We start from the raw sequence: 271,244 nt of genomic DNA, 5'->3' as shown, positions 1-271,244 counted from the left end.
ACTGTTACTAGACTAAGTGGGACCCGTTGGGTCCTAGTCACACGGGAGGCCTGGTCTCCCAATGCAACCCATTCCCCAACGCAATATTCCACCACTCACCCGTTCCCCCAACGCAACCCATTCCCCAACGCAATATTCCACCACTCACCCGTTCCCCCAAAGCAACCCGTTCCCCAACGCAATATTCCACCACTTACCCGTTCACCCAACTCAACCCGTTCCCCAACGCAATATTCCATCACTCACCCATAGCCCCTAACTGCGCAGGTGCGGCTCATTTCCCCTGGTGGTGTGGGGGGAGGGGGCGGGGTGGGGGGGAGGGGGGTGTGTGGGGGAGGGGTGGTGTGGGGGGGAGAGGTGGTGTGGGGGGGTAGAGGTGGTGTGGGGAGGATGGGGTGGTGTGGGGGTGGGGGGGGGGTGGGTGTGGGGGAGGAGGTGTGGAAGGAGGGTGGAAGGGGGGGTGGGGGGTGTGGGGGAGGAGGGGAGGGGGAGGGGGGGGGGGGGGGGGAGGGGGTGTTGGGGGGGAGGGGGTCCAAGGGACTCCACTCAGTGGCCACCGGCCGCGGCACCACACAGCACCTCCTTTCCCGACTCCACACAGCGGCTTTCCCAACTCCACTCTTGCGGACTCAATTACCATGGCTTGTTTACTCAGCCCCGCCTCCGGGAGTTTATTCTCCAGCAGGTGCCAGAATGGGCATTACCTTCATGGTGACTGACAGGCGAGAAGACCAATCTGCTGATCTCACGTTTTTTTAAACCTTCGTAACTTTTCTCATATTTCACCGATCAGAACAAAACTTGGTGTCTTGCAGTAGAGGAGAACGGTGAGTAAGATGGTGAAAAAATCCTAGCGATATAGGGTAGTGTTTTTGCGCAAATTTAATTACAACACAGACCAGAACTGGTCAAGGTGAGAGTTTTAATAATAGTATAGATAGATAGAAGATAGATATAGATTTCTAACTGACTTAGTTACTTCCATCTGTGATAATGTTTGCCTGAGCAATGTTAGACTAAGTCGAAAACAATCAGCGATTGATCCCATTGCTGATTGTTATCCAGTGACACCTGCACAGTATCAAGTAAGTACATACTGAGGATTAGTTGGGATGCTCTCCATGGTCAATAAACAATGGATTTCTTTGTTCTTCACCATTTGAGGGAGATATTTGTTTATAGATCCAATTCCAGCAGCAATAAAATAAAGGGCAAAATGAAAACAATTTGACAGGACAAAATTAAATAAAATATGCTCTACAAAGAAAGTATTAAATACTACTTTGACCAGAATGAAAAATAAATCAAAACATTTGCTATTGAATTTTCTTATAAAAATGTAAATCACTGCAAGTTTGATAATGCAAAAGTATATATACGCTGATCTATTTGACCTACAGTGTATTGTATTGTCCATACTTTGTTGTTCCCCCAACCTGAACTGTAACCACCCAGAAAGGTCAGCTGACCATGACTCGCCTTCCAATTTGTCAAACTAGATAATCAGTGATTGATAATGGGCCAATTGCTTTGCATTTGGCCTTTTAGTCCGACAGTGGGCAGACAGTTTTATTGATACGTGGTTTGTTTTACATGGAGGAAGAGTACAGTGATCATTTGACTGGATTTCTTTCTTTCCACAGAAGCAGCCGTCTAATGTACTAATCTGTCTTCACTGGAATAGCCGGGTTGAGATTCATGGTAGCCATTACGTGAAACCTCACTCCAATATTTTGTGGACCTGCACTTGACAGTCACAGAATTGTACAGCATGAAAACAGGTATTTGGCCCACACTTCTCCATGCTGACCTGTAGGTGCCCTTCAGTGTTAATCCTATCTCCCAGTACTTGATCTGCAGCCTTCTACGCTTAATCAATTAAAATGCTCATCTCTCAACCACTGTTCATCTCTCAATCAATATTCAACCACTCTCACGGCCAGTGCATTTGAGGTACTTAATGCTCATGGATTAAAAATGGTTTCCCTCATATCCCTTCTAAATCTCTTACCCATTAGCTTAAATCTATGTTCTCTAGTTTTATCTATCTCCGCTATAAGGAAATGTTTAGCACAGATCACCCTATCCATACCCCTCATATTTTTATATATTTCAGTCATGTCATTTGCTAATCTCCTCTGCTGCAAGGAGAACAGGCCCAGCTTCTCTAATCTCACCTCATAACCGACTGCTCCATCTCAGGCAACATCTTGATGAATCTCCACACCCTCTCCAGCATTATCATATCCTTCCTTTGGCATGGATACCAGAATTCACACGGTACTCACACAGAGAATTGTGAATTTGTGGAATTCTCTGCTTCAGAGGGAGGTGGAGGCCGGTTCTCTGGATACTTTCAAGAGAGAGCTGGATAGGGCTCTTAAAGATAGCAATCAAGGGATATGGGGAGAAGGCAGGAACGGGGTACTGATTGGGGATGATCAGCCATGATCACATTGAATAGCGGTGTTGGCTCGAAGGGCCGAATGGCCTACTCCTGCACCTATTGTCTATTGTCTGTTGTCCAGCTGAGATCTGACCAAGGTTTTGTAAAGGTGAAATATTAATTGTGCAGGAAGAAACTGCTGATGCTGGTTTAAACCGAAGATAGACACAAAATGCTGGAGTAACACAGTGGGACAGGCAGCATCTCTGGAGATATGGATGATGTTTCTGGTCGAGACCCTTCTTCACAGTCTGAAGAAGTGTCTCAACCTGAAATGTTACCCATTCCTTCTCTTCAGAGATGCTGCCTGTAGTAACCCACTGAGTTACTCTCACATTTTCTGTTGATCTTTTTAAAATATTACCTAGTTATATGTTCAATGCCCCATATCTTGTACCCATAAGCCTTCTTAACCACGTTACCTATCTGTGTTGCTAGAATCTACAGATTTTGAACTTCAAAATCCCTCTGTTCCTCAATACTCACTGAGACCCCACCACCGCCCAACACCTCCGCTCGGTTCGCAATAACCAACCTGATCTCCCGGTGGCTCAGCACTTCAATTCCCCCTCCCATTCCGAATCCGACCTTGCTGCTCTGGGCCTCCTCCATGGCCAGAGAGAGGCCCAGTGTAAATTGGAGGAGCAGCACCTCATATTTCACTTGGGCAGTTTACATCCCAGCGATATGAGCATTGACTTCTCCAATTTCAGGTAGTCCCTGCTTTCTCCTTCACTTCCCAGCTCTCCCACAGCCCCCCCCCTCCCCACCCTCACATCAGTCTGAAGAAGGTTCTCAACTCGAAACGTCGCTTATTTCCTTCGCTCCATAGATGCTGCCTCACCCGCTGAGTTTCTCCAGCTTTTTTGTCTGCCCACCATTCATGATGATTGTCTTAGCCTCCTTAGTACTCCCAAAATCCATCACCTCGCATTTGGCTGGATTAAAATCCATCTGCAGTTTTTCACCAACACTGTCACATTTATGTTCTTCTGCAGCTAAAGACTCCCTTCCACATCACATCCAAGTTATTCATGTATATTACAAACTGGAAGGGTCCCAGCACCAATCCTTGTGCAGGGACCCTTCCAGTTTGTAATATATCTGAATTAAAGGCATTTAACTGCAAAAGAAAATCTACCATCATCCTCTAATTCCTATTGCCAAGCCAATTTGTTTGCCAACTAGCTCTGCTCCCATGGGCCCTAATTATTTGAACCAATTTGAACTATTAGGTGTCACGATTTTTTTGTATACAATTATAAAGTCATAAGCGATAGGAGTAGAATTAGGCCACTCAGTTCATCAAGTCTACTCCGCCATTCAATCATGGCTGATCCATCTCTCCCTCCTAACCCCATTCTCTTGCCTTCTCCCCATATCCTCTAGCACCTGTACTAATCAAGAATTAATCTATGTCTGCCTTAAAAATATGCACTGACCTGGCCTCCACAGCCTTCTGTGGCAAAGAATTCCACAGATTCACCACCCTCTGACTAAAGAAATTTCTCATCTCCTTCTTAAAAGAACATCCTTTAATTCTGAGGCTATGACCTCTAGTCCTAGACTCTCCCACTAGTGGATACATCCTCTCCACATCCACTCTATCCAAGCCTTTCACTATTCTGTATGTTTCAATGAGGGTCCCCCCTCATTTTTCTAAACTCCAGGGAGTACAGGCCTAGTGTCGACAAACGCTCATCATAGGTTAAACCTATTCATTCGTGGGATCATTCTTGTAAGTGTTAATGCGCATGACTAATAAACATGCGTGAAACTTGTACGGAAAACAAAATAATGATGTTTAACTTATTAGAGGTGCCAGTATGCTGCACTATCACACAAAAAATGTACTGCCATTAGGTAAGAAAACATTTGAAACTGGCCACACCTTCCAGCTCTTTGGCCCAGTTTCAGCCAGCAGGTGGCAACACCAAACCAGTTAAGAAGCCTGTAACATACTTGAACAAAAGAGAATTTTGCAAGAAATTCATTTGATTCTCTCATTGCCTAAAGATGGTTCATATGTCATATTCTTTCTTTTCTGTGTCTCGGTTTCCTCTTATTCACCTTGAAAATGTTGACATTTTTCAGAAGTGATTATTTTTATTTTGGATGCATCGTGCACATCAACAGTTTCTGTAGTTATGGTCCCTCACAAACATAATACCTGGCTTATAAAATATTTCTGTCACTTGCAAAATCTTCAATAATTAATCAGGTTGCCAATGATACTCGACAAAATGTCTGAAAAATTAATAATCAATGGGGGGCGGTAGAGCTACTGCCTCACAGCGCCGGAAACCCGAGTTTGACCGTGACCTGTCTGTGTGGAGTTTGCACGTTCACCCTGTGACTGTGCGGGCTTAGAAACATAGAAAATAGGTGCAGGAGGAGACCATTTGGCCCTTCGAGCCAGCACCGCCATTCATTGTGATCATGGTTGATCGTCCCCTGTCAATAACCCGTGCCTGCCTTCTCCCCATATCCCTTGACTCCACTAGCCCCTAGAGCTCTATCTAACTCTCCCTTAAAGTATTTTGTATTTCCTCCCACTTCCCAATGGATAAACCGAAACAAGTGGATGTACAATATTTGTTATGTTGAAGGCTCTCAAATTAGATCTTGTTGCCCTGGAATGTTAACCCAGTTCAAATTCTAATATAGCGCCCGGGGTATTTAAATACAAGATGCTGAATAAAATTTGAATTAAAGTCTCAGTGACAGTACACACAAAACTATAAACTTGTCCGAAAAAAAACATTTGGATCACCAATGTCCTTCAAGAAAGAAGATTTTTCAGCCTCAGATGTGACTCCAATGCAGTTGACTGTTAACTGCCTCCTCAGTTCACAGGCAATTAGGGATGAACATCCTCTTTGCCAAAATGTCCGCACAAATGTGAATAAATATATTTATACATTTATACCTTGGAAAGTCCAAGAGTTCTTCAATGATTACCATGTACAAAAACGATTCTATGTATGGAATGCCCCTGTTCATGAACAAAGCAATTTGTTAGAAGACAAATGTTGTCCGTTTGTGCTTGGCAGAGTTAGAAATTAGGGAAAGGGTCCATTTGGCATCATCAACCACTTAGATAGTAACTGCTGGTTGCTATGTAACAGGCCAACGAACCTTGTGAGTGCAAACTCTTTGTCTGTGTGAATGATCCCATTGCTCTCTAACTGAGTGACTGACTTTGCAGTAGTGTGCAGACTTTCTGGCTTTTATGGCTTGGTGATTGTATAGATTTTGGAAACTCTAACTGACTGATAGCTTAGCCCTGTGGCTCTGTGACTGAGTGCGACAGTGCAGACTACTTCTCTGCGTAACTGATTGACCTTGATATAATCTAAACGCTATGGTTGCACAACTGCCTTGGTAATCCCGATCACAAGAAAAAGGCTGCAGAGAGGAAAGCCATTCATTTTATTTAAACTTATGCTTTCAAAATACCTTCGAGATCCCTGCTCTTCCCATCATGGAATCCAATTTGTTCTGATTCAAATGAGTTCATTGTCATATACACCATGAAATTCTTGTTTGCATGAAGCTCATAAACAATATACAAGATCGTGACAGCTTCATTAATATATACAACACCAAAACAGCAGAATGGCGTGAAGAATGTATTGAAACATTTCACACAGAGAGTGGTGAATCTCTGGAACTCTCTGCCACTGAAGGTAGTTGAGGCCAGTTCATTGGCTATATTTAAGAGGGAGTTAGATGTGGCCCTTGCGGCTAAAGGGATCAGGGGGTATAGAGAGAAGGCAGGTACAGGATACTGAGTTGGATGATCAGCCATGATCATATTGAATGGCGGTGCAGGCTTGAAGGACCGAATGGCCTACTCCTGCACCTATTTTCTATGTATCTATGTAAACCTTGAGTAACCATATAACCATATAACAATTACAGCACGGAAACATGCCATCTCGGCCCTTCTAGTCCGAGTAGTGCCAAAACAATACTAAAGCAATAACAGAATATCCAAATGAGGTTGAGTAAGAGTAGGAATCTGTGGCAGCACCTCTGGGAAGTGGTGTGAATGAGGTGATTGGTAGAAGTGACTTTACATTAGACTTTACTTTAGACTTTATAGATACAACGTGGAAACAGCCGCTTTGGCTCATCGAGTCCATGCTGACTAACCATCACCCCATACACAAGCACTGTCCTACACCCTTGGTGATACTACTAGCCTACATACCGTGCAACATACCTTGAAGATGGCCTGGATGGAAGGAAGTGAGGAACCTGTGGTGGAACGGACTGTGTTCAGCACTCTGCATGTTCAGCTGGTCAAGAGCAGAGCAATCGCTGTACCATGTTTAGTTGCATCCCATCAGAATACTTTCTATCGAGCATATACAGAAGTTTGAGAGATTCCTCATGGACATGTTCTTAATTAAACTTTATGTCCACACCACTGCATCCCAAGAGGTTGGATACTTATTGAAAAACATCCTGATCAATTCTATAGCCCATTACTCCCTCCAATCTGTGTACCTTCACTCTACCGTTGAAGTTCAATTTGAAGTAATTAACTGGAATCACCTCTGACATAAGAAACAGGAACGATTTAACTTAGCCTTGAACCTACATGATCATGTGGTATCCACAGGTGGCTGGCTGGAGATTTCCACAGATTCTCCAAGCTTCTGAAAGAAAATCCTCATCTCAACTTTAAGTGATTGACTCCTGAGACTGAGACGTTGCCCCCAAGTTTTAAATTCATCCACTGAGGATGAATTTAGAACTGAGGTGCTTAAAAATCTTTTCCTCAGAGAGTATTGAATCTCTGGAATTCTCTGTCCCCCAGAGTGGTGAAGGCCAGGTCATTGGATATATTTAAGGAGGAGATAGATAACTGAAAGATCATTGAGGGTTATGGAGAACTGGATCAGAAGGCAAGTTCAGGTCAACCATGATCACATTGAAGTCTTGAGGGGTCTGATGGACTATTTCTGCTCCTATGTTGTTAGTTCATTTTGGACTGGAGTAAGATAACTGATAGAGGATCTGTACCAGAACCATGGTTCTTGCTGATATGAAAAGGCTTGGATTTGTGCATGTACCACAGTTGCACATTTGTAGATTATGCAACAGGTGAAATTGTTTACAGTGAAATGGATGGTAATACTCCTCAAAAGGATATAAACTCTTTACAAGAATGGAAAGCAGATGAAATTCAATCCCTGCTTATTTAAGGATCCCAACCCAAAACGTCACCTATCCTGAGCTACTCCAGCATTGTGTGCGTTTTTTTTAAATCATATTACAGACCCAGTGACTACAATATTCCAAAATATTTGTGACAGAGAGAAGACTGATTCACTGGCACCAAAGGACGGGGAATATTGAAGTCCCTGCAGCAGCATCAGTTATAAATCCATTTCTCTGAGGTTAGGATTGCATTGGTTGCATTAATACCCTCTTCTAGTGGCGATCATTCTTGCACAATATACTATTATTATGTACAAAACTGCACCATAAAGATATTTATCCTAGCATTTAAGTATTCATTCAACCGTGTAAATCTGTCCTTTGTGCTGCTGAATAAAACTGGGCTTATGGTCCCTGAAAGGGATTTATACAGCTGTTAGGGACAGTGAAGTCAGTAAATAAAGCTTAGCCCTGACTTCCTGCTAATAATGTGCCATTCTAGTTAATCTTAATATTAATTGAAATTCCAAATATTGCTGCATAAAATGGGACATTGATTTGTTATGTCCTGTTGTGATGTGTGTGGATATTGGTACCATAGTTGAAGCTGCATTCTGAATTACCAAACATGTGGGAAGGAAATGCAGATGTTGGTTTATACTGAAGATGGACACAAAATGCTGGAGTAATTCAGCCTGAAGAAGGGTTTCAACCAGAAATGTCACCTATTCCTTTTCTCTAGAGATGAATCCTGACCTGCTGAGTTACTCCAGCATTTTGTGTCTTTCTACTGAAATACCCTTCACTATAGATCAAAGGAAAGCATTACTTACTTTTTCTCTCTCTGCTATATCTTCACTTATCTGTGATATTTAGTAAAGCTCTCCCAACCAATGTTTAATTACCACTCTTGGGCAGGTATGTTTAGATTTTTTTTTAATTTGCTTATTTTATTTGCATCCCAGATCCCTACCTATTTAAGACTAACCAAAGGTCAGACAGTAAGCTCCAGAGATTGTATCAAGCAAAGATCTCTTGAGTCCAGTCTTAGAGCTGCCATCTGCTTCCACTGTGCCTCAGCCTCCAGCTGTCTCTCACACACAGTTTTTTGTAGTTTATAGTAGTTACATTACTAGATTAGAAATCTAAATGCCGAGACTGATGATCCAGGGACACGAGTTATTATCATCCCTCCAACCAGAAGCATTTAAACTCAGTTAATTAAAAGTATTCTGGGATTTTATGGAAAAGTACAAGGGTTTCCATGAAAACTCAACTGTTTTAAACATGTCTAAACTATTCCTGCACAGTTTGGCCTGCCTGAGACTCCGGACGTACACCAATGTGTGCGCATCGGGAAAGTTGCTTACTTCAAAGGAAATTAGTGATGGCCAGTAAACTGGAGTCTTTCAAATAATGCACACATCCTGCAAATTAATTAGAACATGTGTATTCACTGAAGCTCCATAGAAATAATCGGCTTGCGGAACTGTACCCTGATTTTAGTGAAAATCTTTGGTCAAAACAGAAAAGAACTGAGAAGAGGGCAATAAAACAAGGCCTAGAAATTATATTCTTCAGTGTTAATAGTTAGAGTCGCCGTACATTAGAATTTTACTGGAAAAAACTGTAACTGGATGCCAGGAGGTAGCGTTGCCAGCTACAGACTTACTGTGTTCTTTATGTAGTTTGCTATGCTCCTTCCTGTCTCTCCGAGCATTTGATCCACTAACACATAGCAACGCCCTGACATGAACAATAGCATCCACCACTGGGAAGTGGCATAGTGAATAGATGAAATGTCTTTGTGTGTGTTAAATGTACTGTATAAGGTAAATCCGATTGTACACCACTGGGTTTCATACACAATAGAAATTTGCAGCAAGCCATGACTTCACCAACTACAAATGTGGCTGTTCACTACAAACAAGCCTTTCCTGAGATGGAACAATTACAAGGCCATGGTTCATTGTGCTTTCATGATCTGGTACTTTATAATCTTGTAATGCACTGAAGATGAACACCATCCCCCACCTCTTTCATTTTCTAATGCATCTTGGTTTCTTAATCTTGCCCGTATCTCTCCCTGTATATTACAGAATTACCTGAGACGGGGTGACCAGTGTGATACACTTCAAAATGTCATTTTCTAAATGTCCACTATGTGCAGATTTGAACTGGATTCCTTGTTTTAAATCTATTCCAAAAATTGAATGATGCAGCCCGAAGAACATACAACCATTGTCTTTTATAGAAGCACAGTTATGTTCTGTTCTCCCTGTCTACCTGAGATATGACCCTATCATCTGCACATAATGGACTTCATGCACTTGTTTACAGGACCCATTTTCTTTTTTTTTTTACCTTTTTGCTTACACTGATGGAATTCCAAGAGTACAAGTAAAGACCATTTCTGTTCAAGGCACAATACTGATTTTGTGCTAGATTTCTTTTAAACTTTCAAATCCTCTTCATGATTTGTAAATCATCCTAAGAAGGACTTTGGACAAGGCTGATGTTTAGTGGCAGCTACAGGATAAAACGGTTAGATCATGGATGTTTGCTCTAAATCTAACAGCATTATATTTATTATATATATGTTGTGTCCCACACCCAGCAAGAACTACAGTCACTGATGGACCGCTTCTATCAGGCATGCAAGGACTTCGGGCTGACCATCTGCCTGAAGAAGACGAACGTCTTGCGGCAGGATTCAGAGGCGCCGCCTGTCATCACCATCGACGACTACGAGCTTGATGCCGTCCATCAGTTCACGTACCTCGGCTCCACCATCACTGATAACCTCTCCTTGGACACGGAGATTGATAAGAGGATCAGGAAGGCAGCTACATCTCTCGCTCACCTCACAACTCAAGTGTGGACCAACCCAAAGCTGACAGTGAAGACAAATATTGCCGTCTACAACATTTGTGTCAACAACACGCTGCTGTACGGCAGTGAGACACGGACTACATGTGCCAGGCAGGAGAGAAGACTCAACACCTTCCACCTGAGAAGCATCCGCCGTATCCTGGGCATATCCTGGCAAGACAGCGTGTCCAATGACGAGATCCTGTCTCGCGCTGGCCTTCCCAGTATGTACATTTTTTTTATCACTTACATCAAAGGGACACAGAGTGAAGCCAAAACCTCTGTGAAGACTATACATTGCCATTTTCCACGTTTCTCCTGCTTCTATGCTTGCCTTAGTTCTACTGCTGCTGAACCCTTTCACATTTTAGTTTGATTGAGCTGGATTATGGTTTTGGAGATCAGAGTTCAAGTCTCACGATAACAGCAAGTGAATTCAAATCTGGAACAGAAAGAACCAGCATTATTAAGGATGACTAAAAATCCTGTCTGGTTTATACATTTTCTTATTTGGCCTGACTTTTATTGAATCGTAGAGAAACACAACATGGAAACAAGCCCATTGGTCCATTAAGTCCACACAGACAATGAATTGTCCATCTTGCACGATGGTATATTGGTTCCATCTTTTATTTTCTCCACATTCTTTATAATTCCCCCCAGAATTAACCACATAACTACCCACTGAGGACCATTTTCAGTGGCCAATTCACCTACTAACCCACATGTTGTTCAGATGTGGGAGAAAACCAGAACATCCGGAGGAAGCCTATGTAGTCATATGGAAAAGATATGAAAAGTCCATACAGGAAGATCAGGATTGAACCCAGGTCTCTGCTATTTTGAGGCAGCATGAAGGCGAGCTGTACAGCAGTGCCTCCAAATCCAATTGGTTAACTCAATCAGCAAAGTCCTCTGTTGCATTTTTCGAACATGTATGCTTGAAACATTTTGTTTTGTGCATCCCAATTAATACTTTCAGAACAGCTTCAAATTCTCCAATTCCCTATGGATGGCTTCCTAACTTTCAGCCCAAATCAACCAAAAAGCTCTGCCGCTTTAATTCAGTTTATTTTCCATTCTTCTCTGTTTGATAATCCTTGTGTGAAACACCTGAATGCATGTTCATTGTATTAAGGGTATTATGTAATTGAAAGTTGTTTTTGGCCCGAAATTATATTTTGAATATAATTCAAAATTCTCATTTGTAAATCTCATAGTGGCCTCTTGCATCTTGGCACAAAAATGTTGCATGGCTGTGAAATCACCCTCAGCCATGGCATTGCCACTTCATTCCACAGTTGGCAGTTGGAAATAACGTCATCTTGTTCCTTCTTTCACCGTGTGTTGAAAATACTTTTTAGTCAATAACTTAGTTCATCATTCCCAATTTTTCTACCCACAGTTTTGAGAAATTTATTTCCATACATTGTTACATAAATCAAAATAATTATTGTTCAAAATGATCGTTTCAATATTGAGCAGCTTGTCTACTGTATTTTCATTTCGAAGAACTTTAGGGCCTGTCCTACTTAAGCGATTTTTTAGGCAACTGCCAGCGACTACGACAATGGAATTAACTGAAGTCAGCAACGGCGACGACCTATGTCACCTGGCGACAACCAACGATAACCTACGGCAGCACCTACATCAGGAGAAGACAAGCTACAACAAGCCTAGTCACCTTAAAAAATCGCCTAAGTGGGACAGGCCCTTAAGACTTCACGTGACTACTTTACCTCAAATGTTAATCATGCCCTATAAAAACAATGTGTTATGAACCGCATCGTTGAAAATTGTTTTGAATGCAGTTCTCTCGCCAAGGGCTGAGGTCTATCTCCTAGGAGAGAGGGTCAGGGGAAGTATTTTGGTTTGGCCCTTTGACACACCGGCCCTGGTAAGCAGGCTGCTTGTCGCATAAACTGAGACCTTTATTCTCTGATGCATTAAGTTAGGATTGCCTGAGTCAACCAATTAACCCTGATCATGATAAACTACTTACTGGAGAATATGTTGGGAGCCTAGGGGAACTGGAAAAGTCTAGGGAACTAAACAAATAACTGCAGCATTAGACCTCTACATGTAGGCCAAATAACCGATCAATTTAGTTAATAATTAAATTTACCCATAGGGGAGGCAAAATACAATACAGTACAATTAACTTAGTGAGGGTATAGTGAAGGAAGAAGTGAGCTTTGGTTCAATAAAACCATTCCCTCCAACAAATAGTTTGTAGTGTAGGAAAGGAACTGCAGATGCTGATTTACACCGAATATAGACAAAATGGTGGAGCGGAACAGGCAGCATTTCTGGAGAGTAGGAATGGGTGACATTTCGGGTTGAGACCCTTCTTCAGACTGAGTGGCAGGGGGGAGAGAAACTAGAGATATGGAAGGGTAAGGTGTGAAAACAACAGATCAAAGTGTAGATTCCAGTCTAAAACTTACCCCCCCCCCCCACTCTGGTTCAGTCAAATACAGAATACGAGCACTGGAAATCCAATTCTCCTTTATTGTACACAATACCAATACATTACATGTACCAATACCGCGGATCCGATCCTTATTCGGGCCCAACAGCCTTGCGCGAATAGAACAAACCCCAGAAGATCGGCACATCCCAATGTGCGCCCCCTCTTTTATACCCTTACAGACCCTTGGTGTGAAAATACATGGAGGGGGTGGGGGGAGGGGACGACACCCCGACAAGCCAATTAGCGATACAGGCTGCAAAATACATTGAATGACAGTTCCCTAACTCAATCAAACAATAGCACATAACATAGTTACAACACAAAGCCCTTAGGGGGAAACACTTCTGTTAAGTAAAGAAACATTATCACGAGATAAAGAAACATCTTTGGTGAGGCCCCTCTCTTGGACCAATCACAATTAGCAGCGGGAGGACTCTGCAACATAATCGTAACCCAACATTTCCCCAACCAATCCCAAGCATGCTTTTGCAACAGGACCTAGCTCCTTCTGTAAAATCTCATACATATTAACAACTCTGGACCAAAGATCCTATAGCAAGCAAGATAGACCACGCCTGGGCTAAATGCAATGGGCTGATGTGTAGTAGGCAACGGAGAGGAACGTGGGCCTTTTTTTTCATCCATTTCAGTAACCCGACCCGACCCGACCCGCAGTGTAATCAACGTTGCGGGGGAACAGTTTGTGATAATAAATTAGAATTCTGAAAATGAGAAGATTTTTACCAAATAACTTTTATATTTATGAGGATGTTTCCGTAACCGGCTTCCATCTCCGCACTAGTTATCTTTGCTCCGCTACGGGATCTTTGGTGCGGAGACGGAAGCCGGTTTACAGAAATGGGGCCAAAAATTACCCATGAATCTGCCCATGACCGTACTACGTCTTTTTCGTCGAGTGATCTATCTTGCTTGCTATAGGATCTTTGATCTGGACAGCAATCTTTAGTCAACCCCTTCCCAGGCCACAGACTTTCTGGAGCCATCCATGTCTCATGGTCCTGCAGCTTTTTGCAAAAGATGTCAAACAGATTTTACAGGCATCTATTAAACAGGCGTCCTCCATTTTCCCAAGTACCCAAAATTCCTGATATTAACAAAAGCAGATGGTGATCATGGAAACGTAGAATGGTTTATTGTTGGCTGAGGAGAAGTTGACAACGAGGCACACAAACAGTAAAATTAATCAGAGGGACAGTGAAAGTAGTTGGAGAACTAGGGTGGGGGAGGGGGGTGGAGAGAGACGGAATGCAAGGGTTACATTGGGTTAACATCCAGTGAGAAATATTTGTACCACCCAAATCCACCTCAGCTATCAGAAGACCATAGCTCCAGTCTCTGAAAACTGGGTAAACAGTTGGGTTTAGTGAGAGGGAGGTGGTGACGACCCCATCAAATCAAAGTTTCTTTGCTCAGGAGTTGTGAAACAGCTTGACCACCAGTCTCTATAAAAAAAAGATGTTGCTATTTTTAATATATTATTCTCTCATGGGACATGGGTGTTGCTAGTTGGGACAGTGTTTACTGCCTATTTCCATATTAACTTTGCAATGTTGTTGATGAGGTCCTCTCGACATTCTGCAGTCTGCATGGAGTTGTGAGGTAGACACAAGATGCTGGAGTAACTCAGCAGGACAGGCAGCATCTCTGGAGAGAAGGAATGGGTGACGTTTTGGGTCAAGACCCTTCTGTAAATTGGACTGAATAGTTTTACAGGCAGAGGGAAGTTAAGAGTCAATGGTGTTTCGCTGGTTGGAAGAGCGGCAGATTTTCTTCACCTCATTCATGAGCCACATGGATTTTATGACAACCATATTGATTACAGGTCACCGTTGCTGATAATACCTTTCCTTAACAGAATTATTGAATCAACTTACTGTAATTCTCCAGCAGCACGGTGGGATTCAAATCAGTTGTCTCCTTACAGTACAAAGGTGATTGTGAGATGAACGAATTCTGACTGAATTATTATATATATTGTCTGAGCGATTAGAAAATAACAAAACTTAAAGATTTAACAATGTCATCAGAATGCACATTTGAAGAGATTGGAGAAGATTGAGGACATAAGCGAAAAAGGTACAGTTTAGTTAAGGTCCAGTATAATGCAATTGTATATTACAGACACACTTTTGAACATATGCTGGTGCTCAGTTCATTTACATGAATGATTGCCAGCACAGATCTTTTCAAAAGAATATCCAAGGCAGACCTTGTAGGTTGGTTACCAATGTAGTGCTTTATTAATATATGCTCCGCCTACTACTACATCATTCATCATATCGCAACCCGCCATGTGCTGTTAGTTGGTGATGCAGCATGGTAGAATTGACATGCTGCTGAGTGTTTTATATGTTACTCAATAAATACTGTTGTACCAGATCCGTGAGTATGTGTGACATACTCAACATGGTGTCAGAAGTGGGATTTTCAACTTAACTCAACGGACTGAACAATATTAAACAGACCTGAAGCTTGCCAGGCACCTATCTACTCAAGAGACTGAATCAGCAAAGAGGCAGATGCTGAGCCATGTAATTTGCTGCAAAGATTGCAGGCAGAATCAGGTTGGCACATTTCGTGACAGTGAATAATAGTTTAGAAAGAAAATACCTGGCCAAGAGATAATTTTGTATTGCACAGAAATCTTGAGCATTATTTGCAAACATGTTATCAAGAACCTGAGTGCTAAGCACAATAGGATATTTATTTTCTTGTTTGACAGAAGTTGCTATTTTTTTACAAAGAAGTACCTGGACATACACATACACAATGGATTCTAAATTATCCTTAGACATGGCATACAAAATATTCAATTGAGCATGTCTACCTCCGGAACAGTCCAGGCCACTCATAGAAAAGCATGCTTTACCATTATTATTATATAACATTCATGTTACAGGAAATATATTGTCTAGCTTGAAAGGATTCAGAGAAGAATTACGTTTCCAGGAACAGAGGGTGTGAGCTATAGGGAGAGGTTGAGTAGGCTAGGTCTCTATTCCTTGGAATGCAGGAGGATGAGGGGTGATCTTATTGAGGTGTATAAAATCATGAAAGGAATAGATCAGGTAGCTGCACAGAATCTCTTGCGCAGAGTAGGGAAATCGAGGACCAGAGGACATAGGTTCAAGGTGAAGGGGAAAAGATTTAATAGGAATCTGAAGGGTAACATTTTCACACAAAGAGTGGTGGATGTATGAAACAAGCTGCCAGAGGAAGTGGTTGAGTCTGGGACTATCCCATTGTTTAAGAAACAGTTAGACAGGTACATGGATAGGGCAGGTTTGGAGGGATTTGGACCAAACACAGGCAGGTGCGACTAGTGTAGCTGAGACATGTTGGGCCAAAGGGCTTGTTTCCGCACTGTATCACTCTATGGCTATTACATAGCCTGAAGGAGGCGTTTCTTAATAGTTTTTTAAAATAAATTGACCAGTTGCTGAGTTACAAGTATCAATGCCCCAATTTCCTGCACCCCTTGTGAGGATCTAACCCCCACCATCCTTCAGAATAATAGCCACAGAATAAAAGGCCGTCAATGGATATTTTAACGGTGGGGATTGACAGATTCTTGATTAGTGCGGGTGTCAGGGGTCATGGGGAGAAGGCTGGGGTTGAGAGGGAGAAATAGATCTGCCATGAATGAGCGGCGGAGTAGACTTGATGGGCCGAATGGCCTAGTTCTGCTCCTAGAACTTATGAACTTATAAATCCCTTTGGTCTCCTATAACTTATGGCCCACTTTGCTTCTCAAATAGCTGAGGGGGTGGGAGATTGGAACCTTCACATGGTCCGCCCTGTTTCGACGAATGCAATCAACCTGGCGTGCACAATCAAATAAGATCAAATAAAACACGTTGTCCTACAACTTTACGCAGTGCACTCCACAAGCAAGAAGAAGGAGATAGCTGAGGAAAGGCCTTTGTATGCAAAGTGTGCAAGGCCAATTCTATTATACACAGTACCTTGACCTTTTGTGCCACAGGATTTTGATCTGTGCGTCCCCAACACACACAACCACTGTCCATTACGCATTGACAATTTAATGTACCTTTCATGCTGCCGGACCATTCTGTGGCCCTGATGCTAATACATAACCTCTCATGATTCTCCTCTCCTAAAGTATATCCTTTAATGAAACAACATTTTCAAGTCTCATCATTGATGTGATGTTTGAAAGTTTGGAGCTTAGCCAGATGGTTGTCGTTTGCTGCTTGATGTAATGCAGACCTTTCGTGAGGATATCCTCCTCATAAATACCTCAAGCTAACTGGGGAAATAAATATCAGCATCTGACCCCATCAAGGAGGATTGCACCAATTCCTAACCACCCATCAGTAATCTAAAGCTGAAGATAAAATTAATTCGGTCCACAAACTGGCATGCTGATTTGTAAGCAGTTGAATTCAAATTTGAAACACCTCTTAAAATGTAACGGTACAATTAGCAGAGCAGATGATTTCCACAAGACTTAAAATTCATACGTTAATCTTCTCTGACAGAGAAGCAATTTCTTTGAAGATTGTCATTAGCAGTCAAATTCAAGAAAACTGTAAACCATGTAAAGTGCCAGGTTACACGAACTGTATTGACGTTCTGCCCAAGATGTGATGAAACGACAGTCTATCACATTTATAAAGTGCCTTTTAGTGGTAAGAAAATATGATGAGGCTTCACTGTTGGGTAATAACAAAACAATTCAAGTTGGAAGACAGCATCCCTATCTACTGCAACATTTAAACAAAAATTGTGACAGTTTGAAAGCCACTCTGTGTTTAACTCATCGAGCACTTGTTCGTTTTAAGATTTACCAGTGGGATTTTTGGGAGTGGTCATTTGACAATTAATTTTTCATACTTTTTCCTGAAACACATATCACTTGTCTCATGCCCTTCCTCCCAATCGTGTCGCTGAACCAGAAAAATGTATCTCGATGGAGCTTGACACATATGAGGCACAAAATTCATCCAAACTTTAGAAACAATTAGTATAGCGATCAGAAACGTGCCTACGAAGCAGCAATATTACCTCCTAGTCAGCACATACCAGATCTAATACCAAGACTTGAGTACAAAAGATGTGAAGGTCTAAGGGAATACAATGGTTTCAGAGGAAGAATCTTTTGGATAAAATGATTGAAAAAAGCCTATGGCACTATTTTCTTGAAGAACAAGCAAAGTATTTTTTATGTCCTGGCCATTATTTATCCTTCAATAAACATTTCCAGGTTAATTATTGTGGGGGGGAAACCGGCAAAAACCCACGCGGTCACAGGGAGAATTGTGCAAATTCCATACAGACATAGAAACATAGAAAAATAGGTGCAGGAGTAGGCCATTCGGCCCTTTGAGCCAACACCACCATTCAATATGATCATGGCTGATCATCTAAAATCAGTACCCCGTTCCTCTTTTTCCCCATATCCCTTGATTCCTTTAGCCGTAAGAGCTAAATCTAACTATCACTTGAGAACATCCAATGTATTGGCCTCCACTGTTTTCTGTGGCAGAGACTTCCACAGATTCCCAACTCTCTGGGTGAAATTTCTCTTTCCTCATCTCAGTCCTAAATGGCCTACCACTTATCCTTAAACTGTGGCCCCTGGTTCTGGACTCCCCCAACATCGGGAACATTTTTCCTGCATCTACCCTGTCCAATCCCATAAGAATTTAAAATGTTTCTATAAGATACCCTCTCATCCTTCTAAATTCCAGTGAATACAAGCCTTGTCGACCCATTCTTTCATCATATGTCAGTCCCGCTATCCTGGGAATTAACCTGGTGAACCTACGCTGCACTCCCTCAATAGCAATAATGTCCTTCCTCAAATTAAGAAACCAAAATTGCACACAATACTCCAGGTGCGGTCTCACCAGGGCCCTGTACAACTGCAGTAGGACTTCCTTGCTTCTAAACTCAAATCCTCTCGCAATGAAGGCCAACATGCCATTAGCTTTCTTCACTGCCTGCTGTACCTGCATGCTTACTTTCAGTGACTGATGTACAAGCACGCCCATGTCTCATTGCACCTTCCCTAATCTGACGCCATTCCAGTAATAATCTACCTTCCTGTTCTTGCCACCAAAGTGGATAATCTCACATTTTTCCACATTATACTGCATCTGCCATGCATCTGCCCACTCACCCAACCTATCCAAGTCACCCTGCAGCCCCCTAGCATCCTCATCGCAGCCCACACTGCCATCCGGCTTTGTGTCATCCGTAAATTTGGAGATGTCACCTTTAATTTCCTAGTCTAATTCTATATCGTAATATGTCTATATTGTAAATAACTGGGATCCCAGCACTGAGCCTTGTGGCACTCCACTAGTCACTGACTGCCGTTCTGAAAAGGAGTCGTTAATTCCTACTCTTTGCTTCCTGTCTGCCAACCAATTCTCTATCCATGTCAATACTCTACCCCCAGTACCATGTGCACTAATTTTGCAGACTTTTCTTGTATGGGACCTTGTCGAAGGCTTTTTGAAAATCCAGATGCACCACATCCCACTTAAGCGATTTTTCAGATGTCTGCCGGTGACTGTCAAGTTGCCGGCAGTCGCCTGAAAAACTGGGAACTGGAACGGCGACTGTCAGAGTGGAACACACACACACACACACACATTGCAAAGACAGGGGCCAGGGCAAACGGGGAAGCACTGTCTGAAATTCACATGGTGCAAAGCCAAGGTGATACAGACACACACTGCGATGAACAGGAAGGTTGGCGCTGTAATTAAGGCGGCTAGCACAGTGTACGGTAAGTCCTTTAAAAAAGTGGAGAAGGGGGGAGACAGGCAGGAGATGAGGGGAGAAGGGCGGAGAAGGAGTGGAGACAACTTTTAAGAAGCCAGACAACTTTTAATAAGCCAGAGATACACAGATCGGCGGACATTTAACATTACCGGTCAGTTATCCTTGGTTTGAAACTCTTGCTTGCATTTTTTTCCCCCAATAAGCCAATGAAAATGTCCAGTCAGCAAAGGCGATTAACTAAAACTACCTGCGACTACCTCGACTACCCATAACTACATGGCGACCCCACTACAACTGCACCTATGACTACAGGATTATCGATTTTCTCCATGGCGACCAATTTTTGGTCGCAGAAAAATGTTCAACATGTTGAAAAATTTGCGGCAACCATACTGAGGCCGCGACTAGTTCCTAGAATGCGGGAACTCCTCGCGACCATGAAGGAGACTCACCAGAGACCATCAGTGAACATGTGGCGACCATGTGGCGAGCTCCGAGTATCCTGCACTCACCTAAAAAGTCGCCTAAGTTGGACAGGCCCATAACTGGTCTATAATTCCCTGTTTTCTCTCTCCCTCCTTTCTTAAAAAGTAGAGTTACATTGGCTACCCTCCAGTCCATAGGAACTGATCCAGAGTCGAGAGAACATTGGAAAAAGATCACTAATGCATCCATGCTTTCTAGGGCCACCTCTTTTGAGTACTCTGGGATGCAGACCATCAGGCCCTGGGGATTTACCTGCCTTCAATCCCAACAGTTTACATAACACCATTTCCTGACTAATGTGGATTCCCTTCAGTTCCTCCCTCCCACTAGATCCTTTGTCCCTCAGTATTATTGAGAAATTGTGTCTTCCTTCATGAAGACAGAACCAAAGTACTCGTTTAACTGTTCTGCCATTTCCTTGTTTCCCATTATAAATTCACCTGTTTCTGATTGTAAGGCACCTACATTTGTCTTCACTAATCTTTTCCTTTTTACATATCTGAAGAAGCTTTTAGAGTCCGTTTTTATATTCCCCGCAAGCTTTCTTTCATGCTCTATTTCCCCCTCTTAATTAACCTCTTTGTCTTCCTCTGTTGAGTTCTAAATTTCCCCCAGTCCTCCGGTTTGCTGCTTCCTCTGGCCAATCTATTTGCCTTTTCCTTGGATTTAACACTTTTCTTGATTTCCCTCATTAGACACAGTTGAGCCGCCTTCCCCGTTTTATTTTTTCGCCAGACAGGGATAAACAATTTCTGGAGTTCATCCATGAAGTCTTTAAATCTTTGCCATTGCACCTCCACCGTCAACCCTTTCAGTATAATTTGCCAGTGTATCCGAGCCAATTCCCGTCCCATATCTTCAAAGTCTCCTTTCTTTAAATTCAGGACCCTCATCTCAGAATTAACCATGTCACTCTCCATCCTAATGTAGAATTCCACCATATTATTGTCACTGTTGCCCAAGGAGCTCCACACTGATGTCGGAAGAAGGGTCTCGATCCGAAACGTCACCTATTCCTTCGCTCCATAGATGCTGCCTCACCCGCTGAGTTTCTCCAGCATTTTTGTCTATCTTTGATTTTTCCAGCATCTGGAGCCCTTTCTTAAACATACATGTAGATTAAAGTCACCCATGAGAACTGCTGTACCTTTGCTACATGCATCCCTAATTTCCTGCTTGATGCTATCCCCAACCTCCCCACTGCTGTTTGATGGTCTGTAAACAACTCCAACAAGGATTTCTGCCCTTGGCTATTTTGCAGTTTCTACAGCATACCGATTCTACAGTATCCAAGCTATTGTCTCTCCTTGCTATTGCATTAATTTCCTCTTTAACCAGCAATGCTATGCCACCTCCTCTTCCTTTCTATCTATCCATCCTGAATATTTAATACCCCCCCCAGCCTTGGTCACCCTGGAGCCATGTCTCTGTAATTCCAACTATATCATATTCCTTAACTACTAACTGCATATTCAATTCATCCACCTTATTACGAACGCTCCTTGCATTAAGGCACAAAGCTTTCAGCTTAGTTTTTCTTATCTCCCTTCTACATTTTGCTTCTGTCCTCCTTTTATGGCCCTCTGTCTCCTTGCATTGGTTCCCATCCCCCTGCCCTGTTAGTTTAGACAAGACCTTTTCTACACTCTCTTTCCCGTTAACTGCAAGCATAGGCTTCCATGTTGTTGACTCCATCCCCCACCACTGTTTAGTTTAACCCCACCGTGTAGCAGTAGCACCAAATGTTACTGCTCACCTGTCACCAGAGAATCTGTCCGCACCCTGACAATAGAGTCACCCACCAGTATGGCTCTGCCTGGCGTCGGTCTCGCCGGTCGAGCCTCAGCGCCAGGATTCGAGTCACAGACCTCTCCGCCTCTCGGACTGGAAGCGCGGCTGCCCCGACAGCTCCCAAGTGGGTGTACCTGTTTTCAAGAGGTACTTCCACTGAGGTCTCCAGCATGCGCCTTCATCAATACCTCACATCACAACTATGGCACTGCCTGGCGTCGGTCGAGCCGTGACCGACCTCAGCGCCAGGATTCGAGTCACAGACCTCTCCGCCTCTCGGACTGGAAGCGCGGCTGCCCCGACAGCTCCCAAGTGGGTGTACCTGTTTTCAAGAGGTACTTCCACCGAGGTCTCCAGCATGCGCTTCATCTGCTACCTTTCCATCTCAACCAGTCGCACCTCCTGTACACTTGGAGTGGTGACCTGACTGTAAGTCCTGACCAGGTAGCTTTCTTCATCCTGGATGGACCAAAAGGTCATCGAATTGCTGCTCCAGTTCCCTAACTCAGTCCCTGAGGAGCTGCATCTTATGAAATTCATTGTAAGGATCTTTTAACTCATAGAATTATTTACATGCATCATATCACCAGAAAATGTGGGCAGGTTTTTTTTTAATCCTTTACCTAAATCATTCCTACACATTAAACAGACACCATGCTGGAACGAAACATTGCGAAACCACTTGCTATCCTCTCTGATAAATCATGCTTAACTCCCGTTATCTGTTCCTAATCATACTTTAATCCATTTTTCCACCCTTCGCAAATGTTATGCTTATTTTCCTCTCCAGTGGTCTCTTCTGTGGTAGACCAAATATTTAGTAAATGCTCACAGCCACCAAGCTGCTGCAATTCTCCATCACTAGATGAGTCAGCACATTGATGAATTAAAGTTATTCTCTCATCGCAATCCAGCTTTCAATCATTTTTGCTTACTTTTGTTTTGTAAGAAGTGTGATATAGACTTTATCAGAACGTTATTTGTTCGATCAGTTGGAGAAATTGGGAGAGTACCAGGTGTTATATACAGTGACAGGAAAAAAAATCATACTGTCATTCCAACCTATATCATCCTTCAGTGAGATTACGGCAGAACTTGATATTCTCCAATTGTAGATAACTTCATCATTCCCATGAAGCCGTCCGGATGCCTTTCTGCCTTTTGATTCGTTTCCATCGTGTGATGTCACAATGCCCAATGCTCGCAGATGACCAATCACAATGCCCAATGCTCGCAGATGTCCAATCGGAATGGATCCATTTACATGTATGGCTGCCGGCTGCATTTCTTCCTTTGATTCACTGCAACTCCGAAACCAGACGCAGAATCGCCGACATCTTTTCCATTTCGGTAGAGATTTCACTTTTCTTTCCGCTCCTCATTACATTTCGTCGTGTTTAAGTTCATGTTTTTAATCAAATCCTTCCCCCCCCCCCCCCCCCCAATATTTCAAAAATAAACTGGCTTCTCACCCATAGAAGCAGCAACCCACCAGCCCCAGCCCCTGGTGAATGTTCCATCGTGTGATGTCACAATGCCCGATGCTCACATATGTTCAATCGGAATGGATCCATTTACATATGCCTTTGCAGGAGCCCCAGCCCATGGTGAACGTTCCATCGTGTGATGTCACAATGCCCAATGCCCAATGCTCAAAGACATTCTTGCCATAGAGGAGGTACAGAGAAGGTTCACCAGACTGATTCCTGGGATGTCAGGACTTTCATATGAATAAAGACTGGATAGACTCGGCTTGTACTCGCTAGATTTTAGAAGATTGAGGGGGTATCTTATAGAAACTTACAAAATTCTTAAGGGGTTGGACTGGCTAGATGCAGGAAGATTGTTCCCGATGTTGGGGCAGTCCAGAACAAGGGGTCACAGTTTAAGGATAAGGGGTAAATCTTTTAGGACCGAGATGAGAAAAACATTTTTTCACACAGACCCTACCCCTCTCCTCCTCCCTCCCCACTCTTCCACTTTTCTCCCCCTTTTTCCCCACTTTTCCCCTCTCTCCCCCACCCCTCTCCCCCTCCCTCCCTCCTCCCCTCCCTCCCCCTCCCTCCCTCCCCACATCCCCCCATCCCCCTCCCTCCACCCCTCTCCCCGCCCTTTCCCTCCCAAATCTGTCCCATTTCCTCCTCCTCCTCCCCCCTCCCCCCACCTGTGTCATTTGGGGGTCCCAAATCTGTCCTCATTTCCCCCCCCCCCTCCTCCTCAAACGGCGTTGGGGAAACAGTCCCAACGGGTCTGCACTTGGTCTAGTACCTTTTAAAACACAGAGACAGATATTTCGATGTGAAAGGCACAGAGGGATATGAGCCTAATGCTGGAACATGTTATCAGAGTAGATACACATCATAGTTGACATAGAAGAGGTACTACTGTTGTATATCATATTATGAATCTTTGATTCTTATGATTTTGTTGTATGCAAAACTTGCATAAATTATATGCATAATTTGAATGAGGAAATAAAAAATGATTGAATTATTTGGGCAGTTATCACATATTTTGTACACATCGTGTCACTGAAAATTTTCAGTGGTCAATTTTATTAAATATGACTGTAACAAATGTATTTATTTCACAAAGGTAATGATCATGTTGTGGATTTGTTAATGTCTTTAACCTTGCTTTATAATTGGCAAGAAATTTACTGGAAAATAATATTTATAGAACTGGCATTAGACAAAATTTGATTTGATCTTTTCATGACTTCCAATTCCACATGACCTTCAGAATCTTTTTCATTATTTTTCTCACTACTCTTGCTGATATACAACTCATAATGAGATTTCTGACAATGGAGATACGAGTGGGCTAGAAATGGTTCTGCTTGCAAATACTGTTGCTGGTTTAAATTGATTTTGCGTGAGTAACCCATAACTGTGTATAAAACTGTGCATAAAAATGGAAGGAGAAGGCATTTGGCCCGTATCTCTTGTTCATCATTCCATCATTCAATCTATATTACTTAAAAGTAAGATCTTGACCACTTCCTGTTTTTCTGTTTTGAAAAAACACTGCCACTTACGGCTGTGATTTTTGACCATCTTACTCAGTCCCCCCCGCTGCACAGGACAAGAGTATTTTTCCCATCGATGAAAAATAAAAGAGTTATTAATGTTTAAAAAATGTTGACATTCTCTCTGCTGCCCCTGCTGGTAGGAAGGGGGAGGGACTATAAAACCCGGAAGTGTTGTGCCTCACTCAGTCTCTGCAAGAAAGAGGAAGTGAGAGGGTCACATCTCTCTGAGCTGTGAATAACACTGAACACATGTATACTCAACTGTGAATGCCCTTAATGTGATTTGTAATGTAATGTGAAAATGTGGTTGCTTTGAAATGCTGCACTGCAAATGGTTGTTGGTGGTGGTAACAGCTTTGAAATGCTGCACTGCAAATGGTTGTTGGTGGTGGTAACTGCTTTGAAATGCTGCACTGCAAATGGTTGTTGCTGGTGGTAACTGCACAACTTCCCATCAATTAAAAATAAAAGTGTTATTAGTGCTTAAAGAAATGTTGAGAATCTCTCTCCTGTCAATCACGTCATGAAGGCCACGCCCCTTCCGGTGGGAGGGGGGAGGGATTATAAAACCCAGAAGTGTGGGTGTGGCTCTGTCTCTGCAAAATGGGGGAGGGAGAGGTCACGACTCTGTTTGAGCTGTGAACACACTGAACGTCTACTGAACTGTAAGTGTGGTGTTTATGTGGTGTTTTGTGTAGTTTTATGGTGGTTTCACCCTGCTTGAAATGGTCTGAAACGGCATTTGAATGTGGTGGCCTTGCACCCTGCATGAAATGGTCTGAAACGGCATGAAACTGCACTTGATTTGAATTTGGTGGCCTTGCACCCTGCCTGAAGTGGCATCAAACTGCACTTGAGTTTGGTGGCCCTGCACCCTGATTGAAGTGGCTGCCTGAAATGGTAGGAAATTGCACTTGAGTTTGGTGGCCCTACACCCTACTTGAAGTGGTATGAAACTGCACTTGAATTTGGTGACCTTGCACCCTGCTTGAAATGGAATTTCAAGGAATAGCCGTGAGTCAACTGCCAGCCCACCAGCCGTGAGTGAGCTGCCAGCACATCAGGCTTGAGTGACTGAGCTGTCACCCCAAGAATCCATTTGGCCCACAATGTCCATACTAGCCCTCTGGAAACCAGTCCCTTCAGCCCACAACACCAATACTAGCGCTCCAGAAAGTGCGCCCCCTCCCACCCCTCCACTGGCCACCAATATTGGAATTGGTGGAGAGGTGGAATATTGCGTTGGTGGATCAGCCCTCCCGTGTGAACATGGGACCCAACGGTTATACAATTTTTTTATCTTTTATTTCTGCATTCCTTTCCTGGCTACTCCAAATTCTTTGATTAATATATCTGTTGAGATAAAGAGCGGCACAATGGCGCAGCGGTAGACTTGCTGTCTTACAGCGCTTGCAGCGCCGGAGACCCGGGTTCAATCCTGACTACGGGTGCTGTCTGTACGGAGTTTGTACCTTCTCCCCGTGACCACATGGATTTTCTCCGTGATCTTCCGTTTCCTCCAACACTCCAAAGACGTACAGGTTTGTAGGCTAATTGGCTCAAATGTAATGTCAAATGGTGTAAATGTCAAATTGTTCCTAGTTTGTGTAGGATAGTGTTAATGTACGGGGGTCGGTGCGGACTCATTGGGTCGAAGGGCCTGTTTCCGCGCTGTTATCTCTAAATCTAAAAATCAAAATCTATCTTAAAACACTCGTCGAATCTTCTCAAGACAGATCTCATGATCTCACAGGTCCCCCTCTACAGAATCTCTCAACAACTTGTAATGGACAATTCTATATTTTAAGACCATGATACCCCGTTATACACACCCTAACTATGGGAAAATTGACACAGGAACTGCAGATGCTGGTTTACAAAAAAAGGCACATAGTGATGGAGTATCTTCGCAGGTCAGACAGATTATCTGGAGAACATTGATAGGTAATGTTATGGGTCTACTACTGCGCCACTATGCCGCATCTAACTGGAAGGAAGGGTCACAAGGATTGATGACAGCAGAGATAACAGCAGAGGCTTTGGAAGAGCAGCCATTACTAAAGAGGGAAATATATGAATGTCATCGACACAAAGGTGAAATATTTATGTTTGGGCATCACTGGTAGATGTGCAGTGTGGAAATATTATACATCATAATGAGGTGGTATTTTAGGAGAGAAACGATATTGGTTTCCAACAAGAAGAATCTAGAGATCAGTTCATCATTATTGTTGGCAGTTGAAATAATAGTTTCATTATTTTTAATAAACCATTTCATAGTCAGAGATATACAACACAGAAGCAGGCTCTTCGGCCCAACTTGCCCATGCCTAATTGAGCTAGCCCACTTGTCTGCTCCTGGCCCAAATCCCTGCAAACCCTTCCTCTTCATGTACCTGTCCGAATGCCTTTTAAATGATGTAATTGTACCTGCCTCTACCACTTTCTCTGCCAGTTCGTTGCATGTATGCACCACCTTATGTGTGAAATTGTTGCCCTCCAGCCACCCTTTAAATCTTTCTCCACTCATCATAAATATTTGCCCTCTCAATATTACACCCAGGCAAAATAAATCACAGGTTGACACAGTAACTCAACAGGACAGGCAGCATTACTGGAGAGAAGGAATGGGTGACTTTTTGAGTCGAGACCGTTCTTCAGACTGTCAGTTAGTTTGAAGAAGGGTCCCGACCCGACACATCACCCTTCTCTCCAAAGATGCTGCCTGTCCAGCTGAATTACTCCTGCATTTTGTGTCCACCTTCAATTTAAACCAGCATCTGCAGTTCTTTCCTACACAAAATAAATCACAGGATGTGTTTTTGATTTTTGTTGGCAAGTTTCCTTCCTGATGGCCAATCGGATTGTTCGACCGTAGGGTTTAAAGCACATAAATAGCAAGCTGATTTCACACATCACAGAGAAGGCAGTGTGTTGGAATAACGGGGATTGTGCTTGACAAAGAGGTCACATATTGTGGGAAGTTCAGACTGAGGGCGCACAGACATTACTAGAAAATTGTGACAAGCCACCATGAGACGTAGAATAATTGAAATTTTCAGCAACAGAGGGAGACTCATGATGTCCATGCCAACCAAAAATAAAGCTGTGTGGATTACTCACACTTGCCCACTTTTGATCTGTCGATTGTTAGCCTTTCAGTAATTAGTATTTTAAATGTTACGTGGACTTTTATCTAGACTGCTCTTTCAGGGAGTGAGTTGTAAACTTGGGTAAAAATAATTTTACTCATCTCCCCTATAATTCATGAATATATCAATTCATGTAACTCTGTTTCATGTAGTTGTTGACTACTTGCAAGGGGAAATGGATCTTTCCTATACTGCGCCACTTAGAAGTTAATGCACAAACAGTTAAATATCCTGTCACTTCCACGGTAAACAGCTGCAGATTGTTTAATCTTTCCATTTTCTGTATAATTATGAGGCTTTGGCAATGTGGTTACATTTCTCCATTGGACCTTCTCAAATGTTATCGCATCTTCCTTGGTCAGCTGAACATTAGGATGAGTTGGCCAATATAGTGGGAGTTTGGACATGGGGCTGGAGATTGCAAGGAGGTGGTAGACATCGTCGGGTGTTGGGAGGGGATATTCTGTAGTGCCCAGGCATTGTGGTCCATCTGAGTTCATGAGGTTGGAGGAGTGGACCACATGAAATTGGATAACATGGGGCTAGGTGTCCAACCAAATGTTACAGAGCTTCATTGAAGCTGGACGAAACATTCTTTTTCCTTGCCATTCACCAGCTGACAGAAGAACATTAACCTGGAACATTAATTCTACTGCTATCTCCACAGATCATGTCTGATCTGTTGAATGTTTAGTGTTTTCTGTTTTATTAGTTTATTCTATAATTGTAGAAAATTCTCAAAATCACAGAGAATAAAATAAACGATGATGCCCTCCGCAATGAAACACTACTAACATTATTTATTTGTTCAAAATTGGAGAGTAGTTATTTCGATAAGTTATTGGAATACTGCCAACTCTTGTGGAGCTGTAACCCAGCAACAGCTATGACCTTCAGGCAGAGAGGAGAGAAACCTGGAACCGCACAAATTAGAATAGGTGCTGCAGAAGTAGCCACTCACCGCAGGGCACCACTCTGTCCTTTGTTAAGTCTCTGTCAACCTATTTTTATTCAACTAATTCACCATCTTAGTAAATCACTATTTTCTTTAATCTGTCATCAGAAACCCTTTAAACATCTGCAGGACCTTAAATCACATGTTCCCTCACATCGCCAAACTTGTTTTTAGTCATCAGCCCTGGGGCAAGGGTTCACAGTAACAACCCTGAGTCAGAAGGTTATGATATCAAGGCTCAAGTCTTTATTATGTGCATAATATGGACTGACAGTCCAGCATGGCGCCGAGGCACTACCACATACTGTATCCTGACTTTTTGATGTTAAACAGAGGCCCTGCCTACCCTCTTCAGCTGAATGTAAAAGATAATTTGGCACTCATGCACTGTTGGTCTCCTTATTTGTAAGGACAAATATAATGCTTTGGAAAATAGAGTAATGCCTGACAGTGCAAAGTTTGGTTGTATCTGCTGGAGTTTACAAGATTAAGAGGGAATTGATTGAAACATATGGCGTCCTAAAGGGTCTTGGCAGCGTAGATGTAGAGAGAATGTTTGCTCTTGTGGGAGAATCTAGAACTGGGGTAAGGTGTTCTCCGTTTTAAAAACAGCTGAACCAACATTTATTTTGTCTGAGAAGATTGTGAGTTCATGGAATACTCTTCCTCAAAGAATGGTGGAAACAATGACTCGGGATATTTTTAAGGCAGAGGTGGATAGATAGGCAGAGAAGCAAGAGGTTGAAAGAGAATGTTGAGTTGAGATTACAACCAGATCAACCATCGTTTTAAATGACGGGTTTAAAGTGCTTAGTGGTCTACACTTACTCTAAATTTCTGTGTTCAATAAAAAACCTGTACAAATAATTATCTTGAAGTTTAATCTAGATTTTATGTCGGCAAATACAGCAATGGAATTGTGCACAAGAAGAACTCACAAAAGTTAAATGAGATTAAAAAACAAACTGCTGGAGGAACTCAGCAGGTCAAGCAACATCTTTGGAGGGAAATGGATGGACAATATTTTGTGACATGAACTTTCAGTCTTGAAGAAGTGTCCCAACCTGAAAAGTAGTCTGTCCAATTTTCTTCTGACCTGCTGAGTTTTTCCAGTAGTTTGTATTTTTTTGCTCAAGATTGCAGCATCTGCAATCTCTTAGGTCGCCTCTGCGCTAAATCAGATAGTTAATCGGTTGTGGTGAAGTTGATTGAGGGATGAGAATTAATCAGAATATTGGTACGACTCCAAAATCTTTCTTTCAGTTGCATAATAGGATCTTTATCACTGACCTGAGCAAGCAAACAGGACCTCAACTTAATAGCTGCAAACTTGCACCTCCAACAATGCAGTACTTAGGAAACTTAAATTATATAACTTCCAGACATGGGATTGGAACTTGGAACATTCTGACCTAGGGTTATGAATCTTAGCACAGACCAATGCAGATAATTAAGTAATTTACATTTGTAATAATTTCTTGTTATTATAGGTGTGTACATTTCAATGAAAGAATTGCACTATTTCCTTCTTCAATATTAATACCAACATGCTGCTGCTTAACTGTATTAAGAAACCAAGAAAAACGAATTACGGCAAGATTAGAGGATAAAGGCTGTATCTGTTAAACACAACTTGATACCAGCGCGGCACTTTCACCAACTGAGTTATCAAAGGAATACAATGTCACAGAGGTTAAATGATAATGTTTGTTACCATGAGGTATTTGTATAACAGTAATAAAGATTAGTTAGGTGAGTGCGCAGCAGCGACCCATGCATGGCAATTACCATCAGTTATCAAAGAGATTTTGAATAGCTCTGTGGAAATACAAATATATTTATCTGGAAAACAATGACCTCACGGTCCCTCAGAGAGGGAATCGAAACAACCTTCAACTTGGAATACATTGGCATAGGTTAAATAAATTCTGGTCCTCCAAATGCAGCCTGGCGATGTTGGTGGAAACAACCTTTCTTAATCAAAGGGAATTAGATTCATAAATTGATCCTCCCCACCAAAATCAATCTGAAGAAGGGTCCCGACCCGAAAAACAAACCAATCCATTTTCTCCAGAGATGCTGCCTGACCCGCTGAGTTACTCCAGCATTTTTTGTCTCTTTGGTATAAACCAGTATTTGCAGTTCCTTTTTATTACATTATTTCCTAAATTGATTGCGCACTATTAGACCTATTTATCCATTTATATGGGTTTGGAGGGTGAGGAAATGGACTGGGAAAATATTAGGATGGGGAGAGTTGAGTGGGGAGTTTCCCTTTAGAGTTAAGAGTTGAAGAATCTTGGCTGGGTATGAAATAAGTGCATAATTCCCTCACCAACATATGGTCTTGGTTGGTTTAAGAAGTGTAGTGAGAGAGTTAAAGTGTATCTGTATTTTGGCACTTCTTAAATGAAAATGCTCAATAATGACACTTTGGTGCAAAAAATGATATAACATTGCTAGTAAAGACGGTGTTTCCCTTCATCATACAAAATACTTTATATTAAATAAATAAATCAATGTGATTATATAATCAATTTTCTAAATTAACCTTTACTGAGGCTTAGAATCAGGATCCATATTAACAGGAATATTTTTCTTATTAAAGAATGTAAATATACTGTAAATGATTATAGCATTATACTTGCTACATTCTCTAGTGTAACATTTACAAGGAGTAAATAATATTTCCTAAGAAAGGACAAGGGAAATAATCAGGAACCAGGATTTCTTCAGAGTCTACAGTGAAAAATGGTTCTGTGAATGTGTCTGGAAGGTACTTCAGATGCTGGTTTCTACCAAAGATAGGCACAAAATGCAGGAGTACCGGGCCAGACAGCATCTCTGGAGAAAAGGAATACGTGACGGTTTGGGTCGGAATCCTTCTTAAGATTGCAAAACGTCACCAATTCCTTTTCTCCAGAGATACTGCCTGACCCTCTGAGTTACTCCCGCATTTTGTGTCTATTAATGTTTTTTTTAAATGTACTTTTTACATCATGTTTCTTGAAAGCAGGGGGGTATTCAATTTAACCTGGAAGCACACCTATACTCCCTGTTATACAACATGACCCATTTTTATTCCATTGATTTCAGCCAACCATTGTCTTCAATGTATAACACCAAGAAATTGCTATTTTCAAATGAGAGTTAGATTTAGCTCTTAGGTCTAACGGAATCAAGAGATAGGAGGAAAAAGCAGGAACAGGGTACTGATTCTGGATGATCAGCCATGATCATATTGAATGATGGTGCTGGCTCGAAGGGCCGAAAGGCCTATTCCTGCACCTACTTTCTATGTTTCTATCTATTACCAGATACAACTGAAGTGGCAAAGTTAAAAATTACTCCTCTGGCTCTTGTTGGGAAACAACGCCACAGATGTTAATAATTCGACTCCTTTCCTCTATTTTGATAATACGCCAAGTCGAGAAAACACCAGTGCATCTAAGTTGCTTCTTGATGGTACAACGGATTGTGGATGATCAGCCATGATTACATTGAATGGCGGTGTTGGCTCAAAGGGCCGAATGGCCTACTCCTGCACCTATTGTCTATTGTCTAACATACAGTGCATCTTTGATTTAACACAGGTGTTGATGGATGATCATAACACGTATGCTGTAAGCTACCCTTGTTATTAGTGAACTAACATTTCTCTCATTTTGGAACTACTCTTTTAACATACAAAAGTAAAGGTAATGATGTAATCAAGACACTGTCAGCCTACCCTCAACCTTACCCCTGAACTCAGTAATTTCAGTGCATTCTACTCCAAGTCCTATACAACATGTCTGTGCATGTTTATTTACCGTGGTTCCTATTTAACCATTTCCCAAATTTCCAATTGTCAAACTTATTTTCAATACTTCCATAAGCCTAGCTCCTGCACATCATTGTAATCAACTCCAGCACAACCTCAGAGATATTTGTGCTCCTCTACTTCAAGCCTCTGCATTGTCCTTGAATTTAATTACTCAATTACCTGAAGCCACACCTCCAGCTACAATCATCCTAAAGTCTGGAATTCATCCCAAAACATTAATGCTTCTTTCCTTCTGTTTCCCGCTGTAAGATGCATCTTAAAGTCTTGACCAGGATTCTGAGCTTCTTCTTCTTGCGTATGGCATGCACAGCCTAAAGTTGTAGGACAACTTGTTCTATTTGATCTTATTTGATTGTGCACACCAGGTTGATTCCATTCGTCGAAACAGGGGGATTCTGATCATCCGTTTTAACATCGCTGTTGTTTATTATAAATCTTTTATTCTGTTTAATTTGTAGTGAGTTCTGATGACATTACAGGGAAGCTAGACTAATAAAGCCCAACAGCATGAAGAATGTGGATTAACATCCAAACCTCATCAGAAAGCCTAAGGTTTTTTAAATTTTGTTAAAGTCGTTTTTTTTTTTCTATTGCTTTTGTTTCTCCAGATTTACTCTTACATTTGATTCAGCTCTGGGTACGGGTAAAATGTTATGGAATGTTATTTGACCTCAAAACATGATCATAAAAACACCATAGAGTACAAGAAAGTTCAAAAGTGTATATTTGTCATCCATGCACAGTTAAGCATATTTGTTGCACTTTGCAGGTACATTGAATGCATCAACAACAACAACAAATGTACAAGAAGTATCAGTTATTCAAAGTAAACTGGGACGTGATAATGGAAAAAACATGTAGATAGTATGTAGAGAAACTGTATTAAGACATCTGAAACTCGACCCGAAACATCACCAATCCCTTTTCTCCAGAGATGCTGCCTGTCCCGCTGAGTTACTCCAGCTTTTGTGTCTATCTAAGACATATGTTGTTCATCAATTGCAGCTCGGCATTCAACACCATCACAAAGTTGATAGTGGTTCAGTGCTGAGGTATTGTGAATTGGGTTGTGGCAGGCGGTTGATGGGAAGAAGCTGTTCTTGAATCTGGAGATAAAGGTTCTCAGACTCCTGTACCTTCTTCCTGATGGTAGCAGCATGAAGAGATGTGACTGAGGTAATGTAGGTCTTTGATGTTATTTGCTGCCCCGTTAAGTCTGAACTTCCTTTAGATCCATTGGATAGTGAGTGGGGTGTTGAATGCCTGTCGTGGTCCGTGCAATGCCCATCATTGGAGCTGTGTCCGGCTGCATGGTCATGGTGATAGAGGGAGGACTTAGCATGCAGCCCCATGGTGTCACTGTGTTGAGGTAAATGAGGAGGAGTTATTGCTGCCAATATATAATTGAGGTCTGGCAATGAGAAAGTAGAGGATCTTGTTTTAGAAGGATGAACAGAAACCCAGTTTCCTGAGTTTGATGATGAGTTTAGAAGGGACGATGATGATGAACACTGAGCTGCAATTGATGAACAACATATGTCTTCCCATAATAGATGGGTCAACAAGAGGGTCTCGACCCAAAATGTCACCTATTTCTTTTCTCCAGAGATGTTGCCTGACCTGCCGTGTTATTTCAGCATTTTGAGCCTATCTTCCGTGTAAACCAATATCTGCAGTTCTTCTCTACACATACCTATGTCTTCCTAGTGTCCAAATGACACAAAAAAGGGTTTGCATCTGCTGTCCAATTGTTGTGGTGGTAAGTGAATGAAGCAGGAGTGTTACAGTCAAGATATTTTCAGGCTCAGGAACTGCAATATGGTTAGATTTTCCAAAATGTGGGCGGGGAATGAACATTTAAGGCAACTTTAGCATTCCAGGTAGCTAATCTTAAACACACTGGTAATATATTTGGGTATTATGCATCATGGGATCACTTTACCAATTTGTTGACTTGTGAGAAAATAAAAAGCTATTTGAAATTCCCAGGCTTTCTTGTAGAAGGCAAAATATGCAAATAACTCTTTAACTGAGGTCAATATACTAACAGTTGAAGGGAGGATAGAGGCAAGAAATGCTTAAAATTACATCAGGAATCCCTTTGTTTTGTAGTTGGTGTACATAATTAATTCAGAATCAATATGGATTACTGGTCTACAAATTCTATATATTAAAACAAATACTATACTGGACGATATTAGATAAACTTGCAAAATTCAACTTGTCAAGACCCAAAATGTTGATGAAATTGAAAAATATTGTATTATTAAATTATTAACGGCAAAATTGACAGTTTTACAAACCTAAGAAAATGGGTTTGGAGAATTTAACTAAGCAACACTTCCAATGGCAATAATGAAGAAGTACTGGAGTGCATCTTAGGAAAACGAATTTCTGCTATCCACAGGTAGACACACACATGACAACTCATGGACACGCAGGTGGAAACTATTCAATCACTATTGAATGAATAAATCTTGATGAGATTTTCAGGGATTTTCCATTTTGCCACATGGATGCCTGTTGTCAGCTTTACCAAGAGTCAAGTCAAGAAAGTTTATTGTCATGTGTCCCTGACAGGACAATGAAATTCTTGCTTTGCTTCAGCACAACAGTACATAGTAGGCATTGACTACAAAACAAATCAGTATGTCCACCTACCATTATATAAGTAAATACACACATGAATAAATAAACTGATAAAGTGCAAATAACAGATAATGGGCTATTAATGTTCAGAGTTTTGTCCGAGCCACGTTTAATAGCCTGATGGCTGTGGGGAAGTAGCTATTCCTGAACCTGGTCGTTGCAGTCTTCAGGCTCCTGTACCTTCTACCTGAAGGTAGCAGGAAGATGAGTGTGTGGCCAGGATGGTGTGGGTCCTTGATGATATTGTCAGCCTTTTTGAGGCAGCGACTGCGATAGATCCCCTCGATGGAAGGGAGGTCAGAGCCGATGATGGACTGGGCAGTGTTTTCCTCTCCAGGGCGCTCAAGTTGCCGAACCAAGCCACGATGCAACCGGTCAGCATGCTCTCTACTGTGCACCTGTAGAAGTTAGGGTCCTCCTTGACAAACCGACTCTCCGTAATCTTCTCAGGAAGTAGAGGCACTGATGTGCTTTCTTAATAATTGCATCAGTGTTCTCGGACCAGGAAAGATCTTCGGAGATGTGCACGCCCAGGAATTTGAAGCTCTTGACTCTTTCAACCATCGACCCGTTGATATAAACGGGCCTGTGGGTCCCCATCCTACTCCTTCCAAAGTCCACAATCAGTTCCTTGGTTTTGCTGGTGTTGAGAGCCAGGTTATGGATATGCAATGGAAGACATTTAAAGACTGCATGGATGAACTACAAAAATTGTTCATCCCAGTTTGGCAAAAGAATAAATCAGGGAAGGTAGTACATCCGTGGATAACAAGGGAAATCAGGGATAGTATCAAAGCGAAGGATGATGCGTACAAATTAGCCAGAAAAAGCAGCATACCGGAGGACTGGGAGAAATTCAGAGATCAGCAGAGGAGGACAAAGGGCTTAATTAGGAAAGGAAAAATAGATTATGAAAGAAAACTGGCAGGGAACATAAAAACTGACTGCAAACGTTTTTATAGATATGTGAAAAGAAAGAGATTAGTTAAAACAAATGTAGGTCCCTTGCAGTCAGAAACAGGTGAGTTGATCATGGGGAACAAGGATATGGCGGACCAATTGAATAACTACTTTGGTTCCGTCTTCACTAAGGAAGACATAAATAATTTGCCGGAACTAGCAGGGGACCGCGGGTCAAAGGAGTTGGAGGAATTTAGTGAAAACCAGGTTAGCCGGGAAGTGGTGTTGGGTAAATTGAATGGATTAAAGGCCGATAAATCCCCAGGGCCAGATAGGCTGCATCCCAGAGTACTTAAGGAAGTAGCTCCAGAAATAGTGGATGCATTAGTAATAATCTTTCAAAACTCTTTAGATTCTGGAGTAGTTCCTGAGGATTGGCGGGTAGCAAACGTAATCCCACTTTTTAAGAAGGGAGGGAGAGAGAAAATGGGGAATTACAGACCAGTTAGTCTAACATCGGTAGTGTGGAAACTGCTAGAGTCAGTTATTAAAGATGGGTGAGCAGCACATTTGGAAAGTGGTGAAATCATTGGCCAAAGTCAGCATGGATTTACGAAAGGTAAATCATGTCTGACGAATCTTATAGAATTTTTCGAGGATGTAACTAGTAGCGTGGATAGGGGAGAACCAGTGGATGTGGTGTATCTGGACTTCCAGAAGGCTTTTGACAAGGTCCCACATAAGAGATTAGTATACAAACTCAAAGTACACGGCATTGGGGGTTCAGTATTGATGTGAGGATAGAGAACTGGCTGGCAAACAGGAAGCAAGGAGAGTAGGAGTAAACGGGTCCTTTTCACAATGGCAGGCAGTGACTAGTGGGGAGCCACAGGGAAGATACCGCAAGGCTCAGTGCTGGGACCCCAGCTATTTACAATATATATTAAGATCTGGATGAGGGAATTGAAGGCAATATCTCCAAGTTTGCGGATGACACTAAGCTGGGGGGCAGTGTTAGCTGTGAGGAGCATGCTAGGAAACTGCAAGGTGACTTGGATAGGCTGGGTGAGTGGGCAAATGTTTGGCAGATGCAGTATAATGTGGATAAATGTGAGGTTATCCATTTTGGTGGCAAAAACAGGAAAGCAGACTATTATCTAAATGGTGGCCGACTAGGAAAAGGGGACATCAACCGCCTCAACTTCTCCACTCCCCTGTCTCACTCCAATCTCTCCCCCCCTGAACACACTGCCATCGACTCTCTCCGCAACAACCCAAACTGGGTTATCAAACCCGCCGACAAAGGAGGTGCCGTGGTGGTCTGGCGCGTCGATCACTACAAAGCTGAGGCCACGTGCCAACTCTCAGACACCTCCTCCTATTTACCCCTGGACCATGACCCCACAGACGAGCACCAGGCCACCATCTCTCGCAGCATCACTGACTTCATCCACTCCAGCTCCTTGCCCCGCCGAGCCTCCAACCTCATCGTTCCCCAGCCCTGCACGGCCCGATTTTACCTTCTCCTCAAAATCCACAAACCTGACTGTCCTGGTAGACCCATTGTCTCTGCCTGTTACCAAACTTATTTCCACATACCTTGACTCCATCCTATCCCCCCTGGTTAAATCCCTCCCTACATATGTTCAAGACACCTCAGACACTCTCCATCGTCTCCAGGCATTCCATTCTCTAGGCCCCCATCCCCTCATCTTCACCATGGACGTCCAGTCACTCTACACCTCCATCCCCCACCAGGAGGGCCTCAAAGCCCTCCGGTTCTTCCTCGACCGGAGAACCAACCAATTTCCGTCTACAGATACTCTCCTCCAGGCCTAGCGGAGCTGGTCCTTACCCTTAATAACTTCTCATTTGACTCCTCCCATTTCCTCTAAATACAAGGCATATCTATGGGCACGAGCATGGGCCCCAGCTATGCCTGCCTCTTTCTAGGGTATGTCAAACAATCCTTGTTCAAGGTGTACCAGGGCCCCATCCCCGACCTCTACCTCCATGGCCAGAGTGAGCACCACCGGAAATTGGAGGAGCAGCAGCTCATATTCCGCTTGGGCAGTTTGCACCCTAGCGGCATTAACATTGACTTCTCCAATTTCCAGTAGCCCTTGCTGTCTCCTACCCTTCTCAGCTCTCCCTGAGCCCTCGGGCTCCTCCTCTTCCTTTCTCCTTTCTTCTCCCTACCGGGAGGAGGTGGCTGATCTAGCACTCTGGTGCCAGGATAACAGCCTCCTCTTGAACATCAAAAAAACAAAGGAGCTGATCATAGACTTTAGGAGGGCACATCATCCGAGGACGTACACTCCATTGAGGATAAATGGGGATCCTGTGGATAGGGTGAACTGTTTTAAATATCTGGGAGTTCACATCTCTGAGGATATGACATGGGCATCACACGCCTCAGCACTCGTGAGTAAGGCAAGGCAGCGCCTTTACCACCTCAGGCAATTGAGGAAATTCAGAGTGTCTCCGAGGATCCTCCAGTGCTTCTACGCAGCGGCGGTGGAAAGCATCTTGTCCGGGAACATTACCATCTGGTTTGGGAATTGCTCTGCCAAGGACAAGAAGGCTCTGCAGAGAGTAGTGCGTTCGGCCGAACGCACTATGGGAACTTCACTCACCCCCCTGCAGGAACTATACAACAGGAGGTGCAACTCCAGAGCAAACAAAATCATGAGAGACCCCTTCCACCCCTGCAACGGACTGTTCCAGCTGCTACGGTCAGGCAAACGCCTCCGTTGCCATGCGGTGAGAACGAAGGAGTTTCTTCCCAGAGGCAATTTGGACTGTAAACGCCTATCTCACCAGGGACTAACTCTACAGAACGTTTTTCCTTCCATTATTTTTCCTTCCATTATTTATTATGTAAAAGAATATGTGCGTTATGATTGTGTTTATAATTTGTTTGGTTGTTTTGTTGTTTGTCTTTTGCACAAAAGTCCGCGAGCATTGCCACTTTCATTTCACTGCACATCTCGTATGTGTATGTGACAAATAAACTTGACTTGACTTGACTTGAAAAAGGACAGTAGTTTTAGACAAAAGTGTTTATTTCAATATGTACAAGATGCTAAGGTGTGGGAACTGCAGAGATCTCTTACACTTCCTTATCTGTGACTCCCTCTCCCCTGACTCAGTCTGAAGAAGGGTCTCGACCCAAAACGTCACCTATTCCTTCTATTCAGAGATACAGGTGCACAACCTTTTATCCGAAAGCCTTGGGACCAGACACTTGTCGGATTTCGGACATTTTCGGATTTCCGAATGGAAGATTTTTAGCGTAGATTAGGTAGGTAGCGCGGGCGGCTTGAAAAGTCTGGAGCAGCTGCCTCCTCCCCGGAGACCGGGAGAATCATTGTAAATCATTGCATAAATGTTAGTCAGTTAGTTTGGAGGGATTTTATGTGGTGGTGGTGGAGTGGGGGTGAAGGGGGAAACTTTAATTCTTAGTCCCCTACCTGGTCGGCGACTCCCAACCTCGCGGAGCTGGGGGCTCCGTCCGGCCGCGGGCGGCGCCGGTTGGAGCTCCGACCCCGGCAACTCTACCCCTGGCTGCGCGGCTCCAAATCCAGCGCCGCCCGCAGCCCCAGCTCCGCGAATGTTGGGAGTCGGCGGCCACAGCGCTCCGGAGCTTACCGCACAGCGACCCGGTAAGGCATTGCCCGCTCCTCGCTGGTATCCCAGCGCTGCGATGCCGCCGACTCCCAACATTCGCGGAGCTGGGGCTGCGGGTGTCCGGCCGCGGGCCGCGCTGGATTTGGAGCAGCCAGGGGTAGAGTTGCCGGGGTCGGAGCTACAACCGGCGCCGCCCGCAGCCCCACCGGCCACAGCTTACTGCACAGCGACCCAGTAAGGCATTGACCGCTCCCCGCCTCTCCGACCAGGTAGGGGACTAAGAATTAAAGTTTACTCCTTCACATAAAAGCCCTCCAAACTAACTGACTAACATTTAAGCAATGATTTACAGATGCTTAAGTGTCTCCCCGGTCTCCGGGGAGGAGGCAGCCGCTACAGTAGTACAGACCTGGGTTGACCGTGGGTCGTTTCGGGCCAAGTTTGGCGCCAACCGCGAGCTTTGGTGCGCAGACGACATCCTGGAAAAAATGTCCGGTTTTCAGAGTTTTTCGGTTTCCGGAACTCCGGATAAAAGGTTGTGCACCTGTACTGCCTGTTACTCCAGCATTTTGTATCTATCGTACAAAATTCTAGATCAATAACACCTACAATTTTCACATTCTTTTTCAAATAATTAACATATAAAGAACAAAATCAAGAAACAAATGCTAGATAAAAACAAGATGGGAAACTGCATTTTTGCATCTAACCATTCCCATATATCTCAAGAGAATAGCTCAATTTGTTTGAGAGATCTGGCAGATACTGAATTCAATCCGTGTGATGTTAACAATCTCAAATAGCCCATTATTACTGAAGCTTAACTCTTGACAAGCTCAAAAGTAATGAAGTTGTCACATACTGGAACACCCACTCTGTTATCCAAGAGAAGTGACAATGCAAAACAAATCTATATTCAGATCAAGGTTGTATGTGAATTATAAAAATAGCATAATAAGGCCCTTTCTGTTGCCCTGCAAACTGAAAACAAATAATTAAATGAGAAGTGGTATGAGAAAGTGGTATTTGTGTTCGCTGTTCAAACATCTCGGTATTGAATCTGTATTCTGTTCCCATGGACCTTTTGTTTCCTTATTCGCAAAGAGGGCACACATTTGTTTCCTTTTTGTTCTTATTCGCAAAGAGGGCACACATTTTTAATTTCAGATTTGTAGATATTACTTAATCTATGAGTCTAGGTGACAATGGTAAAATTCCTGATTTAATTCAAATTTACACACTGTAATATTGTCAGAATTGTTTTCATTTGAATGAGAAACTAAACATTTTATGGCAATTTATTTGAGGAGTGGCGATTTTTTTAATGTTTTGGCCAATTCTGTTATTAATCACTACCAAAACATATGCATTTAGATTATGTACTGGATTAAAATTATTTTAATATGATAAACCTGTAATTAATAAGCAATTGGTCACCATGAAATAAAATCTTAAAATCAAAATACTGCTGAAAAAGATTCTGACTGCCTTTCTGATCAATATTTCTCGTCATTTTATAAACCTCCAGCCTCATGCTTTTCAATGAGAATAAACCCAACCTATCTACTTTCTCTTGGTGACTACAGCCTTCCATTCCAGGCAACATCTTGGTGAATCTACTGTATTCTTCCAGTTGCATGGCGACCAGAACTGTACATAATACTCCAGTGTGGTCTAATGATAGTTTATACAATGGCATCATGGCTCCCCATCCTTTTAAACTCAACACATCCTATGGAGGCAAGTGTACCAAATGCCTTAGCGCTAACCTTATGTCCTTCCCTGCTGTACAGCAAAGCTCTTTGGAAGGAACTGCAGATGCTGGTTTACACCCAAGATGGACACAAAATGCTGGAGTAACTCAGTAGGACAGGCAGTATCTCTAGTGAGAAGGAATGGGTGACATGTCGGGTCGCGACCCTTCTTCAGTCTGAGTTACTCCAGGCTGAAGACTGAGACCCGCTGAGTTGCTGCAGCATTTTGTGTCTATTTGTAGTATGATCAATTTGCCTGGTGCTCCTTTCCCTTGAGGGTGCCTCTCTGTTCCAACAAATCCCCACTGCACTCCCCGCCCCTCCAAACAGTTTCCAACCCTGTTGAAAAGGGGAATAGCTCCAGGGGATTCCTGCACTGCCTGCCTGCCTCTCCTAGTGGTCACCGGTCTACTCTTTGACTGAAGCTGCCATGTGACTACGTCCCTGAGGCTTCTATGTATGACACTTACTACCTCCTCTCTGATCCTTTGTGAATCCAACTGTCACTCCTAACTGATCCATCCATGCTGTCTGAGAGGAGCTACAGTGAAACACACGGCCTGCAAACATAGTTGCCAGGGACATTTTACTTCTTCCTGATCATCCATATTGCACAGGAGGCTGCCTGCCATTATAATCCTCCAATAATTTATGGGTTAAAAGTAAAAACCTTACCTTGTTTTACCTTCTTTGCTACTCAGTCTTCTCATTGAAGCCTCTCTGGTTGAAGCATCTGCACTTTGACCTTATCTTTAAAGCAGAAATAGATAGATTCTTGATTAGTACAGGTGTCAGAGGTTATGGGGAGAAGGCAGGAGAATGGGGTCAGGAGGGAGTGATAGATCAGCCATGATTGGATGGCGGAGTACACTTGATGGGCCGAATGGCTTAATTCTACTCCTATTACTTATGACATAGCCTCGGTCACTGCACATTTGACCTCAGAAACGGCTGCTTTTCAAAAAGGCCACTCCAATACGGCCATTCCCAGTAGACTTACCTCTGATTTTACTGTAAATCTCTTGCAGGCATTCCCTCTCACAATCTCTCAGATAACTATTTCTGTTGCTGTCTTTTGTAGGCTTTCTTCAATTTTCTTGATCACCACTTTAAATGAAATTCAATCAAACTCGTGATGTATAATTTCCCATGCACAAAGCCATGCTGATTCCTAATTCCTCTTAGCCTTTCCAAATGCAGGTAGACCCTGTCTCTCTGAATCTCCTCCAGTAACTTATGTAGCATTAACTTAAATGATGTAGGGTTCACTGGCCTGTGCTTCTGTGGCTTATCCTAGATGCTCTTAAATAAAGGCATCACCATTTGTTGAAATGTTGTCAGCGGTGTGACTGCTGAGATACCCATTAAGTGAGTTCAGCAACTAAATACTGGAGAAAGCTTTCCTTGTTAATTTTAGCACACGCATTTGACTTTGGTCGATATTTGAACAATCTGCAATCGATTGCAAAGCTGCTTTTGTCAGTTTGCTGATGTCAACAGAGTGTCCCTTTAAGTAGCAAGGAAAGCAACAAACGTGTTAAGTGTTCCTTGATTTAGTGTCTGTGTGATTCTTTATTATTTCTGCATGTACTATCACTCAAACTGAATAGTTAACAACAGAACATCCTTTTTCATCTGAACAGTGTTTGATACAAAGATGTATCAAGGTTATAACAAACAGTACACTCAGTTCTTAAAGATACACCCCCACTAAATACTCAATTGCTTGCACTTTAAAACATGATAAACCGTTAAAATATTAACAATTGCCATACATTAAATTCACCACCAGTTATTATATACATACAAAATTATATGTATTTTATGTATTTACAGAAACATATATTCACATTTATACATTTAGCCAAACATATCCCATCTATCAAACTACATTAAATGCAATTAATGTTAATTAAAATTGGTGATGTTATTGATAGTGAAAACAGTAGTTTTAGGCGACATGACAATTATGATCAGTTGCTAAGTTGAGTGGAGCAATGATAAATTAATATAAATCCAATAACAATGAGGTGATACATTTTAGGATGTATGACAAGGAAAGGGAAAACACAGGGAATATAGGGGCTGAATTAATATTGAGGGACAGTAGGACCTTGGTCTACAGATCCCTAAAGGTAGCAACACAGGCAGACAAGGCAGTGAAGGAGGATACGAGTTGCTGGCCCTCATTATATGAGGCATAGAATATGAGACCGTGGAGGTCATGATACAACTATATAACATTGTTAAAAGGCTACAGCGGAATATTATATGTAGTTCCATTTGCCAGGCTAAAGAAAGGATGTGGCTGCACTTAAGACGGTACAGAGGAGATTTCAAAGGACGTCACCTCGACTGGAACGTTTCATGTGTGAGGGGAGACTGGATAGGCTGGGTTTGATTTCCTTTGAGAGGAAGAGGAAGCTGAGAGGGGATTTGATGGAGGAGTGAATAACAATGGGGCATAAATATGGAAGATACTCTGAAACTTTTCGTATAGCAGAGGGGCGGAACAGTGGCACAGCAGTGGAGTTGCTGCCTGACAGCACCAAAGACCCAGGTTTGATCCTGACTATGGGAGTTGTCTGTACGGAGTTTTACGTTCTCCCTGTGACAGCGTGGGTTTTCTCTGGGTGCTCCAGTTTCCGACCACATTCCAAAGATGTGCAGGTTTGTAGGTTAATTGGCTTCTGTGAATTGTCCTTAGTGCATAGGATAGAAAAAGTGGACAGGTGATCACTGGTCGGAGCAGGCCCAGTGTGCCACAGGACTGATTTCCATGCTGTATCTCTAAAACTAAAAAACGAAAGCTAAGGACTCTATAAATTAAATGGCATAGGTTTAGAACAAGGGGGAAGACATTCAGAGGGGAATTGAGGAACATTTTTTTCACCCAGATGGTGGTTGTAATCTGTAACAAATTTCCTGAATGCGTTGCTTCCATTCCTGGAGTCTTGGATGGCTTGACGATTACCAACAAATTAAGGTAAGCTCCAGCATCTTTTCCTTACTGGTTCTGCGTCCTTCAGTATACCACCCATTGCACCAGAGCTTACCATTTAGGTGCAATAAATATCTTTGAACCTCGTGGTGTGCTTGTATTGTTACTTTTGATGTTACTAATCACACCATAGACATCTCTGCACTGATCCTCCACTCCTATACCTCGACTACCTTGATGTTACAATCACTTCCTTTTCAAATTCAATAATCATCACACACCATAATCCTAACCAACATGAGATCAGTAATTATAATTGCTGGGGCATCCTTGGGGTTATCCCTGGAAATTCTGCAGAAGAATTTTAACCAACAACTTTATGCTACCCCGCTGTGCGCCTTTGTCTATTTGTTTCTGGATAGTAGTTGAGTTTGAAACCTCTCAAGCCGTTTCTTCCCCCTCAATGCCTCTATCAACTGTGGGGCTCCCCACCCAGAAGCATTGCCTTGCTTTAGTCTTACTTCACTTGGAAGGAAAGTCTTACAATACAATACAATACCATTTTTATTTGTTATCATTTGAACCTCATTGAGGTTCAAAAGAAATTTGGTCTCTGCAGTCATACACAAACACAAGAAAAAGAACCAAGACACAACACAATTTACACAAACATCCATCCCAGTGAATCTCCTCCTCACTGTGATGGAAGGCCTGAAACATATTAATTTTTATTTTGTTCAGCTGATGACTGACCTTCGAGTTTTCAAAGACCAGCTACCTGAATTTATGAACTTTTAGTTTTTTCCTGATGACGATTTAGTTTGATCATGTGAAGGTTTTACATCTGCCAAAACCATTAAGATGTTGTCAACATTCTGTTAGTTTCTGAAAAGCTACTTTGCATATTTTGAATCTCTTTCTCTTCCTCCAGTGGTTTCATTGAATTCATCACCGCGAGTCCAGTCTGCCACAGTGTGAGCACAGACTTCTTGGTGCCTCTCAAGAGCTGACCTGACCAGCAATCTGCTTGGGCAGGACCTGCACACTTCAAAGTAGAACCACCTTCTGAATTCCCTGACCTCCTGAAGCGTTGGTCCTTTACATAAAGTCTCCATGGCTATCTACCTCAGTGGAGGCCCTTGGACTATCTTTGATTGGACTTTACTGGCTTCATCTTGCATTGAGCGTATTCATGTTATTCCCTTATCATCTATCTGCACACTGTGAATGGCTCAATTGTAATCACGTATTGTCTTTCAGCTGACTAGTTACATGCAACAAAAGCTTTTCACTGTAACTCAGGACACATGACAATAAACTAAATTCAAACTCAAACTTGTGACTTATTGATGTCCTACCAATGCCACTTCCCTTATTATCTGCAATGGATAGGAACATAGCCACCCATGGATAACATAAAACATAGCTAGGTCTAAAGCCACCTCATGAGCTGGACTTGATGGCAAAAGCTGTTTCCATTACTGGATGTGTGGGCCTGTTGTTTGTTTGCATTTCAGAATATGCTCTGTGCAAAACTCCCTCAACTTCTGACTCATCATTCCTCTGGCTGTTGCAATCTGGCACCCACTCTTCAATATTTTAGTAAGAATCTTTTCTAGATTTCTATCAACAACGCCAGTTAATGTTCATAGACTTGAGCCGTGTCCAACATATACATCGACAATAGTTTATGATACCAATTGATTCAACAACACTCCATATGCCTCTGATGCCACAGCAGCATGAATTATCACCCCTCCCCTTTCCTCACAGCAAGGTGTATCTCTGTTCTATGTCCACCCTGCACCTTTATTGATGTTTGTCTGAAGAAGGATCCTAACCCAAAATGTTGCCTGCCCATTCCCTCCCCAGGTGTTGTCTAACCTGCTGAGTTTCTCCAGCACTTTGTGTTTTGTTCTAGATTCCGTGGTATCCGAGGGAGACTAGGGACCCACCCAGAAGGTCCAGCTTGCCCACTGGAGACTGAGGACTTGCCTGCACAGGGGGCCCGACTAACCCACCGAAGACCCACACAGCGTAGCGGAACCCGCCTGGAAGGCTAGCAAGCAGACCGGCTGTGGAAGCAAGCGCACAGCCTCGACAGTTGGAGGCCCTGTGGCAGTCTGAGGAATGATGCCAGAGGCCGAGCAAGTGGACCGGAGGCGGCTTGCAGCAGTGGGAAGCGGCGGAGGGCACCACGGCTATGCTTGGCTAGGCCAAACTTGCAACGCCGCCAAGGCATCGGGCCTTCATGGTCAGATCAATATCCCTACGCTTACAACTGGCACTTGAAAAATAGTGCCAAACTGGCAACGCTGTATACTGTATTAGTGTACCACTGCTATACACTTGAACTGTATTGGAGATACTTATCTAATATGTATCCAAGTGTTTATTTATAGTGATACTTGTACTAAACTGTGTACAGCAAAAACTCATATGTCAGGCTGTTATTCATTGATTACAGCTCGGCACTTAATACAATCATCCCCTCCAAGCTGGTTATCAAACTCTCAGAACTGGGTCTCTGCGCATCCCTCTGCAATTGGATCCTCGACTTCCTCATTCACAGACCGCACTGTTCGAATTGGTGGAAAAGTGACAGCCTCGATAACAATCAGCAAGGGAGCACGTCAAGGCTGCGTGCTCAGCCCCCTGCTGTTTTCTCTCTATACTCATGACTGCGCAGCCGGTCATAGTGCGAACTCCATCATCAAGTTCGCTGACTACACCATTGTTGTGGGACGTTTATATCAACGGGTCGATAGTGGAAAGGGTCAAGAGCTTCAAATTCCTGAGCGTGCACATCTCTGAAGATCTCTCCTGGTCCAAGAACACTGATTTTATTATGAAGAAAGCACATCAGCGCCTCTACTTCCTGAGAAGATTACGGGGAGTTGGTTGGTCATGGAGGACTCTCTCTAACTTCTACAGGTGCACAGTAGAGAGCATGCTGACCGGGTGCATCGTGGCTTGGTTCGGCAACTTGAGTGCCCAGGAGCGAAAAAGACTACAAAAAGTGGTAAACACTGCCCAGTCCATCATCGGCTCTGACCTCCATACCATCGAGGGGATCTATCACAGTCACTTGCCTTATAAAAGGCTGGCAGCATCATCAAGGTCCCACATCATCCTGGCCAAACACTCATCTCCCCGCTACCTTCAGGTAGAAGGTGCAGGAGCCTGAAGACTGCGACGTCCAGGCTCAGAAACAGCTTCTTCCCCACAGCCATCAGGCTATTGAACTCAACTCAAACAAAACTCTGAACATTAATAATAATAATACATTTTATTTAAGGGCGCCTTTCAAGAGTCTCAAGGACACCTTACACAATTTAGCAAATAGAGTAAAAACATGCAAGCGGAATGAAATAAATAGTAAAGACATCACCAGTACACAAATTAAAGACAGAATTCAATCCAAAGACATAATAGCCCATTATCTGTTTATTTGCACTTTATCTGTTTTATTTATTCATGTGTGTATATATTTATACAATGGTATATGGACACACTGATCTGTGATCTATATTCATTCCTTGTGTTGTGCTGAAGCAAAGCAAGAATTCCATTGTCCTATCTGGGACACATGACAATAAACTCTCTTGAATCTTGTACAAAAATTAATATCACTGTAGCTCAGTATATATGACAAATAAAGTACCATACCAGATTCCAACACCCGCAGTTCCATGTGTCTCCACTTTATTGATGATGTTCACCTTAAGGATCAACTCCGTGGTATCCACATTCAGGGTGAATATAAGCATCGCAAATGTCCATTTCCTGCAATCCTACCCACGAGTGCTTAAATTATTCTTAAGTGTAGCTTAAACTATTGTACCATCACACAGACTAGACTGCAACATAGAACAATCTTTACTGCAGGCAGCTGGTGTGACCTGAGCAGAATACATTGGTGTGGTAAGTTTGTTATTCATATTGCACTTAGTTCTTAAAGACACATGATTCTTCTTTAAATTGTATATGAAGCACAGTGTGTGGAACCTTTAGCTCCCGTTGTGGAACCTTTAGCTCTCGTTGAGATTGGTATGGAAATGAGTATTAAGTGCAGAATAACATCATTATGTGCAAGCCTGATAACAGGAAACACCTTAAATTCAGAATGGAAACAGAACCTTTAGCCCACAAAGACCATCAATCACTTACATGGAAACGGCCATGATTGTATAATCCATAATTGGAAGTGATAAACTCCAGAGAGAATCACCTAAATTGAAAAAAAAAGCTAGGTGATTTAAATTCCAGGATATTTGGCTCTACTCCACCACTGGAACAATATCCTTCCAGGACTTTGATTTTTTTTTAATGCAAGTATTTATTTATTTAAAATGTAAATCACGGCAGTCATCAGAATTTGTATTCATCTTATGTTTATGTTCTTTCTACACTGCACCAACTTACCTTTTTTGTTGCAAGCTTCTTCTAACGGTCCACCGGCAACTGCGACGAAAATCATAACAGGGGGACAATAAGATATTTCAGTAACCGAATGTAATCAGCTTTCCCTTAAGGGCGGCGATCCCTTATTTTTAATACATGCCTTCAGAGTGTGTGAAGTGTGTTTGTGCACTGTTCTCATCTGGTTTGGCTCCTATAATTCCTCCACATTTCGGGGGGTGAAAATGTTTCTTACTCGAATTTTGTTGATTTGTGGGGATTTCTGGACCCTCCAGTTGTCCGCACAGTGGCAGGATGCCGCTGTTTAGCAACAAGTCACTTGAGATGGAGTAGAACAAATGAGTACACACCATAGTAAAATGAAAGTGCAATGAATAGTAAACGAGTGGAAAAGCACACACAAAGTAAAATCAGAAACGTGCCTATTATAAAATGATATGTTATTTAAGTCAATCAAAAGCAATGTAAATCTAAATGGGAGATAATAAATTGCATTGCGTTTGAATACAATGACCAGTGATACCAACCAGTGGGATGTGCAGCATCCAAAAAGAAAAGCTGCGTTGTCAATCGTCGTGTGGAGGGAGGGAGGGCTGGCGGCAATTATTGCGGCATGTCGGGGATTGTAGTTAGTAGCACGCGTGAATGGTAGGAGGGAGGAAGGTTGCGGACTACAGTTCCCGGCGGGCAGCGCGTCGGGCGGGGGGGCGGGAGAGGGCGGGCGCGCGCAGTGCCAGTTGCAGTCCCATCCGGCTCGGCGACGAGAGCTGCGAGTCCGCGGCTGGAGTGGTGCGGGCGGGTGTGGCGGAGTGGAGTGGAGCTGTGCGGGGACTGGAAGCACCAACAACCCCAAGGAAGGGAAAAAAGAAAAAGAACCCCACAGAAGTCTGTTGCATTTCACCCCCCCCCCCCAAAAGAAAAACGGCGTGAAGAAAACAAAACATTTTCATTTCCTCTTTATTTCTTACATGAGAAGTTTCAACCGAGACGTCGGCTGGTTCTTTATTTCTTCTGGGAGGTTGGAATCGGGATTAAAGATAACTTATTTTCCAACGTATAACTAACAGACAACAGCCCCCCTCCCCTCTCCCCCTACCCCCCACAAACACACACAAAAAAAACAAATTAATCTTCTCAGAAGTGGCCATGGGTTGCACCATCAGCGCTGAGGACAAGGCGGCCGCCGAGCGCTCGAAAATGATTGATAAAAACCTGCGGGAGGACGGTGAGAAAGCAGCCCGGGAGGTGAAGTTGCTGTTGTTGGGTAAGTTGGTGCTGGGTTTGTTGTTGTTGGGGGGGGGGAACAGAGAGAGAGAAGCGCCAAGAGACTCCTTGCCAGCCTGCTTATCCCCATCAGTCCGTGCTCGTCGTCGAAACAAGTTTCTCAATGGGTGCCACTAGTCGGTGTGATTTCTTTTTGAAGCATGCAACACTGTTTTATAACGGAATAAAGGAAGTTATGTGGAGAGAGCAGGCCTCTCGCACCGTTCAACATCTTACTCTTAAACTCCCTTTTCTAGCGAGGAGGTAATTTGAAACTGGCTATTTTATTTAACCACTTCTGTCTAAGTAGTTTCAAATGCGTGTAGGTATTTTATCCAGGTTTGTGAGCACTCATGGGAGTTTTTAATATTAGGACTTAACAATTCACTCAAACAACCCGACTCTTCCACTTATTTTAAGATCGAATTAACTAATTTATCTTATACATTTGGAAGCTGGATTTCCCACCGACGTAGTGATGATTACGATTTTCCTAACTGTCCCGTTTGGCTTATTTATGGTGATGTAAAATAATGTAAGAGTCTAGATGGCCATTTCAGTGCTTCCTATTGTTGATGTGGCGTGCATCCAGGGAGGATGGTGGAACGAATAGTACAGCATAGGAACAGCCAACATAGGATCCATGTCCCTCTATTCCCTGCACATTAATGCCTATTTAAAACCTTATTATGGGAAGAGCTGGGATAATTCTTTAAGGAAGATCGGAACCTTGCTGTAAGCCAACAAGCAACACATTTTAGATCCCCTTATGAGAAGGATATGTTAGAAATTGCAGCGCTTTCAATAGGAAGGAGGAGGGAGATATTTCAAGGGGACGAAATTGGATTGTTGATTGATGTATCTTGTTTATTTCAACAATGTACTTGCATTGCTTGTTGCTTTAATAACAGACTTGGCAAAATAAAAAATGTTCAATTTCCATTGAAACATGTAATTACGTCATAATAAAATCACTTTAAAAGGGCAACTTAGTTCAGAAGAAAATGCCTGTAAAAGAATGGGTCTCTTGTATTATGCAAAGTGAAAATTTGCCAGTTGTCAAAGCAGAATTGTTCAATTAAAACTGCTTTCAAATATTTAACGTTTGTTTTCTGATTGAGACAATCGACAATAGGTACATGAGTAGGCCATACGTCCCTTCGAGCCAGCACTGCCATTCAATGTGATCCTGGCTAATCATCCACAATTAGTACCCCGTTCCTGCAGACTCCGCTATCTTCAAGAGCCCTACCTAGCTCTCTTGAAAGTTTCCAGAGTACCAGCCTCCACCGCCCTCTGAGGCGGAGAATTCCACAGACTCACAACTCTCTGTGTGAAAAAGTTTTTCCTCATCTCCATTCTAAACGGTTTACCCCTTATTAAACTGTGACCTCTGGTTCTGGACTCCCCCAACATCGGGAACATTTTTCCTGCCTCTAGCATGTCCAAACTCTTAATAATCTTATATGTTTCAATAAGATTCCCTCTCATCCTTCTAAATACCAGAGTATACAAGCCCAGCCGCTCCATTCTCTCAGCATATGACAGTCCTGGCAACCCAGGAATTAACCTTACACTGCACTCCCTCAAATAGCAAGAATGTCCTTCCTCAAATTTGGAGACAAAAACTGCACACAATACTCCAGGTGTGGTCTCACAAGGGGCCTGTAAAACTGCAGAGCCCTAATGAATTTGTCTAGTTTGCTTAAACCCTTCACTTTTCCCATTTCCCCCCATTTTTTGCATTTCCATCAAAAGCAATCATTTAAAAATTAGTTATTTGTTATTTTGTGTAGAGCTAGGTGTTACTGAGGGTATTATAGATCTACCAAAGGAATATTGTACATTATGTGTAATTGTCCTAGAGCTTTGGATTATATGTCAGGAATGGATCTTGGAAGTTTAAAACTGAGTTTAATTAATCAACAGAAAAATAAGCTTTGGTTTGGGTTCAGAGGTTGAGGTAACGTTTGTGGTGCTACAGTACGTTGTATGATTTCCTGTTTTTAACGTTTCTTTCTGATTGCATTTGCATTCACTCGTAACAAAAACCAAAATGAGAAAAAAGGATACACTGGGACTTAACGTACCTCTTAAGTCAAATGTCATCAGCATTGAACACAGATACTAGGTAATATGGTGAATATATCACTCATTATCTTGTCTGTCTTGGTCTTCAATAAACTGATTAAAATACACCATGGGAGTTTAGTTTAGTTCAGAGTACAGCATGGAAACATGTGTCCATGCCGATTAGTTCTATGTTATCCTACTTGCGCATCCACTCCCTACAATATTAGCGCAATTTTACAGAGGTTAATTAATCTATAAAATGGCACGTCTTTGTGGGAGGAAGACGGAGCCCCTGGAGGAAACCCACGTGGTCACAAGACAAACGTGCAAACACCACATGGGCAGCATTGAGGTCAGGTTTGAACCCGGGTTTCTGACTCTGAGTCAGTACCTCTACCAGCTGCACCACTATCACAGCTACATTGTAAAAGTCCCAGGATATCCTGGACCAAGATGATTGATCTGCAGCAGCTGCATCACCTCCAATTGTTCTGTATCTGGATGGATATGTGAATTGTATTGTATCTTTTACGAAGTGAGAGGTTTAAATGACGTTTCAAAAATAAAGGCTTCTGGGTTTACAGACTTGCATTTTGCCCAAAGTAATAACACAGAATAACAAAACTCATAACACATGTAAACAAAGAACTGGGATTCATTTTCAGGAGAAGTAGAATTCAAAGGCACAAAAGCTTATTGGAGCTTTGATCCTCTATAGTGTATCGTAGGCTGCTCACATGAATTATAAGATCATAGGCTGTAGGTAGACAAAAATGCTGGAGAAACTCAGTGGGTCAGGCAGCATCTATGGAGCGAAGGAATAGGTGACATTTCGGGTCAAGACCCTTCTTCAGTCTGAGGAAGGGTTTTGACCCGAAACATCACCTATTCCTTTGCTCCATAGATGCTGCCTCACCCGCTGAGTTTCTCCAGCATTTTTGTCTACCTTCGATTTTTCCAGCATCTGCAGTTCTTTCTTAAACAAATCATTGGCTGTAGTTGCTGGAGGCCAAATGTATTGGTCTTGGTTTTCCCGGTACTTTATGTACTTGAGGTGGATTTTAATCGGCATCTTGAAGATGGGGAAGTTGAGAGTTAAGGAGAGCATTATTGAGCTTTATGCCTTGAAGGCAGCAGGTGATGGACGGATCACAACTAAGAATCTACTGTGGCATGATTTTGTGGAGTGCGGAAATATAGAAGGCTTGCAGGGCTGGGAAAGTTTGCAGAGAAGAGGGTTCTGGCCAAGGGCATTAGTAATTTGGAATCAACATAAAGGGCATTGTCAGAACAGGTGTCCACATTTGCCCCCAGGCCAAATTAGACTTTGAGTTAGTTGGAGCAAAAACTATTGACAACCACATTTATGTTGATGGATATGGGAGGCTGGTGAGTGTTTTCTGAATAGTCCTGCCTGAATATAACACGGCAAGATTAATAGTTCCACCAATATATTTGCTGAGGCAAGGCAGGAGCAAGGCTGGAAATAGGCAGCCATAGTGATTGCAAATTGAGTTTTGCCAAAAACAATTTATGGCTGGATGTTATGTTCAAATATGCTTTTTAGGCTATTGGAAACTTCTGATCCAGTCTAACAAATCTGATATGCTTCGGGAGAGTGCTGTAAACCATCAAGCATACACTGAGTGTCTGATGTCTTGGGGTGGAATCAAAACAGTTTCCCATTAACTAATGAGAGGCCAAGGGTAAAGTTTTGAGCGATTCTGGAGTTATTAGCAATTAAGAAAAGAAGCCATTGCAAGTGGCTAGTTACAGTTCGATTACATAAGAACCTGACCGGGGGCGCTGCATTGGTGGCAGCCTCTGCGTACAGCCTGTTGTTCTTTTCAATCTTTTTTTAAATTTTCAGTTAGCTTAATGTCTGTTTTAGGGGGAAACTTTAACTTTTCTATGTGGGGGAGGGGCAGGGTAAGGGGGAAACAGTTTCCCAGTCGCTTCCTGGCGGGGACGCGACTATTTCTCTGAGTCGTGTTATCGCCCCCCACCTCGCGGACTACCACCTGGATCGGAGCGGCCTTTCCTCGCCGGGGACCGGGAACCGGACAAGAGCTACAACAGCGGCGGCGCAGCGCTGAATTCACCGCGGAGCGGGCGATGCCTACCTGGGTCGCCGTTTGGAGCTCCGGTGCGTTGGGCCACTGCTCCAACATCATGGAGCTGCGGTTTGGGAGAGCTTCCAACGCGGGCGGCGCTGACAGTCATCGCGGAGTCCTGGGGCTCCTTGCAGAGGGCCGCCAGCATGAGTCTCCGCCCAGCTTGGCCTGCGGACTTTGGGAGCCGCTGACTCCGGTAGGAGGTGGCCGACTCTGTTGTCCAGGCCGCTGAGGACGTCCCCCAGCCCCGACGTCGGACCTACATCACCCCGGCGGTGCGAGCCTGAACATCGGGCCGCCCGTAGCGACGACTGCAGAGGGCTCGGGGAAGCCCCAACCACGGGTGAACATTGGGGAACATTGGAGGAAGAGACTGACTTTGGTGCCTTCCCTCACAGTGGGAAACTTTGATTCTGCTGTGTGGGGATGTTTTTATGTTAAATTCTATCGTGTGTTGTGTTCTTTATTTTTATTGTATGGCTGTATGGTTATCTCATTTCACTGTGCCATCTGGCATATGTGACAAATAAATGTATCTTGTATCTTGAAACAAAACCAATTCCCATCTCAATAAAGGAAAGGTATTATTTAAGGTAGATAGGTTGGGAAGGATGTGGTGTGAACCACAATTATGGTTTCAAAGAATGGATTTGATTAGAGCATTTTCAGCAGATTGAAAGGATTTAAAGATAAAATTGCAAGCAAGATATGCTTGGATATGACGGATGAGGTCACATGCAAGGACTTTGGAACGGGAAGGGAAGTTATAAGTGGTTGTTGGTGAGGACAGATGTTTTTCAAGGATTAAGGATTTTAAAATTATTTTGAAGTTATGATGATGGCAGATTTTAAATGAGTATGTCCAAAATCTCAAGAGAGAGAATGCTGGTAATTTTGGGATCTTGAGGGTCACCTTTTATGTTTGAGATGGGCACCTGCGAGGCAGTGAACATCCCCAAGGAGTCTGGCTATCGCCTCTTTGCATTCAGAGTTGTTGAGTCTCTCAGAATTGTTACATTAGGGGGTCACCAATAGCCAAAACCTAAGTGGAGCAGCCTCCAAAGGCTATTCTGCAAGGCCTCAATGTCTACCAGGATCCTCATAGCTGTCTTCATTGGAAGAGAGACAAATCCTTCAATTTCCTAGGCGTGCACATCTCATAGGTATGTTACAAAACCTACCTGAATCGTCATTGGGAATCTGCCCTCAGCCATGTCGGCGATTTTGGCGCTGTTTGGAGGGGGCGGGTTTAAAACGCGATTTTTACTAGGCTGTACTAATCGCACATGTTCAGAGTAAATCATTAACGAAAAATCGCTGCAAGACCCGAAAAGGTTTATTAGGTTTTATAGGCCTCGAAAAACAATCTTTTTAAAAACTCAATTTCGTTAGTTTTAAAACCAATTAAAGGAACTGATTATTTTTAGAAGAGAATAGGGGCCCCGCAGATCCTCATAGGGCTGTCTTCATTGACAGGCGTTCCACAGTGGTGAAGAGGGCAGTCAAAATCCTTCAATTTGGCCTAGTAAATTAGAAATAAAAATCATGTTATATTGTGAATTATTTGTGAATAATCTTTGGACACTTAGGCTATTTAAAAATGTTAATCTTTCCTTAAGAAATGGGCGTTTGACTATCCAAGATCACAGCTTTTTTGTAATGTCCATTGAAAATCAATAGGGAACAAGATGCTAATTTCCGAGTATGAAAATGGTCATAGCTTTTTTAATACTTGAGATATGAAAGTGAATTTGGTGTCAAATTAAACTTATTGTTATGCTTTATCTGATGGGATAAATTGCAGACTTGATTTTTTAAATCTCAAAATTTTGTAACATTGCTACATCTCAGAAGTTCTGTCCTGGACCCAGTTCATTGATGTAATCATTAAGAAAGCCTATCAATGCCTTTTCTTCCTTAGAAGATTGAAGAGATTTGGTAGGCCGATGAGTACTATCTTGAACATCTAAAGGTGTTCAGTGGAGAGCATATTGATTGGTTGCATCATGGCCTGGTTTGGTAACTCAAACACCCAGGAATGAAGGGTTGCAAAAAGTGGTGAACACTGTCCCATCCACCACGGGTAGTGACCTCTCCACCATCAAGGGGATCTACAGGAGTTGCTGCTTCAAAAAGAGAGCCAGCATCATCAGAGACCCACACCACTCTGACAACACTCTCATTTCCTACCATTTGGAAGAAGGCATAGGAGCATGAAAACTAACGTCTGGGATCAGGAGCAGCTTCTTCCTGACAACCATCGGGCTGTTAAACATTACAACCTCCAACTAAGCTGTGAACTACATAGACTTGGGTGGGGCATTGTTCTTGTCTTTGCCATATTATTGATTGATTTTATTTTGTTGATGAGTCTGCATAATAGGCACCCCATCCTTGTCAAAAATCTTATTGGTTTGGTTAACACAACTTTCACTGCACATGAAGGCAGTTTATATTTATTTCAGATTTTTATTTCAGTTTTTTTAAATAGCATATTTTAAAAAGTAATTCAACTTGGTGACTTGCATCGTCTTCTCGAGGGTAATTAAGCTTGAATAAAATTGCCTTTGTCGGTAACTCGCGTCTCATGAATAAATATTTTCAATCTATAGCTATTATGAATTCAAAATTGTGCATAATTTAATTGGTGTTTGTGAGTAACTTGCAAATCCCATTTAGTTCTTTACAATTTCTATTTACAACATGTTAATTTGATAAATGGATAAACTTAATTAACTAAAGAGATGTAAGGGATGGATTTAATGAGGCTGTATATTCCTTTGTGGGTTGTTTCCAGTGCAGTTAGAAGCAGCTAATTATTCTCTTGTGTGGTTGAGTTTACATTTGTAGGTTCTCAAATTAGTTTTCAAAGTAAAATTGGTACAGTAATTAAACACGTACACAAAATTTGAGGAATAGTTGATGGAAATGACTGCCATTTGTGTTATAGTGCAGTGAATCTACCTGGAGATCTAACTTGCAATTTAGACCAACTGAGATTATAAATTGAGAGAAATCATACTATCCAATGAAAGCCAAGTGCCAGTGATGCTGAAAATCTAAATGATACGAAACACTAGAAGTGCTCAGCAAATCAGGCAGCATCACTAGTTTGAAACATCAATTAGCTGTAGCTCATTTGAGCTATAGTTGTCTTGTCTCAGCTTCAGTTTCATAATTTTCAAGCCCAACTTTGCCAAAGTGAAATTTGATAGTTTAAATATAGAACTTCAAAATACTTGGTTGAGCGACATACGATTTGTGACATTTCTTCTTGTATCAAAATCATTTCAGCTCCCCAACTAAGGATGGAACCTGAACAGTTCGAGTGAAACAAAGATTGTTCAGATTCTTTATCTAGTAGGAAAAGTAAATATTAATATTACCCTGACATTTTATTATTCTGACATTCACATTTGTTTGAATTAGTCATACAGCGTGAAACAGGCCCTCATCCTAACTCGACCATGCCGATCAATATGCCTCATCTAAGCTAATCCATTTAGTGCATATCCCTCTAAAATAAACCCTTCCTGTGCATGTATTTTGTCTGCCGCTCTTTTCATATACCCACCTGAGTGAGAAAGCTGCCCCTTTGGATTTCTATTAATTTTTTTCTATTCTCGGCTTAAACCTATGCCTTTTATACACATCTATAATATCACCCCTTGGCCTTCTGCGCTCCAAGGAATAAAGTCCTAGTCTGCCCAACCTCGCCCTACAGCTCAAGCCCTCAACTCGTGGCAACATCCTCAAAAGTTTCTCTGCAATCTTTTCAGCTTAATATAATCTTTCATATAACAGGATGACCAAAATCGAACACAGTATCATGTTGTGCAAATTATCAACTCACTGACTGAGGGCCAGCATGCCAAAAGCATCATTCACTGTCCTATTTAGCTGGGACATCACTTTGACAGTACTCTTAAACTCCTCTGCTGTACAACACTCCCTGAGGCCATGCCGTTCATTGACTTCCCAAAATGCAACACCTCACACTTGCCTGATTTGAAACTTCCATTTGTCACTCCTCGGTCCTCTTGCCCAGCTGATCAAGATCCCGCTGATAATCGTTGATAACCAGCTTCACTCTGGAAAACCAACTATTTTTGTGTCACATGCAAACTTGCTAATCGTGTCTTGTACATTCTCATTCGAAGTATTGATAGAGATGGCAAAAGGCAATCAGCCCAGAATAGATTTCCAGTCTGAAATGGTCACCAATGTTTTATTGAAAATAAAATTGCTTGGCTGGGTGTGCAAAAACGGGGATAATGAAAAGGATATGACCCTAAATAATTCGTAACCAATTTGTGAGTTTAATGTGTATTATATGTGTTCAATGTGCCCATGCAAAAGCAGTTATCTATAAATTCTTACTCCTTCCTTTGGTTTGGTAAACAATTTAATAGTGGTAGAGGTATAAAGGTCAATTTCAATCCAACTAATTTGTAAGACGAGTACTGCTTTTGATAGACTTTGCATGGTTCTTGGTTTGGAGCACCCCCCTCCGCCCAAAAAAGCAAGAGTACAGTAAATTAATTGTTCTGACATCTTGCTCGGCGTGAGAGGAACTGCTGTTCAATGATATGTGGCTCCTTTCTCAGTGATCTTTGTGGTTGGCTTCATCAAAGCTAAGTTATAAATATCCAGAGTGCACAGCTTTTAAAGAGGAAATATAGAAGGTTGGGACTTTTTTGTAATCCCTTCAGCAAACAACTGCAAGTGGCGAGGGAATAGACAACAGGGGCAGGAGTAGGCCATTCAATGTGATCATGGCTGATCATCCCCAATCAGTACCCCGTTCCTGCCTTCTCCACATATCCCCTGACTCCGCTATTTTTAAGAGCTCTATCCAGCTCTCTTGAAAGCATCCAGAGAACCTGCCTCCACCGCCCTCTGAGGCAAAGAATTCCACAGACTCACCATCAAAAAGTGTTTCCTCGTCTCCTTTCTAAATGGCTTATTCCTTATTCTTAAACTGTGGCCCCTGGTTCTGGACTCCCCCAACATCGGGAACGTGTTTCCTGCCTCTAGCGTGTCCAAGCCTTTAACAATCTTATATGTTTCAATGAGCTTCCCTCTCATCCTTCTAAACTCGAGTGTACAAGCCCAGCCCCAGCTGCTCCATTCTCTCAGCATACGACAGTCCCGCCATCCAGGGAATTAACCTTGTAAACCTACGCTACACTCCCTCAATAGCAAGAATGTCTTTTCTCAAATTAGGGGACCAAAACTGCACACAATACTACAGGTGTGGTCTCACTAGGGCTCTGTACAACTGCAGAACTGTACAACTCTTTGCACCTATATTCGATTCCTCTTGTTATAAAGGCCAACATGCCATTCGCTTTCTTCACTGCCAGCTGTACCTGCATGCTTACTTTCATAGACTGATGTACAAGGACCCCCAGATCCCGTTGTACTTCCCCTTTTTCCAACTTGACACCATTTAGATGGTAATCTGCCTTCCTGTTTTTGCTACCAAAGTGGATAACCTCACATTTATCCGCATTAAACTTAATCTGCCTTGCATCTGCCCACTCCCCCAACCTGTCCAAGCCACCCTGCATTCTCATAGCATCCTCCTCACAGTTCACACTGCCATCCAGCTTTGTGTCATCTGCAAATTTGCTAATGTTACTTTGAATCCGTTCATCCACATCATTGACGTATATTGTAAATAGCTGCGGTCTCAGTACTTTGCGGTACCCCACTAGTCATTGTACCCACTCACTAGAATGTATAGTCTATTTAAAATGTGTCTGTTTGCATGCACCATAAGGTTCCTGACTTCCTGGAATGATCAAAGGTAGACACAAAATGCTGGAGTAACTCAGCAGAACAGGCAGCATCTCTGGAGAGAAGGAGTGGGTGACATTTTGGGTCGAGACCCTTCTCTCTAGAGATGCTGCCTGCCCTGCTGAGTTACTCCAGCATTTTGTGTCTACCTTTGATTTATACCAGCATCTGCAGTTCTTTCCCACACTGCCTCGAATAATTATGCGAAGCAAGCAGTCAGCAGCAGGAGGAGAAGGATACTGAACTAAAAAGCTATAAAATTGGAAGTGGTGTCATCAGCAAAATGTAATTGAATTTAATTTAAACCTAAATCTTTGGATTGAACAACGAGCAATAATTCTGAGATTGCAAGTGTGAAAGAATTGAAGTAGCACGTAGAGTTGAAATGACCAGATTGCTGAAGCATTAGATAAATGACTGTCTGCAGAAATTCATTACCCCTACTTCATTGTCAGCAATGCCTTTTCGGCTGATCTTTTCGTCGTTTCATCAGCACCTGCCAGTCAGACAAGCACCCAATAAATAATGATCTGCATAATAATGGTTTTATCAGTGCGGGAATGCAGATGTTAAAACTTATTTTAGCTGTAAAGGTGAAAATTCAAGGAATTCAATTTGATAAAAACAAATATAGCCCACCCTCTCTGGGTTATTAACTCAATATTTGTGGGAGCTGATTTCCACATTTTGTACAGACTGACGACACTTAGTTCTTTAATCCTTCTGTAAGCTTTGCAACATCCTGAAGTGGATATGAAAGCTGGACTATAATGCAAGTCTCTAGTCAGGGAAGTGCCCATGACAATGTACAATTTCCTCTATGTACACCGTACACGATTATAATACCGCCACTAAATATTGCTCATGTTCATTTGATAGTGTTCTCTTAATGAATTAATTGTCATTTACCATATAATATCAAATGTGTATGATTTTAAAAAACAAAGATTACTTTTTCTATTTTGTATAATTAAAAATTAAGTGTTCATGCCTAATGTCATTTGCATTCATGGATAAGGGAACAGTGCTTTTGCTGAAATTAAAATGGGCTGATTCATTTTTTGGTAAATGACTGAGGAGGAAGGGCGTTTGATTTGTTGGTAGCATACTGTCGGAATGGTGGTGGGAGCAAATCAATGTCCATAATTTATGCCAGTGGAGCAAATTAGCTCCTGATTGCTGAGATGGCCTGGAATTGAGAATGAGTGTTGGGTGTGAACAAATTTTGGTTTCTTTTGTCATTTCGATGGTTGAAGTACTTGATGGCTAGTGAAGAATGTTGATTCCTACACTGTTATCAGGACAACCATGCTGTCCTTGCAATAACAATGTGCCTTTGTGGGTGAGAATAGAAATTTTTGCTATTTCACAAATTGCCTAATTATTTACAATCCAGTTGATTGGCAACCACAGTTGTGGCTTTTAATTGCCGAAGGTTGGATTTTACTGCTGAGGAGAAACAATTAGACCCCAAATTCCAGCCACTCTGCCGATCTACCCTTGGCTTCTGCAGCTGTGTGACACTGCCTCTGTGCCTCTTGCACAGACTGAATAGTGCCGTAAAAACATAACTCATTATTAATGTAAATAATTAACACTGGTGTGCATACGGCAGTTTGTTAATGCAAACCGACTAATAATATAATTGATGGTTTTGTTTCTGCTTGTGCTTTATCTTCTCCTATGACAATTGCAGCTCCACCACTCCTTTATTTGATCCATAGAAAATGGTGAACCAATGAACAGTTATTTTCCAAGGACACAATTCAATTCAATATGTATTGCTTTCCAAATTATTTTAATTTTAATTGATGCACTAACCTTTATCTACACTCTTCCAGAATTGTGAACTTCCCTTGTTGAATGCCTAATGAGTGAATTGGAAACTAGGCTATAGTGCAGATTTATATTATCAGCCGCGGTCAAAGTTCACTTAGCTGCTAGGATAAGGGTTTTTAGCAATCGATCATCTTTTTTCAGGATGAATTTTTTATGTGAAATGAGTGACTTCCACAGGGAAGATAATGTGTGAGTTGAGTCAAAGTTTAAGTCATCAATGGTTTCAAGTATTGCCTTAATCCTCTAAATTATAAACACCCCACCCACAGAAAATATCTCTAGCAAATACAGGAAACAACAATCAAAACTATTTTGGAAGTTTCTCTACTGGAGGCCATGTTTGGATCTCTGGCTTCCCCTCTGGTCACTATTTTCTACCCGATCCAAGCTTGTGCTCATTCAAACTATGTACGGGGACTCACTCGCCCTGTACAAACATTGTGAATCTCTTTGCTGCTCCAATTCAGATGTCTTGAGGTCTTCTGATTTTAATCAACCCACCAGCATCTCTATCTTGGTGAGACGCCATGCCTTTGTGAGAATTGTGAGACACCATGCCTTTGTGATGATACCTGCTAAGGTGTACTGAGAACTTGTATGTAGTGGATTCTGTTAAAAAATAACCCAGAAGTAGAAGTATTCAGAATCGGCCATTGAACTGCAAAAGGATGTCGCTAAATATAATGTGGAAAAAATTAATATTTTCTTTGCTTTTTATTTGTGCTCTCACTCACCTCTGGACCTATCCACCCTCAAAGCTGAATATGCAGAAGCCACATTGCTGCTCTACAGTGTAAAAACTTTGGTCTATTAACTTGATTTGTATTAGATTGGTGGAGAGTCCCTGTGACACACTGTTTCAGTGGATCTTAAGTAAGTGCAAGACAATCTTGTCATGGTTTCCAATCAGTCATTGTGTCAGAGCATGCAATTATTCCAAAGTACATCACACCAAAGCTGTCAAATTGATGACCAAAAGCTTGATAAAATGTTTTTTGAGGAATTCCTTGAAGGAAAGGGTGTGAAATGTTTGAGCAGTGGATTCTTAAATTTGGATCAACAGTGAGGCAATTAAATCTATTGTTGAGTGTGATCAGATTTAGAACGTGTAGTACAGGTATTGAACGGCACGAGGAGCATGGGTGGCAGATGGGGAGGTGGAGGTTGTGCTCATGGAAGGATTTAAAAGAAAGAATGACTATTTTAAAATTATGGGGGTAGAACAGGAAACACTTGGTGAATGGGGAACAGCAAAGACTTAATTTTGGATAATCTCATGTTTCCACAGAGTAGAATATGGGAGATTAGCCAGAGTGGTGTTGGAATAAGCAAAGTCTGAGGTTGAGTAACAGTTTTGAGGAAGCTAAGATGGCATGTGGGTAAACTCTGAATCACTTCCAAAGCAAAGAGGTTGGTAGCTAGGGCATGGTCATACAGTGGAGTGAAAACGATAGATTTGATCTTCCTGTAGGTTAGGGTAAATCTCTACCTGTCTAGGAGATCAGATAAACATTTTGACAGTAGATACCAAGTGCTGGAGTAACTCAGTGGGTCAGGCAGCAGCTCTGGAGAAAAAGGATGGCAGATGTTTCGGGTTGGAAACCTTCTGACCAGAAACGTCACCCATCCTTTGTCGCCAGAGACACTGCCTGACCAGCTGAGTTACTCCAGCACTTTGTGTCTATTTTTGGTATATGCAAGCATCTGCATTTCCTTTCTAAACATTCTGACAACTCTAGGGATGGTGCGGATCCAAATTGTAAGTCTCTGCCCCAAGCTTTATCCTTTCTCCCTCTCCCATTTTATATTCTTCAGCTCTGTAGGAGCAGTAATTAAGTCCAGTTCAACATCTTTTGTTACTCCATTTTCTACAGTTTCACTTTTCAGTTGCTTCCGGGGTTCTTTGCTGCTTCATTCTGCACTGCCTTTGAATTACTTCAAGAACAATAAGCTGTGGTACGGCTGCCAGAAGTGCTTTGATGCAATCTATCTCTCGTTTTCCTGTTGTAGTGCTTGACCTGAAATTTAATTGATAGTTGAAAACAAAATCGGCATCCAGATGTGGATATTGAATCCTAACATCAATACCGGAGATGCGATGATCTGTGGCAGTGTGATACTTATTGCCTATAAAAAGATTTTTGTATTTAAGGGACTGTTGGGGCCTTGGGTTACTATAGGAAAATTATGTTGGTATGGCCTTTTTGACAGGTGGAGTTAGCATGGGAGATTAAATAGCCCACCAATCTTTCCTATAAGGTGAAAGGGGGAAAGTTTAATAGAGATTTGGTAGGGTCTGGAACACATTGCCAGGGTTAGTGGTGGAGACAGATACGATAGGGGCGGAAGAGGCTTTTCGATAGGCACATGGAAGTGCAAGGAATAATCGAGTTCGGTATTCCGAAAAACTAAAGGAATCATGGGATTCGTCAAAGGTCACTGGCTATATAAAATAAAAAGGGAATGAAGCACTGGCTGCATAAACTGTATGTAAATTTTTATCTTTAATCATGATTTATGTGTAAAAATATATTGAATCTGAGGAATGGGGATGCCAGGTAGCGGGAGAGTGGCTGTAACAGTGAGAGAGGGGGCAGATGCCAGTGGGTGATAGGGGAGAGTGCGCACAGACCCACCACTCATCCGTAGCCCGGGTTGAGCCCGCCCTGGGCATTGCCGAGCCTTCCCTGGACCTCCCCCCCCCCGGTTGTTCCATCCCCATCGGCAATCCGGGGCGCGCCCTGAGTGCCGGCCGTCGATAGGGGTGCGTGCAGGGTGCTGCGGCGGCTCGGCTGGACGGGCAGCATCCCCGGAGAAAAGGAACGGGTGACGTTTCGATACCCTTTTCCGGAGATGTTGCATTGCCCGCCATGGCGCCCCCAGCTGGTGGCCGGCGACCGGGGCCTGCCGCCACCAAACCTCTCTGTCTGAGTCACACCACCCTCCACCATCAGGGCCTTTGATGCTGGAAGACTACAAGCAGCTCCAGAGAAACGGATTGCCTATTCCAGGTCTGAGTGACTCACTATTGTGTAATGACATGCCCTCCGGCAAACCGACGGCCACTGGTCAGGGAGAGACGCGTGGCCGGCGGGGACAAATGGCCACTGGACAGGCAGAGCTGGCGCTGAGCCGCCCCCGGGCTTGGGCCCGGCTCGACACCTCCGACAGCCTCTGGACGAGGACGACCCTCTGGACGAGGACGAGGACGACCCTGCGGCGACTCTGTGGCGCCGGAGACCTGCGCCCGATCCCAACCATGGCCCCCCACCCCACAGAGCAGCACGAAGCATAAAGCACTCACTGAGAAATGAAGGTCTGATAACCGAAGATAACACACAGCAGATCCGCACACTCCAATGTTTATCTCCAGTGAGCGATGACCTGGGCCTGCGCAGTCGGAATACCAAACTCGCTTGTAGAGGGATATGGATCATGTACAGGCAGATGAGACCAGTTTAACTTGATATCATGTTCGGCACAAACATTGTGGGCCGAATGGCCAGTTCATGTGCTGTGCTGTTTTTGTTCTGTGATTGTCTGCTGGAATCGCTATAGTCCTTTATGTAGGAGCTGCAGGACTTTGACCCAGTGACAATGGTAGAATTGTGCACCGGAGTGGGGAAACAAATCCACCTATTGCTATTGCAGGTTGTACATGTGTCCCGGGTATAGATGGTGGAGTGGCTGAAGTAAATCTGGAAAATATTGAACATTTTGAATGCTGCAGCTTTCCTTTATAGAGACAAATGCAGAGTTTTGTACCAGGTTCCTAACCTGCCGAGTAGGCAGAGCTTTGGAGATTTGGAATCCAAGCTCACTATGGATTGCCTGTTCTCTTGTTTGGTTTAGTTTATTGTCATGTGCACTGAGGTACAGTGAAAACCTTTTTGCTGACCAATCAGTTGAAAGACTATATATGATTACAATCAAGCTGTCCCCAGTGTGCAGACACATGATAAAGGGAATAATGTTTAGTGCAAGGTAAAGTATGATTAAAGATAGCCTGAGGGTCTTCAATGAGGTAGCAAGTAGCTTAGGACTGCTCTCTAGTTGTTACTAGGATGGTTCAGTTGCCTGATAACAACTGGGAAGAAACTCTCAGAATCTGGAGGTGTGCATTTTCACACTTCTGTAACTCTAGCCTGATGGAAGAGGGAGTGAGATTCATCCTTGATTATGCTGGTGGCCTTGCCAAGGCAGCGTGAAGTGTAGATTAAGTAATTGATAGAGAGATTGGTTTGTGTGGGCTGCATCCACAATTCTCTGCAATATGTTCCAGCACGCATAGAATTTTTAGAACGTATCTAGTTATGTTGCTGGCCATAGAGAGCTCTTGGGATGTTGACAGTGTGTAGTGTTGAATTTAATGTGCAGTTGGTTAATTTCTCCTCTTGGAGATGGTCTCAGCCAGTCGTGTGTGGTGGTGATGTGTTACTTGCCATTTAGCAGGCCACTGCTGCAGATTGTCGATGTTGTGTTGTATGCAGGCATGGGCTATTTCTTTTTGTGAGTTGCAAATTAAGCTGGGTGCTGCAGTTGTGTCCAGCTCTGTCTCTGACCTAAGGAGTGCAAGTGGTTTATAAATCAGGCTGATGATGGTTGAACCTGAGGAGGTTCTGCAGCAATGTTCTCAGATTGAGATGATTTTCACCTGGCAACTTTTGTGCTAGTTTTAATTTTCAGTAACAGATTTCTTCCTTTGAGGGTGTGGGTGGATAGTAGCATTAGCAAACACGTTCTGCATCCTGCCTTTTCCTATGATGGATGCATAATAGCAGAAATATTTTAAAGTCAAGTTAAAGGGGAGGGGGGGGGACTACCAGTTTTGTAAACAATGAGCAGTGATCTGCCTAAGGATGGTGGAAGCAGTTTTATTTTGAAGTGGATTGGAATGATACTTGGAGCATGAAAAGTCATTATATATAAATGAAAAGTCATTGGGAAATAGGATGGGGTACATGAGAGAATTTGCATTGGCTCAATGGCCAAAAGCAGTCATCCTCTGCAGTGCTGACTCTGGGATTCTTTTAAACATCCACACTTTCTTTGTGATGCTGGCAAAAGATGCTACAGGCTGACAGATAGTGTTTGATACAAATACATCAATAGATGCTCCTGAACACATCATCAGAGGATGTGGTTTGGGCTGCCAAACCGCCCCACCCTGGTTGCCATCTTTCCGAGCTGTCCACTGTCTCTCCAGTCGTCACCACCCTATTCTTGGTTGTCAACCAGTCTATTCCTGGTCGCCACTGGTTTCACCAGCAGAGTGATTGATACAAATACATTGATAGATGATCCTGAACACATTATCAGTGATGTAACATGGGGTCATTGGGTGTTTCGGGTCTTTCAACATCAGACACCCTCACCCAGGCGACCCAGCCGTGGTTGATCAGATCACGACTTGTGTTCAGGTGGCATTCGCTCCTCCCCATGGACCTCCTCTCCTGACCCAGAGCCATCTCGAGGCCTTCTCCGCTGCCTCTGTGGTGTTCTTGATGGCCCTTCTCCTCGCCACTCCGTTGATGCCTAGTGCACTCAAGGCCTTGTAGAGCGATTGCCCTACAAAACCTCTGCAGCCAACCTCGATGGGCATACATCTTGCCTTCCAGCCCTGCTTGCGGCAGTCTATGACCAGCTCTTCATATTTGAATGATACTAAGGTGTAAAACCATTCAGTAGATGTTCTTTTATAGAAAGTGGTAGCAATGGTGGTAGCATTGGTGTGCGGGAGATATTTCTGACTAGTCCAGGAGAAGCCTATTACGTTTTAAGTCCAAAGAAAGGGATTTCTTGAATCTGTTCTGGGAAATGATCACAATAGCACTGGGTTTAGATCTATAATGAAATGGAACAATGGAGTAAAAGTGGTTGATTGGAAGGATGCCAGTCTCAGTGAGTTGAAAATGTTTGGTTAAATTAGAAGCACAGATTGGCAGGGAGAACGAAAGGTAGTCGGTACATTCTCACCTTGAATGGGAAGTTCGGACAATCAAATCCTGAAGTTCTTCATGATGTGACTGAGGATTTAAGACATGTCGGGTTGATTACATAGTAGAATTATTCCAGGAATAGGAAGCTCTGCGGGAATATTTTCATTTAAAAAAAAATTCCCAAGACTAAGAGCAGACGTCAAATTGAAAAAGTAATTCTTGTATACGAATATGAGTAATAAAAGGGTAATATAAGATAGAAACAATAAGGGCTGAAATTATTAATATTGATTAGCATTTAATAAACTCCAGAAGAGGTTTATTTAAAGCAAATCTTACTTCTTTAACTAACCATTGAGTTTTAGAGGCGAATATGTTGATGAAGGGGTTGTGCTCTTTATAAAAGGGCTCGCAATAGGTATTTGGTAAGTGCCATTTGATACGCTAATCATGGAAAGACTGCGTAGGAAGGGGCGATACTTAAGTACAGGAAATATAAGATTATTAAGGGTTTGCACATGCTGGAGGCAGGAAACATGTTCCCGATGTTGGGGGAATTCCAGAACCAGGGGCCACAGTTTAAGAATAAGGGGTAAGCCATTTAGAACGGAGACGAGGAAACACTTTTTCTCACAGAGGGTTGTGAGTCTGTGGAATTCTCTGCCGGGCGGTGGAGGCCGGTTCTCTGGATACTTTCAAGAGAGCTAGATAGGGCTCTTAAAGATATGGGGAGAAGGCAGGAATGGGGTACTGATTGGAGATGATCAGCCATGATCACATTGAATAGGGCTTGAAGGGCCAAATGGCCTACTCCTGCTCCCATTGTCTGTTGTCTATTATGAAATGATAATTGTGACGTGGATTTTCAACTTGGAGAAAGGTGATCCATTGTATTCTTCTAAACCCTATTAGGACCTTGGGTTTGTCTGTACAGTCCAATATTTCAGCCTTTTTAGTTAAGACTACTTAAATATGAGCGATGAAGAGTACTGGCACACTTTGAGGATGTAGGCAAACACGTCAGATAAGTTGGTATTGAACGAATCAGAGATTTCAAAGGGGAATTGGAAGGCCACTGCAGAGGAAATTGATTGAATAGTTTGTCATATAGTAACTGGCGTGGAGTTGACGGGGTGATTGGGCCATGCTTATAATAACTAAAGGTGCTTAAAGCACTTATTATAATATCAGAGGTATACCAAATTGCTGGAGAAACTCAGCGGGTGCAGCAGCATCTATGGAGCGAAGAAAATAGGCGACGTTTCGGGCCGAAACCCTTCTTCAGACTGATGGGGGGTGGGGGGGGGGGGGGAAGGAAGGAAAAAAAGGAGGAGGAGCCCGAGGGTGGGGGGATGGGAGGAGACAGCTCGGGGGTTAAGGAAGGGGAGGAGACAGCAAGGGCTAGCAAAATTGGGAGAATTCAACGTTCATGCCATCAGGATGCAAGCTGCCCAGGTGGAATATAATAATAATAATAATAATCTTATTTATATAGCACATTTTTAGTCAACTTGCATTGACCCCAAAGTGCTTCACATAATTACATTACATTTAAACACAGGCAAAGGTGGTGAAGTGTCTTGCCCCAAGGACACAACGACAGTATGCACTCCAAGCGGGATTCGAACCGGCTACCTTCCGGTCGCCAGCCGAACACTTAGCCCATTGCGCCATCTGTCGTGCACTTAGCCCATTGCGCAACATGAGGTGCTGTTCCTCCAATTTCCGGTGTTGCTCACTCTGGCAATGGAGGAGACCCAGGACAGAGAGGTCGGATTGGGAAGGGGAGGGGGAGTTGAAGTGCTGAGCCACCGGGAGTTCAGGTAGGTTATTGCGGACTGAGCGGAGGTGTTCGGCGAAACGATCGCCCAACCGCCGCTTAGTCTCCCCGATGTAAATCAGCTGACATCTAGAGCAGCGGATGCAGTAGATGAGGTTGGAGGAGATACAGGTGAACCTTTGTCGCACCTGGAACCACTGCTTGGGACCTTGAATGGAGTCGATGGGGGAGGTGAAGGGACAGGTGTTACATTTCTTGCGGTTGCAACGGAAAGTGCCCGGGGAGGGGGTGGTGTGGGAGGGAAGGGAAGAATTGACAAGGGAGTTGTGGAGGGAGCGGTCTTTGAGGAAGGCAGACATGGGGGGAGATGGGAAGATGTGGCGGGTGGTGGGGTCACGTTGGAGGTGACGGAAATGGCGGAGGATTATGTGTTGTATTTGCCGGCTGGTGGGGTGAAAGGTGAGGACTAGGGGGACTCTACCCTTGTTGCGATGCGGGAATGGGGAGAGAGAGCAGTGTTGCGGGGTATGGATGAGACCCTGGTGCGAGCCTCGTCTATGGTGGTGGAGGGGAATCCCCGTTCCCTGAAGAACGAGGACATTTCCGATGCCCTGGTATGGAATGTCTCATCCTGGGAACAGATGCGGCGTAGGCGGAGGAATTGGGAGTAGGGGATGGAGTCTTTACAGGGGGCACGGTGGGAAGACGTGTAATCCAGATAGCCATGTGAGTCAGTTGGTTTGTAGTGTATGACGGTCAGAAGTCTGTCCCCAGCGATGGAGATAGTGAGGTAAAGGAATGGTACGGAAGTGTCGGAAATGATCCAGGTGTATTGGAGTGCCGGATGGAAGTTGGTGGTGAAGTGGATGAAGTCAGTCAGTTGTGTGTAGGTGCAGGAGGTGGCCCCAAAGCAGTCGTCAATGTAACGGAGGTAGAGGTCGGGGATGGGGCCCTGGTACGTATTGAACAAGGATTGTTCAACGTACCCGACAAAGTGGCAGGCGTAGCTGGGGCCCATGCGTGTGGCCATAGCTACGCCTTGCGTTTGGAGGAAATGGGAGGAGTCAAATGTAAAGTTGTTGAGGGCGAGGACCAACTCCGCTAGGCGGAGGAGAGTGTCAGTGGCTGGGTATAGGTTGCTCCTCTGGTCGAGGAAGAACCGGAGGGCTTTGAGGCCATCCTGGTGGGGGATGGAGGTGTAGAGTGACTGGACATCCATGGTGAAAATGAGGGGGTGGGGGTATCAGCTTGCTTTGTCAGCACCGGCAATTGATTCGTATCTGGAGGTGTTGAAGGAGCTGCAAATCTTCAGTTCTGGCACTACAGGTGCACAACCTTTTATCCGAAAGCCTTGGGACCAGACACTTTTCGTAATTCGGAATTTGTTGGCCTTCGGAATGGAAATTTTTTAGCGTAGATTTTAATGGCTGGCTCAGTGGTAGAGTGCTCGGCTCATATCCACAAGGTCGCGAGTTTGCGCCTTGATCCCGGCAGTTCCTCGGTCGCGAGTTTGAGTCTTAAATGTAGTTTTTTCTTGCAGAATAAATGTCTGTATGAAATGCAGTGTGTTGAATGAATTCCTGAATTTGTAAATGTGCCCGCAGCATTGAATCACCTCTCGCACTCATGTCACCCTAGCGGGGCTACATGCCCTTAGGCGGCCTAAGGCGACATTTTCACACTCTTATATCCGTGTGCAGCAGAGGCGACGTGCGTTTGGCGCCAAACATGAGCTTTGGCCTGCCATGTTTAGCGCCAAACGTGAGCTTTGGTGAGCTTTGGTGTGCAGACGACATCCTGGAAAAAATGTCCGGTTTCTTCCAGGTAGGCGATATACCCTCCCGGGCAATATACCCTCCACTTCTCTTTTATGAAGGGGATTTAGTTCCCCTTTCTTCCAGGACCGACCGGAGGTTCCGCTGTCACCTCTGCGGGCCGCCCTCGGTGAACGTCCTGTCTCCCTGTCCCTGGGATAGCAGGGGGCGATCAAACAGCACAATACCCCCCTCCCCCTCCAACTCCAGAGGAATCTGCTCCCCGATGGGCCGCTACGGCGACAAGTGGCAATTCGCCCACAGCCCGAGCTGCGCGACCCTAAGAACAAGACGTACCTTGCACACCATCAGCTTCTGCCCATACGGGGAGCGTGTTCCTCTGGAGTTGGAGCGGGGCTGGGCTGGAGTTGCTGATCTGGGATCTCCGTGCTTGCAGTGGGCCTGGGGGTCAGTGTCCCGATGAGGGGGCACAGCTCGGGCTGTGGGCGAACTGCCACTTGTCGCCGTAGCGGCCCATCGGGGAGCGGCTTCTGGTGGTCCTGATGTCTCCGGCCAGTTTGCAGTTTTCCTCTGGAGTTGGAACGGGGCTGGGCTCGTGCTTGCAGTGGGCCTGGGGGTCGGTGTCCCGTTGTTCCTGACGTCTCCGGTGACTGGCATCGCTGACGTGAAGACAGTGCAAAGCCCCCGCGCTGGAGCAATGGGCTGGAGAGGGGAGGGAAGGGGTCACACACATGGCTGGGAAGCAGAGGGGTGTAGGTGGGGTGAAACTGAAGGGAGCGACAATCTGCTGCTCCCTGCCTGCTGAGTTAAAAAGTTCCCACGCAAGACTCACGATACATTGTGTATCGTGAGTCTACCGTGGGAACTTTTTAACTCAGCGGGCAGGGAGCAGCTGATTGTCAATTATTAACCCTCCTGCGCAATATACCCTCACCTTCTCTTTTATGAATGGGGATTTAGTTCCCCTTTCTTCGAGGACCGACTGGAGGTTCCACTGTCACCTCTGCGGGCCGCTCTCGGTGAACGTTTTCAAGGACCTTTCTTCAAGGACCAAAAAAATGTCCGCTATTCGGAGGTTTTCGTTATTTGGATCTTCGGATAAAAGGTTGTGCATCTGTATTGTCTTAAAAGTACAATGTTAACCATTTCCCTTTCTACCATTGTTGCCAGATGTTGCAGAGTATTTCCAGCATATGCAATCTTTTGTTAAATTAAATTTGTGTTTATGTTAGCTGGCTCTTCCTTTTTTTGAGTAACGTCTCTGTTTTAGTGCAGCTTGACTCCTGGGGCCAGTTTTCCATTGCATTGTATTTTGAATACTGCCCTTTCACTGCTAGCACTGTGGCACGCTTCCAGCTGAAGTAAGTGGGAAGAAACCGGTCCTTTCCAATGCTAATTATACAAAGTGAAATTAGATTCTGGGCAGAGGATTTACTACCAGCAACATAAGTTAGCAATTATGACTATTGCTCAACGGCCTGCAAAGGTGAATGATGTAGCTATTGGAAAGTGTGTATGACTGCTGGTGGAGACATTCTGCAGAAGTTGTATTAAGTCAATAGTGAAGATGAATTTGATGCTGCTAACACAGACTTGAACTGCCGAGACATCTTTTCCACCAAAATAGAAGCAATCTTTGTAAAGAGAAAACTGTGCTCCAAAAATTGTTTACTTCTGCTTGTCTCATTAGCCTTGTAGTAATGCAAAATCTGGAAGTATTTTAGATTAATTTAAATTCCTGTTCTTAAATAATGTTTCCTGCCTTTTTAAGGGGGGGAGGGGGAGGAGAGATGCGGATTTGGTTTTGCTGTAATTAAACGGCTGATGAGCATTTTGAACGGTAGCTTGATTAAGAAAAGACTAATCTAGTTGTGGGAGGAGGGATCTCTGATCTCATGAGCACTTGAACTTAATTTGCATTGGTTTTGTGATGCCAAGGTGGATTCCTGGATTGCAGAGTGAAATCTTTGAATTGAGGATATAAAATAAAACTGTTGGTCTTGTGTTTACACAGAGGTCTGTATATGTAAAGAATACGGTAACATGCTCCTGAATTGAATTTGTTAGTAAACATATTCTATCAGTATAAGCAAATTTGATATTGTGAAAACCGTAACGGATCATAGGATTTGTCAAAGGTCATTCACCGTAAAGAAAAAGCAAATGAAGTGCTAGCTGAAGAAACTGTGTATAAATTCTTATCTTTATTCATAATTTATGTGTATAAATATAATCTGAGGTTACATTATAGGAAAATTATTGTATTCCAGACTGGAGCGCAATGATAGTTTCTGAATCGAATTTTACTATTCTACTAATTTCAAGGCAATGGAATTCTTCAGCCAACCCCAGCCGGGCCAACCGTCAGCCCCGGACCGACGACATCAGCAGCCCCAGGCCCACAGCCAGCGTGGAGAAGAAGCTCAACCGCCACCGGGCCAACTGACAGCCCAGACCGTTGACACTAGCGGCTTCATTATGAAACCTCAGTCTGTCTAGAAATACCAAGTTTCTATATCACTTCTTCAATATTGCAAAAATTCTGAGTTTCCCAGAAATGTACAAAATCAGTTATTGAGCTAGTTCGAGAAATTAGGGGAGATAGTTAAGAAGTTAAGAAAAAGATCAATTTTAAGGAGCATCTTAAAGGAAAGGGGTAGTGAAGCTTTGAAGTTTAAAGGGGCATACTAAACTGTGGGGTTTGAACAGGAAGGCACAATTGTTGGAGATGGGGGTGAATAAAATCAAAATACGAGGCTCCAAAATTGTTAGAGTGTTGAGATCGTAGAAGATTGTGGGTTGGAGAAGGTTGGAAGGATGATTCAATCAGTGGAGAGATCTAAATTGATCCTGCCCTATAGACCCACTTGTACACGTTGAGATCTCGTGATCAGGGTCTCAAACTATCCAACATCCCTTTTAAGTATTTAAGCACTTTAAATGTGAGCACTTGGGTAATACAAATGTAGCTTTTAGCCAGAGGCTCATTTTTCTATCATCCAACATTAATGGAGAGAATTTTAAAGAACGTTTCCATAATTGATATATTTTGAATAGAATATTGCATAAGATGTAAGGTGCTTTGAACACTGGAATAAAATAATTTTTCAAATTATTTGCAAATGAGATTCTCAATGCAGTCTGCCCATAATGAAAAAATGGATACATGGCTATAACAATACTAACAACCCAATCTATATCTGACCTTTTGCATTTACAGTGTAATGCTTTTAAGCAAAAATTAATTATTGACGAAGGTGTAAATGGCTTGCAACTGTAATTCATTACTTTTGGTAACAGAGCAGACAAGCTGCATCTTGCAGAGACTAAACTGCTGTAAAACGAGGGAGCAATTATTTTGCCTTCCTGTGTAGCACTGACTCACTTCCTTCAAATTTTTTTTTCTGAGGTTTCTAGAAATCTGATGCTTGCCCTTCACAATGAGTTTCCCCCGGTTTACTTTTGAAGATGTGATGTGTGATTATTTCAGCAGAGTCAGGATGTCGGTCCAGCTTTTAGCAGGGGACCTTGGCTAAATAGTTTGAGAAGAAACAGAAGCTGTTCTCTCCCCTGAATTTAATTGATGTTTTTTTTGGAACGGGGATGAGGGTGTCCGTGTGACTTCCAGCTGGACTGCATTTTCAATGGAATGGGTGTGTGGTACAAAAAAGTATCTTCAGTTGCTTGTTAAATATGCTGACATTGTTCTGGATTGTTCATCAATCCAAGTTTTTGTATCTTTAAATATTTCACTTGGGATTAATTACACTTTCCTTTTTGTTAGTTCAACGTGCTGATCTGTAAATGCGATCCTAGCATGGAAGGCTTGAACACATGAGCTTAGAGCAGTTAACCTCTTTGCATATTGAATGATAAATGGACATGAAGATCTGCGGATCTGTGGTTGAACGATTTGTAGTTAAGCCAGAAATGAGGATGTAATAAATATATTTATTATTGCAAGATATTGGGGCCAAGCTCACCCAGGTTGTTTTTAACTTAAGGGATGTTTCTTCAATTACTTGGTCTTCTTGATGTAGGCACCTCAACTAATACCCAAGGTAGACACAAAATGCTGGAGAAACTTAGTGGATGAGGCAGCATCTATGGAGAGAAGGAATTGGCGACGTTTTGGGTCGAGACCCTTCTTCAGACTGATACCCAAGTCATTTTAGTTGAAAATCAAAATATAGGCTGTGGGCCGAGCATCAAAAATATGTCTAGAAATCAACTTTCGTGACCCATGTCTCGGTACTACATGAAATTTTGCACAGATTTAGATAAAATATAATTGAGAAGGAAGTCATAACTCGTCAGTGCCAAAAGTTGCACATTTATTAATTAAACTAATTAGAATATGAGACCGAAGCAGTAAGCGCCATCTAGTCTCTAATGCCCATATTACACCATGGGGAGCCTATTTCCGTGGTGTAATCTATTTATTTATACACACACACGCGCGCACACACGCGCACGCACACATACGTGTATTATATAAAAATAATATAATGAATATAATTGTGAGTGTTTTTTGAATGAGACTGCCGCAGAGGTCCGGCTCCTGAACCAGGCTAATTAATGGGTGAGGGCAGTTCTTCTGGGCTTCCCCGTCTACTGAACCCCACTGACTGCCAGTGTGCAGAGTGGAGGGTCAAGGCCAAAGTGGGACTGGGGCAGTTCCAGGCTGGGGGAAGGCTAAGGCATCTTCCACTGAGAGGAAAATGCCTAACCCTATACTAACCCTAAGTCGCTCCCCTTCCAGAGCTACCCACTGCTGGAGCTGGAGCTGCTTTGGGACTGGCCGCGGGCTCCGTAAGTGTGGCTGCTCAGCGCGTCCACCTCAGCCAGTGTGCCCTTCTGGATCATCATGGTGATGATGGTGGGGAGCAGCACTGCCCTGCAAGCCGCCCGGGTCACCTTCAGCACCCCCATAGCGTCGGCTCCGTCAGTCCGCCCGCACGCTCGCTGCAATACCGGCTGGCCGACAGCCTGACTGACCCCACGCAGCACTCACCGGCCTACCGACAACCCGACCAACCCCTCGCAGCATCCGCCGGCCTACCGACAGCCCGACCGACCCTTCGCACCATCTACCGATGGACCCTGACCCTAATCTTAATCCTAATCCTAGCTCTACATTTGTTATTTATCATTTTTATTTAACAGTTCACATCATAACTTAAGATAATTAAAAAACAAAATTATCAGCAAGGTTAGCATTACCTTTCATCCTTGAAAACCTTGTTATTGTTTTGATGTAATTGGGAGGCAGCCATGATCCCAGGGTCGTCGCTGTCTAGCGACCATATAACAAAGCGCGGGATTGCCATCCGACGCAAATCGACCAATGTCAAACGTGCATTGATTGGACAATTACTACTCAGAAAATTGGAAGTTTTTCCCATATTTCAAAAAAATGTGCAGGTTTTGGTCTTGACGAGTTTCAGGTACGATTTATATAATATTAAAAAAATTCAGGTAGTTCTACGAGTTGGGTCACAAACTTGGACGAAATTAAAATGGGATTGCTGATGACACTTAGCAGGCAAAGCAGTATCTGTGAAGAGAGAAAGATTTGGCATTTTGTGTTAATGACCATCACATATAAATTAAGGACATCTTAGTTATCCTGCAGCCTTCCAAAATCAATTGCATTTTTAGTGTATTATGAAATAATTGAAAATTATTTTGGCATAGTGCAGAGATAATGGCTGATATTTTTTGATAAGAACAGGACCTTGTTCTGCCAATTATATCATGCTTGTTCGGTGCCCAAGTCTATTTACTATCTTGATTGTATACCGTATTTCCTGGCAATGAAAACGCTATGTTTTACCCAAAATATAGGCACGAAAATATACCTGCTCCTTGGAGGCCGAAGGTTGGGATGTTAGCCAAGAAAGATAGACTTGGCTATCCCTCAGTGCAGCAACATCAAGAACGATGTTGTTGTACTGAGGAATAGCCAAGTCTATCCGTCATTGCTGGCAGCTGATGAGAAGCGGCTGTAAAGTGGGAAGCGGCTGTAAAAGGACAACGCTGCTGGGGGGGGGAAAGAGTCTGGCCTGGGTCAGCATGGGCAGGAGCGCTGAGAAGGAGGGGGTTGGGAATCATGCCAGCAACTCACTCACTCGCCACGGCGCTCCGGGTGTGGAGCCACCGCATTGTGGCCGGGGAGGGCAATAGCTCGCTCCTTCCAATTGCTCTCCCTCCAATTGGTCCCTTGAACTAATATTGTTATTCAATAAGATCACAACTGAATCAACTTGTTTCGGTGTGCTCCCGTTTTTCCCACCATCTCTCCACCTGCCGTCACCCTCCATCCCCCACCCATTCAGTCATTCAGAATGGAGGAGATCTGGAAGTCTTGGGCAAATTGAGTTGTTACTTTCTTTCAATTTTCTTTTTTTTGAGTGTGAGAAATTCTATGTCCTGCCAGCCTTTTTTTCAAAATTTAGCAACTCAAAATGGGGGTGCGTGTTCGAAGCAGGTGCGTCTTGATTGCCAGGAAATACGGTAGGTATATATATATATATATATTTCCTGCCCTTGGAAACATTGTTGGTGAGAAGAATTGGATTCCATTTTTGAGTTTTGGTGTTCCTAAATTGGCTTCTCAAGAGATTGAAATCACTTTGCTGGTGTGGAGAAATCACTTTTTTCCACACCAGGCGCCAATTTTGCCCACTTTATTGTTACTTTGCAGCTTGCTGCTTCATGTGCACCACATATTGCATCATCAAGAGTTCACAGCATGTTGCTGCTTATTCTAGTCCATTAATCAATGTAGAAAAACCAAGAATAACTCTTTCAGATGCTACTGCGAGTGAGTTGGAGCATGTACCCTATCACTCTATTTCCTTCCATAAACATTTTAATCCATGACCAAGTCTCCAGTTTGATGAGCCATCATTTTTACAGTCTCTCGTGTGTGAAACCTTATCAAGCACCTTTTTAAAAAAAAATCATATAAATATTGTAATTTGTCCTTGCATTAGATTGGCTAGACATAACCTAACAATTACAAATCCATACTGACACATGGATCAGCAGTTCTTCCAACAGTTTATTGTTTATTCTTTCTAGGCTAACTTAGATTTTTCAGATCTTATCTATCAAATGAATAGCTGAGTGGGATCTGAATGATGTATTTCACTTGCAAGCTTTAAGCATTCTGCGTTGCAAAGAGAGGCTGAAGCAATTCCTCTGCAAATTGATTGGATGTTTAGTGGTAGATGCATCATTTTCTACATTCCTCGCATTTGTGCTGTGGGATATGAGCAAAGCTGCATTGTTTGTTCATTGAACTGGCAGAGGCCTTATTTTTAAGTCCATTCTTATAAAAAAAAAAAATCAAATGTAGAATAAAAGAGGGAGTGACAAAGTGGCACATTTAGTCAACGCTGCAAGGTATACAAGGTTCTGGAGCACAAAAGGATACTGGAGTCCCATCCATAAATTTGGATTCTTGATGAGTCCCTTCATGGCTTCTGGGGATATTTTCAATCAATTAAGTAAATAACTGGAATGAAACAAGGCATCGAATATGGTGACCATGGATCTGGTCGAGTGTTGTAAAGGCTCATCTTGTTCTCCGAGCATTATCTGATCTGGCAGAGTGTTTCTCTCTCAGCAGTGCGATTGCCTGCTAACTGCAACTCCAACTCATTTCAAGGCCATTAAAGGGCTTTCTCACGGTGCGACCTGACGCAAGACTTAACAAGAGTTTAACATCGTGGGAACCTCCTGCGATAACAGTTCGGCATTTGTGGACCAAGACCTCCGTGGCGCTAACGGCAGGTAGTCGTGTAACTTTGTAAGGTCGGGAGAAAATTCAAACATTTTTGAATTTCTCCAAGAGCGACTTGAGCACTTTTTGGTGAGCGTTGCAACATTGTATGAACGCAGATGCCAGTGGGATATCCGTAATGACTCTTGCGGGTACCGTGGGAACTCCTGCGAACGGTAAACCCGGAAGCTTGACTGAGGGGACATAAGGTGAGTAAAAAAAGGTGGTCTCAATATCGCCAATGGACCATGTGTCCATCGAGGACGTCCCACCTAATTGTCATTGTTTGAGAATCTTTTTCACAGTAAGACTTGCAGACATGCCTCTTAGAAAAGCGCAAAGAAAGGGGTCATAGAAAGTCAGAAGGTTTTTAGCCATGCAGGTAAATGAGGAGGAGACTCAGCAAGAGAGACAGGTGGAGAGGCAAGAGGAGATGCCAGAGATACCACTGCCTGTGGACTCCTTGGAGCAGGGAGAGGGTGATCAAGGTGGATTTGAGATTGCCTCCCCAGTAGCTGTTGCCTCCCCAATTCACTTTTATCCTCTTCGCACAGCACATTAAGCAGTTGCTCATATTGTCCAAATTGAGGTCTCCGTTGAAACATGGGCTTAACCCAGTGAGACTTCCTCTTAATTCTCTTTTTAATTAATCTCACCCTTCTGCCTTCACGCAAGCGTTTTCGATGCACATGTTGCGCTAATGCATACAGCGAGTCAATGAAAATAACAACCAGCCTGTACTCGAATCAACTTTGTATAGGCATGTCTGCAAATGAGCCAATTCTACGAATGGAGGATATTTATATAGTGTGTGGAAAAAAAGTGACATAATTTGTGCCACGTGATTAACTACACTACAGTCCACGATGTTCATTCACGATTAACGGGAAAGATCGGGAGACGGACAAGTCACTCGCACAAATGACAGAATTGCCGAGTACCGTGGGAACTCTTTATCTACCCCCCGTTATATCGTGCGGAACTCGTGCTGGACCACGACCACTTCACTCTGGTGACATCTTGCGTCAGGTCGCACCGTGAGAACCGGCCATTAGGGGTAGACAATAACAATGTTGGCCAAGTCAGCAACACTGTTGCAATCCGGTCCCACGGCACATGGGTGTTTCCATGGACCAGCACCACCAAACCGGCCAGGTCTATCTTCAGCAGATGTGTATATATTATATAGCAGGGATTGAGTGGAAGAGTTGAACAAGGTCGCCTCGTCCCAAGGCAGAGAGAGACCAATTGCAGGTCTCTCATTGGTACTCCAGCTACTTGGTTTTAGTTTGTTTTTTACTGTGAAATTTACTCTGATTTTGTTATGAATTTTTTGTGATTAGTAATAGTCACTGTTCTTTTGTAAAAATGCAATTTGTGCATATCTCAGTCCTACAGTTACTCAATTGAATTTTAAGTCTCCATTCAAACAAGTCATTGCACTGTGCCCAATATTATAAAAACAACTTTACTGGGTAACTTTCCAATACAGGTCGTCCACCTTTTTCCCCCGGCACTCTTGCTTCCAGGGCCTTGCTGGATTATCTGTTTAGTCGCCCGCGATGTCTGGTATGGAATTGCCGGCTCTGGTCGGACCGGAGTCTAAGAGTCCTGGCCACAGAGGTCAAACCTGATCGGCTGCGGAAGTCCCGATGAGGTCAAGATTAGCTGCCCCTCCCGGCTAATGCACAACATTTTCAGAAGGACTGGGGGGTGGGGGGGGGGGGGGGGGTTCAAGTGTGCTCTTGTACTTTTGACCGGATTAAAGCGGGTGCCAGACCTACGGTTGTAGGACAATCAGTGGTCGACTTGAATGACATGAAGTGATAGTACCATTATATAGGGACGTGCAGCTTGTTCTGGGTGAAATTGCAGCTGGCATTGTCCAAAGGTCTATGTATTTATTGTACGTTAATTGACTTTCCAGGAGTATGCTTAATGCTAACAGCTAAAGTCCCAACAATTCTTATTATGCCTTTGAAGAAGTAAATGTCCTGTGACCCCTTAAGAGTGGTATTTAACAAGAAAATGCCACCAACCCACATGAGGACGTATTAGGTTACTCAAAGTTTGGGTCAACAAGGTAGGTTTATCTGCAGCATCTTGGAAGGAAGAGCTAGATGGCTTTTGACAGGCAATTACAAAACATGAGATTCATCTAAATGACAAGATCCGACTGAACTGTGGAGCGGAGGCAGAGTGACTTGCTTTATAGCGCCAGAGACCCGGCTTCGATCCTGATTATGGGTGCTGTCTGTATGGAGTCTGCATGTTCTCCCTGTGACTGCATGGGTTTTCTCCGGGTGCTCCGCTTTCCTCCCACATTCAGAAAGACTTGCAAGTTTGTAGCTTAATTGGCTTCTACAAATTATTCCCAGTGTGTCGGATTGAACTAGTGTACAGGTGATCATTGGTTAGCGTGGGGTTGGTGGGCCGAAGGGTCTGTTTCAAAGCTGTATCTCTAGACTAAAATATGGCCTAATCATATTTGCCTGATATTCATCTAAATTTAAAGAACACTGACTGAATAGGCAGCGGGGGGGAATAAATGATTTAAAATTGACAATGGGAGCCAAGACGTGGGTCCAGAGAAATTGGATGACGACTCAGGATGTATTGGCAGGAGATGGAAAGATGAAATCATGCTTGTGGTTGTCAATTGAAGTGGATGAAAATTTGGATTGTTCTCAAATTTGAAATGTTAAACCTTTTAAGAAAGTTTGGAATGGATTTTTTTGGCAGGTAATTATAAAGCCATTGTATGGTGTTCAGTAAGTAAAATTAGTTTTGAGTGAGCACAATGTTTTTGTAAACCAGTGAGGCAGAGCCAGAAATTCTGTATTAACTCAGCATTGTAACTTTATCAAACCAGGTTGCCATGATTTATTTATCATTTTCTTTGTGTACATATGGTATCAGAGATCCTGTAAAGTCATCGACTACTTTGTTAATCCTGCAATAATGTTACTTGAAATAAATAATGTGTATTGATGCCTGCGAGCAATCTGGTGATATACATTAGGTTTGTTCAAACAATGTTGGCCTACGTTTCTTTAGCTATGGGAAATAAATGATCTCTCCAGATTGGATCAGAAAGGAACGTCACAATAGTGAATAGCTACTAAAATAAGAGGTTACAGTTGGCCCAAACAGAATTAAAGTGTGCAAGTTATTTTATGCAGTGATGCCAGTAAGCTCATATGGGAGATGGAATTGGTGGGAAAATTGAAGATTGTAGTCCATATTTCTTGTACGTAGGTGCTATTGTTCCGAGCGGGGAGGGGTCCAAACAAGAAATATCCCAGGTGTAGAGGTGAATTGAATAAAGAATGACAGTAGAAGAAGAAGCATTGCCCCATAGTGTTGCTATCTGCAGTGTGTTGGAGCTTTTCCCTTTGCCTTCATGTAGGGCTGAGAAAATTATAGTTATTGTTAAAATGCAGAGCGGGGTAGGGGTCTGAAACAAGAATTATAACATTCCATTGATGGAAAACTGTTCAAGGAAGTGATTTATTAGAAGTAACCTAATAAAGAATTTTGCAGTTTCAACCCAGTGATAGAAACTTGATTTCAAGAAGCCATTGCCCCATAGTGTTTTTTTTAATTATCTGCAGTGTGAAATGGAGCTTAGTTTTGGAAAAATACAACCCACCATGTTACTGTGGATTATAATATGATGGCAGAGCAAATTAGAGTTAATCTGGTAAAATGACAGATGTCTCCTTTCAAGGAATAATGGGCAGCGGTGCCGTAAGGAAAGCTGATCGCAGTTCATGACGCGGATAGAGCTATTCTCCGCGATTTGATGGAATTTCTACTTTCCTCTTTCTCTCTTCCTTTTTTTATTTTTTACTGCTTTTTCTACTCTCTAAAGCCACATGTGCCCTTTCTAGTTTTCTTTTTCTTGTTAGAAGTATAACATAAAACAAGTAGAAACAAGGAACCTAATATTTTGCTTGGGCAGCTTTCAACCCAGTGATAGAAACTTGATTTCTCTCATTTCAAGTAACTCTTGAATTCTGGAAAGCGTGTAGTATACTGGTTATGATGGAAGATCATTGATCTAAACGAGTAGAGCTCTCTTCCCCTTCTATAGATGCCATATTTCCAGCAGTCTCCTTTTATTTCACATACAGCAGCTAGCCAAAATCGAAGGATCTTTTGAAATTGCTGCACTGAAGGCATTAGTTCCCTAAAAGATACTGTAATCCATAATTTTATCGACTCATGACGGAGTTTCTATGTTTTGGGTCTCTACAGCTGAATAATTTGATATAAGGGTTGTGCGTGTGTGTGTGTGTGTATGTTAATTTTGAATGAGGCACACTTGCTGTCCATGAATCTTCCTACCTGTCTGCTTTTTGTTCTGCCTTTGCACACAACATTGGTGCCGGCACGGTCGTGCAGCGGTAGAGCTGCTGCCTTTGCAGCGCTTGCAGCACCAGAGACCCGGGTTTGATCTCGACTATGGGTGTTGGTCTGTATGGTATTTGTACCTTCACCCCGTGACCGCGTGGGTTTTCTCCGAGATCTTCGGTTTGCTCCCACACTCCAAAGATGTTCAGGTTTGCTGGTTAATTGGCTTTATATAAGTGTAAATTGTCCCAAGTGTGTGTAGGATAGTGTTAATATGTGGGAATCACTGGTCAGTGCGGACTCGGTGGGCTAAAGGGCCTGTTACCAAATGTATCCATATTTAACATTGAAACTTTTATGTAAATATTGAAAGAACATGAGCGGAGAATGTTCGCACTTCTACTGGGAAGACATGCATCAACGCAATGTTTCACAATTTAAAGATACACTGACAATTGGTAAAATTACATTCATGTTTGCATTTTTTTGCTGTAATTCTTAATGTAGCAAAAAATGTATTTGCAATTTTGAATGCTTTTTATGTTCCAATTGATGGTGGTGAGAAACTGGGTTTTGAGCTGTGGAACTGGTGATAATCTGGTCAAGAGAGTTTTATTGTCATATGTTCTGTGACGAGAATGATCCCAGGAATGATTGAGTTAACATGTGATGTGTGTTTGACAGCACTGGGCCTGCACTCGCTGGAGTTTAGATGGATGACGGGAGATCTCATTGAAACTTACAGAATAATGAAAGGCCTGGATAGAGTGGATGTGGAGAGAATGTTTCTACTAGTGGGAGAGGCTATAACCAGAGGCCATAGCCTCAATAAAAGAACATACCTTTTTTTGAAAGGAGATGAGGTATTTCTTTGGTCAGAGGGTGGTGAATCTGTGGAATTCTTTGCCACAGAAGGCTGTGGAGGTCAAGTAGATGGTTATTTTCAAGGTGGAGATTGATAGATTTTTGATTAGTGTGGGTGTTGGGGGTTAAGGGGAGAAGGCATGAGAATTGGGTTGAGAGGGAAAGATAGATCAGTCATGATGGGCCGAATGGCATAATTCTGTTCCTGTAATTTATGAAATAGAACAATTAAATTCTTACTTGCAGTAGCACAACAAATAGGCAGATATAGCACTAGAATTGAAATGTACAGATATATCCTCCCTTATTACAAAAGGCTTTGAGAATTTTTTCCCCCTAACGATATTGGAGCCCACTGTTTGGAAGTATGGTTGTAACGTGTGAAAGCAGGTAGTCGTCTGGGACCAGCATGCTAAGTCGCCTCGCTCGGCGTCATCCTGGTAAGCTTTCAAGACTCTTGAAAGTTTGACTTTTTGATGTAATTTTCAGGTTGACCAATTGGAATCAGCTGATAGATTTTGGTGTCTGCCTTTAACATCAACCATCGATTTTTTAACAGATGGGAAGTAAGCAAAACAAAATGGATAATGATTCCCTTTTTCATCATGGGAAAAACTGTGTAGCTTGTCTGCTTCCATCTGATATTGTACTCAATGGAACACAAGTGCATATTGCAGGAACTCCACTGAATTGGCTGTCCATTTCTTTCTTCATTTTGACATCTCATTTGGCTTCAAGTAAAATAAAGCTAGCCCCTGAAAAACACATTTTGGTGCATACCAAAGGATTTGTTTTGTGTGTTAAAACCTGGAAATTAATAAAACAGAACTTTGTATTTGAGGTTTATAAATTAAAATTTGTTCTCTGAAACTGAAAAATTGGCAGCACTCATTCAATGCTTCAGGCTAGAAATCGGTTGACAACAAGAAAAAGGATACGGGGTATCTAATGTACTGAAGAGAATTGCAGATAGATCAGGTTATGAGATTATTGGGCCTGATGCTCTGAAACAAGCTAGAGGAATCATTATAATTTTGGATTTCCCTGCTTGTTTAAGGTCAGTAGACTTCACTCCTAGTAGATTCTGGAAAAGTTGGAATGTTGCCAGGGTCATCTGATGCTCGTAGGGAGTGCGAACTCCAAGATGGTCAGACTGATATGTTAACGGGTCAATTAAAATTCACTGTTCGATACCAGCCTTATGAACTGAATGTTGGTGAGTGTTCTGACAGAACAGATAATATCTTGCTTTTATGGGGGGGAGGGGGTGGGAGAAGTGCTGAAGTAACTCAGTGGGTCAGGCAGCATCCCTGGAGAACATGGATAGGTGTAGTTTTGGCTGAGGACAAATGTTCAGACTGAAGAAATGTCTTGACCCAAAATGTCACTTATCCATGCTCTCCAGAGTTGCTGCCTGACCCACTGAGTTACTCCACACTTTTTGTGCCCTGTGTAAACTAGCATCTACACCTCCTTGTGTCTATAAGCTTTTTGGAACTTGTCTTGCCTGGCAAGCAATCTTACGCAACTTTCCTAAGCAAAGTAGTGCTGGATGAAGGGTTCTGACCTGAAATGTCCATTTCTCCGCCAATGCCGTCTGACGCTGAGGTCCTCCTGTGTTTTACTTGAGATTCCAGCATCTGCCTCTGCAGTTTACCTTGGCCCACACGATCTCCCAGTTTCCAAACTTTTTAATTCCCTTTCCTATTCCCACATTGACCTTTCTGTTCTGACCCTCTTCCACTGTCAGAATTAGGCCATACGCAAATTGGAGGAACATTGCCTTACATTTCGCTTGGGAAGCTTACAACCCAGCGGTATGAACGTTAGTTTCTCTAATTTCAAGTATTCCCTCTTTTTTTCTCACTCCCCTTGTCATCCTACTAATTCCACTATTTACATAATGTTATCACCTATTTCCCTGCCAACAATGGGCATTATGGGGTCTGCTGTTGGTCATCTGTTGCTTTGTTCTGGCCTTTTCTTACTTCCAGTTCCCTCCCCTTTAATTTCAGGCTGAAGAAGGGTCCCGACTAGAAACATCACCCGTCCTTTTTCTCCAGAGATGCTACCTGATCCGCTGAGTTGTGAGACGAATTGCAGATGGTGATGAGTCGGAGTATAGAAGTGAGATCGACCGATTGACCAAATGGTGCCAGCACAACAACCTGGCTCTCAATATCAGTGAAAACAAAGAACTGATTGTGGACTTTGGAAGAGGAAGGATGAGGATCCACAATCCTGTTTATAGCAATGGTGGAGAGAGTCAAAAACATCAAATTCCTGGGCGTGCATATATCTGAAGATCTTTCCTGGACCCAGCACACTGATGCAATTATAAGGAAAGCACATCAGCGCCTCTACTTCCTGAAGAGATTACGGAGATTCGGTATGTCAAAGAGTATTCTCTTGAACCTCTACAGGTGCACAGAGAGCATATTGACTGGTTGCATCATTGCCTGGTTCGGCAACTTGAACGTCCGGGAGTGGAAAAGACTGCAAAAAGTTGTGAACACTGTCCAGTCCATCACTGGCAATGAAGATGCACCTGCGCTGAACCCGCACCCTCATAGAGAGAGAGAGAGAGAGGGAGAGAGAGGCCGGGATGGAGCAGCCAGTCTTCCGCCCAGTAGCTACCCGCCAACCACCAACTCCACCGGTAGACAAAAATGCTGGAGAAACTCAGTGGGTGCAGCAGCATCTATGGAGCGAAGGGAATAGGTAACGTTTTGGGCCAAAACCCTACTTCAAACCACTTCCACCGGTTTTGCCTATGCCAAAGGACACCATGGCTGGTGTGCAGACCAGCAGAAGGCGCTGGGGTAGCGGCCGGTTACACTGCCCGGTCCTAGTGGCCGCTTGCAGCCACCCGATCTACTTCCCTCCCCTGCGACAATGCAGTGGCTCCGCGTCGCGGCAGGTGTGTGAGTGAGTTGCTGGCATGATCTCCAACCCCTTCTTCTCAACGCTCCTGCCCTCCCAGCCACTTTGTGCAGCCCAGCCGTGTTGACCCGGGCGGGACTCCCCACATGCTGAGGAAAGTGACATCACTGCTGCACTTTTGTTTTCTACTTTACTTTATAATTGGCTATTTCAATTTAAAAAATGGATGAATGTGCATTCTACCCACTCCAGGACGCAGTGCATTTGAACACAAGTAATTACTCAGAATGGCAGTTCCTTAAAAATAGAAACCTTTTATAACTTTGGAATTTGGATGACATTACAGTTTTAAAATGAATACTGCAGTGTTTATGTACGCATGAGAGAAAATTGCACCAGTCACAGATTGGCATTAATTGTCGAGGTATTTAATATGCTGTAGATTTGTCTTTGAAGTGGGAATAAATACAAGCACTGATGTGTTCATGCTGCTGCCAGGAAAAAAACCTTTAAAAGAACTCCATTAACATCAATTTGCAAATTTATTATTGAGTTAAATGAGTGAGCATGGCTATTCATGTTATGTGTTTTAATATAAAGTAAAATTATTTGTAATCAAATTATTAAAATTGTAATTTCTCAAACAATGTCCTGTTATATTACAGTGTACATTTAATGTTAGAGTAGAATTCACAGTATTGAGATGAGACCGCTTAAGGGCACCCTGAATAAGAGAGGGGACAGCACTAAAACGGTTTATAATTACACATTGCATTTTTTAAACATACAGCTTTGCAGCCATTTAACTGGATTTCTTTTGTGTAGTCACCATTTATGGGCCACAGTTTATGCAGAAGGAGGTCCCAGAAATTTAGTGAAAGGCTGAGTTCATTTTGAGACCTAGACCCTTACATGGGAGAGTTATAACTCTGGGCAGGAGGGGGTGGAGAAAGGGAGGGAGGATTTGGTGTGCATGTACAAACATACAGATAATGCTTCCAACAACTTGGCATCACTGTGCAGTAGAAGCAAGGTACTGCAGATGCTGGTTTACGAAAAACGGCAAATGCTGGAGTAACTCGGCAGGTCAGGCAGCATCTCTGCAAAACACTAATAGGTGACGGTTTGGGTTGGGACCCTTCTTCAGACTAAAACTTTAATTTTGACACCAGTCACTCTTTGTCTGGGGATGCCAATTGACATGAGTGCTTCTAATATTTTCTGTTATTTAATGTTTTGACCATTTGCAATGGTTTAATTTCCATTGCTCAATGGGGTGAGATACTCCAGAGTCTGTACATCTTAGTATGAAAGCAGTTATCTGAACTTTGCAGTTTACGACTACAATCCGAGCATAACCTATGTGATAACTGGCTGGGACCAGAATCTGGGTGGGTGCATTGTTGTGCTATTAGTGCTTGTTCACTGCGTAGATTTTTGTATGTTTAATTACCATTTGCTGATTGTATTGAGAGAGAAACACCATTCAATACCACAATGTGCATCATTATATCTTGGGAGGAAGGATCCAACACATTTGCCAAGAGCTGTATGTACTGTGACAAGATAACTGGCATTGTTATCAAAGTAATTGTGGTTGATAAACCTCCCAATCAATGAACATGATGTTTAAAGCTGTGATAGCAATGAATACTTTGTCGACTATGACTCTCTGACAGCATTAAATGTTCCAGATGAGCGTTGGAATTATCTCGGCATCGAAGGTTGTGGGAAGTGCTGGTAAATTAGATTAATAAGGATGGATGGCCACTGGTTGGCATGGTCATGGAGGACTGAATGGCCTATCTCCATGGTCTGGAGAAGTGTCTTGGGTTGTGCATCTCAAAAATTTGACTCAACATGTGGATCGCCAAGTTGACAATTATTTCCAGAGGCCATATTTATAGAGTTGAACTATTTCAGGATGAGAGTATACAGAAGCTCAATCCCAAATATTTGTGCTTTTGAGCAAGAATTCTATCACTGGGATGAGGGGTTGGTAGGAAACTCCATGCATTACTTGGCCAAGTAAAATTCTTTAGCATACTGACAAAACCGCATTGACTAATCTTGACTTGAAAAGAATGCCTTAAGCCACATCAGAGTGAAGTTTGCACTTTCCCACACCATCTATCTGTAGATTCCCATCTGTAGAATCAGTGATGCACTTCTATTGCTGAATATATGCCAAACAGTGGTCCCATTGTGTTTTCAAATTATGCCTATTAAGAAGCTGAGCAGCTGTTGGAGAGGAATTGTTCTAAATTATTACTGTGGGTAGCCAGCTTGCATTAAATATGTTAATGTTCTAAGGGCAGGAACAAGTGTGTGAGAGATCACGTTAACTTTGCTGCCAATTTAGCAGGTTACTTGTAGAACGTATTCCGTTAAACCTTTGTAAAAAAACAAATGGGCACGAGGGAAAGCAATGTGTGCCACAACAATTGAATCGAGGATGAATTACTCTGTCAATGGTGCTGAAGTGGGATTGCCTTCAAGTGTCAAAATGTAAATATCACCAAATAATTGGCTTTGTCCAATTGCACTGATGCCATGGCCATGGAAACACTTGGAAGACCAGAGGTTCTGAATGACTCTTACCAATTTATACGGAAAGCATCCTGTTTGGATGCATCACAGCTTTGTATAACAACTGCTATGCCTAAGAAATTGCAGTTGTGTGCGCAGCTCATTTTTAAGCAAATTAGCCTCATCCCGCCCCCACAATCGAATCCATCTATACTTCATGCTGCCTCAGGAAAGTGGCCAACATAATCAAGGACTACTCTCACATCTGCCATTTTCTCTTCTCCCCTCCCATTATTATGGAAGACACAAGCTTGAAAGCAGTTTTAAGATTATGCTTCTTCCTTGCTGTTATCACACTCTTGAACAGACATGTACTAATATGCTACGGATGGATTCCTGATCTCCAAATATCAATCTCATTTCAAACATTTTGTTTGCAGGCCACGGCATTTAATTGCTGGGAAGGCTGGGTTTTATTGTTCACCAGATGGTTCTGGATTTAAAAAATGCTGTTGCTTGGAATTGCAGTATTGTGTTGGATAACAAGGTCCTGGGTATTGACAGAGTGGCCACGAATGAATGGGCATGTTTCCAGTTCAAAATGGTCTGTTGTGTTTTGACAATAAGGGGCAAGTTGGAGGACTAGTAGCATCTCTGGAGGGAAGGAATGGGTGATGTTTCGGGTTTAGGCCCTTCTTCAGTTAGAGGTGAAAATGTTGGCAACACTGCCCAAGAAGTTATGGAATACTTTTGTAGAGTGGATATGACACACTTTGCCATGATTGGGTGGGAAGGGGAACTGGGCAGCAGGATTGGTGCGGTTTCAGCTCAAGCAGATCTGCCTGAATAACAGCTTGATGTATGCAAGAATGACCTTGATCTGTTCACTTGTGCTCCCTTTCTCCCCATGTGCATAAGTGTTGGTCTCTTACCCAGTTGCCTCTGGTTCACAACTGCTGCAGCAGTTACTGGGCTTGTCAGTGTTTTGCTTTCCTTGGCTTTAAAACATTGTGTAAGTTGCCTGCAATGAGTTTAAGATTGATGCATGTGAAGAATAAGTGGCAGATAGCACAGTTATTTTTTGCTCATGTTAGTTAGAATTCAAATTATTTCCTGGCCTATGACTCCAATTGCTGTTCCAGTGTGGTTTCCTTGCATGTCTGAGGTAAGAGATAAAGTGCAATGATGTGCACTTGATGCCATGTGGGGTACAGTGGAAAATGTCACACTTCCTGTTTCAGTTCTGAATGGACTTTTTTTTCAAACGTACGTGTGAGAAGCATGTTATTTATTCGGCCCATAGGATGTTGACTTTTGCATTGATAACTCAATCTTGAAAATTAGAATAAGTAATGTGCTTTTTTTGGAAGCTGTTGATACTTGAAGCCTTTGAAATGAAGGAAAACTTGAATTGTTAGACTCATGCCCAAAACTGCGCTGAATTTGCAATGTTTAACTTTAGGTAAAGTATATAACTTTGGGTAATCTCTATCTAACATAATGACTTTTACAGTCATTTAATTCTGAAACATAAATTGAAACAAAGGGTGGTGGGTGTATGGAACAAGCTGCCAAAGGAGGTAGTTGAGGCTGGGGCTAACCAATCATTTACAAAACAGTTAGACAGGTTCATGGATAGGACAGGTTTGGAGGGATATGGACCAAGCGCAGACAGGTGGGACCAGTGAAGCTGGGACATTGTTGGCTGGTGTGGGCAAGGGCCTGTTTCCACACTGTATCACTCTATGACTATAATAATATCTAAAAGAGTCACAGTCACACAGTATGGAAATAGGCCCCTTGGCTCATCTCTTCCATGCCGACTAAAATGCTCTTCCCATGTTTGACCCTAAACATTTCCTATACATGTACCAAATGTCTCTTAATGTTGTAAATATTAATTAAGCAACTTTATAAACATGTGAAACTGAACGAAAATGTTTGAGGTGCCACCAGCTTAAAATTAAAATTAAGACTAGCAATATTTCAATCATTGATCAAGGTTGGGCAGAGATGGGTTTTGGGGAAGGAAATTTCAGAATGTTGTGACTTGAGAATGCAACTTGTCTCGAGTTCTAGGAGAAGAATTTGGCCATTCGGCCTACTAAGTCTACTCTGCCATTCAATCATGGCTGATCTATGTTTCCCTCTCAACCCTCTTCTCCCCATGACCCCTGACACCATTACTAATCAAGAATCTATCAATCTCTGTCTTAAATATCAAGTGACTTGGCCTCCGCAGCCGTTTGTAGAGATGAATTCCATAGCTTCACCATCCTCTGAAGAAATTTTGTTTCATTCCTAAAGGTCCCTTTATTCTGAGGCTATGGCCTCTGGTCATAGTCTCTCCCGCTAGTGGAAACATCCTCTCCACATTCACTCTATATCCAAGCCTTTCACTATTCAGTATCTCTAGAGAAAATGGATAGGTGACGTTTCAGGTTGGGACCTTTCTACAAATGAATAGTGTGAAGAATGGTTCTGACCCGAAACATCACCAATGTATTTTCTCTAGAGATGCTCCCTGACCTGCTGAGTTACTCCAGTATTTTGTGTCTATCTTTAGTATAAATCATCTGCAGTTCATTTTTTTTGTATTTGAATTAAATCTATCTAGTTTTTAATGATTTCCTATCCCTCTTTGGAAGGGGTGTGCAGGAAGGATGATTCCCCCATGCAGATCTCCAGATGGTCAGTGGCATGATTGATAGAAAAAAGCCTCTTTGCTTTGGAATGGGCAGGTTGTATCTGTGCCGTCCAGGGTGCTGAAGCATTCTGTGGCTTTGCTTGCAGTTGCAATGTGTGATATCTATTCCGCTCCACCTCCTGTGAAGTTTACGTTAATCCCACTCCATGGTTTAGAGCTGCTATTTGCAGGAGTTGTGTTTGCAGTACATTTTAATTTTCAAAACAAATGCTTGTAGATGAAAACATTAATACCTAAACATTTTTTAAATATTTGGGAATGCATAGAAATGAAAACAGTGACTTAAGAACAAGGTCAACCATTGTCCCTTGACTATGTTGGAGACCAAATCTACTTGAGGCGGTTATGAAAATGGGTACTGCTGATGTCATACCATGTGTTCATTTGGCCATGGTGTCTATACCGTTAAAATCACTGAAGTCATTCTTCCTTTCAATCTTTGTTCTTCACTCCTTGGTCGCAGGAGGTGCAGGAGAGCCACCATTGGACAATTGAACACGTTGGGATAAGGCCTGCTGCATCTCCCAGTTGCCAACCATTTAACCCCCCCAACCCCCCCCCCCCCCCCTCAATCTCTTCAATCGTTTTGTCTCATACCTGTACTTTTTTCATTTGTGATCTTTGTCCTACAATCTACCTATTAAACCCCCCACTCACCTGTATCCACCTTTTACCTGGCAGACTGTGTTCTGTCGTTGCAGAGTGAGGCCACATGCAAATTGGAGGAACATTAACTCGTATTCCACTTGGGTAGCTTAAATCCCAATGGTATGAATGAACCCACCATTAAATTCTCCTATTTGGGTAATTAACCAACACCCCCCATTTTTCTCTCCAAGCACAACCCCCCCCCCCCCCCCCCCCTGTGCCCCACCTGGATGCACACCAATTTCTTCTAATCTTCCGCTTTGATTTATCCTGTCCTCTCAAGTCTGCACCCCTCCTTCACAATTCACATTTTTTCTCATAGCCTTTTATTGCTCACCTTTGTCCACTCATTTGGCAATCAACCACCTTCACCTTTTTCCACTGTCACTTGTCTGGCTTTGTCCCACCTCCACCTCTCTTCCAGCTTTCTCCCCCATATTATAGACTGTCTGAAGAAGAATCCTGACCTATTCATGTTCTCCAGAGATGCTATCTGGCCTGCTGACTTATTTCAATATTTTATTTATTGCTCAAGTTTTTAGCGTCTGCAGTTCCTTGGGTCTACTTGAAATTAGTATCAGTGGTTGGGTCTAATGATAAGCAGAGGAAGGATGCAAACTGAATGTTTAAGACTGACAATTTGAAATCGGGGTTAGCTTATATTTTTTTGAATAGTATGGACACAATAGGCCAAATAAGTGTGTTGAGTTTAGACATTCTATAATCAAAGGATTTGGCTAATTTCTTTTCTCAGCAACTTTCCAAATATTGTACAATGCTCATGACAAACACATTGGCAAACTGAATTATAGTTAACATGCGCACAGTGTAATTGAGATGCATGGTGGTGGATCCAGTGCTCTGTAAATGGCTGCGACTTGGCTTGGTCGTGTTCTGTGGCTTCAACGACTCTTTCAAACATTTCCTAATAATGGCTGCCTAACAAATAGGAAAAGAATCAAAATAAGAATTCTGCTTGTGTTGCAGTACAGTCTTTTATAACTCGCCACAGTGTTACACCATGGTCAACGTTGCCAAGATTTCCCTTTTTTATCTTTCATTTCCTGACTCTCTTTGTGCATGTGTGTGCGTGTGCCTTGTGCTTTCTTTTTCCCTTCACCTCACTTTGTCCACCCCCACAAATCCAGTAGTATTATGTCCACTTCACTCGGAAGTTGTATTTTGGTCTGGGAACAAGCTCAAGTAAATTGCATTGATCCAAAAGAGAAGCCTGCTACATTTCAATGCTTTACTTTCATTTTGGTACATGGGTTTTCTTAAAATTGGCTTTAGCTTCATTTTGGTACATGGGTTTTCTTAAAAACAAGCCCTTTTTCATTGATCTGTAAAAAGTTTTTATTAACCTTAATTTCAATTCTGGCACAATATCCATCTCCTCTTCATCACGGAGTCTGGTAGAATGGGTTCAGACTGTTTAAGGTTGCTGCATATGCAAGGTTTTCAACTCTTGCTGTCCTCTTGTTAACGCGCATAAGAAGGCTAAATTCTATGGTTTTGAGAAATGGGTGGTTTTAAAGTTTGTATCGTGCACACGATACAAGTTGGTAAGAGACTTCAAATTAATAGGTGAATCATTCAGAGCAATTAAAAAATATATATAATTCAGCTAGCTTTGCAAACTTTAATCGAATTGCGTCACCCCGGGCATAAACTGTCAATAATTAACACTTTCTTATGGGGCTGTCCCAATGTTCGAGCTAATTCAAGAGTTCTCCCGAGTTTCCCCTGATTCAAACTCGGAGAATTACGGTAATAGCCGCTCGTAGGTACTCGGGGCTCTTGTGGACATTTTTCAACATGTTGAAAAATCTTCACGAGTCTTCCTGAGCTTACCGTGTTTCCCGAGTACCTGCCGTTAGCGTTACGAGCCGCTAAGAGACATCCCGAGCTCCGACGTACCCGCTACATACATTCTACGTGCTTACCACGAGTTTGATGTTTTTTAAAACTCAAGAGAGAGCTCTTGAATTAGCTCGTACAGTGGGACAGCCCCATTAGTGTTACCAGCCCTTGGTGACGGCTGATACTTGAATAACGAGACCAAGGAATTGGCTTGCGGAGTGGAACTTGTCTGCAGTTGGCTTGTTGTAATTCGTTTTTCTTCTCCCCACACCCCCTCCAGAGAAACAAAAAATACCATGACCAGCAATGTGGGATAGTGTAATTAGAATACATGGTAAGAAGGACCCCCACGACCCCCCCTCCCCCCAAACAATATACCAACAGTATTTAACATCCGAGTTGGATCAACAGGTTGAAAATATTTAAAATATTCATTTATATGGTGGTGACGTCTCTGGTAAGGGCAGCATTTATTATTCTTCAAGTACACGAACCACTTGTTGCAGACCATCTTGGGAAGTTACTCAACTCATTAATTTATTTAAAATTAAAATAGAAATCGATCAAAACACATTAAAAAAAAAATCAAGTGCACAGTAGCGCAGCAGATAGAGCTGCTGCCTCACAGCATAGGAGATCAGGGTTCGATCCTAACTTTGGTTGCTGTCGGTGGAGAGTTTGCGTGTTCTCCATGTGACTGCGTTGGGTTTTGTCCAGGTGCTCCTACAACACAAATACATGCGGGTTTGCAGATTACCTGGCCTCTGTAAATTGCCCCTACTGTGTAGGGAGTTCAGGAGAAAGTGGGATAATGTAAAACTAATGTGAATGGGTAGTCAATGGTCGGCAGGAACTAGGTGGGCCGACTAAATGCAGCTTGCTGCCATGCTGCATCTCTAAACTAATATTTAGGCCTTCACAGTCAGGCCTTCCATTAATATGAATGGGAAGCATTTTGTGGAGCAGGGTTCTGCTGCCTATCCTCTAAGTCATGGGTAATATCCACAACTTCCCCTACCCATGCTGAAGTTCATGAGCAATCCAACATCCTGAAGACCATTTCGGGGGGAAAACAGCAGGAAACCCCCACCAGCAAGGTTGGGACTTCTGCATTTATGTACACATGAATGGAAATCCCATTAGTGTTAGCTGGGGAAATGACAGTAATTTTGCCAACACACTTCCCCACAAAGCCTAGGCTGACTCTCCCTCAATAGTTTAGCAGTTTGATACCAGAGAATATTGCGCCCTTCCAGAAGTCATTGAAATCTCTGTGGTCATACTCTCGTAAATTCACGGTTGCACTGAGAAACACAACAGGATAATAAAAGAGAATAAATGAGCTTGTGGACAGGCAAACGTCTCATCAACAACCAGAATTAACCACTGTTGAAATGTGCAAGTTCAGAATGAAACGATAAACCAAGCTCCCATCTCCAAAGTGGTTGAGATACATCCCTTTATCTTTGTTTTGAAGAAAACCTGGGACGTTATCTTTCAAATAATTGCCAATATTTGTCTCATTCACCACCACCGGAAACAGATTACCTTGTTACCGGATTTAGAAACATAGAAACATAGAAATTAGGTGCAGGAGTAGGCCATTCGGCCCTTCGAGCCTGCACCGCCATTTAATATGATCATGGCTGATCATCCAACTCAGTATCCCGTACCTGCCTTCTCTCCATACCCTCTGATCCCCTTGGCCACAAGGGCCACATCTAACTCCCTCTTAAATATAGCCAATGAACTGGCGTCAACTACCCTCTGTGGCAGAGAGTTCCAGAGATTCACCACTCTCTGTGTGAAAAAAGTTCTCCTCATCTCTGTTTTAAAGGATTTCCCCCTTATCCTTAAGCTGTGACCCCTTGTCCTGGACTTCCCCAACATCGGGAACAATCTTCCTGCATCTAGCCTGTCCAACCCCTTAAGAATTTTGTAAGTTTCTATAAGATCCCCTCTCAATCTCCTAAATTCTAGAGAGTATAAACCAAGTCTATCCAGTCTTTCTTCATAAGACAGTCCTGACCCCCCAGGAATCAGTCTGGTGAACCTTCTCTGCACTCCCTCTACGGCAATAATGTCCTTCCTCAGATTTGGAGACCAAAACTGCACGCAATACTCCAGGTGTGGTCTCACCAAGACCTGTACAATTTGTTGAAGTGGTTCACACATTGGTTTCAATGGGCATTGTGGAAATCTCAAAACCAAGTGGACACAAGTGTTCCTTGATCCTGAGGAACTGACTAAGAAGGCAACAGTTATTACCACATCCACTACACAAAGTGCTGGAGTAATATAGATCAGGCAGCATCTGTGGAAGAAATAGATAGGCGATGTTTCGAGATGGGACCCATCTTCAGACTGATTGTAGTAGTGGGGAGAAAGCTGAAAAATAAGTGGGAGCGGGACAAAGCTCGGGGCAAGTAATAGGTGAATGGGGGATTGATTGTCAGATGGGTGGAGTAAATGGCGAATGCTAGAGATGAAAAGAAGTTAGAAAAGTGCCATATAAGAAGAGAAGAGTGAATTGTAGAGCGAGTGGAAGGGGTAGCGATGGAAAGGGAAGTGGGGGGATGTTGGGAGCACCAGGGATGGGGGGGGGGGGGTTGAGAGGTGTACACGGGGAGGGGGGATGTTAATAAAACCTTTGGAAGCTGATGATCATATCGTCGGGTTGTAAGGACGATATGTATGTGGTTAGGAAGCTTGGAGGGATATGGGTCAAATACAGGCGAATAGGACTAGCTCAGCAGGCATCTTGATCTGTGTGGATGAGTTGGGCTGAAGGGCCTGTTTCCATACTGTACAACTATAGAGCTGGATGAACCAGGTTTCAACGACATATCAGTGGCGCAAAGAGTCAAGATCATCGGGTTTTGGAGTGTATATATCTGAAGATCTGACCTGAGTTTAGGACATTGATGCAATCATAAAGAAAGCACACTAATGCCTCTATTTCCTTTGTGGGTTGAGGAGATTCAGTGTGCGATGAGTATTCCTTTGAAATTCTCCAAGTCTATGGTAGAGAGCAAAGTGATTGGTTACATCACGGCCTAGTTCGGCAAATCAAATGCTCAGGATCAAAAGACGATTAGGAAACAGTTGTGGCCACACTACCTGGTCCATCACAGGGACTGACCTCCCCACCATTGAAGGGATTTATAGGAGGTGCTGCCTCAAAAATTAGCCAGCATCATCAAGGACATACACCACATGGCCATGCTCTCATTTCACTCCTGCCATCAGGAAGGTGATGTCGGAATCCCAAAGCCGTGACCTCCAGGTTTATGGATAACTTTTTCTCAACTACCATCGGGCTCTTGAACGCAAACACCAGCTGAACTACGAACTGTCTGGGTTGCACAAGGGATTTGAGATTTTCTTATGCACTGAAATGTAAACTTTAAAAAAATATATGAGTACTGTGTTTACAGATCTATTCTGCTGATGCAAGTAAGAATTTTAGTGGTCTGTTTTCGGAACATATGACAATGAAATATTCTTGACTCGCTCGACTCTGACTCTATAATATGTTATAACCCTAGCCTATATTAGGTTGTGCTGTGATTCCATTTTGATCTGCAGCCTAAATGGTTCGAAATGTTAAATTACAGGAAGGGCAGGGCTATAAAGTACTAAGCTCTCGGTGAGACAGATGACTGCCTTAATTTCATTCAGTGCTTCAATCTTTGGAGTTGAAATATCTCACTGCTCAGTACCGACCCACTTTCACCAAGCCATAATTTTCCATTGACTGCTGGATGGTGAAATGGCTAATTGTAGTACGAGGTTGTTACACTTTTATACACTGCTAACACTTAATTTTTTTTAATGATTTGTCGGAGAAGATTGATTAGTTTTGTGTTGAAGCTGTAATGCACCAATGCATATTGTAAACATTTTTAATGAACAGTTAGTCACATAAAAGCAAAACTAGACCTCCACATCGATTCCAAATGGCTATAAAGTGCTGTCTTTTCTGATGGATTGGCAGTCTGAGTCTCCAAGCTTATTGCATTTTAATAGTTTCCATTTATCGATTTTGTATTTTTCTCTTTTGTGTGTGGTTTATTTATGTAGTGCATCCTTTGCATGTTGCAGTCTCCATAGAATTTATGATCTGGTGCATAGTACCAACCATTCTGCTGTCCATTACTGACAACACACAATTTCAGGTTCTACGCAACAGTCCATTGCACTGTTTAAACAAACAAAAAAAAAAAAGATTTTCAATCTTCCAAAACTAATTCTTCAAGGGAGCTGAATTTAATTGACATTGCTGAAATTATTTCTGGTGTACTTTACAGCTGATTCAAGATGGCTAGTTGGAAAATGCTAGCACATCCTTCGATGCAGTTCCTGCCCATATGCATCTGGACTGTAGATCATTGACCACAGTTGGTGTCGTCTTGTTGGTTTGGCTGGGATGCAGTCATGAGAGTACAGTTTTTTGGTTTAGTGGAGTTTTTATTCCAGACCCTGGCTATTCTTGAACAGCTGCCTGGTCGTTTTGCAGTCTTTCCTTCAAACCTCACTGTTATGCACATGCCAAGTAATTCCATGTCTTTGTGAACTGTGGTTTACCATGGTAAAGGGCCTGTCCCACTTGGTGATTTATTTATTTTTTGGGCGACTGCCGGCATCATTGACTGACGTATTAGGTCACCGAAACATATGCGGCGTGATGACGTATGACGTGCAGTGTTTTTTCAAGTGTCGCAACATTTTTGTCTCCGCTGGATTTTGAAATGTTCAGAATCTTTTGGCAACACTGATATGATGTCAGCAGTCGCCGAAAAAATCCATGACGTGGGACAGGCCCTTCAGAGTTTCAATATGTAAGGAAGAGTCCATTCTCCAACAGTGGGATTTCAATTCTTCGGGTGTTCCCCACATGTGTTTGTGGGTCAAGTATGTAATCCCGCAAAGAGGCATAACTGATGCAAATCATTATTGCAGGTAGACTAAATTGTGACCTTTTGATTTTCGTAATCTCTCTCTGAATGTATTGGACAATGATTTATACTTGACTGTTTGTACTCTTTTACTGGAAGCAAAATATCTAACTACATCCAAATCTTATTAGCCATGGCTATAATTGCAGAATGAGGCAAGAACTGAAGAGGACAAACCTTTGTCCTTGCATTGTTATGATACATTTAAGTCGCGACATGCTTCGTAACACAGTGAAACCTGTTTTGTGTTGTTGCATAGTGATTCTTTATCATTTCTTTTGGCTGTTGTATGCCCAGGTAACCTATACATGGCCTTTTATGTTTATATATGAAGCACACAAAATGAAGAAACCTTGAAGAAATTTTATTGCTAATATTAAATAAGTATATGGAAATGTTATTACTTCACATCACAACCCATTTCTTGTGTATAGGTGTTGGTTATAGAGCTAAACAACATAGAAACAAGCCCTTCAGTCCAACTTGTCTCAGCTGACCAAGTCGCCAAACCAAGCTAGTCCAACTTGGATGCACCTGCCCATACCTCTCCAAACCTTTCCTATCCATGTGCCTATCCAAGTGGAGAAATATTGTTCAAAGGTAAACTCTCGCACTTCATCCATGTCTTTGGTGTCCTCCTTGATGTTACTACACAGAGCACTGATTTGATGTGGTGTAGCCTTGGAGTGCGATCATTCGGGTGATTCAAGTGCACAAACCCCTGCCCTCCCACTGTTCTGCTGGGAACTTGCATCATCCCACATACAGAAAGGATTCACAAGGATGTTGTTGGGACAGGAGGGCTTGAATTATGATGAAAGACTGGATTGGCTGGGACTGATTTCTCTGTGACAATGGAGGCTGACGGGGGACCTTACAGTGATTTAAAATCATGAAGAGAATGGATAAGGCAGATGGTCAGATGTCTTTCCAGGGTAGGAAAACCTAAAACAAAGTGTAGGTAAGAGGGGAAAGATGTAAAGGAGATCTGAGGGGTTAATTTTTCACACGGTGTGGCAAGCTGCCAGATGAAGTGATAGAGGCAGGTACAGTTGCAATATTTCAAAGACATTTGGACAAGTCCAGGGGCAGGAAAGATCTAAGGGGATGCGAGCTGAATGCATAGAAAGGGGATTAGCATAGATGGGCATCTTGGTCAAAACATGAATTCCAATATTGGAGTCGGGTGAATACAATTTCTGAGGCAGAGATCAATGCACAAATATTGCAAGACTAGTACATATTAAAACAAAATGTTAAGTAGAAATCTCATTTCAAACACTTGTAACTGAATTTTGCAAACAAATTATAACGAACTTGGTAAAGATTCGGTGCCTTCTGCCGGCCCGATCACCCCTGGCAATGCTCTCCGTCTGAACACCTCTCTCCTGCCGCTCTCCAGCCTCGCTCATGTCAGCTGCTTCCCACAAATCCTTAAATGTCAGCGAGATTAAGTGACCTGACACAGGAGTGAGTTCCACCACCCGCTGTCCTGTTATCCATCGCCCGCTGACCCGCTACTCTCTATCATCTTTGCTCTTGAGCTGGTCCCCTCACTGTCCGGTCTCCGAGCCAGGTCAATAATATGGATAACGAGAATTTCAAAACTAATACCAACTGCATTTGTCTGCGTCTGTTGACAAGGCAGCATCCTTGGGCCGACAGAAGGCGCTGAAGTGGCGGCCGGTTCCGCTGTCCGGTCCCAGCGGCTGCTCGCAGCCACCCGAGCTACTTCCCTCCCCTGCGGCAGTCGGAATTTAAGAATTTGTGGGAAGCAGTTGACATGAGCGAGGCCGGCGAGCGACAGGAGTGAAGTGTTCAGACGGAGAGCACTGCCAGAGGTGAGCGGGTCGGCAGAAGGCACTGAGGTGGCAGCCGCTTACAGCCACCCGAGCTACTTCCCTCCCCGGCAACAATGCGGTGGCTTCGTGTCCGGAGTGCCTTGGCAGCGGTGAGTGAGTTGCTTGCATGATCCCCAACCCCATCCTTCTCAACGCTCCTGCCAGTGCTGACCTGGGCCGGACTCCCCACACACTGTGAAAGGAACTCTTTCCCCCCCCCCCCCCCCCCCCCCCCCCCCCCCCCCCCAGCAGAGCTGTCCTTTTGCAGCTGCTTCGCACTTTACAGTCACTTCCCATCAGCTGCCAGCAATGAGGGATAGACTTGGCTATTCCTCAGTACAGCAACATCGTTCTTGATGTTGCTATACTGAGAGATAGCCAAGTCTATCTTTCTTTGCTAACAACCTAACCTTCGGCCACCAAGATGCAGGTGATTTTTTTGTGCCTTATTTTTGTGTAAAAAATAGCGTCTTCATTGCCAGGAAATACAGTAGTTAATGGATGTGCATATCTCTAAATATTCCCCTCTAAAGAATTTCTTCCCCATTACTAATCGCCATTTCAGAGGGCAAGTGTGATGACAATGCAGGACGTCTGGAATTGCCTTTAGTTGCATTTAGCCAAACATCTGTCCCTTATGGACACTGGTGAACCACTGCCTGACTTCAATATTCTACTAAAGGCAGTTAATTAATGCTTAAGTGTTTAAGTCTGAAGGTGTGGCAAAATGTAGTGCAGGGGTTGGCAGCCTTGTTCTTCATAGGGGCCAGGACCCATGTCTGTGAGCAGATGGCGGGCCACATCTATCGCCATAGATAATAAATGGAGGTAATAACAATACATACTAACTTAATTAGTAATAATACATACTAATAATGTATAAATTAATAATACATACTAGTAATCCATACTAACTAGTGTGACATTAGGTGTTGTTTTTCGCATTAGCTTTCGCGTGTTTTTCAATTAGTTTTCGGCAGTTCCTAGGTCCCTCACGTCCCCGGGGCTAGTTGCAGCTCCCAAGTCGCCTTCGTGCCCCGAGACTGGCTGTAGTTCCCAGCTCGCCTGCGTGCCCCGGGTCTGGCTGCAGTTCCCAGGTTGTGAAAACTAATTGAGAAAAAAACCGCCTGCAGGCCGGATGATTTTGGGTTACAGGCCAGATGCGGCCCGTGCGCTGTAGGTTGCCGACTACTGTTGTAGTGCATGTGATGAAGAGCACAAGTTCATGTGGTACATTCATATTTGTGAAGCTCCAGGCTGGAGCCGATATAATTTGTATCTGCAACATTGGAAACTCCCAAATGACTGAAGGATTTGTGCTGGAGTAGATTTTTATTTCAGTGTTTTTTTTCATCGAACTAGTATTAACTTCCATATTACTATAACTGTATATTGCAATATTTTCCAATAATGTGGTGTGCCTTTTATAGATGTCAACATATATTAATGTGAAAAATTGTGCTATAATAAAATAATTCAAACCACGGTGTACATCACCTACCCCACCCCTATGGATTGTCTTTTACTTAAATTTTGTCTTCTCACCATAGTTTACAGACCCTCTCGAGCACATCTGTTTAATTTCCTGCATGCATGTTCTCACTCCTCTGAACCAGAGCAAGGATAATATTCCCTTGCCCTTGGCATATTCAGTATTCAGCGGATTGTTTTGTTATTTGCGCTATTTTTAAAAAAGGAACACCATTACCAGAGACACCTTCCCTGACTCTTGATCAACATTTCAAAAGATTGTTTACTCTAGAATTCAGTTCATTCTTTAATTTGACTGAGAACCCACTTTTTATATCACTATTCCATGAAACTGGGTTACTACACTTGTTCTTTCATCTGTTCCATTCCCAACGTCTACAGGCCTCAACACTGCTAGATGAAGCAACAATGAGGTGAACTTCAAATGTTGCAAGTAGCTTGCAGTGCTTACAATGGCCCCGACAGTGGATAAGCCAAATCCAGACTTGTATTGCTTTTACAGAATAGCACTTTATTTGACCCTGAGCTTGTCGTTACTTTAATGATGACTTTAATTCTCTAATCTGCTCCCTCCCTGCTTGACCTATCCCTGGCTATCATACTATCCAAAAAAGCCCAATGTAAGCTTTGTAACTGTCTGCTCATTTTCCAACCGAGCACATTACAACCCTCAGAACCTGAATTGAACAGTTTTGATTCACCATCCTTTCCAGTTTATCTAGACTGGCCAGTTCTAATAAAGATCATTACTTGATAACTCAGATTTTTTACTTTCCACAGCAGATATTTCCAGCAGTGATTTCTTGTTAAACATCATAATTCCAGCAATGGTTTGTATAGATTCCAATATTGCTTTCTCTCTGTCCCTGCGTATCTCCTATGCACATCTTCTCTAGAGAGAACAGCTTTGAATAATATATCTTTCACCACCTTTTCTCTGCCAGCAGCTATGCCATTTGCACACTTGGTATTGGTTTATTATAGCATGTACTGAGAATCAAAAACTTGTTTCCCTCTGGGTGTCCACATCCTGTTTTAGACATTACCTTCGATCTCTCAAAAACCTTTCCCTGTTTACTAAAATCATGTCTTCTTATAATATTCCCCACTTCTGATGGAAACCATCAATCTGATGCATTAATTCGGCTCTTTTTTACAAATGGTGCCAGACCTGTGTTTCCAGCATTTTCTGTTTTTATTTGATTTCACAGCATCTGCAGTATTTGCTCTTCAATGATGTACATGTCTTTTGGTTATAAAATAAACACCCTTATTCCAAAAATCTGAAATGTTCTAAAACAAATTTTTATACACGTCGAGGGAAAGGCACACCAATGCTTGCCATCATACTTTGGGGAAGGAAGATGGTTGGGTTTGTTTTAGTCAATCATTCCAGTTCCAGACCATCACCTCAGGAGTTGCTCGGGTCATTGTTCTGGAACCATTTTCAGTTCCACATAAGGTCTAATACAGGGATTTTGGCAGTTGTTGACATAATATTCATCATTCTGAACTCGTAAAATGAAGTAATCTATGCAGGAAGACCTAATCATAGGAGCAGAAATAGGCCATTCGCCCCATCAGCTCTACTCTGCCATTCAGTTGATCTATCTTTTCCTCTCAACTCCATTCTTCTGCCTTCTCCCCCATTACCTTTGGCACCCTTCCCAATCAAGTGTCTGTCAATCTCTGACTTAAAATACCCAATGACGCTCTCCACAACTGTCTGGCAGTGAATTCCACAGATTCACCATCCTCCGGCTAAAAATATTCCTCCATCTCATCTCCGAAGGTATGTCGTTTTGTTCTGAGGCTATGGCCTCTGGTCCTAGACTCCCACTTGTGGAAACATCGATATTCACACCACTGACGTGACAGACAATGGTCATTCCATAGAAAAGAAAATCTAATCGTTACGCTTGATATAAACTGAGTCGCCCACCGTCGGCATCCTGAGGTCACTATTAACCAGAAAGTCAGCTGGACCAGCCACACTAACATTGTTGCTGCAAGGTTTTGTGGGGCTGGAATAAAGTGAACACTTTTTCTGAGGGTAGAGGTTTCTAATCTAGAAGGCATTTCTAAAGTGAGAGAGGAGAAATAACAGGGACTTTTGGAACAAGCTGCTAAAGAAGCAGATACAATTAAAAAGACATTGGGACAGATATTTGGTCAGAAAAAGTTTACATGGTGAAGGGGCAAATACAGACAAATGGGATTAGCTCAAAAGTGTGGACAAGAAAGGTATGTGTCTATGCTGTACAGCTCCAAGAGGCTGGATATCCTGCAGCGTGGAACCCACCTCTTGGCACAGCATGCCCTTGGCACCAATCATGAGTATGATAGAATGATAATCCTCTTGTTTGATTGTAGTTCCAGCAACAATAAAGGAGCTGGAAGTCACCAGGACACAGCAGGCTGTTTTAATGGTAGTCCACCTACCATTTTAAACGGTTACTTCCTCTGGACTGCAATTGCTTGCATAGGGTACTCTGAGAAGACCTTCTAAACTCTGCAACTTCCATCACCAAGAATGACAATGGCCTTAGGCACGTATGATCACCATTTTCTGCAGATTCCTCTCCAGGTGGCACATCACACTGATTTCAAATTTGTCTAACCCGCAGTTCTGAGTTGAAATCCTGGCAGTGATTTAAAAGGATATCTGACCACCACCTTCCCAAGAGCAGTTCAGTATGGGAAAATAAATACAGATCTTGTCAGAGATGCCCTTATCCTGATGATTGAATAAATGGAAAACAGATACTATACAAACCTGTACGTCTTCGAAGTGTGGGAGGAAACAGAAGATCTCTGAGGAAACCCACGTGGGGAACATACAAACCTTGTACAGACAGCAACCGTAGTCGGGATCGAATCCGGGTCTCTGGCGTTGCAAGCGCTGTAAGACAACAACTCTACTGCTTTGCCACCTTGCCGCCCTTAAAGTGATAGTAATCCAACACCAATAACTATCTTTGCATGGCTTTAGTATATTTTCCAGCACTTGTACTCAAGATTGAAAGGCCAGTATTTCAGCAGCATTTTGACCCTAGTTTTGAACACTTGATATTTTAACAATCAATCAACATGGGGTACCACGACTCTTGGATCTTAACTGCTTCTGGCTTTTCACCATTTAGGAAGTGCAGTGTTGCGCCGTTTGCTGGTCCATTTATTACTGACTTATTACTATAGAGGTGTATAAGATCATGAGAGGAATGGATCTGGTAGATGCACAGAGTCTTTTGCCCAGAGTAGGGGAATCGAGGACCAGAAGACATAGGTTCAAGGTGAAGGGGAAAAGATTTAATAGTTACCGAGGGATAACTTTTTCACACAAAGGGTGGTGGGTCTATGGAACAAGCTACCAAAGGAGGTAGTTGTGGCTGGGACTATCCCATCGTTTAAGAAACAGACAGTTGCATGGATAGGACAGGTTTGGACCAAGCGCAGGCAAGTGGGACAAGTGTAGCTGGGACATGTTGGCCCGTGTGGGTGAGTTGGGCTGAAGGGCCTGTTTCCACACTGTATCACTCTATGGCTCTGTTTGTGGTTTGTTTGGCATATTAATAATTTTGTAAATGGAAGCATGACATTCTATGGCGCAGTGTTGCTGCTGCATCCTCGACAAACAGGGTGCATGACCTTTCATACTGTCATCCAAGTTTGATTCCATTCAGAGGATAGTTGTGGCTCCAATACAGATCAGTGTAAGCAACAACTAGTTGTATTTTGCCAATTTGAGAATTTGGCCATAAAACCAGGGCCATTACGCCAGGTCAATAATTTGCATTAGCTGCTGCTGACTTCAACTGTAGCTAATGGTCTATTGTGAATGATTTTAAATGCCTTATGTCCATGTAATGAGCTTGGCCTCATCCACTAGCCTTTATTTTAAATGGACTCATCAATACTCTTCACAGATTCTTTCTGCTCTGATTACATGAAGATTTTCAGCTTCAGTCATTCTGTCCTTAATTAGAGATTCTAGTTTTAAGTTAAAAAAGACACACAGGACTGGAGTAACTTGCATTTTTACGAGTTATTCCAGCACTGTCTTTGTTTTCTAAACTGGCATTTCCAGTTCCTTGTCTAGTTTTAAGGTAGTTTACTTATTCCATGATTTCCCTTTCTCACCTTACATAAACGCCAGCAAATTCTTATGCAGGGGAAAATGTCCGGATATCCATGTTTTATATAAAATTTAAAAAATCCTGCTTTTTCCCCGAGAGTAAATCTTTGGAATTCTCAACCCAAGGGGGGTTCTGGAAATATATTCAGGCTGGCCGAGTATATTCAAGATGGCAACAGAGGTTATTGATGTTGTAATTGAGAGATACGGGGAGAACTGGAAAGTGCACAGTGGTAAAATCTCACCTATGGTGTTCAATGGCAGAGTGGGTATATGAAACGTAGAAAATAGGTGCAGGAGGAGGCCATTTGGCCCTCTGAGCCAATGGCCAGCATCTGTTTTTGTTTATGCTCCAATTTCTGTTTTTTAAAAGCCAGTAGAATTTTCTTGACCTTGAGATTTTTATTGTTTCCAAGACAACCTTATTTTGCAGATGTTTACTCCAAAAAAATCAATGGCTTTCTGTTTTTCCAAGCAATATTAGACACATCCTCATTTCCAGGCTCCTTTTGTTTACAAGTCCAAGAGCATGGACTTAATTTGTGAAATGTGTGCAGTGTCCCCAACCTTTGCTGGGGATAATCTCATTTTCAAAATGACTCCTTGTTCTCTTTTGCATAGAGCCTTGCTGTTAATTTTTGTCCACTCTATCAGAACTCAATGTCTAAGAATGCTTACCTGCCTCTTCTGCTACAATAACAATGCTTTAACAAAATACTAGTTGCCACATTGATTGCAATAGACAAGATTACCTTAAAAAGCACAGCCAAATCTGAACTCCCCTGAGGTGAGTTATCTTCCCTGCCGCAAATGGGTGGAAGAGGAGAGATAAATAGAGGCTGGTACACAAAAATACTGGAGAAACTCAGCGGATGCAGCAGCATCTATGGAGCGAAGGAAATATGCAACGTTTTGGGCCAAAACCCTTCCGAAGGAAATAGGCAACGTTTCAGGCCGAAAGCCTTCTTCAGACTGAAGAAGAGTTTCAGTCCAAAAAGTTTGTTGCCTGTTTCCTTCGCTCCATCGATGCTGCTGCACCCGCTGAGTTTTTCCAGCATTTTTGTCTACCTTTGATTTTCCAGCATCTGCAGTTCCTTCTTAAACAGAAAATAAATGCATCTCGGTCACAACTCGGATAAACCAATCTTTTGCTTGTATCTCCGCAGCAAAACACCACTGGGCAGGTAGAAGCCTATTGCCAGACGGCTTCTGTTCGTGCTTTAAGATGCATACTTCATTGTGGTGGATCTTGCATCGTAGTTTATGCAAGGGATTTTTAGAATTGCTTTAACAGTGAAAGCAGCCCCGTTGTTATGGCTCTGGGTTACTATAATTTGCCATATGGAATTCGCTCTTGTGGATTTTGCAAGTACACTGCTACCCAAAAATGGAGACACAATGAGAATAAATAAATCAACACATTTATCTTTTTTCAATTTTTGTTTCTTAACGCATGCACGGAGGACACATTACAGAAAATCATGAAATGGAATGATTCTGGGAATGTAATGTTGTGGCCGCCATTGTAGGCTTGCAGTTTTCCATTGTGTGGATGGTGTGATTTACAGTGAACATGATCACACTTGCCCTGGCCACAGTCATTTCTAATCGGGTGTTCCCAGCCATGCTAACATTCTGTGACTGTGTTAAATAATTTTAAAACACGGAAGTCTTTACTTCACGTAAGGTTTTGTGACCCCTTTAAACACGAGAGGCCTAATTGAATTGAGCCAGCCATGATTACGTAGATCTGTTCTATCAGATTGAAAATGCATCTGTCCAGCTCTGTAATTGCTCCCAGATTCATTGAGTTCAAGAACTCTGATACATCACCATCTGACCCCCAGTCTGATCTTCTGTTCTGCACAGAATTCAGCAACGTGCTAATGTGCATTGCAGGGATAAAGCACTTTTCTGCAGAGCCATTGGCTCGCTGCCCTCATGTTTCAGCCCAATGTATAATGCAACAGAATAAAATCATTTTACATTTTGAGCCCACGTCTAACTTGCCCCATGGAGTTTAAATTATGTTTGGAAACTTTACTACTTATGTCAGATGTGGATGACATGGTAGCACAGTGGTAGATTTGCTACCAGAGATCTGGATTCAATCCGGACTATGGAGGCTGTCTGCATAGAATTTTTACGTTCGCCCCGTGACCTGCATGGGTTTCCTCCAGGTGCTCCAGCTTTCTCCCACACTCAAAGATGTACAGTTGTAGATTAAATGGCTAGGTAGAATTGTAAATTGGCCCTTGTGTGTAGGATAGTGTTTGTGTACAGGGATCACAGGTTGTTATGGAATCGGCGGGCCGAAGGGGCCGTTTCCGCGCTGTATCTCTAAACTAAAAATAGAAAAAAAGTTATTCTGCAAATGTACATGGTGAGAAAGTCTATTCTCCAGCATACCTACCCCAAGCTGTTTATATTGTGAAATAATACAATTTAATTAGGAGTAGGGTGCAGAGCAAGTTGTCAGTTTTAGTGGGGGGGAAAAAAACATGGGATTGTTAGTTTTTACGTTACCAAGGTAAATACCCGTAATTCCAGGCAATGAAGACCACCTGCGTCAGAGACGCACCTACTTCGAAGACGCCCCCCCATTTTGAGTTGCAAAATGGTGTAAAAAGGTTGGCGGGACAGGATCAAGGGTTTGGTTTAGTCAGTACAAAGGAAGATGTGATACACCTTCAAAGAGGCAGTGAGGACAGGGGAGCCTCCATCTTCGCCTGTCCCACAACGCACTGTACGGTTCAGGTCTGAGGCACGGGGACTTCCTGGCTCGGGGAGATCACATAACAGGGAGAAAGCGTGTGAGCCCGGGATGGAGCAGCCCAGTAACTACCCGCAAACCACCACCTCCACTGGTTGCGCCTGTGCCGAAGGACACCGTGGCTGGCTGGCAAGCGGGCTGGCAGAAGGCGCTGAGGTGGCGGCCGGTTCTGCTGACCGGTCCCGTTGGCCGCTCGCAGCCACCCGAGCTACTGAGTGAGTTGCTGGCATGATCCCTGACCCCCTCCTTCTCACCGCTCCTGCCCTCCCCGCAACTTTACCCCTGGCGGCCCAGCCAAGTTTGCTACTTTGCCGTGCTGACGCAGGAAAAATTTTGGGCCTATTCTCGGGTAAAAAAAAGTATCTTCTCTGCCGGGAAATATGGTACTTAAAAAAATCATTTATCAGTTGTGCTCTCTGAGTAACATGCAGTTCAGGACACGACGGAACGGAAGGATCTCAAGGTCTTAGAATGGTGTGGAAGAGTTATTGGAATGTTACCATTGGAAGAAGGAGGTTATTTATAGAGGGTGGGCACTTGATTTTCCTTCAGAGCAATGATTAGGGAGGAATTTAAATGTAGAAAATTGTGAATGTCTAGATACGGAGAAAATACTTGCATTGACAATATGTTTGATAATCAGGGGACAAAGAATTGAAGATGATTCACAAAAGAGCCATGGTGAAGTTGAGAACTTATGCTGTGAGCCAGCCAATGATTTAAGAGATAGAGAGGTTAGTAAGAAGGTGTCAAGGCAACCTCAATGTAGGTAAAATGAATGAGCTAGTCATAAGCTTCAGGAAGTGGGTTGAATACACTCACTAGTTTGCGTCAATGGTGTTGAAATGGAGATGATCGAGCGCTTCTTCTTCCTTGGTGTAAATCTCACCAATAATTTCTCCTAGTTCCACCACATTGATGCTATGGCCAAGGAAGCACATTAACACCTACTTTCTCAGAAGAGTTCAGGAAATTTGGCATGTCCAAACTGTCACATACCAATTTCTATAGATGCACCAAGGAGAGCACCGTGTTGGGATGTATCACAGATTGGTTTGGCAACTGCTCTGCCCCAGATCACAAGAAATTACAGAGTTGTGAATGCAGCCCATCACATCAGCAAACCAGCCTCATGCTGTCATATTCAATTCAGAAGGCTTACTGAATTTCTGAATTAAATTTGGCATCAGAAGGCTTTATAAATAGTATAAAATATTTTAAGAGAATTCAGTGTTCATTATCTCAGCTAGCTGTTATTTGCACAAGTAATTTTCATATCTGATGTAAATTAACCTATGTTGACAGACATAGTGATAAATGGCTGTAAAATATAAATAGGTGGATTGGACAAATGCATGGCATTAATGAGAAGTGGTACATTTTGGAACTAAGAATGAGGAGAAACTATGGAGGAAATGAAATTGCTCTTAAAGGAGTACAAAACTAGTGATCTGATGGTATGGGTGCACAAGTTACTGAATGAGCAGGTTGGAAAAAGTGGTTAATAAAGCATATTTAGTTTGGCGTGGAAAAGTTGGGGCGGTCTGCTGAGAATTTACAAAAAACTGATCTGGCCTCAGCTGAGGCATTCTTTAATTCTGTTTGCCTCATTATAGGAAGGTTTTCACAGCATTTGACAAGTTTTGGGGGGAAAGAATGGAGAACAGTTCCTACATAGGGAAATATTACAGGGATTTGAAGGACTATTCTCTGGAGAACAGGCTGAGGGAAGATTTAATAGAAGAATATACAAAGATGAGGCATCTGCGAAGAGTGGATGGTAGGAGGCTAATCCCTTTGCAGCAGTCCAGGACTAGAAGCCTCTGATATAATAGAAAAAGGAGGAGGCTTAAGAGTGACATCAAGAATTTTTCCCTGCAGCCTGTGGTAGGAATAAGGAATGCACTGTCTACAGATGTGATGAAGGAATGTTTCTGTCATGGCCTTGGTGGTAGTTGGATAAATATATAATGAGGAAACACTTGCATGGCTGCAGAGAAGTGCTTGTGGCATGAAAATTAAGTTGCATATGTAGAAAATGCCAAATGGTATCCTAGACAGAACAGCACAGCAACAGGCCTTTTCTGCCCACAATTGCCTTGCCAAACATGAAGCCAAATTCAACGATCTCCTGCCTTCACGTGATCCATATCCCTCCATTCCATGCATATCCATGTGCCTAATTAAGTCTCCTAACTCTCTTAAATGCCTCTGACAGCATGTTCTCGACACCTACCACTCTGGTGTATAAATTTTGCCCCCCCCCCCCACCTTAAATCTATGCTCTCTAGTCCTTGATGTCCACCATGGGTAAAAGATTCCAACTGCCTACCGTATTATGCCTCTTAATTGTATAAACATCTATCAGGTCTCCCTTTTTCTTCTTGTGTAAGGCCTGCAAAGCCTAAACTTGTAGGACAACTTGTTCTATAATTCTTATTTGATTGTGCACACCAGGTTGTTTGCATTCGTCGAAACAACCACGTGAAGGTTGCAATCTCCCACCCCAAGTCTCCCCTCAGCCTCCCCGATGCTCCAGAGACAACAATCCAAGCTTATCTAACCTCTTTTTATCTGTACTGCCCTCAAATCCAGGCAACGTTTCTGGTAAACCACCTGTACCCACTCCAAAGCCCTCACATCCTTCCTAAAATGAGGTGACCAGAACTACACACAATACCCCAAATGCAACCTAAACAAAGTCCTATGAAGTTTCATCGTGACTTCCTGACTCTTGTACTTGTTGCCTTGACTTATGAGGACATGCCTTCTTTATCACTCTTTCTACTTGTGTAGCTGTTTTCATGGAGCCATTGAATTGAACTGTGATATCCCTCTGTACATCAATGCTGTGAAGCACCTTGCCATTAATTGTGTATTAAGTGTGCAACAGCCATCTTGTGATACTCCAAAATAGATCTGGAAAGAAATAGCTGCTGTCTGAAACGACTGGATTGTTCTGAACCATCATCTTCACAAACCGCTTTCAGGGAAAGAAATCTGTTCGTAAACAAGCTCCAATGTGAATCCAAATCCACAGTGTTTTTAAGGTTTGCTGCTGTTCAAATGTGTGATCTGGACACTCAGTTGTTCTGGAATTGTTGCACTTGGTTCAAGATGGTGATTCATTGCCACCACCTAGTGTTATTGAACGATTTGTTTTCCACTTCCAGTCCCCAGTCTTGTTTTCAAACCTACAACCCCTCCACACTCTCCCCCAGTTGTGGGAGAAGGTCTCTGACCTGAAACATGGCTTCTCTTTCTACAGATGTTGCTTGACTGGCTGAGATCTTCCAGCATTTTCTTTTGTTTGTGGGTCATTGACGGATGAACAATAAATTTTTGTCTTGCAAAGAGTAATTTCCTGTGAATCATTGTGCACCTTGTATGCATGTAATAAGGACTATATTTGAATTTGTGTGTGAGGTTGGGCCAAGTTTGAAACTGAATAAAGCTGCAGCTGCCGATTAGCTGGGTATAGTTAAATTGGTTTTGCAGCACGGCGAGTAGAGCAAACGTTTCAGAGTTTGAGGTTTTCAGAAGGAGATTAGCAAATTACTTTATCCACTTTGGGTAGCAAAATTGAGAGTTTAGCGTCAATATTAGAATGGAAACTTGTTTGAATGGGCTGTCACACCACTCGTGTTGAACAGTGTGAGTTGTGATTTTTTAAATCTGGAATCTTAAGTGTCAATGTTTAAAATGGCTTTTTCAGGTCTGTTGGATTTTCATTGAATGCCGATTACAAAATCCGTTGATTCTATGAACCTTCCTAATGACAGCTTCCTCTAATACTCTAATGTTTTCTCACTTAGGAAGGTCACTTAGGAAAAAACTTTACTAGCGGGCACAAAATACAGCAGTATTTTGTGCCCGCTAGTAAAGTTTTTTTTGAAAGTTATAGGATACGATGGATTTTCATCAATGGAATTTCTTTTTTTTTTTTTAAATGTCCCTATTTCAGGATGGCCGAGACCTTCCTAAGTGAGAAAACAGCCACACTTTCTGATCTGATAATTACTTCTGACTGATCTCCTGTGGCATTGTATTTCACGTTGTCTTGAAAAATTTGACAACAGAATGAAGACAGCTTGGTAATAATGTGCCAAAGAATGGCATTTATTTGTCAAGGCTGGTGTATAGAAAACTGATCGTGAGTATTAGAGGAATTAAAAGACTTAGACTTGTAGAAACTTCAACTCCGGAGATGGAATTAACTTTAGGTGAGAACAGACTTTGTAGAAGTCCATCTTCAATAACAATTATTTGCATTTGTACTGCCGTCCAACTATTGCAATGTTAAAGGGTGATAAAAATTGGCTGCTTATGAGCACAAGGGAAGACTATTCTTGTCCACTGTGTTAGTTTAAAAGCCTTGTCCCACAGTACGAGTTCATTCCAAGAGTCCTCCCGAGTTTGCCCTGATTCGAACTCAGAGAGTGGTGGACATTTTTTTCTTATGTTGAAAATTCTTCACGAGTCTTCCCGTGCTTACCTGCCGTTAGCGAGTCTTCTGTTAGCGCTAAAAGACGTCCCCGAGCTCCGACGTACCCGCTACGTTCATTCTCCGTTTGCTTTTTTTTAAACTCGAGAGCTCTTGGAATGAACTCGCACCGTGGGACAGGGCTATTAGTCAGTGTAGCAATTTGTGTTTTCAAGGTCAGGCTTTTCCTTACGTAGAGAAAGGAAGTCAAAATTATCATGTGGAGTGAGCAAGGAGAATATATGTTACTTGATCAGCTGGCCGACTGCATCATGAAATCTCTGTCCGCTACATAGTTTAACTTTAAATTATCTCAAATTCTTTGTCTCTGGTTATCATGCAAACCTTCCTAATTTGAATGTTCAGCGTGGCTTACCTGATTTTGTGTGTGGTTTCTAAAGTAGCTTCCAAATCACTTCTATTGCAATTGGATTCCTGCACTTCCAGAAGATGGCCAAATGTTCTTAAATTGAATGTAATCCTTGATCCCAATCCAAAATGTATTCTTGTTTCTATTTCATTGTTATCCATATTTGATGATCACACTGATCAAAATAAAGCTATGGAACCATTTATAAATTTAGCAATAGATACATAGAAACATAGAAAATAGGTGGAGGAGTAGGCCATTAGGCCTTTGAGCCAGCACCGCCATTCAGTATGATCATGACTGATCATCTAAAATCAGTACCTGCATTTTCCCCATATCCATTGATTCCTTTCGCCCTAAGAGCTAAATAATAATAATAATAATAATAATAATAATAATATATTTTATTGTCATTGCACATAAGTGCAACGAGATTTGGTATGCAGTTTCCATCCGATGTCATAACTTAAATAACTAATAAAATTTAGATTTAGATACCCCGAGAACATGGTTTGTAAAAAGAACGTTACAACAGTAAAATAGTCAAAACAGCTCAAACAGACTAAAGTGCAGATGTGTCTGTGCGGCGTGACCATCCGAGGGAGACAGTCCATGGGGATGGGGGGCACTCAGCAGGGCCGGTTCAGAGCCGCTGTAGCTCTGGGAATTAAGCTGTTCCTGAGTCTGGAGGTGCGGGCGTAGAATGCCTTGTAACGTCTGCCGGAGGGAAGTAGTTTGAACAGTCCATTACAAGGGTGTGAGGCATCTTTATGGATGCTGACGGCCTTCCTGAGGCACCATGTGTGGTAGATGTCCTCCAAGGCTGGTAGCGGTGTCCCAATAATCTTCTGCGCTCTGTGGACGACGCGCTGAAGAGCTCTCTCTCCGCCTCCGTGCAGCTGAGCAAAATCTAACTCAATTTTTGAATTCCAGCTGTAAAGCAGCTGGGTTGGAAGATCAGCTGTGGCAGTTAACTTGCCACAACTGAACATGAAGAAGGGGTCAACAAGATTCTTAACTAAACATCTGCGGATTACACAAATTCACCTCTTTGCAAGTACATTCATGAAATCTCTGCTGAAATACCTATTGAAAGAAGCCAAATGACCTTGGACATGAACAGGTTAGAAATAGAATATACGACGTTTCTCTCGTCCAAAATTCCATTCTTAGCAAAAGTATATTTTGATTAAAGTTTGAATTGAGTTGGTTGGTACGGTGAAAAATTGAACAGGCCTAAATTTAATTGAAAGGCATAAATTTAATTGCAGTCTAAATGGGGAATACGTACAGGAACTGAGATAAGCTCATGCTTGAAGTGTGCAATGCAAGTTATGGTCATATTAAACATGAATAATTGTTTTGGCCTCTCGTGAATTCAAATAGTCTATAAACATTTGCCTACACTTGTAAAGTTGGAGCAAATCTGCAAAATGAAATTATTTATGTACTGCTATTAATTATAGAATTGTTTTGGCAAAGTTGGCGGTAATTCAGCCATTTTGTCATTGCCAGCTCCTTGAAGTGGAATCCCGTAAATATTATTCCCATGCTCTTTGTCTATTGCCCAGCAAATGTGCACAAATGTTCCAAGGCACTTCCAACAAATAAATTATTTAATGTCAGATTGTGTAGCCATGTGACTAAAGGGTCAATGGGTGAGCAAGACTTCACTGCAGTTCGGGATTTGGGCAATTGTGTTTCGGATGAGTGGAAAATTGTGAATGGGATACGGAATTGTAAAGGCTCGGTGCATCAAATGCTTGGCTAAGTCTTTGGCAGCAAAGAATGAGAGATATTGGTGAAGATGGGATATACAATTGGAGGTGAGATTGTCCTTTGATGTCCTGGAAGCTTTCCTCTGGTTCATTTAATGATGAAGGCTGACCATGACTTGCTGCAAAATCCAGCAGGAGGATGGATGTTCTGCAGTGTACTGATAGAACTCTTTAACATGCTATATGTGTCTCCTGGGAACCAGTGGCTCAACATCAGAGAGATACAGCCAATTATGACACAGGCTCAACTGGAAATCTATTTAGAGTTTTGGATTTGTTTCTGAAAATAGTGAAAGATTATGTGGAAAGATTTCACAAGTGTAGTTATTTTAAAGAAAGATATGATTTCACAGTAACTTTCAATGAAGGCACCTTCATTATGAGGCAATACGTGCAGCAAAATAATGTCCTGTTACCCAATAAACTAGGTGTTTATATAATGATATTGAATATATGGCATTTTGATGAAGTGGATTTTCTGCAGTTGTTAACGTTAACCATGTGGTGAATAAAGCATTCATTTGTGTAATGCCATACACTCTTTCTCTTTCCGCAATATTAGACTGATAGAGGGAGGGAAAATGACAGCTGTGATACATTTTCGCCAAGTCAATTTGATGCTTTTTCTTCCCTGTTCAGAGTGACCAGTGACGTTTTTGGACAATGCCAACACTTAAATCTTGGCTAACTAAGCCTTTGGCAGATGAGGAAGGTTGTCAATGGATGCAGCAGGATATAAGATGAATTGGACCTGATAGAAATATATACAATTGAGAGGCATAGACAGGATAAAGTTTTTTTATCCCAGGGTGGAATTGTTAAGTACTAGTGGGCACAGGTTTAAGGTAAGAAGGAGAAAGTACAAAGGAGATATGGGAGGCAAGATTTTTTAAAACACGGATAGGTGCCTGGAAAGCACCAAAAGTGAAGATAGAAATAGATATGATCGTGACATTTAAGAGACTTTAGAATTAGATAAACATGTGAAAAGGCAGGGAATAGAAAGATACAGATCATTGCGCACAAGATAGGCCTCGTAGATGCCTGTGCTCCTGTACTTTATTATCTGTGTTCTGCATATGAAATTCTGTCCATCTTCAGGGTGCTAATTATACCGTGCTTAAAAAGAAGCCCATTTATCCCTGGCCAACGTTTATCTTTTCCATTAAGTTAAATGGACTTTAAGACGTGAGTTATATTTTAAACCTACTTTTGTTGGGTTTGGAATGAACAGTGACCTGAGGATGTGATGGCTGATCCATAAATGCATTATTCAACAATGATGGAGATGGAACCCTCTCGGGTTTGTTTGCTAAACAACATGTGTTCCTGTCCATTTGGTGTGCAATCCATTGAAGGTGTACTTGGAGGCAAAAGCAAAAAGTAGAATTTGAAAATGAATTTTACCTAATCTAATCCTAACTCAAACTGCGGCTTAAATTACCTGACTTGGGTTGCAATATTTACACAGTGAGGGAGGCTTGATGGAAATAGGGTAGTTTGTACAACGAATAAAACAACAAAACATTCAATATCCCTCGCTGTTCCAGCATGGCCCCAGGTCAACACTGAAATTCTTTACACTGCCAGAGTGACATTATCACATGCACATAATGTTTTCAACATAAGATATCTTTTTTTCCCCCTCGTATTCTGAGACCCTTTGATACATAACTCATCACGTGATCTTGCCATTTAGTGGGTTGAGCACTCGGGGAAACAGATGTCACTCAACTGTGGTCACATACTTCTGCTTTTTTAGACCGTATCAAAATACTTGCACTGTGGAACTGCATATGCTGGAAAATCGAAGGTACACAAAAATGCTGGAGAAACTCAGCGGGTGCAGCAGCATCTATGGAGCGAAGGAGATAGGTAACGTTTCAGGGGAGGAAACGTTGCCTATCTCCTTCGCTCCATAGATGCTGCTGCACCCGCTGAGTTTCTCCAGCATTTTTGTGTACCTACAGTCTGCATTGCATTGGTTCATTTTAAGGTTGCCTTTAAGCTAGTTTTGTTAATCTTGCCTCTTGTGAATGGTTTTCTTGTGTTTGTGGACTGGTGCACATTATTTAATAATGTTTAAGCATGTAAGGAAGCCAAATAAAGTTGAGGAAATGTATGAACCATCATATAGTGAATAAAACAGAACATAAATGGTATTTAAAAGTGACCTAAAATAAGGCATAAAAATAGAATAGAATGAAAGAGGGGGGGTTCCTTTGGTTAGTCACAACCCACATCTGATAGAATAATTATCATGAAGTTTGAAATGCATGTTCAAATGATTGGTTGTCATAATTGGAATGATGGAGTTCCTTTGTATGAGAGCGGAGATGTAATCGGGCAGATGGTGAATTCTCCGGGCAACCAATTTTTCACAAGATTTGGTAGAAATGAACTAAACGTACACTGTCAGGTTTCTTGATATAGTTTGATTAGTTCTGATTTCAATTAGTTGACGTACGTCAGGCGTGTCAAGGGTTACAGGGAGAAGGCAGGAGAAGGGGGTTAGGAGGGAGAGATAAATCAGTCATGATTGAATTACGGAGTGGACTTGATGGGTCAAATGGCCTAATTCTGCTCATATCACTTATGACCTTATGAGCCATGCTTTGTTGCTGTGCAATGAGAACCATCAATGAGACAAGCTTAAAATTGATATATGACAAAGCGATTCCTGGGGGGAGGGGTACATCAGTATTAGTGGCTGTTGAGGTAGAATTTGTTTACTAATATATTAAACACAAGGTCGTTATTTGATTACAGAAATAGTAGCTGTTACTTTGTGTAAAGAAAAATTTCCATTAATGATTATCTGATAATGATCAGGTAATTTGCTTTTGCCAAACTGCCAAGATTTGGTTTTATGAAAATTCAAATCAAAGCTACAGTTGCATGAAATCTGAAATAAAAGCAGAAAATCCTGTGAGGGGGAGGGGAGGGGGAGGGAAGAACCATCAGTAGGAAGGTAGCATTTGCAGATAGAGAAATAATTAATGTTTTAATATTTTTGTTCAAAGACTACTGCTCTTCCCTCAGTTCTGAAAAAAGGATCTTTGACTGGAACCGTTAACTGTGAATCTTTCCACAGTTGCTGCAACCTCAGATTTTTTCCAGTATTTTTATTTTATTTTGGACTTGGTCCTGGCCTGAGACTTGATCACAATCAGAGTTCGCCACCCCTCTTCTCCCATCCCATACCCGCCACAGACCCTTCTCTCCTGACCTAGTCCCACAGCCACTTCCACTTTTGCTTTGCAACTCCCCCTATCTTCTGATGTGCTTTCTTTCTTCTCTTTCCTTCCCCCCAGTATTTCACTGATACAAATTTATGTTTTGTCAGCCTTTTTTAGTCAGGAAAACCAGCCGAGGCACTGATCATTCTCTTCAGCTGGAGTGAAATGAGCAGTGCAGGCGACCACTGCATTGTATCGCTATTTGTCTTAACACAAAGTCACACCATCTGCACAAGCATCAAGAAATTCTATTTATTTACCTTATCACATATTCTGTTGGAGCTAATTTTATTCCATATCTTAAAATTTTGTATCATGAGAGACGTTTTCTCCAGATAAAGTGGTTGGTTTTAGCATCTGCATTCCCTTGTATCTCTGGTGTGTAAAACAAGATGATCAAATTATGAATGTCCTGGACTGCTTTATACGGCCAACAATGTAGTCTGACTGCAGCTAACTTTTTCCATTCCAGGAATTTGTATGTGCAGTCAACACATACAGCAGAGATCAGGTCGTGTCCGAAAGAGGGGGGAGTTCTGAAAAAGTTTAGTGGTGAAGAGGTTAAATATCGTGGAGAGAATGACTCTTGATTCTGAGATGTATACAGTTCGACTAACTCCCATTCTCTCATGGAGCTTATTAAAATAACGTCATATTTTGAATCGCAGCCATGTGTTGAATCTGCTGCGGGAATTAAATCATATGATCAAATGATTGTTTGGTCAAGGCTGGAGGGATGTACTGTGAAATATATTGAGTGTGGGCCTTTAGTCAAATGATCTGTTGTATACCAGAGGTCTTGTTCAGTTTTTGGGATTCCCTTTTAACCTTGAGGTTGGGGGAGGAGGGGGTGGGGAGGCTTCCAGACATTAGCACAGACTTGGGGCACACCTTAATGCAGTACAGATAACTATTATTCAACATATATACGATGGCATAAAGATTTGTGTGTTTGAATGGCCTTGGCTGCCCTGTGCTCCCGGGATGCTTGTTATTTTAACTACTGCATGGATGTGGAATGTGAAGGCTTTGCACAGACTTCCCTTGAACATTTGCTGAATTCACCTTGTTTGTAGATAGTCCAGACGTTTTGTAAATTGGCACTCCCTGCAGATGTAGTGTGGGTTAAATTTGGGTTAATCTGTTGAAGCTTTTACTTTTCACATATTGTAAAGTTTTTTTGTGTGTGATTATCATATCTGCAATGATCAATTATGAAACTCCAAAATATCTTAATTTTGGAAATTCCATTAAAAATCGATTTGCTTTAAATTTAACTAAATTAACTCTTGAAATTATCTTTCAGATAATGTTTTTAGAAAGTAAGAATTATTCCATGTTTATGTGTGATAACATGTAACATCAGCTCACTGAAAAAATGTGTTCAAATGGAAATGCCAATTCTTCACAAAAAGTTTACTTGCAAAGGTGGAGAAATTGTTTTACTTGCAAATGGAGAGGCACGATGGCACAGCAGTGGAGTTGCTGCCTGACAGCGCCAGAGTATGATCCTAATATGGGTGCTGTCTGTACAGAGTTTGTATGTGTAGGAAAGAACTGCAGATGCTGGTTTAAATCGAAGGCAGACACAAAATGCTGGAGTAACTCAGCGGGACAGGCAGCATCTCTGAAGGAGGGTCTCGACCCAAAATGTTACTCATTCCTTCTCTCCAGAGATACTGCCTGTCCCGCTAAGTTACTCCAGCATTTTGTGGCTACCTTCAGAGTTTGTATGTTCTCCCTGTGACCACGTGGGTTTTCTCTGGGATCTCTGGTTTCCTCCCACACTCCAAAGACGTGCAGGTTGTAGGTTAATTGGCTTTGGTACAAGTGTAAATTGTGCCTAGTGTGTAGGATAGTGCTGGTGTATAGGGTGATCATTTGATTTTGGGTCAGTTCTGTCTGCAAGGGACACATTCGTTCCTGGCCCTTTGGGTGCATCCTGTGGTTCAAGGTTAGATCAATGATTGACAAGAAAAGTGTTGTGTTCCCTGAATCATGTACTTTTGTTTGTGTCTGGCATTCATTGCATTGATCAAGATAATGTGATGTGAGACAATTATGTCATCGAAGTTATGACATTTTTCAATTTAGTAAAATTTGCACTGGCCATTTCTAATGCATGAAGCTGCTTTTATATTTACTTGGAAGGCATTGACCTATTGCCTCAGCTGATGGTGATTAAGGGAGATTAAAAGATTATTGAACTATATCCTATTTGAATGGCCATGATGATTTTTATTTAAAAGTGTATCAAAGCAAAGGCTTATACTCAATGAGTATAAATGTAACCCGAGAGAAATTATAAAAAGTTGCTCACCGAGCAAAATACTATAGGAATTGTAGCTATAATACAACAGATTAAACCATAGCGGAAGTTCTAATTAATATGTCACCGTCCCAGACCATCCCCCTTCTCCACCCACCCGATCACTCCTCCACCCCTACTCAGGTTTCCAGAACCGATTTGATGCACTTAAAATGAAACAGATGGCCTTGTGACCACTGGATGAAAAGGAAACTGCCAAAAGAAATGTAAATCAAGGATAGTCTTACTAGAAATTCTGGTGTCCTTGACAGTTCTTTGTCTGAGAACCTGAAAAAGTGGGTTCATGGAGTAGAGAATTGCTCTGGACTTGTTTTTTTTCCTTCATAGCAGGAATGGCTCTTAACATAAATGCAAAATATGCTGTGGTGCATTACAAGAATGTTGGTGAGCAACAATATTTCTTCCCTTCTGTCGTGGGGTAGACTGACTCCTCTCCCCCCCCCCCCCCCCCCCCCCCAATCTTTGCACATCTTCAATCCTTTCCACTCGTCACTTTAATTTCACATTTCATGTGTTTTGTGTATTATGACTTGGCAGATCAATGTTTCTCCGGCGATAAATAAAGTTCTATCATGTATTACCGTACAGGAGATTTGGGGGCAGATGATCTGAACTTAAGTCTGAAACAAGTTTTAGGAGGCTTAATGAAAGAAAAACGTGACAAGGTGAACTGATGACATTTCAGTAACACCTAGGCTTGGGTAGCAAAGAGGGCTCCCTGATTGGAGTTAGAAGAGATTTGTCTGGGGCTTAAAGTTTAGAGATTGATCAGAAATGGGCCAATCTCTGATGGTGAGTCACAAGGCCTTAAGGACTAGCATACTCAAATGAATGTGTGATGAGTGGGTTAGCAGCTTACGTACAGTGAGAAGTGATGACAGAACTATAGTAAACTCGGTGTAATGGGCAAAGCAAACAGCCAGTGTGAGGTTGCTTAGTGCAGAGGCTGAACCTGGGCACTTGCTCGAACCACTATTTTTCTTGGAGTGCATTCATGATCAGTAAACTGATCTTGCAGATGGGTGCAGGAGTTGATTGGCCTATCAAAATGCTGAAGAAATTGAGAAGCATCATATGTATCCATTTTCCCATGAAGTATACTTGATTGGTTATTTTAGTGATCTTTGGGCCTGTGGTATGTTTTGACAGTTTTGTAAAGTCCATGTTACCATACAAAGGATTTGGAAAGAAGAGTTATTTTTAAATGCTGTGTTCATTGGAGCAAATTGTATTTGCATATTTTTAAAAGATGTCAAGTATGTTGCTGTTTAAAATCACTCTAGTTTTGTTTTTCTTTGTAGACCCGATGATACTTTAATGTTTTAACTTGTCATGGTAATTGATTAGCACCAATGAACTGAGAAATTGGGGCTGCACTGTGTGTGGCGCAGCAGCAGAGTTGCTGCCTTATAGCACCAGAGACCTCGGTTCAATTCTGACCATGGGTGCTGTTTGTACGGAGTTTCTATGTTCTCCACGTGACTGTGTATGCTTTCTCTGGGAGCTCCGGTTTCCTCCCACATTCCAAAGACGTACAGGTTTGTAGGTTAATTGGCTTTTATTTAAAATTGTAAATTGTCCCTTGTGTGCAAGATAGTTCTGGCTTTGGTCGGCGTGGCCACGGTGGGCCGATGGGTACATTTCTGCGCTGTATTTCTGAACTCTATGTTATGAATTCTTTTACACTCTGACTATAAAGATTTAATAAAAAGAAATTGCTTCAGCCTAGTCCAGAAATGTCAACCAGATCCGCCAGGCAAGAAGAAGAAAGCGACCAGGCAAACATTTGCCAAACTGGCGTTTCTGATCGTGAAATGTCATTTTGATCTTTATCAAATAACATGACTTACTGATGGGACATGGTGATCTGTTCAGTATTTTTATTACGTAAGGGGGAGTAGTACTGAACAAAGTAAATTATTTCAAACTAACATTGAGATAAAATACTTTTGAATTGTACTGGACTTAATTAAACCAAATTTATTCTTGCTTTATCATTGGAAAAATCAAGTAACAGCACTTGCTTTAAATCACAGAGGGGATATTATTCCCATGGCTGGAATGTTGAAGCCCAAACATTGGTGTTCTCTTTCAATAACACCCAGCCTCTTGTTTTGTGATATTTCTGAAAATGGGTTTTGGTCATCAATTCTAATGTCATCTTTGCCATGAGTCTATTGTAAATTATCTTGTAAAGCACTTTGGGATATCTTATCACCTTGAAAGTGTTGTATAAACGGAACACTGTGAATTGTACTCTGTGTTGTTAAATATTGGCTATGTGTATGGGTTCCCTAAACTTAAGAAACAAACAGTCATGGCAGTGTCTAACTAGCTGCTGAAAAAAATATCAAGGGCAAGACTCTAAGCTTGTAACAGAGTGATGGATAACTTAAAAAAATAAGTATTTAAGGTGCAGCTTATATTTTTAGAATGGTGCTGATGATTGCATTGCAGAGGAAATTCATTAGCTGTTGCCAGGATCGGAAAATGTTAGCTCAGAGGAAAAAATGCATAAGTTAAGGTTGTTTTCTTTTGAACTAGGAGGCTGAGATACACATAATAGAGGTGTGTAAAATTGAGCAGCCTATATAGAGTGAATAGGAAGGACCTATTGAGTGGTCAAAATGTTAAGGGCATATATTTAAATTAATTTAATGGAAGGATTAGGGATGGGGTATGGAGACGAGGAAACATTTTCATCTGGAGGATAGTTGGAGTCTGGAACTAGTTTTAGATATTAGAGATACAAAGTGTAAAAGGGCTCTTCGGCCCACCAATTCCATGCCGACCAGCGATCTCCCCATGCACTAACACTATCTTATATACTAGGGACAATTTACAATTTTACAGAAGCCAATTAACCCACAAACCTGCATGTCTTTTGAGTGTGGAAGGGAAACAGAGCACCCGGAGAAAACCCATGCAATCACAGGGCGAACTTACAAACTCCATACAGACAGCACCCATAGTCAGGATCAAACCCATGATTGTCGCGCTGTGACTAAGGCAGCAACTCTATCGCTGCGCCACAGCCTCCCTGAAAAGTGTCAGAGATAGAAACTATCACCACATTTAAAGTTTTTAAGAAGGAACTGCCGATGCTGGAAAATCGAAGGTAGACAAAAATGCTGGAGAAACTCAGCGGGTGAGGCAGCATCTATTGAGCGAAGGAAATAGGCAAGGTTTTGTGTCGAAACTCTTCTTCAGACCCCATTTAAAGTGCCTGAACAATGTTATGATCTGCAGGGCTACAACCAAATGCATGCAGGTGGCTATAAGCTAGGTATCTCTTTGAGATCAGCATAAACACAAAAAAGACCTCCAGTTGATTTCTTGAAAATGTCTGTGATTCTGTTTGATGTTTGGGTGATATAATGCAGATGTGACATGCTGTGTTCTCGAACGTTCGTGCCCAATGATTTTGTGTTACTAATCCTTTCTTGGAGGGACTTCACTGTTTATATAAGGAATGGGATTCATTGCACTTTCAATTTTCCATCTAGTTAAAATTGTAGCTTGATTGGAGCCTGTGGATTTGCATAGTTGGCTCCATTCACATCTCAAGCAGCTACATCGTACACTATAACCTGGTGCTCTGTACCATACAGTCACCTGAGATGTCTTCATGGGAATATAATATTTGGGCTAAAATAGATTGTTTGTATCATTCTGAGGAGAGATCCTCCTTTAGCAAAAATCAGTAACACATGCGCCATTGTTCACTGGTTGACAAAAGTGGAATAGTGTTTTTGCTTTACCTCCCTGTTTAGTACTTGACTGCTGGTAGATTTATGTGGCATGAAAGACATGCTCATGCTGTGACAATCAAAGGATTGTTGTCTTTTTTTTTAAAAAGGGAAACAAAAATTAAAAGCTTTGATTTGTTGAAACTGGCAGCTGCAGGCAAATACTATAAACAATTTGAGCTTGGAAATAGAAGTGGATTTGTTTTCTGCATATATTTGTTGGAGTAGCAAGATGCAACATTAGCCTCTGTGCAAAACCACTGCCAGTGCATTACTGTTGGGGTGGGTTTGGGAGTGAGAGGTGGTTTCCATTTTTCCAAGTTCCACAACTTTGAACTGCTAAATGGAAACATTCTAGGGAATTCCTTCATAACATTCGTTCATGGGATGTGACCATTGCTGGACAGGCCAGGATTTGATGTCTGCCTTTGAACTGGGTGGCTTGTTGATCAATGACGTCAGTTGCATTTATAGATCTGGAACAAAAACGGGTGACTTAATTATAATCATGCATTGTCTTTCCACTGACTGGTTAGCAAGCAACAATTGCTTTTTACGGTACTTCGGTATACATGACAATAAACTAAACTAAATGAACTGAACAAAAAATTGGGCAAAGTTAGCACATATACTTCCTAGAAACGAGTCTTTTTATTTTACCATTCTGCATTTTTTAACCATTCTTTTGTGCTCATCATGACTAATACCAGCTTGTTCTATCTTTGTCCCGCCCCCTCCCCGACATCAGTCTGAAGAAGGGTTTCGACTCGAAACGTCACCCACCCTTCCTTCTCTCCAGAGATGCTGCCTGACCCACTGAGTTACTCCAGCATTTTGTGTCTACCTCCAATTTTTTAATCCAGATTTATTAAATTAAATGTAAATATCCCAATACTTTTTGACGTTGTGCCTCTATCAGGGATGAAAGTAAGAAATTTCTTAGTGATATGATCATGTAATGTTTTCGCTGGTATGGTTACAATGAAAACGTAGCTTTGGCCAATTTGTCATTTGAACTGTACTGACTTATTTTCATCTCTGCTCTAGATTAAAAGTTCAGTAATTTAACCACTGAAGTGTGTGATATCACAACATAGTTTCTCCTTTTCTCTGCACCTGTATGGGAGCTTGGACTGAACTGGAGAGATTGAAATGCCTCCCTATCAAGGCTTAATTGAGTCCCTCAGATACAAAGGACCATGTGGCCTTGTGTCATAAATATGGCCTAGGGTCATAAATGTCAATGATTCCATAATTGTTTGTCAGAGTTGCTCAAGGAATTGGCATAGAGAGACTAAAAACATGACAAAATGCTCTGACACTTGTACTGATGTGTTGTGCAAAGATTATAGTTTTGCTTTCATTAGTACATGGCAGATTGCAGAATGGGATTAACCCAAATATTAGACTTTAATGGATTCCATGCTATGAAAATGAAAGCAAAACTATAATTTGTATGTGTCAGAATTAGCAAGTATTTTTATGACGTTATTGTCCTATGTTCCTCAAATAATACACAGGTAATGTGTATGTGACATGGATCGAATCAACTGGGACTGGTCTTTGCTGCCTTTGTTTTCAGCTTTAACAAGGTGATAGTGTTAATCATTGAAAGGTTGATCAATCATCTGATCATTTGTACCTTCATACCAATATATGCCTATTAGTTTCTTCTACTCTTTTTCTCCCCTCCTACCCCCATCCCCAAATCCTCAAAATGCTGGCTTAACTCAGCGGGACAGGCAGCATTCTCTGGAGGGAAGGAATGGGTGATGTTTCGGTTGAGACCCTTCTTAAGACTGGTATTGGTGAATGGAAAATAGTTGAAATGGAACAGAATCTTTATGATAGGTTTACTTATCCAGAGGCTTCCAGTTTAAAAATAAATGTTGACCGTGTGTAGTGCAGTCCATTCAGTGCCAAGACTGTTTGTGTAGTTATCATAGGAGCAATGGAATCTGGCGCACATAATTGTCTGCACTCTTCTACAGAGCTTCACTGTGGCTAAAAGCGAGGATGGTCCATGGTTTGGTCAACCAAAGCTATGAGGTTGCTGGGGAGGGGAGGATTGAATTTGCACTGGAGGATGCAGCCTAGTAACATGTTGCACAACCTACTGGTTTAGGAACTGAAAGGTCTTGCGCGATGCAGAAACAAAATGGCATGAAAACGGAGTACCAGCATTTTGTTCTAAGTAATCCTGTACTGATTTTTTTGGAAGTGTGTGGTGGAAGTTTGCTGCTTTGCTGTGAGAAGAATTCTGAGGGAAAGTTGTGCAGTGCACTGCCAGTGGTTAGTTTCTGTGTGGTTGGTACCTGGGAGCCTTCAGCTCTATGCTGTGGATGAAATGTGGCTGGTGGTGAAAAGGAAACAAAAACACATTTTTCATGGATAACTCTATCTACACTTCGTCCTACCCCAGAAAATCAGCTAACATATCGAAAAACTTGAAAAACTGGATATATTTTGATGGATTAATTAACGTTGGGATTATTGTGTTTCCTGAAAGTATTTTAGGGCTGCTCAGGGGTTGAATTGTGGAGTTGGAGAAATTGAACTAAGAACATTTTGATGGAAATAATTCCTGTTTTTGTACTAGTTGTAAGAAAGTGGTGGTTGTAGCGGGAATGTTCATGCTGGACTCTACATGTCCTCATTTGCAGTTTTTGTGTCATTGAGCAGATGTGTCTTGTTCTTTCTTCCCAAGTTATCAATGATATTTGGGTAAACCACTCATGCCTCTTGCTTGTCCTGCATTGTCTTTTACTGTGGCATAGAATAACCTTATTGGAAGAATTTAGAGCAGTACAATTGTACATCAGTTGAAACAGATGCAAAGATTTACCTTCCATCTGTTGCTCACTTGGAGCATCTTGAGTTAATTTGTGACAGAATGGTGGAAGTTAAGAAGCCAGAAAGGTGAAATTTCAAGGTTGCCAAAATGTTGTAACGAATAATAACTAAATGTAGTAAAGAAATGTCAGCAACTGATCTTCTATCCTTTGCAGTTTGACTAGTTTAAAAACTTTGCAGACAAAACACAAATTTGCAGAAAATTTACAAAATTGAGTAAGTTATCTCTGGGCCCCAGATTTTATGCACCTCATTTAACAAAAAGTAATTCCCATTTTAGCTGCCAGAATTCCATCACAGTGGTAAGTTCCATTTGATTTATTGCCCCACAACAGTTTGAACCGGTGAAGGGTCTTTGACCTGAAATGTCAACTGTTTTTCTTTCTAAGAATGTCACATAAAATGCTATCAACAGCAGATTAGGTTTTAATTTCAGATTCAAGTATCTGCATTTTTGAAATATTTAGTGACAACAGTCCGTTTAAACAGCAAGCCTTTGTTTTCTCCCACAACGGAAGTGCCACACCAGAGTTGCTCAGCGTTTCATCTGCGAAGATTACAAGAGGAAGTCTACAATATGTGATTATATAAATTGAAATCCAAACCAGTGTCAGCAGTTAAACAACATAAAGATGCGGATTGCTCTCAAATAAAGTTCAGATCCTTTTCTTCATTTATGAAAGTAATTTCATTTGAAGTGTTCTCGGGGTTTGAATGACATTGAAACGGGGTATTTGGCCCATTCAGCCTTAGAGTGAAATCATAGCTCCTAATCCTGAGACATCCATCTTGAAATAAAGCCTAATTCTTCATTACATTTCCCCTTGTCTAGTTACACCTCAAATGAATCTTTTCTTACACTTATTACTCTGTTTTGCATAATTTTAGACTTTATTGAATATTGGAAGGGAACTCCATGATGGGTATAATTTTGTAGTTCTAGTATCAGTTTTTACTATTTTTACTATTTGTAAAATAGTAAAACTGGGGGTGTTTTTGGTCCATGTTATCCATTCCGTGGAAAGACTGTACATGATTGCAGTCCAGCTCTACAGTGTAAAGATGCAGGATAAAGGGAATAACGTTTAGTGCCAGATAAGGTCAGTAAAGTCCGATTAACGATAGACTGAGGGTCTCCAATGATGTAGATGAGGTAGGTCAGGACTGCTCTCATTGGTGATAGGGTGGTTCAGTTGCCTGATAACAGCTGGGAAGAAACTCCCCTGAAACTGGAGCGAAGCATTTTCACACTTCAGTACCTCTTGGCTGATGGGTAAGGGGAGATGAGGTCATAGTTATAAAATGAAGGGAAAGAGAGTTAAGAGTGATCGAAGGAAAAAAAAATGCTTCTATGCAGTGTGGGGTTAGAATCTGGAGTGCATTCCCTGCAGATGTGATGGAGGCAAATGGGAATTGGATAAGTACATAGTGAAGAAAAAATGGTAAGACTCTGGGGACAGGGCAGGGAGATGGAACTAGTGAGTTGCTTTGGTTTCGAGCCAATTGGACGAGGAGTCAAACGGCCATTTCCTGGCTGTAGCATTTCCGTGACGAGCGTTCTACTTTTTAAGTGTCTCCCTGCAGTGATGAACAGTATTTAGTTTGTATTCGTGTGACTTTATTAACCTGCATCTCTATATTAGTGGTTTGTACATCTATTCCCTTTGCTTCTCTTGTCATTTCAGATCCCCTTTTATTGCCATAAATTTAGACCGTTCCACTGATCTGTTCAAATGACATGCTAGGAGCATTTATGCCATCTCAATTGCGGTATAACCCGTGTTGAATTGACTTTAATTTCCAACTTATTTGCGCAAATATGATTTAAATCCCCAAGTCAAATCAAAATGGTAATATAGATCATATTTGCAGAAATTTTCCAATTTTCCCTTGTGATATTGAAAATCATTCAGCCCATCGAGTTTATGCCAGCTCAACAGAGCAGCCCTTCTAATTTTTGCTTGTAACCCCTTTCCCCCCCATATCCTCTCTACCTCACACAGCTGCTCTGCCCACCCAGAGTAGGGACATAATACTGTGGCCAATTAGCCCATCAATCTACACGTCTTTAGGATGTGGAAGGAAATTGGAGCATTAGTAAGAAACTCATGTGGTCACAAGGATAATGTGCAGACACTACACGGCACTGGAATTGTGTTTTTTTCAACAGCATGTGAACAGGCCCTTTGGCCCACAGTGTCCATGACGAACATGATGCTAAGCCCAACACTAAATAACAACAATAAAATATTGATCACTGTATTCGACTTCTGAACATTGAGCATCTCAAATAAATCAGCTCAAATAAACAAAGTTTCAGTGCCAGATTGTGGGGGGTTTTGTTGTTGTGAGCTGTTGGTGGCTAGAATACTGAATAAGAATTGGGAAGAGAATTTGCAGCCCCATTGCAAAAAAACTTTATTCTCCAAATTGATGGGGGGGAAGGGGGAGAAAGAAACATAAAAGCAATAATGTCAGCGACAGTTCTGCCTAAAAGTGCAAGCTTTCTGTTTGATATCCCCATAATAAATTAGTTTACTCATAACATGCTCCGTGATTGATTTTCAGGACGTGTTTATTTTGCTGAATACTGTTATTCTCTAACTCTGCAAATTTGTAACCAGTTACTGTAGCGGCCATGATGGTGATTTATTGCTTTACTTTACAAATGCAAAAGATCTGTAACCCACAGCTCCACAAACAGGAGCAAATAAACCTCAAAAGCACAATCACTGCCAGAGCTATGCCTGGCTTGCAGGATGAAGTGGAGGTAGAGGGATGGAATTTGGTGTCAGCATATATTTGAGGTTGATCTCTTTGGAAATAAAAGGGATCAAACGATGTGAGAGATGATTAGGCATCAAAGTATTGAATGGTGGTATAGAACCCAGGGGCGGAATAGCCTACTCATGGTTTTCTCTGGGTCTATGTGGCAAAAAGGGGATGAACTGGCAGAAGCTGCACTGACTGGAACAATGAGCTGTGCTGCATAAGCAGTAAACATGGAGATGATTTTGGAGACGCAAGGAAGTGCAGATGCTGGAATTGTGTAGAACACAAAGTGCTAGAGTTAACTTGCCGGCTCAGACATCATCTGGAGAACATGGATAGACAGCTTTTTGGGTCAGGGCCATTCAAAGATGATTGTGGGCAGGATCTTAAGTTCCTTTGACCTTTTAACACATTTATTTTGGCCATGCAATGTAAATTTTTGATTCCGATAACAATTTGGACTATCTTCTGTTCTTGGCATTAGGCTTGTGTGGTGAGTAACGTGTGGAACATTTTTAATCATCCAGTATGGAGAAAAGATTTTTTAACGTGAAATTTTGTTTTTCTCCCTTCATTGGATTTTGTTCTATCTTTAGGTGCAGTTAGTTGCCCTGTATTATACTCCAATCTACACCAGAAACATTTGGAAATCCTTTAGGTCAGGCCATACCTTTTTGATTAAAAAATAACTAGAGCCTGAGCTTTAACTGAAAATTGCTGATCAAGATAGTTTTCACACTTTTTACATTGCCTGACTTGCTGAATGTGCACAATGTTTTGATTTATTTCCCTTTTTTTTGCACCACAAGGCACAATATCTTTTTTCTATTGACTACATTATGAGTCAATGGGGTTCTGGGCTTATGACTTGCAGCAAAGCTAGTTTACTTATTAATTATCTTATTGAAGAGTGCGGGCATATAAATTGCTAGACTAAAAAATTGTGAAATTTCTTCAGTAAACACAAATAGAGGATAGAGAAATTTTAATTGTACAATGTTTGGTACAGAATATCATGAAATAATGGGTGTTCTAGCAGCACAATCACCTCTGTAATGTTGGTGTTCCATATATTAGAGCAAGTCACTTAAGGGCCGGTCCCACCAGCATGCGCCTGCATGCAGCAAGCGCGACCTAACGTTCCATAACATATTTGTTTTACGAGACAGGGTTGTTAGCCATGTGCTCAACCTCCAACCTGGAGGACCAGTGGATCGCACTTCGTCGCGCCTCTACCCTTCGACCTGTCCAGCATGGGAGACCCTAACAGGAGACGAATCTCCCGCTGGCATAACTCTAAGGGTCACTGAGACAAACGAGCTCACCGACCACGACAAGGTTGCAATCCAACGGGGAGGAGCAAGTCACAAGTGACTGCAAATGCTGGAATCTTGAGCAAAAACTGATGTGCTGGAGGAACACAGCAGGTCAGGCAGGGTTGGGGGAGAGACCGTAAAAGAGAAAGGGTGGAGCAAAGCCTGGCAAAGTGATAGGTGGATATAGGTGTAGTAAGGCTGGAGCTGAAAAGGATGCAAAAGGGTGTCAGATAAGGAAAGAAGAGTGAAAAATGAAACTGGAGGGATTGATTGGAATGGGTCGTGGGTGTGGAACCGGAGTGGGGGAGGGGATGACGGCAAAATGCGGTACGCGGGGTTGGGAGATGAGAATACGGAAGAGCAGGGTAACTAGGGAGGCAGGAGAAATGTGTGCACATCGGGGTGGTGAGGAGGGCAGGGGAAAGATAGGAGAAAGAAAGTGCTCCAGCACTTTAAAAAATATATATACAATTTTTCAAACTTGCAGAGCAGCTGTAGATGATGCATAATCAATTTATGCATACGGTGAGCATCCCCCTAAATTCTTGTGCTTGTAGATGCTGAATGGCCAAAGTATTAGGAAGTTTGATATGATTAACACCACAGTTTAGCAGGGCTCGAAATTAACGGTTGCCCAAGTGTCAATGACCACCCAAAGTGCTGCCGGCAACCTAAACGCAGAGTCATTTTGCCCGGCTTGGCACTGCAGATACTGGTTTATACCGAAGATAGACACAGAAAACTGGAGTAACTCTGGGTCAGGCAGCATCTCTGGAGAAAAGGAACGTGACGTTTTGTGTTGGCGACGGCTGTATTGCGGGGCAAAGATATTAGGTGCTTGGTGACGAAGGGTCGGAGCGAATGATGGGCCCCGCACAGCAGTGGCCGCGACAGCGGCTCCACCTCTTCCTCCTCCTGCACCGCGCCCGCCCTGATAGCCGCTGCTGCCTGCCACTCTGCGAACCGCGCTTTCAAAACAAACCATCTCGCACGCCGAGGCCGGGAGGGAGGGGGAGGCCTCTTTCTACCGTCTGAAGCAGTTGCAACAAAGATCCTATAGCTATAGGATCTTTGAGCTGCTCCGCTCGGCCCCGCACCTTGCTGGTGGAGGAGGGGAGGCAGTGGCGAGGAGATCCCAACCGCATCCCCCTTTGGCGGTGGACAAGGACGGCCAAGGCGGCTGCAGTTTTGAAGTCTATTTCTTCTATCTAACTGCATTTCCATTGTAGAAAATTGTTGCTCAGTGTCATTGCAAATTTGGAATGCTAAGAATTAATTCCAGTTGTTACTTAATAGGGGCAACAGAGAAGCAATATCATACAGGGCTAGGTGCTGATGCTGGAGAAACGATGCAGCAAGAAATGTTTTCATCTGCTTCAGTAATCATGGAATTGTAGGACGCATTAAGGTCGGATTTTAATGTCATCCACAGCCTGGCAGACTCCAATAAGAATTAAATCACAAAATTTCCTCAATAGTGTAGAAAACCTCTCTTCAACCCATGGTATTTAACCTATTGCAATGTCCTGCTGCTTTACGTTTGTGCTTTACTAACTTTCCCAGGAACACATTCGTGTTACTTCAAATGCTACCCGTGGTAATAAGTTCCACTTATTACTAAGAGGATGAAGGTTTTTTCCCCTTTTGATTTGATGGCATCTTGTATTTATGACCTAGCTTTAGCTGCCCCTAAAATGGAAAAATCGGTGAGCCCGATGTGGCATTGATCACCAGCGGGGAGTGGAGAATGAATCTTGAATGGAAAAATGCATTGATGTAAAGTAGGTCTTAGAGTTAATGGGAGATGCATTAAACCATTTTATCTGTTGATTTCTTCCAAGTCCCATTGTCAATGCTACAACCTTGATAAATGCTAAGATCTGTTACTTAAGACCATTTAAAAAAACATCAACTATTCTGATATATGTAGTTAAAACAGAAATCTCATTCTGTGTAGTGTTTGTACTGTTCCTTTTGATGCCTACCTCATCACTCAGATAAGATATAGTCCAGTTATTGCCTCAATTTGCCAGTAAATATTATTTGAAATCTACATTTTTTTGCTTCATGTTTCCTGTATGAGATGGAACATTGATTGTAGCTATTGATGTTCCTGATATTCAGATCCATCTCTTGGTTCAATTTATTGATTGAATTGTCATTGGACATTTATAATTTGCTAATTGAACTTTGCATGACCAATTGGTACTGCAGCCATGTTAATGCAGGGGATGTAGCCTCCAGCTGTTGTGGTCTGTTGAAGGGTCCGCAAGTACAACATTCATTCTGTATCCGAAATTAGATGGGGATATTCTGACTCCTTGCATTTTAAACAAGCACGAATGATGATGCAGAACAGGAGCAGTCCATGAGCCCCACGCTGGCCATGATGCAGAACAGGAGCAGTCCATGAGCCCCACGCTGGCCTTGAGTCACCAGTCACATTCCTCGGCCGTTTCTCTCGGCAATGTAAATCACTTCCCTTTCAAGTATTTATGCAATATCCTTTGTGACAGTTACTTCTAATTTTGTTACAACCATCCTTTCAGGAACTAGATTGGGACCATCATAACTCGGTGTTGTTTAAAAACAAAAATCGGCGTATTTCCCCTCTGGCATTTGACTCTAGGCTCTGGTTAGCAATCTCTGTGTAGCTAGAAACTGGTTTCCGCTTCAAAGCTCTTGAAAACGTTAAACACGTCTACTATATTGTCCTGTAAGTTATAGGAGCAGAATTGGGCTATTTGGCTCATCAAGTCTACTCCGCCATTCAATCGTGGCTGATCTATCTTTCTAAGGAAGCCCATTCTCCTCTCTTCGCCTCATAACTCCTGACACCCACACTAATCAAGAATTTGTCAATCTCAGCCTTAAAAATATCCATTGTCTTGGCCTCCACTTCCGTCTGTGGCAATGAATTCCACAGATTCACTTCCTGCTGACTAAAGAAATTGTCAGCGGGAGATGGCATTAAGAAATTCCTCCTCATCTCCTTTATAAAGGTACGTCCTTTTATTCTGTGTCTAGACACTCCCACTAGTGGAAACATCCTCTCCACATTGACGCAATCCAGGCCTTTCACTATTCGGTAAGTTTCAATGAGGTCCTCCCTCAACCTTCTCAACTCCAGCGAGTACAGGCCCAGTGCTCATCATAGGTTAACCAGATAATTCTCGTAAACGTCCACAACCACCACTGATGTTTTTGGGTTGATTGTACCATAAGAGAGAATTTTATCTCTTGCGAATCCTCTATTCATCTGTTGGTTATAGGTGTTGGCGAGGCGAGCATTAAGGATGCACTTCCTCAATTGAAATGGCGATAAGCAATACACGCTCATTTATTGCCTATTGACATTTCTGTTGAGAAGGCCCATTCTTGATTTGTTTTATTCCTTCAGATTATGCCACTTCCTCAGTGCTATTGGGAAAGAAGTCCCAGGAATTGGACACTGACAAAGGACCAACTATAGGTATCAAAATTGGATTGATGTGTGCCTCGGGAGAGATAATGCAAACATTCTACCAATTAATAGAATAATATGCTCAGAGAAAATGTGACCAGGAGCAGACTCTGGCCCATTTGAGCCTTCTTTGCCATTTCATACAATCATTGCTGATTTTCTATCTCAAAACTATATTTCTATTTACTCCCTATATCCTTGAGCTTTTTATTGTAATGTCTATTATGTCCATAATTTCTTTCTTTATGCATGGTTTTGTTTTCAAATTTGTTATATTATTCATTATATGAGTTAAAACCTCATTATTATAATATTGAAAAACCTGCATGGAGATATTAATATTTTATTTCTAAATGATTATAAAAGTCTTAGTTTGTTAATTGCGCCCTGCTGAAGGTTTGTGTCAGGGGATTTGGAACAGAATTTTTCGGTTTTGATGTTCAGAATTTATGTTCTATGTGAGAGGTATTCTATGGACCAGTTTCTTGCCTTTCCGTTTTATTTTAGTGTGTAAACAAAGCAAAATCCTGGTAGCCATTAAGTCGGCATCAGCATTTGTCAAGATAAGTTGTATGACAGAATAGCGTCCTTTTTGTATTTATGAATCTGGTTATGTTTGCTTATTGATGTCTACTTCAGGAATTAGATTCCCTCGGCTCCAGAAATATTACTATGCACATAGAATAATGGATGAATTTATACCCTAATGATTAAAATGCAGACCAGACTTCAAAATCTTATTGTAAGTGAGTGGCTGTTTTGCAAACAACTTAAAAAAAATAAATGCATAGGCTCGGGGAGAGAGATTTTAAGAGGGACCTCAGGGCACCCTTATCACTCAATGGATAGTACATATGTTGAATGAGCTGCCAGAGGAAGCTATGGAAGTCAAAACAATTGTGACTTTCAAAAGACGTTCGGACAGATGGATGGATTGGCAGGCTTGAGGATTATGCGGCAAATGCAGGCACATGGGACAAGCTCAGTGTGAAAATTTGATTAGCGTGGATAAGGTGGACCAAAGGCCCTGTTTCCCTGCTGTATAGTTCTGAGTCTTAAAATAAAATTGGAAGATTGAGGTTGGACAGGTACATGGATAGAAACATTTTGGGGATTATAGGCCAAACACAGGCACTCGGGATTAGCTCAGATGGACAGTTTGGTCAGCGTGGACGAGTTGGGCCGAAGATCATGTTTCCATGCTTTATAATCCTGTAACTCTGACCAATGGTCTCTATTTGCTCAGCATGTCCTCTGCAGAAGGGAAGCTCACGGTGAGCACTGTGGAGCCGTGTGAGATCGGACCCAGTGGTCGCCGTGAATATCCAGTGGCCAACGAGAACGGACCCAGCAGCCGACTAGATGCCGAGGATGGACCGAAGAGCACATTGAACCCGCGACCACTGAGAATGAGGACAAAACGGCCATGTGTGGCGGCAGGCCTGGCTCTCCTGTGCGATGAAGGACCCAGCAGGCCGCTGTCTGCAGAAGCTCTGAAGCCCCGAAGACTGGAGAGTCGAGGATAAGGGAGCCACTGATGGCGATGGACGGGAGGGGTAGGCCGGTAGGAGAGGGACGAGGATATTGCCTCCAGCACCTTCAAGGTCAGCTGCAGGAGGCTTCCCCGGAGTTACGGAGGCGGTCGTCAGAGGAAAAGGACGTCTGATCACGGGCCTGCAGCAGCCTGCGGCTTACCTAGAACGGGGTCGCTCCAGTACTTCTAAAACGTGGACCGGACTTGATGGACAGTTTTTTTTTTTTTAGAAAAGGCGCCAAAATATGGCAACTGTGCATTTGTGGTTGTGCAAAAATAATTTTACTGTGCTGTGCATACGTGACAATAAAGAACCATTAAAAAAAATCATTTTATTGGACATTAAATTACAGCTGTTAATATACTGAGCAGTAAGTTGACTTGATAATTGCTTTCATTTATCATGATCCAGTGATTGCAGTACTCAACTTTCAATTTGATCAAACTGTTAGTCATCAATGATTAGCTGTATTTAATGTGGTGAAACTGTTATGACAAATTATAACTGCTTGGTTGACTTATTTGCAATGGGTTAGGAGTTTAGCATTGCTCCAATTGGTTTGGGCGAAAAATGTTCACTGAGCATTAAACTTATTGAAGTTCTGCACATTGAAGGTCAGTTTATTGACCTGCATGGCAAGTGGGCACAGGTGATTGCATGACTGAGTTAAAATCCGATCCATGATGCATGCATAGCAATAGTCTGGAATAATTTAATTGCTACAATTATAAAAGACATTCACTATACTTCCCTATCAAAGCAGTCGCTTCAGACCAGTCTGAAGAAGGGTCATAACCCAAAACGTCACCCATTCCTTTTCTCCAGAGATGCTGACTGACCTGCCGAGTTGCTCCAGCTCTTTGTGACTATCTTTTATTTACGATGAGTTTCCCACGTGGCAGTAGAACCGTACACCACCACAATCTTTAACCTCATGGCTTGTAATATTCCAAACCTATTATTATCAAGATAGAGAAGCAATCAATGAGAAGTGCAGAAGGTATGGCAGGAGCAGTGCCAGGCATACCTAAAAATGAGTGCCAAATTAGTGCAGCTGCTATATGGGATGAAATCCATGCTAAACACTAAATAGTTGAATGACTGCAATTCTCATAGCCAGTGAATCAGATTGAAACATTGCAATCCAAGTACATCCAATGGTGAACAATTAAACACCAAACGGGATGAAAAAACCTCTCTGCCCTTGATCATGATGTGACCCGGTGTGTGAGTGCTAAAATGAGACTGAAGCATATGCAATCCTGTTGAGCTGGATGTGCTAAACTGATAATCCATTCTGGCTGCTCTGTGAGATACCGACCATCACAGAAGCTAGTCTTCAGCCAGTTTTACTCACTTCATGCAATATCATCTAGAAATGATATTTTGGGCGGCACAGTGATGCAGGGTAGAGATGCTGCCTTTCAGTGCCACGGACCCTGCTTCGATCCTGACTGTGGGTGCTGTTTGTATGTTCTCCTTGTGATTGCGTGGGGTTTTCTTGCTTGCTCCGGTTTCCTCTCACACTCAAATCGTGCAGATTTGTAGGTTAATTGGGTTTGGTAAAGATTGTAAAATTGTCCCTAGTGTGTAGATAGTGCTATGAACTTCTCCCTATAGCTCACACCCTCTAGTCCTGGCAACATCCTCGTAAATCTTCTATGTACCCTTTCCAGCTTTATAATATATTTCATAAAGCCTGGTGCCCAGAACTGAATACAATGTTCTAAATGTGGCCTTACCAACATCTTGCAACATGACCTCCCAACTTCTATACTCAATACTCTCTGATGAAGGCCAATGTGCCAAAAGCCATTTTGACCACCCAATCTACTCCACCTTCAAGGAACCATGCACCTGCACTCCTAGATCCCTCTGCTCTACAACACTCCTCAGAGCCCTACCATTCACTGTGTAAGTCCTGCTCATGTTAGATTTCCCAAAATGCCACACCTAATTTCTCTGTATTAAATACCAGCAACCATTTCTCAGCGCACCTGGCCAATCGATCAAGATCCTGCTGCAATGTTTCACAATCACCTTCACTATCTAAAAAAACCCACCCATTTTTGTATCATCTGCAAACGTGATAATTTTGCCGTGTATGCTTTCATCCAAATCATTGATATATGTATTCAACATTTACAGCTCTGCCCTCATCGACCTTTTTGGTTACATATTAAGTTCAATAAGGTGCAGGCAGCATCTGGGGTTTAGAGGAGGGGGGATGGAGGAAGGCTAGATGCCTTTTTGGTCAGGACCCTTCAGTCCAAACCCAAAGCATCATCTGTCCACTCTTCCACTCCCCCTCCCTCCCACCCACAGATGCTGCCTAACCCACTGAGTTCCCCATTATTTCATTCCTCCCTCCCTGGCCCCCGCTCCCTGGTCCACAGAATAATAATAATAATAATAATCTGCCTAACCTTTTCACTGAGTTCCTTTACAGTTTTGATTAAATAATAGAACATTGTCAATATATCCATACAAAAACAAAAAAGAGAAAAAAGAAAAAAAAGACACAGAACAGTACACTATAGAAATCAACATGAATTTACTACTGGCTATTCATGTCCCGCTCCCTGGTCCATTATCATAGTCCACCCGAGGTCGGGGTCTATATGTGGCCTCCATTATATTGCACCTTATATGTATTTTGATCAATGTTGTTGACAGTCTTAGCTGCTTGCCACCAATTGTATCTTGATTTAAGGATGTATTAAAAAACTTTAAGGTGCAGGTCAAAACATAATTTATTTAATTGATCGGGATAATTAATTCATTGGATATGGGTATCACTGAAAAATCTAGCATTTCTTCCCCATCTCAAATTGCCTTTTGCTTTGAATGGCTTTCCAGTTCATTTCAAAGGGCAGTTAAGAGGCAAACACATTGCTTTAAATCTGGAGTCACATCTCGGCAAACCATGAATGGCAGGTTTCCTTCCCTGAATGGTACAGGGAATGCGCTCCTTTTGTGCCAAAGGCTACTCCCTGTAATCTGAAAATTATAACCTTGGTTTAATTTAAAATGCACAAACAAAAGGTTTAGCTAATTTTGTAGCGCAAACAATGGCGATAAGAAAATCGAGAGCTGCATATTCAAATGGATGAAATTGAGCAGCGTGAAGTGGATATTGTTTATACCCAGAGCTTTAAGTACTGAGCAGTCACTTGGTTGGAAGATGGACACAAAAAGCTAGCGTAACATGGCCGCAACTCTGAAGAGAAGGAATGGGTGACATTTCGAGTCGAGACCCTTCGTCACTTGGAGGGTTTGTGCTGGAAGAAATGTGTATTTCAATGAATTGACCTTGGAACTAGAAATAACTTGTTTTTCTGCCATGACACTAACTGCATATTACAGTATTTTATAACACTGGTGTGTCTTTTGCAAATATGTCAGCATATGTCAAAATGAAAAGAGAACTGCAGTTAAAATTCAAAACCTATAAGTACCTATAAGCATTATCTTATCTACTGAATGCTGAACAAGTACTCGGTTAATAACCCAAATATTTTTTATTCCTCTGAATAGTCCCTCATACTGAAGTGGCCACTTTTGAGGGTAATTAGTCAACAATCTATTTACTGAGGAGGGTATGGCATTCAGTCTTTCGAGTGTTTAGAGTGGGAAATCTCGGATGCAGTTATCAACCAGATTCAATATGGATTTTCTTGCAGGACTCCCGTGTCAATTGGGGTGGGGGTGGGGGAATATCATAAAATCTCTCTCTGGTATTCACGCGTGGATGGAAGGACATTGCTTGTGCATGGAGGTAACATTGCCTAAACTATAACGCTGTAGCATTATAGCCTATACACTTTGTCTTTGTCTTTGCATTACCTGTTGTACTTGTGTATGACTTGATTGTGCTCATGTAAAGTATGCTTTGACCAAAATGGCACACAAAGGTTTTCACTGTCTTGGTCGACGTGACAACTGAACTAATGCCAATATGCGCTTTCAAAAATAGCATGTAATTGGAGTAAGATTTGCCTAGATGACAAACTGGAAAGGGAAGCTAATAATTGAATATTTGGTGATTTACTATAACTACTTTTAAGGCAGTCCCTTAGGATCAAGAATTACTTGCTTCATCAGTTTTATTTTTGAGGTACCTGGTGAGGCCATTGTGTGATTAAGAAGGTGTCTAGCTTCTTTGGTGGGTGGATATTTTATTTGGTGGTCTACTTCCATTAGTTAGGTATATTGATGTTTTCTGTTGAGTTGCTTGTGGACAAAATGTGTAATTGTGAAAGTAAAACCTGTAATTTATTGCTTGCGCTGGACTGCTTGTCAGCTTGGATTTGTCAGTCCAAATGGATCTTGAAAGTTGAGACAGATATTCCACTATCAGCACTATGATGATCATGGGAGGAGATGAGGCATGTTTAGTTTAGAAATACAGCTCACCGAGTCCTCGGCGACCAGCAATCACCAATACACTAGTTCTATTATACACACTTGGGGGCAATTTACCGAAGCCAATTAATCTACAAACCTGCAATGTAGGAGATTTGGGATGTAGGAGAAACCAGAGCACCTAGGGGAAAACCCACGCGGTCACAGGGAGAACATGCAAACTCTGTACAGACAGCGCCTGTGGTCAGGATCAAACCCGAGGCAGTAACTCTACCACTGCGCCAATGTGCCTCATCTGTTTTGGATAATTCCTTGTTTTTTTTTATTTGGACTGCTGCACTTGTTAATGATGACGAGAGACTGGTGCTGCGAAGAAAACTCTCTGCATTAAATGTTCACGTTTGCAGCGCAGATAAGAACAAATGGAAATTAAGCACAAAATGAGTTTCAGTGGAAAACTTCCTGACTTTTCCAATATGGCAGTTACAGTTCATGAATTATAAGGTCCATTAATCAAAGGGTTAAGATTTGCAGATACTTGTGGGAAGGGATTCTGAGTGGTAATGAATCGGCTTTCAGCTTGACTTGAGTACAAAAGACTGTGTAATCCTTGGCTTGACAGCTGCATTGAATCAAACTGCAACAGGTATGAATCTTTATAAACTTGCTCTTTAAAAACTCCCTCAAATATTCCTTGCTCACTGTTCTCGTCATCTCCTCACATTATATTGAAACAAAACATAAGACGAAGGAATTGATTGTTGACTTTAGGGAGGGCAAGCTAAAGGATCATGCATGTCCCTTCATTGGCAGGATGGCAGCAGAGAGTCAATAGGTTTAAGTTCCTGGGAGCATAGATCCCTGCAGGAAGGAACTTCAGATGCTGGTTTACACTGAAGATGGACAAAAAATGCTGGAGTAACAGGCAGCATGTCTGGATGGAAGGAATGGGCGACACTTTGGGTTGAGACCCTTCTTCAGATCTGTGATTCAACCGCATGTTGGCGCGAGCACAAAAAAAGCTCATCAACTCCTCTACTTCCTCAAGTTTGAGGAGATCAGTTGTGACATCAAGTACTCCCTTGAACTACTGCAGGTTTACCAATGAGAGCACACTGGTTGCATCACAGCCTGGTTCGGTAATTTGAATGCTCAATAATGAAGAAGGATGTAGAAACTAGTGATTCACTGCCCAGTCCTTCATGGGTATTGACCACTTCACTTTTGAACGGATCCACAGGAACGCTGTCTCAGGAAGGAAGCTAATATTATCAAATACCCACCCTATCCTGGTCGCACTCCCTTCTTGCTGCTACCAATGGAAAGAAGGTACAGGAGCCTGAAAACTGCTACCTCCAGGTTCAAAGACCGCTTCCTCTCATCAACTATCAGGTTCTTGAGCCAACCTTCGCAATCCAAACCATAATGCTTTGTCAGCACCAAACTACTATGGACTTTGCATGGCTATTATTGCTCTGCGTACATGTTTGCACTATTGTGATCAGGTTTATTGTATAGCTATTGTTGGTGCATCTAATGCACATGTAAACCGGCAGTAAGTAAGAATCTCATTGTTCCAGTTCATAGATGTGAACTAAAAACCCGAGGTCCATATGACAATTTAACACGCTTGAATTCTTGAGCAAAAAGCACAATTGCCACATTCCAATTAATACAGTTAAAAAAAAACAACAGAATATCCACTTTCTGGAACTTTGAGTCAGGGTAACCACTTGCTAATAGAAACATATACACTGGTTTTTTAGTATAACTTGTTGAATTTATTTTATACTGCAGTACAATTACTTTAATCCAAGTCCAACCATTTGGAAATCCTTATGGTTTGGATCTGACTCGCTGTGTATTGTCATTTGTGCTCCTTTTAAGTTATCTGGTTCACTGGATAATTTATAATAATGCTGTATAACATGTTTTTTGAAAATAATTAATGTGTTGGTATATTAACACAAATAATATCCAGTAGGTCAGAAAACATGCAAATCAGGCATTAGTGAAGTATTGCGCATGCTAGATTATCAGAGTTGCACCGCTTATCTGTATTATCATCTTTACTTCAAATAACAATAACATAAGATGTAAGATGTGACAGTTTTAAAATTAGAATTATATCTCTTCCATTATCAACTTAAAGTATATAGGGAAAAAGTTTTAATGTATCAAAAACCTAAGAAGGAATTTCCCAAAGAATGAAAGTCCCATCAGGGGTAAAATGACTTCTCCACTGGTATGAACTACAATTCATGGTAACTTGGGGCACCCCGTTGTGTAAGGAGTAAACTTGAATAAAATGTTAGGATCTTAGGATTTGCGAGAGCCTTTCCCATTTAGGCCATACTTTACTGAGTAGAACATTTAACACGAGTCATTCGGGGAGTAATAGACATCCAACCTCCACGCAATTTTTTTTAGTTAGTTTTTAGAGATACAGTACGAAAACAGGCCCTTCAGACCAGCTAATCTGCGCTGACCAGTGATCATTCTGTACACTAGCACTATCCTAGACACTAGAGATAATTTATCAAAGCCAATTAACTTACAAACCTGCACGTCTTTGGAGTGTGGGAGGAAACCGGAGCACCCAGGGAAAACCCATGCGGTCACAGGTATAAACTCCGTAGAGACTACACCGTTAGTCAAGATCAGACCTGGGTCTCTGATGCTGGAAGGCAGCAACTCAACCTCTGCTCCACTGTGTCACCCCATTGTTATTAAAATGTGGGTTACAAAAGATAATTGGGATTTATTATAGCGCACCTGAAGTATTGTGTACAGATTTGGTCTCTTTGGCTAGAAAAACAATGTACTTAAAAGAGTGCAGTGAATATTCACTAGATTTGTTCCTAGGAGGGTAGATTTGCCATTGGAGGATAGATTGAGTAAAGTATGATTGCCTTCTCCAGAGTTTGGAAGGATTTGAAACGTGCAACATTCTTAAAGGGCTTGACTGACTTGATGAAGGGAAGATGTTTCTCCTGACTGAGAAGTCTTGGGTTAAGGAACAGCATTTCCGAATAATGGTTAGGGTGTTTAAGGCTGAAAATAGATTTCTTAACTCAGAGGGTGGTGAACCTTTGGAATTAATTATTCTAGATGGATATCGGAGTTAAGTCATTAAAAACAGAGTGATGAATTTCTGGACATTAAAGGAATCAATGGTTATAGGATTTATGTTGAAAAATGGCGCTGGGGTACAAGATTGGTCATTGTCTTGATTAATTGCAGAGCACATTTGAAAGTTGGTATGGCCACCTCCTCCTTGTTCTGGTACAGAGGAAGATGCTGTGGAGTCAGCAAGGTGAATCGACCTTGGTCAGGCAGGAAATCAAATACTCGGACCAACGTCCAAAGGGCACAGATTACTATCTGCCATGGGCAGTCTTGCTCTGGGGGAGAGTGAGTAGAGAATGAGCAGAGGGCAGTGGAATTGAAGGGGGAAGGAAATGGAGAAAGGTTGAGAATGAAGATGGAGGAAGCAGGAAGGGAGAAGCTTCGGAAAAGGTGACTGAGGGAAGGATAGCCAAAGGAGGAAGGATAGCCAAAGGAGTGGAAGGGGCCCAAGAGGGCGTGAGTGCATGATCTTGTCTGTGTCCAAGCATGTGTGTGCTACATTGGTGGGCCAAAGCCATATGAATCTCCTTGTCATTGGAGCAAGACCTCACTCCGATCAGACTGTTAGCTGGCATGCAATGGTTCCTCCATGTTAATGGAATTCCATGTAGTCATTAGCTTCTAAGTATTAGAGGGAAGCAAGTCAGCCTCCAGCCCAAGACACTGTCCAACAAGAAGAAAACATCTCACCATTGATTATCTGTCCAGCATAGAAAGCAACATTTGCAGCGTGTATTGTGTGAGACCTGGTGTTTGATTTGTATGAATTGATATTCATTTGAGGTATAGAGAAATTAATGTTGTGCTTTTTTAAGAAACAATTAATCAGTTAGAAGCTAATATTCAGCTACCAATGGAAAGATGTATTATACTTTTGGGGACGAAAGTGGTAGCTTTAATGTTTCATTTATCAAGATATTGAATTATTCCACTTTTCCATAATTACATTTTTTTTTGAATTTCTAATAAATCATTTCAAATTTTCTTCACCCGTACAATGAACATTTCGATGGCATGCCATTTACCAAATGCACATTATAACGTCAAATTTAAGAAAATATGATGCCCTTTGTGATTATGGCAGGTCGTTTTTCCCCCTATCTTTAACATTGTAATCTGATCTATAATAGAATTAGATCTTCAACATGAATGTGGAATGGGGAGACTGTTAATTAATTTTAGTGCAATTCATCATTTCCTAAGTGTTCTTCAATCAATACAAGCAGAGCCTACTGCTAAATGTTAACTACAGTATGGTTTTCAACAAGTTGTATAATATTTCATGATTAAATTGGAGATCTTTGACATCGGTTTATCATTTATCTCTTCTCAGGTGCTGGAGAATCAGGGAAAAGCACAATTGTGAAACAGATGAAGTAAGTATTATTTGCTGTTTGAATCATGAGTTCTTGTGCCTGTGAACTGTTTGTGACCTTCAACAATGATGTTCTGTGCTCGCATAGTTGACAGTAATATGGTCTTTAGATTAGTGTGGAATAAGAATCTTTGGCTCACTGAGTCCGTGCCGACCAGCAATCACCCGTACACTAGTTCTATACCTACACAGTTGAGACATTTTTACAGAAGCCAAGTAATCTACAAATATGCAGGTCTTTGTAATGTGGGAGGAAACCGGAGCTATCGGAGAAAAATCATAGGAAGAACAAACAAACTCCATGCAGACAGTACCACAGTCAGGATGGAACCCAGGTCTCTGGTGCTGTAAATGAGCACAGCTACCTCTGCGCTATTGTGTCACCCTTATTTGATCCTTAGTAACATGACGGGCTTGCTTATAATCATCGGTGCTCAAAGTATTGCTTCAAGATGCCAACCAGCTTGGGCAAGACCTTAGTTTAATACACAAACAAATAATCATAGAGTACTTGGAGTTGGTCAGAAAGAAGCAAAAGGAGCCTTAAAGTGATTTTTGGCGGCAAATATGAATATTTGTAAGAGGCTTGGCTGACCATGAATACCGGTGGTGAGTCTCCTCACTTGGTTGAGAGTAGAGTATATTTTAGGTGGGCCTCCATGCATTGTAAATTACTTTTCAACGACACAGCAAACTGCAATTAAAATGGGGGAATCTGACCACGCTACAGCTATGTTTAAAGCTACAGAGGCAGAAGGGATAGCTGCTAGTGATGCAAGGAATCAGATTGAGTCCAATGGAAAATTCTTGTGCAAGGATTTAAGGCAAGAGATTAAGAATCTCTATTTACCTTCAGGCCAACTGGGAGGTGATTTCCCATCGTACCAATGTAGATTTTCTTTTAACCAGCTGTCACTGAATTAGTTTTTAAAATTAAGATCAAGTTTCGTAATTTATTTTATCTGCAAGAGATGACAATGCATCTGAAGGCAGTGATCACTGATTGTGTTCATGAGTTCATTCTTTCCAGACTATACAACTCAGCCATATAAATGTTCATGCAGTATTCTGTTGGCTAAAGTATTAAGTAATGGCCCAAAATAATGAACATTTTTCGACATGAATGCATAATTACAGGTGCAAATATTTATTTCCTCTGCAAATGATTTGTAATGATACCTTTTGAACTGACATGGTCCTCCTTTGGTCCTTGGTTCTCGGATGTGTTTGCAGCCACATTTACCACTAGTTTACCATCTGGCCCTCTGGAACCCGACCAAGACCAAAGCTCGGTGCTGTGTTTTTTTCCTGGCACCCATTGCACCCATTCTTCCTTGACCCTGATCCCCAATCTAAATCCCAGTAGATCTTTCCCGATGGTTTTATTTGGCCAGAGTTGTCATGTTAGTTAGGGATCCACGTGCATCTGAAAACTTATTGCAGCCTGGATTGCTGAAAGGGACCACTTATTGATGCACAGGCCATGGGATTAGCTCCAGTGACACTGAGGTTGGTGTCTGGAGATCACAGGTGGAGTCTACCCTAGTTCCCAGAGCACTCACTCAGCAGATAAGATAATTCAGCACATCAATATTTTTTAGCTCAGTCGTAGAAATGTTGCTAGTTTACTTCCAACTCTTGTGAATGTTTAATATTGTTTTGATATTGTTTGGAATGATAACTGAGTGTTGCTTTGCACTGGATTATTGAAGATTGAAGCATTCATAGAAGTAACAGTTCCTGTTTAGTCCAAAATCATGTTATACTTCCCAGCACCTGTTTAGCGCTCTTATACTAGAATTATTCCAAGAAACCGCTATACTGCAGAGCAGTATTGACATCTAAATTTATGATTTAAAATAAAAAGCTGTAATTTGATTTGGTCCAGCTACATCATTCAACCTTCATAGCTTGTTTTGAATTAATTCACTGCCATGAATCATTTGTAGTAGCTCTGTTATAACAGATGCTTGGATGTTAAGCAGTGAATTTGTGGGGCACGATTTTCTTTCCAGATTTGTTGTTCAACAGGTGACTATGAGCTGGGACTGAAAGGCTTGTTCTTATGAATTTCATAGGATTATTCATGAAGATGGATACTCGGAAGAAGAATGTAGGCAGTACAAAGCTGTGGTGTACAGCAACACCATCCAGTCTATAATGGCCATCATCAAAGCAATGGGAAACCTGAAGATTGACTTTGGAGAGTCCAGCAGAGCTGTAAGTAAAATCAAAGAATACGTTAGTTTCTTGTGCAAGTGACTACTCTTCCCTCCCAAACTGCAATGTAGTGGGGAAAGTGGGGAAAGTAGAAGTTGCCAATGGTCTGTGAGATTTTTATAAGGCAAAACCACGTCATTTGTGCATGCATCAAGAAACGCAAAATGAGAAAAAAAATCAAACTGTGTTGATATATTTACTTAAAAATTCCATGAGAGCAAATGTTCTTCCAGATGTCAAATTTCTGGGTAGTGATTTGTGAATTCTGTAAGAGTTAATTTCTACGACCCAAGCTGTATAACATGGGGATCCCTTGTTTACTAGCTACATTTTGATAAATATGGAATCCATAATGGTGCTTGGAGGCTTTTCCTGAATAGGTATGAAATTGGAACACAGAATTACTGACAATGTGAAATGTTAGCATGATTCTTTCCTATTATCTTCCTTTTCTGTTTATTTCTTCTTTCTTCCATACCTTTGTTTGAAACAAAACTCTCTCTTGAGCTCTGATCCTTTCCCCTAAACCCATTTTTATTTGCTAGCCTTTTGGCAGACTGACACCTTGAATATGCAGGGGTTTTTTTAAATGTCATGTATCAGAGCAGTTACAAATATTTTGAGCAGGGGCTAAGATGAAAATCTTTCAGCATTATTAATAACCCATTCAAGCGTGCTTCATCTGTAAATTGCCCCCAGTGTCTAGGGTGGATGAGAAAGTGGGATGACAGAACTAGTGTGCACAGATGATCGATGGTCAGTGTGGCCTTGGTGGGCCGAAGGGGCCTATTTCCATGCTGTATCTCTAGATTAGTTCAGAGATACAGCATGGAAACGGGGTCTTCAACCCACCGAGTTCACACCAACCAACGATCACACATACACTAGTTTGTTCCTAAACATGAGGGACGTGAATAGAAGCCAATTAATTTACAAACCTGCATGTCTTTGGAATGTGGGAGGAAACTGGAGCACCTGGGGAAAACCCATGCGATCATAGGGAGAACATAGAAACTCTGTACAGACAGCACCCATAATCAGGATCAAACCTAGTTCTCTGGCGATGTAAGGCATCAACTCTACACTGTGCTGCCCGAAATGTTGTCTTTCAATATTTCTGCATCTCCCATCATTTTCTGCTCTTAAATCAAATCTTTTCTGGCTCTCTTAAAGAAGCCAACTGCAGTTTGCGCCAGGATAGTTCAGTCATGAGGTCCTTCTCATTGCTGATCTATCCTGGCCCTGAGATCAGTTCATCACACAGTCTCTTGTTTTGCTGACTGTTGCTTGCTGAACAATGTTTAATTTTCCTCCTTCTCTTTAAAAAGCAGCTGATAGAGCAATACTGTTGAAAGCATTTCTGGCAAGGAATACGAGAAGGCCACATTCGATCCAAGACTGAATTACTATACAACAATACTCTAAAAAAAACGATCACCGCAGTATTTGCTATCAAACATTAATTGATGCTTGGTCTTGTATGATTGTTGTGGTCATATACATATCTGCCTATCTGCAGCCAACGCACAACACTCTTTAGCTGTTTATTCCGAAGTACAGGCTGCGAGTTAAAACGCCTTTGCTGTTGGATATAATTTAATTTTTTTTTGAAAAATCTTTGAACTAAATTCCGTGCCTCTATACTTGACATTTTTAGTGGCTCTTTCTTCAGGCATTTTCTGTTCATTTCAAAATTGTCATTGCACTGAATGATGTGTGCCCGGAGCATGCTGCCAGGGTTGGTAGTAGAAGGAGATATATGATAGTGGTATCTCAGAGACTCTTAGAAAAGTGCACAGATATGCAGAGAATGAAGGGTTATGGATTTTGTGCAGGCTTGGAGAACAGTTTAACTTGGCATGGTGTTCGGCACATACATTACGGACCTCGTTAACTTCTGTATTCAGTGTTCTAGGCCCAAGATCCATCCAGCTTCTTTGGTAGTTAGTGTGAATATATCCGAGTGATGTACAGTGCCCTCCATAATGTTTGGGACAAAGACTCATAATTTCTTTATTTGCCTCTGTACTCCACAATTTGAGATTTGTAATAAAAAAAATTACATTTGGTTAAAGTGCACATTGTTAGATTTTATTAAAGGGTATTTTATACAGTTTGGTTTCACCATGTAGAAATTACAGCTGTGTTTATACATAGACCCCCCATTTCAGGGCACAATAATGTTTGGGACATGTGGCTTCACAGGTGTTTGTAATTGCTCAGGTGTGTTTAATTTCCCTCCTTAATGCAGGTATAAGTGAGCTCTCAGCATCGAGTCTTTCCAATCAATCAATCAATCAGTTTTATTTGTCACTTGCACATAATGTGACATAAAGTGCAAGTGAAATAAATTTGACTCCAGTCTTTTCCTCCAGTCTTTCCATCACGTTTGGAAACTTTTATTGCTGTTTATCAACATGAGGACCAAAGTTGAGCCAATGAAGGTCAAATAAGCCATTATGAGACTGAGCAACACGAATAAAACTGTTGGAGACATCAGCCAAAACTTAGGCTTCAACTGTTAGGAACATCATTAAGAAGAAAGTAAGCTTACTAATCGCAAAGGGACTGGCAGGCCAAGGAAGACCTCCACAGCTGATGGCAGAAGAATTCTCTCCATAATAAAGAACAATCCACAAAAACCTGTCCGACAGATCAGAAACACTCTTCATGAGTCAGGTGTGGATTTGTCAATGACTTCATGAACAGAAATACAGAGGCTACACTGCAATATGCAAACCACTGGTTGGCCGCAAAAATAGGATGGCCAGGTTACAGTTTGCCCAGAAGTACTTAAAAGAGCAACCACAGTTGTGGCAAAAGGTCTTTTGGACAGATGAGACGAAGATTAACTTATCAGAGTGATGGCAAGAGCAAGGTATGGAGGAGAGATGGGACTGCCCAAGATCCAAAGCATACCACCTCATCTGTGAAACACAGTGGTGGGGGTGTTATGGCCTGGGCATGTATGGCTGCTATAGATACTGGCTTACTTATCTTCATTGATGATACAACTGCTGATAATGGTAGCATAATGAATTCTGAAGTGTATAGACACATCCTATCTGCTCAAATTCAAACAAATGCCTCAAAACTCATTGGCCGGCGGTTCATTCTACAGCAAGGCAATGATCCCAAACATACTGCAAAAGCAACAAAGGAGTTTTTCAAAGCTAAGAAATTGTCAATTCTTGAGTGGCCAAGTCAATCACCCGATCTGAACCCAATTGAGCATGCCTTTTATATGCTGAAGAGGACTAGCCCCCAAAACAAACATAAGCTAAAGATGACTGCAATACAGGCCTGGCAGAGCTTCAGAGAAGACACCCAGCAACTGGTGATGCCCATGAATCGCAGACTTCAAGCAGTCATTGTATGCAAAGGATATGTAACAAAATACTAAACATGACTACTTTCATTTACATGACATTGCTGCATCCCAAACATTATGGTGCCCTGGAACGGGAGAACTATGTATAAACACTGCTCAAATTTCTACATGGGGAAACAAAAATGTATAAATATGGCCTTTATTAAAATCTTACAATGTGCACTTTAACCACATGTGATTTTTCTATTACAAATATCAAATTGTGGAGTACAGAGGCAAATAAATGATGGGTCTTTGTCCCAAACATTCTGGAGGGCACTGTATGTCTATTCTGTAGTTCAAGAATTTAAGAATCTTACCTCTGCCAGTTTGCACTTAGCACGACTTACAAAGGAAAAGTAGCCGTGTGATCAAAGTATGACCATTTTCTGTTTCATAGCCAGCATGAAAATGGTCTATTTTGGGACGGAAGGATTTGAGTAAAGACAGTGCAGAGAAGATTCGCAAGGATGTTGCTGGGACTGGTGGGTTTAAGTTAGTCAGGAGTGACGAGGTGGCCTGGAGCAAAGGAGCTGAAGGGTGATCTTAGTGGTTTATAAAGCCATGTGGGACATAGATAAGGTCAAGGCCTTCCCAGGGTAAGAAAATCTAAAACTAAAAGGTATAGGTTTAAGGTGAGAGGGGTAAAATTAATAAGATACCTGAGAGGCAGGTTTTTCCACAGAGGGTGGTATGTAAATAGAGCAAGCTGCCAGAGGAAGTGGCAGATGCAAGTTCATATACAATGTTTAAATTACGTTTAGATGGTAGATGAATAGGAAAGGTTTAGAGGGATATATGGACCAAATGCATGCAAATAGTACTATCTCAGGGAAGGTCTCACAAAAAGTCTGTTTCTGTATTATTGTATAAGTCTTGAGTAGCGGGAACAAAAATGTTGGTGGTGGGATGTCTTTGGCCAAGAGACAGGTTTGAGGTGGGTGAATGGTCAGGTGGTGGAGGGAAAATGCACGAGGAAATTGTCCGTTTCTGTTTACGTGCCAGCCCTCTGAAACAAAATCAGAAGGATTGAACCATCTGCCAGCGCTGTTGAATCATGTCGTTTGAAATGGAACCTGTTCACAGTTTCCCCAAGATAGAATTTGTCAGGCTAAGTGGACAGCTGCTTTTTAAATAAAAAACATTCTCCCATCTATATCCTTCTTCCATCCCCCCCCCCCCCCCCCCAAAAAAAAAAAAGAAACCGTGTGAGGATGTTAGGATGAAATAGCAGTGATATTTTCTAATATATAATGCTTGTGTCACAAGACAATTAAATCTAAAGTAACCACGGCAAGCTAAGTTATTAATTAATTTTATGGAATATATTTTTACCACTGCATGATTTATTTCATTCTGTTGGGAATTCTGAAATTTTTCTTGGTTGACAGTTCACCAAAGTGAAGTAAATGTTGGTAGGAAAGAGCAAGCAGTTTTACCGTGCTTTGTTAAGTGTCTTGTAGCTGAATCTTGCACAGTCCGCAAATGATTCAGATGATGCAGAAATTACTCTATTTGCTCTGGTGGCAAGCTGTTATTGAAAAGGTTGCAAGGCACATTTGCTTTTTTTTTTTTTTTGCACAGCTGTTGATTGGACTGATCTGCAGGATTGCAAAAGCAGTAAATTGCCCTTTGTGCCAAATGTTGCCAACCTGCGTTGTCATTATTTGAAGATCTTTATAAGATAATTATTGTGAAAGAAATTAATTTAACATCTTATCTGTTCAGCTATCCAATAATTTCTATAATTTCATAACTATTGCCTTATTTGCGTCAGAGCCATAATTACGCAGCACAGAAACAGACCCTTGGCCCAAGTTGTCAATGCTGACCAAGATGGCATATTGAAATGGTCCTATTTGCCTGCATTTAGCCCATCTCTTCTCTATATATGTATTGTAATTACAAGACTCAAACGCACGTAAAGATACAACACAGCATAGGATCTGCAGTACGTTGCATCTCCGAGCTGCTACATCTACTGCCCTACCTAGGCGGATTCTCAATATTATAAAGTATGTATTAGGCGGGGCTACTACTAACAAGCACTATGATTGGTAGCATGCAATAGCCGATCCACATGTATCATTAAAACTTTCATTGTGTTTATTTGAGTCCTGGCAACATCTTCATAAATCTTCTCCACACTCTTTCCAGCCCAATAGCATTTTTCCAATAACAGGGCGACCAAAACTGAATACAATACTCAAAGTGCGGCCTCAGCAATGTCTTGTACAACTGTAACATAATGTTCCAATATTTACTCAGAAATCCAGTCTTCAGTTGGTTTGCATGAAGGAAGCATTGTTAATATTAGTACTAAATCTGATTTAAACAAAATACCAATATAGGGCAAGAAGGGATTTTCAGAGTTATTCTTCAGGTTTGTCTTTCATATTTGCAAAATGCTCATGTGTTTCTAAGACCAGTTCTTGAGAGCAAAAAGTAGGAGTAAGCACCAAGGTCTGTCATTCCTGTATGGTATTTGTTCAAATCATGGCAATTTTATTTTTCACTTCAGCCCAAATCCCCTGAAATCCAAAATCTATTATTCTTTGGCTTGTACATGCAACATAATTCAAAATCAAACCATCCTTTACAATGAATCCCAAAAATTCAGAACCTCTGAGTGAAGCTATTTCACCCCATCAATTTTAAATGCTTAATTCCTCGTCCAGCGCATGTCATTTTAGCTCTCTCCTTTCCATTTAGAAGAAAGTGCAGCCGCCTAGTTAATGTCTCCTTAAACAGTAACCCTCCCATCCCAGAATTAAATCCAGTGAATCTTTTGCTGCAGTGTAGTGTTTACAAGATAAGGATACTATTAGGAAGGAGCCCAGAGTGCATTTGAAGCTCGAACTTCATTTGCAATCTACAGTTTTAACTATTTTGTAAATGTTTGGATTTGTGCAATAAAGGCGGAAAATGCTAGAACTACAGAATAACTGAAGCAGTCATTTTTGAGGTATATGGAAATAACATTTCAGCTTGACCTTTAATCTGCCTTTCACCTAAAAAGTTACTGTGGACAAAGGAGAGCCAGTGGATGTGGTGTACCTGGACTTTCAGAAAGCCTTTGATAAGGTCCCACACAGGAGATCAGTGGGCAAAATTAGAGCACATGGTATTTGGGGGTAGGGTAATGACATGGATAGAAAATTGGTTGGCAGACAGAAACAAAGAGTAGGGTCCATTTCAGAATGGCAGGCTGTGACTAGTGGGGTGCCACAAAGCTCGGTGCTGGGACTGCAGCTATTTACAATATACATTAATGATTTGGATGAAGGAATTAGAAGTAACATTAGCAAATTTGCAGTTGACCCAAAGCTGGGTGGCAGTGTGAACTGTGAAGAGGATGCTATGAGGATGCAGAGTGACTTGGACAAGTTGGGTGAGTAGGCAGATGCATGGCAGATGCAGTATAATGTGGATAAATGTGAGGTTACCCACTTTGGAGGCAAGAATAGGAAGGCAGATTATTATCTGAATGGTGTCAGGTTAGGAAAAGGGGAAGTACAACGAGACCTTGATGTCCTAGTACACCAGTCACTGAAAGTAAGCATGCAGGTACAACAGGCAGTGAAGTAAGCTAATGACATGTTGGCCTTCATAAAGAGAGGAGTTGAGTATAGGAGCAAAGAGGTCCATCTGCAATTGTACAGGGCCCTGGTGAGACCACACCTGGAGTATTGTGTGCAGTTTTGGTCTCCTAATGTGAGGAAAGACATTCTTGCTATTGAGGGAGTGCAGCGTAGGTTCAAAGGTTAATTCCCGGGATGGCGCGGCTATCATATGATGAAAGAATGGAGCTTGTATTCACTAGAATTTAGGATGAGAGGGGATCTTATAGAAACATATAAAATGATTAAGGGATTGGGCACGCTAGATGCAGGAAATGTTCCCGATGTTGGGGGAGTCCAGAACCAGGGGCCACAGTTTAAGAATAAGGGATAGGCCATTTAGAACTGAGATGAGGGGGGAAAATCCACACAGTTGTGAATTCTCTACCTCAGAAGGCAGTTGGGGAGGCCGATTCACTGGATGCATTCAAAACAGAGTTAGATAGAACTCTTTGGGCTAGCGGAATCAAAGGGTATGGGGAAAAGGCTGGAACGGGGTACTGATTGTGGTTAATCAGCCATGATCACATTGAATGGCCGACTCCTGCACCTATTGTCTATGTATCTATGTGTCAATGTATCCTCTTTCCACAGATGCCATCTGACTTGGGTACTTCTCATGTTTTTAGTATTTATTGTTGTTTTTCAGTTTTTGCAATGTTTTGATTTTGTATTGACTTTGGTAACACTGGTATGGATTCAAAACTTAATGCACCCTATTAGTGAGTCTGGGGTTTCGAACAACTTCACCCCAAGCCATGTCAGCATCATGGGTGTTTGAGTCAGGGCCCTTCAGCTCCTTCGGTACCATCAATGGACCCTTTGATGTTTCACGTATGCAGTGCTTTATACATTGTGTGGAACTTTTCTCTGGCACGCGTTCCACCCAAATGGTTCTAACAAAATTTAATTTCACGGCCTGGTCCAGTTTTATATCAGCAAATTTGATCAATTATGCAAGTCCATGTCAATTATGCTTGCCAGTGAAGTCCAGCTTCTGATTGATCTTTTGTAGGGTTGAGAAATCTTTGAACAAAATCAAGTAAAAATTCTGCCATTGCCTGAAGTCTGAAACCACAGCAGAAAATGCTGGAAATATTAAATTGAGCCGTATCTCTGGAGCAAGAAACCAATTTCAGGATAATGTTTCAATCAAATCAACTTGAAAGGTTAACGCTTCTCTCTCTCCATAGATGCTCCCTGATCCCTTGACAACCTGTGATTGTTTGTGTGCTGCAAGATGTAAAATTCAGCATTTGGTAATAAGTATTGGTTCTCTGGCAACCAACCGATAAGCATTAAGAAACTTTTTTTTTCAAATTTAAGTACACATTGGAGGTACCCTCAAAGGGTATGGCGCAGAAAAAGGGCATGCATTTTGTTGAATCCATTCCAACTCTGTAAGAAAAATCAACTAGTTCCTCTCCCAAAGTCTTGTAAATTCTTTAAGATAATTACCCAGCTCCCTTCTGAGTGCTACAGTCGAAACAGCCTCTGCTCTATTACTGGCAGTGCATTCCCGACTTGAACCACTCACTGTATAAAATGTTTTCCTTGTGTCTATTTTGGTTCTTTTGGCAATCAAGTTTGTTCTCTGTCAATTAGATTGAACCCTTCTGCCTATGTAATATACTTCACCCGATGCACTGTGTCTAAATCCCTCATTAATTTAATTTCCACTGCCGGATCCTCCAGAGACTTCAGATTCTCCAATCTGACCTCATGATCAAGTACCCTCTTCCTTGGATCCCCATCCTTGAACAGCAGTACGACACAGTGATGCTTCCTTCAGTCTGTGCTCTTGTCTCACTGGGTGACCCAGATTTGATCCTGACCTTGGGTCCTGTCTATGTGCAGTTTGCACGTACTCCCTGTAACCGCATGGTTTTCTCCTGGGTCCCCCCCATTCCAACTCATCGCAAGTTGATCGCAACCTATCACCAGCTCTTTTAAAACCCTTATATTTAAAGATTAAATGGAATCTGCATTTCTGATTTGGGGATCCCTGGACCTCCATCCCTCATCCTCGAAAATAAAATTCCATTATTTTAGTTTTTAGTTTTGGCGATACAACGCAGAAACAGGTCCTTCGGCCCACCGAGTCCACGCCGACCAGCGATCTCCATGCACTAGCACTATCCTACAAACACAAGGGACAATTTACATTTATACCAAGCCAATTAACCTACATCTTTGTAATGTGGATGGAAGACGATGATTTCGGAGAAAACCCACGCAGGTCATGGGGAGAACGTACAAACTCCCTACAGACAGCACCCGCAGTCAGGATCGAACCCAGGTCCCTGGCGCTGAAAGGCAGCAGCTCTGTCTCTGCCCAACCGTGCCTCCTTTATTCTGACAACAATTTACTTTATTAAGTAAATTCTAGTGCCTGTGGTTGAGAGGAGAATCAGGCATGAGAGAATCAGGGTTAAAGGAACCAAGTGGGATTGTTCTGAGAACCAGTTACTGCACCTTAGCTAGTACCTTCAAATCCTTGCTAAAGTGTTACGACTAAAATTCACCTGTGGCTGAAACAGTATTGTACAGAAATTTGGCTAAATTCCTTGCTTTGAATTCAATTGTTCAATTTATCAATTCCAGGATCTGTCGTACTTTGCCAATCACTCCCCAAAACATACCCTGCCCCATTTACTCAGAGAGAGCTCTGTTTCAGCATACCTTATGAACTTTGACATTTGCATTACCTGTTGCATTTATTGTTTTATTTTGCCCGAGTACAATGACAAAATAATATCCAACAATTATTCTAATAGCAGACGTAGACCGCATTTGAAATATGTCTGGCTAATTGCTTAGAGCTCTATTAAAATCCAAGCTGGTTTAGGAGGATTATAATTTGATCCTCAGTGGCTGTTAAACCATTCTTAAATAATTTTCTCACCTTAATGGGTGAAAAGTGAAGTCAAGTGATTTAATAAAAACTAGAATGCAGTGGGCTAAAACTTGTTCAAAAAGTTGTTCATATATGCAATTCATGAGGGAAAGCATTTTAATTGCTCGAATTACCCTTGCTCAATGCTAGCTGCTTAAATAGTTCAGTGGTCTTTTGTGTCAGCTTTTTTCCCCCCTAACATTTGTCTGTTTCCCATACAGCATTGCAGTGCCACTGTGAATTTAAGTTAATTTGTGTTTAACTTCTGAATGACAAAGGTGCTTGGTCCTTCATTCTAATTGAACACAATTGTTGGTAAAGTTCCATACAAGTTGGAAATTAGCAATGCTCCTGAGAGCAGAACAAGACTGAAGAAAGAATATTTTTGTGTTCTAGTTTTCTTTTATTCTATTATTAAGGTTGCCTGTTCTTATTGTGAATATAGTGAAGTTGGAAATACCAGTTCCCTGTGCAAAACCATGGTCAAATCTGGCGTGTATGCAAAAGAATGTGATGTTGGCTGAATCTCCTGCACGGCAAACCTTTTCAGAACAAAGGGCACGTGACCTGAATCAAATGTTGTGCCAGGTTTCCGAACGGTACAAATGTTTGAGGAATCTCTTGGGGGAGTTTAGACTTTCAGGCGTGACATTTTGTGTAACTATTATGAAAAGTAAGCTTGACAAATTTATGAAGTAGAGTTCATTTGTCGAAGTCAAAGTACCTTTTAGTTGAAATGCTGCTTACAAAATAAGAGCAAACTGCTAAAAAACATTGTGCCATGAAATGTACAATGTTGTCTGCCAGCCGGTAAAAGGGCAACACCGGTCATGTTCTGGGTGTGTACCCTTGATGAGAAATTAAACATTTTTGACTTCCTCGTGTGGTTTGAGGTCACTAATTCTGTTAGATATCTGCTAACATCTGCAGTGACCGGAATTACCAAATTTACATAATTTGTCTCGATTACTAGTTAAATTTGCAGTCACACTGAGGTAAAGAAAATATCTGATGAACTGAAGATCATGGCATTGTTAGGATGCACCACTATTTGAGATTAAAGCATCAATGTTCTTGGTGGAGCAATCCTATCTTCAAATGGCTGAACAGTTCTTGATTTAGGAAGCTTGGTCGTGGCTCTTTTTCTTAATGCTGTAGCATGTCAAGATGATCTTGGGAAAATAAGTGTAACTTGAGGCTGGTTGGGGAGAGGAAGAAACTTTTGCATACAGGTGTCCCCGAGAACCAAATGGGTTTCATTTTTACAGATGTTGATAAATCAATTTTGTCTAAGTTGGAATATACAAGATAATCACTCCATATGGTAGCCATACGGAGTCATACAGCACGTAAACTTACACTTTGGCTCAACTCATCCATGTCAACCAAGAAGACCTACCTGAGCGTCCCATTAGCTCGCAATTGGGCCAAATCCCTCTAAACCTTCCCTATCCGAGTGTCTTTCAAATGCTGTTTTCTTTCATCTGCCTCTACCTCCTCGGGCAGCTTATTCCCGAGTGGAAAAACGTAACCGTTGGATTCCTATTAAATCTTGTCCCTCTCACAGTATGATAGTGAGTGACATCAAAATGATATAAGATTGTTAATAAAGACCAACTAAAAGTGAAAGAAAAACTCGTTCTGGCATCCGTAGGAACAAATGTATCTTCATATCCCATATTATAATATTCAGAAGTAATATATAGTATACTCTATAATAAAATGGGAGCATGATGGTATGTCGGGATGTCAACAAATGAGGTGTTCTGTCTATTTAAGGAAACCCATAACAATTGATAATAACAGGAACATTTGTAATGTTTGTTGCTTTTCTTTCTGCAGGATGATGCCCGTCAGTTGTTTGCATTGTCTGGGACTGCTGAGGAACAGGGTATCTTGCCTGAAGACCTGGCAAATGTGATCAGGAGGCTTTGGGCTGATGCTGGAGTTCAGGCTTGTTTTGGTCGATCCAGGGAATACCAACTTAATGACTCTGCTGCATAGTAAGTCATAAAATCTTTTCCTTTTCCTCCTTGTTGGGATCTCACAGATTTAAACATTATCAGCAGCCTTTTGGGAGGCTTATAACTTTTAACTGAATGGTATGAACAGAGACTTAATTTCTTTATAAATTCTGGCTGAATTTCATTTACACATTTTCATGATTCTGAAACTGGTGTACGTAACCGCAGTGAAAATTTCCTCTACGTTGATGTGCAAAGACATCAATGTTTTCTTTGCATCTAAGATGTAGAAGGCTTTTGTTAGGCTTGTACCATAGAGATTGTCAAAAGCTGACAAACAGCTGATTGCTAATTAAAGGGTTTTGTATAAGCAGTGTATGATGCGTCTTGGATGCTACCTTGGATGTTAAAGTAGGCAAGTATATTTTTGATGTTGGCATTACTTGGCTGGTATTCTTCCTCTGGGTTGCTTTCCATTGGATCTAGTCTCAGCTGAGGCTAGACGCAGGCTCAGCAATCGTTTCACCGAACACCTCAGCTTAGTCCGTCTAGGCCTACGCGATCTCCCGGTTGCTAAGCGCTTTAACTCCCCCTCCCATTCCCATACTAACCTTTCTGTCCTGTGCCTCCTCCACTGTCATAGTGAGGCACAATGCGAATCAGAGGAACAGCATCTGTGCTTCTTGTGCTCCTTACAATCCAGCGGTATAAATATTGATTACTCTAACTTCAAGTAATCATCTGTTTCCCTTTTGTCTCCATCTCTCTCCCTAACTAGTTCTTCAGCTAGTTTTACTGTCCTGATTAATTTACTGCCTCCTTGTCACCTTCCCCTCAGCCAACAATGAACCATTCGACACTTCTTTATCATCGTCTGCATTGATTTGTCGTTTTCACACCTTCCAATAGACAATAGGTGCAGGAGTAGGCCATTCCGCCCATTCGAGCCAGCACCACCATTCAATGTGATCATGGCTGATCTTCCCCAATCAGTACCCCGTTCCTGCCTTCTCCCCATATCCCCTGACTCTTTAAGAGCCCTATCTAGCTCTCGCTTGAAAGTATCTAGAGAACTGGCCTCCACCGCCCTCTGAGGCAGAGAATTTCACAGACTCACAACTCTGTGAGAAAAAGTGTTTCTTTGTCTCCGTTCTAAATGGCTTACTCCTTATTCTTAAACTGGCCCCTGCCCTTCTATATCTCTAGACTCCCTCTCCCCTGACTCTCAGTCTGAAGAAGGGTCTCGACATGAAACATCACCCATTCCTTCTCTCCAGAGATGCTGCCTGTCCCACTGAGTTACTCCAGCACTTTGCGTCTGTCTCAGCTGAAGACCTGTTTACTCTCACGACCTGGGCTTTCATGAAGAAGCATTTGAGTGAGGTGTTGTATTGTTCTCCAGCAATACAAATCACTTGGAATGAAGGAGATGAGTAGCTTGTTTGAGCATGGTGTTGAGGGTGACAGATGAGATCAGCAATCCATATTCAAATTAATTCGGAGAAATGAAAATGCCCAGATAAATTGGAATAAACAGTGGATGGCCGGCAATTGCAGCAAGGTTAACCACTTGAACTTGAAGAATGATTCTTATTGTGACGAATGGCAGTGTTCTTTGTTGCAATGGCCCCCTCCCCCCCCACCCGTGTCATGAGGGGTTGTATTCCGAGAAATGGGCTGTTTTGTGATTTTGCCCAAGGCTGTGAACGCAAGGTTGTGTTGTTCAAATGTAGTTTGCAAAAAGCTTATACATCTGTTTTCCTTTCAGCTATGGGACGTTAGAATAAGATCAGGTCAATAGGATGGCTAAATTGTTACATGACTGCATCTCCTCGCTTTAGTGTGGTAGGGATACTTTGCCTGGCTTGTCATTAAGCCATTTAAGGTTTACACTAGCATTACTCTCCCTTTCTTCTCCACTCTCTCACCCCTCATCAGTGCGACATGCATCATCTAAGCCGCTTGTACATTATTTAAAAAAATATATTATAAACTTGCTCTGTAGTAATTATGAGCATGAGCATCCAGCATTCTGCTGAGACTTGACAATGTGCATTAGAATGCACAAATGTTCCACAGGGTACGATACGTGAACCCAGCTTCGCTATACCACCTGGATCACTGCCTTAAACTCTGAGAATTGGCTGGCTGGTGACTGATTCTGGTTTTGCGAGGAGTTTTCATCTGCACACTGGAAGATGCACTGCCACCATCACTGGTAGTTTTCCATGCAGAATTAATGAAGCATAAATTCAGCCATCTGTCCCACTGTACTGTTTAAATGTGCTTATTGTTTCTCCCCTCTTGCCACTGAAAATATTATTTTATAGCCTTTCTGCAGTGGTACTAATAAGCAATGATTCAATGAGACTTTGATACATGTACCTAGGTACAGTGAGATTCTTTGTTTTTGCATGAATCCAGTGATATTGTACAACAGACTTCATCTAAGCAGTACACTGAGGCGCCACATTTCTGGTGCCAACAAGGCGGCAAGTTCTCACTGCAGTCTTATCCACTTGCAGCGACGAACCAAGCCTGCTGCTGCACATGGCCACAGGTGGCCCCCTGCCGGGTAACTCTCGGTTCTTGGCAGCCCCCTGCCGGGTCCCTCTATTCTTGGCGAGGCACGTCGGGTCCCTCTTGGTTCTTGGCGGCCCACCCGCCGGGTCGCTCTCGGCAGCCCACCGGTCGTTCGGCTCTGTGGCACATCCCGGGTGTCTTCTGCCGCTGCGGGGCACATTGTAGAGCCTTTATTACAATTGAGGATTACCTTGCTAGGTAGGGGTTTGGGTGGGAGAGAAGAGCTTAAATTGAGGCTTCCCCCATCTTTTCATCTCAATCCCTTTGATGGTCAAGGGACCATTTTTTTCAATTTGTTGATTCACTTTCCTGAGGGTAGACTTTATCAGCAACGTGTTATTCTGAAGCCCCAATGTTGGTGCTCGGATGTAGACAGCATTGTGAATATAAAGTACTGATGATTTAAACGAAACAATAGTGTTATTTGCTGCTGAGTATCCAGGTAGCAGCAGCTCTGTACGAGTCGTAAGTAGGACACAGTAATTCAGTAAATTATCCTGTTTATGCCAGAATAGGTTTCTAATTCCACTTAACAAGCAGCAATTTTCCATTGAGAGGCACCCATGATTACAGACATATGTTACTGTAATAGAATGGTGCTCGCAAAGGAACCAATTGGTTGATATGCGAGGTAATATAGAGTTGACCTCATTTTAATGAACATAATGTGCTGTAATGGCAATGTTATTGTGTCATCTGTACAGTAAAATAGTCAAATATGTTTTATCTGATCGTGCTATAAAAGGTAAATTTAAGAAGCAAAAGAATAGATACATCCCTTGAGCAATTGTATGTACTCCGGCCCCCTATTTAGTGGTGTACTTGGTGTAAAATGTCTTCTATATTATGCCTCGTATCTGTCTTCTGCTGCTGCAAACATGCAGTCTGTAGCATAATATAAAGGATGTGTATGCCAATATAAAATATTTTCTTGCCCTGCTATTAATTCTGAATGTATTATCAAAGTTAATACTGGGCCCAACTCGATCGCAACACACAGTTGGACAGCCAAGCTCTAACTTGAAGGTTAAGCCCTTTTGTACAGGGCTTTCCACAAGAGCGTGAATTTCTCCGAATTATCTGAATCAACAAAACATCATCCCCTGGTCTTCTATATTCAAGAAATTAATACAACCCCTGTACTTGCTTTGTGCTTTCTTCACAAAACGTTGGACATAGTCAGCAAGTTTCTTTTCAGATTTCCGGCATTAACAGTATTTTGCATTTGTATTTCAGCCTTTTAAATAACTTTAGCTCCAAGAAAAGTATTACAAACCTTGATAGTTATTTGTGCTCATGAGTTTTGTTGGGAAAAATCAATTTCGAGTAGGCTTAGAGATAAATGTCCAAGGATGCTGCTACAGCTAGTCCAATAATTTAATTTTGGTGTTGCTATCCTCTTTGCACCAGGAATGTGGTAATGGTGTTCTTGAGCTGCGGCAGTCTTCTGAGTGAGGTACCGCGGCTACTTTTGTTAACGAGTTCCAAAATGGTGATTGACAAATAAGAGATTGTTTTGCTTCCAAGGTATAATGGTGTGCCACACAAAATGTAGGTATGATTGCTGAACCTATGTACCTCATGGCCTTGGCCTACTTTCTGCAGTGGACAAGACAGTTCATAGTCATAGAGCTCTACAGCTCAGAAATGGGCCCTTCACCGCAATATATTTATGCCAACCAGTTTGCCTCAATGAGCTGGTCCCAATCCCTTGTGCCTGGCCCATATCCCTCCAAATTGTTCCTAGTCATACACTTGCCCAAGTGTCTTAAATGTTGTAATTGCACCCACCTCTATGGCAGCTCTTTCCGTGTACACATCACTTCTGTGTGAAAATGTTGCCTCTCGGGTCCCTTGGCGATCTTCACGTCATTGGGACATCCACGTTGATTGGTGGATCGAATTTCCCCCCCTGTGGCCGGGTCTGTGGAATTCCGGCACGGCCAGAACTGACAGTTCCTTTCCCAGAGCCGACATTCGCGGCCGATCGGCGGGTCGAATCCGTCCCCTGTGGTCAGGGCTCTGGAACTCTGGCCTGGCTGGGGCCAGCAGATCCATTTCCATAGCTGACTTCTGCGGCTGACTTTGTGGTTCGTTATCTTGGCCCCTGGGTGGCCTGGACAAATCGTTCTGGTGCCGTTGGACTCTTTTCGGAGGCTTTGACCACTGATTGTCCGGCAAAACGGATAATCCAAAAAGTCGCTGGAACCAAGGGTGCCGTAAAATCAGCAGTGGACCTGTGTATATATACACACACATACATATAAACTTAAGAACTACTGACCCAGTGCTGAGGGTCAAGTTATATTATAAAAGTTATTTTGCAACAACCACAGACAGGGACAAATGGATACCTTTTCTTTCATAAATTTTCTGTAACATTGACATTTTTTGAGTGATTTTCCTTTGTCATTTCTGATGAGAAGTAATTAGATTGTTACAATTGATGCACGAGTCAAACCAGCGCACAGTTTTTAGAAAACTTCGAGTTTGGAAATTGGACATTAATGTCAATGATTCGGGCTCTGGAACTCCAGCCCGGCTGGTGCCAGCGGATCCATTTCCATAGCTGACTTCTGTGGCCGACTTTGCGGGCTGTCAATGGTGCAGTGTCAATGATTAGTTGGGTTGCCAAACCCAGCTCTCACCTCATTTTATAGCTGTTGACTGTTAGGATCTGTCACAACGTGAGAAGGTCCCACCACAGCCGCCCATTGGTTCTGCACTGCTATCTTTCTGATTCTTTGTTTTTGCATCTTCACTTTCAGGGGCAGTGATCACGTATGTAATAATTGTTGGAAATGGTTGGTACTTTTGTGGGCAGTTTATAGTGTGTAATTGCTCCTATGATAAACTGGTTAATGAGCTGTGATGATGATAAGCAGTTCAATAGTTCAGTTTTGAGCGATGATGATGAGACATTGGCTGTGAAAGGGGTAAGACAGCACTTTGTACTGATTGAACAGTGCTGTGAAATAGCACTGAGCTTTTTATAAGAGGTGTCTTGTGCCAGTGTGTCTTGTGCAAGATGTTTTGCTGACAACAGATGAAATGTTCAACGACAATTTGCTGAGCAAATTACAGAGATACTGCCTGACCCGCTGAGTTAGCTTAGCACTTTGTGTCCACCTTTGCAAAGCACCTTGGTGGATTGAGCAACATCTGTATGGAGAAGGAATGGTCAATGTTTTGGGTCAAAACCCTTCTGCCCAGATGAAGGATCTCTGAAACATCGACTCTATTTCCTTCCACAGATGCTGTCTGACCTGCTGAATTTCTCCAGCACCGTTTTTTTTTTCCTTCTGGCAGTTTGTTACTTCAGATTGCAGCATCTGCAGTATCTTGTCTCTGGATGATGATACTTGCCTTTATTCAAATGTAAATCCTAGATTTACATTCAAAATAAGGATATAAATCCTGCTATCCCTTCTGTTCTCCAGTGAGACGGTATCACACGAACAGTCCAGACCAAGCCTAGCCTGTTATAGCCATCTTCCACCTGTTGCAGATGGACCATTGGTTGCCAAAGTATCATCTTCCTTTTGCCACTTAAGCAATAAGTGGCTTCATAATTGTTGGTACTGAGCCAGTGAGGCACAAAGGAAAGTGTCATTGACAATTAATGCAACGGTCTTATCACAACACGGGTCCAATGCCCAGGCCTTTCATTTAGCTACTCATCTGTCTTTAGTTAGGCCTCTAGTTGTACCTTATTATCATGGCAATAGCCTGCTCTTCTGTCTTCCGCTGAGGCTCTGGGGCCCCATTGATAGCTCGTTATACTTAGCTGGTCACTTACAATTTATCCTAATTGAGTTAAGGGCTGGCTCCAAGACTTCAATACTTTTCCACAAGAGACTCGAGTTTCAATGAGATTACGTTTCAATCTGCATTGCAGAACATACTATAGACAAATTCTGCTCAACTGTGCCGTATAATATGTTACACTTCTTCTTTTTCCAGTGTCAATAGAATAATGTGATTCAGTCTGATGGTCTATTTGGTCTTCAACTTTACATTCCAGTTTAAATGGATGGCAGGTTGTTGGGAAAATGTATCATTCAGAGGAAGATGTGCTTGAAGATATGCATGGAAAGATATTTCAGTTTTCCTGAATTTGTAACCTGCTGAAGGTTTGGTGAAATTTGTCCTTATTCTACATATTTCAAACTAAGTTCATCGTGAATGGAAGTATGAAGAATCTGCAGTTAGGGATGACGAAGGGTGGAATTTGAGATGGTTTCAATTTGTGCCATATTTTCTGATTTTGCCCTCTATTCCATATTCCTGTCATAATTTATGTTGAATCCCATAAACCATTCGGAACCAAAAGATATCAACCTCTCGGTCTTACAATCTGAGTTTCTACAACCTAGCCTTTGCCCCAGCATTATACTCCCTCCTAAGCCAGTGCATCTTTCTTGAGGTTCATTGTCAACAGTGTGCTTAATTCTGTGCTTCAAGATTTTATCATGAGCTAAGGTTCTAAGTACATGCAAACTGTTGGGTCACCGCTTATCCAAACAGTGGCTTCTCTAATGTTAAATGTTGGTAACTACTTCACCAAAATGATGTACTTGGATAATTGCAGTAAAACTTGATTTAGTGATTTCAACTTGAAAAGTTGGTTGTCTCCGCCTATCTCGGGAAAGCACTCCCACAGTGTTTGTGACGTTCATAGCTAGCTTTTGACCACCATCTTAAATCTACAGTAATCGGATCTACTTTTTTAGCTTTAAACTTTAGATTTATATTAACTCGTGGCTGTACGTCTGGAGTGCGGGAGGGAACCTGAGCTCCTGGAAAGAGCCACACGGTCAAAAGGAGAACATACAAACTTTGTACAGACAGAACTCGTAGTCGGGGTCAAAACTGCGTTCCTGGAGCTGTAAGGCAGTGACTTTACCATTGCATCACAGTGTCGTTGTATCAGATGCACAGTAAATAAATATAATCCATTTTGCATGAGAACAAATGGCGGCGTTTAATCTACCCTGTCTCAATTTTTTTTTTCCAGGAAAATTGTCATTGCTTTAATAATAACAAATAATCCCTCTCCTCAAATTGCTGGATCATAAAATCAGACTGCTCCAAACAATGGACACATTTACTTAAATAATGCTGCGTCTAAAAGCTTTGGCAATAAATAATGTTCAAGGGGGGGAAATATAATTACTCTGGCAAAATAATTTAGTTCATGCATAGAAATAAATAAAATGTCAGCCAAGTAAAATAATATACTCCATTCTTCAGTGAAATGAGAATTGTGTCACTGCCTGCTGCTCAAATTAACTCCAGTGCCTGATTCAAATGTTCATTAATCCAATGCTGTTGCTACTGTGCTTTCGCCGTTCTCTTGATATGTTTCCTCATTGTGTTTTGCTTGTGTTTTTTCTCCATTTTCAAACTCCGACCTTGATTGATGTTTCAATTTAATAGTGCTAGCCTTCCAAAAAGAAGTCTTGACATGAGAGGAAATTTTCAGTGGTCCTTTGGATCTGAGCTACGAAGGTTGGTGCCAGAGATGGCTATCAAACATTGGAGAGGGCCTGTATGTTCTTAACCTTCAGCATTCCTGGCGCTATTCGACCAAAAGATTTAACTGATTCTGTGACTCCTGACTTGATCTGGGATTCGTTTGCTGATGTGGATTACTGCCCGAGTTTCTTTTCGGGCATGGGTAGTAAATATTGAAAGCCTTTCCAGGACATTGAGTATTCTGGGTCAAGTCCAAATTGTGTTGGCTCAGGAAAGATTGCATTTCATGCGCTTAATATCATCTTCTCAAGTGGTTTTACAGCTGCTCGGTTAAACAGAAATTGAACAAAAAAATTGCCTTCCAGTAGTGAAGGGACATTAGGAACTGAGTTCATGATATATGGCCATCAGTGCCAAGTGGCAATGACCTTAACAGGATATGTTTTTTTACTATTAATGCAGTCCTTACTAATGTAGTCTTTGGTTAATTCACTTTCTTCCTTTTAGAAGTCTAGAATATTTGATAGATGGAATTGCTTTGTATTTAATGGATTTGCAACTAGAACTGTCTAATAAAATTACCAACTATAGAAATTCTGCACATTAACCCAATGATGATAAAGTAACTGGAGATCTGAATTAATGAAGATAAATTCACCATTGAGTTGTGCAGCAGTGTTTGCATGGCTACTTGTGTGTTGGAACACAATACACTTGTGGAAAGGGGTGTAATTTAAAAATAAAACATGAACGTGGTTCATTTTGAGTGACTAACAATACTGACTATATGAATGTTCTTTTGCCCATTGCTGATGGATATAAGCCAAGTCTTTGCATAGGTATTTTTACTCGTCGATTCGACTAGATCTTGGATATCGCTGACAGAATGATAGGGTTCTTTCCGATGTACTTGAGCATTGATGGTAACTGTTGCTGTCGAGAAATGGGCGGCACAGTGGCGCAGCGGCAGTCTTGCTGCCCTGCAGCACCAGAGACCCGGGTTTGATCCTGATTACGGGTGTTGTCTGTGTGGAGTTAGTACGTTCTCCCTGTGATCGCGTGGTTTTTCTCTAGGTGTTCTGGTTTCCTCCCACACTCCAAAGACGTACAGGTTTTTAACTTCATTGGCTTCTGTTCATTGAAAATAGTCCCCATTGTGTGTAGGATAGTGCTCGTGTACGGGTGACTGCTGGGTCGGATGGCCTGTTTCCACGCTGTATCTCTAAAATCTAAAGTAATGAGGCCTAGAATGCTTGGGTTGTATTTTGCTCCCCAACCCCATGATCAGAATGCAATACCAAGAAACTGCAGATACTGGTTTATACCAAAGATACACAATTTGCTAGAATAACTGTGCGGGTCAAGCAGTATCTCTGGAGAAAATGGATAGATTATATTTCTGGATGGAACCCTTTTACCTTTGAACAGAATGCCTGGCCGCATGAATCCCTGAGTCTAAAGGCTACAGAGATCAACTTTTCTCCACATCCCATTACAACCATTTATCTGCCTTGGGCTTAAATGTTCTTATTGAAATTCTCTTCATCGGAAAACAGCAGGTCAAATCAAAGATTAAGCCCCTTGCAGAAGAAATTCTATTTCCTTTCCATCCTAAATGGTCAAACACTGAAATCCTGCCTCCTAAACTCTCACAAGCGTCAATATGAAAATGAAATGATGAAAAGATAACCTGTTTTAGATGCGAGGCAGCAAACAAATATTGGCGATAAGTAGGAATAACTTTCTGCTCTTTGAAGTAGTTTGTAAGAACCTTAGCATCCATTTGTAAGCAGCGACTAGACAGTTTAATATGCATCTGAAAGAAGGAGCTTGCCTGTGCACCAACCAAAATTTACTCCTGAAATAAACACTGCAGAACTTTAAAAAATATTTCTGTTTTCTGTCTTATTTCTGTGGCTTACATTGTGCAACATTTTTCTTGCAATTTCATACAGTTTGAGAATGCATTGTTTGCTGTATATATCTGTATGGTGCTTGAGATGTCCAATTAGAGGACCAGACTCAAACATGCGTAACTCTGCTAACTTCCAAAGTGACATAGTTTTTTAGATTTTTTTTTGAAGAATGGAAATTTCTTTACATAGAAACATAGAAAATAGGTGCAGGAGGAGGCCATTTGGCCCTTCGAGCCAGCACCGCCATTCATTGTGATCATGGTTGATCGTCCCATATCAATAACCCGTGCCTGCCTTCTCCCCATATCCCTTGACTCCACTAGCCCCTAGAGCTCTATCTAACTCTCTCTTAAATCCATCCAGTGATTGAACTCCACTGCCCTCTATGGCAGGGAATTTCATAAATTCACAACTCTCTGGGTGAAAACGTTTTTTCTCACCTCAGTCTTAAACGACCTCCCCTTTATTCTAAGACTGTGGCCCCTGGTTCTGGACTCGCCCAACATTGGGAACATTTTTCCTGCATCCAGCTTGTCCAGTCCTTTTATAATTTTATATGTTTCTATAAGATCACCCCTCATCCTTCTAAACTCCAGTGAATACAAGCCTAGTCTTTTCAATCTTTCCTCATATGACAGTCCCGCCATCCCAGGGATCAATCTCGTGAACCTACGCTGCACTGCCTCAATCACAATGATGTCCTTCCTCAAATTAGGAGACCAAAACTGTACACAATATTCCAGATGTGGTCTCACCAGAGCACTATACAATACTGTCAAAGATAGAGGCTGAGCCAAAAATGGCGAATGCACTTGTAGCTACAGGTAATTAAGCTGTTGGGGATGCTGGTGTGACATCCTGAGGAGCAGTGTGCACCTGGCAGGAGAGGTTTTACGAGATCTTTAGCTCACCTGATGGTTACTGACACGTTGATGGAAAGAGAAGTAAAGGCGCAGTACAACCTGGGATAGTGTCCCAGCACTTCAAAGCTTCACGATTCCAATTAAAATTTCCAAAGAACTAGGGTGAACTGGTGATCAATGATTGGCGTGGTTTGGGTGGGCTATAAAGCCTATTTCCATGCTGTATCTCTAAACTAAACACCAACTCCCAATCTCACTTTGTCCTCACCAGAACTTTAAAAAAAAACACTGCTTCCATTGTCTTATTTTTGTGGCTTAGTGTGAAGGCCCCACCAGCCTCCACATTTAATGGAGCATCCTCCATAATTCCAGCACCACCAGATGAATTTTCCTCTCCTTTCCCTTATTTAGCATTTCAACGAGGCTCTTCCTTCCTAGACTACCATGTCCACTCTTCCATTGCCAAACACATCCCCTCTCATGGCATCTTCCCATGTAATTTCAAGAAGTGGAAGACTTTATGTTTTACCTCTCCCTACCATCTAAAAAAAAATGCACAACCCTTCCAGTTAAAGCAGTGATTTGCTTCCACTTGAATGTTGTCTCCATATCAGAGAAACCAAATCCCGGATGGTGGCAAAGGTGACCTTACCCATGACCCACTTGTCACCCAAATGCTCCGTCGCGCTCGCTCTCTCATCTTTCTGCTTCCTTCCCCAAATTTAACCTCGAGGAACACCACCTGCTTTCTAGATTAGACACATTACAACCTTCAGAACTGAATGTATTGATTGAACTGCAGGTGCTGGTTTATGCAGAAGCCAAGCAAAAAGTGCTGGAGTAACTGCAGCATCTCTGGGGGGAAAAGGATGGGTAATGCAGTGTGAAAATGGTCCCAACCCAAAACGTCACCCATCCTTTTTCTCCAGAGATTTTGACTGATCTGCGTTATTCCAGCATTGTGTGTGTGTGTATCTTTAGAACTGAACATTCAGTTGAACATTTTGGGATAACAACCCCACTTTTATTCCCCTCCCCCACCTCCCACTCCCATTTATTTCTTCTGCAGATGTGGCCACACTTCCCATTTAAATTCATGTTTTAAATTGTTTCCGTATCAATGTATCCCAGCTGTTTTTTTGTTAACATTAGTTGTTAGATGGCAACTGGTTTGCATCATATCACAGGCTGTCCTTTTTGCTTTTCTTTCCCAGCAACTTCACAAAAAATTATCTTCTCACTTCTTCATCTCTGAAGGGATTTTGTCTCAAAATTCCAAGTTTCTCTCCCTACTTATGCCGCTTGGCCTGTACAGTACTGTAAGTGCCGCTTGGCACTTACAGCATTGTTTTTGTTCTAGATTTCCAGCATCTGCCATTTTTTATTTATTTTCTTTTAATTTTATTTGCAACCCTACCCTTCTCTCCTGAGAGTTCTTAATATATAGCTCTATGACCGAGTTTCTAGTCACTTTCAAATTATTTATTTAAAGGTCAGTCCTGGGTTTTATTCGTGCTTCTATCAATGTCTTGGGACGTTTGAATCTCAGAACGACTATTGAGGGATTTAGATTGAAGTAATTAAATAAAAGCTAAAATAATAAAAAGCTTGTATGTTGGCCACATAACTGCCAGAGTCCATAAAGATCCATCTGATTCAATGGTGTCCTTAGAAATTTGCAAGAGACGGAAGTTTGCTATTGTTGATGTGGTTTGATTACGGGACTCTTAATTGCCTTGCGAAACTCAGTTTTAGCAGGGCTAGCAACTATTGCTCATGAAAAGGCAGCAATGAACAGTCAGCTTGAACTGCTACGTTTTGCTGAGCTCCCAGTGGGTAGAAGGATCATGATCCCATGATGGAGTGGCGATGCGTTTCTAAGCCACGAGGATATCTGTGGGTGCTGATGTACAATACAATACAATACAATTTATTTGTCACTTGAACCTCATAGAGGCTCAAGTGAAATGTTGTTTCTGCAGTCATACATACAAGAAAACTTATGCACTTATGTTCATAAGTGATAGGAGCAGAATTATGCCATTCGGCCCATCGTCAACTCCGCCATTCAATCATGGCTGATCTAGCTTCCCCTCTCAACCCCATTCTTCTGCCTTCTCCCCATAAACACTGACACCTTTACTAATCAAGAATTTACCGATCTCTGCTGTAAAAATATCCATTGACCTGGACTCCACAGCTGTCTTCGGTAATAAATTGTGCAGATTCACCACCCTCTGACTAAAAAAAAGTGCTCCTCATTTCCTTTCTAAAAGTACGTTCTTTTATTCTGAGGCTATGTCCTCTGATCCTAGACTCTCCTACTAGTGGAAACACCACATCCACTCTGATCAATCCGTCTCTTTAATTGAATATTCAGCTGCGGACGGTAACTGGTTCTGTCTGCAATGCCCACATTCCAAAAATATGTTATGTTATTTTATAAATACAGTTTGTGGCTGTGTAGTGATGTCTTATTCAATGCAGCAAGACATGGAAACTAATTAAAATCAATTCAGAGTTATTTGCATCAGTGATTTCCAACTGTTAAAATCTGCTAAAACAGTCTGACCCATTAATTAAGATGAATGTCACCAATAAATTGAGCACCAGTGTGGCTTCATTCACTTGGACTTCCTCTGAATATTGTCAGGGGGCTGATAGTTCTCCTGAGTGCAAGAATAGAGAGACTTTATCGCTACTGTTCAGATGATAAAAATAAAAAAAACAATACATTTGACATTACATTAATCCACAGATAATTCACCAAAAGCAAATACGTCAAGGGAAGCCTGAATCTGGAAAGAGCTTATCCAAACCAAGAATCTGATTGCTCTTTTGACTAATGCTGAATCTGCACTAAATTGCTGGTGAACTCGGCATCTGCAAAGGTGGCAGGACCGCAACTTGTCATGTTTGGCATCTCTATTTGAGTGAGCAGTTGAATACTACTTGTACTTGGTGGGCTATCCCCCTTGAGGTCTTTCTTTCTTATAATCTTCCTGCAATGTGACCATAGAGACAAACCTGCTGAGGATTATACACTGTGAATGAAGGCAGCTGCAGCTCCATGATGGAGACTTGACAGCAGCAAAATAGGAATGTTGTTAAGATTAACACCTCTGTGTTGCTGAGATCAGAGGTGTGGACAGGAATTTGGATGAGCATTAATGATACATGGACAGCAAAAGGGTAGTTTATCAGTGTCGTGTAAATGAAAATGTTGTTCTCGACATAGCTGTTTGAAATTGCCATTCACTAATTGTAGAATAATGAGAATTATTTTATTTTCATTCTGATCAACCTCTTGGTGCTAGAATAACCATATAAATATAACCATATAACAATTACAGCACGGAAACAGGCCATCTCGACCCTTCTAGTCCGTGCCGAACACATATTCTCCCCTAGTCCCATATACCTGCGCTCAGACCATAACCTTCCATTCCCTTCCCGTCCATATAACTATCCAATTTATTTTTAAATGATAAAAACGAACCTGCCTCCACCACCTTCACTGGAAGCTCATTCCACACAGCCACCACTCTCTGAGTAAAGAAATTCCCCCTCATGTTACCCCTAAAATTCAGTCCCTTCATTCTCAAGTCATGTCCCCTTGTTTGAATCTTCCCTACTCTCAGTGGGAAAAGCTTTTCCACTTCAACTCTGTCTATACCTCTCATCATTTTAAAAACCTCTATCAAGTCCCCCCTTAACCTTCTGGGCTCCAAAGAATAAAGCCCTAACTTGTTCAACCTTTCTCTGTAACTTAGTTGCTGAAACCCAGGCAACATTCTAGTAAATCTCCTCTGTACTCTCTCTATTTTGTTGACATCCTTCCTATAATTAGGCGACCAAAATTGTACACCATGCTACAGAATTGGCCTCACCAATGCCTTGTACAATTTTAACATTACATCCCAACTTCTATACTCAATGCTCTGATTTATAAAGGCCAGCACACCAAAAGCTTTCTTTACCACCCTATCTATATGAGATTCCACTTTCAGGGAACTGTGCACAGTTATTCCCAGATCCCTCTGTTCACCTACATTCTTCAATTCCCTACCATTTACCATGTACGTCCTATTTTGATTTGTCCTGCCAAGATGTAGCACCTCACACTTATCAGCATTAAACTCCATCTGCCATCTTTAAGTCCACTCTTCCAACTGGCATAAATCTCTCTGTAGACTTTGAAACTCTACTTCATTACCCGCATCCCCACCTATCTTAGTATCATCTGCATACTTACTAATCCAATTTACCACACCATCATCCAGATCATTGATGTACATGACAAACAACAGTGGACCCAACACAGATCCCTGTGGCACCCCACTCGTCACTGGCCTCCAACCTGACAAACAACCATCCACCATTACTCTCTGGCATCTCCCATTCAGCCACTGTTGAATCCATCTTGCTACTCCACCATTAATACCCAACCATTGAACCTTCTTAACCAACCTTCCATGAGGAACCTTGTCAAAGGCCTTACTGAAGTCCATATACACAACATCCACTGCTTTACCCTCATCAATTTCCCGAGTAACATCTTCAAAACATTCAAGAAGATTAGTCAAACATGACCTTCCAGGCACAAATCCATGTTGACTGTTCCTAATCAGACCCTGTTTATCCAGATGCTTATATATATTATCTCTAAGTATTTTTTCCATTAATTTGCCCACCACTGACGTCAAACTAACAGGTCTATAATTGCTAGGTTTACTCTTAGACCCCTTTTTAAACAATGGAACAACATGCGCAGTACGCCAATCCCCCGGCACTATTCCCGTTTCTAATGATACTTGAAATATTTCTGCCATAGCCCCTGCTATTTCTACACTAACTTCCCTCAATGTCCTAGGGAATATCCTGTCCAGACCTGGAGACTTATCCACTTTTCTCAAAAGTGTCAGTACTTCCTCTTCTTTGAATCTCATAGTTTCCATAGCTACTCTACTTGCATCCTCCCAGATCAGAAAATAAGAATGAAATAAAACTTCAGCCATTGAAAAATAGCTCAGTCACCATCCATTTTCAAGGAATGCATCGCCACCACAACAACTTACTTTTGCCATACCAGCAGCTTTTGATCTGTCACTCTTGTCTCCTGCCTGTTTCTGTGAAATGCATGGATATTCTGTGTTGTGGATGTCAAGGCCAATTTTCGGATCTTGCATCTTTGCAGAAACTTTCTGGCTTTAGGACAAGATTTCCAAATGACTAATTCCACTCTCAACACCTGATTCATCAGACGGGCTCGTTTTGAAAAGTGGGTTTGATTATTTGTCTGATTCAGATCTTGTCTCATTCATTTTGTTTTCTGTTCGTGCTTGACCAATTCACCTACATTAAACTTTAACACCCATGCTTGTCCTAACAATGTCAGTGCAGACACGAGAGACATGCTGCCCGACCCGCTGACTTCCTCCAGCTTTTTGCTGACGACGTTAATATTACTTACTCCGGGATTGACAATCTGTCTGCATTACAACATAAGTTTAAAACGGGTTCTTTAAATGTCTTATTCACTCATGGCATAAAATAACACTTTGAATTCATATGCACTTTCAATAACCTCGGTAATCTTTTACTTCTCGTGATATAGATTTCATTTATTGATGCATATTAAAATTAATGGTGTTTTGTGAGCCATGTTTTTAAATTTTGAGATCCAACATGTCTTTAGACTTTCAGACTTCAGAGATAAAGTACGGAAACGGGCCCTTCGACCCACTGAGTTCGCACCCGAGCAGCGATCACCTCGTACACGAGCACTATCCTACACACTAGGGACAATTTATAATTTCACTGAAGCTTACAAACCTGTACGACTTTAGAGTGTGGGAGGAAACCGGAGCACCCGGCGAAAATCCATCAGGCCACAGGGAGAATGTACAAACCGACACTGGCGTCACCCGTAGTCAGGATCGAACCCTGCTATAAGGCAGCAACTACACCGCTGCTCCACTGTGCCACTCCAATGTCCTCCATTCAGTATTTGCCAGCTTGCTTTTACCATTTGCCTTTCTGATCTCCACTGCCCTTGAAATAGTTAATCATATTCCCTGCATGAGGCATTATGATCTGTCCATGCAACTAATTAGCACTGCTCTGTAACTGGGCACTGAGAACCGAACATGAAGTTTACAGCTTTAAAAAAAAATGTCAGACTCCCATGGTGTTTGCCTCAAGCTGTGTGCTAACATGGTGATCAGCCAACTAACGCAGATGCCAGATTGCACTTAGATTATTCATATCACTTTTACTTTTGAAAATTAACCTTTTCTATACTTTCCTATAATATACCTTTTCTATAATGTTTTCTACTCCTGCACCCAACTGTGGTTAGAAGGCACAGTAGTGCAGGTTTAGGGTGGCAGTCCCTGTACTCTGTTGGACAACATCTGATTTGCTGTTCTGCTAGTTGCAGGGATTGAAAGTCATTCAACATGGAGTTGGGTTTCCATACGGTGGATGCTTAGTAAACCATCGCCCACTAATTCCATCTGACCTTTATTAAAACATTGTAGTACTGTTTTATTCACTCATGGGTACTCAGGAGCATCAGTCAGGGGGAGAAAATACAAACTCCAGACAGACAGCACAGTGCCACACCATCCCTTCTCTCCATCCCTTATTGCACCTAAACTAAGGAATTTTCTTCAGAGTCAGCCAATGGTATATCTGAAGTCCCATGTTAGTCAGACTGGTGGGCAGGTTGTTAAAGGACTTGGTCTAGTGAATGTTCAGTGAAAAATCCATCTTCTCGTATGCTACAATAAGTGAGTCCCTGCTGTTTTTGAGTCTCATCCCAGTCTTCCTAGTTTCCCCTCTCCCATCCGGCAAGAGGTATAGAAGTGTGCAAACGCATGCCTCCAGATTCAGGGACAATTTCTTCCCAGCTGTTATCGGGCAGCAGAACCATCCTACCAACAGCTAGAGTGCGGTCCTGAGCTACTATCTACCTCATTGAAGACCCTTGGCCTATCTTTAATCGGAATTTAATAGACTTACTAGACTTAACCTTGCACTAATTCACGTTATATCTCTGGAAGGTTTTACTGTGGTCGCTATTATATATTTTTTCCCCACAGCACATCCATTGGTGAACTGCAGTTTATTGTTCCCATCCAGGGAGGTGATCGGTTTGATGGGTAACAAGTCTTGATAGCATCTGGATCACAATTATCTGGACCAGGCCCTCTTATCATTGCTGCCACTGGGCAGGAGGTACAAAAGCCTGAAGGAACAGATTCTTTCTTAAAACTATCAGGTTCTTGTATCCACTTGCATAACCATAATCTAATTTCCCCAATGGAAGAGTATGGACCACCTCTTGATTTCTAATTGTATAGTTTCACTTGCATTTTTTGCATACGTTTTCTTTTCAATTTCTTGTAAAATTTGTGTAATTTGTGATTAATTTGAGTTTTGTGTGTTGTCTGAGCCTGTGATCAGATTTTCATTGTACCTATACTTCACTGTGTAAAAAGGAACTGCAGATGCTGGTTTAAACCGAAGATAGAATAAAAAAAGCTGGAGTAAATCAGCGGGACAGGCAACATCTCCAGAGATGCTGCCTGTCCCACTGAATTACTCCCACTTTTTGTGCTTATACTTCACTGTACTTGGCATATGACAAAAAAACTGTAGGAAGGAACTGCAGATGCTGGTTTACACCAAAGATAGTCATAAAATGCTGGAGTAACTCAGCAGGACAAGCATTTTTTTCTGGAGAGAAGGAATGGGTGATGTTTTGGATCGAGACCCTTCCACAGACTGTCAGGGGATAGATATATGGAGGGGTATGGTGTGAAAACGACAGAATAAACCTGACTTGGCTTGAATCCTAGTCAGGCGACCAAACATGTTGTTGGATCTGCTTTTTACAAGTTGGGTCATGCAATATTTCCAAGATAAATTCCTGGGCCGTCGTGGTGGAATTCTAACTTGTCTCGTTGATGGCTCAGCTCTTTAGATGCTTATCAGGCAGCACAGCTAGTTGAGTTGCTGTCTCACAGTGCCAGAGACCTGGGTTCAATCCTAACTTTGGGTGCTGTCTGTGTGGAGTTTGCATGTTCTCCTTTGACCGCATGGGATTACACCGTGTGCTCCAGTTTCCTTCCACGTCACCAAGTCCTGCTGGTTTGTAGTTTAATTGGCCTCTAAATTGCTCCTAATATGTGTAGGGAGTGGATGAGAGAATGCGATAACTTTGAACTAGTGTGAATGGGTGAACAATAGTTACCATGAATCCTGGGCTGAAAGGCCTGTTTCCATGCTATATCTCTGAATTGTCTTTAAACTGCTCTGGCAGTGCTATTATTTGTGTTATTTTCAACATACAACATTTTTGTATTTTACTTGAGCAGTGTCCACGTTCATATCCATTGTTGACATGGACTCTATGGGCTGAAAGGCCTGTTTCCATGCTGTATCTCTGAACTAAGCTAACATATTGCCAGCACATTCCCACCTCATTGTAAAAACGACCTACTGGACAGTTCCTTTGGCAACACAAGTAACGTAATCACTGAATGACTGGCAATAGAGGATTATTGTCCTTCATCAGATCATCTAAAGGACAGTGAAGGCGTCAGAGATACGTATCCACTATTAAACACAAACCACATTTAGTCATCAATATAAAAACACATTGGTGTGGCTTGGGATTACCAGTATGTATGAGTGAGTGTCAACATTGACTGAGGTGAAAGTATGCAATATTACGAGGGATAGAACATAATCGTCTTCTGTGTCGTTTTTTCTGTCCCTGAACCAGATATCGATGAACAATATGGAAATATTTTGATTTTCAATGTAAAGAAAACATTTCAGTTTCTCAAAGGTAGACACAAAGTGCTGGAGTAACTCAGCGGGTCAGGCAACATCTCTGGCGAAAAATGATAGGTGACGTTTTGGGTAGGAAACCGCCTTCAGACTCAGCTACTCCAGCACTTTGTGTCAATCTTTGGTATAAACCAGCATATTCCGTTGTTTGTTTCTACATTTCAGTTTTTCCATTCTGCATTCCTGTTTCATGTAGTTGATTGAATTTTCTTTTGCGTTCAGCTTGAAGTCTTGGTGCAGTTCATCCTTTTTTGCTTTGCAGCAGTGTAATGGGCAACTTGAATATGCAAACTCTTGCGGATTCTAAAATAAGAGTTTTTAAATGAAGGTTTTAGAAAATGTGCTTCCATCCCTTTTTGGGGGAAATATTCATTGGAATCAGTTTTGTAAATGGCATTACCTAAAGTTAAATTGTATGATGTGTGGTGTTGCTGACAGGCATCCTTGGCTAACCATTCTACTACTAAGGAGTAGTAGAGAATTTAGGCCCCTGGATCAAATGTCTACGCCATTCATCATGGCTGATCTAAACTCTCTTCCTCCCAATGTCACAGTCAAAGTCAAAGCCCCCGGCTGGCGATGGCGATTGTCCCGCGGCCATTAAAGCCACGCCGGGTGGTGCGAGGTCGCACACCGGGTCTTGATGTTGAAGCCCCCGGTGTGCGCTCGCAAAGTCCCGCGGCCGTTCCAGCCGCGCGGGGCAGTAAGCCCCGCTAGCTCTTCAACCCCGCAACTCAAGAAGTTTTGCAGGAGCCCCGAAAAGCGGTCTCCCTTCCCGGTGCCGGCGTCCGCAGATCTCTCAGCATTAAAAAAAGCAGCAGCGGCAGCGCTATCTGCTGGCTCCGCGACGGTGAGCCTCCCCCGAACCTCCTCGTTGCGGCCAATGGCAAGAATTCCACAGATTCAAAAGTTTCCCCCCCCCTCCCCACCCCACCCTCTGACAGAATAATAAAAACGCGGACAGGCTGCAGAGGCTGCTGCTGACCAGAGTCCACCGCCTAATCATTCTTCCCTCCTAACAAGAATCAAGTCCTTTAAAAAATTCTGAGGGTTGGCCTGACAATGGCAAAGAATAGTCCTACAGACTCTCCCCTCCTAAAAGTACTATTCTTGTAGTACTGCTGTGCAAGAAGTTCCAGGGTTTTGACCAGTGACAGTGAAAGATCTCCCTGTCAGGGTGGTGTGTTGGACACAGTGGAGCTTCCATGCATCAGCTTCACTTGTTGTCCTGGACAGCCTTGGTGATGTAAATGAAGAAGCAAGTTGTTGCTGCCCATCTTGCCTGGTAGTGCAGGGACTGATTGATCAAACAGGGTAAAAATGCAAATTTACACCTCTCGATTGCTTACCCAGTCAAACAACCTGACATCCCTGGGGCTCCTTCTGAATGTAAGATGCAAAATCCATCATTTTCCTGTTCAGAGCTAATAGCTGGCGTGGTCGGCAGTTCTTCATGACATTTTGTTTTGGTGCTCCCCTCTTCCTGGTCCTGCAGACATTGATTAATGTTGGATCTGGTTCCACAGCTTCATGTATGAGCCTCCGTGTGATGAGGAGCACAACCTAAACTTAACAGGTGCAGCAGGCAGTGAAGAAAGCAAATGGAATGTTGGCCTTCATAACAAGAGGATTTCAGTATAGGAGTATAGAGGTTCTTCTGCAGTTGTATAGGGCTCTGGTGAGACCACATCTGGAGTATTGTGTACAGTTTTGGTCTCCTAATTTGAGGAAGGACATCCTTGTGATTGAGGCAGTGCAGCGTAGGTTCACGAGATTGATCCCTGGGATGGCGGAACTGTCATATGAGGAAAGATTGAAAAGACTAGGCTTGTATTCACTGGAGTTTAGAAGGATGAGGGGATATCTTATAGAAACATATAAAATTATAAAAGGACTGGACAAGCTAGATGCAGGAAAAATGTTCCCAATGTTGGGAGAGTCCAGAACCAGGGGCCACAGTCTTAGAATAAAGGGGAGTTCATTTAAGACTGAGGTGAGAAAAAACGTTTTCACCCAGAGAGTTGTGAATTTATGGAATTCCATGCCACAGAGGGCAGTGGAGGCCAAGTCACTGGATGGATTTAAGAGAGAGTTAGATAGAGCTCTAGGGGCTTGTGGAGTCCAGGGATATTGGGATAAGGCAGGCACGGGTTATTGATAGGGGACATGATCACAATGAATGGTGGTGCTGGTTCAAAGGGCCAAATGGCCTCCAAATGGCAAATGGTCACAGTTTAAGAATAAGAGGTAGGCCACTTAGGACTGTGATGAGGAAAAACGTTTTAACCTGGAGGGTTGTGAATCTGTGGAATTCTCTGCCACAGAAGGCAGTGGAGGCCAATTCACTGGATATATTCAAGAGAGAGTTAGATACAGCTCTTAGGGCTAATGGAATCAAGGGAAATGGGAAAAAGCAAGAACAGGGTACTGATTCTGGATGATCAGCCATGATCATATTGAATGGCGGTGCTGGCTCTAAGGGCCGAATGGCCTACTCCTGCACCTACTTTCTATGCTAACCTGTTCTAATCCTACATCACAAGAGCGCTGAGTTGAAACATTCGGTACTTGGTGGGGAGTCTGATTGGAACACTATTTCCCCATCCTAGCTGACAGAGGCTAATCAGAGCGCGAATCAGATTGAACACGAGTTCTTTAATTCGCACAGTTTATGCCTTATGGTTTCAATTTTAGCAAATATTTTAGGGCCAGCTTTTCAATTTAAATCTCATTTCACAAGAGGCAAACCAAGCAAACTAGTAAGATGCTGATTGTTTAGTAGACAGGGGAGGAGACTTGATGCATTGTAATACAGGAACACGGTGCACTCTGTAACATTGCTGAGTGATGATAATTGCGCAAAAGAAAACTAATTATGATGTAATTTCTGCAAGTTTAATCAGTGAATAATCTGGTCATTACTGGAAATTCTGGGAGCAGTGTTTGTGTCAGTAGGCTGCATAGAATTACATGGCCTGCAAAATTATGCATGAAGAAATAATTTAATGGAATAATAGCCACAGAATGTTTTTCTAAAATCCCTCTGCTATTTTCGTGGCTGCAACCACAATGGTTGCCTCTCAGTGCTGTGAATGCAGTTGCTGACTGTTTGAGAAAATGATGTTCACGTCCCACAGCATAATTTCAAGATCATAGAAAATAGGCAATGAAAAAACTGGGGAAGAAAAATGCTTTGAATTCAGCCGGCACCTAAAGCCAAGTTGCAAGATCAACAGCACCTGAATGCTAATGCTCGTTCAGCAACTATGCTGGTTATTTTTGTGATGTATAGTAAGTCATGAATTGTTTGTTACTTGCCATTTGTGTCGATGCTTTGTGCCTTGCCACTTGCAGGCAAGAACTGCTTCTTTATCTGAGTGCGGCAAATGGAATTGAACCTTGTGCAATCATCAGTCATCGTGTCTGTTTCATGGGGAAAGATATATTGCTGATGCTTGATCAGCCTGGATCTTGCTTGATTGGCCCCGAAGCACACAACTTCTGTCATCGATTTGAGATATAACTGGAGTGGCCGCACAACTGTGACGATAGAGCATATAGTGAATTGCTCCTCACTACACAAATCCTTGGCACTTTCTATAAGGGTGGCAGCACAATGATGCAGTGGTCGAGTTGCTGCCTTACTTACAGCGCCAGAGACCCGGCTTCAATCCTGACTATGGGTGCTGTCTGTACTGAGTTTGTCTGTTCTCCCTGTGAACATGTGGTTTTGTAATGATCCATTCTTTTACTAGCCTGTTTCACTCGTGCAGAAATAGATTCATCTCACATTTTTGATTTAAAACAATTATTACTGATATCTCTATGGACATGCAACGACATCCACATGCTTGTTAAAATCTTTCTTCCAAGGCAAACTCCATTGTGCTTACAAAACTCAAGTATAATATTGGTTCTCCAGTAAAGTCAGTGGGAAGGTTTGAAACCAAAATTGCATGCATATGGAAATGAATATTGCCAAACTGTGTGGAAAATTTGATTGGATTGGAAGATATAACATGAAAACAGGCCCTTCGGCCCACTGAGCATGTCAACCATCAACCACCGTTCACACTAGTTCTATGTTATCCCACTTTCTCATTCACTTCCTACACAGTAGGGCCAATTTACAGAGTCCAATTAACCTATAAGCCTGCATGTCTTTGATATATGGGAGGAAAACAGAGCACCCAAGGAAACCCATGTAGTCGCAGTGTGAACATGCATACTCCACACAGACAGCATCCAAGGTCAGCATCCAACCCACGTCTCTGGTGCTGTGAGGAAGTGGATCTACCAGTTCCGTCAGTGTTGGGAGATACATTTTGGGAGGGATTCCAGGCAGCTAATGGCTTTCCTAATAAAACTGTTCCATACAATAAATGGTAAGTACAGAGACTCATTGGCCATAAGGTCATGTCATAAGTGAAAGGAGTAAAATTAGACCATTCGGCCCATTAAGTGTACTCCGCCATTTAATCATTGTCGATCTACCTCTCCCACTGAACTGTGTTCTCCTGCCTTCTGCCCATAACCTCTGACACCTGTACTAATTATCTATCTCTGCCTTAAAAATATCCACTAACCTGGCCTTCGCAGCCTGCTGTGGCAAAGAATTCCTCAGATTCACCACCCTCTGACTAAAGAAAAACCTTCCACATTCCTGTCACGGCATCCTAGATTATTTTCTTAAGTATTTTCCTTTTCCTTCAGTGGTTTAAATTCCAAAAAACAAGTTAGGCCAATCAATCAACTAATCCATCGAGGGTAAGAGGTTGGCACACAGTCTCTCAAATTGGAGTAAGGATTGATATTGTTCATTGCACTGATGCCCACGAGGTTGATTTATAATCCCTTGGTGAAGAATTGCAAAACTGAAACATTTTCATCCGCATCCTTCAAGAATGGAATTCGACCATCTGCACTGCATGGGACTCCATTTCACATTTTGTGGTGATTTTTAATATGTCCACAGCACTGTTTAGGTTGGTCATGAATGTTTGCTTGCCTGGCAATCTGTATGAGTAAAAAAAAAAAAAATTTTCATTTGCACCATCAGAGAAACTTAACATTTTCCTGATTGTAAGCACATTTGCTCAGCAGAATTTTAAAAATAGGGAAAGTTAAAGATTACAATCCTATCAAATAAACACGATGAAAGTTTACTCATTGAACTAATTGAGAAGAAGCTGTTTTGAATGTGTGGGCTGGAACTCCTGAAACCAGTTTGGAAGGTGAGAACATATTTATAGTCAACTCCCACTTCCTGGGGTGGGGAGCTGGGTTTCAGGAAAATGCGGTCTGCATCATAATTTTCTATAATGTGGAGCTGTGTTTTCTGTGAATCTATCAAGAATCAAGAATTTAAAATATTGCATGTTTATTTTTTCCACAAATTCCATGAATTAATTTTATTTCATATCTCAAATACTTGGGTACCAACATCGAATTCTCCAATTTTTAGGTAACCTCTAACATATTTCTCCCCCACCCCTTCCCCTTCCCTGTGCTCCACCCGGACTTCAACCAATTTCTCCCCTTCCACCCATCTACATTGCTTCCTCTGGGTTTATAATCTGCAACTCTTCCATCAGTTTGTCTCACACCTTCTGCTTTTATCTGTGGCCTATGTCCAACCATCTACCTATCAACCCCCCACACCTCTCCTATATCTGCTTTGTCCTGCTTCTCCTTTCTCGCAAGCTTTGATTGACCAAAAATCAATCTGAAGAAGGGTTGCAACCTGAAACATCACCCATTCCTTCTCTCCAGCTTTTTGTGTTTATCTGTAGTACCTTGTTTCATTCCCCAAATAGCGGTAATGACCTGTACTTATTTTGTTTAATTCGTTAAAAACTTTGTTACCTTCAGTGCTGTGGAGCAGTAATAATACCTTTAGGAAAGGGGAAGAAAAATCCCACCGAGACTGACATTTCTCAACAAGTTCCTCCTGATCCCAAGAATAATTAGCGAGTGAGTGTAATATATCTTGACTGGTGAGTTTATCTTGTGTGAGCAGGCAGCTCTAAACTTGTACTTTTGCTGCTGTTGATTTCAGTGTATGAAGGGATTTGACATTTTAAAGCTTGCTGTTATAATTACAAGGTTGCAGTGCCAGAAATTGCCTCATTATGACTGTGGCTAATTTATTTAATGAAAGGTTCTTCATAATACACCCTGACTGATTACACATGCGCTAGTTCATAACACTGAAACGATGCTTTTAAGAACGACTTAAGCATTTTGAAGGGACGATTACTTGAACTAAAAGTGGTGTGCACAAAACACTTTGTTTGGAAAACCTATCTCAATGAATTTCAAATGCGAGAAATTGAAGTGAAAATTGTAGTGAAACATGTAGCCAAAAAAATGCACATCTTATTTGTCGTATTTATTTAATACTATGCTGAGTTGCTTAGCAGATTTGCCTAAGTTTGTGTACATTGTGTGGATGAGGTTATTAATAAAGACTTGAGTGTTGTGAAACTAGAGTATCATTTTCATTGGAAATGTCAAACTTTTTAATACGGCATGGTAAAAAATTGGAGATGGAGAAGATGCCCGTTGTACAAGACGGTCTTTCTTTGACGTTCAAGGAATGGACCACATCATATTGGACAAGCCGTGTTGATTATGATCCCGCTGTTTTACTAAATCACCAGAAATTGCATCTCATGCATTAGGTCGTAAACAGTAGTCAACAAAGGGTACACTGTTATGCTATTTGATGTCATCAATGAGCAAGATTAAATCTGCAATGTCTTCAATACACAAGAAAAATTAACTCTTCAAGGGCATTCAAAATAAAGATATGGAAGATGTGGAAATATTAATGAAACTAAACTTTTTGGTTTAGGAAAGGAACAAGGGACTTTAAAAAAACAAAAAAAAACAGTGCATATATTGTTTATGAACCAGAACTGTCATAGGTAATTCCGGCTAGTTCCTTGAAATCTGGTTGTTTGGAAGTTATGCATAGAAATTGCAGTGCAGCAACTGGCCCTTCAGCCCACAACATCTGTGCCGATCATAGTGCCAAAATAAACTGATCTCATCTGTCGGCACATGAACCATATCCCTTTCTTTCCCTGCAGATCCATGTGCCTTTCTGAAAGCCTCTTAAACACCACTATCGTATCTGTCGCCTCCACCACATCCGGCAGCACACTCCAGGGATCCGACGTCCTCTGTGTAACCAAAAAGATTTGCCTTGCATATCTCCTTTACACTCAGCCCCTCCCTTCTTAAGACTCTGAGCCCTCTAGTCTTTTGACATTGCCATCCTGGGAAAAAGGCTCTGGCTGTTTACCATATGTATGCCCCTCATTTTATATGCTTCTATCAGGGCTCCCCTGAACCTTTGATTCTCCAGATAAAACAATCCAAGTTTGTCCAACTCTCCTTGTAGCAAATATCCGCTAATCCAGGCTTCATTCTAGTAGACTTCAACACGCTCTCCAAAGCCTGCACATCGTCCCAGCAATGGAGCGACCAGAGCTTCAAACAATACGTCAAATGTGGCCCAATCAACTTGTGAAGTCAGACCAGGGCAGAACTTCGTAGTGAATGGTAGGACTCTGGTGTTATAGAGCAGAGAGATGTAGGAGTACATGCACTTAGTTCCCTGAAAGTGTCGTCGTAGGTAGATAGGGTGGTGATGAAGGCTTTGCACAGGCCTTCATCAGGGAATGTAGTATGTAAGTTTAGACATTATGTTACAGGTGTACAAGGTGTTGGACTGCACTTGGAGTATTGTGTTCAGTTTTGGTCACCCTGTTATAATAAAGGTGCCATGAAGCTGGAAAGAGTACGCAGAAGATTTACGAGAAGGTTGTTGGGGCTCAAAGGCCTGGTCTTTTGGGAGAGTTTTGGCATGCTAGAACTATATTCCTTGGGGTGTAGGAGGCTGAGAGGTGATCTTATATAATGGTGAATACAGTCTTTAGGTAGAGGTGAGAAAGATTTAATAAGAACCTGTCAGGCAATTGTTTTGCACAAAAAGTGGTCGATATATGGAAAGAGCTGCCAGAGGAAGTAGTTGTGTTGAGTACAGTAGCAACATTTAAATATTGTTTGGTAGGTGCAAGGATAGGAAAGGTTCAGAAGGAATTGGCCAACGTAGAGGACTAGCTTAGATGGAATATCTCAGTTGGCATGGATGAGTTGTGCCGTTTCATGCTGGGATCAATCATGACTGGCCTCGTCCAAAATCCCTGACAAACTGTACTACAAGAGGCCTCTAGCTGCAGTGTAGCTGTGCTTCAGATAAAAGCAGTCTCAATTTGTTCTGGTTGAAAATGCTGTGGAATCTGACCTAATTTCACTGAAGCCCAATTTCGCAGCACTCGAGGCAAAGTACTCCCAAGGGAATTAATTTGCGATTAACTGTGTACTTTTCTTTTAAGGTCATTTTTCCCCACAGGGCTGGGAATGGTTTAATAATGCGAGGCCTGAGAGTGGGCCTGCCTGCAAAAGCCCACCCGCACTCGATGAGAGTTATGCCAAGGCCGGTCGCAATAGTTATCTGTTTATCAGGTGGCAAATTGCATCCGGGACTATTCTCAGACATGCCTCCAGATCCCTTTGAAAGCAGCCACAAGACAATTTCAGAGCACTTTTACTGAAGGGACTGCAAGAGAAGACATTGCATTTGTACAGCGCCTTTTAGTTATCTTTTCCAATGCACCAAGAATGATTTTGAAGTGCAGGGGCAATCATGGAAGCACACTGGCACAGATCGGAGATCCACTGCCCTAGAATGCCAGGAATCTGGGATCAATCATGACTTTGGGTGTGGAGCTTGCTTCTCCTCCCTGTGATTGCATGGGTTTCTTCCAGGTTCTCTTGATCCCTTCCACTTCCTAATGAAGTGGGTTGATAGGTTAATTGGCCACTGTAAATTGCTAGTGTGTGTGTGCAGCCGTATGCTGTTGTTCTTTATAAATGGAAATAATTAATCCTTCTTCGAGTGACTTATTTCCAGATATAATTTTTCCCTGAGACATTAAATTGAGCTGTCTTCTCCCTGCGAGTGATGGTGGGGTTTCTGTCTGTCTTGAATATAAATAGTTGTTCGATCAGCAGGTGATGGAATTTGTTCCTGCCTTGGGGTGAGTAAACTAACTCAATCTGCAGGGAGTGAACTAGTAATCATTTCTCTTAAGTAATGAGATCAGTGTTAATTGAGCTTCATTATTCCACGCAATTAGCATGCAAGAGAAAATGTGCAAATCATAATAACATAAATGGGAGCAGGAGTAGGCCATTCACCCCAGCGAGTCTGCTCTGCTTCTCCATGATCATCGGTTCAACACCATTTTGATGCCCTACTTCCCATAATCCTTGATTCCTTTAATATCCTAAAGTACTTTGCTTTGAATGCAATCAATGGAGGACATCCGCTGAAGCCTGTCTTAGTCATATAGCACAGATGTCCTTGGCCCAACAGGTCCACAACGACCATGATGCCCCATCTACCTTAGCAACTCTTTGCCTGTGTTTGGCCTACATTGACCTCAAACCCTTTCCTAGCAATGTGCCTGCCATTTGACTTTAGAGGGTACAGTCCCTTCGACCTACTGAGTCTGCTCCGACCATCAATCACCCAGTGAGTGCACACTAGGGACAATTTACCATTTTACTGAAGCCAATTCACCTGCCAACCTGTACGCCTTTGAAGTGAGGGAGGTAACCGGAACATCCGGAGAAAACCTTGGAGAACATACAAACACCGTACAGACAGCACCCGTAGTCTGGATGGAACCTTGATCTCTGGCGCAGTAAGGCAGCAACTCTACTACTGTTCTGCCCAGTGTTGCAGAGAATTCCAAAGATTCACCATCTTCCGTGTGAGGGCATTCTTCATGCCTGTTTATCTTGAAGCTGAGACTTCTAGATCTCGATTTGTTTGCCAGGGAAACATCCTTTTGTGATTTTGTACCCTCTATGCATTTAAAATGCCTCATTAAATTTGTTCATTCTCCAAACAAATTTATGCCTAGCACACTGGACTTTTCCGATTTGTGACAGAAGTGACATCCCAGGAACCTAACTCGCTGATCTCTGCAATCCACTTTTCCAGGAGGTGAAGAAGCAGGAAACGTTAAGCTACCCACTTTAACAGCTGCCAGCTCCTAGGATTAAAAAGAAAGCAATCAAAATGCACACATGTCAGTCCAGTGCATCCAAGGAGCACTGCGGTCATCGTCCTTATGCACCTGGGTCCTTCCTTTGTGTGCAGAATGAAGGCTGTAGGCTGTGCCTCTTGTCACACCATATTGAAGTGAAAGTTTGAGTAATAGAATGGCAAAAATCCACAGGTGTTGGAAATCTGAAATAAATATGAAGTACTGGAAACACTCAGCAGGTCAGGCAGCATATTTTGAGAGAGAAATGATTGTGTTTCAGGTCAACTTTATTTCATTGGAAGAGAAAAGACAACAAACAATCTGCTGGAGGAACTCGGGAGAGGTTGAGCAGCATCTGTGGGGAAAGAATGACCAGTATTTCAAGTTGAAACCTGCATCAGGACTTGGTGCGAAGAGGGGAGTGGTAGTGAGGAAACAAGAGGAGATTGGTGGACAGAGAAGTTGCTGAGAATGAAGGGCAGGTCAAGCCAGGGAAGGAGGGGGCTGATGGTTCCGTTTTCAATTCACTGCTGGGTTGTTGTTAAAGCAGATTCAGTTTTATCTTTCAAAGGGAAACGGGATAACTGTGAATTGAAAAAGATTGTATGGGAGTGATACTAACTGATTTAGTAACTAATAAGGACTTGCTTGGCCCTGTTGTCTCCTTATGCCCAGTAACCATTCTGCGATTATCAGTATCACTTTATAATTTTATTTTTGTCTACTGAGGAAGTTACTTTCTACTTGCTCCCTCTGTGAACATTTCCATAACAGTGATGTACTTAGAATTGAACTCTGTGAGACAGCACCTTCAGTCTCCAATCACTCTGCATTAACTCTTAATATGATTTATCCCGACTAACTCTCCATTTGCTGTTTTCCTGCCGTTCCAGTCCCAATCATTTGACGTGGTAGATGTCAAAATGGCACTTTGGTAATGGTTTTCTTACGTGCACAAAATAGCCTGTACGCTTTCTATTGTTTAAGAAGGAACTGCAGATGCTGGAAAAACGAAGGTAGACAAAAATGCTGGAGAAACTCACCCGCTGAGTTTCTCCAGCATTTCTGTACACTTTCTAGATTTTTTTTTCCCTTCAAAGAAGTTGGGCAAGAATCATTGCTTGTTCCAAATTCCTTGCTGTATATTTTCTCTCGTCATCATGAGCTGACCATCCTGTGATGGTTCATTTGAATCCTTTCTGCGGCTGGTTGTTGTATTTATCTTTGCATGATTTGTCGGTTCGTATTTTTATTTCATCCAAACCAGTTTGTCGAGTTTCTCTCGTTTATTTCTTCAAATAAAAAGGGTTTAGAGGGCTCTGGACCAAATGCAGGCGAATGGGACATGGCCAATATTAAGGTATAGCGAAGGACACGGTTAAGGAATGGTGAAGTACCTGTTTTGGTGCTGTGTTGCTGAATTTTGTGCGTTTAATGCTGGAGAAACTGTGACCTTTATTGGGTGGCTTTTGTCACCTTTGTCCTCTGGCTGGATGTTGCTGTGGTTGACAAACAGATGCATATATTGAACAGAAACTTTCAGCCAGAAAGATCTATTGGTAACTGCCTCATTCGGTCCAGTAAATTGGAGGCATCTTCTTGTGATGGACATGATGTGCTTCAGTTTGGAGGCTGAAATGCTATCTGTTGATACCACGGGACAGTTACATCGTGTGGAAGCAATGAAGGGACTTCAGGGCTTGGCTGAATATGTACAAGACCATAGGATGCATATTAATGCCAGTTCTGGCATGCATCGCCAAACACCTTACAAAAAGGCGCATAAAAGCATGTCAGGACTTGAAGGAAAGTTAAGATGGAATGCATCCTATGTTGCCAATGAAGTAAAGTTAGGAATTCTAGCTGCATACTCCCACTCCACAATAGGTTACTGATAATGTGACCAGATTCACAAAAGGAAGAGTTACTGACCAAGAAAAAGGATTTAACAAGCACAGATTTGTTAGAAGCAAACTGTGTTGGTTAAACTTGTTTTTTGAGAGGTATTGGAGATAATGTACTATAAAATGTGGTTTCTGTATTTAAAATACTTTGAATGGACTTCATAATAAACATTTTTTAAAAATGAAAGGAAATGGAATGGAAAATGGCAGCATAGATGCAAAATTGGGACAAAGGAGAGAGTTATGATGAATGTTTGTTTCCTTTGGATAAGGTGCTCATTGCAATCCCCAAAGATAGTTTTGGGACTGCTGCTCTTTGTGCATAATATTAATCTGCAAGTGCAGACCAGATAGAATTTCAACATTTACAATTAATACAAAGCTAAGTTATATAATTGGATACGATGACGGCAATGGAATGCAGATTGAAGTAGCCGATATTTAATGTGTAGATGTGTGGTTATATTTAGATGGGAATAATGGAGCAGTGTAAGCTACAACCACCTACCCTTTATTAAATGGCATTATCTTCAAGTTCCGTACCCTCAGTATTCTGCGTCTCATCGTTGATCAGAAATTCAACTGTACTAGCCATATAAATGCATGGCTACGAGAGACAGGTCGAGGGCTGTATATCATAAAGCATGTAACTCTTACCTCCTGACATTCCTAAAGCCTATCTACTATGGGTGGCAGCAGTACAGTGGTAGAGATGCGGTCTTAGAGCGCCAGGGACCCGTGTTTGATCCTGATAGCAGGTGCTGTCTGTACGGAGTTTGTACATTCTCCCTGTGTCTGCGTGGGTTTTCTCTCTGTGCTTCGGTTTCCTCCCACACACCAAAGACGTACAGGTTTGTGGGTTGATTGGTTTTGATAAATTTGTAAGTTGCCCCTAGTGTGTAGGATCGTGCTAGTGTACGGGTTGTTAACTAGTCGGTGCAGACTTGGTGGGCCATAGGGCCTGTATCTCTTAACATCCAAGGTATATCTACAGGGCACCAGTCAGAAACACAATGGAACTCATCTCTCCAGCTCCAGCAACTATTGAAGCTTGACACCATCTTGTACAAAGCAGAGGTAGATACAAAATGCTGCAGAAACTCAGCGGGTGAGGCAGCATCTATGGAGAGAAGGAATTGGCGACGTTTCAGGTCGAGACCCTTCTTCAGACTGATGTCAGGGGAGGGGTTAGAACAAAGAAAGAAAGTGGGCGGAGTCGATGGGACTAGTGGGAAGACTGGGGAGGGGAAAGAGAGAGAGAGAGAGAGCATGGGCTACCTGAAGTTAGAGAATCAACGTTCATACCGCTGGGGTGTAAACTACCCAAGCGAAATATGAGGTGCTGTTCCTCTTTTTTCCATTAATGGATGGTGAGCACAAGGGGGACTCTGTCCTTGTTATGAGAGGGGGAGTGAGAGCGGAGCTGCGGGATATCGAGGAGACCTTAGTGAGAGCCTCATCTACAATGGTAGAGTGGAACCCCCATTCCCTAAAGTATGAGGACATCTCCAATGCCCTGGTATGGAAAAACAATTCCTGGTCGCAGATGCGGCATAGATGGAGGAATTGGGAGCAGGGGATAGAGTATTTACAAGAAGAACGGTGTGAAAAAGTGCAGTCAAGATAACTGTGGGAGTCAGTAGGTTTATAGTGGATGTCGGTCAATAGTCTGTTTCCTGTGATGGAAAAGGTAGGGAGATGCCAGAGATGGTTCAAGTGAATTTGAGTGCAGGATGGCAATTAGTGGTGAAGTGGATGAAGTCAGTGAGTTCTGCATGGGTGCAGGAGGTAGCAACAATGCAGCCGTCAATGTAGCAGAGAGAGCGTTTCCAGGCGTACACCCTATCCCCAAACTCTACCTCCGCTACATTGACGACTGCATTGGTGCTACGTCCTGCACCCATGCAGAACTCAGATTTCATCCACTTCACCACTAATTTCACTTGGAAAATCTCCGACATCTCCCTACCGTTTCTAGATCTCACCGTTTCCATCACAGGAAACATACTATTGACCGACATCTACCATAAACCTACTGCCTCCCACAGCTATCTTGACTGCACTTCTCACCCTTCTTGTAAAGACTATCACCTACTCCCAATTGAAGATGTCCTCATTCTTTAGGGAATGGGGGTTCCCCTTTTCCATTATAGATGAGGCTCTCACTAGGGTCTCCTCGATATCCTGCAGTTCCGCTCTTACTCCCCCTCCCCCCTCTCGTAACAAGGACAGAGTTCCCCTGTCCTCACCTTCCACCCCATCAGCCGTTGCATACAACATATAATCCTTCAACATTTTTGCCACCTCCAAAAGGATCCCACAACTGGCCATATCTTCCCGTCTCCACACCTTTCTGCTTTCCGCAGAGACCGTTCCCTCCTTAACTCCCTGATCAACTCGTCCCTTCCTACCCAAACCACTCCTCCCCAGGTACGGGGTGTATGGCCTGCCTAAAGCTGTGCCTCACAGGAACTGTCGGAGTAACTTCAGCAGGACTTGTAGTAGTTCTGGGTCTCTCATCACCAACACTGTTTGAGGAATATGTAAACATGGCCCTTGCCTGTGGCACAAAATCAGTCTTAAAGAAACATGGATCCATATATCAGATTAGACACAGTGTTTACTATTTTTTCAATGTAATTTGAATGTTTTGCATTTACAATTAGCTGCCTGTTTCTGTATGAATATAAACAAGATGCATCTCTTTAAAAACTTGTCGGACTGAATAATCAAATACTTCATATAAACGCAGTACCAAAACTTGTTAAAATGCTCCAGATAGTTTCTGGCTAATTTAGATGAAGGAAGGGTCTTTCATCTAAACGACAGGATGAGAAATAGGCTACAAAGTCAGTGATTTGGTTAATCGTTGGCTTGTGTAGATTTGTTTTATTTCTCTCTTCCCATTCTGGGCGTTTCTATGGTGATGAAGCTACAGCTCCTTCCGAGGCAAGGGGAACTGCACGTAGCCCAGTCTCCACGATGAGGTCAGTCGTGCACTGCGAGAGATGCCTGTTAATCTCAATGAACCCAGAGTCCCAGTTAGTGCTATTCTCGTGAGACTCATCGGTACACCTCGTGCCTGTCAGGCTATCCTGAATGTGATTTTTTTTTACAATGAGCAATGAAAACAGTGAGATCGCTTTCACCTACGATCGTTGGTCTGCCATTTACTTGGCATGTTCCAAATTTGTAAAAAATACTTTCTTCAGCACGTATCGCTGTTGTGGAGCTGGGCGAGGAGGCAGAATGAAAGCAGTAGGAACCGGACAGCGCTTTTACTGGCACAGTGCCTCAACAGTTTACAGTAAATGTAAACTGTCCGGAACTCCCCAATCAGTGAAATCTGTCCCGCGAGATTCCTTTTTCAGCCAGTGAACCGTGATGGGCCCCCGGCAGCAGTCAGCACGGTGCTGAGACCTATTATAATTTTTGCGGGGGAGGGAGGGGCGAGACTAGGGGGTGGCGTCTCAGAGCTGACTGGGTGTCCTATGCGAAAGTGAGTGTGATTATTTGTTTAAGAAATTGTTGACTCGTCAGGGAGCCTGCGGTTTAGATGCCGGAGTCCACTCCACCCTGGTGTGCACTTTGAAGAGGAGTGGGAAGTGATCTTCCACAACCCAACTCAGTCTGGCTTCATGGTCTGATTACTTGCCGAGCAAGGACTTGAATTATGCTGTATTTTAGCAGGAATCTGCTCTGTTTAATGAGCAGTTTTAAAACCCTGGATAGACATCAAATGTTGGAGTAACTTGATGGGTCAGGCCGCATCTCTGGAGAAAAAGAATAGTCTGAAGAAGGGTCTCAACCTGAAAAGTTACCTACCCAATTTCTCCAGAGATGCTACCTGACCTGCTGAGTTACTCCAGCATTTTCTCTCTCTCTGGTATACAGAAGCATCTGCAGTTCAATTTTATTAGTTTCAAAGCCTTGCCAGCTTTGCAGCACACAATGTCACTGCAGATTACTGCATTGGTGTGCCAACACTAATCTGCATTGGTGTACAACACTGATTAGATACTAGTACATGCTTGATATTCTCTTGAGGTGAAAAGCCACTGTTCTACGTTGGGCCAACGCTTGCAATTTAATGCTGGATGCTAAGCTTGCTCCTGGCAGCAAGTGAACTGGGAATAATTCTCACACTCCTGGAAATAGTGCTGGGGAGCTTATATTAATGATGAGGAGACGATTGTGAAGTTATGTACCATTGCAATGTATAGGAAGCGGTGCTCCAGAATGTAAAACAAGTGGGTGTAGGATAGTGTTAATGTGCAGGGATCGCTGGTTGACACGGACCCGGTGAGCCGTAGGACCTGTTTCCGTGCTGTATCTCTAAACTAAACATCCTAAAGCGTTTCACAGCCCATTCAGTATTGAAGTAAAGTTATCATGATAATACAGGCATTATTGGAGCTAGTTTGAAAAATAACTAACTTCCTCAAAAAGGTGATTCTGGAGGCAACTATTTTGTTTGGCATGGACATTGTGGGCCGAAGGGCCTTTTCATCTGCTGAACTATGGCATACAGTGCTTCAGTTATGATCTAAATAGCTTCCTTGCTCCTGTGTTCTAATTCTACACAATAATTTAGGTGTAGTGTCAATAACGGCCTCGATCTTCATGAATACTTAGGTTAATTAGTCAACTCTTGCTCTTATTTCTCATGTTCTCAGTTGCTTGGTACATGTTTGGACCAAGACTACAATGATGTTGTGAGCTGACTAGTCCTTGCAAGTCTGCACTGGTCACTGAGCAGTCATTGGTGAGGAAGTGCAGCTTCAAAGCACCGTCGATGACACATTTCATCACTGCCCTCGAAATATGGGCTGATTGGGTGGGAATTAGCTGGATTTGTTTTCCATTTTAAGAGTCGGAATTAACTCGGCTAATCTGGCTGCAATAGCCTCAATTATATCTTAAATTTCGTTGTATACTCATGCACTCGTACAGACACGCATGCACATCTTTGCTCAATCCTTTTCTTATTGGCCTGGATGTTACAGTTTAGAAAATGGACACTCTTCCACTATATGCTAATGCTGTTTCACACACTTACTTCACTAACCCAATGGACAGCTATGAAACGGGGTATTTGAGAAGCAACACTTGTAGAAGGTAATAGAAAATTTAGACTACAGACTTTTCCTGAGACTCCATGCCTTTCTCACTTCCTTGAGCAATGGGTTGAGGCCATATTATCCTTTCTGGCCTCCAATGTTAGAGAAGCTAGCACTGGAATTATCAGAGAGGAGAGTGAGTGGGTCAGTCATGCCAAGAGACTAATCCCTTGTGAAGAATTACTCTTCTTCCACCCACCAATCCTACAGTGGTGTTATTTGTAGCTTGCATGTGACACATCATGTTGTTGAACTTGTTTTTGCATTAGCCTATTCTGAAACATGGAGAGTGTTATTTTATTATATGCTGCCTCATGATCGCTGGATAATTAACTTAAACGTGTGGCTTTTCTCTTACAGCTATCTGAATGATCTTGAAAGGATAGCAAGATCTGATTACATCCCCACCCAGCAAGATGTATTGCGAACAAGAGTCAAAACTACAGGCATTGTCGAGACCCACTTTACTTTTAAGGACCTACATTTCAAGTAAGAATCACGTTATTAAATTTGCCGCCAATGCTCTTGTTTCTGATTAGATTAACAACAAAAGAACTCTGCACAAATCAATAAATTATATATATTTAAGATAGATACATGGTCTCGCATGCCTGAAGATAGATACATGGTCTTGCATGCCTTTTCTCCAATTAAACAAAGAAAAAACTGAAATAATTGTTTTTGGAGCCAAGGAAGAAAGATTAAAACTTAGCACCCAGCTTCAAATGGTAATGCTAAAAACAACAAACCAAACCAGAAACTTAGGAGTAGTCATGGACTCAGACCTGAACTTCAACAGCCACATAAAAACAGTCATAAAGTCAGCCTACTATCACCTAAAGAATATATCAAGGATTAAAGGACTTGCGTCTCAGCAGGATTTGGAAAAACCTGTCCATGCATTTAGCTTCAGCAGGCTCGACTACTGTAACAGTGTCTTTACAGGTCTCCCTAAAAAGTCGATCAGACAGCTGCAGTTAATTCAGAACGCTGCTGCTCGAGTCCTCACTAAGACCAAAAAAGTAGATCACATTACTCCAGTTCTGAGGTCTTTACACTGGCTTCCTGTCTTTCAAAGAATTGATTTCAAAATACTACTGTTGGTTTACAAAGCACTGAATGGTTTAGGGCCAAAATACATTTAGGATCTTCTGCTTAGCTACGAACCACCCAGACCTCTCAGATCGTCTGGGACAGGTCTGCTCTGTGTTCCCAGAGTCAGAACTAAACATGGAGAGGCAGCATTTAGTTTTTATGCACCACATATCTGGAACAAACTCCCAGAAAACTGCAGGTCTGCTGCAACTCTCAGCTCTTTTAAATCTAGACTGAAGACTTTTCTGTTTGCCGCTGCCTTTCAGTAAACAATACAATTTATTAATTACCTGTATTGCACTGTCACTTCTATTCCTGGTTTTATTCTATTTTAAATATTTTATTTGATTGCTTTTAATTTTGTAATTATTTTATCTGAATAATCTAATAATCGTTTTACATCTAAATGTCATTTCATATGTGTTTCTTTCCAATGCTTATAATGTTTTATGTAAAGCACTTTGAATTACATTGTTGTTGAAAGGTGCTATACAAATAAACTTGCATTGCCTTGCCTTGCCTTGAAGCAAGATCTGAATGGTTACTAAGGAGCGTGTCATTGGTTCTAGGAAAGTATCATTGTTCATTTGTCATTGCTTAACTTAAGTTATTTGCTCAACATTTTGTACAGCTATTTATGTTGGAAAATGTTTGTTTTAATGTTCACGCCTTCCTAAATCTTCCTTGGTCAGGGACAATTTTGTGCCGAAAGGGGTGAAAGAGAAACCACTGACTGGTAGGTCTTTGCCAAAGCTGCTTTTCACCTAAGCATTGATTCTTTGAGTACAGCAGATAAACAGTTAATCCAGTAGATTAAAGGATTGGAAAAAAAAGTAGATGGTTGCTATCAGATTATCCTAACGACCCAATGTCCATCAGGGAAGGAAATGTATTAGCCTTGTCTGCTTGCTAATGTGCTTGAAAATCATCTGCTAAAACAGAATTGGCCTATATAGCTGCTATGTAGAAGATAACTTCCCACCTTGGGATACTGGGTGGTAATTAATTGGATTGGATGTCCTTTTTATGGAAATATGAAAAATTCCTGAGGAAATTTGGCAGGATCAACTTTTATAGTATCTCACCGCTTGCATATATTTATCTTCCCTATTGTGTCTTTGTTTTCGGACTCGCCTCTGTCCCCGAGGCATGTCAGTTGCCTCATTTTTTTTAATATCCTGTAAAAGCTGAATACTGGTGGGTTCACAGGAGGTATTTACGTATGACAAGGCGGACAGGCGTTCCCTTCATTTGTTTAAATATCAAAATGTTCAAATGTTGGAAGATTTATGTTTATCCCTTTTCAAAAGCAACATACATTAAATCTGGTCTTGTTAACCTGTATCTCATCAGGTTGGTGATTATTGTTTTATATCCAGAGATATCCAGAAAATAGGTACAGGTCCAACACTGATTTTCCAGCACCCTTGGTTCCTGAGGCTTTCTGAGTTATCCATTTTGCCGGACCAGTAGAGGTCACAGCCTCCGAGAGGAGTACAACATTATCAGAACAGTCCACCTGAGCCGCTAATGGACCGAGATACCGGCCCGCAAAATCGGCCTCGGATGTCTTCTTCTTGCGAATGAAACGTAAACCAAAGAAATAGTTAGATCTCAAGCTGGGTGTTGAGCAGCCCGGCCTCGGATGTCAATTATGGGTACAGCTCTGGCCGGGCCAGAATTCCTGAGTCCCGGCCGCAAGCGACAGATTCGACCCACTGATCAGTGCGGAAGTTCCGATGAGGTCAGGATCGCTCACCTTACCCGGCCTAGGCATCACATTTGTGGGGACTTTCAGGGGGATTTCAGGTGCGCTCTCATGAATTTATTCAGATTGAAGTGGGCACCGGACCATCAGTTTCTGGAAAATCGGTGGTGGACCGGTATTCGCAACAAATTATTCTATTTGAGTATTGCCATCCAATTAATTCAATTCAATTCAATTCAACTTTAATGTCATCGCACAAATACAAGTATCAGTACAACGAAATGCAGTTTTGCGTCAGACCGTAGTAGTTGTACATAAAGAGAAAAGACAAGAAAAAAATAGAAAGAGAGAAGATACAGAATAATCAGGAAATACAGAATGATTAAACAAAGGGGGACGGAGGGACCAGAGAAGTCTATCGTTGGGACTCCGAGTTCAGCAGTGTGATTGTGTTGTGATGTGATTACCAAAAGGCCTCTTTCAATAATAATGGTATGATAATGTCAAATGTTTAAGTAGGGCTCAATTGTGGGAATGGCTTCACAAAAATGGCCCCTGATATAATTGAACCAGGGGAAAGCAATATCGCTGATTGCTCAAAAAAAAAATGAAATGAAATGATTCAATTTATTGTCATTGTCAGTGTACAGTACAGAGACAACGAAATGCATTTTTAGCATCTCCCTTGAAAGGGAGACACAGGGCGTCGCGGTGTGCCCGCGCCTGCCGCCGTAACATTCCATTACAGGCAAAGGTGGGTGAAGTGTCTTGCCCAAGGACACAACGACAGTATGCACTCCAAGCGGGATTTGAACCGGCTACCTTCCGGTCGCCAGCCGAACTCTTAGCCCATTGTGCTATCTCTCGTCCTAAGGGTATATTATCAAATGTCACTGCAGAAAAGAGACTCAATGTTTAGAAGAGGGAAGTTTTATCAAAGTAATGTCCTTGCCCAGTAGCTGGGGTAAAATGCCCAGTGTCCTTCCCAATACTGTGCAGTTAGTAAAGTCCTGCAAATAATGCAATACATTTACTACCCGCTGGCAACTCATTGTAATTGCAGGATCTATCTAAACTTGGTCCACCACTGATTTTCCAGCATCTAAACTTGCATTGCCATTGTGGGTCGTCTTCAGTTTTCAGAATAATTAAGGACTCTGAAGTGGTATACAAAGGAAACTTGAGAACTATTACCATGGCATTTAAAACAATTCACCAGTGTAGCTTGATTGGCCCAAATCATTTATCAATTGTTGTGTCTTTTCAATCAAACCATAACAAGAGACATTTATTGCTTAAAGGAGGTTTAAATTAGTGACCAAATTAGTGACCAATAGTGTGTGTATATATTTGGGTTATTTTCAAGTTATCTATTAGCAATTTGACTAAATCGGGTACAGTTTCCGTGCATCACTTGTTAATGCTGTTTTTTTTTAAATATTGTATTTTCTTAAATCAGCACTATTTTGATTTTCAAAAAAATGTGAGTAAAATTCAGAAGAATTTAGCAAATGGCTGACTTAAATTGCAGATTACATGTAAATATTTCCAGTGGATTAATATAGAATTTATAGCATTTTGTTTAAAGAACTGGGTTAGGAATTAGGACTGATGCATTATTAGTGGTGACTCCATTACCTCTCCACTGTTGCAACTGTAACACACACCACCCGTCACAATTAGCCTTCTTGCATAAACACTTGGAGTGGATTTTATTGGCGAGAAAGTGCCAGAGGAGAGCAGAGGTTTTCAACAATATACAGAAGTGTGTCGGGCAGGGATGTGTATTCCTGGCACAGCAGAGTTGTCTGTGATGCATCTCTAGAATGCATTAAGTCCCTTTTGCTGCACTGATCTGATGAGCACATGCCCTTGGGAATGTATTCACAAGCACATGTACCATAGGTACCAGTGCAACTGAAATTGCTAAATATGACGTTGCATTCTAAAGGCAACAGTGAGCTTGGACAGAAGATAAGGTACTGTTCCTCAACCTGATGTTGGTTTGGGGAATAGTACTACATTATCTGTCTAGACACTGCAGTCTTCAGGGGTCAATATTAAATTCACCAATTTCAGCAAACTCCCTTTTCCTGTATATCAGATCTAGCCAGTTCTGCTGCACAGTTATCTGCAAGATTAACTCAAGGTACTGTCTGCGGCAAGAGAAACATTATCTGCTGGCCATTTTCAGCAATCTCCTCTTTGCTTCAGGTTTCTGACACATGCACTTCACAACTTTAACCTGTCCCTTTGTCTGCTTACTTTCTTTCTCTGGTTGGTGAGCCCACACCTGGATTACTGTGTGTAGTTCTGGGTGCTCAGCGACAGGAAGAATGTCACTAAGTTGGAAAGCGTGCAGGAGAGATTCACCGGGACGTTACATGGGTTTGTGGGCTTAAGATATCGGGAGAGGTTGCAACAGCTGGAGGTATAACGCTTGTCCCTTTACCTTCTCCCTCACCACCACCCAGATATCTGAGCCGTTCCAAGTGTGGTAAAGTTTCACCTGCACTTCCAACATGGTCTGCTGGATTTGGTGCTCAAAATGTGGCCTTCTGCACATCAGTAAAACCGCGCATAGACGAGGTGACCGTTCTGTGGAGCACTGTGCTGTGTACATAACGTGGTGCACTGTGTTCTGCGACATCTGGTTTCATGTCCTTTTAACTCTTTCACACCCCCAACCAACCTGCCTGTCTTCGGCCTTTCTACAGAGGCTGAACTCAAATTGGAAAGAACAACATCTCTGATTCTGCTTGGATAGTTTACAACCCAATGAACATTGAGTTTTCCAATCAGGTAATTCACGGTGCTCTCCTCCCATAAAAGCTGTCCACCTAGCTTTCTTCTTTTATTCAATCTTTTCATCCCCTTCCCCACCTGGCTCCATCTGCTCATCATACCCTCGCCTACCGACTGATTCCTGGGATGTCAGGACTGTCTTATGAAGAAAGACTGGATAGACTTGGTTTATACTCTCTCTTATAGAAACTTACAAAATTCTTAAGGGGTTGGACAGGCTAGATGCAGGAAGATTGTTCCCGATGTTAGGGAAGTCCAGGACAAGGGGTCACAGCTTAAGGATAAGGGGAAATCCTTTAAAACCGAGATGAGAAGAACTTTTTTCACGCAGAGAGTGGTGAATCTCTGGAACTCTCTGCCACAGAGGGTAGTTGAGGCCAGTTCATTGGCTATATTTAAGAGGGAGTTAGATGTGGCCCTTGTGGCTAAGGGGATCAGGGGGTATGGAGAGAAGGCAGGTACGGGATACTGAGTTGGATGATCAGCCATGATCATATTGAATGGCGGTGCAGGCTCGAAGGGCCGAATGGCCTACTCCTGCACCTAATTTCTATGTTTCTATGTTACCACCTTAGTTTAGTTTAGTTTGTTGTCATGTGTACCAAGGTTAAGCGAAATGCTTAATTTGCGTGCTAACCGGTCAGTGGAAAGACTATACATGATTACAATCGAACCGTGCACAGTGTACAGATATGTGATAAAGGGAATAACGTTAGTGCAAGATGAAGTCCTGCAAAGTAAAGTTCTATCCCACCCCCTTCATTCTTCTACATACTGCCAACCTTTTATGTTCCTCTCAATCCTGAGATGGCATCTTGACCCAAAATGTCGACTTACACCTTTTGCCTCCACAGATGTTGTTAAACAGTTAGTTCTTCCATTGCTTTGTTTTCAGTCTGGATCTGGCATCTGCCGTCTCTTTTGTCTTCTGTTTCCTCGGGCTTCTGCTGGAGAGGGCTTTCAGCTCCTATTTTAATTTAGGAGTGTATTTCACACATTGCTCACTCTAAATAAGAATTGTGTGGCGTCTGGCCAAATAATGAACCTTCTTATAATGTAGGCTTCTCCGTCAAATTTTATTTAATGTTCCATTCTCAGCCTCAACGAGTGGCTTGCCAGACTGTTCCAGAAGGCAGTTTAGTCGACCACATAATCCTGGAGTCTGACGTAAACCAGAGAGGAAAGGCAGCAGATTCCCTTCCTGAAAGCTCCTCGGTAAATTGCATGAGTTTATGTAAAAAAATCAATAGTTTCCTGATCATCAATTTTTATCAAAGCTTTTATTCCAAATTGTTTAATTTATTTTAGATCCCCAGATTATCTTGTAGGTTTTGAATCAATGTCACTGGATCCATCATCCAGTTATGCAACCACCCTAACCCATTAACCTTGTGGATTTGCTCTGAATTCCTTCCAGGGGTGAAAAGCCTATTTTTCTTGGTAATTGAAACTTATTTAAGTGGGATCTACCTGGAGCACTGGGACTGCACATTTTCCAGACTAGAAATGAAGGGACTTTTATTTCATGCTGAATTATGATGATCTAGAATGCATGGAAAGTTCAGTGATACTACAGCATAATCTGCAGAACTTCTGATGATTTTAGAATGCCCCGTAGAATTTTATAGTACTGAAATGGTCCTTTAGCACACCAAGTCCATGCTGATCATTTTGCCCATCTACACTAATCCCACGTGTCTGTCTAAATGCTTCCAAAATGAGAAATAGTATCCACCTCCTCTGGCAGCATATTCCTGATATCAATTCCTGATACTAAATAACTTGCCCCTCACATCCCCTTTACAACTCACCTTAAACCTATGACCTATTTTTGATAACCCTGCCAAGGGATAACACTTTTAGCCATTTATCCTATCTATAGATAGACTCAAAATGCTGAGGTAAACCAGCGGGTCAGGCAGCATCTGTGGTGGTAAGGAATAGGAGACATTTCAGTTTGATACCCTTCTTTTCAGATTATTCCTTTCATAATTTTACATACCGGTACTTCTGTCAGGTTACCCCTTGGCCCCCTTTGTGCCAGGGAAAACTCGGTGTAGGCAATTTCCACACATAATTCCAATTGAGGCAACATCTCTGTGAATTAGATTGGTATGTTTAAAATTCCATTTCTTAAGGAAAGGACAATGGGTAGGATAGCTCTTTCAAAGGTCTGGCTCTGGCATAATGGCTGAATGCTGTATGATTTTTCTGCTCATCTATTTTACTGCTTCAGCTGTAATTCAATGTGGATCTGACATTGTTGATTAGTAGACTTCTCCAAGCAGCTAAAGTGCCAAAATGGCCTGATCATGGCATTGCATGAACTACTTCCATGCTGTGCAAGCTGTTTTCCTCATCTTGTTTGGATAACGTTATGTTTTCCCTCATGCCTCCTTGGCATATGTCCATAATGGATCTCTGCTTCGTTTGTTTCTGCTCGTATGAGGGACACATGTAAGGGAACTCTAATCAATGTGCAGCCAGTCCACTATCTGAACTAACTGAGCCTGCTTTCATACTGCGCACTGAGATTAGGGCAAGTATTCAATGGTGGGTGTGTTTAGCGGATGCACTCCGCTAAAGTCATCTTTGGCCATAACCGTTTCCTTTCGAATAGTTTCTGAAAATAAATTCTCAATTTTTGCAAGGAAATTACACAGTAACATTTTGCAGTGTTTGCAGTTCTGAATTGTTTGCCTTTTTTCAGTTCTAGGTAGTGAGATAAATGGAGTAAGCAATATGAAACGAATGATTACATGGCGGACTTGGAATTTGGAATTAAATAGAAAATGCTAGAAAAACAGAGTAAACCAGATGGCATCTGTAGCTAACGTGGAGACACAAGGACCTGCAGATGCTGCAATTGAGCAAAACCCAAAATGCTGGAGTAAATCAGCGGGTCAAACAGCATCTGTGGAGGGAAAGGATAGGCGACGTTTCGGTTCTTGTCATAAGAAGGGTCCCAACCTGAGACATAGTCTATCAATTCCCTCCACAGATGCTGCCTGACCCGCTAAGTTATTCAGACGTAATATTTTGAACAGATCTAATGTTTTGGTCTGTTTAAGAAAGAACTGCAGATGCTGGAAAAATTGAAGGTAGATAAAAAGCTGGAGAAACTCAGCGGGTGAGGCAGCATCTATGGAACGAAGAAATAGGCGATGTTTTGCGTCGAGACTTTTTGGTTTGATATTTTGTGGTTGAAGTTCTGAGAAAGGACCATCACCTTGCAATATTAAATTCTGCTTCTAATTCTGGAGATGCTGCCCAGCCAACTGTCTATTTTCAGCATTGCTGTTTTAAGATTTCCAGAAGCTTTCGTATTTTACTTTGCAAAGCTGAATTAGAATCCTGATCTAGAATGTACAACTTTCGTCTAGCACCACGCTTTTCATTGTTTTAATTTGGTGCCATTATTTATTGTTGTATGCGAGCTTTCCAACAAACTCTGCTGTTCTTTTTGGCAGGTTTATTTCCTCTAGCAGATCAAGCTTATTTAGAATGTTCATCCCCAGCCTGTTGGCATTAAGAATTGCTTTTAGATCTTCAGTAAAAGCTTGAACTTAAACCTCACCTGTAGCAGCAATTGACTGTGGTAACCTTGACTGCCGTCTGGCCTGATCAATTACTGCTATTTGCACTCTCTGGATATTTTGATGTAATCATTGACATGCATTGTTAGTGTACCAGAACAGTTGATAAGTGGGCATTGATGCATACCATGTTGTGATGGACTTTGAAGTGAAAATTAGGGGGAAATTGGGGGAATGTGGGAGGACCAGAGGCCAGAGCCTCAGAATTAAAGGATGTTCCTTTAAGAAGGAGACGAGGAGGAACTTCTTTCGTCAGAGGGTGTTGAATTTGTGGAATTCTTTGCCACAGAAAGCTGCGGAGGCTAAGTTAATGGATATTTTTAAGGCAGAGATAGATATTCTTGATTAGTATGGGTGTCGGGGTTGATGGGGAGAAGGCAGGAGAATGCAGTTCGGAGAGATACATCAGCCATGATTGAATGGCGGAATAGACTTGAATTCTGCTCCCATCATTTATAACCTTATGTCGAACTGTTTGAACATACTAAAGGAATTAAAGGCAAATGGCAAACCTGGTATGGTTGTGGAATTTATTGGCCTGACATGACTTGGTTCCTGGAGATTTGAAATGTAATCGTTGGTCACAGTGTGGTACTGTGGTCCCTGATGCTGGAATATAATTCCCACTAACAGGCAGCGTCAAACATCATGCCCCATACGGAAAATGGCTGAAGAGCATCTGATTGATACTTAGCCTAAGGGAAATACAGGAGGTGGAGATCATGAGACATTGGAGCAGAATTAGGCCATTCGACCTGTCGAGTCAGCCCCGCCATTCGATCACGGCTGATCCATTTTCCCCTCTCAATCCCAATCACCCCGTAACCTTTGACGTCAGAGAACACTGACTGTGTAAAAAATAAATTGATCGTGGATCAAAGTTTTCCGTCCCCAACAGAGATGCCATTGTTCATCTTTAAAACTCACAGCGTGTCTGAATGTTCCTTGCATATTGAAGACTGTGATTATCCCTGATTGTTAAAGCAGAAAAGAAATTCAGAGTTCCTTACCTTGTGGAAAATTAACCTGTTTCTGCACATAAGGATATGCTGGAGTGCAGTGTTTTTTATTGTCATAGGTCCTGAACCGGAACAATGAAATTCCTACTTGCAGCAGCACAACAGATATGTAAACGTAGTACTCACAGTACTCCGTAAACACCCTTGCTGTTGTTTTAGTTTAGATTATTGTCACGTGTAATGAGGTACAGTGGAAAGCTTTTGTTGCGTGCTAGCCAGTCAGCGGAAAGACTAAGCATGATTACAATCTGGTCGTCACAGAAAGATTACTTTTTTTTCTCCACATAACATTACCAGAGGAGACTCGACCCCAAATGTCATCTGTCCATGTTCTTCAGAGATGCTGAGTTACTCGAGCATGCGTGTCTTTTTTCTGCCAGACAGGTGTTTGGTGATATTTCTTTATTATAGATAGAATTCTTCTGTCATCAGCTGTGGAGGTCTTCCTTGGCCTGCCAGTCCCTTTGCGATTAGTAAGCTCACCAGTGCTCTCTTTCTTCTTAATGATGTTCCAAACAGTTGATTTTGGTAAGCCTAATGTTTGGCTGATGTCTCTAACAGTTTTATTCTTGTTTCCCAGTCTCATAATGCCTTCTTTGACTTTCATTGCCACAACTTTGGTCCTCATATTGATAAACAGCAATAAAAGTTTCCAAAGTGATAGAAAGACTGGAGGAAAGACGAGGTCCTGAGAGCTCTCTTATACCTGCATGAAGGAGGCTATTAAACACACCTGAGCAATTACAAATGCCTGTGAAGCCATGTGTCCCAAACATTATGGTGCCTTGAAATGGGGAGACTATAAACACAGCTGTAATTTCTACATGGTGAAAGCAAAATGTATAAAAATGTCCTTTTATAAAATCTGCCAATGTGCACTTTAACCACATGTGATTTTTTTTCCCATTATAATTCTCAAATTGTGAAGTACAGAGACAAATAAATAAATGATTTGTCTTTGTGGAGAGCACTGTAGGTTCACATGGGAAGGAAGAATAGTTAATGTCAATGGAACTTTGTAGACTCACCGTTCGGTGAGGAAGCAAAAGTGGCAACGCTATAATAAAACTGATAGCTTCCTTGGTTCTTGTTCTGTCAATGATTTCCTTTCCCTGGTCATATTGCCGGTGAACCCTATATGCTCCATTCATGACTTTCCCCTCATGGCAGTGATTGTGTTGAATCAAGCACGTCTGAGTCTGCTTTCTCGATATTCAGACTACCGCTTTTTCACAAGAAATTTCAATTAAGCCATGTGTGACTGTTATGTAGGCTTCCACTGACAGTGTGATGTCTGCTAATAGAGATAAACAGCCATAATTACCTTTTTTATCATGACCGTTAATAATTACAGTCGGTCATAAATACATCAATCCTTCTGTTGTCATCTTTTAAAGGAAAGTAGCTTTCTGATGGCATCTGTAATTAACAGCTGATTGAATTGTATAATGGTGTTGAATTTTAAATAGTACATTTATTTAAGTTCCATTCATCTGCTTTTTGCTGAACGCGTTCACACCACAGGCTTGGGCAAATGTATAACCACTGCAAAATAAACAAGAATATCCGTAGAAAATTTGAGTGATTGTCACAAGGTCAAAAGTCTGGGTGTCATCCTTGATAGCAGACTTTCTTTTGAAAAATGCATCAATAATCTCACTCGGTCTGCTTACTTTCATCTCCGCTCTATCCACTGTCTTCGTTCATCACTCTCAACTAACAACACTGCTACTCTCACCCACGCCCTCGTCACCTCCCGTATTGATTATTGTAACTCTCTCCTCTCTGGTTTACCCCACAAGTCCATCCATAAACTTCAATTGGTCCAGAACTCAGCTGCCCGCATTATCACCAGAACGCCATCCACCGAACACATCACTCCCATCCTCAAACAACTGCACTGGCTCCCTGTCCAATACCGCATTGATTTTAAGTTTCTCCTCCTCACTTTCAAAGCCCTCCACAATCTCGCTCCTCCATACCTCTCTGAACTGTTCCAGCCTTACACTCCATCCCAAACTCTCTGATCCTCTTCTTCCTCCCTGCTCTCCACTCCATCTGCCCGCCTGTCCAAGATGGGGCTCGGAGCCTTCACGCCTCTGCCCCTTGCCTCTGGAACTCTCTCCCACTATCCATAGAGTCTCTCCCCACCTTTAAAACCTCCCTCAAAACTCACCTATTCAGACTGGCCTATCCCACGTAACTCCAATTTTTTAAATCAAATTCATGGATATGTTGTTTTGTTTCATTTTATTTTATATATTTGTAATTTGCTTGTTTTAACTGTAAGGTGTTCTGAAAGGTGCCCATAAATAAAATGTATTATTATTATTATTATTATTACAAGGTAAACATGCTATGTTATCTGTTAACCCATAGACTAAGCCTCCATTTTACAACTGTCATTGTTAACCCTTCAGAATAAGGGTTAGTTCATAACGGTTCCAAAGTAGGTAATGAAAACTGTGTTTCATCTTCAACTTTATACTTTAGAGATGCAGCGTGGAAACAGGCCCTTCGGTCCACCGAGATGGCGTTGACCAGCGATCACCTTGTACGCTAACACTATCCTACACACTAGGGACAATTTTATCAAAGCCAATTAACTTACAAACTTGTATGTCTTTGGAAAATGGGAGGAAACTGATGCACCCGGTGAAAACCCATGCGGTCACAGGGAGAATGATTTTGGTAAGCCTAAGTTTTGGCTTCAACAGTCTCTGACAGTTTTATTCTTGTTTCTCAGTCTCATAATGGCTTCTTTGACTTTCATTGGGGAAACTTTGGTCCTCATGTTGATAAACAGCAATAAACGTTTCCAAAGGTGATGGAAAGACTGGAGGAAAGACTAGGTGCTGAGAGCTCTCTTATGTCAGCATTAAGCAGGCAATTAAACACACCTGAGCAACGACATCATGATCATGTGTTGCAACACAGTGTTAATGACGAATGACTAGCCAACACAGTGGTCACAATCCAACATCATCCCTGTCCCCAAATCTGGGAGCCTGAACAAGACTGACAACTATTGTGGCATGTACCTTGGTCAAGGTCTACAACCGCTAGATTCTCAAATGGATTAGGGCTGCTATCGACCCGAAGCTACATTACAATCAGAACGGCTTCAGAGAGAAGAGGAACACGGTCACACAGATCCTTGCCCTTCAAAGAATCATTGAGGAGGTGGAGAATAACAAACTGCCGGCGGTTCAAACCGTCATAGACTTCAAGAAAGCGTTTGACTCGATTCACCGATGCGAATTGATGAGAATTTTGAAGGCTTACGGTATCCCTCCTCGTCTCCTGAGAGCCATTGAGGATATGCACTTGGGCACCACGGCCAGGGTTGTCACCCCGGATGACGAGAGCAAAGTGTTCGAGATCCTCGCGGGGGTCTTACAGAGAGACATGCTGGCACCCTTTCTCTTTGTCATTGTCCTTGATTATGCAATGAGGCAGGCGCTCAAGGAACATGAGGACCTCGGCTTCACAATCACCCCAAGGCGTTTGAGAAGAATCTCTGATGGCATCGGCCTGCTGTCAGACCAGATTAGGGATGCACAGGAGCTACTTGGCAGGGTCGGATAGTGTGCGAGAAAGTGGGCCTTCACCTCAATGCCAAGAAGACGGAGTACATGGCGTACAATGTTGGTGACCAAGAGCCTCTCAAGACCAGTGGCGGTGCATTTCTCAAGAAAGTGGAGGACCAAGTACCTGGGAGAGAGGATGCAGAGCTAGGAGAATGACATCAAGGTCCGGAAAATGCTGGCATGGAAGACCCTCAATAACATGGGAAAAATCTGAAGGTCTCGGATGTCTAAGGGTCTCAAACTGAGATTCTTCCATGCAACTGTAGAGACCATATTATTGTACGGGTGTGAGGCATGGACTCTCACTCGAGCACTGTCCAAGTCTCTTGATGGTACCTGCACCCGAATGCTCAGAAAAGTTCAAAATGTCAGTTGGAGGAACCACATCACCAACGGGGAAATTCCACCTCTGACCGAGAAGATCAGGTCGAGAAGGATGAGGCTCGCTGGTCACTGCCACCGCCACCCACCCATGGAAGACGTGACCCGGGACGGCCAATCAAGACAATGCTGGAGACGTTGATGGAAGACGCATGTGTAGAGGCAAAAGAGGAGCTTTCCAGCTGCATGGAGGACAGAGATGTGTGGTGCGTCCGTCACCGTGCCCGTCGGAAACCAGCACCACTGCGTCGCTAATGTGTTCAACAATTTAATAATGAGCAACTACAAACACCTGTGAAGCCATGTCCTAAACATTATGGTGCCCTGAAATAAGGGGACTGTGTATAAACACAGCTGTAATCTCTATATGGTGAAATCAAAATGTATAAAAATACCCTTGATTAAAATCTGACAATGTGCACTTTAACCACATGTGATTTTTTTTCTATTATGCATCTCAATTGTGGAGCACAGAGGCAAATAAATAAATGATAGGTCTTTGTCCCAAACATTATGGAGGGCACTGTACACTAATTCCTCATCACCATCTCACGGCATCAATGCTATGTGTGCATGATGTCTCCGCTCATAAATGCAATGTGATTCAACCACACTGCATGGCAGAGAGCTCTAGATTCTCTCTAACCCAAGGAAATTATTCATATGTTGAAGAATGTAGAATGAAGATAAGCTATTCAAAATGTCATGTTTTTTTGAGCCATTTGGTTTAAAATGGTCCTGAATTTAAAATTTACAGTCTGGATTCAGTCCCAATGTTTTGTGGTTGGATAAATTGGCACTCTGTCTAATTTATTTACAATGCTGGCCTTGTGCTTCTGAACTGCATGGTGTCGGCTTCTATTTAGTTAACTTCCAGGAATACTTGGGGCTTCAGAAGTTTCATTTTAGATATGGGATGGCACTTCTGTTGCTGTTGCACAACTTCAGTCGCCTGGTTAATCTTGACCTCTAGTACTGTATGTGTGGCGTTTTATGTATCGGTACTTCATGTGGCTGTGGATTTTCTCTCTCATCAAGTAATGAGCATGTGAGAAGGAATTAGCTACTTGGAAATAAATAGGGGAATCAGGCTTGTCAAAATGCTTTGAGAGCCAGTAGGAACCGGGTAGGTCAAATGGCCTCCCACTTTGTTTAAAAAGTACAAAAAAATGAAATTCCAAATTTGTTGGTCTTACTGTGAATTTTTGTGAAGTGTTGAAAAATAAACAAGTGTGACTGAGCAAAGGAAATTTGAACTGGAGCCAGCACCTGTGACAATTGATATTGCTACAGCACAGTGCCCTGTAGTCTTAAATTTGGACCAGAGGAATTATTTGTGTTATTACAAGTTCATGAGTAGTGTGCCTTAATTGCAGGAGACTTCTCAACTCTGTAGCAAGGTCAAATCATTAAAATTGAGTCTTTGTAACATGACTAAAAACCCCTGCTTTGGCAGCACAAGTCGGATTAGATTTCAGTCAAAGCCAGAAAGGCGAGTAAATGACACAAGGGTCTGCATGGGGGCGAGAAATTGAAGGGGGGGAGGGAAGAAACATAAAAGAAACAGCAGGATCAACTTCATGACTACTTTAAATCATATTATATGGTCGTTGGCTTCGGCTATTTATCTTACAATCTGTAGTTTTTAATGCAAAGCCTCAGTAGAATTGGGACATATTTACTTTTGGGAGCATGAAATAAGAATGCGTCGGTTTAATTTACACCTTTAAAGGTTTTCAGATAGAATATTGAATTATTCCACGGTACGTGTTGTAAACAAAGGCATCTGTTGAATTATCAAGGTCTTAACCGCTCCTTGTCACTTTGTTTTTATGTTTGCTCCTGATTAAAGGCAGTTTTAGAGCGTGGAAATTGAACCCCAATCTATTAACCAGATTTATGCTATCAGTGGGAGGTAGCAGTCTAGCGGGAAGAGATGGATAGGAGGTTTTGCTAAATTGTTCTCTGGTTGTATCCATCTGCAGTTTTGAATAAAGAGGCTTGATGAAGAACAGAAACTAAAAAGCATTAGTAAACAGATTAAAATTTAGCATGAAAGAACCATTTTGGGTGTATGTGTTTCCTCCTCTTTAATCTGCCCGGGGAAGTGAACACAAGGCTAGTTCTCTTCCTGTGGAGTCCTACCTTTAGTGGCCTCCTGCCGCCGTATCCTGGTGTATAGGATCAATTTCAGTGACTTGATTGTTATTGCATGTGTCAGCTCGTTGGCCTCCATCGTTCACCCCACCATGACATTCTCGGAATTTGATGTGCGGGGAACTCTGGAAGGAAGGAGCAGAAAAAGGACGGCGGTCAATGCCCTAATGCATGGAGTGGCTTCAAATTTGCTCCTGCTGCAATCAGTAAAATATTCCACCTAATGAAGGCTGTTTTATATGGCGGGTGTGGGAGCACACATGTGTTTTAGGGAAGGAGGTAGGGGAGAAGAGCAAGGAGAAAGAATATGTATTTTCTATTGATGGGAAGTCAGATAGGAAAAGGGTAGTTGGATTGAAAGAGTTTAGAGGGATATGGGCCAATTGCAGGCAAATGGGACTAGCCCAGATTACTGAATTAGGTGGCATGGGCAAGATGGGCCAAAGGGTCTGTTTCTGTGGAATATAATTCTGCCTCTACCAAAATGTTATTTGTTAATAATTCCACTCTAATCTGCATGTATTCCTTGCTGAGATAACGTGCAAAATATGTAAGCCATTAATTATTATTGCAGTGTTGTGTCGAATGAGCATAGACCTGTTGCAACATAGATGGAGCATAATGTTCCCTCTTTGGTTCTCCAGTGCAACTTTCTTTAAATAAAACTTGTGCCTGAAGAAAATGATGAGAACCTTCAGTTCTGTGAATATATGTTCATATTAAAATACGCACAGTCTGACGTAAAACTCTAATGATTTTTGTGTGGAAATGTCAGATGTTCTCAACTGTGTGTTCAATTACAGAAGAGCAAATGTCCTTTGAATTCTCCATATAATGCAATACAGGTGCACAACCTTTTAATCCGAAAGCCTTGGGACCAGACACTTCTCGGATTTCGGAATTTTTCGGATTTCGGAAGAAGATTTTTAGCGTAGATTAGGTAGGTAGCGCGGGCGGCTTGAAAAGTCTGGAGCGGCTACCTCCTCCCCGGAGACCGGGGAATCATTGTAAATCATTGCTTAAATGTTTTAGTCAGTTAGTTTGGAGGGATTTTATGTGGTGGGGGGGTGAAGGGGGAAACTTTAATTCTTAGTCCCCTACCTGGTCGGAGAGGCGGGGAGCGGGCAATGCCTTACCGGGTCGCCGTGCAGTAAGCTCCGGAACGCTGGGGCCAATGACTCCCAACATCGCGGAGCTGGGGCGGCGGGCGTCCAGCCGCGGGCGGCGCCGGTTGGAGCTCCGACCCCGGCGAACTCTACCCCTGGCTGCGCGGCGCTCCAAATCCAGCGCTGCTCCGCGATGTTGGGAGTCGGCGGCGTCGCAGCGCTGGGACACCAGCGGGGAGCGGGCAATGCCTTACCGGGTCGCCGTGCGGTAATCTCCGGAGCGCTGTGGCTGCCGACTCACAACATCGCGGAGCTGGGGCTGCGGGCGTCCGGCCGCGGGCCGCGCTGGATTTGGAGCGCCACGCAGCCAGGGGTAGAGTTGCCGAGGTCGGAGCTCCAACCGGCGCCGCCCGCGGCCGGACGCCCGCAGCCCTAGCTCCGCGATGTTGAGAGTCGGCGGCCCCAGCGCTCCGGAGCTTACTGCATGGCGACCCAGTAAGGCATTGCCCGCTCCCCGCCTCTCCGACCAGGTAGGGGACTAAGAATTAAATTTTGCCCCTTCACCCCCCCCCCCCCCCCCCCCCCCCCCCCCCTTCACATAAAACCCCTCCAAACTAACTGACTAACATTTAAGCAATGATTTACAGATGTTTAAGTTTTTCCCCGGTCTCCGGGGAGGAGGCAGCCGCTACAGTAGTACAGACCTGGGTTGACCGTGGGTCATTTCGGGTCAAGTTTGGCGCCAAACATGAGCTTTGGTGTGCAGATGACATCCTGGAAAAAATGTCCGGTTTTCGGAGCTTTTCGGTTTCCGGAACTCCGGATAAAAGGTTGTGCACCTGTAATATTGATGATTATCCTGATGAATAATATTGATATGAAACCTATTTTGTGTGTGTGTGTCTGTGTGTCTGCTTCATATGAAGATTGATTCGAACAGTTAAAGCTCATTGGGCTCTCGGGTTGTCCTGGGGAACGGCAGTATAGCCTTTGCCATACATCCCTGATGCACAATATCAGTATACCGGAGTAGAGATAAGCCTGAATACTCTTAGTCATAGGGTCATACAGTGTAGAAACAGGCCCATCGGCCCAACTTGCCCACACTGACCAACATATCCCACCTACACTCGTCCCACCAGCCTGCATTAGGCCCATATGCCTCTAACCCTATTCCATGTGGAACAGCATCCCTCTTCCCATCAGAACTGCCCCCTCCATCGACTCTTTTAAGTTGAGACGCAAAACTCATCTTTGCTCTCGAGCCTTTCTTGATGTCCTCTGAGTGAGGGCTATATGTATAATAATAATAATAATAATACATTTTATTTATGGGCGCCTTTCAAGAGTCTCAAGGACACCTTACAAAAATTTAGCAGGTAGAGGAAAAACATGTAAGGGGAATTAAATAAATAGTAGAGACATGACTAGTACACAAAGTAAAGACAGAATACAATTCAAAACACAATATGAGGCAATTAATGCACAGATGAAAAGGGAGGGGGACGTGGGGCTAAGGATAGGCAGAGGTGAAGAGATGGGTCTTGAGGCGGGACTGGAAGATGGTGAGGGACACGGAATTGCGGATCAGTAGGGGGAGGGAGTTCCAGAGCCCGGGAGCTACCCTGAGGGACCGTGAGGGTTGGTAGGGGGAGAGGAGGTCAGTGAGATATGGGGGGGCCAGATGGTGGAGGGCTTTGTGGGTGAGGATCAGGATTTTGTAGGTGATCCGGTGGGAGATGGGATGCCAGTGAAGTTGTTTGAGGACCGGAGTGATGTGATGCCAGGATTTGGTGTGGGTGATGAGTCGGGCGGCTGCGTTCTGGACCAGTTGGAGTTGGTTGATGTAGGTGGAGCTGATGCCAAGGAGAAGTGAGTTGCAATAGTCCAGTCGGGAGGAGATGAAGGCATGGATGAGTCTTTCAGCAGCGGGAGGTGTGAGAGAGGGTCTGAGTTTGGCGATGTTGCGGAGATGAAAGAAGGAGGTTTTAATGACATGGCGGATGTGAGGCTCAAGGGAGAGGGTGGAATCAAAGATCACGCCAAGGTTGCGGGCCTGGGGAGATGGGGAGACAGTGGTGCCATCGATGGTGAGAGTGGGGTTATTGATTTTGCTGAGTGTGGCTTTGGAGCCTATGAGGAGGAATTCTGTCTTATCGCTGTTGAGTTTGAGGAAGTTATGTTGCATCCAGGTTTTTATAGCTGACAAACAGGAGTTGCCATGGGATGTATTTATGTATGTACTTAATCTATGAACCAATGTTGTATAACGTTAGTACCTCCACCAATGTAAAGCACTTTGGTCAACGAGAGTTGTTTTTTAAATGTGCTATAGAAATAAAAGTGACTTGACTTGACTTGACTATCCAAATGCTACGATAGTACCTGCAACTGTTAGTTAATGAGCTTTCTTCAAACTGGATCAAAATGCTGCAATCAGTCTAGTTTAGATTAAAGATACAGCACGGAAACAGGCCCATTGGGTCCGTGCCGACCGACCAGCGACCCACGCACATTAACACTATCCTACACCCACTAGGGCCAATTTTGACATTTACCAAGCCAATTAACCTACAAACCTGTATGTCTTTGGAATTTGGGAGGAAACCGAAGATCTTGGTGTCTTTTTCCATATATACAACAACTGCTCAGTTCTTCCAGAATTTGTTTTGTTTGATTTCAGCATCTGCAGTTTTATTTATTTTCCATTAGGTTTCTTGCTTGCGCACAAGTGGATCATCATCATCATCATCTGCCATTTATCTCTATGATGCCACAAAATAAAGCACACAAAAAAAAGCTTCTTGCCCTATCCTTTCTATTGTTTATTCTAAAAAGGCCACCCTGATTCTCCCCCTCCTAGAATGAACACCCACTTAATTACCTTCTATTCCCACAGCATCTTCCCACACATGAGTAGGAGATACAAACCCTCCCTATTTGCCATTTGGGCCCTCAGCCCTTACCAAATGCAACCAACTGATTACTAGAGCCAGGATTTTGCCATAAGTGCCTTTTCATGGCTTTGGTGATGATTTCAGGAAGATAATGCCCTTTTCACGATTGAGTGCCTAAATCTTTTTTTTGCCGTTTTAACGTAACTTACATGAAAATTCACACCACTGGGGAAGTGGTGATTGGGGAGGAGTAAGTGGGGAAGGGTCCGGTCTTTTCAAACTGGAGTTAAGCTGTGAGTAGGTGTGCAGTGATGGTTGGGGGACCAGGGCTAAGTTTCTGTTTAAACTGCAGTAGAACTCGTTCAGGTCATTGGTCAGCTGACGATTGTCCAAGGAGTGGGGGGTTTTCCACTTGTAGCTTGTGATTTCTTGCAAGCCCTTCCACACTGAAGAAGAGTCATTTGCTGAGAACTTGCTCCTCAAATTCTCAGAGTACCTTTCCTTGGCAGTTCTGATTCCTCTTCTTAGCTTGTTCTTGGCCTGCCTGTAGAGGTCTGTATACCCGTTCCTGTCGGATTTACCCCTGCATGCGTCAAAATGCCTAAAGTCAAGTCAACGCCTTGTAAAAAACTGAATGATTTGGTGAGCGTGTACGGGAGTGATATATTCTCTACAGACAACTGTGTGCTGTTTTGCAACGCATGTGAGAAAGCAGTGAATCGTGAGAAAAAATATTTTATCTCCATGCATGTACAGACAGCCAAACACAAGTTGGCGGCAGAGAAACAGAAGGCAGGAAGGTAGGAAATACGCGTAGGAAATACACATTTACTGCTGGCTCCAATCGCAAATCCGAGTTTTTGAGTGATCTGTGCAACGCATTCATTGATGCTGGAATTCCACCGTGGAAATTGGAAAACAAATCTCTGAGGTTTTTTAGGGAAATACACAGAGGAACATATACCAAACGAGTCATCATTACGGAAAAAGTATGTTGACAGCAACTTCAACATTGTTGTGCAGAAAATTAGAGATGAAGTTGAATGCAACAAAATATGGATCTCAATAGACGAGATCTGATGCTGTGGGGAGATTTGTTGCCAATGTGGTAATTGGTACACTGGAGGCAGGTCAACCATCAAAGGAGTATTTCTTGACATCGGAAGTATTGGAGAAGTCAAAGAGCTGAACTATTGCTCAGTTTTTTACATCTTCACTTAAAGTTCCTGGCGATGTAGGCGAAGACATACAAGGAAAATGTCAGACGGTGATTTTAGCTAACAAAGATCTTGAAGAAATACAAAACATAGCTAAAGTTCTCAAAGGTAGTTGTAATGCACAAGATATTGACATGAATGTAGAGTTTGTAGCTTGTTTCAGGTATGCACCAGTGACCTCAGCTGGGGTAGAAAGACATTTTTCACAACTGCAGCATATTCTCTCTGACAGACGGCACAGTATAACACTTCATAACAAGAGGATTTCAGTTTAGGAGTAAAGAGGTTCTTCTGCAGTTGTATAGGGCTCTGTTGAGACCAGATCTGGAGTATTGTGTACAGTTTTGATCTCCTAATTTGAGGAACGACATCCTTGTGATTGAGGCAGTGCAGCGTAGGTTCTCGAGATTGATCCCTGGGATGGCGGGACTGTCATATGAGGAAAGATTGAAAAGACTAGGCCAGAGAGTTGTGAATTTATGGAATTCCCTGCCACAGAGGGCAGTGGAGGCCAAGTCACTGGATGGATTTAAGAGAGAGTTAGATAGAGCTCTAGGGGCTAGTGGAGTCAAGGGATATGGGTTGAAGGCAGGCAGGCATGGGTTATTGATAAGGGACGACCAGCCATGATCACAACGAATGGCGATGCTGGCTCGAAGGACCGAGTGGCCTCCTCCTGCACCTATTTTCTATGTTTCTATGTAACACCAGATAATTTGAAAAAATGCTGGTAGTAATGTGCAACCAGGCAACTTTGGTCATTTAATGTAGTATACCTTTATATATATATGTTTTAATAAATGCCTTTTTATGGCTTTTTTGTCAATAAATGCCTTTATCATGCTTTTTTTGTAATTTTATTATGCTTTTTTTGCCTGCCTATTTCAGAGATTTTTAGCACATAAACATCTACTGATTATATTGCAGAGTACATCATTCAAAAGATAAACCTTACATTGAGCTTATGACGAACAGTCAGTTTAATTCCCTGTGCAACTCACTCAAATTTCTCGGTCCTCAGGGTCCTAACTGTTCTAATTAACTTGTATGTCACATCTTCCAACTGGGCACATTGCAGCCATCTGGACTCGAAATTGAGATTAATAGTTTTGAATAATTCTGCATTTTTATTTTACAGTTTGTCTGGGCTCAGATTTTCTTCTTTATTTGTCCATATTTTCCTTGACCTGTTATGTATTATCATTTAATCTCTTTTTTTTAATATTATTGCAGTACTTCCCACATTCTGTCTTTAGATTTGCATAGAAATATTGCCAGTTGTGTGGAAAAGTAATTGACCTAAAATATTAACTCTTCTCTTTTCACACATACTGCCCGGATTTCCAAGCATTGACAGCATTTTGGTTTCAGATGTCCATTAGGTTCAATGTTATAGGGTTGTTGAATCGCTAATTACAGGGCTGCCAGAAACCTACAAAAAACCCTTCAGAAAATCAGAATGTTGCCAATACTTGGGAATTAGAACGTGCAGGGAGAGAAGAAAGGATGGCAAGGCTTACAACCATTCTAGACTATACGTCCACAGCATGAGCATGGTTTATTGTACATTTATCAATCATACAAGGTACCTAGGTACTATACTAGCTAACCAGACCATAATGGTGCAAGCCAAAGTATACAGTACAATTGTATGTAGACTTTATGGTACCTTGTGCTGAGGTAGGGATGTGGTTGGAATACAAGGTGGTTCTGAAGCTTCTAAAGATGGTTCTCTGGCTCCTGTACCACCTTCCTGATGGTAGGGAGAGAGAGATGGGACTTTGGCTAGGGTGGTGAGGGTGTTGGATACTAGCTGCTTTCTTGAGATAGTGCTTCCTGTGTGTTCTTTCGAAGGTGGAGAGGTGAATACCTATGATGGACTGGGCAGTGTCTCTATCACCTTCAGCAGACGCCTTCATTCTTGGGCATTTGAATTACTGAACTGGACCACGATGCAACGAGTCAGCAGGCTCTCCATCGGTAGAAGTTGAATAGAGTACTCAGCAACGTGGCAAGTCTCCTCAAATCTCTGAGGAATTGAGACATTGGTGAGCATTCTTTGTGGATGCATCAATATGCTGGTGCCAGGACATCATCAGATGTGCACGCACAGGAACTGGAACCTGGTGCTTCTCCACATTGAAGACTGGTTCACCGGCTCTCTTCTTTCCTTTCCTTGTCAACAATCAGCTCCGTTGACGTGGTAAATTTGTAAACAAGATTATTGTTCGAGCACCACTTGAACAGAATATTAATCTCGCTCCTGTACTCGGACTCGTCATGTTGAAGCTCTTCAAAAGGTGCAGAGAAGGGTGACCAGAATGATTAGAAAAAAACACAAAAAGAGTGCTGGAGTGATTCAATGGGTCAAGCAGCGTGGAAAGGTGGCGTTTCTAATCTATAATACCAGCATCTGCAGTTCCTTGTGTCTATATTTTACCAGAATGATGCATGGATTCGAAGGTATTAGCTGCAAGGGAAGGTTGGCCAGACTTGGATTGTTTTCTGTGGGATTCCAGAGGTTGGGAACAAGCCAGATGGATGTATATAAAATGATGAGATTCATAGATAGGATGGACAGTCGGATCCTTTTTCCCCAGTGAGGGCATAGCTTTAAAGTTAAAGGGGCAAAGTTTAAAGAAGCAAGTTATTTTTACACAAGGTGGTGCGTGCCTGGAATGCGCAGCCGGGAATAGTGGATGAGGAAATATGATAGTGGTGTGAAAAGCATGTGGATATGGAGGGACAAGGATTATGTTCAGATAAGAGTTGGTCTTGGCAACATGTTCAGCACAGACATGGTGGGCCGAAGGGCCTGTTCCTGTGCTGTACTGTTCTATGTTCTTACAATGCTCTCTATACAAATCCAATTATTTCGTGAAATTTTGTTTTGTTTTTTAGGAGAGGATATTGCATGGCCCTTTAAACGCTCAGTGCTTTCTAAAATGCACCGTCATCTGAGACCATAAATTTAGTTTCATATCTTGGCTTTCCTCTTTATTAGCCTGTTCGTCCAGTATTCTCCCAGTGATCTGCAAAGCTTTCAGAGGCATCCTGTGTCTTCAAAAGCAGAGAAAATATGCAGGTTGTTATTATTTTAACAAATAATGATCAGTGAGAAGGGGCCACTGGCAAGTGTAGGTACTGAAAAATGCAACTCCTTTGTCAAATGTAACAATCACACAGTTTCTATGATCCACCCATTTGCTACTGTTGCTGGGGAGCCAAACTTGTGACACTTAATCTTCAATTGTTGGCTTCAACCTTGTATTTTGTTACTGCTCCATTTGCTGCTCACGACTGTATTGTAGGATCTGATTGCAGATGAGTTTTCTATTCCTCCACTGCAATACTGTAAATAACTTCCCACGATCTTACTCAAGAATTGTTATCTTCCACCCTCTCCATACATCCTCAAACAAGTTAAAGTGCTCCTGACAGAACTAAGTTCTAAAAACATACTCGCTCTGCACAGACGTATGATTGTAGAGCATTGTGTAGATTTCAAATAATTGTTGGATAATTTTAGTCCTTCTCCACATGCAGTGGCACGATATTGAAAATTTGACTCTTCATTGCCTTTTGTCAATAGAATTGATGTCTAGAATTGATGCTCCTAAAATGCCATGACAGCTCATGTTGTGCTGTTGGAAGTCTAGCCTATCCTTTGAAAGGGCATGATTTTGGTGGAGATGATCTGCCCGAGGCCAAGTAAGATCAATGAAGAAGACCAGTTTGAGTACGTTAAATGAGAAAGGACCTTTTATTCCTTTATCGACCCAATCAAACTCAAAGTGCAACAGAAGTAATGATGCTCATAAAATACAGCTTTAAGTACACATTGTTCCCGTGTACATTTCACACGGCACAAATCGTTTTCTTGATAACTACTTGACAGTTGTGGAGTCATAGGACGCAAAGTTGCATGTAATTGTATTAACTTTTAGAGCATTTACAAATACTTTTAAATGAAATCAAGTTATACTCTGTAAAATGCATGTGAACGAAAAGAGGCTTGTATCATAAAACATGGTCCAAGCAGCTGATTCAGTTAGTGGTGGAAGGGAGATGATATTATCTGGGTTAATGTTCCATAGCTGGTACATAGACTGCGACAATGGCACTATAAGGGAATCTTTGCACGTGATTTGCACAGATGCGTAGGAACAAATTGCAGATGCTGATTTAAACCGAAGATAGACACAAAAAGCTGGAGTAACTCAGTGGGACAGGCAGCATCTCCGGAGAGAAGGAATAAGTGAGCTTTCGGGTCAAAACCCTTCTTCAGTCTGACCCAAACGGTCACCCATTCCTGAGTTACTTCAGCTTTTTATGTCTATCTTGAATACAGATGCTTTTGACACCCTTTCTGATAATTCAAACATCACTGCACCCTGGCTTACATTTGGGGCTGACCTGAATCGCTGGCTATTGTTGAGGTTGCTGCATTCGACAGGTTCTTGTGGAAATAATTGACAGCTCATGCTGCAATTTCCATGCAGCTTCCAAAGACTGCCTTGCTTATTTGATCAATGAAGAGCTGACAGTGCAGCAGTGCCTGTAATTTCATTCAGCTGATGCCACTGCAGACTTAGAAGCAGAAACTTCAAAGGTTTATGAACGTCAGCAGGTTGCAGATGTTGAGTCACGGATGACTTTCTGCCAGATGTTGGTCATTTGGAATGAACACAGACGTCTTATGTTTAAAAAAAAATAGTATTAGTTCAATACAGTTCCAGAGCAAAATGAATTTGATTTAGCAATGTTGTGCAGAAATTAGGGTTATTAAACCAATTGAGGAACTGGAAGTTGTAATTTTATAATTACAACAAGTTGTTAAGTTGTCAAGTTGTCACATGGGCTGCACTGGATTGTTGTCTATCTTGCTTAAATATACGACCTGCTGATCACCAGAATTTTGTTTTCATAAGTTGCATGTTCAATTTCTTTAACATCATTTGGAGCTCCATTGTGAGGTTATTTGTTGCTGCCCCCATAATTGACCATTGCAGTCATAGAAACTTTTCCCTGGGAGTTCAAATCACATGGAACATTACTTGAGCTAATCAGCCCCTTGCACTACTCCACAATTCAGTAAGGTCAAGGCTGATCCAATTTGGCCTCAATGGAAACTTTCTTACTTGCCATACCCCTGGACTGCCTCATAGTTCAAATCTTTGTTGGTTTCCACTGCAAAAATGTGCCCCAACTTGATAACCCAACCAGTCTTTGTGTTATCAAATTGGCATTACATTTGGTCATCTCATCCATCTATACTATTACTAAAAACTCTCATCTTGACCACTTCCGGTTTGCTTTTTTATTTGCGCAAAAACGGTACCCTTTATAGCTAGGATTTTTTCCGCCACCGTATTCACCGTTCTCCCTCGGCTCCAAGCGCATTACGTTTTGTTCCGATCGGTGGAAGATTACAAAAGTTATGAACGTTTAAAAATGATAAGCAGATTTGTCTGCTTGCCTGTCAGTCACCATGAAGGTACCCGCATGGGATTAAAATCCCCAGAGGCGGGGCTGAGTCCGTGAGAATATTCGAGAAGCCGCCCGTCCGAGAAGTCACCGAGAATAAACCTGAAGCAGCGGAGAGTGGGCTGTGTTCCGCGGTCTTGTGTGCCTTGTGGGTATCAGTTTGTAACACACTCCAAGTTGTTCTGTGAGAAGGTGATGAACAATATTAGCTGATTTGCTCCTGGATCCAAAGGATTCCCAACTCTTTGGCATGGACCCTTTAGCCCTTGGGGTTGTGCAGTGGTGGAGTTGCTGCCTTACAACGTGAGAGACCCAGCTTCGATCCTGACCAAGGGTGTTGCTCCATGTATGTTCTCCTTATGACCGTGTGGATTTCCTCTGGGTGCTCCAGTTTCCTCCTACATTCCAAAAAAGTGCAGATTTGTAGGTTAATTGGTTTCTGTAAATTGTCCCTGGTCGGCGTGGAGGATGTTCTGAAAGGTCTGTTTCCACGCTGTATATCTAAAATAAAACTATACTAAACTAAGACCTGAAATGTCTCCTATCCATGTTGTCCTGAGATGCTGCCCGACTCGCTTAGCTAATCCCACACTGTGTCTTTTGTAAACCAGCATCTGCAGTTCTTTTTTATTACATTGGTCCTAAATCTGTTTGGTTTAGCAGAGGTTAGTGTACTTTGCTCTGAAAGTGGGACATGATGGAATTTTCAATCACCTTCAACCAAGATCATACATCAATTTAATTAACTGCTATTTCTTAAGCAAAGTGAGATGGCAACAGTGGAAGAAATTTGTTTGACTCCGCATATTGCTCGCTTCCGAGTGTCCAAGCTATAAAACTGAACTTCTGGAGTGCTCCGTACAGTTACAACCCTTGAACAGTGCAATGGAAAACCATGAACATTTTGATAGGCTGAGGGGATTCAGTTACTGAGGAAATACAGCTAGGTTTGGTTTAATATCCTTGAAGTAAAGGAGCCTGGTAGAAGATTAGTAAAGTTATTTAAAATTGGCAGGATGAACATGCAGGATCCCTTTCCCTTGACAGCATGGACCCTTTGACAGCAGCGACTATTGATAGTTGTTTTAAGAAAGATCACCCAAAGTGTGATGGGGATCTAGAACTCTTTGGTGAAAAGGTGGTGTGGGCCGAAACACTGCATGTTCAAAAGTACCTGGATGGGTAATTGAAGGCCTCGAAGCTGCAGGTCCTCAGTTACAGAGATGGAAATCCGATACGGTGAATGTGATGGAACAACTGCTCCCCTATGCCTTAAATTACAATGATTCTGAGACTAATATTTTTTCATTCGCAATTTCTTTATGGGAGGAAAATTTGTGCTACGTGGGGTACTCTTTAATAATATTGAAGGTATGGGTGGATTCAATTCATCCATATTGAAGGTATGGATGCGTGAGATAACTGTCACAGACATGATGAACTGAATGTTAAGCTTCAGTGAGGTAAATATTTAATGACATGTCGAGCTGTTTACCGAGTCAGTTCATCTCTGTCACGTCTTTCTGCCATTCTTTCTGGAGTGGAGAAAGGAACAATTTGGGTTTCAAGATCTTAAACACTTTGCAATGATGGTGGCTGCAAAGTTATATTCTGCTTGAAGGCCAACTTTGGTTTGTAGTGATGGAAACCAGAATGATATTGGTAATTGAAGCATCCTGCCTTCGTTCTTGCACAGGAAATAAGCATTTAGTGACACAGCAGAAGGTTGCTTAATAATGAGTGACCTTTCAGAGATGACTTACTGTGTGAACTCTCAAAGGGAGCACATTATCAGGACACATGCTGTTGAACTGAGAGTAATAAATAATCAAAGCCAAGCCTGGGATCTGCTCGACATCTTTGTCTTAAGGGGTTGGACAGGCTAGATGCAGGAAGATTGTTCCCGATGTTGGGGAAGTCTAGGACAAGGGGTCACAGCTTAAGGATAAGGGGGAAATCTTTTAAAACCGAGATGAGAAAAACTTTTTTCACACAGAGAGTGGTGAATCTCTGGAACTCTCTGTCACAGAGGGTAGTTGAGGCCAGTTAATTGGCTATATTTAAGAGGGAGTTAGATGTGGCCCTTGTGGCTAAGGGGATCAGAGGGTATGGAGAGAAGGCAGGTACGGGATACTGAGTTGGATGATCCAGCCATGATCATATTGAATGGTGGTGCAGGCTCGAAGGGCCGAATGGCTTACTCCTGCACCTAATTTCTATGTTTCTATGTTAATGATTCATTGGTTTTACAGTCACCCTTGCTGCTGGAGATACCTTATCACATGCTGCCACAATATAACCACTACCAGTGGTGTATTCAGACTGCTATAATCAGTTAATTTTATTCATGCTCACCCAATTAAGATAGATTTCACAGAAAGATTTACAACGCTTTTAAATAAGTAAATCAATTGCATGCATTAGTATATCCTCTCCCATATGCTGCTACCCATATGCACCAGAATGATAAATATGATGCTTTCCATATTCTATTCATCTCATTGACAGACGGAAAGCTAAGCTAGCACTAAATAATTTGGATAGACACAAAACAATGGAGTAACTCAGCGGGTTAGGCAGCATCACTGGAGGAAATGGATAGGTGACGTTTGGTGTCGGGACCCTGCTTCAATCTGAAGCTGCCTGACCCTTTGAGTTACTCCAGCATTTTGTGTCTGTCTTTGGTAAAAACCAGCATCTTCAGTGACTTTTTAATTATATTTAATATATACATTTGGGCTCAGTCCACAAAATAGGCTAAGTTACAAGTTTACAGACAAATTGAAATACAAAGCAGTGTGATATTCAACTCTCCCTTAAACTGGCAGTCTTTGTGTGGTTTTGCTTGGTATCGTTGGGCTGGTTATCAATGTTAAAGATGCCATATGAATGTATATTGTTTAACAAATGTAAGCAAGGTATTTCTGCTCCATGGGTTTCTGGCTTGCAGCTGTGTTGCAAAACTAAATTGAGACAAATGAACTGATGATGCAATGAAAGACAGAAGTATTTATCCCAGCTTGACGGGCCCTTGTGTGGAGAAGTATCAAACAAGCTAGATTAAAGATACTGAGTGTTGATGCTTGTAGTCCTTGTTACTGTTCACCGTTAGAATTATACGGGGATTGCTCTTGCCGACCTTGAGCCCTGTGGTCTTTTTATGTGACCAAGACAAGTTATTTTGCTCCCCAAGACAATGGAATAGAGATTACCTCTTTAGACTCAGACTTTTATACCATTATGACAAGAACCTGGAAATAAAATCATGTGAGTGTGTCTTGCACTTGTATAGCACTGATCTTTATTGAGTGGCACAGCAGTAGAGCTGCTGCCTTCTAGCATCAGAGACTTGGATATGATCTTGACTGCGGGTGCTGACTGTATAGACCTTTGTACATTCTCCCTGTGACAGCGTGGGTTTTCTCCGGGTGCTCCGGTTCCCTCCCACATTCCAAAGACATACAGGTTTACAGGTTAATTGTCTTCTGTAGTGTCGGAGAGTGCTGGTGTACAGGATGATTGCTGGTCGGCACAGACTCGATGGGCCGAAGAACCTTTTTCCACATTACATTTCAAAAGTAAAGTTGATGGATATCCAAAATTTTAGTTAGGTTGCTTTTGTATTTTACATGTGTTGATTCAGATCGAACTTTCACTTCTTGGGGATTAACAAATGATTGGAAACAGCATTTACGATGTCAGTTTCTGAACCAAACTATAAATCAAAGATATATATGTATAATGTGTACACGCGCGGGCGCGCGCACACACACACACACACACACACACACACACACACACACACACACACACACACACACACACACACACACACACACACACGCTGAAGTGAATATTTGTCACATAAACAGATTGCTTAAAAAATATATTCTTAAGAGATGTAGAAATAAATGAAGGGCTGGTGTCAATATTTTGTTTAAAATTTTGTTTTTCAGGATGTTTGATGTTGGTGGGCAAAGGTCTGAGAGAAAGAAGTGGATCCATTGCTTTGAAGGTGTCACTGCTATCATTTTCTGTGTCGCTCTCAGTGCCTATGACTTGGTCCTTGCTGAGGATGAAGAGATGGTAAGCAATTTGAAAGTTGCATCATTCTTTGTCTGATGAATAAATATTGCGGAGCTAAATTCCAAAGGCTGTTCCAATTCCAATATTTAACTGCATGGTATAGACAAATCACCAATAATTGAGCATTTTATCTGGCCTGTTTTCAGTCAACTGTCATTCATGCCAAACTAGCATTCACAGATAAATAACTTTGTGAGCAGAAAAAAAAGTGAGGTTTAGGTTTATTTTTGTCACAAGGTACAGTGAAAAGCTTTGCTTTGCATGCTATCTCTACAGATCAAATAGCCCCACCTGCACTTGCACCTTTTCTTCCCCCCTCCCCTCCCCCTCCCCTGCACCTTGCTCTGGCTGAAACTCTTCAGTCTCTCTCACACCTTCTGTTTTAACTTCTGGCCTTTGCTCCAACCATCTGCCTATCAAAAATCCCCCTCCCTGTATCTACCTATTACCTGTGTAGGAAAGAACTGCAGGTGCTGGTTTAAATCAAAGATAGACCCAAAATGCTGGAGTAACTCAGCGGAACAGGCAGCATCTCTGGAGAGAAGGAATGAGTGACGTTTCGAGTCAAGACCCTTCTTCAGACTGTTGTCAGGGGAGTGGGCGGTACAGTAATAAAATGTAGTCGGAGTCGGTAAGACTGGGATGGGGAGGTGATGGAGAGAGAGGGAAAGCAAGGGCTACTTGAAGTTAGAGAAGTCGATATTCATACCGCTGGGGTATAAGCTACCCAAGCAAAATATGAGGTGCTGTTCCTCCAATTTGCGCTGGGCCTCACTCTGACAATGGAGGAGGCCCGGGACGGAAAGGTCAATGTGGGAATGGGAGGGGGAATTAAAGTGTTGAGCAACCTGGAGTTCAGGTAGGTTTAGGCAGACTGAATGGAGGTGTTCAGCGACACGATCACTGAGCCCACGCTTGGTCTCGCTGATATACAGGAGTCCACACCTGGAACAGTGGATACAATAGATGAAGTTGAGGGAGGGGGCGGGTGCATGTGAAACTCTGCATCACCTGAAAAGATTGTCGGGGTCCTTGGATGGAGTTGAGGGGGGAGGTATAGGGACAGGTGTTGCATCTCCTGCGATTGCAGGGGAAAGTGCCTGGGGAGGGGGTGGTTTGGGTGGGAAGGGATGATTTGGCTTGGAAGGGGGTTGTTGATACCTGTCACTCCGTCCTGCCTCTCCTCTCTCCCATCTCCACAATCAATCTGAAGAAGGGTCTCAACCCGAAAAGTCGCCCTATGCATGCTCTCTGTCTCGAGATGCTGCCTGTCCCCACTGAGTTACTCCAGCACTTAGTGTTCTTTTGTGTAAACCAGCATCTGTACTTCCTTGTTTCTATAGATCAGATATACATAAATACAATCAAGTCAAACAAAATAGATTGAGGAGAGCGGAAGATACAGAGTGTAGGATACAGTTCTCAGCATTTAGTGCATTTGTAGCTTATTCCATAGACAAAGTCCAATACCTTCAACGAGGGGTATAAGTGAATCAGACAGTATCTGAGCTTATGGAAGGACCATTCAGAAGCCTGATAACAGAGGGGAAGAAGCTGTTCCTGAGTCCGATGCTGTGCATTCATGCTTCTGTATCTTCTGCCAGACAGAAGAAGGAATGACCAGGGTGGGACAAGCCTTCCATTAAATTGGCAGCTTTTCCGAGGCAGCGTGAAGTGTAGATGGAGTCGATGGTTGGAAGGCTGGTCTGTGTGATGGACTGGGCTGCACCTACACTGCTCTTCAATTTCTTGCGATCTTGGCAGAGCTGATCCCAATTCCAAGGGGTGATGCTGCAATTTTACTTGCTTTAGTCAGCAAAATTAGCATTCATGTATAGTAAGTAGGGTATGATCAATGATTTGTGGAACATTTGAACAAAAACAGCTAGGTGCAGGTTTAATTGTTAGCCCCAAGCACTCGTCAGGAAATGGTTATTCTCTTGATATCTAAAATGTGAGAATAATTCTGGTAAATCTCTGAGGTGGTGAAATTTGGGAAATAGAATGCAGAGAGATGTTTTCAAGGCATTGCAACCATGATTTTAATAAAAGGAGTAGCAGGCTTGCATAGTCAAATAGCTTACTGCTGCTCCAGATTCATAGGTTCGCATTTATTCCCACTCCAACTCCATGTATGGCTATATCAAATATATTGCAACAAGCAGATTCAATTTATTGCACTTCATGGATCCTAATTTTCTCTGGAAAGTTATCATTTGCGGTAGATTTCAGTCAGTAATTTCATTACAGCTTGTAGGGAATGTCACTCAAATTTGTATTTGATACAAGCCTGCATCTCTTGCTTTGGCTTTGCCACTCTTGTGGCAAATATAAATTGCCTCATTGCATTTGGGAATGAGTTAGAGGCCAATGCATATGGAGTGGAGGTAGTCTTGTCCAAGAGCTTGATGTTGACCTTCAGAGATGGAAAGTGCACCATTTTGCAGAGGACTCTAAATCATTTCAAGATTTCATAAGTTATAGCAGCAGAATTAGGCTAATAAATCCATCAAGTCTACTCCGCCATTCAATCATGGCTGATCTATCTTTCCCTCTCAAACCCATTCTCCTGCCTTCTCCCCATAACCCCTGGTACCCGTACTTATGAAGAATCTATCAATCACTACCGTAAAACTATCCATTGACCGTCACAGATAAGCATAATTGAATAGGGACCCAGAATATGCGGTTGCATTCTGAGCTTGTTTTTGGTTATTGGGTGTCATGTTCAGCATATCGGTGGTTGCCAGCATGAAATAAAAATTGTTTCCTCTTCCAGAACCGCATGCACGAGAGCATGAAACTGTTTGACAGTATTTGCAACAACAAATGGTTCACGGACACCTCAATCATTCTCTTCCTCAACAAGAAGGATCTCTTTGAAGAGAAGATCACCAAGAGTCCTTTGTCTATCTGCTTCCCTGAATATTCAGGTATGTGGTTGTGTGTGGATTTAGTAAAAGAGAATAAGAGAATCTGCAATGCCAAAGTTGATCAGCTTTAGAAGGAACAGTCGCATTTGTCACCATCCATCAAATTAATTATCTCCCATCAGACGGCAGGCAAAAGATTTTACCCTTGTATTTTAGTTTCTGATTGATGTTAACATTTCCAGCTCTTGCTTCATGTTACTCATGTTTTTTTCATATCAAGTGTGCCTTTGTCTTGGCATGTTTCAAATTACAAACAATTGAGATGCAGTGGAAGTGATCTTAATGCTTGCCTTCCCTCCAGAAGTACGGATATTATGCTCGTGTACCAGGTGCAGTGCCGGTCTTTCAATAGTAAATGGATTTGTTCCACCCAGTGTCCCAGGAATGAGTGGATTAACATATGACGAGTGTTTGACAGATCTGGACCTGTACTCGCTGGAGTTTAAACCCCTTTCTCACGGGGCGACTTGACGCAAGAGTTAACCAGAGTTGAACATCGTGGGAACCTCTTGCGATAACCGTACGGCATTCGTGGACCACCGTGGCGCTAACGGCAGGTGCTCGTGTAACTTGGTGACTCGGGAGAAAATTCAAACAAGCTTGAATTTCTCCAAGAGTGACTTGTATACTTGTGGTTGAACATTGCAACATTATATGCACGTAGTGGCCAGTGCGATATCCGTACTGACTCTTGCGTGTACCGTGGGAACTCCTGCGAACGGTGAACCCGGAAGCTGGACAGAGGGGACAGAAGGTGAGTAAAAATTGTCTTCTGTGGGATTGAATTTAAAAAATAAAGATTTGCATCCGCATATGGACATCAACTGCTGAGGTCATCTGTTGTTGGCCCTGATTTGTCCCGGTCTTTTCTTGCTTCCAGTTCCCCCCTACAATCATCCCGAAGAAGGGTCCCGACTAAAAATGGAATCTATTCCTTTTCTCCAGAGATGCTGCTTGGCCCGCTGAGTTACTCCAGCATTTTGTGTCTAACTTGCTGATTCAGACAGTTTTTGATTATCAAGGATTCTGCGCTGACTCTTTACTCTGAAACACACGTTGGAAATTTAAACTTGGGAGCAACTAACATCGTCTTACTACCGTGGGAACTCTCTAACTCAGCGGGCAGGCAGCAGTTAATTGTTGCTCCCTTCAGTTGCCCAGGGGGTTGGGATGGGACTGGAGTTGGGAGGAAAAGGTGGGGGAGTCGAGGGAGAGGAGGGGGAGACAGATGGGGGTGTCTTCATTTACTGGCGGCGGGTGTCTGTCACTGAAACAGGCAGGTGAGATTTCACATTCACCTTGTGTGTGCCTCTCTCTCCCTCCCTCCCTCTCACACAGGCTGAGAGACTCTGCCTCTGTGAGTGTACGTCTCGTTCTCCCCCTCTCCCGCACACAGTAAGACCGAGGTACTGTGCTCAGTCCATCTGTGTCTCCCACATACACAGTAAAACTCTGCTTTGTGTGTGTATATACGTCTCCCCTAATTTCTCTCTCTCCCCCCCCATCATTTGTGCCACATGATGATTTAATTACACTTGACAGTTACAATGTTCATTCAAGATTTAACGGGAAAGCTCGGGAGACGGACAAGTCACTCGCACAAATAACAGAAATGCTGAGTACCGTGGGAACTCTTTGTCTCACCCCCCCGTTATATCGTGTGATATCGTGCTAGACCATGACCACTTCACTCTGGTTACATCTTGCGTCAAGTCGCCCCGTGAGAAAGGCCTATTAGAAGGATGAAAGGAGAACCTCATTGAAACTTACCAAATAGTGAAAGGCTTGGATAGAATGGATGTGGAGAGGATGTTTCCACCAGAATTAAAGGAAGTTCCTTTAAGAAGGTGATGAGGAGGAATTCCGTTAGTCAGAGGGTGGTGAATCTGGAATTCATTGCAGGCCAAGTTAATGGATATTTTTAAGGCGGAGATGGGTAGATTCTCGATTAGTACGGGTGCCAGAGGTTATGGGGAGAAGGCAGGAGAATGGGTTAGGAGGGAGAGATGATTGAATGCGGAGTAAACTTGATGGGCCGAATGGCCTAATTCTGCTGTTATTATTTATGACCAGTGCACCTCCCAGCACCAAATCATAAACTGGTAGAAATACCGAATACATCTTTACATTGAACATTTCTTTTGAAAGAACTGGCCACACAATTGACAAAATTAAATTGACGTCTAAATGATGATTCAAATAGAAAAAATACCTTGCACAATTACAATAGAACCCCTTGCAAATTATGCTCGGTTGATATTGGGTTTAATTTGTAAATGTTCAAATTATACTTGCACATTGTGATTGGTAAATCTGAAAAAGGACATTCTGTTCCGTCCATCATCGTTCCAGAAAGAGTTGTAGGTCATGGTGCAACTGTCGCACAGGTCTCTCCATAAGGCTGCCGCTGGAAACTGTGGACGCTGGGAATCTAAACAAGTAATCAGAATGCAAGATGCACTCAGCAGGTCAAGGGCCTCAGTGTGGAGAGAAACAGCTGATGCTTTGGTTTAATGAATCAGCATTGATCCAGTTTAACTTTCTGTTGGTGCTGCTTGACCTGCTATCCTATGCATGTACTTGTCTAACTGTTTCTGAAACGTTGCAATAGTCCCTGCATTTTACCTGCATTCTTTGGAATGTGAGTGGAAGCTGGAGTACCCGGAGAAAACCCACGAGGTCACAGGGAGAATGTACAAACCCTGTACAGACAGCACCTGTAGTCAACATCAAACTCGGGTTCCTTGGTGCTAAAAGGCACCAAGTCTACCACTGTGCCTGTAAGAGTAAGAGTCCACAATGCACATGACTGTTGCATTCAGTTAAAGATACAGATTCACCAGTGGGCTATGGTTTTCCCACCTTTTCCATGGAAACTTAGAGCCGCCATCATTAAGGGCCATCAAGCAGTGAACACCACCTATTACACAACATGTGGCTGCTGTGTGATGCACAAGTTGGCTGTGTCACTTTCCCACAGATCTTACACTGTACTTTGCTTCTGGTTATCTTAGTTATTGCCTGCAATTTGCAATCAATACCACTTTAAACTTGAGATTGGTTTCAGCGCTGGCAATTTAATTAAATTCATGATTGTGCAGTTTCTGATTTCAGGATTTGTACAGAGTGGGTTAAATTGCAATAAGCTGTTGTATTGTCTGGATCGGGCTTTCTAATGCCAAGAGCAATTGAAACCAAGCTTCCATTTGAGTGAATTCCTGACCTGAAGTACTCGTGGCTAACCTTAATTCTAGCAGTTAATTGGTCTCTTATTGAACTTGCAATAAACAGACGCTTCTTTGTGGGCACTAAGAAGCATCCCATATTAGTCCGAGCTATCTCATCTGAATTAGGTTCGTGTCCATTTTCAAAATAGCAAAACTATTAACACAAAAGAAATTTCAAGTCTTCCAACAAGGCCAGGCAGGACCTCCTTGGCCTGAAACAACTAGTTGGTCATAATGTTATCCACATGCCCTAAGAGTTTCTACAGTCACAGCTAGTGGTAGTTTTAGGGAGACACGGCCACAGTGGTGCAGCGGTAGAGTTGCTGCCTTCCAGCGCTTGCAGCGCCGGAGACCCAGGTTTGATCTCTACTATGGGTGCTGTGTGTACGGAGTTTGTATGTTCTCCCCATGACCGCGTGGGTTTTCTCTGAGATCTTTAGTTTCCTCCCACACTCCAAAGACGTACAAGTATGTAGGTTAATTGGCTTGGTGTATGTGTAAATTGTCCCTAGTGTGTGTAGGATAGTGTTAATGTGCGGGGATCGCTGCTCAGTCCGAACTTGGTGGGCCGAAGGGCCTGATTCCGCGCTGTATCTCTAAACTAAACTAAACATGGGGATGTGAATGGCATAATCTAAATGTAAGTGCAGGTCCACCACAGATTTTCCGACACCCTTGGTTCCAGAGCCTTTCGGGATTATCCGTTTTTCCAGACCAACTGAGGTGACGAACACAGAGGGGAGTCGAACTGTACCAGAGCGGACCCGAGATACCAGCCCATAAAGTCGGTCTCGGAAGTAGGCTATGGGAACGGCAAATTCAACCCGCCGATAAGCCGCACATATGCCGATGAGGTTGAGATCGGTCACCTCACCCAGCCTAGGTGCCAGATTTTCAGGGGGTCTGTAGAGGGAGGATTTCAAGTAAGTCTTGTAATTTTGTACGGATGAAAGAAGGTGTCAGACAATCAGTTGCCAGAACATTGATGGTGGACCTGCATTATGTTGAGATAGATTTGCTTCTGCATCCTGTGTGTTTGATGCCAATGGTATTGCCGGCATAGACGGGGTCACTTCCTCCCTCTCCATACATACATTGTTTGCCACTATGTTCATTAATGTTGCTCTTTTTAAAACTGTACTATATTTATAAAGCCCTTCGCACAAGCTCTTGGAGTCCCAAGTGGTATATGTGCAAGTAAGCACTTAAAAAGTGTTGCAATGCAGGAAATGCAGCAACTTCTGAATGCATCGGCATTTTCACTGATTTCTTAATCTTTCCCTTGAACTTGCCTTTGTGTTTAGTTTCAATTATGTCATTATTCTGAAAACGACTGAATAAATGCAGTTATCATGTATGAATTGTACCAAAAAATATTCTTAATCTGCATTGAAGGCACTATGTTCATGCAGCTGTGCTAGTCAGATGATATCTCTGCATCATTAATAATGGGCAACATTACCCAGCCGCTATTAGATGAACATTATTAAAAATCATTGGATCAATAGGGTGGTTTCTATCTCCCATGCATAATAGAATCGTTAATAACTTCTTGTGCACTAATGTAAATAGTTTGCATTTTGGAAAAGGGCTAATTGTTGCAGTGTCATCATAATCACCTGGCTAAGAGCCTGTTTTGGAAGTCTCTGATATTAATATAATATACAATGCACAGTGGTAATAGCTGCTTAGTGTTCACATTGTGCAGTTTATCTGTGGATGGATATAAGCTTCTGTGTAGAGATGCACAATGGATAAAGACTAGCACTGTGGCCTTGTCTGCTCCCCACTGGTTGTATAATGTTGACGTCATCCCTCCTGTATGGTGAAATGGCTTTAATACAGGAGTAAACCATTCATCACCTCTAGCCATTCTGCCAGTGCAAGACACTTATTTATTTTCTAACAACATCATTTTATGCCCTATAGGTTCTGTAGAGGGAAATGAACAGATGACATTTTGGCTCAATACGCTTCTTCAGTCTGAAGAAGGAACCCGGCCCGAAACATCGTCTGCTCATTCCCTCCACATATACTGCCCAAAAATAACGGAAGTTTAAGAGTTAAGCACATTTGAATTGACTCATTTCATTTTCCTTGGAGTTGCTTCTGCATTGAAATGAATTTAATCACTGAATTTGTACCCTAATTTCTCAGCAAAACTGCTGGTAAATGTGGCTCCTCAGCTGACAGAACCTTGCGTCAGAGCAGTTAGAATGATAGCAGCAAGGTCTTCTCAGGTAGTTCAGGATTTCTACCATTATGTGAGCAACTCTCCAAAATGATCTGCGGTAATTTGGCTCACTCCATAAAAACGCTGTGCACTGATGAAGGGTCCCGACCCAAAACATTGCCTGTCCAAATCCCTTCACAGATGCTACCTGGCTTGCTGAGTTACTCTAGCACTTTGTGTTGTACCGAAGAATCCAGCAAGATTGAGCCTGTAAAGCCTTATGTCTCCATATAGTTACCAAAGTACGGTGAAATTTGTTTTTGCAATCGGTTCAGTACAAGTATTACTGTACACAAATATATCTAAGATACAATACAAGTGTGTAGAAGTAGTATACTGAGACGGTATAGCAGAGTCGCCAGGTTTGGCGGCATTTTCAAGTCCCATTTGTTGTAAGCGCAGAGTTCTTAACCTGGCCATTAAGGCCCGTTGACCTGATGTGGTGAGAGGTTGTTAAAATGTTGGTGTTCAGAGAGGCTTTGGTGGCCTTGTGCCCAAGTCATAAATTATCATGCACGTTCAGCAATTATTTAATGTGTTTGACTAATTGAAAGAGAATTTGAGGACAAAAGAAGACATCTTGGAATTGTGTGGGGACCAGGTGAGACAACATATTGGAAAATCTGCCGTGGAGGGACTGGAATGAAGGTTTATGGAGTTAATTTCTGACATGGATGGTCCATTCTGTGAGGAGAGATTTGGCAGACTCGGCCTTTACTTTCTAGTCTAGAAAATCAGAGGGCAATCTTGTGGAAATGTGCAGACCTCACCCAGGGATAGATGGGGTTGATGTGGAATTCATGTTTTCCTTGCTTATGTGGAGCATACGCTGCTGAAGTAAGGTATTATCTCTGGAGGATGTGGACAGGTGATGTTTCAGGTCAGGACCCTTCTTCAGACTTTTTCATACTTGTGTCTGGAAACAGGGAGTATCTGTACCTAAATAAGGATTGGGCTATTCAGGATTAATGTGTATAGAAATGTCTTCACCCAGAGATCGCTGAATATTTGGAATTCTCTATCCCAGAGGGTTGTGGAAGTTCAGTTGCTGCATAAATTCAAGCTACAGATCGATAGATTTTAAGGGAACTGAGGGTTGATGCAGAAATGTGGTGCTGAGGAAGCTAATCAATCGTGATCTTATTGAATGGCAGAGCAAGCACAGTAGTGTGCAAGGGCTATTCCTGTTCTCCTTTGTAGGTTCGATACAATCCTGGGACCACACTTAATTTTTAAATTAAAGCTTCTGTCAAAATGAAAAATAAATGAGTCTTTGGGTAAATATCCAGTAAGTGGTTTAACTTGGTGACCTGAAGCTTCCATTTGGTGACAAGAATGAGATGAAATTGAGAAACAGCTTGTGACATTGCTCTGAAGTAATCTAAAAGTTCGGTCTGTGATTAATCCCATGTGTGTACTTGGCTTCAGGCTTCAGAGGGTCAAACTCTGCAAGCTTGCAAAGGAAAATTCAGCTGGAAGGAGGGGAGACAGGCAGGGTTATTCATTATGTAGAGCAGAGCTTGATTCTTGTTGTGGCGATGTGAGGTGACTTTCTCTGAACCTGAAGAATAGCTGCAGTGTATTAGCTTGGTACGACTACACCGCCATTTAGCTTGGCACTGCTTCACCGCCTGCATTGTGTTGCTTCACATAATGCTGGCACAAGCCTCATTTGTCAAAACACACAACAAAGCATACCAGTTCTCAGTTGCCATGGTCAGATACCATCTCACTGCTTTTGTCTAATGGGGTCAGTGTCGCTATGTTGAGCCGTACATCTATATTGGCCCATTTATTGTAATTGCTTGAAATTCTGATGTAGAAACAATGAACTGTCGATGCTGGTTTACCAAGGAAAGACACAAAATGCTGGAGTAACTGAGCGGGTCTGGTAGCATTCCTGGAGAACATGGATAGGTGACGTTTCGAGTTTGCACCCTTCAGACTGAACAGCAGATGTTCAATCTGAAGCCTCATTTTTTGCTGAGTGGACGCAACTTTATGCATCTTCATTTCTCCTGAAAATTGGAGTGCAGGATAGATGCAACTGAAGGAAAAGGCTTTTAGGTACCTAGTTTATCCTGCCTTTCTTAAATAAAGGAACAACATTAGCTTTCGTCCAATCTACTGGCATTTCACTTGTGGCTATTAGAGATGCAAAAATCTCAGTCTTCACTCCGTTGTCTCCTTCCCTGTCTTCCTTAGCAACCTGGCGAGTTCTCATCCGACGTGGGGGATTTATCAACCCTTCTGTGCCCCTTAATCTCTTGCATTTTCTCCTCCTTGAAAGTCAACTGATTTTCCGGCAACTGGTGGTTTGGCACCTCCTTCAATCCGGACTAAATTACAAGAGCATTGCATGTGGTACCCGCTATTTTGGGACATGGGCCTCCGTCCTGAAAGAGTTCATTGTTTATTTCCTTGTTACTTGTTAATTCTTTATTTATGTTTCTAGCACTCCATGGTGCTTTATAGACATGGGAGGGGTTAGAAGAGCACTGTAGAATTATTATTATTATTATTATGTTGGTCTGGCAAAATGGATCATCCTACAAGGCTCTGGAACCAAGGATGCTGGAAAATTGATGTTGTACCTGTACATTTATTGTTGTTGGTGTAAATAATGTGACAGGAATTGTGCAGTGAGTAAGAATTTAATTGTTCCGGTTTTTTAGTCAAGTGGTTACTATCTACTCAAAACAGGGTAATGGAAATCTTGCTGCAACTTTTACAGACACATTAATGTAACAATGCGACAAATAGATAAATGATAAACAGTAATACAATAAATTATCAGCTATGCTCGCCAACAGTCTGTCAGTCCCCACTCTGTTTTTATTACTTTAAGTATTTAAAAGTATGATTTAATGTTTCTTGGTTTGTTTTATGTGGGGGGTTTTGGGGGGGGGGGGAAATCAGGGGAAACTTTTTTCAGTCACTTACCTCAACGAAGATGCGATTTTTCTCCATCTTGCATCTCCGTCCCCCCCCCCTGCGGCCTACAACGTGGAGTGGTGCGGCCTTTTCTGGAGACAAGCCCGGAGCTTCAAGCCGCGGGCGTGGCGCGGACTTCCACATCGGGAGCTGCGATCCTTTGCCGAGGGTCGCCAGTGGAGTCCGACCGCGGGGCCTGTGGACTTTACACACCGTGAAGCCGCGGACTCCGGTAAGAAGAGGACGACTGATGAGCTCCATGCCGCGGAGTGTTCCGATCCATCCCGACTCCGGAGTTTTGACCATCCCGACGAGAGGGCTTGGACCGTCGGCAGCGGCGACTGCATGGGGTTCAAGGGCCTCGACTATGGGTGAACAAAGGAGGAAGATGACTTTATTGCCTTCCATCACAGTGAGGAATGTGGATTCACTGTGGTGGATGTTTATGTTTATTTTATGAATGAATGAATGAATGAATGAATGAAACTTTATTGTCATTCAGATATACACCTAGACACAGTGCACCTTGAACGAAATTTTGTTGCATTTTACTCTCCAAAAATCAGTTAAAAGTTAAAAGTTCCAGGTGCGTCCATAAAAATGCGTCATGCGCATGGTTCTGTAAAATAAATATATATTAAAAAGTTTTTAAAAGTGACGATATTTTAAAAGTTCTAGCCTCGGTTTTTTTGATTGTTCAGTAATCTTATGGCCTGGGGGATGAAGCTGTTGCAGAACCTGGTTGTCCCGCTCTTCATGCTGCGGTACCTCCTCCCAGAGTTAAGCAGTATGAACAGTCCAAATTGTGGGTGTGTGGGGGCTCTGATAATGCCCTTAGCTCTACTCAGACAGCGCTTGTACCCCATGTCCATGATGGAAGGAAGAGAAGTCCCAGTGATTTTTTCCGCTGTCCTCACCACTCTCTGAAGGCACTTCCAGTCCGCAGCTGTACAGCTGCCGCACCACGTGGAGATGCAGCTGGTCATGACCGACTCAATTGTGCTTCTGTAGAAAGTGGCGAGGATGGGAGGGTGGAGGTGTAAACTTCTCAACCTGCGGAGGAAGTACAACCGCTGCTGTGCCCGTTTTGCCAGAGATGTAATGTTTGTGGACCAGTTTAAGGTGTCCGTTATATGCACCCCCAGGAACTTGATGCTTTTCACCTGCTCCACTGCTGAGTTGTTGATGCAAAGTGGAGTGTGACTGGGCTGAATTTTCCTTCTGAAATCGACGACAATCTCCTTGGTTTTGTTCACATTTAGGAGAAGGTTGTTCCTGCTGCACCAATTCACCAGCTGTTCCACATAGTAGCTTATGTGGCTTTTCACTTAGTATGGCTGTATGATAACTCAAATTTCACTGTGACAATAAACGCGAACTTAAACTTGAACTAATCAGACTAGAATAACGCAAGCCAAAGCAGGTAGTGCAACCCTTGTACCGTCAATAGTAGCTTAGTGCTGAGATGTGGGTTGAACACTATGGTTCAAAACCTGATGGTTGATCAGAATAAGCTGCTCTTCAACCTAGAGGTAATGGTTCTTGGGCTCTTGTATCACCTTCACGATGGTAGCAGCTAAGTAAGAGTGTGGCCAGGGCAGTGTGAGAGTTTGATATCAGCTGGGTTCTTGAATTGATAGATCCCTTTGGTGGTGGGGACGTCAATGCCCTTGTTGGACAGGGTCATTGTCTACCACATCATGCAACCTCATACAGTCTTACACATTTGAGTTACTGAACTAGACCATGGTGTGCCCAGTATGCTCTCCACCGTCCTCTTGTAGATCTTTAATGTAGCTATTCAGCAACATGCAGAATCTCCTACTTGCTCTTTTCCAAAATAGTTTCAGATATGTGTGCCCAATTGCTGGTAAACCGGACACTTTGAAGAGTTAAGTAATAATTTTCCAGATTGTGTTTGAGGAATACTTTGAGATTTGAAGCAAATGTTAATACTCAATAGTGTTTAATTGTCATATATACTGTTGGAGGGAATTTTGTGTTTAACCTGAACCCCGAGTCTGGCTTCTCGTGGGACCCAGTTGCCCTCTTAATTACTGCTGAGATAGGAACAGACACACACAACATCTCATCGGGCAGTGGTTCGCTTTTCAAACAAGTATGTTTATTCAAGGCCTAACAGTGGCTCTGGGAGAACCCAAAGTGTTTCAAAGATTGGTAACACCCACCGCATTTTTATATTCCCACAACACAATGGTTATATGTGGATTTTACATCTTTGAAACAATTTGCCATTGATCAACTTGCAACCTCCAGTTGCTTGTCATTGGAAAACAATTCCTCCATTTACCTAACAAATGGGTGCAATAAAGGACCCATGCGAAATTTACACCTAATGAATCTATTTATCGCCTCTCCTAACATCCTCCTCACAGACAGTGTTGGCGTTTTTCCCCATTGTGCTTCCCAGTGGATAATCTCTTGGGTTGAACACATAAACTACTCGTCTTTCCTATAATTTTTCAGAATATCCCACATCACTACCAAAATGGAACGATAACATTCTTAAATTGCAACAGCACAACAGGGTTGTAAAGGCAATACTTTATAGATACCAGAATAAAACAAACAAAAAAAGTTCAGTAAATTAAAAAAAAACAATTATCAGTGCAAGACAGCATACAAACCCGATGTCCCTTGTGCAACCATTGCAGTTTGTAGTTTGAAATCGAGTTTGCATTAGCAGTGAAGATAGACACACAATGCTGGAGTAACTCAATGGGACAGGCAGCATCTCTGGAGAGAAGGAATGATGATGTTTTGGGTTGAAACCCTTAGTAGTGTTCAATAGCCTGATGGTTGGTGGGAAGACACTTTTCCTGAACCTGGAGGTCATGGATTTCAGACATCTTGACCCTTACTGCTTTACACGTGACTCACTAACTCTTTCCTTTGAACACAGGGGCAAATGAGTATGATGCAGCTGCTGGTTACATCCAGACCAAATTTGAAGACCTAAATAAGCGGAAGGACACCAAGGAAATCTACACACACTTTACATGTGCCACCGACACAAAGAACGTGCAATTTGTTTTTGATGCCGTCACCGATGTCATTATCAAGAATAACTTGAAGGATTGTGGCCTCTTCTAAGAACTTAAGTGAGGATGAAGGTGAGCTTCTTGATTCTTACGCCTGCCAGATCGGGTTAGTTATTTTCCCATAAGCTTTCAAAAAAGAAATATCACTGTTTCCAGTTAATTTCAACATCCTTTCAGCCACTTAAATATTTGGTGATTCCAGTCAGGGAACTGCCCCTTCAAGTGTATGTACGTTGCTGCTATGGTGATGAATGATTATGTTGTAATCAGTCACCGAAAATGGATGTGTTAATAATTGATGTGTAGGAAAGAACTAATTGAAACTGACGTCTCAGCTTCCCTGCACTTTTGGACTCGGCAGTTGTTCCAGATAGCTCCTTGGCTGTAATTAATTTTTATTTTAAATGACAAGAAGAAATTGAATGCAAAATTGAAGGGTGGAAATGCAAAATAAAACAAAATGCCCGAGAAGCTCAGCAGATCCAGCTTGCATCCGTGGAGAAAGAAATGAAGTTTCACAGTGACCTTTCAACACATCTGATATTCTGCAGGTAGAGGGTATTAGGGGTGTGGAAACCGGGAAAATATTCTCTCTCGCTTTCACTTATTTCAATAAGTTTCCAACTATTTGTAAGATGTCAGAGCAAACAGAAAATTGCCACCCCTTTAGTGCATCTCAATCGTCCGCAAAGTGATGGAAGGGATAGTTAGTTTGGTTTGTTATCGCATGCACCGAGGTGCGGTGAAAAGCTTTTTGTTGCGTACTACCCAGTCAGCGGAAAGACTGAAGGGGGACCTCTATGAAACTTACCGAATAGCGAAAGGCTTGGATAGAGTGGATGTGGACAGGATGTTTCGAGGGAGAGTCGAGGACCAAATGCCTCAGAATAAAAAGATGTACCTTTAGAAAGGAAATTATGAGGAATTTCTTTAGTCAGGAGGGTGATGAATCTGGAATTCATTGCTAAAGAAGGCTGAGGAGCCCAAGTCAATGGATGTTTTTAAGGCAGAGATTGACAGACTCTTGATCAGTCTGGGTGTCAGGCTTTATAGCAGGAGAACGAAGTTGAGAGGGAAAGATAGATCCGCCATGATTGAATGGCGGAGTAGACTTGAACCGAATTCTGCTCCTATAACTTATGAATATCCTGGTGGTTACAATTGACAAGACACTGAACTGGAGTAGCCATATAATGGTCAAAGGCTAGGAATTGTATGGTAAGTAACTCAACTCCTAACACCCCAAAGCCTTCTGCAGTTGTACAGAGCCCTAATGAGACCACACCTGGAGTATTGTGTGCAGTTTTGGTCCCCTAATTGGAGGAAGGACATTCTTGCTATTGAGGGAGTGCAGCGTAGGTTTACAAGGTTAATTCCCGGGATGGCGGGACTGTCATATGCTGAGAGAATGGAGCAGCTGGGCTTGTACACTCTGGAGTTTACAAGGATGAGAGGGCATCTTATTGAAACATATATGATTGTTAAGGGTTTGGACACGCTGGAGGCAGGAAACATGTTCCCGATGTTGGGGGAGTCCAGAACCAGGGACCACAGTTTAAGAATCAGGGGTAAGCCATTTAGAACGGAGACGAGGAAACACTTTTTCTCACAGAGAGTTGTGAGTGTGTGGAATTCTCTGCCTCAGAGAGCGGTGGAGGCAGGTTATGTGGATGCTTTCAAGAGAGCGAGCTGGATAGGGCTCTTAAAGATAGCGGAGTCAGGGGATATGGGGAAAAGGCAGGAACGGGGTACTGTTTAGGGATGATCAGCCATGATCACTTTGAATGGCGGGGCTGGCTCGAAAGGCCGAATGGCCTACTCCTGCACCTATTGTCTATTGTCTATAAAGCCTGTTCACCATCTACAAGGCTCAAGTCAGGAGTGTGATGCAATACTCTCAGCTTGTGTAGATGACTGCACCTTCAATAACTCCAAAATTCAACACTCAGAAAGCTCGACGCCATACAGGTGATCACAGCCTACGTGATAGGCACCCCATCGAAACCTTTCGCAGAGTCCATCACTGACGCACAATTGTACCGTCTACGGCACGTCGTACAGCAATTCAACTCAACCTTTTAAACATCACCTTCCGTACCCCCGACCTCAAGCACCTCGAAGGACAAGGGCAGCAAGAACGCAGGAACACCATGACTTGGAAGCTGCCCTCCAAGTCCCATACCATCCTGACTTGGAGATATATGCTAACAGCATTGTAGAAATACCCACACCTCAAGGACTGCAGTTCAAGAAAGCTGCTCACCACCACCTTCTCAAGGGCAACTAGTGATGGGCAATTAAATAAATATCGGCTCAGCCTTTGAAGCCCACTTCCCTTGAATGAATGAAAAAAAGCCATGGTATGCAGCAGAGAATAAATGTGAATTGGTCGTTGTACTTGGTACCATGATGAACATGAAGGCGTAATTACTTTGGTGATCTTGAAACCTAAGTAATTGGCAAATAGTTTATTATTCCATGGAGTTTATAAAGCAGTGCCAGTCTATTTATAGTTTGTAATGATTCATTCTTGTAATGCTCTGAAGTGGGCATTATGTTTTGACTGAGGTTACAGAGTTGGGAAGAGTGCATGATGGCAAAGGAGAATTTGGATGAGAATTTAAAATATTCTATAATGCAGAAAACTAATGTTATAATTCTTGGGTAGGGATCAGTGGACATATTTTATGTAGTTCTTGATTACTTTCATAAAAGGTATTAAAAATGTGTTGGAAATGCTTGCTGTGCTCTATCTTTAGTAAAAGTGGTGAAAAAGATTTAAATGTTAGAACTTTTCTCAGTAGAAATATAACAATGTCTTTAAGATTATGACAAAGTACTTAGCAGATTGTTGATAACAATTTGCTATATGGAGGCAGTATAAAATTTAATTAATTTTACATTAGATTAATGTTCACAGATGGATGTAATTTGCAATTTTATATCACAGTTGAAATAAAATGTTCAACTTAAAAAAAAAAAAGTGCTTTAAATGGAATATTAAAGAATGGGAGAGAAGAAAGGAAAATGCGCAGGATGGTGTGTTTTTAGCTGCTGAACGCATACCCGATTTTGAATAAATGACCTGTTTCTGAGCGGTAACATTTTAATTATCTCTGATTTTGGTATTTGGAAAGCCAAGTTCTAATATTTTTAACAAACATGCATATTCTCGTATACCAAAGAACAAATTAGCATCAAGTACTGAAGATAGGCACAAAACTTTAACTTTCTCTATATTGACTTGGACTTCCTTACTGCAAGGTGGCGCAGCAGTAGAGTTGCTGCCTTACGGCGCCAGAGACCTGGATTTGATCCTGACTACGGGAGCTGTCTGTACCGAGTTTGTACATTCTCCCCATGGCCTGCGTGGTTTTTCTCCTGTTTCCTCCCACACTCCAAAGGCATACAGGTTTGTAGGGTAATTAGCTCGGTATACATGTAAATTGTTCCTAGTGTGTAGGATAGTGCTAGTGTGCGAAATGATGCCAAATTAAAATAATTCCTTCTGCCTACACATGATGCATATCATTCCATTCCCTGCATAGCCATGTCTCTCTTAGTTCAGTTTAGTTTAGAGGTACAGTGTGGAAACAGCCCTTCGGCTCACTGAGTCCATACTGACTAATGATCATTGGTACACTAGTTTTATCCTACACACGAGGCACAATTTACAGAAGCCAATTAACCTACAAATATGCACAGCTTTGGGATGTGGGAGGAAACTGAAGCACCGGGACAAAAGCCACGCGTTCACAGGATTGATGATTCCACTGATGCCAGTGGAGCAGTGATCAGTGTTGGCACCTGAAGTGTACAGTAGAGCAGGATTGTTGGGATTAATCAACAGTGGTTTAGTTTAGAGATACAGCCTGGAAACAGGTCCTTCGGCCAACCAAGTTCACGGCAACCAGCGATCACCCCGTACACTAGATCTATCCTACACCTTTTAAAAATTTACAGAAGCCAATTAACCTGCAAACTGTAATGTAGGAGAAAACCGAAAGACCCGAAGTAACCCGACTCAGTCACAGAGAATACATACAAAATCCATACAGCCAGCACCTGTAGTCAGGATCGATCCCTAGTCTCTGGCGCTGTAAGGCAATAACTCTACCGCTGCACCACTGTGTTGTCCAATCCTACTGTGAATAACCATCCAGGAGTGTAGTCTCAGTAGATTTAGTTGAAGCTGTGACAGTCATCACAATTTATTTGTTAAAGGTGGAAATTATAAACATCAGATTTTAACCCCAACAACAAAGGGCTTTAAGCCACAATCCCTGGGAAATCGTTCAGCTCAATGACAAGTAATGTTGCTGGTGCTTGTGTATGAACAGCATTATTGCCTTGAGCCTGAAATATGGAACCCTTGAAAATAAAACATTCCCTGCAGTGAAAAGTTCATATTGCCTACTGTTTCTTCATTACTTACTTGGCCCTGCAAAATAAATCAAGTGGCTTCAGGGCCAGTGATGCACAAGCAGAACTTGGCAGTCACGTTAGATTTACATTTACTGAATGAGGGAAATAACATTTGCTTTACGACATTGGAGATGTTTGTGCTATTCATACGATAGAATGTTTCCCATTTTAACTTGTCTGTGGGCCTTTCCGAGTTGTTGGGTTGCTCAGGGCAATGTAAATCTAGTGCACTTGCCATCTTGTGGGGCAGTAGAATTTGAAGCTGGAAATTTCCACGGAGTTCATTGCGCAAAAAACGTTTGCGCAGGTGTATCATACAAGCATGGTGTATTCTCCATGAAACTGGACCACTTTGCATCTCTTTGCAGTTAATGTTTTTGCTTTCTTTCAGAGTTACTTGAACTGCACGGTGTGGAGGATTCTAGAGGAAGGACTGCATCAATAAAATCAGCTTTCTGCTTTTAACTGCTTTTGTTTCCAGAGACTTAAGACCATACATGCATCACAATCTTATCCAATCTTTCTATCCCCTGATAATGCAACATTTGTACTATTTAATTAATTTTATTTTTACAAAAATGCCTTGTTTTGGTGTATCACCTGGCAAATATTTGCTGGTGCCGCTGCAATTCTCCATTCTTCAGTTATGTCACATATGAATGCCGTGTGTTTAAATGGGCATTTTGGTTGTGTAGAGCATGTAAGAAATTAAGTATGGTTCCATAAAACACAATGGCTTAACAAAAAGAAACAAGTCATTAATCCACTGGTGTTCCTGTCCACAAATAAAAATCCCTGTGTGTGTGAGAGAGTTAGTTTGTCAGCCAAGTTGCATGTAAATTATAGCTGTCTTCTTTTCATTTGCGCAACTAGCATACATTATCTTAATGATTTTAAGTGTTTTAAGAAATGGCTTGGGAAAGGCTCTATTAGCTAAGAAGCTGCAAATTCATTTAACATATATTTAAAATGTAAGTAACCTACAATGTACTGATATGAATTTTGCTGCAGTAAGTTTTGTGCCTTGAATATAACTTTGTTTACAGTTGAAACTTGGTTCTGCTTATTTTGGTTTTTATTTCATCCCTGTCCCATGTAAGTTGTGATAGGAACAGTTCACTTTATTTTGGCTTGTCCAAATGACAGGTGTTATGAGCAAAGGACCTGTTAGATGCTTGTCTATTCACTTTATACGTGAGAATGTTTGGTCCCAAATTAAATTTCTGTTTACACCATTAATTCCAAGTGCTAAGACGGATTTGTCCTTGGTCCAGATTTTAAATGCAGTAAAATTTCTTATACATGATTTAATGATGAACTCCCTTCTCAAAGTTCTTTTTTTTATCTCAAAAAACCTCCCCAAATCTCCATTTGTTTTCACGAGGTTAGTCAATCCATTGCCGAGCTACCGTCTATGCCATTCTACTTCCATCCTGACCCATTGATCTGGTTAATTTTCTGTTGTATTTGTGTCTTTGACCACTGCCAGATCCTCATCCTCAATTCAGACATGGAATGCTCTCTTCAAAATCATTTCTCCTTATTCTAGCGACCAATCTTAACGGTTTCCGTTGTCTGCTCCCCATCTTCGATAGTTGGATGTGGTAGCTTCAGTGTAAAGTTTCATCTCGCCTGTCTGTCAGTTAATGGAGTAAGTATCTGAAGATGGACTGGTTTTGAGGGCTCATAACACTATGGATGTCAACTAATGGCCTTGCATTCTGCCTTCTGGCCAGCACACAACCATTATCTGAACCGTTTCAGATCGAATTACTGGAGCAAAATGTTCCTTAGTAGTCTTTTTCTTCCCCACTACCTCTCACAATAATGTCAATGCACACTGTCAGATGATACACAAGCTCAATAGGTGTCCTATAGATGAAATTCCTCATCACATGAACTACTCTAAATTGAAAACCCCTTTGCTGTTTTTTGCCTCCAAATTGATGATAGTAATGGATCAGTTTGTTGTTTGCTGTAACTTATGCTTGAGACTCAAAGGGTGCCTCTGTGTATAATTCGCTCCCTTATATCAGATATTCAACAGTCCTTGCTCACAGATATTTCCGTCATTATTCATTAATCCCTCTTGTTCAATTGAGCACTACTTTTGCCTGCAACCGCTCAATTTATCAGAATCATTGTCAGATCGTGTGATTGGCAATCCTCTGAAATAATAACCAATTTGGGATATGCTGCATATACTGTGGTCATACCCAGTGCCTGAAAAAATGAAGCTTTCAATGGCCTTTTACTTGACAGTTGCCTGCTCATTTTACAGCGTGTTGTGTATGTATAATCTTTGCTTTGAGCTCCAAGCATAATTAAAAATGCTTGTGACCCTGATCTGCAGATAGATAGCAGCTGTAACGGTTTGTGTAAACTTTCTAAAAGCTTTCTTTGTGACAGTTAACTTTCATAGACAATGCAAGTGTCTTTCATGTTGTAAGTACTAATACTGGGCTTTTGATGTTTCAGCATGGTTCCTCAGGCGATTCCAACTCTGCAACGAGCTCTATTTATTCCTTGTTAGTTACAAATGAACATTAAGTGTTTCACTTCTGTAAATTTAGAAGAAGGTTTTCAGCTTGGCTTCACTTGGATGTAATTAGGGTTTCTAGATTTAAAGATTCCATTTTAGTCTGTCATGTGTAGCTAATGAAATTAAGTTTAATGTAAAGTCATCCATTTAAACACAAAATTGGGACTGATTAACAGATTATCAGAAACCCAGATGAAATCCCTCACATGGCAGCACTTTTAACATTCCAGATACTAAGTAAATATTTCTGTTCTGTTTAACAAAAGATTTCAAAGTTTAACTCTGATCACCACCGTTTCAATCCAAAAGGCAACATATCGTACTGCTTTCATTATTAAATGTGCGATTAGACGCTGCAGTTTGAGCAGCTAATTTAAGGAGCATATTTGATTGTGGACTCATCAAAATACATTTTAATTCAAACCACAGTCTTGATTGGAGAGAGGAATTACTGTATTTGTGTCTGAGATGTTTGGTGGTTTTGAATAGTATAATTTTAATAAGTGATGCAGTTTTAAAGAATTTGAATGCATTGATTTTTATTCCAATGTGTAATTCTTTATTGTGCAGAAAAATCTTTTAACGCTGTCTTTGGCCTTCATTTCACTTATTGCGTTTTTTTAAAATGAAGTAATTCTTAGCTTGCGTTATAGATCCTGTAGAAATTGTTCGGTAATATAATAATAGAAAATTTGTATTCTGAGAGAAAGCTGAAGTACATGAAGGAAGGTTGAAGAACATTTAATGTTTTGTTATATTTGCCAAGCTTTTTGGGTTGTGTTAACTCGGATGACATGCAACCATCTTTCCTAATGGTAATGTTAAGCATTTTGGGCACAGGGCAGGCTGGGTGGGGCAGGGTGGGCCAATGGTTGCAATTTGACAATATTTGACTATTACTTGTCATCATTTAATGTTACTTACACACACCCACATTTAAGTTTAGTTTGTATTGAGGCCAAATGTATTGCAACCACGTTGTTTCTTACAATATGTTACCTGGTGTAAAAACAAATAAAAGACCAAATTAATAAAGTACTTTTTAGTAGGATTGCAGCGGCTGTGTCTTGTTTACTGCTGTTGTTCCACCGGGATGTTTCCCTTTTGAAGAACATTCTCATGGTTGCCACCCCACACATTGTACCCATTCCTAATCTGCCGATATACATTCTGCAGAGCCCGTCCCCTCCGCAACTCCTTGATTCACTTATGCCTTCCCACCCCGTTCTCCAGGTTCTTTCACCTGCATCACAGTAGATGTAACACCTGCCCCTCCACCTCCTCACTCACCTCCATCCAGGGAGCCAGCAGTAGCAGTACTTCCAGGTGAGACAGAGGTTCGAGTGCACCTCATCCACCCACATCTACTGCATTCGTTGTTCCCGGCGTGGTCTCCAGTATTTCAGCGAGCCGAAGCATAGTCTAGGCAACCGTTTCGTCTAACACTTGAGCTCAGTCCGCCAAGGCCTACTGGATCACCCGATTGATAACTCCTCTTCCCATTGTCATATTGACCTTTCTGTCCTGGGCCGCCTCCTTGCCAGAATGAAGCCACACGCAAACTAGAGGAGCAACACCTCATATTTCACTTGGGTAGCTTCTAACCCAATGGTATGAACATTGAATTCACCAATTTTACGTAACTACAAATCCCTCCCGCACTACCTCCTTTCCCCATGTACTCCCACCCCTTTATTTCCCCCGCCCTCTCCCATGAGCCTCACCTGGACTCACACTTCCCCTTTCACCTACATTACTTCCTCTAGCTTCACACTTCTTCAATTATTTTGTCTCACACCTATTTTTTTTACCTCGGGGTCTTTGCCCAACTATCTGCCCCCTCCCCTCACCAGCAGTCTGAAGAAGGGTCCCGATCCAAAGCATCACCTATCCATGTTCTACAGAGATGCTGCCTGACCCACTGAGTTATTCCAGCACTTTGGGCTGTGAGTTCCAAGACTTCACTAATATCATTCTGACACTGTGGCAATGCACATCCTCCGAGTTGGAACATTGCTGGTTAAAGTTGGAGACACGAGTGCAAACCCAGGCTGCCACTAAAGAGCAATATTGGGTGAGGGGCTAGCTTGCCAATAAGATCTTAAACCAAGGTCTATCGACCTATGTCCAGGTTTCAAATATTAAACTGAGGAATCTTACCTGTTAGTTGGAGCTTGCTTTGCTCCCACAAATTGACTATGATAATTACAAATTACAAGAGTGACTGTACTTAAAATGTTTCACTGCCTCGTGTGCTCAGGAATGAAGTCAAAGAAAAGTAAAAGGTGATTAATGTAAATGTTTTCTTTCACCTGGGTCCTCTCAAATGTTGCGGAAGGAACTGCAGATGCTGGTTTAAACCGAAGAAAGACAAAGATCTGGTGTAACTCAGTGGGTCAGACAGCATCTCTGGAGGAAAGGAATAGGTGACGTTTCGGGTCAAGACCCTTCTTCAGACAGAGTCAGGAGAAAGGGAAATGAGAGCTATAGACGGCGATATCGAAAGTTACAGACAATGCGACTCAACAAGATAACTGAAGAGAGTACAATGACGTGTGGGGGAGATGGAGAGAGAGGGTTGCAAGGGTTACTTGAAGCTAGAGAAATCAATTTTCATACTGCTGTGTTGTAAGCTGCCCAAGCGAAATAAGTCAAATGTCGTCTACTTCATTGATGCTTCATTAAATCCCACATTCAGGAAACTTGCACACGCTCTTAGGTTAGTTTGGAGATAGAGCGTGGACCAGGGCCCTTCGGTCCACAAAGTCCAAGCCCGCCATCGATCACACATTCAGATTACCCCACTTTCTCATCTACTCCCTACACACTAGGGGCAGAGGCCAATTAACCTGCAAACCCACACATGGGTGTGGGAGGAAACAGGAGCAGCTGGAGGAAACCCACACAGTTATATGGGTAATGTGCAAACTCCACACAGACAGCACCTGAGGTTAGGATTGAACCTGGGTATCTGGCACTGCAAGACAGGTTTCCTCTAGCTTGAAATTGAGTTTGGTGTGAGATTTCCTTTTGAAATAGTAATTTGAAAATGCATAAATAGTTACAGTATGGAAAATTGTATCCTGGTCACTCACTCATCTCTCCGCTGCCTTCAGGTAGAAGGTACAGGAGCCTGAAATCTGCAACATCCAGGTTCAGGAATAGTTACTTCCCCGCAGCCATCAGGCTATTAAACTCAACTCAAACAAATCTCTGAACATTAATAGCCCATTGCACTTTATCTGCTTATTTATGCTAAAGCAAAGCAAGAATTTCATTGTCCTATTTGGGACACATCACAATAAACACTCTTGAATCTTGAAATCATGTTATTGTTCAAGCCATTATAATTAGCTCCTCAACAAAATTCAACAAGCTTTATGCTTAAGCTGTGGGTTTACCTCTTGCCGGATTCAGCATTGTGTGACTTAGAGTTTCTTCATTTTCCTCTGTTTGATCAACATAAATATCTCAGCCTTGAAACATTCAATTGACCCAGCAGCCTTGGTGCTTCTTATAACCTAATCACAATATGTGGAGAAAGTGCTTCATTATTCCTCTCTCTACGTGCGTGAATCCAACAACACCACCTACAGGCAGTCATTGGTCCCATATTGCAGGAAAAAATTGAAGGACGTGGTTAAGTCTAGTTCCATCTTCTCAATTCAGTGGAATGCAAGCCTAGTTATTGTCATAGAATTGTCACAGCTCTGAAACGCAACGCTCCCATCCAACCTATATCCTCCATCTGAGCTAATCCCATTTGCCCGTATTTGGCCTGTATCCCTCAAAACCCTTCCTATCCATGTACCTAAGCAAATGTATTTCAATTATATCTGCCTCAACTACCTCCTCCAGCAACTCATTCCATATACCAACCATCTGTGTGGAAAAAGTTGCCCCTTGGGTTCCTATTAAATCTTGCCCCTGTAATCTTAAGAAAAGGGGACCAATATGAAACATCACATATCCATGTTCTCTAGAGATCCTGCCTGAGTCACTAAGTTACTCCAACATGGTCTCTTTTGCTTTCTCAACTATGAGTTTTGTTGCATTCAAGTTGGGCTCTGGACAAGATATTGCTCTCTTTTTATTCAAACTCTCTTGAGATAAAAGGCTGTCATTACCCCTTGATTCACCAAACGTTGGTGACCAGTGGGTGTGGCTAGATTGGTAGTTTCCTGTGAACCTTTTGACAGCTTAACATTCAGAAAATATTCTGACCTTGCGGTTAGAATATAAAGCTTCACTGCTGAAATTGTTGTCAGTACTTCGAACTATTACTCAAACGTAAGTCAGCAGTTTGGTGCAGCAGTAGAGTTGCTGCCTCACAGTACGAGAGACCCGGGTTCGCTGTGCTCTCTGGTCCTAGATCCTCCACTAGTGGAAACATACTCTCCACATCCACTCTATCCAGGCCTTTCATGATTTGGCAGGTTTTAACAAAATCACCTGTCATCCTTTAAACTCCAGTGAGTGTAGGTCCAAAACCTTCCTGACTTGTTATCTTGAGAATCAACCCCTCCTCACTTGTATCCACCTATCGCTTACTAGCTCCCCCCCCCCTCTTTCATTCTATAGACTGGCTACTTCATGGAGATTGAAAGAGTAGAGAGGGAGGGTGGGAGAACCCGAGACATCAACTACCCGGCCCCTTTCACAGATGCTGCCTGACCCGCTGACTTCCCCAACCTGCCCTCTTCCTCTGTAGAAATCCCAGCATCTGCAGCCTCTTGTTCCTCCATCTCCAGCATTTAGAATATTTTTTTCATTTTTGAACAGCAGATTGCCGTGACAATGGCGTGGAGAAGCCAATTGAATGCTTGGTGTGCCTTTTACTTCCCTCAGCTTCTGATCCTTACAATCAAATGGTGCTGATTATGTTGAAGTAACGCTGCCTTCATTTAAAACGGTACGGATTATTTGCACAAGTTAAATCTATTTCACTTTGGGCGTGTCCTGGACCTGTGGCTTACATGTTGAAGATTGCTGAAAGTAATTGACTGAGGAGCAGTTTCCCCTGAGGCTTGTGTTTGCACAACTCCATAATTACACCATCCGTGCTGTTGAAATCGAGGGATCCTCCCGTTGCTTCCTAATCCTGGCTCATTTTTTCCCATGACCCTTTGTCCTCGCACAGTTTTTGACCTGCTTTGATCATTCGGCCTTTTTCCCCCGGTCCTGAAGACATCAACAATCTAATCCTTGCTCCAGAAGTACTTCACTGGCATCAAAACATTTTGCTACTGAATTTTACATTGCAACAGTGATCTCATTTGAATAAAACTACTGTGTAGAAAGGAACTGCAGTTGCTGGTTTATACCGAAAATAAACACAAAGTGCTGGAATTACTCACAAAAAGGATGGGCCATGTTTCGGGTCCAGACCCTTCTTCAGGCAAAAAATCGCTTGAAAATACACTGCACCGGTTATGAGCAAAGGACCCATATAGGCTGTTTACCTTTCAATTGTTTGAACCCGAGATTTTTTAATTCTTGTGTAAATGGCAATATCGCATGTCCTTTACTTCAACAAATAGTGCCTATTGGAATTATGATTTCATGGGCATAAAAAGACTAATTCCAAGCTCTCTCCAGTCTGGCGTGTGGTGTTTTATGGATTTAATTCTGAGATTGAAAGATAAAAGCTGCAGGCATGACAGAGTATCTGCTGCCTAACATCCATCAGGCAAACTCCAGGTAGCAGATTTCACACATTTTCTTGAAGTAACAGAGACCAGACATGAATGCAAAAAGGGTGTCAGCAAGTGATCAGCTTGAGTTGTGCTTGCTTGAATTTCACATCTCTGCAACGTGATGTGTAAATCTGAAAAGTCGCTATTTTCATTGTTGAAATTTCCATTCCATTCAGGATTAAGATCCAGGTACTATTTCACGCCTTACTTTAGGGAAAACTCTTTTAATTCACTTCCAACTCAAGAGCCAACAGATTGATGCCATATAAAATAATCATTTGGAGCAATTTTGTGATATGCGCACATTGTCTTAGAATGGAAGGCACACAAAAATGCTGGAGAAACTCAGCGGGTGCAGCAGCATTTACGGAGCAAAGGAAATAGGCAACGTTTCAGGCCGAAACCCTTCTTCAGACTGATAGTCTTAGAATGGTTTGGTTTCTAGCCATTCCATGTTAGTTGGTGAGCCAACCAGGGGTATGTGGTGGGATACGTTAATCTTTAATATCACAGGATGAATATTAAAAGCGCGTACATGGATCTATAATCTGATTCCAATTATGATTTGGGGCATTTAGAGGGGACAGTGTTCCTGCCTTTCCCCAACCCTTGTTTCAGGGATTTGCACGTTATCCTATCCCCTGCTCGCACTTATTTGCATTTCTTCTCATGCAGCAGTGTTCATTGTTTTGTGATGAAGGTACGGGTATTATACAGGTCCGCGACCAATTTTCCAGTACCCTTGGTTTTTGCGCTGTATCTCTAAACTAAAAAACGAAACTATACATGATTATAATCAGGCCATCCTCAGTGTACAGATAGAGGATAAAGGGAATAATGTTTAGTGCAAAAGTCCAGTACAGTCTCATATTTGACTACACATTAACGGACTGTGTCCCCTCCCCATATATCATACACCAACACATCTAACCTCGCCCATACTTTGACAACTCGGCACCTGTCAAAGCAAAGCCACTGTTCGGTCTGAATGTCTGTTTTTATTTCAAATATTAGGCCTTTTTTAGATATGGTAATTTTAATTTTTAAAGCTATATTATTTATTCTGTTTTTATTAACCGCACTGATGGGAACTGATTGAGAACCTATTTTTTCATTTCATCTGTGTATGTAAGTACTCAGTTAAAATGACATTAAAGTAAATATTGAATACTGAATACATTGGTGTGCAAGGTGAAATATTTGAAAGCATTTTTACCGAGAAATTAATTTGTAAATGGTTTATTTGCAAAGGTCACAGCATTAGGACTCATCATTGGAATAACATGGATGTTTCTGTGCTTTACTCTTGCTGCATGGATACCAGAAGCTGTTGGTTTCACAGTGTAATGATGGCAAATGCTGACAGTTTTGCTGCTGTTTTGGTCATGAATTGGTGATACTTTAGTACTGTCAGTACCAGCAAAACACTGGCAAACGTTAAAAAAATACTTGAAATTCATACATTTCATGCCACTGTTTCAGAATGGTGTTTCAGTAAGAATCCCGTATATTATTTCTCGTCGAGAGGGCAGAGTTAATATTTTGTGTTAAGGAGGTGGACAGAAGAATTAATAATCTCGGTTCATGAGAAAATGGTTTGTGTGGAAGTCAAACATGACCCGCTCGCTCATTACAGAGTCCATCACTGTCAAAATGGTGAAGAATTTTCACATGAAGTACTTCTGTCTATTGTAGACTGGAGATTGAGGGGAGCTGGTGTCTGAATGATTGATTTGCTGCTGTTATGTGTGGCAGAATCCGCAATAAAGGTAATAGCAAATGGAACAGTACAGCACAGGAACAGAGCCTTCTGCCACAATGTCCACAGGATGCCAGATGAAACTAATCTCTGCCTGCATGTGACCCTATGCCTGCATTTCAATGTGCCTGTCTAAAAACCTCTTCGATGCCACTATTGTATCTGATCCACCATCACCACTATCAATGCATTTCAGGCCCCCACTACTGTGTTTAAAACATCTCTTTTAAGCTTTGGCTTTCTCACCTCAAAGCTACACATCTTTTCTACCCAGGGGGGATAAAAAGACTGACTGTCTACCGTATCTGTGCCTCATAATTTTATATACTTCAATCAGGTTTCCTCTCAGCCTCCGACGTTCCAGAGAAACAATCCAAGGTTGCCTAACCTGTCCTTCAGCCTCTATTCCAGGCAGCATTCTGGTAAACCTCTTCTGCACCCACTTCACATTCTTCTCATTGGGCAACCAGAACGGCACGCAATACCTCAAATGCGGTTAACCCAAAGTCCTATAAAGCTGCATCATGACTTCCTGACTCTTATACTCAATTCCCCAAACAATGCACTCAATCATACCAAACGCCTTCTTTGCCACTCTATCTACTTGTACAATGTAATCATTTTAAATGGATCGCACATTTAATGCAGGCAAAATTAATTTCTGAGGGTTGTGAGGCTTTGAAACTCTGCGTCAATTGCATTTTATCTGTCTTATTGAGGTCACCTCTCATTGTCCTAACATCTCGAGCTTAGTTTAGTTCCGAGATACAACATGGAACGAGGCCCGACGGACCACAATCACCCATCCACTAGTTCTGTCCTACACACTAGGGACAATTTACAGAAGCCAATGAACTTACAAACCTGCAGGTCTTTGGAGTGTGGGAAGAAACCAGAGCACCTGTAGAAAGCCCACGTGGTCACAAGGAGAACGTACAAACTCTGTACAGGGAGTACCTGTAGTCAAGATCAAACCTGGGTCTCTGGTGCTTCTAGGCAGCCACTCTACAGCTGTGCCACTGTGCGGCTCATAGCCTTTGAATAGTCTTTGGATATTTTTGCAGTGTTAACCACAAGTAGACAACTTGTGGAGTTGAGGTGATCGTATCAGACTTGATCTTATTGATTGATGATGGAGACTTGAGGAGCCAAATGGTCTTCTGCTCCCAATTTGTGATACTAGTGTTTATAAGAATTATATTGTTGGCTCTTGCTGCGCACCAGGTGTACCGGAGGATTGGATAGAAAATAAATAACATCAATGGACGGCTCAGTGGCGCAGCGGTAGAGTTGCTCTAAACGTCCTGCTGGCAGTTCTGCCTCTCATGCCCACGTAAGTATTTTATCTGTCTTATTGAGGTCACCTTTCATTGTCCTAACATCTCTTGCATCTCCACGATCACCATGGGTATGGCTGTGAACAAGTTATTGAAGCTGATGCCTGACCTCATGATCCTGATGGACCCCAGTCCTAAAAGAAGAGGATGCCAGTAAGATGATTTGATTCAATTTTCTACAATGTCCTTATTTTGGGCAGGGTTGCAGTAGATTGGAAACTAGCAAAGGCAACTCTTCCATTCAAAAAGGCGGGAGATGGAAAGTACAGGGCAGTCATCTTCACGTGTGACGTAAGAAGCTATAAGCAAAGATCTTACAGCACAGTACTTTGAAAAAATTCAAGCAAAGCAGCACAATGTTGTGGGAGGAAAATCATGTTGAACCATCTTGTTGGAGTTCTTTGAAGAGGCAACGTGCTGTGGATGAAGGGTAACTGGTAGATTTAATATACCTGCATTTGCAAGGACATTTGTAGATCTACTGCATCAAAGGAATCTGCATTAAAGGAAAGCTAATTGTGTGGGAAGTAACATATTGGATCAGAGATTAGCTGACTTCCAAGAAACAAAGGTTCGGCATGAATGAGTTTTTTTATGATTTGCAAGATGTAATGAGGAGGGAAATCTCAAACAGTTCTGATACCAGTTCAAGCGTCAGAAGTGTGTAACTATTCATTTCCTTCAATTTTACCCATCCTTAACCTTGAAGCTTTCGCATCCATGTCATTCCCTGAAGACTGCTTCCTGCGTCATAGTCATATAGCACAGATATCAGCTCTTCAGCCCAACTTGCCCATGCTGACCAAGATGCCCTATCTACATTAGTACCACCTGCCCAGTTTGGCACATATCCTCTAAACCTTTCCTATCCAGGTACCAGCCCAATTGTATGTTAAATGTTGTTTTACAGTAGGAGCTTCCTCAACTACCACTTCTGGCAGCTTGTCCCATAGACCCATCACCCTGCATGCGAAAACATATCCTTGTTATCGTTAACATCATTATTTGCCCTTCTCAAACGCAATGACGTCTTGGTCTGTCAAGATGCTTTTGGATGCAAATTCAGGCTGTAATATTAACAACTATGAATTCTTGCAGGACAACGTTTAGTTTCGATCACTCTTTTGAAGATCACTAAAATTGGTGATGCGTTGAATCATTCCAAGATGTTATTTGTTTGGCGGATGTGTACATTTAAATGAATTACAGGATCTTGGAGATCCATAGGATGAAGCCAGTATGTACTATCTATCCTCACTGACCTCTGAACATAGTGGTGCGTTGGGCCTGGAGGTAAATCAGGGAAAGGACAGCAGACTTTCTTTTCAAGTGAACCTGACGAGTTTGTTAAGGACAATCTAGTCGTTTCATAGAAACATAGAAATTAGGTGCAGGAGTAGGCCATTCGGCCCTTCGAGCCTGCACCGCCATTCAATATGATCATGGCTGATCATCCAACTCAGTATCCCGTACCTGCCTTCTTTCCATACCCCCTGATCCCCTTAGCCACAAGGGCCACATCTAACTCCCTCTTAAATATAGCAAAAATTCATGGTCCAGTCTTTTACGGCAGATTCATTTAATTGCTTGAATTATTTTTTTCCCTGCAGCAAAGACCCAGGTTTGATCCTGACCTTGGATGCTCTCGGTGTGGAGTTTGCATGTGCTCCTTGTGTGTATATTGGTTTCATTCAGGTGCCCTGGTGTCTTCCCGCTTCCGGTTTTATAGGCTAATTGGACTCTGTAAATTGTCCGTAGTCTGTAGGGAGTGGATGCAAAAGAAGGATAACATAGAATGAATGTGAATGGTGCTCGATGGTCCGCATGGACTTGCTGGGCCGAAGGGCCTGTTTCCGTGCTGTACCTTTCAATCAATCCAATCCAATCAACAAACCAACGCAATCAATCAACCAAAATAACCATCAACTAACCAACCGACTAGCTAACCAACCACCCACCCACCAGCCCACCCACCCACCCATCCATCCAATCTCCTCTGCTGTCAGGGTGGGGTTTGAACTTGTGTCTTCACATTAATAACCAAGTCTCTGCAATCTAAGCCCAGCAGCTTAACCAGTCTACGACAATAAAAGCACATCCTGTCTTGCAGCCTTTAGTAACTCATTTGCACCCGCAACCTCCACCATTCCTGGGGTAAATATTGAACTGTGCACAAGATTTTCAGAGTGATACGTGTGTGAGCAGCTCTTGTCTGCAGTGCAGACACAGTTGACCAAATTGTGCCCGTTATGCTGGAATAACCAGCATGTTTTAAATGGTCATGGTTACGGTATTCACTCTTCCCCTTCACAAATACCGTGTGACTATATTTAGAGTCAGTTCCTCCACCATGGGTTTTGGGCATCCTGTATTAGTCATGCTAGCAAGAAAGTCACTTCCTCTAGAAGCAGCAATGAGTGCAGTGTATTCAACCCCAGGTGAATTCCTCTTTGAAAAGTAAGTCAACACGAAATAGAGGATTCGGTAGAAAATCTTTATCCCACAATTGCTCACCAATTTGGCTTATTTAGAAACGTCCTCTGGTCAAAAATATAACTCATAAGCCCCCCTAAAGTTGGAGTTATTACGATCAGCTTAATCACTTGTGACGGGGAAAGTCGGCCATTCGACTAGAATTTTAGTCTAGTTTAGTTTAGAGTTACAGCGTGTAAACAGGTCCTTTAGCCCACTGAGTCCACACCGACAATGGGCGTTTGCCGCTTTACACTAGTTCCATCCTTCCCTCTGGGGACAATTTACAGAAGCCAAGTAACCCACAAGCCTGTACGTCTTTGGAATGTGGGTGGAAATTGGAGCATCCAGAGAAAGCCCACGCCGTCACAGGGAGAACGTGCAAACTCTGTACAGACACACCCGAGGTTAGGATCTCTGGCTCTCACTAGAGGCAGAAACACTACCGTTGCGCCACTGTGCCGCCATAACGAAATGAACCCTAAAATCCATGCCGTGAGTGGACGTGTGAATCCAAAGAGATGTTCTTCACCAAAAGTCAGAGCCAGGTGCCACAAGAGGCAGTGTTTGTAAATTTCTATTCTCAATGTATAAATCAAATACAATAAGTTCTCACTTTTACGGACCTATTTATAATGGATTTTGGTTATAGCGGGATGACCTACCGACTTTCACCGCTAGGCTGGGCTGCCGACACCACCCCCGGCCCACACTCTTCCCGGCCGCTCCACGACTGGACCTACTTCCGCCACCACCGGCCCACACAGCTTCTTCAGCTGCTTCCAGACCATGCCTGCTACCTTGCCGCCAGCCATTACCTGCACTCTGGCCACCCACAGGACTCGACCATTGATTCCACCGATCCTCGCCTCTCCCCGTCTGCCAGCAGGCCAAGGCCGTCAACCCACCTGAATTACAGGCCCAGTTCCAAACCGAGTCTGAAGAAGGGTCTCAACCCGAAACGTCACCTAACCATGATCTCCAGAGATGCATACCAAATCTCGTTGCACATATGTGTAATGACAATAAAATATATTATTATTTTTATTATTATTATTATGCTGCATAGCTTGCTGAGTTAAGCCCCTGTCCCACGTAGGAGACCTAAACAGCAACCTCTGGTGACCTTGCCAGCCACCCAAGGTTTCCATGAGATCACCCGAGGCTTTGGTCACTCTCCCTAGTGGTCGAAAGTGGTTTCCGGAAACTGGCCTCGACTAGAAATAGGTTGCCATTTAAAAAATCGATAATTTTTCAGTTGCAGGTCTAGTCGAAGCCGGTTTTCTTCATAGTCGAGGAAAGTTTTCAACATATGCGTGGGAGGTGGTAGGAGGTTGCAGGTCACCTCGACCTTGATTTATTTTTGGGTGGCGGGCAAGGTCACCAGAGGTTGCTGTTTAGGTCTCCTAAGTGGGACAGGGGCTTTACTCCAGCACGTGTCCTTTTGTGTATTAACTGGCATCTGCAATTGTTTGTTTCTACTACTTACTCGGTTTCCGAGGACAATCGGCATTAACAAACGCCATTCTGTTGGTGCGTTATACCACTATGGTCTGTTATAGACAGGGTTTATTGTACATTGTGCATGGGACCTTTCTTCAGACTCTAAATCTGGAAAAAGTCCCTGACCCGAAACATCACCTAACCATGTTCTCCAGAGATGCTGCCTGACCTGCTGAGTTACTCCAACACTTTGTGTCATTTTTTTGTAAAGCAGCATCTGCAGCCGTTGTATCTACATAATGCAAGGATGCCATCCAGAAGTGGGTGTTAATTGCTGGTACAAATGATAATTCCACAGTGGTTTGGGTTTTTTTGCTGGCCTTTTATTGAGTTTACATGAAATCTTTCTCAGCACTCGACTGCAGCCATTTAATCCCGATTACTTAATGGGTAGATCAAGCTGCAGGTTTCTTTTGAGTGGACTCTCTAGAAGTGTTCTGGTTCTACAGCAGGAACTGACTTGCTCCTGCTCTCTGATACCCTCTACAGACCATTACGATTCACTACAACAGCTAAAGTGTGCCTTTCCTGTGCGGTCTCCCTCTACAGGTGACTTAATTCACTGTAATGAAGTTTAAACTATACAGTATATTTCCTAGAAGCCCCCCCCCCCCCCCCCCACCACTGCTACACTTCACTGCAATCTTCAATGGACATTCTCCACTATATGCATCCTCTACAGGTCTCACGGGATGGATTGAGCTGTGCCAAATATTGTTGCATAGGTGGGATTAATAGCCTAGCAAACATGAACTAACCTGCACATTTTATTACAGTTGTCTAGTTCGTCAATATTAATTAGCAGTAAAAGTGCTACATTTGATAGCCAATCCAAACGATTGTTGAGTTCACAGAAGACCAAGACATGTCACCAACGCATGGTTATAAATAAGATGGATTCATAGGTTTTTTTCCACTGGTATTTTAGGAAGTAAAATCTGATTAAAAGAACTGCTGGGGTTCAGGAGGAGAACTAAGTGTTACTGTGGTGCGAATTTCAAACAGTCCTTAGGATGGGCAGTCACGTGGTAACTGGTGCCGGTGACAAGGTATTGACTGAAAGTGTTTTCTGCAAACCAGGTTCAGGAACCCCTAGATTCAATTGCCGTGAACTTGATGGGTTGTTTCCTTGCAGTTACATAGAAGTCCTGAGAGGAAAAGAAAACAAATTGTAAGACAATTGACTGATAATATATTCACATTTATTAATGATGCGAATGGGGAAAGTTTTGTGCTCGGTACATGCGGCAATAAATTACTGATCAGAGGAATCAGTTTGACTTTGCACTATTACTGTTTATTTATTTCTCTGTGTTTTATATATACTGAACTTTTTCTTGTTTATTGTGGGTTTTACAGAGTGCTTTGTTTACATATCTGTTGTGCTGTTGGAAGTAAGAATGTCATTGTTTCGTTTTGGGACATGACAATATTCTTGACTTCACTAGATAGGGTAAATGCACAGAGTATTTTGCCCAGAGTTGGGGAATCGAGAACCAGAGGACATGAGTTTAAAGTGAGAGCAGATAGATATAAAAGGAACCTGAAGGGTAACTTACTTTTACTCATAAAGGAGTAGAGCTAATAGGACTTGATGTTTCAATCCCTGTAGTAAGTCGGCACTCTTGCTATTGGCAGTGGGATTTGAGTGGTGAAAGGTAGGGTAGGTACGTTATCGGGGTCATCAGGTGAATGCCCTCCTTCTTTGACGTTTCATTGATAAGCCCACAACATCTCCAGAGGGCTCAATGGTGATACCTGGCGTCCCAGTTACACCCCCCCCACCCCCCCTCCCCCAATTCCTAACCCTCCTGTCTTTAGCTTGCAGCCCAATTGCTGCCTCTCATTTTGATCCAATCCCAATTGCTGCTTTTTTTTGCAGAATTTGATAATGATTTGCTTGCTTGTTGGAGGGAGCGACCCCTCACCCCCATTAGCCTGGTCATAGATGTAGCAACAAATCCCCTGCATCCCACTTCGACAGGGAAAATCTTGGTCTTCCAGCCATTCTGGGAAGCTTCAGTTGCCAGTTCAGAGTTCTTGGCCTTTTTCCTCTCATAAGCTTCTTCAACACCATCTTCCCATGGAACTGTCAATTCCACAACGTATACCGACTTGGCTGTTGTGGACCACAGGACCATCTGGCCAGAGTGCTGTAGCCACAATGTCTGGGGGAAACACAAGCCTTTTTTCTAAGTCCACCCGTTTTCCAATCCCGAGCAGGATGCAGAATGCTTGCTTCAGTACTATCATAACGTATAAGAGACATTTGGACAGGTAGATGGATAGGATAGGTTTAGAGGGCTATGGGCCAAGCATAGGCAGGTGGGACTAGTCTATGGTCGTATGTGTATAGTGTAGTGTATAGTGCATAGTATATGGGCCAATGTTGGTCGAAATGGGCAAGTTGGGCCAAATGGCCTGATTCCAAGCTGTATGGAATGAGATTGCAAATAATAATTACTTGAATCTAATAATATCTTTAACGTGGTGTTTTGCAGATGCGCGGGCAATCAACATTTTGAAATAACCCTCAAGATGTATCAGGATACGTGGCTTTGAGTCATAAAGGGAAGTTTTAAAGGGCTGCTTAAAAGGAGGGCAAGAGGTAGTGAGGGGAAGAGGTGACTCCAGTGAACACATTCTCCGTCCGACACTATATTGGATGGAGACTCTGCCAAAGGTAATACATAGAAACATGCACACAATACTCCAGGTGCGGTCTCACCAGGGCCCTGTACAACGGCAGTAGGACCTCCTTGCTCCTATACTCAAATCCTCTCGCTATGAAGGCCAGCATGCCATTTGCTTTCTTCACTGCCTGCTTTACCTGCATGCTGACTTTCAGTAACACCTAGATCTCCTTGCACCTCCCTTTTTCCTAATCTCACACCATTCACCACTAATCTGCCTTCTTGTTCTTGCCACCAAAGTGGATAACCTCACATTTATCCACATTGAACTGCATCTGCCATGCAGCTGCCCATTCACCCAACCTATCCAAGTCACCCTGCAGCCTCATAGCATCCTCCTCACAGCTCACACTGCCACCCAGCTTTGTGTCATCCGCAAGCTTGGAGATGTTACATTAAATTCCTTCGTCTAAATCGTTAAAATATATTGTAAACAACTGGGGTCCCAGCACTGAGCCTTTTTTTTTTTTTTATTTTTTTATGAAACTACTTTTATTCAAAAAATAAAAATAAACATGGAGTATTAACACAATCAAAGACTGCCTATGTTGACAGTCTACAAACAAACGATCATCAAATTAATATAACCTCAACTTTATCAACAAAACACTCGACCTCCAACGGCGACCAGCATTCACGGAAGGCCTCCACAGTCCCCATGGACACCGCGTGTCCCCTCTCCAGGGACAGGCGGGCACGGACATAGACCCGGAAAAAGCTCAAGCAATTAAAAAAACACTTAAACAAAATTAGCAAATTACAATATTAACATTTTAATGTATAATATATTCAACCTCCTGTGGTGACCAGCGTTCACAGAATGCCTCCACAGTCCCCATGGACACTGCGTGTTCCTTTTCTAGGGACACGCGAGCTCGGACGTAACCCCGTGAAAGGGGCAGGCAGCCGACCGCTGTGCGGCCATCGACTGCCCGCTGCCTGGACCCGCGAATGGCCATCTTGGCCAGGCCCAGGAGCAGACCGACAGGGAGACCCCTCCTCCCTCCCATCCATCCCCCCCTCTGTACCGGGTGCCCATAAATTAATAGCGTTGGACTAATATGTAGCCAAAACTTGAGGAGCAGCCCTTTCAGATACTTGAACAGTGGCTGCAACCTCTCACACTCTATGTACACATGGAACACGGTCTCTTCCTCACCGCAGAAATGACAAGCAGGGGAAGAGTCCGTCAACCGGCTCAAATACCTATTACAGGCCACGGCTTTGTGCAACACTCTCCACCCCAGGTCCCTGATGTAAAGGGGGAGGACTCCCTTGTAGAGAGACCTCCACTGGGGACCGCTCCCCTTGTCAGGTGGCAACACGGACCGCCAGGGTGTGTCTGGACGGAAGACGAGGGCGAGGAAGTGGAGAGTGTGCAAGAGCAGCCTGTACAGTACGCGCCTCTCCGCGTCACAGAATGGCACGCTGGGCATCTCGGAAAGGCGGCTCATGTTGCGTGGGGCCGGCTCTCGGGGGGGGACCTGGGCCGTGGGCCTTATGAACAATTCCGACTGAGCGGGGGTAAGCTCGTCCGGAATCGCTCCATGCACACGCCTCTCCTCGACACCCACCGTCACAGCCACGACACCCCCCTCCCTCTGAGGAGCAGGGCCCAGGCTGAAGGTAACCAAATTCCTGGCCTTCAGGAGGTCACGGTAAAAGCCAGGCAACTCCCGCCTATCCCGTCTAGCGCGTCGACTCATGCCCGCTACCGGGAGCCGTGAGCCCTCCTGAAGGCAGCGCCCGTGGCGGAAAAAATACATCGCCAGCACGTGCCAATTAGAAGGGTAGTCCGAGTAGACGTACCTCCGCAGGGTCCTGAGTCGGAGAGCTGCCACCTGGGTACGAATACAGACCAGCGCCTGACCACCCTCCTCCAACGGGAGACTCAGAACCCCAGCAGAAACCCAGTGGTTCCTCTCACCCCAGAAGAAGTTGACCAATCTCCTCTGTAACATGGTTATAAAATAAGAGGACGGGACCATAGTGGCCATCTGGTACCACAGCAGAGAGGCCACCAGCTGGTTTATAACTACAGCCCTGCCCCGGTAAGAGAGCACACCAAGTAGGCCGGACCAACGTCCCAGCCGGGCGATCACCTTCGCCTCCAGCTCCTGCCAGTTTGCCGGCCACCCCCCCTCATCGGGACTCAGGTAGACCCCCAGATAGAGGAGGTGCGTGGTATTCCACGCAAAACTGAGCACTGAGTCTTGCGGCACCCCACTAGCCACAGCCTAATACTAAAGTTAATGGTGTGGAGCTCATGTATTGGGCGGGCAGAAGTGAAAGGAGTGAGACCATGCATTGGGAAGTAGGGGCGAGAGTTTTAACATTGAATATAATTCAGTTCTCATCAATACCTTGGTGCTGGAATCTGTTTAGAACAGACCACAATCTTTCAGGTTCTCCTTAATGATGATGTCTGTCACCGCATCAAACACAAACTTGACATTCTCTGTGTCTGTGGCACAGGTCATGTGAGAGTAGATCTCCTTCACATCTTTCCTCATGTTTAATTCCAGGAACTGGAGTTTAATGTAGGCTCCAGCATCTTCCAATGAGTTGTTGCCTGTGAAAAGGTGGGAAAGAACCCAATGAGATTCAATGGTGAAAATGCCTCGGACATGGATTCATCTTGCTTGCTGTTTGACCATGGGCAGGCAGTCTGGGCTGTGAATTCAATGGTAAATCATTTCAACCACAAGCAACAGAGGGCAGCACGGTGGCGCAGCGGTAGAGTTGCTGCCTTACAGCGCCAGAGACCCGGGTTTGATCCTGACTACAGGTGCTGTCTATATGGAGTTTGTATGTTCTGCCCGTGACCACGTGCGTTTTCTCCGGGTGCTCTGGTTTCCTCCCACACGCCAAATACATACAGGTTTGTAGGTTAATTCGCTGCTATAAATAATAAATTGTACATCGTGTGTAGAATAGTGCTAGTGTGCGGGGTGATCGCTGGTTGGCGTGGACTCAGTGGGCCGAAGGACCTGCTTCCGCGCTGTATCTCTAAAGTCTAAAGTTCACATGTCTCCCTTTAAAGCATGTACTGTCTTCCCTTTACTCATGCTCTTTGCAGATGGGTGAGTCAGTAAGTATTTCAATTGATTTAACCATATAACAATTACAGGCCATCTCGGCCCTACAAGTCCGTGCCGAACAACTTTTTTTCCCTTAGTCCCACCTGCCTGCACTCATACCATAACCCTCCATTCCCTTCTCATCCATATGCCTATCCAATTCATTTTTAAATGATACCAACAAACCTGGCTCCACCACTTCCACTGGAAGCTCATTCCACACCGCTACCACTCTCTGAGTGAAGAAGTTCCCCCTCATGTTACCCCTAAACTTCTGTCCCTTAATTCTGAAGTCATGTCCTCTTGTTTGAATCTTCCCTATTCTCAAAGGGAAAAGCTTGTCCAGATTTGACAGTTGAACAGGTTTCTGTTAGTTGCAAAGTAAGTATAAAGGTTGACCACAATCTGACTGCCCTGATGATCCCAGCCTCACTCCCTCTTATCCTGCACCTGAATGACCCTTGGTATCGTCTCATCTCTGCCTTCAGTTGATTTGATGGGGGCCCTCATGCTTTTAGGTTTAAGGTGAGAACGACAACTTATTCGCATGGTGGGCGATGGGCATCTGCAACACGCTGCCAGAGGGGGTAGTTGAGGCAGGTATTGTAACAACATTTAAAAGACAGTTGAACAGATACAGGGATAGGAAAGGTTTAGGGGGATGTGACCCAAATGCGGGCAGGTGGGACCAGTGTCGATGTTTGATCCTGACTACGGGCTCAGTTTGTATGGAGTTTGTACGTTCTCCCTGTGACCGACGTGGGTTTTCTCCGGGAGCTCCGGTTTCCTCCACAACTCCATCTTAGTCGACGTGGGCAAGTTGTGTCCATGCTGTGTGACACTGTGACTCTATCCTGATCCTGAAATGTGTCTTGTGTGGGAGCGCAAGTAAAATGAAACTGATTGGGAGACTTGAGGACACTCTCTGTGGATTGGAATGATAGTTGGAATAAAGGACAATGGCCCTGGATGTTCTCCGGACATCATCGCGGGAGTTCCTTAACGTTGTGTCCTGCGCCCAATTATATTTGGGTTGCATCATTAAGGACTATCCTTCCATTTTGAAGACACAAGATCTGGTGGCACAATTTCACATTTATCATTGACAACTTGTACAATGAGCCTGCCATGCAAGCATCATGTAGGACAACATTCAGGAACCAGGTCAGGACCATCTCCAACAGGATTGCCAACACTGGCAACATCTTGGGATTAGCCCCTGCCCAGGAACATAACCGGACCAAAATGAAAGCAAACTATTGAGGAACTCAGTGGATCAAGCAGCATTTGTGGAGACACAGGGAAGGTCAAGGTTTCAGGTCAAGATCTTACATCATACACTACTCCAAGTATAAGCCTGACCAACACAATGCAGAGTGGCATGGTGGCTCAGCTGTAGTGTTGCTGACTTGCAGCGCCAGAGACCCGGCTTCGATCCTGACTATAGGTGTCGTCTGTATGGAGTTTGTACGTTCTCCCTGTGACCTGTGTGGGTTTTCTCCAGGAGCTCCGGTTTCCTCCCACATTCCAAAGATAGACAGGTTTCTAAGATAATTGGCTTCAGTACATTTGTAAATTATCCTTCGTGCGTGTAGGAAAGTGTTGATGTCCGGGGATCGCTGGTCAGCGTGGACTCGGTGGGCTGTTTCCGTGCTGTATCTCTAAGTTAAACTATAAAGTGCAAATGTTGATTGCAAAATATTCCAACAACTTTGCATTGGAGAAAGAGAGGGTTGTAATTGTAACTCACTTTTTATAAGCTAAGGATATCCCAAAGGGCTTTAATGCAAAACCTCTGAAATGTAGTTACTGCCATCGTGTCCAGCT

General features: G+C 42.4%; 2 protein-coding genes across 3 annotated transcripts in view; one reads left to right on the top strand and one right to left on the bottom strand.

Annotated features, from left to right (window-relative positions):
• Positions 1–50,063: 50,063 nt before the first annotated feature.
• LOC129704748 (guanine nucleotide-binding protein G(i) subunit alpha-2) lies at positions 50,064–251,933 on the top strand. Of its 2 annotated transcripts, none has more exons than XM_055648063.1 (9): positions 50,064–50,540; positions 147,413–147,455; positions 149,533–149,674; positions 161,403–161,563; positions 198,738–198,866; positions 229,392–229,521; positions 232,301–232,454; positions 243,772–243,982; positions 248,727–251,933. In XM_055648063.1, exons 1-8 carry the CDS (start codon positions 50,423–50,425, stop codon positions 243,960–243,962), a joined length of 1,068 nt encoding a protein of 355 aa, XP_055504038.1. In that variant the 5' UTR covers positions 50,064–50,422; the 3' UTR covers positions 243,963–243,982; positions 248,727–251,933. The 2 variants fall into 2 exon arrangements, with proteins under 2 accessions (XP_055504038.1, XP_055504039.1); XM_055648064.1 differs by lacking the exon at positions 50,064–50,540 and adding an exon at positions 123,215–123,281.
• Positions 251,934–268,153: 16,220 nt separating this feature from the next.
• Positions 268,154–271,244, bottom strand: part of gnat1 (guanine nucleotide binding protein (G protein), alpha transducing activity polypeptide 1) — a 65,496-nt gene continuing 62,405 nt past the window's right edge. The window contains exon 8 of the mRNA XM_055648062.1: positions 268,154–268,909. Coding sequence (XP_055504037.1) covers positions 268,719–268,909 — 191 coding nt within the window. The 3' untranslated portion in view covers positions 268,154–268,718. The remainder of the gene's footprint in view (positions 268,910–271,244) is intronic.

Source organism: Leucoraja erinacea, chromosome 16, assembly GCF_028641065.1.
Source record: "Leucoraja erinacea ecotype New England chromosome 16, Leri_hhj_1, whole genome shotgun sequence".
Lineage (NCBI taxonomy): Eukaryota > Metazoa > Chordata > Chondrichthyes > Rajiformes > Rajidae > Leucoraja > Leucoraja erinaceus.
The sequence above is the reverse complement of the archived record's forward strand: the minus strand, read 5'-3'. Positions and strand labels throughout refer to the sequence as shown.

Bases quoted from the DNA above. Each gene is read 5' to 3' on its own strand.
- LOC129704748 (XM_055648063.1), top strand. From the start codon at position 50,423: ATGGGTTGCACCATCAGCGCTGAGGACAAGGCGGCCGCCGAGCGCTCG. The intron at 50,541-147,412 runs GTAAGTTGGTGC...ATCTCTTCTCAG, and splicing joins GGTGAAGTTGCTGTTGTTGG to GTGCTGGAGAATCAGGGAAA. The intron at 232,455-243,771 runs GTATGTGGTTGT...CTTTGAACACAG, and splicing joins CTGCTTCCCTGAATATTCAG to GGGCAAATGAGTATGATGCA.